The sequence below is a fragment of the Urocampus carinirostris genome, chromosome 1 (assembly GCF_059441175.1).
Source record: "Urocampus carinirostris isolate Australia breed hairy pipefish chromosome 1, RoL_Ucar_1.0, whole genome shotgun sequence".
Lineage (NCBI taxonomy): Eukaryota > Metazoa > Chordata > Actinopteri > Syngnathiformes > Syngnathidae > Urocampus > Urocampus carinirostris.
The window spans coordinates 48,842,673-49,131,030 of NC_142349.1; the positions used below are offsets into that span (position 1 = coordinate 48,842,673).

The 288,358-nt window shown below is 39.9% G+C and overlaps 8 protein-coding genes and 1 long non-coding RNA gene across 11 annotated transcripts; 5 read left to right on the forward strand and 4 right to left on the reverse strand.

Moving 5' to 3' along the window:
* Positions 1-16,655: 16,655 nt before the first annotated feature.
* On the reverse strand, positions 16,656-46,051 carry LOC148374992 (CCN family member 1). The gene is made up of 5 exons (XM_088355955.1): positions 45,852-46,051; positions 33,152-33,365; positions 26,296-26,736; positions 25,772-25,950; positions 16,656-17,293 (listed from the first exon to the last, which is right to left on the reverse strand). Exons 1-5 carry the CDS (start codon positions 45,900-45,902, stop codon positions 16,988-16,990), a joined length of 1,191 nt encoding a protein of 396 aa, XP_088212081.1. The 5' UTR covers positions 45,903-46,051; the 3' UTR covers positions 16,656-16,987.
* Positions 46,052-61,767: 15,716 nt separating this feature from the next.
* Positions 61,768-69,567, forward strand: txn2 (thioredoxin 2). Its single transcript, XM_088355968.1, has 4 exons — positions 61,768-61,862; positions 64,112-64,386; positions 64,475-64,598; positions 68,847-69,567. The coding sequence occupies exons 2-4, from the start codon at positions 64,112-64,114 to the stop codon at positions 68,961-68,963; spliced, it is 516 nt and encodes a 171-aa protein (XP_088212094.1). The 5' UTR covers positions 61,768-61,862; the 3' UTR covers positions 68,964-69,567.
* A 21,940-nt stretch (positions 69,568-91,507) lies between these two features.
* Positions 91,508-125,276, forward strand: LOC148374994 (myosin-9-like). Of its 2 annotated transcripts, XM_088343234.1 has the most exons (41): positions 91,508-91,712; positions 105,729-106,060; positions 106,932-107,088; positions 107,445-107,472; positions 107,994-108,087; positions 108,626-108,646; positions 109,651-109,743; positions 109,819-109,882; positions 110,023-110,121; positions 110,226-110,369; positions 110,452-110,547; positions 110,708-110,979; positions 111,066-111,239; positions 111,318-111,491; positions 111,615-111,729; positions 113,046-113,233; positions 113,315-113,436; positions 113,528-113,597; positions 113,687-113,847; positions 114,011-114,119; positions 114,182-114,313; positions 115,583-115,789; positions 115,878-116,015; positions 116,353-116,476; positions 116,553-116,724; positions 116,843-117,055; positions 117,840-117,984; positions 118,075-118,281; positions 118,461-118,565; positions 118,783-118,935; positions 119,541-119,789; positions 119,878-120,090; positions 120,165-120,377; positions 120,836-120,997; positions 121,106-121,234; positions 121,335-121,423; positions 121,508-121,631; positions 121,741-121,949; positions 122,038-122,146; positions 122,369-122,541; positions 123,798-125,276. In XM_088343234.1, exons 2-41 carry the CDS (start codon positions 105,734-105,736, stop codon positions 123,910-123,912), a joined length of 5,889 nt encoding a protein of 1,962 aa, XP_088199360.1. In that variant the 5' UTR covers positions 91,508-91,712; positions 105,729-105,733; the 3' UTR covers positions 123,913-125,276. The 2 variants fall into 2 exon arrangements, with proteins under 2 accessions (XP_088199360.1, XP_088199361.1); XM_088343235.1 differs by lacking the exon at positions 108,626-108,646.
* A 3,151-nt stretch (positions 125,277-128,427) lies between these two features.
* LOC148374995 (mitochondrial glycine transporter A-like) lies at positions 128,428-138,753 on the forward strand. Its single transcript, XM_088343236.1, has 8 exons — positions 128,428-128,698; positions 129,392-129,471; positions 130,673-130,797; positions 132,472-132,556; positions 132,641-132,820; positions 136,195-136,363; positions 136,536-136,696; positions 138,140-138,753. The coding sequence occupies exons 2-8, from the start codon at positions 129,457-129,459 to the stop codon at positions 138,260-138,262; spliced, it is 858 nt and encodes a 285-aa protein (XP_088199362.1). The 5' UTR covers positions 128,428-128,698; positions 129,392-129,456; the 3' UTR covers positions 138,263-138,753.
* Positions 138,754-142,850: 4,097 nt separating this feature from the next.
* On the forward strand, positions 142,851-145,686 carry rpsa (ribosomal protein SA). The gene is made up of 8 exons (XM_088343237.1): positions 142,851-142,987; positions 144,070-144,243; positions 144,325-144,443; positions 144,681-144,926; positions 145,001-145,129; positions 145,194-145,359; positions 145,442-145,480; positions 145,553-145,686. The coding sequence occupies exons 2-8, from the start codon at positions 144,111-144,113 to the stop codon at positions 145,645-145,647; spliced, it is 927 nt and encodes a 308-aa protein (XP_088199363.1). The 5' UTR covers positions 142,851-142,987; positions 144,070-144,110; the 3' UTR covers positions 145,648-145,686.
* An 8,050-nt stretch (positions 145,687-153,736) lies between these two features.
* On the forward strand, positions 153,737-179,019 carry LOC148374997 (ubinuclein-2-like). Its single transcript, XM_088343238.1, has 17 exons — positions 153,737-154,530; positions 157,674-157,805; positions 157,938-158,039; positions 159,602-159,727; positions 159,790-159,893; positions 160,405-160,894; positions 162,282-162,352; positions 162,780-162,909; positions 166,600-166,706; positions 166,795-166,905; positions 167,308-167,448; positions 167,516-167,566; positions 167,636-167,678; positions 171,925-173,217; positions 175,992-176,193; positions 176,356-176,424; positions 178,610-179,019. Exons 1-17 carry the CDS (start codon positions 154,225-154,227, stop codon positions 178,654-178,656), a joined length of 3,525 nt encoding a protein of 1,174 aa, XP_088199364.1. The 5' UTR covers positions 153,737-154,224; the 3' UTR covers positions 178,657-179,019.
* A 738-nt stretch (positions 179,020-179,757) lies between these two features.
* trir (telomerase RNA component interacting RNase) lies at positions 179,758-182,206 on the reverse strand. The gene is made up of 3 exons (XM_088343239.1): positions 181,499-182,206; positions 180,665-180,736; positions 179,758-180,062 (listed from the first exon to the last, which is right to left on the reverse strand). The coding sequence occupies exons 1-3, from the start codon at positions 181,751-181,753 to the stop codon at positions 179,955-179,957; spliced, it is 435 nt and encodes a 144-aa protein (XP_088199365.1). The 5' UTR covers positions 181,754-182,206; the 3' UTR covers positions 179,758-179,954.
* Positions 182,207-185,119: 2,913 nt separating this feature from the next.
* hook2 (hook microtubule-tethering protein 2) lies at positions 185,120-228,089 on the reverse strand. 2 transcript variants are annotated; one of them, XM_088343240.1, is made up of 22 exons: positions 227,946-228,089; positions 205,120-205,202; positions 204,680-204,752; positions 204,559-204,609; positions 204,253-204,385; positions 203,903-203,970; positions 202,632-202,697; positions 202,473-202,553; positions 201,340-201,506; positions 201,067-201,207; positions 198,777-198,978; positions 198,521-198,631; positions 198,352-198,439; positions 194,997-195,066; positions 193,674-193,811; positions 193,104-193,191; positions 190,179-190,213; positions 190,033-190,115; positions 189,835-189,938; positions 187,238-187,339; positions 186,673-186,744; positions 185,120-186,590 (listed from the first exon to the last, which is right to left on the reverse strand). In XM_088343240.1, exons 1-22 carry the CDS (start codon positions 228,045-228,047, stop codon positions 186,462-186,464), a joined length of 2,187 nt encoding a protein of 728 aa, XP_088199366.1. In that variant the 5' UTR covers positions 228,048-228,089; the 3' UTR covers positions 185,120-186,461. The 2 variants fall into 2 exon arrangements, with proteins under 2 accessions (XP_088199366.1, XP_088199367.1); XM_088343241.1 differs by lacking the exon at positions 227,946-228,089 and adding an exon at positions 211,212-211,441.
* A 22,708-nt stretch (positions 228,090-250,797) lies between these two features.
* Positions 250,798-252,894, reverse strand: LOC148375000 (uncharacterized). Its single transcript, XR_015851240.1, has 3 exons — positions 252,631-252,894; positions 251,304-251,470; positions 250,798-251,210 (listed from the first exon to the last, which is right to left on the reverse strand). It is a non-coding gene; the product is annotated as an uncharacterized LOC148375000 (long non-coding RNA).
* Positions 252,895-288,358: the final 35,464 nt, after the last annotated feature.

Genomic DNA, 288,358 nt, shown 5'->3' on the forward strand with positions numbered 1-288,358 from the left:
GGTGTTGTTAAAGGATAGTGGGATGTTTAGACGCATTCTAAGGGATAGGCAGGGCACCAGTATGATGCGGCAGGGGTAAACCAGTGATAGCTGTCAGGCCCTGCTGTTGAACAGAAGAGTGTGTTGTGTCATCCTGACCTGAGTGACATGGCCACTGTCTTGTATCCTGTTTCATCTGGAGGGACGAAAGCATGACCAACTTGGGTTGGCCATGGTCAACTGCTACCGTTTCCCTTTTTTATTTTCTTTTTTTTTGTATGTGTTTGTCTTGCTGTCGGTCACCCATGAGGGATATAAACCAGGGTAGATAGATAGATAGATAGTAACCATTTAAAAGTAGAATTTAGCTGAATGGACAATGTAATGCAGAAGATTTGTACTGCAGTATGATAAATTGCAGTAGTGCAAAAACTAAATGTTTTCTATCCATCTCTGACTAAGCTAGCAATCAGAGTTGGGGGGTGCATACACGTCTTGAATGGGTCTAAAGCCTGAATTGGATTTTTTGCCACACATTCTCTAGCGTCATGGCAACATTTCAAAAGCTTTGTGAACCACAAGACGTGCAAGTTTTGCCTGTAAAGCTTTTCTTTTGGGTGAGTGAGTGCTGTCATTTTGTTCCGAATTCTACAACCGTATTATTGTTTATCTGAACCTTTAACTGAAGTATATTATGATTATTTTGTTACCTGTTGCCAACTTTATTTCATTTGTTATTCCGCAAGTGTCCTATGATTGAAGTTCCAACACATGATACATTTTTAAAGTACTCAATATCAAAAACGGTGTGCATAATTTGCGCATTGTATCAGGACATAGTTTGAGTACGCTTGCATCTACACCAAACCTGACCTACCAGGATTGGTGAGTGAAATCAGTGTATCGTGGTTAGCATGGATGTTCCCTTAACCACACGGGTGGTAGGGCACCATTTCCTGTGGTGTGTATTGGGCCAGTACAGCCTGGTGGCGCCTATCCCTCTCTAAGCCCTTTTTTAATGCCAGATACTGGTTTGAATAATAAGCTAAACTATATGAAATATTATTTAAACATTATTCTTTTCAATAATCTTGGGTCTGGAAAGTAGCATTTCTCATCTCATCTCATTAGCTGCACCGCTTATCCTCAGTAGGGTCGCGGGGGTGCTGGAGCCCATCCCAGCAATCATCGGGCAGGGGACACCCTGAACTGGTTGCCAGCCAATCGCAGGGCACACAGGGACAGACAACCCGGAACGTGGTCGGGGGTCTAAAACGGGTCGTAGCCGGAGACAAACAGGGAATCAGGAACAGACGAGGGGTACGGGTAACAAAACGGGACCGACGGGAGTCAGGGTCAAAAATGCTTGCCTAGTGTAAACAGAGGTTTGCTGATGAACTGAGAGCACTGAGCTTAAATAGGAGGGGGAACCAATCAGGTAACCAGCAGCATCATGACAGAATCATTTGGAAGACAGGAGCCGCCAACTCATCATTTTATGCATAGTCATACAGTGAATCCTCAACCTTTGCTCCGGCTGTTCATTTTGAGAGACCCAGTCAGAGGTGAACTGTCCCTCATGCTTTTCTCGTCTCATACATCCCCTCAGTCTCCCCGCACACCTTTGTCGCAAGCATGGGCGTCAAAGCTGCGACAAAGGGTCACCCTATCAACAAAAGGCAAAGTGATATGTCAGATGATACGAAAGCACTTTGCGGCACATATTATTTTTTATTTATTTTTTTTAGGAGGTTTTCGTGTCATGATAGAAATGCCTCCCCGGATGGCCGCCTGCCTCTGTGCCTAAAACCGCGACTGTTAACTGGCATGACGTAGTGGACCATTCTCCCCCCTGATAAGCACAAACGTTTGGTAAGATTCATCCTTCATTGTATCTTCAACAGGTAAGAATTATTATTTCCACTGTGACAGTTGCGCTGCCATCCATCTTCTGCACCGCACATCATCAGTACTGTCACGGGAGTGCAGGAGCCCATCCCAGTTATCTTCAGGCAGTGGTCAGGGGATAACCTGAACCGTCTCACTCACTCGTTCCAACTAGGGACAACTTGGCAGTTTGACTTGACATGCATAAAAACCCACGCAAGCACAGGGAGAAAACATGCTGGATTTGAACCCATGACCTCATTGAACCACATTCATTTTAATACTAATGTACCCCCTCAAAGCCCCGGATTTAGTTCAGTCTGAAACGTATTATTTTTCTTTCTCTGCAGCCCGCTACCCACGTAACCTCGGCCAAGTACTGGTTTGCGGCCCAGTGGTTGCCAAACACTCTTTTAGAGGACTTATTACTCGATTACCGGGGTTAAAACGACACAAGTGTGTCTCAGAGCTGAAGGTAATACATCTATCTTTATTCTTTTGCGCTATTTAATTACAATACATACTTTGAAAATCACAATTAACAGAGAGTAAAAATGGACGTCAGATCTTACATGACTGGAACAGACTCAGCTGGGGAGCAAGGAGAAAACACAAAGAGAAACATTATTAAATATTAATGTACACAATATATCAAGAAAATATAATATGGGATTTCTGTATCCACACGTTGTTTTGTACTTGTTAGCATTGATTATTTAAATAAAAGGGTTAAACATTTTTGGGCCCAAACGTGATACCCTATTCGGCCTCTAGGTGGTACTCTTTGTCAAGCGAGTCCAACCCTACATTGCCTTTTCTCAGTTTCTGGTGGAACAGAATTTCCCCGCCATGCCATCCACAAGGGGATGGCCGAGGAGGAGAGGTTGGCTTAGTACATAAACCCTTTTGTGTTGACCTCCCAAGTATGTTAATGCTGCATTTAGTGGCACCAGTTAGGATGCCACATAATTGCCTTCAAAGGGGCAAAGCCCTCCAGTAATGCAGGCTGTGTCTGTACCCATACTTTTCTCCCTCCGCAGACTGTCAGCTATTCAAAGATTTTCAGAGGCGTATTTTAGAGGCTACCAACCTTTTTGGTCAAGGAATGGACGTCGAGCAAGTCAAAATCGTCTGCAAATACGACATGCCGGAAGATTCAGACCCTGAGGCTTGGTCAGGGGTCTCCAAACTTTTTCAATCTTATAGCTACCTTTTGTTACTAATTAGTGCAAATGGCACCTAGTTTGATATGCATTTTTAATACAACGACTTATCATGTTATTACAAAGGTGTTACTATGTTATTAGATGGTTAATTTTTGGAAGTACGGTTAAATAGTCTCAGCCAACCACTAAAAGAATCATTTGACAAGAAACCCCCAATGATTGAGCACTAGTGAGCTATTTTCAGAACAGGTCCGGGGGCATATCATCTGTTCTCAAAGGGCACCCTGTTGGAGAGCCCTGGACTAGGTTCTCACTTCCGGGAAATCATATTTTTGGGGGCACGGACGAGACCTGTATCCAATCCCTTCAATTCCGTCTGAACGGCACAAATCACACCGGACCCAGGCCACTTTCATATGTGGTCCTAAATCTGCTACATATCCGATCTTTTAGAATGCGTTGAAATCAACAACCATGGCGGACGAAAACACGGAAAGCATTCATTGGAGGAAAAGTGAGGTTTCAGATTTTTTTTAATATTCGGGGTACGACTCAGCCTCCGGTAGTACAATATCTTTAAAATTGCTCGATACACTAAGCCGTTAGCATCCATGGGTACTTCCGTAAACACTGGGCCCTTTACGTGTGACGTCACGTGTTCTCCTTTTATCATGCAGGAGACTTGTGGCGTTCACACAGGGGATGCAGAATAGTCGCAGAAAATTGCATCCAATTTGCATTCACAAAAACATCAGATTTCACACAAAAAAATCGGAATTGAACATTTAGCTCTGCAGTGTGAACCTACCCTTATTTGGACATAGACCTAAGATTAATGGCCCGAGCCCGAACCCGAACCCGAGGCAATTTCGGGCCGGGTCGGGCCTGAAATGTCAGTCATACGGTCGGGTCGGGTCGGGTTCGGTCCTGTTTTTTTTTTTTTTTTTTTTTTTTTTTTTTTAAATTAATTAATAATTATAAATATATGTTCATTAAAAATATATACTTAAACTATGTATGGATACTAGACCAAGGAATATAGTTAATCAAATAAATATTATTTGTGTACAATTAGTTGTGATTGCGGAAATCATAGCGTACAGTGACGTTGGTGACTTTTCCATCCGCATTAACAAACGCATTTTGTAAAATACGATCGCGCTTTATTGTTTGAATAAACGCGTTATATAGACTAGAATCTCCCAATTATTATAATTAGCTCGCTTTATTTTGTTTTAAAGCGTATTATATAGAATACGATCGCTTTTGTCAGAAGCGTACATTGACGTTGGTGACATTTTCATCCGCGTTAAAAAACGCAATTTGTAGAATACGATCGCGCTTTATTGTTTAAATAAACGCGTTATATAGACTAAGATCTCCCAATTGTTATAATTAGCTCGCTTTATTGTTTTAATAAGCGTTTTATATAGAATACGATCGCTTTTGTCGGAAGCGTACATTGACGTTGGTGACATTTTCATCCGCGTTAAAAAACGCAATTTGCAGAATAAAATCACGCTTTATTGTTTAAATAAACGCGTTATATAGACTAGGATCTCCCAATTATTATAATTAGCTCGCTTTATTGTTTTAATAAGCGTTTTATATAGAATACGATCAGGGGGGGGGGAATTTGCATAGGAGTCGGAAAAGGGCACAACACGTCAACACCCGCTTAATGAAAGTGCTGCGCTAAAATCTTAAGGACGTACTACTACTGCTGCTGTGGATTATGGCCCAATGATCAAGTCGTCAAAATGACGGACGCCCTTAAATGTTTTCGCTACCTCAAAAAAAAAACTGTCAATGACAGATTGTCGCTTAATGTAACATCTGCAGTGCAGACACAGAAATATAAAAGATGTAAATGTTTATACAGTTTTATTTAACTTAGGCCTAGATGTTGTAACAAAAGGCAGTGTTTAATTTGTTATCATAAATCCCCCCTCCTTATAAATAAAATATGTAATTTCGGGCCCCCTCGGGCCGGGCCAGCAAATCCAGTTAATTAGTCGGGCTCGGTCCGGGTCGGGTTTAATACCCCTCGGGCCTGCGTCGGGCTCGGGTGCTTTTTTTTGGCCCGATCTTACCTCTATTTGGACAGGTTCATAATGCAGGAACTTTGTCACGACTAAGCGTTTCCTCTATTTTATTTTAGGGTCAAACACAAGGCCCACCAGACCAGGTCATTTTCAAAATATTTTGAATTTTCAATTAGACTGGAACAGTATTTGTGTAGGGTACTTGTGATTGTTTATGTTTTGTGAGCTGACCAGATACCAGCCTGAAAACAGTCCATTTAATCATTTGAGTCATCTGAATTAACTAAAGACCTATCGGCCTCCACGCTACCCCTATCTGTTTAAGAATCTAGTGTGGCACTTTAAGAGAGAGAGAGAAAGACAAAGGTGAACAATGATGGGTGCATATTAAGAATAATAAAAAGGGCAGTGAGAGAAAAGCCTTGCTCAACCTGAACATAATGGGTGACTTTTTAGGCCTGAATTTTGGGTTGAGTTTAGGCTTAAGCTCTTACCCCTGATCTGAACCACACTCCAAAACATTTATAGGTTGAGTCTGAGTCTTAATAGAAGGTTTTGGGAAACAACACTATTAACTACCCGGTGGCCTACACAAAGATTCATTTGTAAATGAAGTACAACAATTTAAGAAGTGTTGATTTTTGTGGGCTTTGTCCCGTTTTTGACCCCCAAACTGCATTATTTGCCGTTCCCAAGTTGCTCGTGCTGCTACGTTTGGCGACAAAGGCCTGGCTTTTTTTCTTTTCAGCCTCCGGTAGTAAAATACTTGTTTGAACCTTTGTAGCAGACAAAACGGCCGCCAAGAGTCTGAATGATGTACAGGACCGCTTTGAGGTCATTGTGGCTAAGCTACCAGATGAAATTGACATCTACTGTCACAGCAAGTGCTGGTTTTTCTTTTGTAGTCATGTAGTCTGACCCACTGAGATAATTTTTTGATTTGGATCAGGGTTGGGAAATTATTTGGAGTGGGGGGCTGTATTGGGCTCAAAGATTTGGCCAGGGGGTTGATCCTACCCAGTGTTTATATACACTCATGAAATATTTTTCATTTGTTTTTGAATAAATTAGTTTAATCAAAATGGTTTTGAAATGTTCATAATAAAAGTAAATAATATATTTAGGTCCTGTTATAAGCAAATTATTTATATTAAGTTTTGTAGAATTACTGTGGTTGTATTTTTTAATATTTTAGCATTACTGAATTTTATTTTGGTAGTTTTTCTGCAGTACTATTTAGGTAGTATTTCCATAGTTGTATATTTGTAGTATTTCTGCAGTATTCCCATAGCAGCTTTTATTTATATATCTAGTATTTTTGTTGTATTTCTGTAGTATTATTGTTGTGTTCTTGTAGTATTTCCAAAGTAGTGTTTCTGTACTACTTTTTTATTATTTCTTTCGGATTATTTGTAGTATTACTGTATTTTAATTTGTTTAGTATTTATGTAGTATTTGTATTGTAGTTTTTTTTGTTAGTATTACCGTGCTTGTAATTTTGCCTTATTTCTCCTTTATACTCCTGTAGCAGTCTTTTTGTGGTATTTCTGTGGTAGTATTTCTTTAGTAGTGTTTTTGAAGTATTTTCAAAGCAGCATTTTAGTAGTGTTTTTGTAGTATCTCTTCAGTTATTTTGTAACATTACTGTAGTTGTGTATTTGTAGTTGACTGGGGTAATATTCTGGGGTCATATTTCTGTACTAGTATTACAGTATTACAGTAGTAGTATTTTGCGAGTATTTCTGTATTTTCTCTTCTCAGAATGAAAGCAAAATAATATATGAGGTCCCTGTTTTTAAGCACTAAATTTGAAATGTAGTTTTGTGGTATTTGCGTTGTATTTCTGTAGTAGTATTAAACATCAAGGACAAAGTTGCTTTTAGGATTATATTTTGACCAATTCCATTTGGAGGGCCGGATAAAAAATCCTGTCCGGCATGTGGCCCGCGGGCCATAATTTGCCCACCCCTGCTTTAGATGGATAGGCTTCACTTTAATGTAAGTCATCTGTAATTATTGTGCATGCATCTGCTCAGGGAGCCCCTAGAGTCTGCTGTCAAGATGAGCCTGCATATAATGAGTGTTATTTAGTCGTTTGGGCAATTTAGGAAAACAGTTGCTGCTGCTATGCGACTACACAGCTCATCAAATTCAAATGGCTTTTACATCTTTCACCTGTCGGAGTTTTTGCTTTCAGCTGTTGCCCTTTAAGGATTTTAACATACTTTCAGTTGAGCAGTCCAGAAGAATCCATCCGTCTGAATGACTTGGCGTGGCAGTGGATATCAGCTTGTACATGGATTTTACCCTTTCATTAAAATAGTATTTTTCTCAATTTGGGTCACATTGTATATGAATAGTTTGATTTGTATTCTGTTTTGTTTCTCGGTATAAATAAAACCTCATTATTAATAACCACTTCAATTTTGACTTTTTTAATTTCACATAAGTCTTGACTATGAAAGGCTGGGGTCGGAAACGTCAAAGAGCCAAAAAGCTCCTGAAATTTTGAGGGGGGCTAAAGAGATATACCATATTATTTTTAGACAAAATTCAATAAAACAACCAAACATGCTTTCCAGACAAAAGCTAAATCTTCATTACATTTTATTTCACTGTGTGACGTTTGAAAATTTAATAAACTGTATGAAATAATTATACCAGAGCATGAGTCCTATGTCAATATGTTATACCACCTAAAATTTGTCTCCCTCCCGCAGTTACTTAAGAGGGTTGGGGATCATTTTGACTATCATTTTTGTTTCAAAACATAGCAAAGTTCTTTAGTAAAAATGTCACAAAATACTGCAAACAAGCATACATACGTACACTTTGTTATGTGGCTTTTAATCATGAAGTGTCTTAACAATGAACATAGATTGTTTAATGAGCTTCCATATAAAGGATTATTTAGCAATTTCCATTCAAATCGGGGTGTCTTTGTGCGACTGTAAATTGTAGTCAAAACTATGCCCTATATATACTGGACCGAACCGCATCAAGAGTCAGTATTGTCTCAACTTTGCACATGACATGTGCGGCTCCCTGTGTATCAGTACAAGTACATGTTCCATTCTATCTCCAAGCCATAAGTAGACATTAAAAGAGACATATTCGGTTGATGACCCCTGGTGTGAGGCATGTGAATGAGTGTATGATGTTAGACCAGAGGTGAACAAACATTGGGTTAAATCTGTGCTTTTCAATTATTGCTAAAAGCACACGAGCCAACCATATGACATTAAAAGTAGTAGCTTTTATCGCGCAGTCTAGTTTACACTCAGAACAAAGTCCATCTTAAATATACTGACGCTGCCCTACTTACCAACAAGATTGTTCTTAAGTTGTATTTGTTCGTAAGTTGCTTCAGTGCTATATTTTGTATGTTTAAGGTTTTTATAAGTATGATTAAGGCTTGTATAAGTCACCTGAATTGTTTTGTACTAAGAAAACAAACATTTCATAAAATAATAAGCTCTATAAAGATAAAGAAAGTTAAGTTTAACTTACCTTTGGAAGATGAGCTTCAAGAGATAGGCGACTTCCTCCTCAGTGGTAGAAAATGGCTGAAATAATGCAATCCAACCATTTTTTCAACTGCATCAAGCTTTCTTATTTCACTAACATTTCAAAAGAAACGGCTCGCCTCTTCTTCACACTTTACACCAACCATATTGAATAGATGCATGAAATATTAAAGAATAAAAATGTCAAAATACTTGGCTGAAGATACAGTATGCAGTAGTATGTTTACATGTGAACTAGGAATAGGAAGCAGATTTCTTCTTCTGGGTGGATGCTGGGTAACCTCTCACAGCGCCACCACACGCAGGTAGCGGTGGAAAGAAGCACTACATTACTTACTGTACTTGGAAAAAGAGGCGCACAATACAAAATCTAACTTACAGCAATGTCTGGATATTTTTCGACATCCCGAAAAAAATGTTGGTATCCACCGTTTTTCGTAACTCGAATGGTCGTAAGTAGGGGAGCGTCTGTATATAAAAAGTGTTTTTATGTCACCCAGTAGTTCTCAAATAGTGGGGCGGGCTCCCCTGAGCTAGTGGAGGAATGCTGGAGAAACGGGTGGAAAGCACAATGTGAGCCTATCAAGGTGGGATGAAGAGTGTTCGATGGCCAGTCCTTCTGCAGGGCTTACAACATCTTAGGGATCACAGGGTCCACAAGTTAAGGGCTGTTAAGGAGCCCCAGAGGTAGCAGAGTTTGCCTCAATGACGCTTTGGTTAGGGGTAGGTGAGCCATGGGTGAGGTAGCGCTAAATGGACACAAGTTGGGGTCTGATCAACCCCGGCTGGGACGCTTGGGGGAGAGTGTATGATGTTTATAAGACCCAAAACTCTCTGTGACCCCAGGTAACATCACTGATGATGTTTCCAGGTCACATCAGTCGATGTATGTTAAAAGTAATACAGTAAACAAAAGTCTTTGGCGTACAAGCAAAAATGACCAGTTTTGACTGGTTTGACATGTTTTAATTTTATGTCATTGTTAAATCCTTTTGTATTTGAAATGAAAATAGATTATATTGGTTTCACATGTTTTTTTGTTTTGTTTTGTTTTGTTTTTCAACGGGATCCATTCCAGTAGCACCTTTCGGCTGAGAGTAAGAGTCCCGTAGCGTATTATGAACTGACCGATAACGGATAATGGATAATGAATAAAGAAGATAGAACAATAACCCTTAAAACCAACACCCCCCCCCACCCAGGATAATTGTGTCATACCTGTGAAGGGATACCTTTCCCCTGTATTTTACCTATTTTTTGATCATTTTAAATTGTGTACGCAGTATAACAACTTGTGTATGGGAAATGTAAATACAAATCGGAATAAAAATTAGTTTTTTGACTTGTTTTGGCTTGCGCATTTTGCTCTAATCCGGATCGGCTGTGTCACTGATAGCAGACAAAAACTCAAAGATTGCTAATACTGCAATTCTTCGGTATTCTACATAGTCTATGCTGCTGTGAGTAAAAAGGTGCCGCATTATGTTTTTAAGGTTTATTATCACTTTACGAGGGGAATTGCGGTCATTAATAAGGGAAGCTAGAGTTTGAAAGGTGTGCTGGAACTTCAGGCCCAAAAAGTGTCGTTTTCGTAATCAAAGGAATTTGAATCAATAATACACTTTTAAACTTTTAATGGAATAAACATTAAAATCATGCCGTATTTATTACAGATAGAATCTAATGTACAATCTTAAAATCCTCAGCATTTGCCCTGGGGCTCATGTGAATGATCTAACAAATCTCAACGTATTCAGTGCTAAAAACTGGTAAAATGGGTGGTCCATAAACTTTTCTGTTCTAGTATTTCCCTACAACAAAACTAAAAAAGTACCAGGGCAACAGCATAGCAAACGTGATATTTCCCTATGAAAACTTGAAAGGAATAAAGTTCTCCTAAGCCAATAATGCAAACGAGCACTCCTAATTGCTTCGAATATGTGTTTGTGAGAGTATTGTCACGGCGTCAACACCTGAATAAAAATGTCCATAGTAGAAAAGCTGATTGTTGCCCTTGTAAAACCAATTCACAATGGTCTGACAACAGTCCCCTTACGATTGCTTTGGGGTTCATGATTATTCCTTCTTTGATAACAGGCCCTTTTTAAAGGTATTCCCAAAATCTTAAACATGCAAATTGTAAGGAAACAGTACATGGTTTTGCATTACAACTAAATACCTGTATGTTTCATGGGTATTATACTCCAATTATTTTCCGAGACAATGCATTTTAAAGACAGCATCCCTTGTCTTTGTCATCCAGAGCTGTGATGTCATCGAAGGAATACTAGCACTCTAGCAAGCGAGTTGCCATATTATTTTAGGTGGTATTTAGTCGAAGAGGTTGAATTTGTTCGTTTTTGTGGAGAATTCTTAGGTGCTGTGTCGCATTGGATGCACTAATGATACAGAAAAGGGCAATCAGCCAAAACTGGTCTGACTGGCCAAAAATACAAAGAGAGCCGCAAACAGGGGTGGGTAACCGGGACTGATCAACGAAACGGAAAGCTGGCCGACCAAAAGACACACAGTGAGCAGTCAAGCTAACCGGGAATCAACAACGAAAGGGTTTAAGAGCTACAGCGATAAACGCAAAGCTGGCTTGGAATATACCAAGGGACACGGCAAAACCGGCGCCAAAGTTATAAATGGTTCAACACCACTAACCCCAACACACCATCATCATAAACACACAAACAGTTAAATAAGTGAAAACCTTTAAATACTTGAAGTAACTCTAGACGACAAACTCACCTTTGATCAGCACACTGGACATTCAAAATAAAAATCTACAAAGACTGTCAGTCAGCTGAAAACACAAAGGACTATATATTCCACCGCACTTCCTGTTACCAAATCATCTTTCAAACCATCCTTTGTAACTCTCCACATTTTTTAACTATGGCCTTTGTTACGAACAGGACTGAAACTCACGAACAGGACTGAAACTCACACATATCACTTAAATAACAGCTAAAATTATCGGTTTACCCACACCCAACCTTCTCAGACTGAATAACAGGTCCATCATCAAACTGGCAAATAGAATAGTCCAGGAGATCACTCACTAAACTAACACTTCATCTTGCGACCATCAAGGTGCAGATACGAAGCAATAACATTTAGGACAGCCCATCTCGGGAAAAGCCTGATCCCCTTTTCCATTACCATTCCAAATAACAGGCCCTGTTGACAATTAGTCTGCCCTCAATTTCCCACTGTCATGTATGGTTGTCATTATGCTTGTTTTTGTTTTGTTTTTGTGTTATGTAATGTAATCACTGTTGTTTTCCTCTGGTACAGTCGTTGGAGGTGAATTTTCCTGAGGGGACCAATAAATCAAATCCAGCTGGCCAAACAACACACTGTGGGCAACCAACAAGCACCAACCGGAAGCAAACAAGAAGCCCGACGCGAAAGGCGAAGCACCCAGACAAAATTGTAAAAAAACGGTGTAAAACCACAATGCCACAGTCGCCTGCCTATCTGAAAGGTGGCGAAGACAAACAAGAAACACAGGCTGTAAGGGCACAAAGTAAACCAACACTTTGGAGTTTTTGGTGGTCCAAACATGCAACTGCGACAAAACAGTCACAAGGCCCCCAGTGACAGGGTAAGCAAAGTTCCAATTTCACAAAGCAAAAATGAGCGGTATGCAATCATTTTCCACTATAATTAGTCTGTAATCCGCCTCATATGTTGTGTTAACGGAATTCGCCATTTTAAGAGTGTTGTGTTCTTTCAATTACGTCACAGCTCTAGAAAAGTAGTAGCTTTTATCGCGCAGTCTAGAAACAAGCCAGATGAGTCAACTTTGGGACAAAATTTTGCAAGTCCCCCAGCACACGGGATATTTTGCAAAATAATTGCATAATTTTGGGTGGGATTACTACATGTTCTGTGCCTAATTGAAAGAAAATATGTTTTGGAAATACCTTTTTAAGCAAACGACAGATCGGCAGGTTTTTTGATTTATATATTGAGCCAGGATTTCAAGTCAGGATTGTAGTTTTTATGGGAGCATGGCAGTAGACTACTTGGCGCCAGATTCCCGGGCTTGTTCCACCGGTGCTTGCTAAATGTCTCAGTTTGTTGAGGAGACAACGCAAAGGACGCGTCCAGCTGCGTAAACAACTTTTGACGTGCGTTTCAGACTTCAACAAACTTCAACAGTTTAATTTGGCAAACTTTATCGTCCATCTTCAGTGCGACTTGTGTCAATCTGTGCATGTCCTTCTCCTTGATTTTATCTCATGAGTGAAACCCAACAATAAATACGAATAGATAAATACCAAGTATGGTGAAAGGCCACGTTCATGCCAGAATGACATCTTCATCTGACCACTGGGTCAGGGACTTAACCGTTTGGTTTATAAGAACTGTTAAACCCCCCCACCAACCTCTGACGTATTTGACCATCAAAATAAAACAGCAACAGTGAACATATTTTTAGTGTGAGCTATTTACAAGGCGTCCCTGAAGCGGCCAAAAGTCTATTAGAGTTCAAGGGGCGGGTCCTTGGAAAACAAAATCATCCTTAAAGCCATCAAAGCTAATTTTTACATGCACTGATCTAGACCTGACCTGGTATAAATCAAACCAAAGTTTTCCTATCAAAGATAATACGTTTACAATTTTCTGCAGGGTGACTGAAAAGTAACTTGCTGTTAGAGGTTCCAAATATCAATATCATCAATACCAAGCGAGTACTAGGGTCGGATTGATGGTCTTTCGCCTGGATCATTATGTTCTTATCATTTTAACTAGCCCAATAATAATAATGCTGTCATTTAATTGGACTTTTATTCTGAAACAGTTGTAATAAAACTATTTATATTCGTTTTTATTCTGTTAAAGGAACAGCGTGTAGTATTTGATCACTACATGTCGCCGTACTTTGCAGTGCAACAGAAAACGATTGCTTAAAGGCACAAGGAAGAACACCAACTATGAGGACTCAAAGGGACCAAGATTTACCATGTTTCTTCTCATTTTTTGCCCAGCTTTTCTTAGTTTTTTTGGGTACCCGTAGCAGGATGATGGGCAACAATAATTTTAGCTCCATCTAGGTGGGGCTCATGTGATGTCAAATAAATGCAAAATTCTCAACCTTGAGTATTTTAAAAATTCACATTATATGATGGTTTATATCCATCCACTATCTGCACCGCTTATCCTCAGTAGGGTAGCGGGGGTGCTGGAGCCCATCCCAGCTATCTTCGAGCAGTGGACAGGGGAGACCTTGAACTGGTTGCCAGCCAGTCGCTGGTCACACAGAGACAGAACTCACTCGCTCATTTACAACTAGGGACCATTTGGACTGGCCAATTAACCTAACATGCATGTTTTTGGAATGTGGGAGGAAACCGGAATGCCCGGGGAAAACCCACGCAAGCTCGAGGAGAACATGCAAACTCCACACAGGAAGTTTGATCTCATGACCTCAGAACTGCGCCGCACAGGTGCTAACACTGCACCGCCGTGCTGCCCAAGGTTTATATATTTTTGCTTATAATTTAAACCAAAATAGTTATTTCTTTAAATGTTGTACTTTTTGTTTTACCACTAGGAGGCGTTAAATAATACACATGGCCCCCTTAGTTTGCATTGTTGTTATTTAATAATAAAATAAAGCATTTGTAGAGCCTAAAATCTTTATGCTGTGTTTATTGTAATCATAAGCTAACTCGTGGGAGGTGGGGTTCAATTATTCAATGATCATGACATTTTCAAGCAAAAAGTATTGGTATCATATCGATTGATATTTCCCTGTATTTACTTGGATCTGATCGATAACAAAATTCCCAATTGCTATTTTACAAAATGCATCAAGATTTAAAAACCTTTTAGTAGCATAGAACTACTTCTTTATTTTTAGTGTGAATGGCTAGCAGTTTGATATGCATTTCTGAAATGATTATTACAATATTATTATTATGTTAATATCAAGTGATTACTAGTTTGTTTGTTCCTCATTTTGGGCAATACAAAATTTACTTTTCAATGATTGAGGTTTTCTTTTCTTTTATGCAGCGTTTCCCAAACATGCATTTCAATCAGAAAAAAAAAACATTTTCCACGCACGATGAAAAGAAAACTGCAATGTGGAAAAAGCACTGTTTTCCCATTTAAATGGACAGTATGTATTATTTTTATTTAGCACCTCCTTGTTGTCTCATCTCATCTCATTAGCTGCACCGCTTATCGTCAGTAGGGTCGCGGGGGTGCTGGAGCCCATCCCAGCAATCATCGGGCAGTGGGCAGGGGACACCCTGAACTGGTTGCCAGCCAGTTGCAGGGCACACGGGGACACACAACTCACTAGCTCATTCACACCTAGGGACAATTTGGACCGGCCAATTCACCTGAAATGCATGTTTTTGGAATGTGGGAGGAAACCGGAGTGCCCGGAGGAAACCCACGCAAGCACGGGGAGAACATACAAACTCCGCACAGGAAGTCTGGAGCTGGATTTGAACCCACGCAGGAGGTTCCCATGACTTGAACTGTGCCGCACATGCGCTAACCACTGCGCTGCCGTGCTGCCCCTCCTAGTTGTAAAGAAGTTAATCCTCAAAGAAACAACAACCTTGTTTGAAGTATTAAGCAAAAATACATGAACTATCATATGAGGCGGAAGAGAGCCGACATAATTGCCTGCCATCTTGCTCCTACGGGTATCCAAAAAACAGAAATCTACGAAAGCTGGGCGGAAAAAAAATGAGAAGAAAAAAAGTTTGGTCACTTTTTGGTCTCTATAGTTTGTATTCTTCTTTGGGCTTTTTAGCACTCGTTTTCAGTTACACAACACAATAGCTCTTATGCTACAGGAAAATAAGAGCCCTAGTGTGTAAGATTTGACCAGTAGCGGGCACTTTCTTCTAACCTGTTTCGTTTAAGAGGACGAAAACAAACCAAACATTCTAAACTTTTTTCAAGGCTGTAATTTGTTTGGAATATATATCAAAAGAGTAACTTTGACATGATTCGTTTTGATTTAAATTAGCCTTGCATAAGATTTTTAGCTTTTGTTTTGGCTACAGACATTTTATTATGGCTCTTTCAAGATGTTGGGTTGCAGACCCCTGCACTACACCATGCAGCAACATCTTGCTCTCAGATAATACACACTGTCCCTTTACCTCCCCAAATAACTGAAATAGAACTTTCTTCTGTGAACATCAAGTCAACCATTGAATTGATTATCGAATGGAGATGCGTGTTTTTAGAACGATCACTGAAATGGGATGATTTTAAACCAGGCTACGGATACCTGTGTTTACAAAAATACCACAAAGCTGGAGTAAGAGAATTACAGATTCAATATCAGACAAACAGAGGAAGAAACCTTTTTTTGAGTTACTTTTTACCCTGAATCCTGTGGAGTCCAGGCACCTGGGCAGACCTTTTATTTGGGCACGTCAAGATAATTGCGTATTAAAAACAAAACAAAAAAAACAGTAGTCGATACAGGATATTTTTCCACAAATGTATTAATTTCTCTTAACATAATCAACAGTCAAGCTATTTACAAATTTGAGATTTAAAAAAATAAAACGTCTACACCCCCGTTGTGTAAACGGCACAGCGAAGGGCACAAATTTCACAAGAACTTGAATGAATGCCACTCGAAAATTGAAACACTTTTGGGGAAAATTCAAGGGACAGTGTGTATCATTAAGCACAACCGAGATGTAAAAAAATACTTGGTTCATTTTAAAAAATGATATTGATTTTAATCCTAGGCAAAATACACAAACTATTATATAAACGTGCATTTTCTGAATACTGGTGGGTTGTTTTTCTCTGTGTAGGATCTGCGTAACATGCACACTGTTTGCACTTACTTTTACTCGAGTAATCATTTGGATGACTACTTTTTTCTTCTACTTGAGTAATACTATTCTGAAGTAAAATTACTTTTACTTGATTAACACACTTCGGCGCTACACTTGGGCACCAAATTGTACATCCGAAGGATGCGCGGCGCCGAAGTGCAGGTTCGGGTTTATTTCAGGCCCGGTCTTTCAAATCAAGTTTAGCGGTCGGGCTCGAGTTGGTTCGGGTTTTAATACCTGCGAGCAGTCGGGTCGGGCTGGATTTTTTTTTAGGACCATTCTTACTTATAGTAGGACATTTTGGGAGAACATCAGGTTGCCCACCTTTGCTTCAAAGGCTGATAAGTTGTTGTTTTTTAATTCAAATACTAATCAAAGTAGAAAAAACTGGACTCCAGACAAAGGTCTCTTTTCTGGCTGGTGCTGGAGCGCCATTCGGGGTCAATCTGTGCACAGTGCCCGGGGCGCACCGCTTGAGGGGAGGGTCTCGATATTCGGTTGTTGTCGTGGTTGGGAATGTGAACTGTGCGCAGCTTGTCAGCCAACTAGTCAATGAACTTGTGTGTGTCCCCGTAGAGCCAAAGCTGCGGCGGCATGGCGGCTTCGTTGAGGTGGTTGCACTGGTCGCTGCACTTGCAGGACTGGACGAACATAACGTTTCTGGTGAAGCGTTCCCCGTCCGGACAAGCAAACGTCACGCTCGCGGTGCGCGTGCGGCGAGGCGAGCAGCAGCGACCGTCCCGGCAGACGCCGCAGTAGTTAGGCCTGTGCAGCCGGGTGCTCCTGCAGCCGGCATACGACAGGCGGTGCGGCTCGGGGGCCTTGTGGGTACGTGAGCACTTCCTCCCTTTCTGGACAGGCACACAAACAACAAGGGGAGGTTAACACCCAATCTAAACCAAAAAATGGGAAGACATTTTAAGGTTGTGCTGCTGTGGACAGGTGAGACGATCGCCTCTTATTTTTTACTGTCTGTGTATTCCTTTTTTAAGAAAAATATACCGTAAAATCTGGACTACGGAGTGCATCTGATTAAAAGTGGCATGTGCAAATTTAGTCGCACCGGTACGTTTTCAAAAAACATTTGAAAAGTAACACATTACGGGATTATACACCTTTTCTGGCCATGAAAAGCACTTTTTAAGGACTTTCAAAGCCAATTTCAGAATTTCCCTAGAACCATCCATCCATTATCTGCACCCCCTATCCTCAGTAGGGCCGCGGAGATAATGGAGCCCATCCCAGCCATCTTCAGGCAGTCGGCAGGGGACACCCTGGACTGGTTGCAAGCCAGTCGCAGGGCACAGAGAGATGGACAACTCACTCGCTCGTTCACACCTAGGGACAATTTGGACCAGCCATGCATGTTTTTGGAATGTGGGAGGAAACCGGAGTGCCCGGAGGAAACCGACGCAAGCGCAGGGAGAACGTGCAAACTCCACACCCTGAACCTCTGCACCGTGGGGCTGCGCGCCAACCACCCAGCCACCGTACAAACAAATTCAACTTACGAAGGATTGTCCAGAACCTATTTCGTTTTTAACTAGGGCAGCGTCTGTATGTACGGGTATAACAAAAACTGAAACTCGTGGCCAGTAGGCGATAATTGGCGCCTTAATATGATAGTTAAATGTAAAACATGAATTATGGATTATTACTAATTGATTAATATATGTTTTATTAGTAGATCTTAGATAATACATGCATCCAAATAGTCACAATTATATTTTTCTACTCCTAAAGTTGGTTTCTTAAAGAGACAGCAGGTATCATTTGACCACTAGATGTCACTGTATTGTGTAGTCATACAGAAAAGTAGTTTTTACTACTAGAAAGCTCTGAATTATACACAATGTCCATTTAATTCTATTTTTTTAGATCACATTTTTTTAGATCTTATTTTGGGTAGAAAAAACAAAAACATTTTTCAGAACAGTGGAATGTTTTGTCAGAGCTTTTGTCCTGGAAAAACGGATTTTACTCAATCTCGCCCAAACCCTAGCTCCAGCGGCCCACAAGTAAATTGAGTTTGAGACCCCTGCATTAGGGGTTGAGTGTAAATTTTCAACAACCCAAAAAATTCATTGCCATTAAAACACAATTGTGCTAACTGACTTGAGCCACGTAACCCACTGCCTACAAAACTGCATTTTACTTGCAATCAAAGCAACTCTTTTATCATTATTATTGTTGTTTAATAAAAACCTAACCCTAAAACAACATTCCTGAAACAGCTTCATAATATTGTGTTAGCATTTACTTGGTATGAGCAGTGCTCGAGCACACAAACTTTAAAGCCTAGCTAATGTACTGCAATCAGACTACAGGGAACAAAACAAAAAGAGGTCAGAATAGCGTATGAGTCTACAGCATACTAAGAGCTTAGCAACGATAAGCGGGAGCAACACTGATGCGCATCTTAACACCCACGACAGCTCCACAAACACTGCGTGAAACACAAGCCTCATCAGCCCGAGTGGCTCGTGGCACCGGCTCAGCATTTGCCAGCGGCTGTTGTGTAGGAAATGTGAGGGGGCAAATGAGTGGGCTGCTCAAGTGCTCTTAAAAACACGAAGCAAAATGACGCTGAGTGCAACTTTAGTTGCAAACACCCACAAAGAGAAAACTTTTCACTTTAGTCTTCTCCATTATATTATTATTCTGCGTAATGCAGCGTGTTCCAAAAGTCTTGGCCACATTTTGACATGGAATAAATAGCTCGGAAACTATCAAGGATATAAAACACATCTGCTAAATTCAGAAAGCTTCTGATCTCAATTCTTACATAGAATGTTCAAAGATGTTACAGAACCACACCAATCCAATAATCAAAAGCTTGCTAAATGTGTTTCAGAATTGCATGGTCAAGGATTGCAACAGCTTGCTATTCGTTCTTTACTCTATTGTGATATGTCTGTCAAGATTACTCAATTCACTCACCTGTGCCCGCTCGTTTGGCGCCAGCTGCTGCTAGTTGCCTGATTGATTCCCCTCCTATTTATACCCAGTACCCCAGTCACTTCTTGTCAGTCCGTCAGCAAACCTCTGCAGCAAGCATTTTGACCCGTCAGTCCCGTTTTCATCGTCCGTTCCTGATTCTCCATTTGTCCATCAACTCGTTTTGTCCCTTTGACCATGCTCTGATCTCCCGCTCCAGATAACGACCCATTTTTGACCACAGACCATGCTCTGATTCCCCGCTCCGGCGATCCGCCCACTTTGCTCATTTGACTACGCTCCGATCTCCCACCCCGGGAAATCCACTTCCGCATTCCGATCACGCTCCGATGCCGTGAGCGGCTTGCATCCCTCGTCCAGCGATCACCGGATTGCTGGCATTTGTTTCCTCAATATCCCAGTACACTTTTGAGTGAAACATTACGCGTTTGGATCTACCATTTGTTGTGGTTCTGACAATGTCAAAGAAAGTTGTCTATGGAGCATTCTTCTTTGAAAGAGCAACAGTCAAATGTGATACGTAACTCAACATACTAGAAAACTGGTTAATGCATGAATTGAGTCTGGTGACTTCATTTTCCATAGGATGGGCCTCAGCTCCAGTAGAGCCTCATTGTAGGACAGTTCCTGAACACAACATTGACAGATGAATTGGACTGTCTGGGCAGAAAGATCACAATCTCATGCCCTGGGCATCTAGATCTCACACCATGTGATTTCTTATTGTTTGGAATTTTGAAATGAATGGTCTACGTGCCCTCTATTCCAAGAGACATAGATTAGCTAAGGGCACGAAAACCAGAAGCTGTTGCAACCATTGACAACGTTTAGCTATCATTTGTTAATGTGTGGTGTGAGCAATGGTGCTCACATTGAACATCTTTGAAAATTCCGTTTAAAAAATTTAATTGAAAGCTTTTGGGATTTGTCAGATGTGTTTCTATATTTTTACTAGTTTTCAAGATATTCAATCTCAAAATGTGCCCAAAACATTTGAAACACCCTGTATATTTAGCAAGGTTATACTTCATGTAGAAGCATTCATAAGGCTAAAGAGGTGACTCAAATAGAGCCTATCAATGTAATTTGATGAGGTAAAGTTTTATAGGTGGTCCATATGAAAAGCCACGTTCAATGTACAGTATAACACAGTCGGACTTGTAGTTCGGCTCCAGAGTGGTGAAGCAAGAAACTAGAGGAAAAGCTCAAGCCAGGTCAATATTGACTCAGCCGTTCCATTTGGCATAGGACTGTCTTCTCTGCTCCACACCATCTTCTCCACACCTTCCCATGTCTACTGGGCCCCAGGGGTCCATACACCTCAAATTCTAACATTTGGAACCTTCAATCAACTCAGAGTTAGAAAAGATGGTAGCGTACCGCCCACTCATTATATGTTGGCCTGTAGAGTTCAGAATCTCGGGATTGTGCATTACCCCTCCTCCTTCACAGGATAGAGACTTGGTGACTTCAGCTGTACTTCTGATACTCAATAAAGTAGTGTTCAATCTGACTACGCCGAGTCCCCTTGCCTTCATCTCCAGCCAGCCTGCCTATGTAATTCCTGGAAAACCAGGCCAGTACTTCACGCCCACAAACAATATACAACGTTGGTTTTATGAACAATAAAGAATATAAACCTGAAAAAATGTATTGCATGGGGTGCCAGTTTTTTATTTTGACTATTGTACCTTACTGCTGTTCATTATTTTGAATATTTACATCATTGTCATTGTCAGCTGCCAATGTTTCTGTTTCCTTTATTTCCACACCCTTTTGAGCGGATCTGCGTTTTGTAACCTGGGAGATTTAATAAAAAGAAAGACTTCAGGGGAGAGCTTTTAAAACATGTTGGAATTGCTTATCTGAGGTCTGGGTCAATTCCTGTTCTATTTGCAAGTTCAAAATCAATTGATGTGTTCTATCTTTATTTTGAGTGTTTACTGTTGGATTATTGAAACTTGTCACTGCCCGTTTACGGTAATGATTATACAGTATATTTTCTTCATTTGTAACTTATTCATTTGTCTAGTTAACTAAAAGAATACTTGTGTTATATTTTATATCACCTAAATTATTTGAATTGAATACTCAATGAAAGACAGTAAACACTGATTTCATTTCACGAAGAGACGTTTAAAGCCCCCGTGTGTCAGATTTGACCACTAGATGGCACTGTTGTCTAATGCGAACAAAAACCAGTGCCACAGCAAGCATAAACACGACAAACATGTCGCGACCTTAGTTATGGATTTCACAATGTAAAAGAAATACAAATTTCTTGAACTATTATTTTTTTGATAAAAATCAACATTGGCATTATCTATCTATCTACCCTGTTCATATCCCTCGAGAGGGGTGACCGACAGCAAGACAAACACATACAATAACAAGGAAAATAAAAGGGAAAAAAATAGCAATAAAACACACACAAAAAAATTTTGGACCATGGCCAACCCAAATGCCCAAACACCCAAACAAGTTAAGCACCTCGGCACCCAAGTTCGTCATGCTTTTGTCCCCCCAGATGAAACGCGACAAAAAAAAGCGGCCATGTCACTCGGGTCAGGGTGACACAACACACTCTTCTGTTCAACAGCAGGGCTTTCACTGGTTTACCCCTGCCGCATCATACAGGTGCCCTGAACATTGGTATGGTATCATAATTCATGTCATCATCATCTCATTAGCTGCACCGCTTATCCTCAGTAGGGTCGTGGGGGTGCTGGAGCCCATCCCAGCAATCATCGGGCAGTGGGGAGGGGACACCCTGAAATGGTTGCCAGCCAATCGCAGATCATAGTTCATGTATTTTTGCCTAATATTCTAACAAAATATAATTTATTTCCTCATTAAGGAATGAGTAAAATTTCCCAAAAAATGATGTGGCAGTCATCTATACAATTGTGCTCCTTTCAACTGTTGTAATTTTCAGTCAGCTTATGGACTGACCTTTCTTTAAGAACAATTGTATAACGCAGGGGTCGGGAACCTATGGCTCGCGAGCCATATATGGCTCTTTCTATGAGTATCTGTGGCTCAGAGACAAATTTGATTGCATGCAAAATTTCTCCATCTTGTTTAAAACTTGAGTTGCCTATCCTATTCTGATACACGCAAAGCCAAACCAAAGCTAAATAACATGACATTACTTTGCAGTATATATAGGGCACGTTTTTCACTACAATTTACAGTCAAGGTGTCACACAAAAAAAGGGGGAAAAAAAACTCGTTTTGGTTGTACAACGCTAAAGAATCCTTTATATAAAAGTTCACTATATAATCTGTGTTCAGTGTTCAGATACCTTATGATGAATCCACAGAACTGTAAATACGCCAAAACACCGGAAGAGAACTTAGTCATTTGATTGGGTGAGTGGGAGGGATGGGTGGAGCTATGCAAAAAGTGCAAGCACTCCCTCCCATCTCTCGCCCTACGCTGTCTGCGCCAAAAGTGAGCTCATCAGGCTCCCTATTTGCAGAATATTGTGACGTTTTTACACAATAACTGCTTGCATCTGGTTTTGAAACCAATATATATGAAAAAAGGGTCAAAGGGATCTTGATTAATTGCAAGAAAGAGACAAGTTTAAAGTGGTGTGTTTGTTGATTTTGGGACAGGGGCTCTGGCATTATTCTCTTTTCATAATTTTTATCAAATCATCAAAAATAAATGTGCTGAAGACTAAGCTTTTGTCTGGGGCGCGGGTTTAGCAATTTAGTAAATTTGTCTCATAATATATGGCGTGGCTCTTTCCCAAAATAAAATTATTTTTTTTTGTCTTTTATGGCTCTTTGAGTCAAAAAGGTTCCCGACCCCTGGTATAACGTGTCAGCCTTTGCACACGTGAATTGGTACAGCCATTGCCTGCTATGTCATTTCAAGACACACCTATGAATATTTTTTAGTAATGTCTTACGTTAGTTCCAAGTAATGACTAATAATTCTAACTGCAGGCATCTCCAGGATATTATCCATTCTATTTGATTGTTTGGATAGCTCATCATTTTCAATGCAACATTATTGAATTGTTTTAAGTAAAACAGTCTACTTTTTCTTGTATGATTGATTTTAGACTCCAATAGGGGGTTTGTCTCACTGATTTTTTGTGGGTAGTTCGGTATTTGCAAAACTGCTGTTTTTCGTAAAGGGAGTTAAATTGAGCTCAGTGCAAACTAATAGGTTGTTGTGAACTGTAAGTTCATTCATTCATTTTATGAACCGCGTATCTTAACTAGGGTGTTTCTGGGGCCCAACCCAGCTGTCTTCAGGTAGTGGGTAGGAGTCTCCCTGGACTGGTTTTACCAGCCAATCACAGGGCTCACATAGACAAACAACTGCTTACACACGCATTAATAAGAAGGGACAATTTGAAGTCACCAATCAACTTGCCAAGCATGAAAGCGGGGTGCCCAGAAATAAAAACACGCAGGCACGGGTAGCTGGAATTGAACCCTGGACCCCTAAACTCTGAGGCGGAAATGCAGTCGTCCGCCGTCAACTCTAAGTTGATACTGATAAATCAAAGCTAGAATTCAATTCAAATTCTATTTTTTTTTTATTTCAAATGTATCTCATGTATCTGATGGCACTACTACTACTACACACACACAAACATATGTATATATTTATCCCCTGCTACAACTCTTCACAGTTTTGCCACTTTACTGATTTGCTGGATATTGTGTTTTGCATTCTGATTGGTTAAACAGTGTCCCTCCTGATGACTTTTTGACTGTACAGTAGTTATTTTTAAAGACAATTATCGGGACGGCAGTAGCTCAGGAGGTAGAGCGCTCGTCTTGGGATCAAGAGATCCCAGTTCAAATCCCGGCTCGTCTGTGTTACATGTCGAAGTGTCCTTGGGTAAGACACTGAACCCCTAATAACCCCAATAAGCAGGTTAGCGCCTTACATGGCTGCAAGGCCGCTATTGGGAAATGTGGAGCACATTGTAAAGCGCTTTGGGAAGTCATTGACTTGAAAAGCGCTATATAAATGCAGATCATTTCATTTCATCAAAACCTTTATACTGTACTTTTATGTGCTAAACAAATGCTTGAGCCTTTAAAAAAGGTTTATTCTCTGGTTCCAGTGTATAGTAGAGTATTTAACCTTATAACAATTGTAAAAATAACCCCTGAGATAAAGGCGGAATCACTGTAACCACATATTGCTTTCTTCATCGCATTTGCAATCGCCCTGCTTTCCACCCAAATACTTGGCTTGGCCCAAACATCTGAAACTGAGTTGCAACAAAAATAGCGATAAATAAATATATTAAAATACAACTTATCAAGGGCAGCACGGCGGCGCAGTGGTAAGCGCTTGTGCGGCACAGTTCATGTCATGGGAACCTGTCGTGGGTTCAAATCCAGCTCCAGACTTCCTGTGCGGAGTTTGTATGTTCTCCCCGTGCTTGCGTGGGTTTCCTCCGGGCACTCCGGTTTCCTCCCACGTTCCAAAAACATGCATTTCAGGTGAATTGGCCGGTCCAAATTGTCCCTAGGTGTGAATGAGCGAATGAGTTGTCTGTCCCTGTGTGCCCTGCGATTGGCTGGCAACCAGTTCAGGGTGTCCCCTGCCCACTGCCCGGAGATGGCTGGGATGGGCTCCAGCCCCCCCGCGACCCTAATGAGGATAAGCGGTACGGCTGATGAGATGAGATGAGACAACTTATCAAACAAATATGACATTCATGTTTTCTTTTATGTTTTACACTCTATGGGGCACCTCTTCAAGATGTCTGATGCATCTGAAACTTCAGAAGATTTCACACCATATCCATATTTTATTTGTGAGGACTCAGGAGGAGTGCGCCTCCAACCAGCGCGAGTGCACTGACAAGAGAAGGTGATGAAATCCATTGTGAATCCTCCTCGAAGAAAAATAAACAAAGAACAATGACGGGTATATCAAGAGACAGGGAAAGAGAAGCCCGGCCTGAACCCGAACGTAATGGTTTTGGGTCTAGCTTGGGTCCAGCTCGAACTTAAGATGTAACTTCTAGGCTGAATTAAGCCAAGTCAAGTCAAGTAATTTTTATTTGTATAGCCCTTAATCACAAATAGTCTCAAAAGGCTTCACAAGTTATTACATATAAGAAGTTTAGATTATTCGTATGCTATAGAGTAGAAGTGAGTTTTAAGCTTAGATTTAAACATTAAAGTACAGCACAGCCTTTTTTCAGATGTCAGATGTGTCAGTCTTATTATATGTATGGTGATTAATTTTATTACATTTATGGCAGCTTTTTTAGTTGACCAAATCTAAATTTTTTTGTGTTCAACTACCGTGACAAAATCCATTATTCATCACATCCCACATGGGCAGCATTCTAAATCCCCCCCTTTCTGAGTGTGTTCCTCACCTTGGCCGGAATGGACATGGAGCTGCAAGGCCGTACATTGCACAGACGACTCTCCTTGACTAGCTTACAACGAGCGTTGTCATTGGTGACGCGGGAGGAAATGCCCATACCGCAACTGCGAGAACACTGAGTCCAAGAAGTGGTCTGGACCACGCACTGAACTCCCGCCTGCCTCCATGCTGCGAGAAAGGACGAGAGAGAGCGTGAGGCTCCGAGGCAAAAACGGATTTCAGATCGGTGATCGGTAAATTGGAGGCGGAGTGGCGGTGAGGGAAAAAGGGTAAACACACTGGCTTCCTTCAGTGAACAGGCAACACTAACACGTAGAGCGAGTGATTACAGAGAGAGAAGGCTGGGTGAAGGAGGTATGTGATGTGAATGTGAGAGAGAGCACCTTTGGTGTACAGGGAGCTAGTGGAAAACAAGCAAAATAGAAATGCCGACATGGCTCACAGTGGGGATGTTTGTGCGTCCAAGAGTCAAAACGCTTAAAACGCAAATGCCAGGAAACACCCACAACTCACCCGCCAGGTGCTTGTGGCCGCGTGGCTTGTCCCTTTTGCGCCCGGTCTCCACCAGCTCATTTCCAAAGGCGTCTATCTCGTTTTTGGCTTTGTCAGGATACAGCTTCTGGTGAGGTTTAGCGTACGGTCTAGCGTAAGGGTAAGACGGGTAGGGCAGGAAGGGGTACGGAGGGTAAGCCGGAGGTTGAGGTCGGAGGTACGCCGGCGTCATGGCAGTGTTTCCCTTGTGGCAGTCCACGCTCAGGCAGCACTGGCCCGGCACTTTGACCAGGTGGGGGGCGGGGCAGGTAGGGGACGCCAGGGGCAAGTGACTGGGGCAGAGAGGCACGCAGCCCACCGCCCCGTCGATGCAGGTGCACTGGTGCTTGCAGCCTGCCCGGAAATTCTCGCCGTTTTGATACATGCGCCCGTTGTATTCACAGGAGCGGCCTTCTGCCTTTGCTGGAGACAGAAAAGAGACATTTTTTGCACAGGGAAATAATTTTGATAGCTAATTTTGTCGTAATCGTATAATTTACTCTATTTAACCCGTTTTACTTTTACGATTTTTTTTTGTAGTCTAGTAAAATGTAAAAAGGAACTTAAAAGTGGTGTCCACTACTAATTTTGCTACTCTATGCCCCCATCTCCTGGCTTAAAGTCATGATTGCAGTCTCTGTCAGCTCCTTCCTCAAGTACTCATAAAATCTTCTTTATTCATCTTTTTGGGGGGTTTAAGTTGACATTTGAACTGTATGTGAAACAGGCCTTTTCTCCTCTTCCCTTTTTTCTTTCTCCATTTTCTGGTCACACTAAGGGCCCGGTCACACAGCCGTTTGCGTCTGAATCACGGCCAGAAATTTCTGCCTGTGAAGCAGACGCTGTTGGACGCTTTGAGATCGCCATACAGCCGAGATACAGCAGTGCTTTACACGCGGTTGGAAATTCACACGCGGTTGGCTTCGCGAAAAAGTTTTGCGCTGCTCAAAACTTGAGACCACGTGTTAACCGCGGGCGGCACACGAGGTAATGACGCGGAAATGACGCGGAACGACGTGCTCTAGCCGCGGCCAGGGCGTGGTTACACATGGGTAGGGCGCGAAATTTTAGCGGGTAATTGTGGGTGGTGCCTGTATCGCGGTGTTATTACGTGAAATTAGCGTGTTACGCATGTGACGGTCAAATGCCTTTCTCCGCGTATATACAGCACGATTTGCCGAGCACACGTCAGTTGTGCTCGAGACGTCAAGGGGTGGACATGGATCCCCGTCACCGTAGTGACCTCGTCTTAATCCATTTTTATTTCTTGACATTTCTTTTCATTTGATAACAAGATAATAAAATAAAAATGAAAAACTATTACAATAATAACATATTGGCTTCTTCGGTGCCATAGCTTGAAATCTTGATCTTCACGGGACTGTGTCTTGAGCGGTTATGATTTCTACAGCCCGGTGTTATGCCGAGATTTGCATCCCCTACCTACTATAACCACTTTTACCTCGTTTTATCTCACTTTTAGGGAATGTAATGGCGAACATATAACCAAATCCACTTCGTCTTGCATTTGTTGGGAATGTAATACAACATAAACCATTCCATCTTTGTTTTTGTTGTGAACGTAATCGAACGGTAATGCACACCGTATATAAATCACTTTTGAGAACTGTTATGCACTCTACCGTAAAGCTTATTATGCAGAAATAAGCTTTATGGTAAAGTGCATAACAGTTTCAATACGAGCAATTTGAATAGAAAAAGGCAAAATAAACATGTTACCTGCTCAAAAGTGATTTGTATACGGCGTGCATTACCGTTCGATTACATTCACAACAAATACAAAGACGGAATGGTTTAAGTTGTATTACATTCCCAACAAATGCAAGACGAAGTGGTTTTGGTTATATGTTCGCCATTAAATTCCCTAAAAGTGATATAAAAGTGAGATAAAACGAGGTAAAAGTGGTTGTAGTAGCGTGGGGATGCAAAGCTCGGCAAGGATGCATTTCTCGGCATAACGCCGGCTCGGCAGCTTTTATACCCGTGGTCCACACGAGAAAATGACGCGGAAATGATGCGATGAGGAAGCGGAACAGTCGCCGGCGTCTGTTTTGCGGGCATACCACAGATGAACAGCGGGTTGGCCAATTTTGCGCATTTTCCATCGCGGGCAACCACGGGCAAAAGAAAACGCAAAATTTTACCCGCGATACAGACGCAAACGGCTGTGTGACCGGGCCCTAACAAAAAAACTCTCAAACGAGCATTAAATCACTCTCCAAATACCTCCCTCCTTTCCTGCTTCTTAATGTGGTGCAAGTCCCTGAACAGCGGTACCAAAAGTAAGATGAAAGCAGATAGGTAGAAAGAAAATTATAAAGGCTTGTTGAACTCAGTTGGACATTGTTAGCGTGCACTTAATAGAGAAAATGTTCAACTTTTTAAAGACACCTCAAACTATGAACCCCAACTTTAAAATGAACAATATTATTTGTGGAACAATTTTTAAAAGTACAATTCTAAGCTTAAAACACACTTCTATTCCAAAGCATATGAATAACCTATATTTCATGTTGACAATATCTGTCATCCTGCCTAGAATCCCCCTTGGAATACCCCATGTGCGGTCCCTTCTCAAGGTTTCTTCATTTTCCCCATGTTGAGGTTTTTGAGTTTTTCCTTGCCCTCATGTAGGTTTTAGATCAGGGGATGGTGTAATAATAGTCTGTGGTTTGCAATAATCTGTGGTCTGTGCAGCCCTTTGAGACTCTTGAGATTAAGGGCTATACAAATAAACATTACTTGAATTGAATTTTACTTTGAGTCCTTTTTCCTTTGAAAAAAATACTTTAAAAAAGGAAAAAACAGAATTCAAACGTCATCTCCAAATCAAATGATAGTAATGATTTCCCTGAGCTGTATCAGATTACTATGAAGACCAGTACAAATGAAAATTTAAGTTATGCATTGTGATCACTAGAAGACTGCATTAATACTTAAAGGGAAATTGTGTATTATTTGACCATTAGCTGTTGTTGTTGTTGTTGTTGAGTCACTCAAGGCGCCTAAGGATAATCTTCGGTAGCGCTAGACTTGCTTGTGGGAGGCTCCGTAGTTCTCCAAAGGAGAATCCCAGCTGGCTGTGGTATCGGGCAGACTGGAGTGCAGGGCACCGCAGCCAGAGATGCTCGGCCGATTCTTCGTCCTCACCTTAGCTGTTGTAATGTGTCGTGCAACCAAAAAACAAGTGCTCAAAAGCACAAGCAAGAATGCAAACTTCGGAAAATCTAAATGACCAAACAGCAACATTTTTCTACTCATTTTTTTGGTCTTCGGGCACCTGTAGCAGCGAGATGGCTGACTATGTCAGCTACCTTTAGCTGAGTCTCATGTTATATAAAATAAATCCACATTTTTTTATCTCAGAGTATTTTAAAAATACATTTTTAAAATGATAGCTAACTCATTTTCTGTCTAGTTTTTTGAATCAATAATGTTTTTGTTTAATAAATGAAGGGTTGTTTTTGTGCTAAAAAGCGCTAAATTATACACTGTCGTTTTAACTGGAAAAAACAAAATTCAAACATAATTTCCAAAAATAATAATTTTCCTGAGCTACTTCCTCATTAGAATACTATGAAAACTGGCACAAAAACAAATGACAGTAACTCTAATCTAGGGTTCTCCAATCTTTTTCAAACCGCGACTTTTTGTTACTAACTAGCGCAAAGGGCACCCAGTTTGATATGCATTTATAAAATAACAACTTAAGTTGTTACAATGTTAGTATTACCAGTTTAATTATTTGAAGTAGGGTTAAATAGACTCTGTCAATCACTCCAAAACTTTTTTTACTAGAAAATCACAATGACCCAGCACCGGTGAACTAGTTTCAGAACAGGTCCGCAGGTACCTCAGCTGTCCTTAGGGGGTACCCCAGTGCTCACCGGCACCATGTTGGAGACCCCTGCTATGATGATCAGGAGAAGATCGTACAAATTCTTAACAATGGCACGCTTTCTGCAAATAACTCAATTTGTTGTCACCAAACAGATTCAAGTGAACAATTTCCTGCTATACACTAGACCAGGTCTCATGGACTGCACGCCAGTCTAGAAACACTGAATTACATGCCTTCAGTAAGCGTGCTAAAAGCCAACCAGCCCAGAAATGATTTTTGACATGTTTCCATCTACTCCTTCGGTGGGACTTCCCTATAAAACACCCCGGATACCCACCTTTTATTTAGGAACACCAATAAAAAAACATAAAATACCAGTATGTGTGCATTCGTGTGTTTCATGGGCCTGTTTGTGTACATACTGGACTACTTATATAAATCCTGGACTTGGCTGCCTTTCAGTACGCAGCTCGTGAAGGTTCTCTGTTTTTGAAAGGTGGCTCTGGCTTCAAACCTCAAGCTCCTATCAAAGAGCAACTCCAGCCATTTGGCTCCGGGGCCAGGTTCCCCTCCCTGAAGTTACACAACCCCCTGGAGTAAAAGCCAAGCTGCCAAAAGCCAGAACTGCCCTGCGCAGAAGCCATCAAATGACTTCTTAGGTGCAGAGCCTCGTAAAAGTCTTGGTCTCCAAGAACTTTTTGACGCACATAAAATCTGATTTTTTTAAAAAAAGTTGACTATGCGCCTTATAATCCGGTGCGCCTTATATATGGATCAATCTTGAATTACAAGGTCTCGCAATTTACGGTAAGCAGCCATTTTTCGCATAGAAGAAGAAGTGCGCTGTTTAACTGGGAAATATTAAACAACGATTCTCTTTTACTTGTGCATTTGTATAAAGACCCTGAAATGGCTCCTATTAAGAGACACGCTTACAACGCAGAGTTTAAACTCAAGGCGATCATTCAGGCAGTAGAACACGGGAATAGAGCAGCAGCGAGAGAGTTCAACATTAATGAATCGAACACGAGAGTGGCTCGAGCCGGCAGAATTAAGAGTCCCCCTAGGAACTCGCTAACTGAACAATGGTTCCATGGGTGAATTATGTAAAACCCACTACAACGTTTTACATTTTACAGTTATTATGTTATTGCTTTACTGTTATTGTTTTGCACTTGTTGTTTTTACACATTACGAGTGTCACTATATTGCGATTGCACTAACGTTTAATTTACCGTAACAGTATCAGACGTTTTTTTGCGTGTTGACTAAATGGAGGAAAAATAAAATGTTATGCCTTGCTGTTGTTCAAAGATGTTAAAGATGTGTCACGAAAATGCTTTACCTCAGAGAAAATAATAAAACGGCTGTTTATTCATTTTGGGAGTGAATGGAGTTGTGGAAAGCTTGTTTGTTATCTATTAATAAAGTTTGACTGACCTATCTGACTGTTTTATTGACATTCCCTTTAGCGCGGCTAACGGTTGAATAATGTAACTACATCCTCTACTGTAGCCAAGTCAAGTTAAGTCACATTTATTTATGACGCCCTTAATCACAAAAATGTCTCGAAGGACTGCACAGGATTACAATTACAAAATTGCACAAATACCTGATCTTGAACCAGCATGCACTTATAGCGCCTTATAATGGGGTGCGCCTTATGTATAGAAAAGTTTTAAAATATATAATTCATTGAAGGTGCGCCTTATAACACGGTGCGCCTTATAGTGCGAAAAATACGGTACTTAATTTTTGAACTTTTTTTATAATAAACCTCATTCATGTCGAGCAACTCAGGATCTCACAACCAAATGTTAATTAACAATATATATGATATAACAAAACACGTGTACAATAGAACATGTTAAACTACATAAATAAACACGTTTGAAAAAAAAATATGGTGTAAGATTATTTTGTATTTTGTTAGGGAAAATACACCAGTTTGTAAGGGCATGGAGCCGTGGAGGTTGACAGGTATGCATATGCCTCAGAGATTAAATAGAACTTGCGCAATAATTTTAGTGTAGAGTTGCACACAGAGCCGATTGTCGGATGTGTTAGGCCAACACTACTGGTTACTCAAACTTGGGTTCAGTCCAGTCTATATAGGACACAGTTTTCTCTTAGGTCACACCAACAGACCTCGTTTTGGCTGTAAATCGCTAGATATTACTGTATATGGAAGTTTACTAAGGATTTTATGTTTATTGTTTTGACACTTTATAATGAAAAGCTACACAACAAATTTGAAACACCCAGCAGCTCTAGCAAGGCAACTAGAGCAATTTGATTGGGTAAATGGTGGGTATGGGCACAGCTTTACAAAAGACAGGCCGCTAGCACTACTTCTCGCCCAACGTCGTCTGAACTTTAGGTAAATACGTTGGTATCCTCGTTTGCAGTATTTTGTGACATTTTTACAAAAGAACTTCGCTCGCACCTTGTTTTGATCTCAGATTACATTTCTCTTTGTTTGGGCTGAAAGTTTAGAGGGACGGCTCTCTCAGCTTTTTTGTTATTGCTCTCTCAGAGCAAAAATTTCTTGTATCCCTTACCTGCTTTGAACTTTTCTCCAACTCTAACGCAGACCTGTATGGTGTGCTCTTCATAATGCTGTCTGTACTCCCTGAGCCCATCACAGAGCAAGTGCATTTAAACTGAGACTTAATGACACACAGTTGCACTCATTGTTAGTCACAGTGGATGATTTAGAAGTCGTCAGGGAACCTCTGGAGTCAGTTGGCTGAGCTAAGAGAACAGGGGGAGAATATTTTTCCATCCCCTACATTTCAGTTTGACTCGTAAATATAATATAAAATGTTGTAATTATTTGGTTGCACTTCACGATTGTGTCTCACTTGTTGTTGAGTCTTAGACATTGTTTTTCAGTTTTAAGTCTGGCGCCTCCAATTTGGCAATATGACAAAAGGTTTTTAGGGGGTCAATACTTTCGCTAGGCACTGTACGTACCCCTGCAGATGCCGTAGGTACGTCCGACGTCGTTGCCGTAGTTGCACTCCAGGCCTTTGTGGTGGTCGCACGGCCGTCCTTCATGGCAGTCCTGGTTCAGCTGTGCGGCGCACACTTTGCAGCATCCGCATCCATCCGGGACCGAGCTGACCCCCGGGGGGCAGGATGCGGGCCCGGCTGGACACTCGCACACTGCCGGACACTCTGCGGTCACCTGTGTGGAAGGGGGCCATTTATTGCCATTTATTTTCAAACATTCTCTAAGGAATTTGGACTGTGGCAGACTATACTTTGGCTCAGGTTACACAAATCACAGAAACTCCTGTGTGTCTTCTTGTCTCGCCCAATATCTATAACTCACTCTTGCCTTCTGTGACCCCCCTCTAGTCTCACCTACTTGTTCCTCGTGTTAGTTGCCAGCCTTAATTTCCCCTGCTTTTATTCTTACCTTTATTTAAAAACGAGAAAAACAAAATGTCCTTTCTAAGCTTCCACGGGTCTGAGCAATCACACATAGTCTGTGAGCGTCAAATCATTATTAAACATGTCCAAAGATCAGCAGGAGGAGGAGTACAGGAAATTGATTCAGGACTTTGTCCAATGAAGTGATGCTAACCGCCTGAACCTGAACACCACCAAGACAAGGGAGATTGTGGTGGACTTAAGGAGAACTAGAACTCAACCGGTTCCTGTAACTATCAAAGGAGAATGTGTAGAATTTGTCCAGACCTACAAATACCTGGGTGTTCAGCTGGACAATAAACCAAACTGGACTGCCAACACAGATGCATAGAGTAGGAAAGGTCAAAGCCGACTGTATTTCCACAGAAGGCTGGCGTCCTTCAACATATGCAAAAAGCTCCTGCAAATGCTCTATGAGACTGTTGTGACAAGTGCCCTCTTCTATGCTGCAGCGTGTTGGGGAGGCAGCGCCAAGAAGAAGGATGCGTTTCCTCTTAATAAACTGGTGAGGAAAGCGAGCTCTGTTGTGGGCACAGAGCTGGACGGCCTGACAACAGTTGCTGAAAAGCTGCGGTCAATCATGGACAATTCATCACATCCACTACACAGCATCATCTCCAAACGGAAGAGCAGCATCAGCGACAGACTGCTGTCACAGTCTTTTTCCACGGACAGACTAAGGAGATCATTTCTTCCTCATGCCATGAGGCTCTTTGACTCCACCCGGGGGAGTAAAAGCCCACATTAAACCACACGTCCACATTGCATATTACCCTATTTTTATTACAGTGTGTATATTATGTAGCACTATTTAAATTCTCCATATCAACACGTTATATTGGGTATTTATGTATTATATTCCTTTTACTTTAATATTGTTTTATTTTCAACACAAGGATACTGCTGGAAGAGTGAATTTCCCTACGGGGATGAATAAAGTATCTATCTATCTATCTATCTATCTATCTATCTATCTAAAACCTGAGATCAAATCAAGTTACATTCTGCTGGGTTTCCAGCAACCCTAGTTAGTTTTGAAATTTTTATGAATTGACTTATTTATGATTGAAAAGGTTTCTCGGCCATACATCAGTTGTTTTTACAACAACGATTCCATGAGATTTATGTTTTTAAAAGGGCATCTTTTGTTACATAATACTAACATTTGTGGATTTTTTTGGGGGGTTTATTGCACAATACAGAATTGTATCTAATCACACTTTCTAGTGGAAAGACAATGGTGGCAAAAATATTGACTCAAAATATTTTTAAATTATTTAAACATGATTTCAAAGCAATCAGAGAAACCCTAAAAAGCTGGATTGTTCTACTTCTTTTTTTTCTTTTTCTTTTTTGCTAGCTTTTTACTTCTATTTTCTTGCATTTTTTCTTTTTTTCTTCCCTCGTTTCATCTTTCCTTTTTTGTGTGAACTTGTTTTCTCTTTTTCCCTTGCAATTTTCATCATTTTTCTTACTCTTTCTTCTTTTTATTATTTTTATTACATTTTCTTTCTTTTTCCTTTTCTTGCTTTTTCATTTTTTTCTTCTTTTTTTGTCATTTTTTCTTTTGTTTCTGTTTTCATTTTTGCCAATTTTCTTTTTTTACTTTAATTTCCCCTTTTGAAGTCATTCTGTGCTAACTTTTCATAATAGTTGGTAATGGTATGGATGAAAGCAACAAAAACAATATGAAGAGCCGTTTGGGAGCTGAAAGGGCCAGCTCTTTTAGTGAGCCGAGCCGAAAGTGCTTAAAAAAGACGGAAACTTTCACGGCAGAATTGAAATAGTCAAATAGGTAAGAAATGTCATTTAGCCACGTAGTCTTACTGTGCAGGTGATCATTAAAGTAAAGCACAATTCTCATCTCATCTCATCTCATTAGCGTACCGCTTATCCTCATTAGGGTCGCAGGGGGGCTGGAGCCCATCCCAGCCATCTCCGGGCAGCGGGCAGGGGACACCCTGAACTGGTTGCCAGCCAATTGCAGGGCACACAGGGACAGACAACTCATTCGCTCATTCACACCTAGGGACAATTTTGGACCGGCCAATTCACCTGAAATGCATGTTTTTGGAACGTGGGAGGAACCCGGAGTGCCCGGAGGAAACCCACGCAAGCACGGGGAGAACATACAAACTCCGCACAGGAAGTCTGGAGCTGGATTTGAACCCACGACAGGTTCCCATGACATGAACTGTGCCGCACAAGCGCTAACCACTGCGCTGCCGTGCTGCCCAAGCACAATTCTTTATATATATTTTATTGCCTTATTGATAAAAATGATGAAACAATATGTTTTCAAAAAGCAATCTCCTGCATGCACTGTAATTCTGGACAAAATTACTACTGAATTAATTTTCTAATTTCAAGCTCTGACTTTATTGCGGAGGATGCACTGAGAAGGTATGACCAGTGCGCAATTGTGCCCATGCGCATCTTAGAGGGAACATTGCAGTCTTGCAGATTAAGTCATTTAAGGAAGTGAAACAAACACCTACCCTAAAGTCCACAAATGTATCGTATAGACAATGTTGGACCATCAGGGTCTGCAAGGCTTTCTCTGCTGGCTGAACATTAACCAGATTATCGTAACTGTAACAAAAAGTCGTCTTCATTTTAAATTCACTTTCCAAAGTGTATATGTATCTATAGTTATTTCCCATATTTTGCCATTTTCATGCCATATTTTATCTATTTGGATACTCTCGTTCTAGTCAAAAGGTCAGAATTTTTATCCAATCAGAATTCAGTTAGCCTGTGTTGCCAGCCTGTATAAAATCTGCCCAAGGAATCAACAGTGCTGGCGTCTGTGCACTGTAGGTGAATGGAACATGTTAGTTGCTATAGCCAATCCCAAAATGGTAACAGTGAGGCCAGCTAGCAGGCCCAATGTTAAAAGTGACAAGGGCAGTAATGCACCAAAATGATGGTGTCAACCACTGTTAAACTTGGAGAATAAGTGACATGTACGTGTCTTGTGATTTGATACTCGCTTAAGTTAAGCAAAGGCAGCGCTATGCAGATCAACGAAGGTACATTATAGCATTTTTAAGTTAAAACTGTTCAAATTGTGTCATGTTAAAATGTTTAACCCATTATGGTTGATGCAAATGACAACAGCAGATATACTTGCAAAGCCATTTTCAAGACGGAGCTTTCAAGGAAAGCAAGACCTCGTGAAAAACAATAATTAATTTTTAATGTTCTCTTTCTTAAATGTTTGCATTATTATGTGTAGTGATCTATTTTGATTGCCGTTTCTGTGTAGGATTTCTCGAATTGTGATGCTATAAGTGATGGATATTTGTTCAAGCCAGACTAAGTAGAAGGCTTAGGTGTGATATACACGGCCCACCTTTGAGTATACAGTACTATAGTATAGTATAGTATAGTATTAGTATCCCTTTCGTTTGTTTTGAAACATTGTGACAGTGGGCTGGGCCTAGCCTGGAGCCTGTTAGCAGAAGACAAAAATAAATACAAGTGAAGGTGGTGTTTTGTAAATTAAGTAAAACTTATAAATTATTATATCCTCTTTATACCATCATCTCTCACAAATCTGAATCTAATTCTTTGTGTAGTTGGTACAGGGCTTCTGAATTCCTCATAGATCGCCACTTTGCATACTCACTTACAAAGTAAGTGTCTTTGGACACCTTGATGCAATGAATATTACTCTGTATATAATAGAGACCCTTTTTTACTGTATTTTGAGGTAAGTTTGCATAAAAAGAAAGAAATTATACGGCTAGCTATCAGAAATAGGGATTAAAGAGTTGCCTGCTGTTGTTTCAGCCGCTCCATTTGCTCTGCATGGGATACATAGATACCTTAACTATGGTGGGCGCGGCTTAGCGCACTCTGTCAGATATTATAATACAGTATGCCTGCTGCCCAGCCTAGTTAGCCCACTAATAGGATTAGTAAGGATATCAACAACAAACAACAATAATAGTTACAGTAAAAAGTAAAAAGTTATTACTAGACAACTAGGGATCTGAATGACATGTGAAAAGGCATTTGGTTTCATTCTATCTTCACGCGATATTTACTCACGGTACGATGTTTTCTCGCCTCTCGAAGATGCAGGTGATTGGTCGATTGTTGTACAACGTTGTAATGGAGCATTATGAGAATGAGTTCAGCCAAAAGAATGATGTGCAACGGTTGACCAATCAGACCACGCCTTCAAGATAAAAAAGGCGAGACAACGTGAGAAAAAAATAGCGTGAGGATGAGATGAAATCCGGGTTCGATTCCTGTTGTATTCGATGTAGAGCAAAAGTGTTGGTGGTACTTGTCAACTATTGCCCAATTACTCTAAATTCCCACCGTAAAACCTCACAAATAGACGAATAAATGCGATGTAAGCAAAAAACCAAGGGCAACTTTTTTTTCTTTCTGTTCGGCCCGGTACCAGACGCCCCACAGCCCAGTACCGGTTCGCAGCCCGGTGGTTGCCGACAACTGGCATGGTATGGTATGGTATGGTATGGTATGGTAGGGTCTGTGTATTGTTTGTTAATGCTACATCCATTACAACCTGGTCATCCTGCAAGGGGGATTACCTCATGTGCGCTCCCTTCTCAAGGTTTGTTCAGTTTCCTCATGTTGAGGTTTTTGAGTTTTTCCTTTCCCTCATGTAGGTTTTAGATCGGGGGATGGTGTAATAATAGTCTGTGGTTTGCAATAATCTGTGGTCTGTGCAGCCCTTTGAGACTCATTGTGATTAAGGCCTATACATATAAACATGACGTGACTTGACTATGGTATGGTATGGTAAGGTATGGCATCGTGTAGTAGAGTAATTCCTGGTTTTCCACGTGGGTGAATGTAAAATTTAGAACCCTATGCATGATAAAAATCCATGAAGCACCAAGAATGTGAAAATTGAACACCATTATAGTGAGGGATTCCAGTATATGTATATAATTAGACATATCATGCTAAAACATCAAAAGGTAAAATTTGGTAAATTCCATGAAATTTCTGTCAAAAGGGCATGCATGTTACCCAAACATAAAGTTGTCATAACTAAGAATTATTTACCGAGGGTGTTGAATACAACGCAATGGCAGTGCTTATTTAAGTATTCTGCCTTTCAAGTTTTCTAAAAAGTTACTATTTTAGGCGTACACACACATGCATTTAATGTGTGCATGAGTCAAGTGTTAATTATTATTGTAAAAATGGTGTGCTCCGTTCTTGAAATGAATTACATACACATTATAGCACTTTAATGAATGCACAACCAATAGTAAATAGTGTTTAATAGTGGAAGGAAGAAAGAAAGAAAGAAAGATAGAAAGAAAAGAAGAAAGGAAGGAAGAATACATTTCGGAGCTTGTATATCTGAATTTGTTTGGCCTTGCGAGGGATGGGCACCATCCGACTGCACTTGCCCAAGACACACCACAGGAACCGGTGCCCCTACGACGCGTACGGTCAAGGGATCCAACCAACCAATATATCTACATAGCTAGGATATTATTGTAAGTTAGAAATAAATAAAAGGAAAAGACGACCTTGAAAAAAAATATTAAAAATTGTCGAGAAACACATTGTAGTAAATATTTGATAATAAAACTTAACCATCAAATGAAATTAATTATTTTAATTGGGGAACCATGATATTCCCCTTTTCAACAAAATTTCGTAAGACATCATAGCGATCATAGCACGTGCCGATAGCTAGTCTTTTTGTCATGGAACGGAACAGGTGGAGAACCCAAATGCGTAACGTTTCTTCTATTTTATGGGAAATGGGGCAGTTATTCACGTTAACCCAAACGCCAGTGATTCAGCGATCGTTGGGCGGAAGACGTAAGGCAGCAGTCTGGCGTGGAATTACAGGAAGCCAGAGGCCGACAAGATCCATACGAATTGCTCGAACAGATATCGGACAGATGGAGAGATACCGGACAGGACGGGACAGACAGGATTGATATCAAAACTGGATATCGAAATTAAGCAGGACAAACTACACAGGAACGAAACTGGAGATCGATATTAAACAGGACAAAATAGACGGGAACAATACCGGACAGGAAACATAGGCAGGGAGCCATACAGAGTCAAAACCCACATCTTGCGGGACAGAGGTTCGTTGACGGACTGACAAAGGGTGAGTGAGAGCACTGAGCTTAAATAGAAGGGAAGCCAATCTGTCAACGAGCCGCAGCTGGCGCCACATGGGCTGGGCCAATTGGGCGTCATGTCAACCTTGAAACTTTTGTCATTACTGCAAGAAAACATGGATGCCAAAGGAGACGGCAGAGAGAACTTAGCAATTGTTAACAAGACGTGTAGAATCTGTCCACCCTGTGACGAATGTATGTAAAACCAGAATAGACCAGTTATGTTTCTGTTCCCTCCGGGGAAAAGTCTTCGATTTCTCGGACGATCGGAAATCTCGGTGTTTCATGTGGCGAGCTACCTCAGACCTAGAATCCCAGAAAGATAGGTTTCATGGAAGAGCTTCACATCATGATTCCTTCGACCTTGACTATAGACTGGTGGGCTTTGAGGAAACCAGCGACATTCATGGATTTGGCATCCCCTGAATTGTATCACATCAGAATTTTCTTTTCTTTGATGAACATTCTTGTCATTCATTTGAATTTTCATTGAAGTTTGAAGTGTTCCACCGTACTAATAAAAGGTTATCAACCGAAATAGGAGTAGATAAACAGCCATTAAACCTAAATAGAAATAAAACAGGGTTAGAAAACCAAGATTCATCAAACTTGTGATTTCCCATCTAACATCTTGAACCAGGGATCTCAAGCTCACAGTTCGGGGGCCAATTGCGGCTCCCAGGATGATAGTTTGAGGCCCCCACCTTAGCATGAAAGTTAAAGGGACCGCGTGGGACATTTTCCAACAAGATGTTGCTGTATTATGTCATGCCACCAAAAATGAGTGCTAAAAGCTTGTAGAAGAAGAAGACAAAATAGAGAGACTCAAAGTGACCAAAACGCACTTTATTACATTTGAAAGGAAGAGAAATAAGAAAAGAAAAGAAGAAAATACATTTTAAAAAAAGAAAAGAAAAATGGCAATAAAGGAGAAAATTTATAAAACAAAAAGTAAAACAAAAAAAAAATCGAAAAGAAATATGGTATATTTTTTGTCATTTCTCTATAATTCCTTTCTTTTCTTGGGGCGGCAGTAGCTCAGGAGGTAGGGCTCAAGGGATCCCAGTTCGAATCCCGGCTCGTCCGTGTTACATGTCGAAGTGTCCTTGGGTAAGAGACTGAACCCCTAATACCCCCAATAAGCAGGTTAGCGCCTTACATGGCTGCAAGGCCGCTATTGGGAAATGTGGTGCACATTGTAAAGCGCTTTGGGAAGTCATTGACTTGAAAAGCGCTATATAAATGCAGATCTTTTTATTTCTTTTTGTTCCCATTTTTCTTTTTGCCTCTTTTTCTTATTTCTTCCTTCCTGTTTTTTATTCCTTTTGAAAAAAATCTATTTTGTGTGTCTTTGAGAAACACTAGGTAAAAAATGGAAGAAAAAGGGTGCTTTTTGCTCACTTTCAATCTCCATAGTGTCACGATTGCCATGGCGCCCAATTGGCCCCGCTCATGGGCGCCAACTGGTTGACAGATTGGCTCCTTGTCAGTATTTATACTCTGTCCAGTCAGCCTCCTTTTGTCGGTCCGTCTGCGAATCTTCGTTTTTACACAGCAAGCCCTTTTTCCGCCTGTCCTGTGTTTTTGCTCTTGTTTTTCTCCCGCCACAATCTGTTGTTTGATTTCGATTTTTTTTCCCGTTCACGACACCGTCATCGCTCGCATCGGAAGTCCCACTTTCGCGGTTGGGCAACCTACTCCCCGCGACCAACAATCTCCAAATCAAGTGTGCGCTCCTATCTTTTTTCCCCCAATAAAACTGTGAGTAATGTTTCCTGTTCTGGTAATTTGTAGTCTTCTTTTGACTCATTTTTGGTTGCACTACAGATTACAGTGAATTTAAAACACCGTCTCTTTAAGAACAGCTGAATTTTTTTATCAGCGCGTTGTTCACCCTAGCTTTTGTGGCCCACAACTCAATTGAGTGTGAGACCCCTTGCCTTAAATGTTGTCTATTGTTTTGCCTATTGTTCATTAAATTGCCGGCTTTCTTTCACAATAATTTGATTTAGGCGTTTCCTCTTTTATACAGGGAGTGCAGAATTATTAGGCAAGTTGTATTTTTGAGGATTAATTTTATTATTGAACAACAACCATGTTCTTAATGAACCCAAAAGTCTCATTAATATCAAAGCTGAATATTTTGGAAGTTGGAGTGGGGCTTTTTTAGTTTTAGCTATTTTAGGAGGATATCTGTGTGTGCAGGTGACTATTACTGTGCATAATTATTAGGCAACTTAACAAAAAACAAATGTATACCCATTTCAATTATTTATTTTCATCAGGGAAACCAATATAACAGCTCAACATTCACAAATATACATTTCTGACATTCAAAAACAAAACAAAAGCAAATCAGTGACCAATATAGCCACCTTTATTTGCAAGGACACTCAAAAGCCTGCCATCCATGGATTCTGTCAGTGCTTTGATCTGTGAGATCAACATTGCGTGCAGCAGCAACCACAGCCTCCCAGACACTGTTCAGAGAAGTGTACTGTTTTCCCTCCTTGTAAATCTCACATTTGATGAGGGACCACAGGTTCTCTATGGGGTTCAGATCAGGTGAACAAGGAGGCCATGTCATTAGTTTTTCTTCTTTTAGACCCTTTCTTGCCAGCCACGCTGTGGAGTACTTGGATGCGTGTGATGGAGCGTTGTCCTGCATGAAAATCATGTTTTTCTTGAAGGATGCGGACTTCTTCCTGTACCACTGCTTGAAGAAGGTGTCTTCCAGAAACTGGCAGTAGGACTGGGAGTTGAGCTTGAGTCCATCCTCAACCCGAAAAGGCCCCACAAGCTCATCTTTGATGATACCAGCCCATACCAGTACCCCACCTCCACCTTGCTGGCGTCTGAGGCGGACTGGAGCTCTCTGCCCTTTACCGATCCAGCCACGGGCCCATCCATCTGGCCCATCAAGACTTACTCTCATTTCATAGGTCCATAAAACCTTAGAAAAATCCGTCTTGAGATTTTTCTTGGCCCAGTCTTGACGTTTCAGCTTGTGTGTCTTGTTCAGTGGTGGTCGTTTTTCAGCCTTTCTTACCTTGGCCATGTCTCTGAGTATTGCACACCTTGTGCTTTTGGGCACTCCAGTGATGTTGCAGCTCTGAAATATGGCAAAACTGGTGGCAAGTGGCATTTTGGCAGCTGTACGCTTGACTTTTCTCATTTCACGGGCAGTTATTTTGCGCCTTGGTTTTTCTACACGCTTCTTGCGACCCTGTTGACTATTTTGAATGTAACGCTTGATTGTTCGATGATCACGCTTCAGAAGCTTGGCAATTTTAAGAGTGCTGCATCCCTCTGCAAGATATCTCACTATTTTTGACTTTTCAGAGCCTGTCAAGTCCCTCTTCTGACCCATTTTGCCAAGGAAAGGAAGTTGCCTAATAATTATGCACACCTGATATAGGGTGTTGATGTCATTAGACCACACCCCTTCTCATTACAGAGATGCACATCACCTGATATGCTTAATTGGTAGTAGGCTTTCGAGCCTATACAGCTTGGAGTAAGACAACATGCATAAAGAGGATGATGTGGTCAAAATACTCATTTGCCTAATAATTCTGCACTCCCTGTATATTACCACAAATCTTAACTTAAAACTAGTCCAGTGGCTTTTTCTTCCCTCTGCCTTAGTGCATAGGTACTACATTAGGGATGTCAGACTCAGTTTGGCTCCGGGGTCGGATCCAGACTTTCTGTTCTCAGATGGGCCGGATTAGTCAAAGAATGTCGACACCACATTTTCAGATTTGTTTTTCAGTGTTATGTTACATATTACGTACATATTACATATTACAATCACGGATGAAAAGGGATTTTTTTCTAAACACTACACATTTACATACCTGCCAATCACCACTTTATGTAGAAGACTTTCGCTTTTCCCCTTTTAAAAAATTTCAAATTCAAACTAAAATCTTGATTTAAAACAGGGGTGTCAAACTCATTCTAACTCCTGGGCCACACAATAGAACAAATATTCTCTCGGGGGCCGGACTAGTAGATTAGAGAGAAAGAAAAAAAGAGAAAGAAATAGAAGAATGATAGGGAGAGAAACTGAGAGGGCGTGGGACAAAGAAAGAGAAAAAGAAAGAGAGAGAGAGAGAGAAGAGAGAGAGAGAATGTGAAAAACAAAGGAGATAAAAAGAGAAATAGTGTGAGATGGGGAAAGAAAGAGAGAGAAAGAAAGAAATAAAAGAGAAAAAGAGAGGAGAAAAGAGAAGGAGAGAAAGAGAGAAGGGGAGAAAGGGAGAATTAAAAAGCAAGAGAGAGAGAGAAAGAGAGAAAAGAGAGAGACAATGAAAAAGAAAAAGAAAGAGAGAGCAAAAGAATGTAAAAATACAGAGAGATGAATAATCAAAAAGGGAACAAAGAAAAGAAAAATAGAGGCAAAGAGAGTGAAATTTTGAGTGAGAAAAAAGGGAGGAAGAGAGAGAGAGAGTAAGAGAGACAAACAGAAAGAAATACAAGTACAGCGAGGCACCTGGCTTTGGCAACATCAAGTGAACATATTTCAACCTGCAGCTCGTTTTTCTCTTGCGCTTCCGTTAGCTTTGTCAGGCGGGCCGGATTCAATCCCTTTGCGGGCCTGATCCGGCCCGTGGGCCGCCTGTTTGACACCCCTGATTTAAGACGAGTACTGTACTTTAGTCTATGGCTGCCTTATTTTGAAGCGGGGAAAAATCTTCCTGCATGCAACGATCACATTAAATTTCCATTTTGGTAGAAGTTTCCCAATTCCGGTTTTTAACAAGCACATTTTGTTGTTATTTTTTTAATGTTCTGCAGAAGTATTTTTTAGCACGCAAAAAAAGAGTGCTCGATAAAAAAATACCGCATTTTAATCTCAAAAGGTTGGAATGTATGCATTTATTCACAAACAATGGGAAAAAGAAATGTGATGGTTGACATTGAATGCGTCAACAGGTCTAATGAAAGCAGTTTTCCACCTGAACCAAATGACCATGCTATAGAAATTCAACACCCCTCTCTAGCTGCCAGAGGGAACAATTGGTTTGCATTTATTCAAAATATCATATCTTTTGATAGAAATAACCTAGAATTTAATGTTCAAAGTTGTTTAAAGTTTTGTTTTTATTATTGCAAAAATTGTGTACCCCTTTTATAAAATGAATAACATATGAACTTCAACTCTTAAATTAATACACAAACGATCGTAAACTAGAATGTTAATGGGAATGAAAATATATTAAATATTTACCCCATATACAAAACATAACAAAAAATATTTTTTTTAAAGTACCACATTTTTGTACCTAATATATCAACTTACATAAACAAATTGAGGACAAGGGGCAATTCAAGGTTCAGAGCTTTTTTTCAGAGAGTCTGGCCGGTCAAAAACTTTTTTTTAATTTCACCTAAAGGGATATAACACTTAAAATTCAATTATGATTGCATTTTTTATTAGAATGTTTTGCTAAAGGCTTTTTATTTTAATATGTCATTTTTCGTTTTAAGGCTGTTTTTATTAACTGAGTGTTTTTTTTTTAAATATTAGTTTTGGAATGTTCTTTTTTTAATTGAATATGGCACTCTTGGGCTTCCATAATAACATACTTTTACCGTAATACACCAGGACCTCCACAGACTCCGCCGCTATGCCACAAGTGACACTAGCCAAGCGAAAGCGAAGCGGGCAGGGGGGGACGAGAGTGGTGCTGGGAATCAAATGGACTCGGCAGTGGAGTATTTCAGACGCTTGGTTGTTGACATTTTTGTTTTTCATCACATTTTAGCTTATCCTGTCCTTTATTAAGGAAAATATAGTTTTTAAAAATGCTATAATGGGGGGGGGGGGGGCAGAAACGTTCTTGTTACGCGCATGTCTTGGTGTATGTTTTATAAAGCACTGAGTTTTTAATACTTTGCCTGAAAAGTGCTATACAGATAATTGTTGATTGATTCATTGGTTAATTGATGAAGGGATTGATTGATTCTGCATGCAGCTTTCAGCGTCTTGGCTCTGTTGTCAAACCGACAATACAATAAGTGACGTATCACTTATTATTTCATATTCTCAAATTGATTGTCCCAGAAAACAAATATGCCATTAAATGACTCACCAAAGTGACCGTCACCACTTGCATGACAGCAAGTAACAGCAATATCCCCATGCCGTCAGCTGATTCACACAGAAGACGTCAAGCGGGATTCACACCACAATAAATCCTCTTCCAGTTCGAAAAACAATTGCGTTCTTCCACAAGAGATTATATCCGATTTGGTCGCCAAACGTCCCCCATCACTTGTTAACTGTCATCGATCAAAGTTTCGGTCTTAGTTTTTATGTGTTTCTTTTTGTTTTTTGTTTTTACAGTAGCCCCGCCCACTGCTGCCCCGCTATCCAATTAAAACAGAGGCGCGCTCCAAAGTGCCCCAGCCAAAGACGCGACTAAAAGGGGGCGTGTCCCTACATGAATGCGCTCATTCATAAAATTCAGAATTACTACATTCCAAAGACGACCCGGCCTTGTTGGATGTTTGTTTATTTATGATCAAGTGGAAATAATATTTTTGCTGCTTTAGTTATTTTCACACGCATAGCCTCTTCCCGCCAACGCTTTCTGTCACATGATATGGTGCGTAGCCTGTGTACGTTGGTCATAAAAATCTCCTAACTCCATATATCCACTAAATACACAAACAAATTCATAGGTTCCCAGGTTTTCTCTCTACCAATAAAAAAAGGACTTCCTTTTTTCTTTCTCTGTTTCTCTCTACCGCAGGGGGCCGGACCACATGATTAAAGAGAAAGAATGAGAGAGAATGAGAGAGAGAGAGAGAGAGAGAGAGGGGGGGGGGAAGAAAAATAAGGATGAAAGAGAGAATAAGAGAGAAAAGTGAGAGAGGTAGACATAGAAAATGTGTGGAAGCGAAAGGGATAAATAGAGTGATGAAAAGAAAAAGAGCGAAATTAAGTCAAGTCAAGTCATGTTTATTTGTATAGCCCTTAATCACGGAGTCTCAAAGGGCTGCATAAAGAGAACAAGAGAGAAAAAGAGAGAAAAGTGAGAGATCTGAAGACAGAAAAATGAGAAAGAGAAAATGAAAGTCAGAAAAAGATCGACAGAGAAAATGGAGAAGAAAAGACAGAGCGAGACAAAGGAGAGGGAGAAAGAGAGAGGGAAAGGGAATGAGAGAGAGGGGGTGTGGTTGAGAGAACGTGTGAGAGAGAGAATTAGAGAGAGAGAAAGAAAAAGAGAGGAAAAGAGAGCCTTTCAAGCAAAGTTTAACAGTATAATAAAATAGTGTATTTATGTCTTACAAATGTTTCGGAACAAAAGTGAAGAAAATAAAACCAAAATGTAACAAAAATAACAAAAACGTCAAGTGACAACTATGGCTCCCATTGCACAATATAAAATAGAAATGAAGTCAAAAGTGCAAATAGTGTAAACGATACATTGTAAAAACTTTCAACAGTTAAAAAAACTATACTACAAGAACTGTTTCAAAGCAAAAGTCAAGAGAGTCAAACTCAAAAGAGCAACAATATGATGAACATTCAAGTTGCAGTGTATTCATGACAACGAGCTAAACCACCAAAGAAGGACCGTGACCACGGGGTACATGTAATTGAAGCTTTGATTCCTTTTTCAGATGATAAATACTGCAAAAGAGCAAATCAATATATTGAGACTAATATGTTCACAACTCAAGAGGTAGAGCGCTTATCTTGTGATCAAGAGGTCGCAGGTTTGATTCCCGGCTCCTCTGTGTTATATGTCAAAGTGTCCTTGGGCAATACACTGAATCCCTAACGCCCCCGATAGCAGGTAGTTGCCTTGCGTGACTGACACTGCTATCGGTTAGTTCGTGTGTAAAAGGGAAAAGTGTGAAGCATATGTAAAGCGTTTTGGAAGGTCTTGACTTGAAAAGCGCTATGTAAATGCAGACCATTTACATTTACATTAAAAAAATGAAGTGCATAAACTTGACATCTGTCTGAACTATTACAAGATATTGCAGCTTATACATCATATAAACGCTCCTTCAACATGGATGAGGATGGATTGGACATGCAACAGTCCTGTCAGCCATTGTTGAGCTGGCAGAACTGGAAGTGACACCAGGAACCCGGAGTTAGTATAACTTTACTACCCTTTTCAATATAAAGCTCAAATAAACACAAAACATGTATGTAAACTTTTTAATGAACTTACCTCAGCTTTTAGCCATGATTACCTTTTAAACACAGTAAGCTATTTATTAAAGAAAAACAGTTCCCTTAAGGGCAACACACAAGTACTGCATAACAACATTAACAAGACAACTAAAAATACCCTGCACAATATTTTGAAAATAAAGTCAGTAGTACAAATAAAGGGTAATCACACTTGAATCAAATTGGAAAGTTATAATGAATGTATAATTACGACCCACTGGCAACATTATTTTAGTGATGATTAAAATGAGCAGACCGTATCAATACCAAGACTATAGTATCAATCTCATCCAAATATTCGCTCAGAATCAATAATATCGATATTTAGATCAATCCGACCATCTTTAATATTATCAAACCTCCATTCTCCCTGTTTCACATAATCCATCTGTAAACAAGCCCAATGTGTCAAGAGAAAATGCAGCTATTAAACCCAAAAGAGGCTCACGAGACAGACAAACAACAATCGTTCTCCATAATCTGCTTATATCAGTTCACTCTTCAAAGCCTTTTTCCATCAGTGGCTGCAACGCAGACATAATAAACAAGCCTACCAAATTTCCAAACACAACCAGAGCGTAGGCAGTCATTTGCCTCGGGGGCAGCACTCTCATAGAAACTCGCTCTTTGTGCTGACAAATTTTCAGTTCTAAGCTGACAGCAGTCATCCAAACCTGTAATGGTCAAAGTGACACAAGTTTGCTTTACGAGCTCACGGAAGACTTTTCTTGGCAGAACTGTTAAATGCTCGGAGTAACGGTCACAGTGGAAGAGGAGTTGATGGGAAGTGGTCAGAAAAGAAAAGAAACACACTTCAGAGATGAGCGTGAGGTGTTGGGAGGATGTAAAGAGTGAGGGAGGTAGTTCTCAGGTTTATACGTTTCTACATTTAAAGTCATGATGAGGTGCGGTTAGTTTTTCAGTGCCTAATAAAAGCGTCTGGTTTGACAACTTGGCCGTATTTAGGCCTGCAGTTTTTCCCTCCAATGTCCATCTTTCCGATCGCGTGCCTTCAAAAACTGTGTTGAACTTTTCCTGTGGTAAAAGTGTCATGACATAACCTAAAAGAGGCCATTAAGTGCACAAACTGTTCCAAAACAGACAAAATGGTTGGGAAAAACAAGCGAATAGAAAATTGCAAAAAAGATTTGCAGAGGACAGGATGTAACTTTTAAACTCATGGGTCGGGAACCTATGGTTCCCGAGACAGATATTTCACGTCATGTCAAATCATGTTTGTTTGCATTGCCCTTAATCACAAAAAGTCTCAAAGGGGCTTTGCAGACTATTATTACATCATCCCCTGATCTAAAACCTACATCAGGGAAAGGAAATACTCAAAACCTCAACATGAAGAAATTAAAAAACCTTGAGAAGAAACCACACATATAGGGCGAATTTTTTCAATGTTCTAGTAATATTCTTAACGTGGAAGCAGAAGGACAGTTTAGGGTCAAATATGACAACGATATTTTTGACCAGGTCACTCTGGGTGATATTACATTTATCAAAAACAGTGTTTGAGAACAAGTCAATGCTTTTTGATGGACCAATAATTATCATTTTCAGGGTTGAGACACAAAAAGTTAAGTGATATCGATCTCAGGCCTCCAAATTTCCACAATTTTTGGGGCAGATTCCTCAATTGGGAGATATAGTTGAGTGCCATCTGCTTAGCAATAAAAACTATTGTCATACTTGCGAATAATATCACCTAACAGAAGCATATAAATGCTCAAAAGAAGGGGACCAAGTAGTGAGCCCTGCAGAACGCCACAGGTAAGACTGAAGGACTCAGAGGTCATCTCACCATATCTTACATAATATGTCTTATCTGAGAGATAGGATCTGAACCATGGGAGGACAGTTCCGGAGAGACCAATCCATTTTTGCAGCCAATCTAGTAAGATATTATGGTCCACAGTGTCGAAGGAAGCACTGAGATCGAGCTGAGTCGATTTCCCTGAAATTCGGCACGCAATCGTAACTGCAGAAGGAAAATTTTAAAGGGTATGGTTTTTGATATGGCTCATGGGTTTTGCCATTGTTTCATTAATTTGATCAAATCTACAACGTTACTGAAACTCAATGCTAAATCTTTTCCACCCTGGTCATCCTGGAAGTGGGATTACCACTTGTGAGGCCCCTTCTCAAGGTTTCCTTTTTCCTCACGCTGAAGTTTTGAGTTTTTCCTTGCCCGCATGTTGGTTTAAGATCAGGAAATGGTGTAATTGTAATTCCTGTGCAGTCCTTTGAGAATTTTTTGTGATTAAGGGCTATATAAATAAATGTGACTTGACCTGACTTGGCACACAGTGAAATAAAATGCTCTGAAGAATTGGCTTTTTCTTGAGAGTGGTGGTTTTGTTAAATTTTGTCTTAAAATATGTGGTGTGGCTTTAACAGTATAAAAAAGGTACTACAACAACTGTTACAGAAGAAAAGTAAAGTAAGTCAAATCAAAAAATCAGAAATGTAACAAAGAAGCCCTTTTGGATTTACACGTTTTTGATCAGAAACAGTACCATGTTTACATTAATGGTTGCATTGGTTGTTCTTTGTCAGGGAAACGTTTTTCATGTGTTCATGTCAATTTACCACAGTAGGGGACAACTTTACCTTACAAATAAATGTCATTTTCTGCTGTTGAAACAAAAATACCACACCGTGCAATACTTCCCGTTTGCCACCGTCATGTGTAGCTTCGGATAAGTGTGCTTGTAGATTTGGCCATCTCTTCTCCCTGGTAAGAAAGATGTGGCAGCAGGCCAGATAGGGAGAGGTGCTAAAAATACGGCCACCATTCGCTACTACTACTAAGCTGACTCCTTGATATCAGTATTTTATTTCATAGTTCTAAATTCAGCTTAGAGGCGAGTATGTACATATGGTAGGGAAAATATCTGCATGATGAGAAATTCTGCATCCTCGTATTCTGTATTCGAGACGTTGCCGCCATAACTGTATTCAGGTGTAGATAATTATGAATATACACCCCACTTCAAAGTGCAGAATATATTATTAGCGGAATGAAGGAAATAAGTGGCAACATGTACAATGCAGAACTCTTCAAAACTCAGAAGGCAATGTAATTTATGTTCTGGGTGTAGAAAGTGGTGGAAAAATGCATGTAACACACTATAAAGTAGCGGCAGAAGAGTCACTAATTATCTCTTGCTAACGAAGTGAGGGAGGTGATAATGTTTTTGTCTGGAATTTAAGTCTATATAACTGTTTGGTTAGTTGTTTGTTTGTTTGTTTGTTTGTTTTTTTGATCTGTTTGTATTTGTCCATCATGAGTTTAGATATGACCGCCATCTTTTACACTTGTGGTTTTGATGACTTGGCATTTTCCCCAGAAAATTTTCCACCCTCACCGACAAGAACGACATTGAATATCAACACCATCTTTTACAGGTAGGTTACTTGAGAGGTGAAAAATGCTAAATAACAGCTGAATCAGCACTTTTTTTTTTTACTTAACATTTTTTCTTAGAAAGACATTCTACTATTCCAGGCCAGAACAACATTTAAAAAAACAACATCCTCTTCGCAGCCAATCAGATAGGTTACTCTAGAAGTGGAAAATACCAAAAAAGCTGACTGAGCACTTTTGGTTTTGTTGACTCAGAACGTTTTACCAAAATGATATTCCACTCTCCAAGATCAGAACGACATTGAATATAGACACCATCTTTTGCAGGCGGTCAGGTAGATTATTCTTAATGTGAAAATGCCCCAAAAAACGGACTGAGCACTTTTGGTTTTTATAACTCATTAGTTTCTGTTTAGAAAGACATTACCCTCTTCCAGACCAGAACAAGCTTGGCCAGCATCACAATCCTTCACAAGCAATTAGGTAAGACAGTCTAGAGCAGGGGTGTCCAAACTACGGCCTGCGGGCCACAGTTTTTATTGGCCCGCAGCAAATTCTGAAAATAATGTTAAATATGGCCCGCACATGGCGCTTGAGCTCAACTCTGTTGCACTTCTCAGTTTCAACACTAGATGGAGCCAGTAACAGAAAAGGTGCTTCTCCACCCATGCATTTGGGATCCCCTGAACTGGAAAACATTGGAATTGTGTTTTCTTTGCTTATTTAATGAACCTTCTTGTCATTCATTTGAACTGTCATTGAAATTCAAAGTGTATTACTGTGTAACTTATTCTGACACAAAATAGATTGATTGTTAATTTTAAACCCTATCAGTGCAGATAAACGTACATTTTTCGACTAAAAACAGGTTAACAACGAAATTAGAGTAAATGACCGGCTATCAAACTGAAAAATAAATAAAACATCCATCCATCTGTTATCTGCACCGTTATCTTGCTGGAGCCCATCCCAGCTGTCTTCGGGCAGTGGGCAGGGGACACCCTGAACTGGTTGCCAGCCAGTCGCAGGGCACACAGGGACAGACAAGTCACTCCCCCATTCACACCTAGGGACAATTTGGACCGGCCAATTGACCTGACATGCATGTTTTTGAAATGTGGGAGAAGGCCGAAGTGCCCGGAGGAAACCCACACAACCCGCGGGGAGAACATGCAAACTCCACACAGGGAGATTCGATCTCGTGACCTCAGAACTGTGCCGCGCACACGCTAACCACTGCCCCGCCATGCTGCCCGACATTAAACATATTTAACAAAATAAATATTACCACTCCTCAAACCTAGAGCAAGTCCAGTAGCTTTTCTTTCCTCTGTCTACCAGCATAGGAGCTACACTCGGGTATTGCTGAGGTTTGTATTCGAGACTGTATCGCTATATACAAAAAATGTAATCAACATTTTTATCTCCTCCTGCCCCTTTCAAAAATTGTTTAAGCTAATGCGGCCCTCGACTCAAAAAGTTTGCCCACCCCTGGTCTAGAGTTTAGGTGTCAAACTCACGGCCTACAGCCCACATCCGGCCTGGAGTATAATTATATCCGGCCTGCGTGATAATTTGATATACATATACTATAATGGGGGGCAGCACGGCGGCGCAGTGGTTAGCGCGTGTGCGGCACAGTTCTAAGATCTTGGGAACCCCCTGTGTGGGTTCAAATCCAGCTACCGGACTTCCTGTGCGGAGTTTGTATGTTCTCCCCGTGCTTGCGTGGGTTTGCTCCGGGCACTCCGGTTTCCTCCCACATTCTAAAGACATGCATTTCAGGTGGATTGGCCGGTCCAAATTGCCCCTAGGTGTGAATGAGCAAGTTGTCTGTCCCTGTGTGCCCTGCAATTGGCTGGCAACCAGTTCAGGGTGTCCCATGCCCACTGCCCGATGATTGCTGGGATGGGCTCCAGCACCCCCGCGACCCTACTGAGGATAAGCGGTGCAGCTAATGAGATGAGATGAGATACTATAATGGCCCGGCATATAACTCTGAAACTTCAGGTCCCATAATACAGCGCTTCAGCTGCCTTTCCACTGCAGGACTTCTCAGAAACATTTCCGCATGAATCGAGTTAGCTGTAGCCTGACGACCGCAGCCACTTTTAATGCTATCTACTGACAAACAACATGTCAGCCAGTAGAAAAACACAACCAGAAGGTGCGTCATGTTTAAGTTTGTTTATTCTGGAATAATAACTCCTGCCTTTTTTTAATTCAAATTTATGTTAAAAGAACATCAAGTTTTTTTTTATTCAATAACTATATATCCCGTTCGGCCCGCGACCAAAGGTGTGGTTTGAGTTTTGGCCCTCTGTGCAATTGATTCAGTCAAAAAGGGAAATGTCCCCCAAAAATGGTTCTGCCCACAGCTAGTCTAGTTCTTATTAGTAAGTTACAGAAAAAAATTAATTGAATTCCAGGTTGGCATTCCTTTGAAACGCGTTATTCCCACCATTGCTTATCTAGAACTGAAACAAATGGCATTAAGATTGCTGAGACGAATACAAGAAATGCATCTCCATTTGAGCACTGTTCAAAAAACGGTTCCCTTTCCATGTGCACTAGCTCACTTTATGGCTGCTTGCTCATCTTTGGTTGAGTGATGTTTATTTTTTTGGGCAAAGTATATTAAAAACCCCAAAATGAAAGAAGATCAAAGTATCCGTTCCATCCTATAATATTGCATTCCTTTTACCCTGCAAAGATGTAAAAATGTGCCTGATGAGTAGGTTGTAAGTGGTGGAATTGATACTAACCATTAAATGACATGTCATTGTGAGTATCAATTACCCCACATAAAATACAGAAGAGAACAAAATGAAATATGTATTACAGGCCAGATAGAAAAAGAAGAATCTAAAGTGGAACAAATTATAAAGTGCAGCTCGGTTAAAGAAGAAAAAAATGGTTGGGGATTAATACAATGTCATCTGCTCTAATCCTCTCGGCTGTTATTTGGTTGCAGGACACTCAACTCAATACTTCAGGCTGCTTAATGCTGCTCCCAGATAATTTATTAGCAAACAAATAGTAGAAAACTGTAAAGAAAAATATATATCAAGGCAGAAAAACAATATGTTGTAAATTATAAGAGATTTTTTATATAGTTTATGAAATCTGATACGTCAAATCATTTTGATCGTGTAAGTAACGTGTCTTTTTATTTCTGTTAAAAATATTTTCACAAATGAACATAAAAACCTGCCATGTGGCACAAAAAGTCTGCGCATATTAAGGATTAATTGAATTGCTTTTATCGATCTGTTAAAATAAGAAAAATATATATATATATATATATATATATATATATAGATAGATATAGATATATATATATATATATATATATATATATATATATATATATATATATATATATATATATATATATATATATATATAAATATATATATACATATATATATGTTAATTTTTTATTTTTTTTATCTTACCAGGACATGCATTTACATGGTAAAAACATATGTTAGTAAAATGCTAAAGAAAATTTTACATTTTAAAGTAACAGTGTGTATTATCTGACCACTAAATGCCGCTGTATGGTGTATTTCGACCAAAAACAATTGCTGCAAAGCACAGGGAATAATACAAACTACCAAGACTAAATTGACCAAAACACACCATTTTACTGTTTTATTTTTTTGCTAAGCCTTTTTGATTATTTTGGGTACCTGTAGCAGCAAGATGACTGACAATCATGTCAGCTCCCTTTGAGTGAAGCTCATGTTATGTAAATAAGAATTTCTCAACTCAACGAGTATTTTTTAAAAAGCATGTTTGTATGGTAAATTTTGTGATTTTGCTTATAATTCGAATCAATGTTAATTAATTTTATAACTCTACTGTCATTACTACTTTGTACAATGCTAAGAAACTATTCTATTTTATAAACGGAGACCATTAATTATAGTGTCCTCTGATGGTTGAGTAATCTTGGGGTGGATTTGTATTTCTTAAATGTAATATTTATCAAAGCGCTAGTATCACATTATAGGGGATGTACTACACATACTTTCAACAACATTCATTGGATGATTTCTCCCTCGAACTTTTGAATTTTTAAGAGTATAATCCATACCTGTCAATTTTGTCACGGTTTCCCTCACTTGGCCCCTCCTGTTTGGCGCCAGCTGTGGCTCGTTGCCTGATTGGCTTCCCTCCTATTTAAGCTGCTCTCACTCAACCCTTGACAGTCTGCCAATGAACCTCTGCACCCGCAAGACGTGTGTTTTGACTCTGACCAGTATCCTGCTTGTGTATCCTGTCCAGTATCGATCCCGTCTATTTTGTCCTGTTTGATATCTGACTCCAGTCCCCAGTGTCTGTTATTGATCCCATCTGTCTCGTCCTGTCTGAAATCTGACTCCAATCTCCAGTATCCGGTATCGATTCCGCCTGTCTTGTCCTGTCTGATATCTGAATCCAGTCTCCAGTAACCGGTATCAATCCCGTCTTTCTCGTCCTGTATGATATGTGACTCCAGTCTCCAGTAACCGGTATTGATCCCGTCTGTCTCGTCCTGTTTGATATCTGACTCCAGTCTCTGGTATCTATCCTCTCTGTCCCGTCCTATCCGGTATCGACCCCGTCTGTCAAGTATCTGGTATCGATCTTGTTGGCCTCTGGCTTCCTGTTTTTCCACGCCGGACTTCAGTCTTACTTCTTCCGCCCAGCGATCACCGAATCATTCCCCTAAACGGCTGCTAATCTGACTTTTTGCACTACTGGCAGTTTTTTATAGCTTGCCACTCCTTGCACATTGCTCACTGCACTATTGTAATTACAGCGTTATTGTTACAGTGTTAATGTTACTGTGTACCTGACTTGTTAACCTGACTGCCCATTTTGCACATCTGGTTAGCTACTCTTCTTGCACTATCGGCACTATGGTAAAATACTATACGTAGCCAAAATACAATACAACTTTATTTATATCTGTACATTCAAGGAAACTGTGGGGGTCAGATGCATCGACATTTCGTTCTGTATACACGTGTACTAGAATGACAATAAAGTAGATCTGAATCTGAATCTGAATCTGAATCTAAAATAAAGCTTGTGGGAAAATGTTACGCATCTGGCTCCTCCTTTTCCTGTTCTAACAAATGTATTTACTGTACACTGTAGTTTTCCCTGTACATTTTAAGTTGGATTATTAAAAATAATGTACATTTTTTATTGTTTTTTTTTAAAGACCTATCTTGTCTCATCCAGTTTAGCTGTAATCTGGACCATCTCGATCACTGGTAGCAGATGATAACCTCACCATAGATTGCTGATATTGCCGCGGTATCCTACATATTCTGTCTTGCTATGAATAACTAGGTGCCGTGTTGTGTTTGTAAGATTTATTATCGCTTAGTAAGTGGAATTGCAACCATTAATACAGGGAGCAATTGCTTGAGGTTGTCAGCTCTGATCATTTTTTCTTGACCCTTGACCTTAACGGCAGACTTCAACCTTTGCACACTCCCCGACGGGGTCAGAGGAAACTGGGTCACCCGTACCTGCAAAAGAGCAAGTGTGTGTCTTCCCGATGCAGTCCTTTCAGTGAAGCAAGGTCACACCCCCTCCCCTACCTACGCCTGCCCCTTCCCCTCAACGCATTTGCCCTTCCCTCAACTCCAAAGTGTCACAGAGAGCACCCTTGTTCAAACCTCTCGGACTTTCCAGCGGGACCCTCAAAAATCCCAGATATCCCTGCAATTTCCGGTGCAATGTTTATTTGGCAGGGAGGAGGAGGGGGGGCTGTAGGGTGGGCGAGATACCTTGAAAAAGGAGCCCCACTCACAAACAGTTTGGCCTGCGTTTTGAGGGTAAACATGTCCGGGACGGCTATGTGAAACGGACTGAGGCTCGTGTGTTCTGGTCCTGGACACACCGATCCCACCTCGGCCGGTGCATAGAGCATACCTCTGTTCAGACCCCAACCGCTACAGTCTAATAAACACCCACCCTCTCTTGCTCCACCCCTAACTTCACTTTAGACTGCGTCCTCTGTAGGTAAAATAATGTCACAACAACTTTGGTAGGTTAAAAACAACCACTAGTCTGAAATCAGAGGTAAGATCGGGCCTAAGAAAATCCAGCCCGACCCAACCGAGGCTGCGGGTATTAAACCCGACCCGGCGCTAGCCCGACCAATTAACTTGATTATATAGGACAGAGACTGAAACAAATAGAAATTTCATATTTTATTTATGAAGATTCTGGAGAAGTAGAGGTGATTTATGAACTCTGATTGATAATATTATTAATCAGAACTAGATAGATCTAAGTAAAAAAGACTGTATAAACATTTACATCTTTTATAATTCTGTCATGTCCTGGACGGTTGTCATGGCGCCCAGCTGGCCCCGCCCCTTGACATCGGCTGAGACGTGACAAATTCTATGCCTGCAGAGGTTACATTAATCACCAATTTGCCATCAATGATGGATTTTTTTTAAGAGTCGAGAGAACCTTTAGCCAGTCCAACATGTTGATGGGTCGAGGACCACAGCAACAGTATGTCCTTAGAAGTGCTGTCCTGAATTTGAAACTTTGTTACACTATGCCACCAACCCCTGGCTTAAAGTCATGATTGCTGCTCAATCAATACGAGCATTTCTTCAACGCAGTCAGATAAACGATTTTTTTTTCATCTTTCTTGGGTTTTGGGTTGGCATTTGTACTATATTTGAAACTGGCCTTTTCTTTCTTTTGTCATTTTCATGCTACACTAACAAAAAAAACTGCAATGAAGAGCATAAAGTCACTCTCCAACAAGCCTCCCCCATTCCTTCGAACTAAGTCGTTGAGCGTCCCAGGACAGCAATTCTAAAGGTGAGATAAGACCAGATGGGCGGCAGTAGCTCAGGAGGTGAAGCGTACGTCTTAGAATCAAGAGGTTGCAGGTTTGATTCCCGGCGCCTGGGCGAGACACAGAATCTCTAGTGTCCCTGATGACGCTGCTATCGGTTAGTTAGTGTGTGTAAAAATGGAAAGTGTGAAGCACATTGTAAAGTGATTTGGGAAAGAAATTATAAAGTGTCTTTGAACTCAATTGGACATTATTAACACATACTAAATAGCGAAAATATTCTATGACCAACACTTTATGAAAACCTAAAGCAACGCACCCCACCTTTGAAAATCCAGCACGGTACTTTCAGAGGGGAAGAGGCAGGGACACAAAAAATAACTATGACAGATTGTATTGTATTGTATTGTATTGTATTGTATTGTGTTGTATTGTATTGTATTGTATTGTATTGTATTGTATTGTATTGTATTGTATTGTATTGTATTGTATTTATTTATTCAGCCAGTATAAACCATAAACATGATACATAAAAGAAATCATTTGACACGCGAACTCTCAATAATGATAATATAATAGATTTAAAAAGAATAAAAACAATAGAGTAAAAAATATATTGTAGTGTATAATACAAGGTAATTATATAGAATAGTTTAAAAAGAAAGAATATGATGAATAATAGAGACAGGAAGGAGTTATTTGAATTGGGACTTCAATATTTTTTGCAGACCAAAGTATCGTGCAGCCAAAATTAGTGGGCAGGAAACACCCTGGTTGTTTTTATGAACATATATTTTATTAATATTTATTTTGTTTTTAAAAAATATTACGAGAGAGAAGCTTAGCCCAGTCGGAACGTGATGATTGGCATTTAAGGCCCGATATGTTTCGAAGTTTTGATCGGGTCTTTGTGTAGTTTATGCAGTATTCAAGGACAAAAACACAGACTCAGACTCTAAAGATAACGGTACACAAGAATCTGAAGCGTTTACAGCCGTACCACTGTAAAAACACCCCATCTCGGGAAGCTAAGCAGGGTCGGGCCTGGTTAGTACTTAAATGGGAGACCGCCTGGTAATACCAGGTGCTTTAAATAGGTCATTTGCTGCACGCTCTGCTGTGACAGCACTCACTGTACCCATACAACCCCCTGCCTTACTACAGTCGGTGAAAATTAATTTCCCCAAGGGGACCAAATAAATGGAATGTTTTAGTCCAATAATGATATTGCAGGTAATAAGTATCACTGTCCTACTGTAGTGCAGTTCGATGAATCAAAAATAATTAAATACCCTGTACTCAATTTAGGCAAATACTTACATTTGTGGTTAATAATCAAAACTCCAACACATACCGAAATAGTAATTTAATTAACAGTAGAAATATGGATATATCTGTTGCTGTTGAGGTGCAATAAATATTACAATGTTCTTCAACACAACTGAAACAAATGCTGCTCAGATAATTTAAAATTCTCTTTTACTGGAACAGTTACTTTCCCTGATAAGTAGTTACTTTTACTAGAGAGTAACTCAGTTACTAACTCAGTTACTGTTTGGTAAAAGTAGTGAGTAACTATAACTAATTACTTTTTTAAAGTAATGTGCCCGACGATCCTGGCGGTTAAGGAATCCGAGAACCAAGAACCGAAAATATCCTATATACCTTTTTTAAGGCCCTATTTTTTATAATATGCTTTGAAAATGCAACAGGGCTCGCTCAGAAGTATTAATGCATGATATTTTGTAAATATCATAATAAAAAATATAAATACAAGACAGAAAAAAAGCAAGTACAGAATCACGTATGCACTGCAGCCATTTGAAAATTAACCTTGCTTTGAGCTCAGTAAGCATTAGTGATTCATAAAAACTATATTTTTTTATGAGGGGGAAGACACATGGAGGGAAACTGGGGAAAAGAGTACCACAAAATATACACAATTTTATTTATGAAATGAAATGAAATGATCCTATTTTTTTTTCAAAAAATATGATATTTGTACTATTTTATATATATTAGCATTTTTATTTGGCGCACAGGATAAAAGAGCTGAAGTTCTTCTACTCTTGCACTAGAAAATTATTCGTGCTATTTTTTTTTTTTTTTAACTTTTTATTTCTCACAGCAATTTTGACAGAGGTTTGATTCCTCCATCATACATCAACACATAATATATACACTTGACACACTCATAAATAACAGAAGAAACAACAAAGAAGAAAAAAAATACTATTAATAGAAAGGAAGAATAAACGTTCATACAATACATCCATACAAAAAGAAATATATATATATATATAAATACATATATATAAAATAATCAAAATATACACCCAAAAAAAAAAAAAAAAAAAACAACGCACATAATAAATAGGGGGAGGTGTTTAGACATCAAGTAAAATTTGTGTGATAGGCTTCCATCTTTTCTCAAATTGGTCAAGTTTCAGTTGAAGTCTTGCAGTGATTTTTTCCATAATGTACATTTGCTTTAATTTGTCTCTCCATTGTTTTATGTCAGGAGGTTGTGGTTTCAGCCAGGACACTGTGATCATTTTCTTTGCTATTCGTGCTATTTTTAAGTTGAATGCATTAAAAAAATGAAAATCAGGTTTCAAATATAACAGAATTGAAAATTTCAGAAAAATATATTAACTAAAAGGAAGAACCTGTATTAGCCATGGTGCACACAAATGATAAGGAAAACCAATTTAGCTTGTGGGGCACATGCTAGATGCACATCTCTCTGTGGCGTTCCAAATCAAGTGATTTCATAGCGATTGGTCCATATGAAGCCGAAGCAACTTAATGCAGAAGTTTGATAGGAAACCATTTAAACTGATAAATAAAAACGCTGGCAAACGACTTTGATTGGGTGAGCAGTACAGGAGGGCAGATCCCTGCACACAGCGCAAGGCACTTCCTTCTCTCTCTCTCGCTCAGTGCAGTCTACACCGAAAGTGAATATGACGATATGCTTATCGTTTGCAGTAATTTGTGACATTTTTACAAAAGAACTTTGCACGCACATTGTTTTGAAACCGTTATTAAGGAGAAATTTCATGGATAAAAATTGCCTTAACACTCGTAACTGAAGGTGGAAGACGAATTGTAAATGGCATATTTACATTGATTTGGGACACAGTATTTGGCATTATTATCATTTCATTTGATTAAATCATCAAATGACACACAGTGAAATAAAATGTGCTGAAGAATTAGCTTTTGTCTAGAGAGCGTGTTTGGCAGTTTTTTTCAATTTTGTCTGAAAACATATGATGTGGCTCTCTCGATTTATTTTTAAAACATCTTAAGCTTTGATGGCTCTTTGGGTCAAAAAGGTTCCTGACCCCTGTGCTAGATAAACATTTCTTACAGTGGCCAGACTAGTAAATGCACCCATCCATCATTATCTGCACCGCTTTATCTTCAGTAGGGTGCTGTAGCTCCTCATCCCAGCTGACTTTAGGCTGTGGGCAAGGGACACCCTGAACTGGTTGGCTAATGTCATGTCTTAACTTTGATTGTTGATGAAGACTGAACAAGTTGAGTAGCGTTAGGTTTATACGTCTGCAACTCTTGTCCTGACCACTAAGAGGCAGTAACGCCAAAGCTGTGTGGTCTAAAGACGTTAAAACGCTGCCAATCCACACCGGAAGTACTACTTTGGTCCTTGAGACCAACCTCAACGGTATCGGAACAAGAAGGTAAATCTTTAAAACATTACTTTAACAAAATGCATTCGCGTGAACGTGACAGTTGACACCTTTCAGTCGAATTCAATTAAACTTTTGTTTTAACTTTATTATTTTTCCGCATCAAAACGAAACCGGGTAGTGTTTGCGCTAGGAGGACGAAGGGGGCAAAGTCATACGTAACGTTTCTTAATGGTGGAAAGAATCTTTCTGCTCTTGATTGTAACGCAATAAACACAATGATGGCGAACTTGCCAGTGAGTTATATTCGTTGCCTCTTTTAACAAAACTGAAGCATTTTGACGTATTTGTTATTCTAGTTTGCGTGTTGGGCAACACGGGGATGAACCTGGCTCATAAACCTCGCACACTGCCTAACAAGTAACGACTATGTGGCCATGCAAACTCTTGATTGTTCGAATACAGTTGGATCTGTGTCATACGTCTATTCATTGCTTGGATTAGATACATTTTTGTTAGTTTTAAGGTCAAGTCACGTTAATTTGTATAGCCCTTAGATTCCAAATATGTATTGCGATTATTTAAAAGACCAATAAAACTTCGATTGAAGTGTCCGTTCGTCCAACAATTAAAAACAAATTGCCAAATCATCAGAATAAATCTCAATAAACCCCAAACCAATCAATAACCGAATATAAACAAAAATGTGGATAAGGTACCGTATAAACTTGACAACAGCACATGTCAATGATAAAGTACAATCGTGTCCGATGGTCATCATTATTCACTAATAATAATAATAATAATAATGCAAGCACTCCAGTTGTAAATTAGTGGATGTGATTGTTGTCATAAGTGGGGGGCACGGTGAGGGTCAGAGGTCATTAGCCATACAGCTTGTGGATGCAAGCTGTTGGCCAGTCTAGATGTTCTCGCCTGTATTGACTGTTTTGGAGAGAAAATGTCTCACCGAGCTGCACATCCCTCAATCCGAAACTCACACGAAAATGGAATACGATTTGTTGTCATTGCAACATGTAAAATACACAACCAACTTAAAAAGTGTCAACCTGATGATGCAAGAACATTTGTAATCTGTTAAACTTTAGGATAATAAGGCTATTATCATAGATATAAGTATTGTGAAATTTACAAATAAAATAAAAAAAATTAAAAAGGACTGAATTATCCTTTGTCATGATTACACATTCCCGTCAAAGCATTTTCAATTAAATTATTGTCTTAGGGTAGAATCTTATTGGTTTTAAACCTGATAGTCCTAAATCATCTTTTTGAGGGCAATGATTCAAATGAACGATTTCAGGATGGAAAGTATCCTTTATCATTTTCCTCAGCTCTCTTAACGCAGAGCAAGCCAAGTACAGTTCAAGTTCTGGGAGGTGGTAGTCCACAATATTTTATGCTGTGCTAATCGACTTCTGAAGTGCAGTTCTCTGTGGAGCTGCACAGCAGAGAAAAGAAAAGACTCAAAGGACGTTTTACCAACCATGTCCAAAAATTTACAATGCAGCAAATTTGTGTTTAAATGGCAGAGAGCTTAACTAGAACTAAGGCACATCATTTTTGAAAAGTTGTATACAAATTTGGATGGATTTGGAAGAGTTTTAACCAGGAGAGCAATACCAAAAATAAATGGGAAGTAAAAGTGAAGCTCTTACTCATTTAGAGGTAAGATTGTAACAACAATTGTAACACAAATTTGGGTCGGGCCTAAAATGCCAATCTTTTAGCTGGCTGACTTGTTTTTTAATTATCCACCAATCATTGTTTATTATTTTTGTGGAAGATCCATGCAATGAATTCTGTCCCCCTCTCCCGTCAACAAGCCTGTGCGGGAGTGGGAGATAATCCATGATGCAGATCCTCCTCAAAGAAAAAGAAACTAAGAACAATGATGGGCGGGTAGTTTATAAAAAAAAAGTCAGTGAAGCAGAAATTTCCCTCCACCCGAGTCCTCACGGTTAAAACATGAACATTTGGGGTTGCTTCAGGCTCTGTCACCAAATCAAGTTCTTTTGTCGGGCTCTGGCTGTGCAGGGCTTTAATACCCACAGGTCGGATGGGTTTTTTCAGGCCTAATATTACTACTACTTTAAACTGAGCAGGTTTCTTATATTGCGCGTGAGTCAATAATCTGCTGTGTTTCATTTGAGCTTTTGGAAAAATTATATTCTCCTTAATATTTCAACATTTCGCTCTGTATACACGTGTACAAGAATGACAATATAGTATATCTGAGACTGAATCTGAACATTTCTGTTTTGTGTTAACCATTTTAGATGGCTTATAGGCTACTATTCCGCCGGATCTGGACGCTCTCCGGGAAAGAGATCCGCTGCCACACAGCGTCCTCCACCGCCGTCTCCTCCGCTTTCTTTTCTAACTCCCTACAGCCTTCGTCAAACCGGGTTTCCTTCCTATCCCCTTCCTACACTTTGCCTCCCTGTCTTCACACTTCTCATCGCCAAGTGTCTTTCAATGTTCAAGACAATGAGGATTTCACAGAGAGGGTCATCAACAGTCAACTGCCAGTGTTGATTGACTTTCATGCACAGTGAGTACAGACAGTCTGAGCACACATTTGTTGTAGTCCAAAATAATGCAATCTCTTTAGTAAATTATCAATTATTTTTATCTTCCAGGTGGTGCGGTCCTTGCAAAATTCTCGGGCCAAGGTTGGAGAAAGCCGTTTTAAAACAAAAAGGCCGTGTCACCATGGCAAAAGTAGACATTGATGATCACACAGATCTGGCGATTGAATATGGGGTAAGATTGACATATTTGTCAATTTTTCACCATTTTGGAAATGAACGCAGAACTGGTCAATTGTCCTCAGGGGACACAGTTCCAGATGATAGTAAATCCATCCCCACACAATGTGCATAATTCGATCTTCAGAAGTAGTTTATTTTGGTGCAACAATCTTTGTTATCATTTAGTTTAAACATGCATTCAGCTTTTTGGAGGTAAACACACAATATAAATTTGATAAAACATTTCTTAGGCAACCCAACAAGAATAACATGAGAGGTCTTCATTTAGAGCTGCAAGCCGAGGGCCAGACTGATGAAATGTTGAAAAACTTTACACACATAGTCTATTGAACCTATCGTTAATGTTTTCTTTCAATAGACATTTATTTGATAAGTCATGTTTATATGTATAGCCATTAATCACATAGATTCTCAAATGGCTGCACATATTATTGCAAACCACAGACTGTTATTACACCATCCCCTGATCTAAAACCTACATGAGGGCAAGGAAAAACTCAAAACCTCAACATGAGGAAAAAAACCTTGTTAAAAATAGTCATTACAAGATAATTAATTGAAAGAAGCCTTTATTCTTTAAACACCATCCGTTGCCTATATTTCGGCAAAAGTGGGCTGAAATCACTTCAAGGGGAAAACAATTTGCAATTTTCTATAATGCACTGAAATATAATAAAGTACAAGGAAAAGTAACATGTCGTGAAAACAAATACACAATAATTCCTGATACAATAATGATTTAGAATCATCTCAAGGGCCAAATGAAAAATGTGGCCTGCAGTTCTTGACTTTGACATGTGATTTAGAGCCCTAGATTTGTCTTTGATGTTAACTGCTATTAGGCTGTATTTTAAAGCTAACAAGTAGTCAATTAAGATGGTGAAGATAACTAACTCGCGTGACTTACCTAAGGAATGTTTGTACTTCCTGTACACGCTGTTAAGAACATTTTCTAAATTGATTTTTTTTTCCTTTACAGATAAAAGGTAGAGTTATGAGCAACGAACAGATATTTTGCAATCAGTTAACATTTCACTCGAAAGCACCTTCAAACTGGAAAATACCAGACCCAGAACAAGTTGAATTTCAAATTCAAAACACTAAAAGTTTACACTTTGTCAATTAAAAACAGACCTGTCTATAAAAATGCGCTTCTAGCCTAATGCTGCGCATGATTAGTATCTCTGTTGCAATGTGTTAGTGCTTTAAGCCAGTGTTTTTCAACCAGTGTGCTGGGGCACACTAGTGTGCCGTGAGACCTTGTCTAGTGTGCTGTTGGAATTCTCCCAATTTTATCTTTCAAAAAAATCATGCCATTATTCAGTATTTTTGCTTTCTTCAGACAAGGAACTGTTATAGTCATCCATATCAGTAGGTGGCAGTAGATTTTTACATACTTTTTATATACTAATTATCTGCTCATGAGGTGGAACAACACATTTAATAACTCAATTTTCTTCAACAAAGCGGTTTAAGATTGCACTGTAAAAATTAAAACATAAATAAATCACATAATTATTTTTTATTTTAAGTATTATTTTTCTATTTTTATATACTAATTACCTGCTTATGAGGTAGTACAGTGAAATATATGACATAATTTCATTTTCAAACATTTTCAGACGGTGTGAACTTTTTTTATAAATAAAAGTGTACCTTGGTTCAAAAAGGGTTGAAAAGCACTGCTTTAAGCTACAGGGCAAAGACAAATGGTTCAGCTACATATAGAAATAAAACATATTTTCAGTCATGCATTCATTATCCTCTGCTGAATAAACAAAAGAGCTGTACAAATAAACTTAGAGGAGCTGAGGTGTTGGATTTTCACTTCCATTCAAACATGACCTGTCTTCTGTTATGATTCACTGGTGGGAAAAGCAGATGCATTCAAAGAATTCATCAGTATTTATTATGCATAATTGTAGTAATCTCAAGGTATCTTTAGTCCATCTTTCTGTCTTGTCAGTCAAAAATTGTACAACAGAATGAGCAGATGCCATGTAACGTTTGACTTTTTATGAGGAACAAATTTCAAGTATTTTCATCTTGGTAGATAAATAATGCCATATCTAGATATTTTGAGTTAAAATCCTCTGTATTTTGAGTTTAGTTATCAAAGTATTTCCATGCATGATCATGTATGACATAATGATAAATGGTTTAAATGTACGGTTTTTGAAGGTAATTCTTGAGAGTGGGGAAATGATTCTGATGTGAAAGATTCAAAATCAATTCATTAATTTGACTTATTCACAGGGAACGGATCCCTTAACCTACTGGGTCTTAGGGACACCACTTCTTGTGGTGTGTCTCTGGCAAGTACAGCCTTGCGGCGCCCATCCTTCTCCAGGCTGCCTTTTTTTTTGGGGGGAGTAGGGGTATGCTCCCACTAATGAAACGGCTAGTGCTGGTTTCCAGCTTTAGAAGCCTCCTAATCTGACTCAGATACAGCACCTTCATCATCCGGTCACCGTTGTCTGTGTAAAGCGTTCTGCTTTTCAGAGATGAGCGGGAGATCCTAAGTCACTGCGGGAACATTTTGAACCTTTTTTGTTCGCATTAAAATTATACAATTACGTTAGTTTGCCCAAAAAAAAAACAACTGCTTATAAGTATGGCGGAACTAAGAAGCGCTGTACTGTTTCCGCCCGTCACACTAATGTGGTCAAGTTCTTTTGTGTGGGCCTATGTAAACTCGCAGCTTCTTAGTCGAATGCATTAAAGCAGTTCAGCCTCTGCAATTATGGCTGTAGAATACAATGAGATAAATAGGAGTCGCTCTAAATTATAAACCCAACAGAGGCGTTAGAGCGACAACCAATCGTACTGCATTAGCTACCAATTATCAATTTGTGTTTTGTGCTTTTTTGTGACTTTGCAGTTTGCATAAATTATTGTGGAAATTAATTAAATTCCTGTTTTTTTATATTACAAAATGCAAAGTTATTAAAAACTACAAGTGTTTAAATAAAACTGAAGGAGAAAAAAAGCTTCAGATATTGGAAACGTACCTCCTGAATCACAATCAAACCTCAGGATACTCAACTTTTCCCACTTGTAGTAATTCTTGACGGAATGTGGTGAGTTTATAGTTAAGTAGACATTCATAATAATTAGCGAAGACATCAATGGATTTTGAACTTGCAAGGAGAATAGGGTGAGCCCAAACTAGGGTTGCAACTAACTCTTGTTTGAATAGTCTACTTGTCACAGACTATCAACAATTAGTCGAATGATTATTTATTCTTTCTTAAAGTCTGCTTGAATTTAATTTCATTATGTGGAAAATGTTGATATTGAACATACTGCGGATTCGTACAAAATTAAAGAAAATTGCACCATCTAAAATCAATAAGGTGCAGTGAACAGTCGCTAGAGACATAAATACATCATAAACCTCTATCTATTTTTAAGAACAGGCAAATAAATACAATTAAAATCAAAATAGTAGACATTTTTTATTCCTCTAAACCAAGAACAGGTTCAGCAGCAGTAAAACGGTAAACAATACAAATGTGTACATTTTTTGAAGTACATTTAGTGTTCAACTGCAAAGTCTGTAACAGTTTTGAAATTTAACAGTTTTAACAACTTGGTCTTCGCACTGCACACATTTGATTTTGAATATGTATGTCGGGCACATTTTGGCATAGTGCTCAACCTCACTTTCATAGTTAAATTAAATGTACAATGGATTTCATCAAAACTGTGTTGGCTTGAACGTCGCTTGAATCTTGCTGAGTGATGCACAATTATACACGAGGTCTGCTTTACAGACTTTGCAAGCAGTCTTCTCGCCAAATCCCAGAACAAATGCTACCAAACTTTAGTACACATACTTCTCTGTTTGTTTATGTTACCACTCGAGACTGAGACTATTGCACATGAGCAACTCTCAGTCGATAATATTCATGTAGAGATGCCTCTCTGTTGGAAAAAACGTGTCTGGTGACAATAGTCGACAATGGAATTCATTGTTGACTATATCTATTATGATTGTTGTCGATAACATTGCTCGATCATTGCAGTCCTAGCTCAAACCTCAGATGAGAAATTCCACCCTTTCTAAAAGCCCTCCCCTGGACCTCTTCTTTTTGTTAAGTTTCCTAGGCTGCAATATAGTCATAACAACAGTTTGCAATAACGGTTAAAAAACAAGGAAAATAACTTGGATCCAATGCAATCTTTGCAGATTAATAACAGAATAAATTTATGAGAGTTTCTCCGCTTTGCCGGACAGGTATCTGCCGTTCCAACAGTGATCGCCATGAGAGGAGGCGATGTCATCGATCAGTTTGTGGGCATCAAAGACGACGACGAACTGGACTCTTTCGTCAGCAAGATCATCGGGAAATGAAGCCTCCTTCCCAGGCCTGTCACTTCACCATCGCTTAGCGGTTTTTGATGATTTTGCCGTTCCCGTTTCAAGTCTGTCGAGCAGTGAAGGCTCGTCATCAGCTAAGCTGAGTGGGCTCTCACCCGTCACTTGAATTCCAATTTTTGCTCCGTTTTGTCATGTCTATTCCCGTTTCTTGTGCGCTTCTCACAAGCATGGTCAACATTGACTGCGTTGATGGCTTTATTCAGACCCTTAGAAGGGATGTGGTCTGTTTTCACTCAAAGAGAAAGAAAAATACAGCACAGTACTAGACTTCTATTGTTTATTGCAAGGAATAAAAGGTATACACTTTAGTCACAGAGGATTTAGGCCAAGAACGATGTGACGGTGTTAATTGTAGTTTCTTCTTTGGTCCATGTGAGGGTAGTGTTTCTCTAGCATACCCAACGCATACAACTGATTGCTTTACACCGTTAAGCCTAGAAATGTGATAAACCGTGAACCATGGGGTCCCGACTGGGAAACTTGAAAACAAGAAGGAATTGGAAAGACTTTTTTATTCTGGAAATGAATGCTGTATTGCAAACATGTCCACATGAAGTAATAAACAAATCCCAAATAATGTCCTGTGTTGTTTTAACTAAGTAGATGAGTCAACCTCCAATCTTGGCACTGAACCCAGCGAGAACGGGAATGTTTTTGTTCACTGTATTTGGATACGAAATCTCGTCAGCATCTTGCGCGACGCAGTTGACAAGGTGTCAATACTTCCCTCTTGGGTCTACACTGTTTTTCATAAAGGGACAGTGCCAGTCCCAAAGAGCACAGAGACCGACAACTCTCCCTCATTCACACCGAGAGACAATTTGGACCATCCAATTAACCTCACATGAATGTTTTTGTAATGTGGGAGGAACCCGGAGTGCCCGGGTTAACATGCAAACTTCGCACAGGAAGGCTGGTAGCTGAATTTCAACCAATGACCTCAGCGGATGCCCCTTAAAAAAGAAATCATTATTGAAATATATTGATTTCAATAATGAGCTAAAACACATGACTTATCTAAACATCCATCCATTATCTGCACCGCTTATCCTCAGTAGGGTCATGGGGGTGTTGGAGCCCATCCCAGCTATCTCCGGGCAGTGGGCAGGGGACACCCATAAACTGGTTGGCTGCCAGTTGCAGGGCACAAAGAGACAGACAACTCACTCATTCACACCTAGGGAGAATTTGGACCAGCCAATTAACCTGACATGCATTTTTTTGGAACGTGAGAGGAAACCGGAGTGCCCGGAGGAAACCCACGCAAGCACAGGGAGGTTCGATCTCATGACCTCAGAACTGTGCTCGCTAACCACTGCGCCGCCGTGCTGCCCTTCATATAAACATGCATTTTTTTAATACTCAGTTGTCAAGAAATTTATTTTACATAATTCAAGTTTCACCTAGAGGGAGCTGACATAATTGTCCAGCATTTTATGCTAAAGGTACCCCCCAAAAAACCATTGTGAAAGGCTGGGCAAAAAATAAAGAAAAATTGTCTTGTTTGGTTGACTCTGAAGTTTGTATTCTTGGGCTTTGTAGCACTCGTTTTCAGTTGCACTACACAATACAGCTCCATCTAGGGGTCAAATATTACACTATGTCCCTTAAATTGTAAAAATCCATTAATTTTGTTCTCATTTAAGCTCACTTTGAGGATGGTTAAGTACATCAGTTTACGACTATCAATATGATGATGGAAAAAAATCTTCCTTGAAAATTGTGATTATTCAGAGAAGTGTAGGACCAGTAAGTAAAAAAAGGGGAGGGGGCCATCAGCACCATTCTCACTATGATCTAAAAATTGTGACTAATATGCCTTTAAATGTAGAAATATAACATAAGGTAACATTTACCTTTGAAAAAGAGTACAAGTCAGGGTTTGGACTTTGAATTTGAACTTCAAGTCTAAATACTCGTTTTATTCATTGATTTCTTATTTTGATTGGCCATTTTCATGTTTGTAAACTATCGTGATGTCAGGAGACGGGTAACTAATGTGAGGTAAAGCACCTTTTAAACACATTAAAGCTTTTCCTAATGGCCATCCTCATGTCGCTACCAAAAAGAAGTCTAGTTTAACAATGTAGATTATAAAGCGCTTTACCAAATATGAAGTGACCACTGCAATGGGGAATGTTCTGACAGCGTGACAATGACATTTCACTATTTTTCTTACTTACTGGTCAGAATTCATGTATATTCATACAAAGGAAACTTGCACCGTATTGTATAATACACATTTAAAGGAGCAACATATGCTGCAGAGCGCAGCTAGGCACTCTGTCCATAGTCTGGGCACCCATACGCTAGCTCGATAATGACTATGCTTCGGGCATAATAAAAGACTCAAGTGTCACAGCTCATGTAGCCGTCCTCCTATCCCAGATTTCAGCTTATACACACCCCTCGTATTGGTTTTGTTCCAGTTGAATCAAGGGACAATGTAATGGGGGCTTTTGAATGGAATTTGACAGCTTTGCACTTTCAACGGTGGAAAAATTTGAAATATGTTAGCTGGAAGAGTTATAAGCGTCACCCTGTATTATACTCAGAGTTCATACACCTTTTTCATTGCCAAATTCAAGTACTTTTTAAGGACTTTCCCAGCATCATTAAAAAGAAAGAATTCGATGGGACTCATGTATTTTGAAGATCCACAAATATATCTGCGATTTACACATGCAATTTTTAATCTTGTGTGTTCACTTATCAAGATGTACGATTATAGATCTCGAGTAAATCGCCAATATGTCTGTGGATCTCAACAATAGGTGTGTAAATATAGGTATTGGGTCAAATGACGGTAACATGTAGCTTGTATTTTCAGTTGCACAAAGTTCTTACCATTGAATTCACCTTCGTTTTTTGCATGGTACATAATCAATGTCCATAAATGTTTTTGCACTAATACACAAGTCCAGGGTTGGGTAGGGTTACTTTAACTGGATTACTTTCAATTACTTTTGGATTACTCCAATACCAAATATGCTAATAAAAGACAAAAGAAACTAAATATGAATAAAATTATGACTCACAACACGTGGTAAGCTTTCTCTCCTGGCTTTGATCTCCGGCAAAACTAACATAGAATGCGACAGAAACAAAATGAAAGTAAATCCAATCAGCTTGCCAACATCATTTTTGCCACTCCATGTATTCCGTTACTCCCCAAGCCTGCACAAAATTTAGTAATTTTATTCGTATTTAGTTTCTTTTGTCTTTTATTAGCATATTTGGTATTGGAGTAATCCAAAAAGAATTTAAGGTAATCCAGTTAAAGTAACCCTACCCAACCCTGTGTACATAATCAATGTCCATAAATGTTTATGCACTAATACACAAGTCATATCTGCCCTGTTTAGGTGTAGCATGCACCTCTCCTCTTTGGCGCGACGCGTAGGATACGACAACGCTTGATAGGACAATATCATACAAACTATGCCAGCTGCCGATAATTACAAGGTAAGAAGAAAGCAAAGGGCAAAGCGAAGCCACCAGAGAGCAGTGTCTGTGCCATTTTCAAGCAGACTTGTTGCGAAACATGGCAACAATTTCAAGCCTTTACAAAGTACCTCGCCCAAAATTCAAACACAACTTTTTGAAGTCAAGGGTGACTAACGTGAATTCTATAGATCTGAGGAGATAATGTTTTGAGGTAAGGAGTGGGGTATTGACTGTATTTATTAGTGTGTAACGGCCATTACATTTTCTTACTATAACACTATTGTTATTCACGGTACCAGAGACAAACCTTAGAGAATGGACGAAACAGAAAGTCGTCCTGAAAGATATGAATAAACACAAAAAAATCACGACAGAACATGAAATAGATGCAATGTAAATTTTATGTTGGTAATGTGCTCATAGTTGTCAATAAATGATTTGAATCATGGCCGTATGTATTCAACAATGCTTGGTTTCAGCTGAGAAGAAGGCAAACATAACGTTATACAGATTTTTAATCAAAAATTAGGGGTGTGCATTATACAAATAAATACATTAATTCCTCCACATCCTTCTCACCCTTTTAAGACTTGACCCACTAATATACCTGGACATTAAAATTCAAGCATTTTCAAGGACTTCAAGGACCTGTATGAAAAGCTAGATTTATCATTGTTGCGTTTGATTCAATGGAGCTAAAGTGATGACTAATATCTGTTGGTAATAACAAAGTCTAATATCCGGTAGTAAAATAGTTGTTCAACATAAATATTGTATAACATACTCTCACTGTAATACACCGGAGCCTCCACAGACTCCGCTGCTATGCTGCAAGTGACACGAGCCGAGTGAAATAGGAGCGGGGAGGTGGGCGAGAGCAGTGCTACAAATCAAATGGACTGAACCATTTCAAGGCTGTGGAGTATTCCTGACCCTGTGTTGTTTACATTTGTGCCCTGGTCTACAAAAAGGAGTCTCAGTGGGGCAAATCTTGGATTTGGGTTTTTGGTATCATTGCAAAGTATAGGAAATGAGCTTTAAAATGATACCATAACCAAAGCTGTATGGTGGACTATTTTGAAGATATGCCATTTGAATTATAACCTTTCATCCACCTTTTTTTATCAAAAAGTTGAAAAAAATAAAGTTTCAAGTTTTTGCTTTTTTGGTGTGATGTCATTCAATTGTTTTTAAAGTTAAGGGAATAGTGTAATTTTAAAGTTGAACATATGTTGGCCTGTAGAGGGATGGGCGCCACCAGGTTGTACATGACCAAGGCACACCACAGGAAATGGTGCCCCTAGTGGTTGAGACCCAACCGACCAACCAATTTTATCAAGGGCATTTGTGCACATTCATTCATTCATTATCTGCACCGCTTATCCTCAGTAGAGTCGCGGGGACGCTGGAGCCCATTCCAGCTATCTTCTGGCAGTGGGCAGGGGACACCCTGAACTGGTTACCAGCCAGTCGCAGGGCACACAGAGACAGACAACTCGCCCGCTCATTCACACCTAGGGACAATTTGGGTCAGCCAATTAACTTGAAATGCATGTTTTTGGAATGTGGGGGGAAACCAGAGTACCCGAAGGAAACCTACGCAAGCACGGGGAGAACATGCAAACTCCACACAGGAGGTTCGGTCTCATGACCTCAGAACTGTGCCGCACATGCGCTAACCACTGCGCTGCCGTGCAGCCCCATTTGTGCACATAAAAAAATAATTAAACCAGACTGAAAGAAATTTTTAGCACATGTTTATTTAAATAAACATTCAAAGAACTTTAATTCAGTTTTCTAAAATCGGAAATATGGAACTTTTATCACTGTTTCTGTTAATTTCCCTATTTATGTGGATTATAAAACTCAGGGAAAGTGTTGTTGAATGTTACATCTTTCAAAATAACAAAAACCTAGGTTTTGCCTCATGATTTTGCATGTTTTTTACTCAGTTATTGGGCTGAAGCGAAAAATAGAACGTTGCGGGTCACATTTTAGTTTTGCTATACTTTTTAAGCTTTTTTCATCATATTTAACATTTTTCTGTCCCGTCCTAAAGAGTTTTTTAAATGCTATGCTTTTGGGGGTTGAAAACGGGCTGGTTACGCCCATGGTTGGACTGTTGACCCTTTTGTCTCATCATTGCTCTCGTCTCCAGGCAACGGGCAGCCCAGCCGTCCTTTGCATGGAGCCCACGGTTGCCACAATGCTTATCAAACGACAATCGTCAAACTCGTACTTTACTCTTTCCCTTCTGATGAGATCACAGCAGAGGCGTTCGGTAGCACCCACGGGAGGATTTAATCGGGGGGAATTCCACTGGCGTTACATTAGTCAGTATGTTGAAGCAAGTCGTCCGAAACCCATGAAAGCCCAGATGGAGGGCTGTTAAATGCTGGGGTCAAAAGGCATTCCGATCATAGTTTTGGGATGTCTGCAACAGAATGACAACATCGGTGTTAATAATGTACCACCGGTAAACACTGCCTGTCTCTCTTTGAACCACTTTGAACCCGACATACACACAGGACGAGGTCATCTGTTTAAGAACGGAGAAATGGTGTGACGAAAAGCTCCAAAGGTTGGAAAACCGCATGTAACTCGATACTTCTTCCGGCAAACACAAAAGGCCACACCTCCATCCTGGCTAGTCTGTGTGTACGTGCGTCGCTCAACCCTCTCTTGTGACCATATAAGGCAAAAAAAGCCATGCGAGCGCTGCTGGTCAAACTGCAGACTGGCAGGACTGTAGGATTCCTTTTTGACTCCTCCAATTTGTTTGCCTCTCAGAATTGAAACCCTGGGTGTAACCCAATTCATTCGTTCATATTCAACTCAAGCACCCCCCCCCCAAAATTATAGCATTTGTTAATCTCATTTAGGACTCGCTTAATCATAATGAAAAACTCTAGATCCTTGTTTAAAATGAAGTCAAACAAGATAAATATGTGAACAATGTAGCGTCACAAATACTCCACTGCATTGAAATGGTTCAGTCCATTTGAATCATAGCACCGCTCCCGCTACTCTTTCACGTGGCTGGTGTGACTTGCAGCATATCGTCAGAGTCTGTGGAGGCTCCGGTATATTACGGTGAGAGTATGTTATACAGTGGGCTTGTTGAACAACTATTTTACCACCAGATTTTATGACCTTGTTATCATCAACAGATATTAGTCCTCATTTAAGCTGCATTGAACTAAATGCAAAATGATCAGCCTAGCTTAATTGTTGCTTGTGTGTAAGCTATGTGTGTCCTCATCCTTGCAGCACCAGCATAGTGTATGTGTACTCTGTTAGAAATAAATGAGTAAAAACTGCGCATGTAATAATAGTAGTAATAGTGTTTTTTGGTAACCACAAAGTGCAATTATATGTTCATAAATGGGAAGTGACACTCCCAAATAAAGTATAATCATGGTATTGTTTCACAAAGGGCTTTCTTCTTCCACTTTTACATAAAGGGCAGATTCATGCAGAGTATGACTAGCCGTCTTATGCACAGATTGTTCTACCTGAGCTGTGTATGCCTGCAGGTCATCCAATGTGCCAATGGGCTTGCTTGGTTACTTCTCTGATTAGTTTTCTCCTTGATCGGGCTGAATACTTTTGCAAGGCACAGCACCACCTGCAATTATTTATGTGAAATTATTTTTTTAACCAGCCAGAGGTATGGGTGCCTTGCACCCCCAAAGCTCTGAACCAAAAGTCGCCCTGATTGAAACCTTTATGTTTGAGGCATGCTTCATGAAAATATCATCTTGGCCACATTTCTGTTTGTGTGCTTTTGTCTTTGTGTGCGCCACGCACAGCCTGGACCAACAAAACTGTAATCTGGGCGCGGACTATTCAGTGTTTACAGTAAATTTATCACAATATTGTATTTATATTTCAAACAAAACACGGACTGTTAGTTGCCCACATTTTTCCAATGCCAGAATTATTGCAAATTTAAACACTGGCCTGGTTTTCCATAAAAATTGCAGGTGAAAGTATGGAAAAGTGTCAAGAAGAAAGCCCTTTCTAAAACAACACCATAAAAAAGCCCATTTGGCGTTTACAATAAGCCAAATGGGTGGCACAAATAACACATGGAACAAAGAGCTCAAGTCAGATGAGACCAAAATTTAATTTGTTTGGCTGATTTCAAAGCATTATGTTTGACATAAAAGTAAAAGTGCACATCACCCTGAAAACACCATCCCCATTGTCAAGCATGGTGGTGGCAGCGTCATGCTCTGAGGTTACTTATATTCTACAGAGACTAGGAAGATTATTAATGTTGATCGGAAGATGGATGGAGCCAAATTAGAGGTAAGATCGGGCCTAAAAAAATTCAGCTCAACCCGAGCCATGTTACAGGTATATAAACCCAAACCCGCTCAAATCCGACAGAATAACTTGATTTGATAAGCGAGCCTGAAATAAACCCAAAGCTTTTGTTTGCCGCCAAAGTAAACACGAAGCTGTACTCCGGCCATGCATACTTCAGCACCAAATTGTGCATTTCGGAGGAGCTACGCAGCTTGGGGATTACTTGGGGCGGAGTCCCTCAAATCAAGTGGGCACTGCAAGTGCAGCACCTAAATGAACGGTTTGGCGCCAAAGTGCGCATCTCCGTGAGCCGCAGCGAAAAAAAACGAAACTGGACAATATGGCACTGAAAACAAAATCAAATTCTGCAGATTACAAACTGCAAATATTTAAAAATTTGGCCAAAAAGCAGAAAGAAAGTTTGTAAAGCTTGTAAGTTATTGGCAAAAAGCAGAAATCACATCTGATGTGAGGGAGGTGGGGGGAGGAAAGCCGCGTGTCTTTTACCCCAACACCGAGGACATTTCTTTGGATTTAGTGATTTTCAGTTAAACTGATAGTTCGGTAAGCATTTTCTTTTTCTAAATAACTACTTGAGTAAGTGCATGCTGTGTAGATCCTCCACAAAAAAATAAAATGAAAAAATGAAAACAAAAATGCACGAGAGAAGCCCCAACAGCCCAACTTAATGATTGACATTTGATTCAGGTTTGGGCCCAGGCCCAAGATCTTACCTCGAAGCCAGGGTTGGCCTACCCGGTCCTCGAAAGCCACATGTCTCGCATGTTTTGGAGGTTTCTCTTCTCCAACTCTGTTGATGCAAATTTTCAGCTTTTTTGCAAGCTGTGTCGGAGCTTGACAATGAACCAGGTAATTGGAATCACCCGTATTGGAGCAGAGAAACTCCCAAAACGTGCAGGACATGCGGCTCGTGAGGATCAGGTTGGCCATCCCTGCTCCAAGCCAAATACAGGGCGTTTCTGGCAGAAAATGTGTTGAGAGTCTGCTAAAGACCTGAGAAAAGAGCGCAGGTTCATCTTCCAGCAGGACAACGACACTAAATATAAGGTAAAATCTTCAATGGAACGGTTTAACGGTGACAGTATAAATGTGTTAGAATGAGAAAGCTAAAGTCCAGACCTCAATCCTACAGAGCATTTGTCGAAAAATCTGAAAGATGCTGTGCAGAAATTATCACCATCAAACCTTAAGGAACTTGAGCTGTTTTGAGAGGAAGAACAAGGAAATATTTCCGCCTCAGGATGTTCAAAACATATAGAGACATTCCCAAAAAGACTTGTGTCGGTCATCAGAGTAAACGAGAGGTTGAACAAAGTATTAACTCAAAGGGGGGCAATATTCTGGCAACACCTACTTTTACAATCTTTATTTGGTGTTGTAAAATGGTAATGGGATGTTTAGATGTGTTCTTAGGGATGGGGAAGGCACCTGTATGATGCGGCAGGGATAAACCGGTGAAAGCTGTCGGGCCCTGCTGTTGAACAGAAGAGTGTGTTGTGTCACCCTGACCCGAGTGACATAGCCGCTTCCTTGTGTCCAGTTTCATCTGGAGGGACGAAAGCATGACCAACTTGGGTGCCGAGGTGCTTAACTTGTTTGGGTGTTTGGGGATTTGGGTTAGCCATGGTCCCCCAAAATTTTTGTGGGTGTTTTTTGCTCCTTTTTCCTTTTTTAATTTCCTTTGTTTATTGTGTAAGTGTTTGTCTTGCTGTCGGTCTCCCCTCTCGAGAGATAGGACCAGGGTAGATAGATTTGTGAGCACAATATAAAATGTTGAAAAAATTTGGTTTCTTTTCATGATTGTTTTAAGCCTGAAATATGGCAATATATCAAAAAGTTCTTTGGGGGGGGCAATACTTTTGCAAGGCACTCTAAATGAGCAAGGAGACGTCTGAACAAAGGAGGGAAAGATGTCAACATTTCCTTCGCTTAGCATTCCTCAGTGAGTTTTGTGTGTCAACAAGTCTTATCACCCCTTCCTGTGTACTGATTACCATAGAACAGGAAGACAACCAAGGAAGGAAAAGTGGTCACAGTAACATGTCAGGGTCTCTCAAACAACTTTTGCATTCCAATTAAAGCAGTCTGCACACAGTTCATGTAGTTTTAGTGAGTTGCAGGAATGAATGGCATTGTGTGTTTTCAAGAGTCCTGCCTCGCCTTCTTGCTTGTGTGTTGAATTTCATTCATTGAAGGTCAGGTGTAAAGGCACATTTTTAGGATGTAGGTCGCACGAGTTTCAAAGTTTATGGGTGTGGCGACATTTGACGCTGTGTTTGCTACCTTGTACAATCTGGTCAGATCTAAAAGAAGTACAAGCACCCTGTTCGCGTGCAGCTCTGATTGACGGCTCGGCAGTAACTGATATAGTAGTAAAAATCATGCATGGACATGCTCCTTCATATCTTTCAGATTTTATTTCCCCCTTTGTCCCAGTCCGGAGCCTTGGCTCTGAAAATGCTGGTCTACTAGTGATCCCAAGAGTCAAGAAGAGATCCGCAGTTTCGAGAGCGTTCTCCCGGTGCTGTGGAATGCTCTTCCCCCTGCAATTCGATCTGCAACCTCAGTGGAAATGTTTAAATCTAGGCTTAAAACACACTTCTATTCTATAGCATATGAATAACCTATATTGTATGTTGACTATCTGTGTGTTGTTGGTTATTGCAACATCCATTGCAGCCTGGTCATCCTGGAAGGGGATTACCTCATGTGTAGTCCCTTCTCAAGGTTTCGTAATTTTCCTCATGTTGAGGTTTTTGAGTTTTTCCTTGCCCTCATGTAGGTTTTAGATCAGGGGATGGTGTAGTAATAGTCTGTGGTTTACAGTGGTCTGTAGTCCGTGCAGCCCTTTGAGACGCTTTGTGATTAAGGGCTATACAGCTAAACATGACTTGACTAGTTAATCCATCAATGAATGTGGGTTGTGGGTGATAACTTTATTCTGTTTTTAATATTGGACACCTGCAAAGGAGATCTCAGAGGATGCCAGTTCCATATTTTGGCTAATATTGCGGACTGTGATTCGCTGTTTTGACTATTAGTAACCGTTTACATCATTGTCACTGTTGGCCAATCATGTGGCTGTTCTTTGAAATCCACACCCTTTAGGGCAGATCTACTTTCTTAACCCTGAAGATTTAATAAAGAGAAAAGGCTCAGGGTAGGGCCTTTAAAACAGGATGGATTTTTTTATACCCAGGCAATAAATTAATACATTGGGTTGTATCATCTTTTTAAAAAAATGACAATTCGAAATGTTGAAATCGAGAATACTCATCTAAAAGGTGAATTTTAATGACTGAAAGCTGGTTCTGATTATCAAACAATATTTACTATTTAGTTAAATGTGGCATGTGGCAAGTGGGTTACAAGGCACGAGTAACTATTTGTTTGCATGAAAGTAGGTGTGTTGAAATTCTGTTGGGAAATATTCAATATTGGTTATTCTTGTGTAAACATTGTGTATAAGAATGCATCTTTTAACCCTTCAATTAAAAACAATGATGTGCTTTGAGGTTCGTTTTTGGTGAGGCACAGTGCGATTTACCAATAAATGAACCTACATAATTTTCATCATTTGATTGGCAGAGAAAGAAAGCAATAGCGTATATTTTTTGTTTATTGTCTGACCTTAACTTGGAAAAATGCATCAGTAGATAGTTAATTTTTCATTATGAAAAAAGGCCCATGAAATGGAAAAAAAAATACTGGATGGCTTGACTTGTCAATATCATCATCTGCCACGAGGCAAGACAATTACTTGCCTTACTAAATCTGCTGACGATCTCCACAATATTACGTTACAAACTAATTGTATTAATGATATTCATAATCTTATCTTACAGTTAAGAATTTTTTTCCAAACAAAGACACAAAATTGTGAAGTTAAATGAGAAAGAACTTTACTTGTGAATGAACATAGCAATTTAATAAATGTTTAATTCTATATTTCCGTGATGCCTCGTCGACCTGCACGTCACAGTATTTAACATTTTTCTTTAATAAAAATGTGTGTTGGGTGAAGGGTTTTGTTCGCAATACACTGAAATCGTAACAGTCCAGACTGGCCAATTGAATTAAGATTTTACTTTTCGGCGGTATTGCCCAGCCTTAACAGCCATGTATCAGTCTGTATCTTCATTTTCTGAAAGAAACCAAGTCTAATTTGCTCTCTAGGCCAGCGAGGAAAATATTTCAGCCTGGCTCAGACCGAACCATATCACTGAAAATGAACAATTTTCTGTGACATATTCTTGGTAAGCGGCAGAAAGAGCCCAATAAAAATGACCAGGGAAGAAAGGTGTAACTACACAACACAACAGATAAAGGCCAAGCCAGACCATTAAGTACTTCTTGCGAATATGCAGTACATTAAAATAAAAAAGACTGTATTCGACAATACCATATAAGGGCAATAGCCGCAAAATATATATGACTGGATTTGAAAACAAAGACAAAAAGCATATCAGCGCTTTCTTTACGCCAACTTTGGACCACACCTTCATTGAGCAAACCCCAATGCCCTTTATACTGGTAACTAAATGCTACGTCTTCTTTCTTTTAAGATTTGTTTTCTTATCTCTGTTTGCAAAAAGGTTGTGCTCCATTGACAGGCGTAAATTGATGTTGGTAAACAAAATATTAGTCTTTCTTTATCCAGAATGATAATTTTCGAGACAAAATATTCAGTGGCAGACAATAGATATCCAAACTCGACAAGCCAGATAAGCGTTGTTAATATGTAAAGTTCTCACGTCTTTATTGTTTGTCTGAACTTAGCACTTATTCTCTAGCTTGGAGCCAATAAGAATGAGCAAACATCAAAGACGTTCATATGTCAATTTATTATGTTGAATCTGGCAAAATGCCACCTAAACGTTTCACAACAGCCCAAGCATCATCATTTTTATTTTACAGAATAGTAATAAATAGTCACAACACTGTCCTGGGAAGGAGAAATTAAATACATATCACGTCCAGAACAAAGGGTAACGTTTCTCACAAATTACTTGGGGGGCATGGTCTGAGTGAGGTTGTGTCAAATTTTATTTTCCACCAAAAGGTTCTAATAAAAACATTCCACTGTTCATTTTTTAAATTGCCTTCATAATTTAATATTTTTAAAAAGCTATCTCCGGGCAGTGGGCAGGGGACACCCTGAACTGGTTGCCAGCCAGTTGCAGGGCACACAGAGCCAAACAACTCACTCCCTCATTCACACCTACGGGCAATTTGGGTCAGCCAATCAACTTGACATGCATGATTTTGGAATGTGTGGGGAAACCAGAGTGCCCGGAGGAAACCCACGCAAGCACAGGGAGAACATGCAAACTCTGCACAGAAAGGCTGTCAGCTGAATTTGAACCCAAGACCTCAAAACTGTGCCGTGGACACGCTAGGCACTGAGCACTGAGCAGCCGTTCCGCCCTATATTGCATTAGTTGGGCACAAATAAGCAAGCCCTGAAAAAAAGGGGGACAAGTGCATGAATGGCCACACACATGCAGAGATTTTATAAAGAGCAGCGAGTCAGTTCAGTTGCGAGCCCTTGAAACTGTTTACATTGAATGGGTCCCTTTCTCCCTGACTGCAGGATATAATAGCTTGACACACCCTGAAGAACAGACACACCCTAGAGCAGGCAAAAGCGAGACAAGGTCACAGTGGAAAGGAGGAGGAAGAAGGAAGGAATTGATGAGGTCAGACGCTTGTCTCCATATTTGGTTATCCCGTGCCTTCATCTTCATCCTGCATTACTCGCTGTGCCTCGAATAATTTCTTATTGTCTCTTAGCATTGCACTATTGTGCAACAAACACGCGCTTGTGACTGTCAGTAGAATTACGCAAACCTTCAAAAGGTGTTTTGAAGGATGTGGTGTACATGAACTGAGAAACATTGTGTTCGTTAATTCTGATTTTTTTCATGTTTATAATAAATTTGGGTTCATTTGGTGATCATATTTTTATCACTCGCAAGCAAAGCGAATGTGGTGATAATAAGATCTTTTCGAAAGAGATGTAAGTGTATATATACAGTATATATATACAGTATATAGTATATACTATATAGGAGCGGCACGGCGGCTGAGTGGTTGGCGCATCGGCGGCACAGCTCTGAGGTCATGTGATTGAACCTTCCTGTGTGGAGTTTGCATATTCTCCCTGTGCTTGTGTCGGTTTCTTCCGGGCACTCCTATTTCCTCCGGATACTCCGGTTTCCTCCCACATTCCAAAAACATGCATTTCAGGTTAATTGGCTAGTCCAAATTGTCCCTAGGTGTGAATGAGTGAGTGGGTTGTATGTCTTTGTGTGGCCTGTGACTGGCTGGCAACCAGTTCAGGGTGTTCTCTGCCCACTACCTGAGGACAGCTGGGATTGGCGACCCTACTAACGATAAGCGGTGCAGATAATGGATGGATGGATGGATGGATGTTTGTTTGTGTGTCTATCCACCCAAAAAAAAAGGGGGAAGCAGTTTCAATATGACCACGATTTTCACAGGTACCTCGGTAGTTTACCTTAGATGTAAAACATGTCCAAAAAGCTGACAGACCATTTTTATTTTTTGTCGACTCAGCAGTTTTTACCCAGATAGACATTCTACTCTTTCAGACCAGAACGACATTAAATATCAACACCACCTTTAACAAGTAGTCAGGTAGGTTACCCCAGATGTGAAAACTGCCCAAAAAAGCTGAGGCTGCATCTTATGTTTTGCTTACTCAGCAGCCATTCCAGAAATACATTCTACTCTCTCAGGTCAGAATACGTATGGCCAGGATCAGTCTTTTACAAGCAAAAATAAAGATAAGTCACTCTAGAGGGGAATGATCCTGCCAAATAGGGGAATGCCACCAAAAATGATTTTGCATCTTAATGTGAGTGATGTCCTAATAGCGCACAGCCGCTCAAATTGAATTTGATATGATATCAGATTTTTATCCATCTTTGTTTTCTAACTTTATTTAGCATCGGAGTGCATGTCAATGTTCCACATTACGTTTTCTTACTCTCCTCCTCACTTCTCTCCGTCCGGTCCGCTCAAGGCAATCTATTAAGTTAACCTTTGACCCACCAGCTGACCTGTCAAATACTTCTCACCCATGGCAGCCAACAGAAAAGTGGGATTTATTGATTTTTCCACTTAGTCCTGACATGCTGGTGTTCACTGTTGGTGCTACTCCACATAGAGGGGATACTCTGCAACGAAACATGTATAAACGCACATTCCTCTCCATAATGGCAAATAGCAAACGTAAATCACACATAATTCAGAAAATGCGATTTTTCAATATTTGCTAGGAAATGCCAGTCATACCTTAAACTAGTAGAGTATATGTGTGGTAAATAACCACACTTACCGGAACAATGGTCGCAATTTGTTTGTCACACGATGTTGCAACATCGACATCTGGTTTGCATTTGGAATCAGCTCTAATATGGAACCAAAAAACATGTTTCTCCAAGACCTTGCTACCTTGTAACAGTGATCCCTCTTTTGCTGAAGTTCTCACATAATCCTAATGGTAACATGAATTATATCCAAATGATCCAAAGTGTTGATTCATTAATTCTTCTTTCACAATGTGCAAGCTAACTCTTTTTTTTTATTTTCCACCGTTAATGTCTCCCTGCTGCTTGTGGCATTTGTACTGGCACTGGGCCATCAGTTCTACTTGGCCCAGTCCAGGCCCTGGAGAGTATCTGGGGTAAACAAGTCAGTGCTGAGCTGTTCCATTTGGTGAAAAATGAAATCGGATAATTATTTTCAGCCTTATGTGTGTTTTTTTTATAACCATGTTTCTTTCTAAATGTGTTCTTGTGCTCTGTTCTCCTTCATAGTTTAACCATTTATTTTTGTTTCACTTTTTCAGTCGCTTGACATTTGGGGTTGCTTTTCAACCTTCACCCGCACAAGCATGCAAGTAAGGTGTTTTGGAAGAGAACAAAAGAAACCACAACCAAGTCAGGGAGTTAAAATGTCTGACTGTTCTATTTCCTGCGACAATATTTAGTTGATCACCTGCGCCATTCCCACGTTGTGTTTACATGACAAGGCAAGCACGTTGGCTCACTTGTTTGACTGACAAAAAACCTGTTTGCAAGACAGGTGGTCCAATACAGATCAAACCTTTTTTTACCTAACACTAATTTAGTTTCACACCTGCAAAACAGATTTTTTAATGTACAGATTTGTGATTTTTCTTTTATTTTCCAACCAGTTGTCCAGACGAAGAGCCCATCCCATGGGAATGGGTCACCTTGGACTGGTTGCCAGGTAGCCACAGGACACAGAGAGACAGACAATTCATGCATGCACGCATTCGTACCTAGGAACAATTTTGACTCTAAAATCAACTTGCATGCATTTTTGGGGAATGTGAGGGGAAACCGGATTAACCAACACAAACACGGAAAAAACATGCAAAATCCACACAGCAAGGCCTGTAAATGGAATTGAACCGGGGACCTCTGAACTGTGAGACAAAAATGCCAACCGGTCATCCACCCAGCCACACATTTTGATTCCTCTAAAGCTAATATCTATTTGAAAGAAGACACGGTTGCAATATCATAATTTACTCATCAAATAATAAGATAGACCGACACAATTCCCAGGAGTGAGAGAGAGACAGATCTGTGCTAACAGTTACTTAGTTGCTACAGTTTCCCCCCTCATTTTAGAGAGATCCCCTGGCTTTTATTTTATCAATAAAAATCTCTCTTAAATATAAAGCCTATCCTAGCTCACTTCAACAGCTGAATTTTGTTTTGACTATTTAGCTATATTCCTTAGAATAACTACTGAAACAATCAAGTTATATCTTGTCTTTATAGAGTTATAATAAAGGTTAGGACCTCCAATATTTTTGCATGTTAAAAAAAAACAAAAAACGTAAGTAAGACGACCATCTATTGTTTGAAAGCAAAATGGATGCCAGCTCTTGGTACTCCATGTTATAGACTTTCTCCAGAAATATTAGGAGTAGAGAAATCTCATAAAGAAACCATAAAGAGATTAGCATTTGTGTAAGACAACATTCGCGTGTTACTCAAATAGACTCAACACTTTTTATTACAGAGACCACTCGCTACTTACGCTTCGGTTATCGCTGGTTCACTGCTTTGTGGAATTTGAGTTGAATCGTCTTCATTGTCACTGATATCAACGTATCGTGCATTGTGCAGGCAGCAGAGAGCAAATGTTATCTCGGGGGTAGGTTGTGTGTGTGTGTGTGTTGGGTGGGCATGACTGTCTGTGTACGCGACCGTAATACGCTGGTGTATGCTGTTAGTTAACAAGCAGGGAGGGCGCGCAGGTCAATGTGGCGACTAAAACAAACTGCCAAGCACGGGGACAGCTAGTTTTTAGTAGCTCGTTACATTCAAAGGAAATTCATCAATTTAATCGGACTCTGAGGAAACTCAGAAGAACACAATAAAATGGTGATCACCAACGTGTGCTCCGTTGATTATTGTTGGGTTCGGGAAGCGACTGAGGCAGAATCTGGAGAGAAGGCAATAGTAGTGCGCAGTCTGGCCTCATGCGAATAGGCTATGTATCAACTCTCACAAGCTACCCCTGACAAGCCTGTATCCCACCAACACCAGATCCATTATCCATGAAACGGATGACTTGGAGCTACAACTCGTGGACAACCGCTACATTCGGAAAGGTTTGTTTTAATCATCACAGAGAACTGGCTTAATTTGGGGATATCCAATGCTAGTGTGCAGCTCGCCAGCTGCTCTCTAAATCACTTTCATACACTGAAAGGAGCCCTCCAATTCCGTTGACAAATACCATTCATTCAACTGCAATTCTGTGTTTTATATTTGTAGATTTATAGTTGTTATTTTGGTGCAGTTTGATACTCTCGGTCGGTAAGGATGTCATCTCAAGGTAAGCTTGACCCTTGTGGTCATATAAAGGAACGTTGATACTTTGCGGATTTTCATGATTCGCGAGGGGTTCTGGTCCCCATTTACCACGATAACCAAGTGATTACTGTATTTGGATTTCAAAATGGCCATGTACTTTGGCTAAAGTTCATCACATCATCCATTTACTTTCAGTATTGCTTATCAGCTTTGTGGACTGTGCTGAAACCTCTCCCAGTTGAGTTTTGGGCATAAAGCAGGGGAAGCCTAAACTGGCAGCATTATGTATATAGTTTTTTTGATTGAGTTGCAGCCAAATAGTTAGGAATAAATATAATGTAGTTTGGAGAATGCTTTAATTGGGTTTAATTTAGAACGCACTTCGAAGATCAGAAGGAAAGAGATTGATTATTATCTTGTCCGGATTGTGACAAAATGCTTTTTAATCCGCAAAAAAAGGTTACAAAAGACAAATAGGCTATCAGGCTTAGATATCAATTTAGTGTTTGTAGATGTTTTAATCATGAGGATGGAATACTTTTGGGGTCCATTCTCGGGCAGGAGAGAGGGCGACATATGGAAACATGGAATGATGAAGCCATTTTTATTTTTTTTAACTTTATGCATCCTAATTTACCAATCAATTATTGTTCTTTTTTAGTTTTGCTTTTGTAATAAATAAATAAAATAAACAGGCTTCGATAACTTAGTTATAGTCAGATAACTGGCCACCCACTAACGAAATATTTGGTCAAATCCCATTCCCTTACTCACCAGCTCTACCATTTTATGCGTTAGATTTCCGCTTTTCTCCTCTTAAAAACGGCTACAGATTTTTCAAATTATATAAAAAGAAATAATCAAGACAAGTAATTTAGTTAATAACTGCTTTATTTTGAAGCAAGACTCAGCTTGTGCTTGAAAAAACGGGTCCAACGAATGCATTCGATTTCCATTTTAGTAAAAGTTTTTAAAAAAGCACGTTTTTTTAAATTAAGAGACTGATTGTGTTTTGTGCTTCAAATCTATCGCTTTTTACGTATGCATTCGTGCGTTCAGAATGAAAACGGGGAAATCTGTTTTGGGAACAATTCATGGGTTGTTACCAAATTTAACCTTAAGAAAGTAGAAGAAAAGACGTTTCCTTGTAAAATGATCAGTTTTAATCCGCTTGAGAAGAGAAATGTTTAGAATTGGCAAATACTTCATTTCCATCTTTGTATATTTAACAATGTTGTAAAACACACTTTTTTCAGTATATGCCGTAGGCCACTCACTCATTTGCATTATTATTAGTCTGGTTAAAATACAGTACTTTAGAATCAGAAAGGCAAATTAGAAAACTTCATTGTGACTTATGCTGTAACTATTAAAATTATTCGGCATTGTACAACTGAAAATTAGGAGTATTACAATTTTGTTTGTTGAATTATCATTTAAAGGACAATTAATGCCAATTATTCCTAAACGTTTGAAGTATGCGCATGCCCCAGTTGTCCAAGTAGCGCAGGGGGGTACAAACTTAAATGTATGTAATGGTAGAATAAAGTACTACAAACAAAATATTGTTGTTGTGGTGCCATTCTTATCCCAGGGTCCCATTGTGTATCCCTTCCATATTTTTTTTATCAAGCAATAATGTGTACTCTACACAATGCCAACATTAAATAGCTGGCTATTTTTTCTGTACCTACAATGTTTTTAATCGTGTATTTATTTTATTCATCAAATATCATACAAAAACAAAATACTGGGCTAACTTTAGTGCAGGGGTCAACAATATGCTAAATCATCTGCTGGTTCTGAAAACATATTGGGAATTTATATGAAATGTGATTCCTAACTTACATGATGTTTAGTGGTTGACTGAGTCTATTTAACTTCTAATAATGACCTGTTACTAAAGTAGTACAGTATAACATAGTAACGACATAGTAATAACATGTTATCTTAGAAATGCACATCAAACCGGCAGCCCTTCGTGCTAATCTGTAACAGATACGTAGCTCTCAGCTTCAAAAGGGTTGGGTACCGCTGTTCTAGTGCATTTTTAGCTTTTCAGAGCACAATCTATTATCAAATATTGTGCCTCAAAAAGGTGCATAACATATTCACGGGTGCCGCATTCCCTTAACTGCCTAGGTTCCCGGGGCACCATTTCTGTGGTGTGTCTTGGGCAAGTACAGCCTGACGTCTATCCCTCTCCAGGCCGCTTTTTTGCGTAGGGGGTTGCTCTCCCACATAAAACAGATATTAGCGGTCACAGGAGCCTCCTGAGCTGACTCAGATATAGCATCTTCATCATCTAGTCGCTGTTGTTTTTTGGTGTAAAGCGTCATCCCACTCTTCAAACATGAGCTGGACTTTGGCATCGACGGGCAGTGGTGTTTGACATTATTGAAACAAGATTCTATATCACTGGGGAAAAAACTATTATCTTTGGAAATTTATCACATTGTACAATACGCATCGCGTAATTGGTGTATAAGAATTGAATGTTTGTCTGATTTCTACTCACTTTGCTCTCAACGATGTAACTTAATGATATATTACTTTGTTTTGATGATAATTGTTCCAAAACCAATGTGATTAAATGGTTTATTTGACGGTCAATACCAAGGTCCGCTCATCTATCAAGAGCAGAATGAAGCTTTACACAAAAAAACAACGGTACCAGATGATAAAGGTAGTCAAGTCAAGTCAAGTCATTTTTATTTGTATAGCCCTTAATCACAATAAGTCTCTAAGGGCTTCACAGATTAGTACACTATGTTACACAGACTATTTTTCAGCCGACAAGAAGAGTAGGTTATTATTCATATGCAATGGAGTAGAAGTGAGTTTTAAGTTTAGATTTAAACATTTCCACTGAGGTTGCAGATCGGATCTCAGGGGGAAGAGCATTCCACAGCACCGGTGCCGGGATGGAGAACGCTCTCGAACCAGCAGAACACTTCTTTGCTCTCGGGATCACCAGAAGACCGGCACTCTCAACTGTATAAGAGTCAAATCAAGAGGCTTCTAATGCCACTGGTAACCATGAACACCAATACCATCTGTTTCATGTGGGGGAGCAAACCCCTACCCAAAAACCTGGCCTGGAGATGGATGGGCGCCAACAACCTGTACATCCCCAATACCCACCACAGGTAATGGTGCCTAAACGACAAGCGGGTTAGGGCAGGGATTTTTGACCACTGTGCCACGGCAAACTAGTGTGCCGTGAGAGATCGTCAGGTGTGCCGAGAGAATAGAATAGAATATACCTTTATTGTCATTGCTACAAAATGGGTTAACATATTGTGACAACGAAATTGGGCATGACACTCCAGTTTTACACATTCACAGTGAGGTATGAGCCAAGAAGATACAGGAACAGAGAAGATAAGGTTATAAAACAAGGGGGATAAGGCTATAGTTATAATTTACATGGTATTTACACAAGAAATGTCGGCATGTGGGATGTTACATACAGTGTTGTCGTGATACCGTTGGTATTGTAAGGGTTGTGCAATATTGCATTTGGTGCAAAGTCATCATAGTGCAAAAAATAGTCAGCATATGCATTGGTGCAAACATAGACATCATAGTGCAGAAAAAGGAAATGGTCAGACATTGTGCAAGGTGAGCAGAAATTATCCAATGTCACTTTTTAAAATTTTATAAATCATTTATGAATCATTTTCTGCAAATATGTCATGGTCAAGTGTCTGTGCTGTAAAAACTAGGGGTATTGATATTGTAATTAAACATACTGTTTAGTGTCATTTTATAACATTTTTGGTTAATGGTGTGCCGCAAAATTTTTCCAATGTAAAAATCATGCCCTGGCATAAAAAAGGTTGAAAAACACTGGGTTAGGGTATCTGTGAACTGTGGATATTAATATATCTGCATGTATAATTATTCATAGACAGGGTTGCGTAGGGATACTTTAACTGGATTACTTTCAATTACTTTTGGATTACTCCAGTACCAAATATGCGAATAAAAGATAAAATAAACTGAATATGAATAAAATTATGACTCACAACACATGGTAAGCTTTCTCTCCTGGCTTTGATCTCCAACAAAACTAACATAAAATGCGACAGAAACAAAATGAAAATAAATCCAAACAGCTTGCCAACATCATTTTTGCCGTTCCATGTATTCCGTTACTCCCTAAGCCTGCACAAAATATAGTAATTTTATTCATATTTAGTTTCTTTTGTCTTTTATTAGCAAATTTGGTATTGGAGTAATGCAAAAGTAAATTGAAGCAAAGAAGCAAAGAATAGATGAATAGGCCCACAATATATTTTTCCTCGAGTACTGCCGATGTAATGGATATGATACAAAAGAAATCAAATCATTCTTTTTTTCCTCCTTGCCCGGCCCCTCGGCGAAATTCCTAACCCAAATTGGCCCTCGGCTGAAAAAGTTAGTCTACCCCTGAAGTAGCGGCTAGACTCATGACAGCTATTTGTTTTGACTGAACATTGTGTCAGACAGGACCCTGGCACCTGTGGGGGGATCAGGATGATGCCCTCCCCTCCTGAGAGTGAATGGTACATATATGGTCAAAAAATCTCTTACTATGCACATACCTTTCTCATTAAACACATTTTTATCTCAACCCCTTCCTCCTCAACTTCAGCTTCTTTAGCTTGCCGCTTTGACCCGCCCGGTTAGTATCCGTCATATTTTTTCAGAGGACATGATTGGTCTACAGTATACAGTTAGCCAATGAACGACGGAAATTCGTTAAAGGGGAGGATTCAACATGGCCGGTACCCGCCTCGCCTTGGACCGCACCCGAGCGGGTCTCAACTAAAGTTACGCCAACCAGTTAGCTGCAAGTGCAAGTGGGAGGGCTAAAGGCAGAAACGTTTGTAGAAAGAAGGGAGGAAAGGTTGAAAACGCTGAGAAAGCGGGAGGAAACGTCTGCTTTTAGTCTAGCGTTAACTCCCGGTATTACTGCAGCAGTCAAGTGGGGGGAAAAAGAGAAAAGTTTGCCTCACGTCGACGCCATCTGAGCCACTATTAGGAAGGTGTCCTCCACCTTTAACAGCAGGTAACAATTTACAACTTTGATCACCTTTCGCTTTAATTCTTCTCTTTGAGCTTTTCTTCCTTACACCCTCCCGAACAAGGAAGCTTGCTTGCTTGCTAATTCATTGCGCCTTCGAACCTCATGTAGCAGATTTATTCATTTCGTTGCATATTCGGGTCGTCTATACAAATGGAAATGTAGCATTTCTTAAGTTGACATATTCGCACAGTGTTTCGTACGATGTACAAGAAGTCACTCGTCGGATCTGCGTCGCGGCGGCTGGCTGGAGCTAAAAAAGCCACAAGGGCAGAGGCAGGAAGTGATTCGCTTCGATAAGGCCGGGCGGCCAAGAGTTTCAGCCCGACTGGGACGGAAATGAAACGGAAGTTGTTTAAAGACTTGACAAAAAAAAAACCCCGTCGACGTGTAATATTTGTGATATTTATTTAGGGGATTAAGTTGAGTGTGTGGTTAGTTACGTGTCCCTATGGTGGTATGACGTCATCAGTTAACCGACCGATAGGCTGAACCTCACTCACACCCATGTCATACATTGCACTTTTGGTTTTCTCATTTCTCGGTGACTTCGTTAAGTAGAGCATCATATAATATACAGTGGCACCTCTACTTACAAATTTAAATCGCTCTGGCAGTAGCTTTAACCTGAACTTCCTAAGTAAGGATGTATTTTGTATGTAAATGCGCGAATCCGTTCCAAGCCCCGCAAAAGTACTCTGTGATATTTTTTAAATAAATCATTAAAGAGAATAGAACATGAAACATCCATCCATCCATTATCTGCACCGCTTATCCTCACTAGGGTCGCGGGGGCGCTGGAGCCCATCCCAGCCATCTTTGGGCAGTGGGCAGGGGACACCCTGAACTGGTTGCCAGCCAGTCGCAGGGCACACCGGGACAGACAATTCGCTCGCTCATTCACACCTAGGGACAATTTGGACCGGTCAATTAACCTGACGTGCATGGTTTTTGGAATGTTGGAAGAAAACCGGAGTGCCCGGAGGAAACCCACGCAAGCACCGGGAGAACATGCAAACTCCACACAGGAGGTTGGATCTCATGACCACAGAACTGTGCCGCACACACGCTAACCACTGTGCTGCCCAACAAGAAACATATTCATGTTATAATTATATTACATTAAAATTACCATGAAACGAGACGTATAATGTTAAAAAGAATAAAGAATATAATAATAAATGTATTAATTTACCTTTCCGCCTCGCATTCATTTAAAAACTGATCCAATAACGTCCGGTTTTGCCAATCGGTCAGAAATGTGCAAGGCAGACGTGGTGATAGCCGGACTTCTCAAGACCTTTTCCTGGTGATTCCTTTCCACAAATTCTGAAACCTAGAAATTTGCTATAATGTCCAATTTGGGCTGATTGAATGATGACTACGTCTTGCCAGAAACCCTGCTCCTCCTAGTCTCTGAACTGTGACGGTGACACAAAGAGCATGCTGGGATCATGCAGGCACACTTGGCTGCCAGGCAGATTCGAAGCAATAGCCAGTTCGTTTACATTTGTGAAACTCTTGTTGCCATGTTTCACAACAAGTCTGCTTGTGAATTTGCTATTGCATTTCTGCTTCTCTTGTGATTTACGGAATCTTGCATTAGTTTTAATGACATTGTCTTATGAAGCATTATCAACCCCTACTGATTGTGCTAAAGAGGACAGGTGCCTGCTAAACATAAACAGGGCAGTATGAAATGTGTATTAGTGCAATGACGACGTATCAATTCTGGACATTTATTATTGCGGATACATTTGTGGATCTGTAAAATAGTAACAGGTTTATATAAGCCTTATCAGGATGGCAATTCATACTGTTAAAATAGTTCTGTCAAATACAGAACTTCTGAAGTTTCTGCAAACTGGTTTGAGCTATGCAGATACACCAATAGTTACCTCAAGTGACGTGAAATACATGCTGTTGATTTTAATGTGATCTTAAGTAACAAATCTTTGAGCGGTCTTGGGGTTAACTGAAACAAGCATCTTTGTTACTTAAATTCCTCATAAAGTATGTCAATTACAAAAGGACAACAATAAGCCAGCATCTGGGTTAGCTTAGCAGTCAAAACCCTTTGCCCTTCCGGGTCAGACACCTGTACAACAACACAAGCGCGCCAACGTTTATACATCTACTATTAACGTGCACTACCTGGTGAATTAAACAAGGATAAAAATTGACACTTATATTTTGTCTTTTACACATACTGTATGTATCTATTTTAATTGGATATGGATACGAATGGTTGTGTCATGTTTGTCCTCCTACATCAACCGTATATTTTCCCAATATGAAACATTTTTGAAAACTTAACACAGAGCCACTAGAGAGCGCCAAAAAGCTGCATGCGGCTCTAGAGACGCCGGTTCTCTACCCCCACCCTAAATGCTTTATCATGGTCTTTTGACTGTGGTTAAGTTGGGGAGAACAGCTAAACCATCCATAAAGAGCCCTCAAGGACTAATTGTCATGATTAGGTCTACCAGACTGACAGGTTTACAGACTGGGACTATTAAGAGCAGTCACTCATCTTTATGAGACCATTTATCAACATTAGTCATATTTGTGATACATCATTTTTAGAACACAATCAGAAGTTCAAACAAAGACATTTTAGTCTTGTTCAAACCATCTCCACTTTGCACTCCACCGGCGGAGGGCACTCCTCTATCGAGGGACCTCACTGGAGGGTCCTCAGGGCCGAGTGAGAGAAATGGGATTGGGCCTTTATTTCTGTTCTTCATTGTCATTTTGCCATTTGCTATTTAGTAGTGCATTAGTCGAGGACTGAACTCGCGCCAGATTTATTTTTTGTTTGTTGCTTGCCTATATCTGTAGCCTTCAAACGAACCTGGTAGCTTTACCTAAGGAGGGGAAGAAAAATATTAAAGTGTGATATTTTTTTATTCTGCTGATTTTTACTTGGAAATTGTTTCATGGGTCTCAGGCTACTTCTCCTTTTCTTTACTACTTTGGGTCCGTAAAATTTCTCAGAAAAAGATGCCACTACCAACTAATAGTAATTCTTTGTAGAGGACCTGCTTCATTTTTACAACAAACATGGCCAGGGCATTGCTCTGCCTATTTTGATATTAGAAGCTACTTGACAGCAAGCAGCCATCAATGACCCACAATGATTTGGTGCCCCCTGAGAGTTCTGTACTTTCAATGGTATTCAAAGAGTTCATATTGCGCTTGTTGGCTAGAAGGCAGACACTTTTCTACTTGCTGTCTTTAGAAAATGATATCCCTGTGGCTCAAAGTTCATTCATTGACCGATAACAGATCATCTCTTTCCTTGAGTTTCTTGTGAATTTGTTGTTAACTTGGCCCCGAACAACTGTGATTTCATTTGTTGGTGGAAGAAAACTATTACACTATTATTCGGATTGTTGTCTTCAGATTAAAAGGGCATGTGAAATCTATTTTAGTCGAGTAAATATTTGTTAACAGTCTTTTCAACTAAACATATTTTGTAGGTTTATACTCTTGATCAAATCAACAGAACTGACTATCAGGCCAGTGCTAATTTTAACTGTGAACGTATTTAAAGCTGTACCTGATCTCAAATTGGGCTCAATTCCCAATATGTTTCCCTTGTTTTCAGTCAGAGAGAGATGTTAAACATCAAAATACACATTTGGCAAACCATTTGTGTTTCGGTTGAGTCCTTGTTGATGGTAGGTGAATGCCAAATGGGTGTGTAGGCCATGACTTTTAGAAATGATCATGCAAATTTTCGCTGGTAAAAAAACCAGTTTGTCGTGTGATTTATCGCTGCTGGTGGTGACAGATATTTCTGCATTTAAAATATGTTTCAGGGCAAATAAATAAAAATTCTGGAATTTGAAAGTGGTGTCCAAAGCAGGTGTAATAAGAAACAGATTTCATTGCAGGTGATGTCTGCCTAAATCCTTTTAATCTATTGCAAGGTCACTTTAACAGGGCATTTTGATGCTTTTAATTTTATTTCAGTAGCTACATTTTAATGATGTAGACAAAGCTTGTCTTCAATATTTTCATATTGTTTGACATTTAGACAAGTTATAATCCAAAGTAGTATTACAATCTTATTTTCAGATTTTGCAAGTTAATATCTGCATTTGAAGGGGATTTTCTAGACGTGCCTATAGCAATTTAAAGCTATTCTACAGTGATCAATTCGCTGACATTTTGCATTCTTTCAATTACCTGATTCACATTATTGAAGACCTTATATTTTTATTAAGAGGGCCTACAGTTTCACCCCCCAAAAATAATAAATATTATATAATCATATAATGTTTTTTTTCTCATACAATGTGTTCTGAAATAAAACATCATGAAGCGAGTCATAAGTTGTCACCTGAGGGAAATAAAATACATTTTGGTATAGCATCATGCTGTATTTTTGTTACTTAAAGAAAGGCAAATGGCAATTTTTATTTCCCGGCAACCAACCCCGAGGTTGAGTCAATTTGCCACAATAAAAGGATATGGCAAGCCAGGTTATACCTTTGGGCCAAGATTCGACGCCCGTATCTTCAAAGTTTCATTTCCTGATCTCAGTTCTTTTTCTGCTCATATGTTTCCTTCACCCTTGCCTTTCTTCCTCTGTTTGTTTTTGGTTGTTTTGTCTCAAAGCCAAAACCCGTTCGTTTTTTCAAGCAAAACACCCCCCACTCCCTTCCTCAACACACACATGCACGTACAATGCTCGGTCGTCTTCATGGTTGAAAAAAGACACTTGAAATACCATGTACTATTTGACTTGACACAAGCTTTGACATCTAATGTTAGCAGAAAAGATGTACTGACACAGTTCACTCTCTGTCATGCATAGTCATCGATAAATGACCTCTTCAAAAGAGTTTGTCTGAAATTGGTCACTTTTGGTTCTGAGCTACTACTTGAAGATTATATCAACATTATGGAAACCTGTAGCTGTATCTGTAATCTTGTAGCTCTTTGATGGTTGGATTGATGCAAGCCTATTGACATGGCATGTTTGTTCAGTCATAATGTTGAATCCTTTGGTCATAATGATAATTTCTCAAAAATGATTCACCAAATACAGGGGAACAAAAGGATACTGTTTCTATAAATTTCAACACAGGACTGAACACAAGATTTTTCAAATAACATTTACACTTCCATTACATATTAAACACAATGTCACATCGCAGTTGTTTTTAGAACTGAGGTAATTTTGCTGGTAATTTCACTGGTCTCCATGTTCCTAAGTGGTTAATGTTTTGGAGATTATGCAACACCAGTGCTGACGCTGAGTTTTTTAAAACATGCGTGAGACCTGTTTCTTCCTCCCATCGACATGACATCACATCTGAGTGAGGTCAGAGCACTTTGCTAGACATGAGCATGGTTTAATTAATGATAAAACCCTTAACATTTTGCCTTATTGGCATTCTCATAGGGTGTAGCCCAGATAAAGGCCATAGGTGATAATACTTAAGTCCAAATTCCAAAACAATTGTGAAGGGTGGAGGTGGATAAAGCGCTCAGGTAACCATCCCCCATGCCAAAGCACATACTTCCTCTAGTATTTCTGTTAAACAACTGAACTATCCATTTCTGTCTTTCATTAACTAGCCCTTTAAAGTCTGATATGGCTTGGATTACATTACATTAGCTGGATAAAAGTCGACCACTTCAAGAATTGATCAAATATTCCTGCAACTGTTGATCCAAAATGATTTCTTGTTCAATAACAATTCAATTTACATTTCATTTGTAATGCTTTTTTCATGCACCCTCCACTTTTATGTGCCATTTTTATTTTTTTTGAATATGCTGTAATGTCATAATTTGTGAAAGCCTGCATCAAATCGAGATATGGACAGCAGTAAAGCTACATGGCCTTATAGTAGTACACTGATGGATTGTCATAGAAAAGTATGTCTTGGAATTTTGCCAATGTGTCTATGATTGCAGATACAGTGGTACCTCTATTTACGAATGCCTCTACAAACGTTTTAAGTAACGAAGTATGTTAATGGGAATATATATTGCCTGTAGTTGCGAAGATTGCTTTGATCAAAATTCCATGAAATCCTTGATTTTGTGGAAAGAAATCACCCGGAAAAAGTATTAAGTCGAGCTATGGCTACATCTGCTTCGAGCATTTCCAACGGATTTTCTAAAGCCGGCAAAAACAGAGGTCATTTGGATCAGTTTTTAAATAAACGGGAGACAAGAAGGTAAATGAATATTTTTATTACAGTATTTCCTTTCATTTACCATGATTGTGTGAAGTGTGGAGGTTTTCTTTCTTAGGCTTTAGATTTAACGCCAAAAAAGATTATTAAAAAAAAATCTCACACAAACACACACACACTCGTGCGCTGTCATCAATCAGCTAAAAAGCAAATGCTAACAGCAAAAATTTGCGTTACCACACTTAAAGTAGTGACTTGTGCTGCTACCTATTAGGGATCGACCGATGTGGATTTTTCAGGGCCAATACAGATTATTAATATTAAGAAGAGGCCGATAACCGATATTTGGAGCCGATATTTATTTGGTGTAAAAGCTTAAAAATTGGCATAAGAGATTTATTAATAATGCAAAATGAAACGAATGTTTGGCATAAATTCAAATAAAACTTTAAGAGCTCTCTTTTATAGTACATAAATTGAAATTTCAATACTACTAACATGACTACTCTTTCACTAACAAAAAACTAACAGTCCAGGAAATTATAATGAGGCTTAGCAGCAACTCGTATAAAGGTACATACATTTCAAATGGCTCCCTGGAACTTATTACGGTAAATAACAATTTCAACACGGCTAACATGAATAATCATTCACTTAAATAAAAAACTAAGAGTGCAGGAAATAAAATTAGGATTAGCAGCAACTTGTATACTGCTACATAAGAACTTGGAATAGCTAGGGGAGAGAAGAAGTAGCGTGGGTTGGCTGCATCTAAGACTTAATAATCATCTCGTTGAGGGAAAATCAAAATGCCAAAATTGTCAAATTCCCTAGTATCAGTGCCGATAATGGCTCGTCCTCTACTATCCCTGACATGCATGTCAACTGCAATTGTTTCAGCTGTACAGACTTCCACGCAATCCTGGCTCGTTGTCAATAGTCAATTTTAAATTTTGTCGGGGCGGCAGTAGCTCAGGAGGTAGAGCGATCGTCTTAGGATTAAGGGATCCCAGTTCGAATCCCGGCTTGTCCGTGTTACATGTCTAAGTGTCTTTGGGTAAGACACTGAACCCCCAATACCCCCAATAAGCAGGTTAGCGCCTTACATGACTGCACAGATCACGGCCGCTATTGGGAAATGTGAAGCACAATGTAAAGCGCTTTGGGAAGTCATTGACTTGAAAAGTGCTATATAAATGCAGATCATTTCATTTCATTAGTCATCAAACACTTTATAAATCCCTTTGGTTTCGAACTTTTTAAATGGAGAGAGTGCTGACCGTGAATCCTTCTTACTTAAAATTGTCAATATTATTCATAAGACGACTGTCTATTTACCAATCCGTGAAGTACAGGGTGTGGCCTTCCTTATGTGGTGTGGTGTTGCAGGAACATTTTTTGACACCTCAAGAAATTTAAGGAATAAAAATGCTGTAAATTACTACTTGGTGAAAACTAATCTTATTGTGGATGGCATTTGCCAGTTTGATATTTAAGTGGTCTTGGTTTCTGGGGCATGTGGAAAGTAATGTGGGAAAGCATGCAAAACCGTTGTGAAGCTAAATCTTTTTCCAGCAAAGGCTTAGTTAGGAAGAGTTCATTGTGTGCCCTAGAAATATCTAAACTTTAAATCAATGTCAAATACATTTCTTCTGAATGTGTTTGTTTAGGTTGGGGCAAGGGGTATTTTCTGTTTTGTTGTTTTTGTCAACCCTGTATCGTATGAATAGAAAAGGGGTATTTAGTCATTGATTTAATGTTGCAAGTTGCTGGGAAGTTACACTGCAGTATTGATTGACACTTACTTTAGTTGTACTGTTGATACGCCTGCCATTCACACACTTCCAGTAGTCTTTAGTTAGAGCAGGAAGGGTCTTTTCAAAAGTATGACTGTACATGGTCATTCTGTGGTAGAAGGCGTCACGACCCCTGGTTGTTACAGTAACTCAGGAAGTCAGTGAGGCGGAAAGGAATGAGTCTGATGGGATGTATGGGCTCCGTTTACAGACCCATATTGACCTGCTTTCTCGGGGGAGCAATTGAAACCCACTCAACATTAAAACTAGATTTACATAGCTGTTGAATTTATTTCCCACAGATGATCTCTGTCCTTTTTTATGCAGTCTATTTTTTTAATCTCTGAAAGTTGGAATTTTCTGAATATCCTTGTTTACTATGTTTCTGTGTTAATTTTTTTTGCTGTATTTATCTAACTAGTATATTAACCTATAAATGGATCAAGACTTTTTGAACACAATCCATTGTTTTTAAAACCAATTAATATTTCTATTTATCACAATTTTATTCTTAAACTCGTTATATTAATAACATTGTTCGGAACTTTCTAATCCCACAAAATGGGTTAATGGCAGGTAGGCAACTCTATTATACATCAGTAATGCTTTGGATGGTTCCATGACCATTACTGTCCTAAATGTTGTATGTAAGTATGGTCCAGATCTACAGTACAAGCATCTGACCATAACACTCTATTCCTCTTTTCAATGTAGAGCAGCCCTAGTAATATTAACTATCAGCTATTTTTGTGTTAAGAGACTCTTGAGATTTAAAAGGTGTCACAGAATTTTCTGTGTCAAGCGTGTGCAGTAGAAATCAACACAGTGCCTCTTGCATGTAATTATTTACAAGCAATTTATTTTTGCTGTAACTCAACTTGATTTGTCTTCAGATGCACACAAAGGTTCTTACAACAACTTTGAATACTACAATTGAGTCAAAAATATCAACGAAAGAGCATGAATTAGCTTTTAGGCTGCAACCATCTTATACAGCTGCTCTTTATTAAATATTTTTTCTGCTGCAGGTCTTGGAACGAACGACTCGTGAGCCACGCGTGGCTCTTTTCATAAGTTCATCTGGCTCAGGGATAAAGTTTACTTTTTTAACGTGTTTAGGCCAGGAGTGCAATACTTTTTTTTCTACCAGTACCTGGAGAAGCGCTATTGTGCTTATCTTCCTTTAAGGCTGGAAAGGAAAATTGTTTTTCATGTCTTAGTCAATAAGATGCCTTCTACCATTTCCTGGATACTTTTTTAATTCGTAGTTTTCGCAAGTTATGAAAAAAATGATTAATCATGAACAATCCGCTTGAGGACTGAAGATGAATGTTTTATAGATTCAAAATATGTCAAATATTTTCTTCTCTAAAATGGACAAATAGTGACCACTTTATTCCCTAATTTAGAACTGCAACCACATCATACAACTGAAGGTATATTCGCATTTCTGTCCTTTGCTGTATTTAGTGCCATTTTTACAATTATTCTGCTCACATCTTGTTTTGAAACCATTATTTATGACAAAAATGAAGGTCAAAATTAAACTCGACAATCTTAAGTAACTGTGGGAGGGAGACTATTTTAAGTGGGATACTTAGAACTGATCCAATGACGTCTGGTTTGCCGAAATGCGCGAGGCAAACGTTGTCAAAATGAGCGAAAGCCCGACTTTTCATAATTTTTTTCTGGGTGATTCTTTTTCATAAAGTCCGACTTCATGGAATTTTTCTAAAATTTCTTTAATTTGGGCTGACTGAATGATAGCTGCGTGTTACCGAAAGTTCACCTCCTCGTCTGTGAACTGACAAGAAGAGCATGCTGGGAGCACTCATGCGCATTGGTTTTCAGGCAGAACGATAGCCAGTTTGTTGATGTAGGGGGGTTGGCGAAATGCGTCACTAAGGGTTGCGCTTTCACTGTCTATTTTTCGGGAAACTGTGCGCGGCAAACAGCAGCGGGTAGTGTACTGTATTTTTGCCTCCGTAACTGGAGGCAATATTTTCCATTTTAGGTACATTATAACCAGAAATGTTTGTATGTTGAGACATTCGAAAGTAGAAGTACCACTGTATATTATTTTTAGGGATTATTTAATCAAATCACATCTCTTGCTATTATGCATTTGATCATATTACTCACACCTGTAAGACAAAGTTATAAAGAAATATTTTTGACCAGTGTTGTCTCAATGAGTGTGCCTCCCCTTATGGTTTGAGGTAATAGTGAGACTTAGAAATTCATGTCCTGATCTATGTCTCAGATATAAAATGCAAAAGAGTCTCAGACTGGGAGCCAAGAAGGAGCCATAGCAGAGAAAGTGCAGACATTTGTGGAATTTCTTTCCCTGATTGAGAGGGTGGGTATGGCAGGAATGCAACCCTGAAAGACTGGATAAACAGCAGAGGTTGGTTGGTGTTGGGAAAAGGGGGTTTTATTCTTATGAAGATACAACTGCGTTCTTCGGTTTGCTAAAGGGGCATAGGACCAACTTACGACAGCATCGCTATTTCCCCCATCACACGATGCAGGCATCTGATGATTTTTACACTTGGAGGCAGTTTCGACAATGATGGATTTCAGCTGCAGCTTGGAGAGTTTGATGGGAGGATGGGGGAAGTTAGGGGTCATGAGAAGAATGATGCTCTTTCTGCTCTCTTTCTCACAGTTTAGGGTTAATGTGGTGGAATGGGTGGGAGCCTTTTATTTGAAATGTCCTATTCTGGCAAAAAAAAACACCAAGGGTTTTATCTTCTCAGGGTTAAAAAAACTCAGGTGTTGCCTAAGATGATTAACTTTGAGAATGACATACTTAAAATATGACAATTAGCTGAGTTTGAAATATTTAAATAACCTAAGATACTGTAAAGTTTCCTTTTGTATTGTAACTGAAATCTTGACACTTAATGAATGTTTTACACAAGTATTGGGAAACAGGAAATATCCCATTGGAGCATTAGCCAATGTGAAACTACGGTATTGGCCTAACATCTAGAGGAGAAGAACACCCATGTGCGGATGCTGTTCCTGGACTTCAGTTCAGCATTCAACACCATCATCCCACAACATCTGGTAGACAAGATGAGACTCCTGGGTTTCAACACCCCCCTGCGGAACTGGCTGCTGGACTTCCTCTGTGACAGACCCCAATCAGTGCGGATAGGTCAGAACAGTTCAGATGTCATCTACCTCAGCACGGGCTCCCCCCAAGGCTGCGTCCTAAGCCCCTTGCTGTTCACCTTGATGACACACGACTGCGTCCCTAGGTCCGCCACAAACCACATCGTGAAGTATGCTGACGACACAACAGTGGTGGGCCTCATCAGGGATGACAACGACCTGGCCTACAGAGAGGAGGTGGAGCAGTTGGTGGGCTGGTGCAGGGACAACAGCCTGGTCCTGAATGTCGACAAAACTAAAGAGATCATTGTCGACTTTAGGAAAAACCAGCCCAACCATGCCCCACTTTGCATCAACAACAAGGCTGTGGAGGTTGTCAGCAGTATCAAGTTCCTAGGGGTGCACATTACAAACAAACTCACCTGGTCCGTAAACACTGCATCACTGGTGAAGAGGGCACAGCAGCGCCTGTACTTCCTGCGGAGGATGAGGAGAGCCCACCTGCCCCCACCCTCCCTCATTACATTCTACAGGGGCACCATAGAGAGTATCCTGACCAGCTGTATCTCTGTGTGGTGTGGAGGCTGCAGCGCTACCGACTGGGGTAGTGTGAGGAGGGTAACGAGGACAGCAGAGAAAATAATCGGGACTACACTTCCCTCCATTCAGGACATTGGCCAGAAGCACTGCCTATCCCATGCAAAAAACATTACCGGGGACCCCTCTCACCCCCATCATGGACTGTTCACTCTGCTAGCCTCTGGGAAGAGGTACTGCAGTGTGCGGTGCAGGACCACAAGGCTCCGCAATAGTCTAGTCCCCCTGGCCATTAGACTGTTAAATGGTCAATCTAACATATAGTTAACTTAAATCTAAACGGCTGCTAATCTGACTTTTGCACTACTGGCAGTTTTTTTTATAGCTTGCCACTCCTTGCACATTGCTCTCTGCACTATTGTAATTACAGCGTTATTGTTACAGTGTTAATGTTACTGTGTACCTGACTTGTTAACCTGACTGCCCATATTGCACATCTGGTTAGCTACTCTTCTTGCACTATCGGCACTATGGTAAAATACTACACGTAGCCAAAATACAATACAACATTATTTATATCTGTACATTCAAGGAAACTGTGGGGGTCAGATGCATCGACATTTCGTTCTGTATACACGTGTACTAGAATGACAATAAAGTAGATCTGAATCTGAATCTGAATCTAACATCAGGTCCAAACAATCTTTGACTTTAACTACTTTTGAAACTTAAGGTGTCATTGTTCAGGTTTTCTTTGTAGGTATTTTAATAACCCTACCTTGCTGAACGGAAGAGCAACAGTAACTTTTTGAGTGTTTAAAAATGGCATGCTGAGCTGAAATAGTAAAGTGGGCTATTAATGATTTGGAGGAAAAATGCCTAAGGACTTTTTGCACTTGCTTTAAAATGCTTAGCTTTCTTTACTCTCTACTGGAAATACCGTAAAATTCGGACTATAGAGCACACCTGATTATAAGCCACACCCAGTATAGTTTTAACTATACATAACCCGTACCTGTCTATAAGCCGCATGTGCCCACATTGAAACATGATATATTTGCAAATAAAGATGATACACAAAACGAGTTTTATACTGTACTTTAATTAACCTCTTACCGTTCTGACGGGCCGCCGGACTTTTGATAAACAAATACATGTCCGTACTATGTCACTAGACAATGAAATACATCATGCCACATATCATTGTAAAGCTTTAACTCTTTGGATTATAAAAATGTACTCGTCAAAGAATATCCTTATCAGTCTGAAACAAGATACCCAAAAACTATAAAGCCGGCATAACTCACCATTACCTGCCTTGGTCTTCTTAAACTTCTTTTCATGCCTGCGGAAATGGCTTTGTTACATCAAGGACAATCCATAGAATCCAAATGGGTAAAATATGCACTCCAAAACATAATAATGGCAACAGATGAATATGAATCCGCCAAAAACATTTCTGCTCCGTTGGACGTTGCTTCTTGTAACCTGTTTGTTTCGCCACATTATTTCCGTTTACAGATAAACAAACTCGTAAATGTATTCCCTTTCGATTGACACCTTTTCATGATGGTCTGTTGATGCTCGATTTATTCATGCAAATAAAAGATACAGTATGTGATGTTGGACATTCAAATTGCAATGGATCAAGACATATAATTGGTACAGCACGGCGGCGCAGTGGTTAGCGCTTGTGCGGCACAGTTCATGTCATGGGAACCTGTCGTGGGTTCAAATCCAGCTCCAGACTTCCTGTGCGGAGTTTGTATGTTCTCCCTGTGCTTGCGTGGGTTTCCTCCGGGCACTCCGGTTTCCTCCCACGTTCCAAAAACATGCATTTCAGGTGAATTGGCCGGTCCAAATTGTCCCTAGGTGTGAATGAGCGAATGAGTTGTCTGTCCCTGTGTGCCCTGCGATTGGCTGGCAACCAGTTCAGGGTGTCCCCTGCCCACTGCCCGGAGATGGCTGGGATGGGCTCCAGCCTCCCCCGCGACCCTAATGAGGATAAGCGGTACGGCTGATGAGATGAGATATAATTGGTATACTGCATTAATAGGCATCTGTTTTCTGTTGTTGCAGCTTGAAGTGCATTTATGTAATCTGATCATGACACTCTTGAATGCTCCAAAACACCCAGTATTGTTCTATCGAGTCAGAATTTTAACACAAATTTATTGTGCATAACATTATTAAAAATTAACCTCAAATTTATATTGTGTTGATCTGGCCTGTCTCAAGCAAGTATTTTATATTGTTTCTTGCATCAGTTGTTTACCCCCCCCCCCTTTTTTTTTTTTTAAAGAGTGCATTTTTTCTCATGTTAAGGCAATTCTGTGATTCATTCCTGATTTACCAAAGTAATTTCATTCTAAACGTTTCTCTTTCAACAGCTACAATGGCAGACCCAAGCAAGTATCTATATGCGGACCGGAATTTGATCAACAACCCGCTAGCACAGGCTGATTGGGCTTCCAAAAAGTTGGTATGGGTTCCCTCTGAGCGCCTGGGCTTTGAGGCTGGCTCCTTAAAGGAGGAGCGAGGCGATGAGTGCTTGATCGAGCTTGCAGACTCCGGTAAGAAGATCAGGGTGAACAAAGACGACATCCAGAAGATGAACCCACCAAAGTTTAGCAAGGTGGAAGACATGGCCGAGCTCACCTGCCTTAACGAAGCCTCAGTGCTTCACAACCTGAAGGAGAGATACTATTCTGGACTCATATATGTGAGTTTCATTTAACAATGTACTTCAAGGAACAAATATCCGTTGCACATTTGTACCAATTTAGTCGCGTTACTTTTGGTTGTAGAAATTTGATGAAAATTCTTCAGCCATTCATTTTGGTAAAATAGTCTTAAATTAACGTATTAAGTAGAACTGTTTGTTTAGAACTTAGTTGATACAATTGAGAAGGCTATAGACTGTGCTCTAAGGCACACACCAAGGCCTAAATTGGGGATTTGAAATTACTGTATTTGTAGTTCCTGTTTTTGTTTTTGGTGGTCTCCAACCACACCCTTGGATGTTGACTCCAAACAGGAAGCAATTTTCAATTTGCTTGAGCATGGAATGCAAATCACATTGTAATTGATGTTAATTATTTATGTTTACTTCTTTGTGCTCGGCTGTGAAACGATGTGTTTTGTTTTACCCTTGTTTTTTCTTTTGCTCACACTTGTCATAGAGGTTCCACTTAGTTTGACTGCCTTCGGGCTCCATAGAATCTCATGGGACAGCTTGTGCTGATAGGAACATCAGGAAACCATAAAACACAACAAATTCCGGTACGAGTGGGGAAACTTAGAATATATTTTGAATACCATTTTAATAACCTCCAATATTCCGGTGAACCTTTACAAATACTTGCTTTTCATTTTGACGTTGTCGATGGGTGTGTTGCCATTACATAATGTAGGAGCCTGCCAAATCAGTTTGTGAGAACGCTTTAGCTCCATTTTGAAGGACATTCCAGAACAGTTAAAAAAACAATAAAAATCAATATCTATCCTCACAAATGTTTCAAAAAACACAATGTTTTAATAACTTTTTTTGTGTCAGCCAAACTGAATTTGTGATTGTGTTTTCAATTTTGCAGACTTACTCTGGGCTGTTCTGCGTTGTCATTAATCCATATAAGAACCTGCCAATCTACTCTGAGGAGATTGTTGAAATGTACAAGGGAAAAAAGAAACATGAAATGCCACCACATATCTATGCCATTACTGACATATCTTACAGAAGCATGATGCAGGGTAAGTCATTATCGCACACAAACACAGAATTGCTCGTAGGAGAGAAAATAGCTAGAGCCGTCAACTTTAGTCTTTTAACGTGACTGGATGTTAAGCTACACCTTAAATGTTGACTCTTGAGACAGAAAAAAAACCTGCGCACTATAGATTGGGGTTGAGCATCTGTATGTGTTCGACATGTTAACCTCCCAAACAATAAACGTGGTCCACATATTTTTGACATCTGTTTAAAAAAACATTTAATACCTGTTTTTTTTTATTTATTTATTTTTTATTTTTTTATTTTTTTGCATATGCAAGTAATAATTACACTTACTAAAATTTGCCTATTTAGTAATTGTTGTTTCATATTGCAGATCGTGAAGACCAGTCCATTCTCTGCACGTAAGTCAATTGTAATTTACAACTAGACAATTCCCGTGGCAATTGTAAGATTTGTGATTGATCTGGAAGATGATCCCGTGATAAAACATAGTTATTAACTGGGAAAGCTGTATTTGTAAATTTTTACTTGGTTCTGTGGGTGGACTCTGCCTTTTTTTCGTCTCCAGGGCCCCTTGCGGGGCCTCGGTGACTCGTATCGCTGTCAAAAGACAAGCCACAAGAGTCCCGGTCGGGCCGGAATTTTTGGTACATGAATCGTTGGGTTACTCCAAAAGCTCCGTTAAATTTCGGTGGAAGAGGATAGATATAATAATAATAATAATATCTCGGGGGATTGTATTGGTTGTGCCTGTTTCGCAACTACATTGCCCTGTGCTTACAATGTACCTGTAGTTGTGCCTTGCTGAAGCAATCACAACTAATAAGGATTATTAAGTTAATTTTTGCATAGCGTATTGTTTACTTGTTATCATTCTGTTTGTCTGTTGATGTAAATTTACTCTTGTGTTTTGCCTCTTTAGTGGCGAGTCTGGAGCTGGTAAGACTGAAAACACCAAGAAGGTCATCCAGTACCTAGCTCATGTGGCCTCCTCTCACAAGACTAAAAAAGATCAGGTAAGTCGTCCTTTCCTTCTTCCGGTCCCAAAAGATTTTAACATACTCATCATCATTTCATCAATCTTTAATGCCTACTGATACTCTGTGGCTAATGTAGTGAAGGAAAATATGTTTGCATCGTTTTTCCCCTTTTTGGGAGTGGAGTGTTTTCCTGCATATGGAAACTGGTTAACTAATATTCACAAGCATTCTTCTGGCAAAAATTAATGGCATGGAAGATACCCACCAACAGAAGGAAAAACATGTTTTACCAACAACTTCTGATTAAGAGAACAAAGTTAATCATATTTGTTGGAGCTTTGACACTATTGAGACCAGATGATCGATGTCAAATTGCTGATGTTTGGGTTTCTACCTTAAACTACACTCTACTTGAGAAATCAACTCGTACAGTGAAAAAATGCGTCTGGCTGCGTAGACAGCCTGCCAGTCTTCATAAGCACTGCAGTATGGGGCCAAGTGTGCTAAAGGCAAAACGACATTGGTGTCAATCATTCCGTATTTGAGGCTGTCATATTTCTCTTCCCATCAACAGAGCAGCTCGGTCCTGACATATGTGAGTTACCTTCTCTCCCTTTTTTTCGCTCTTCCTCGCCACCTGCTTCTGTCATCGTCGTCACTCTTCCACTGCTTCATCCTGCGGCTTTCCCTTATTGGAGCACAATGTTTGCGAGATTACTTGCTGGGGGACAAAAGATGTTCGGTGTCAAATTTTAGTGGGCGCTATATGTGTTCCTGTGAAAAAAATTCAGCCAGATCATTGTAATATGTTACGAGGTGGGGTTCTTAGAAAATAAATAAAACCGCCATTTCCAACTAATGTGGGATACTTGTATCTCGATTGAGCCAAATTTTGCCTGGCTGAATTTTTCGGGGTTTCTGGCTATTTATATGTGTGTGTGTGTGTGTGTGTGTGTGTGCGCGCGCGCTCTTATCGGTATTTCATACTTTGTCCAGGATCTGCTTCACAGCTTCCTTGTCATGGATTCCAAGCAAATGTATTTGATTATTAAGCCGCTTCTGATGCACTGTGTAAACTGTATTTTGTCAAAACATACCCTGGAGATTAAAAATAACTTTTGTTAATCGGAAACGGAATCATTTAATGTCCGTGTATTTTAAATTAGGGTTACATATATTCATTTCATTTCTTTTCACATATATAAGGCAGGTAAAGGGTAGCATGACTTTACACAAGAAAAATTTTGACCTTCTGGATTTTTCTGCTGTGGTGACGGTTGAGGTTTACTGGGTATTTCTTTCTGGTATCACTTCTGACTTTAAGGTATATGGTTTAATGCAATGCAATGTTGTTGTTGTTTTTTTGCCAAGAACATAAAAGTATAACAAGGAAATATGAGTCTGTATAAGCTTTTTTTATTTACATCTGCATAATGTTTCCGCTTAAATGTCATTATCAAACGTAATCCCAGTTATGGGCACTGAAGCTCATTTCCTCTTAAGAGATAGAATTTCCACCATTTAATAATAAACATGGTTATACTGATCAAGTCACAAATAACCGTGAAAAAAATGGTTCTTGCTCTTATTTCTCACCAGGGAGAGCTGGAAAAGCAGCTTCTGCAGGCTAACCCTATCTTGGAGGCGTTTGGAAATGCAAAGACGGTTAAAAATGACAACTCCTCTAGATTTGTAAGATACTCATCAATGAAATGTATGATTTTTCCAAACCTTTTCACGTTAAAAAATTGTCTCCTTTGATTTTAGGGAAAATTCATCCGAATCAACTTTGATGTCAACGGTTACATTGTTGGTGCAAATATTGAGACGTGTATCCTTTACTTTATTTTATTTTTGGGAAAATGATTATTATGTGGTATAACATGTTGTCTCCCCCATCTTCCTCGGATTAAAATAAGTTTTGTTCGGTGGTTTCATCTCCAATGTTGTCCTTGACAGACTACTTGTTAGATTTGCTGGAGAAGTCCCGTGCTATTCGCCAGGCCAGGGAGGAACGAACATTCCACATATTTTATTACCTGCTTACAGGCGCCGGAGATAAATTGCGTAGTAAATCCCATTTTCTCCATTATTTCACAGATTGAGCATTTTAAAATGAGGCATTCCAAATGTTTTTTTGAATCATCCCTTCGATCTCATTTTTTATTTCTTAGCTGAACTTCTCCTTGAAAATTACAACAACTACCGTTTCCTCTCAAACGGAAATGTCACAATTCCGGGACAACAGGACAAAGACCTTTTTGCAGAGACTATGGATGCTATGAGGATTATGAGTATCCCAGAGGAGGAACAGATAGGTATGACTATTGGTAGATTCATCTTTCAAATGAACCATCTTTTCTGACTGGCTATTATTTTATGTTTTGTTTTTGTATCCAGGCATGCTTAAGGTAGTGGCTTCCGTGCTCCAGCTAGGAAACATGAGTTTCAAAAAAGAGCGTCACACTGACCAGGCCTCGATGCCTGATGACACGGGTAGGTTCTAAAATCTGACCACATTTAGTAGCTCTTTGGTACGATATCGTATGTTGTTAGAGATGTTTTAAGGTAATGGGTGTACATATACTTTACTGCATCTGAAATTAATATTTTCCCAAACTTTTAGCCCTTTTAAAATTTTCTCTCCATTTAATAGCTGCTCAGAAGGTCTGCCACCTCATGGGAATGAATGTCACGGACTTTACCAGGGCCATCCTATCACCCAGAATCAAGGTGGGGCGAGACTACGTTCAAAAGGCCCAGACCCAGGAGCAAGCTGAATTTGCAGTGGAGGCGTTGGCTAAAGCTACTTATGAGAGAATGTTCCGCTGGTTAGTTATGAGAATCAACAAAGCCCTTGACAAAACAAAGAGGCAAGGAGCCTCTTTCATTGGCATCCTTGATATTGCTGGCTTTGAGATCTTTGAGGTATGTTTACAATGTTTGGCAGTTTGCTAAACCAGTTAAAACTGTGAGAACAACTTAAATTTAACATTCATTTTTATTTTCCCTAGCTGAACTCCTTTGAGCAGTTATGCATCAACTACACCAACGAGAAGTTGCAGCAGTTGTTCAACCACACCATGTTCATCCTTGAGCAGGAAGAGTACCAGAGGGAAGGAATTGAGTGGAGCTTCATTGACTTTGGCCTTGATCTGCAGCCCTGCATTGAACTTATTGAGAAACCTGTGAGTCTTGGTGTGCTTTTCAGATTATTTTTTTTACACTTTCATATAAATCAACGTAATTTCTCCCCTGGGTTACAGGCAAGCCCTCCTGGTATTCTCGCTCTGCTGGATGAGGAGTGCTGGTTTCCCAAAGCTACGGATAAGAGCTTCGTTGAAAAAGTGCTCCAGGAGCAGGGTTCCCATCCAAAGTTCTTTAAGCCTAAGAAACTGAAAGATGAAGCAGATTTCTGTATTATTCATTATGCTGGAAAGGTGAGCAAGGGAGAGATGTTGTTGGTTTTCCATATGTTAATACATTATCATCATCACACTCTTGCGGTCCATTTGCACTAATTACATGTTTAGAAATGTTTTTCTTTATTTTTTAATCATCAGGTTGACTATAAAGCTGATGAGTGGCTGATGAAAAACATGGACCCTTTGAATGACAATGTTGCCTCACTGCTGAATTTGTCAACAGACAAATTTGTTTCTGAACTATGGAAGGATGGTAAGTTTTGATACTATTTGTATTTTTTTTATTCATCTGAAATGTTCCGTCTGAACTTATCAGGAAAACCTACTTTGACACAACCTGATATTCATGTATTTTGAGCACCCTACATTGAATTAGCAGCCATAGATATCATCTAAATTTTTGTTGTTGTTTCTATTATTCACAATAGATTTTAATGTGTTACTTCATAGATAAATAAATTTAAAAGTGGACGAATGAGTGAAATTGAGAAATCTGTATTCTGATCAAATTAGCACTTGATTCATATCATGTTAAATGATTGTTAGTCCCTCAATGTCATTCAGCTCTTCATTATATTTCCATGCTTTATTAGAGCAAAAGATCTGGGTGTGGTTCCTGTTGACATTGATTAATAACCCTAGCTTGTTGTTTTTGCTTTCTTTCTCTTCACTGTGCGTTGTGTGTACCTTTGTTTTTACCATTTCTTATATTTTCCTTCAAATTCCTCCATTTTGCTCCGTTTTGTTGTTTTATTCAAAATGTTTTTAATGGCTATCAGAGGTAAAGAATTCTCAAAGAGCTTATTTTTATCAGCGCTTTCCCATTCTACACTCAGATTCAGGTGACAAGTTTTTTTCCCCTCAGTCTTGGCTTGTCATTCCTTTTGTTTGGTACACTTGTTTTGTTTTCTCCATCGGGCCTTCCTAAGTACTCAAAACCTGCTTTGGACTGTAGTTAAAAGTTCATGTTTAAATAACTTTATTAAATTATTCTAGCCTTTTCTGTTCTTTGCTGCTTTTCAACTTGCCACTTGTTGCTTCATCATTGAACTCTCCCTTTCCCTCCTCCATGTAATAGTGTTGTATGGAACTCCTGGTGGTGGTCATAACTGCAGAAATGGGTATATGCTGCATGGGTTTGGTGTCTACCCCCTTCCCTCCAACACACACTTTGTTGGGCTATCACAAAGTACATGCCCACTGTAATGAGTGCAACTTTAATAATGCAAATAAACATCTACTAAACTGACACACATTGATTTCACGCCAAACTGTTAAAATAGTTGGCATTCTTCCTTTGCACTGATTTGCCCTCCCTTTTGTGTGAATATAATCTTTTTACACATCACTGGATTGTACTTCCCCCGGACTTTATTCTGCATCCCTTCAATTGTGTGATGTTATTGTTTTGAGTTCACTATCCTCTACATTCTCTGGTTGGTTGTCTCCTGAGAGGAAGTGGATGATAACATTTTTACACATTTAAATAATTTGATTGTTGAGTATTTACTTGATTTTAGACCCTTTCGGGTAATTACTTGATGTGTTTGTCTGTTGCGCTCTTCTTAGTGGACCGGATAGTAGGACTGGATAAGGTTTCTGGCATGTCAGAGATGCCAGGTGCGTTTAAGACCCGCAAGGGAATGTTTCGCACTGTGGGCCAACTCTACAAAGAACAACTTTCCAAACTCATGGCCACACTGAGAAACACAAATCCTAACTTTGTCCGTTGTATCATCCCAAATCATGAGAAAAAGGTATCTTGTAAATAAAATCACAGTGTGGTCTATATCGTTAGGCATGTTCAGATGGCTGAATGATCATTTTGCATTTTCCAGGCAGGAAAACTTGATCCTCACCTTGTTCTGGACCAGCTCAGATGTAATGGAGTTCTGGAGGGGATCAGAATCTGCAGACAAGGCTTTCCCAATCGAATTGTCTTCCAAGAGTTCAGACAGAGGTAGCCAACTATTTAGCCAATCATCCTTTGTTCTAGTCCTGTTGGTGTAAGTACATCTAAACACAATCAACATCCTAATCTCTTCCTGTAGGTATGAAATCCTTACCCCAAATGCTATTCCCAAAGGCTTCATGGATGGAAAGCAGGCTTGTGTGCTAATGGTAAGACAGTTCTGAAATTTGTTATATTTGCAGTGAATATTTGCCATGATGGTGTTTTATTTTTATTTTTTTATTTTTTTTTAAATCAGATCAAAAGTCTGGAGCTTGATGCTAATCTTTACCGGATTGGCCAGAGTAAAGTTTTCTTCAGAGCCGGGGTTCTTGCTCACTTGGAAGAAGAAAGAGATATGAAAATCACAGACATTATTATTAGTTTCCAAGCTTGGTGCAGGGGCTATTTGGCCCGCAGGTGAGGGGAAAATGTACATCTTCATTACTAAAACCCCTTATCCCTGAATTTAACATTCTTGAAAATAGAAAGAGTTCAAGGTTTTATGTTTTGGTTCGGTTCTGTATCTACAGGTTGATTATATTTCTGAATAATTTCTCTTGTAAAATTTCCTCCCCCTTAGAGCTTTTGCAAAGCGACAACAGCAACTGACTGCTATGAAGGTGATCCAAAGAAATTGTGCGGCTTATCTCAAACTGAGAAACTGGCAGTGGTGGAGGCTCTTCACTAAGGTAATGATCAATAAGTTTTATTTTTTCTTTTCTTTTTTTTAACTAACAAATTATCTCCTCAGGTGAAGCCATTGCTTCAAGTCAGCAGACAGGAAGAGGAGATGCAGGCCAAAGACGATGAACTAACCAAAGTGAAGGAAAAACAGATGTACACCCAACAACAGCTTCAGGATCTGGAAAGCCAACATCAGCAGGTGAAGTATAGTAAAACAAAACTAGAGTTGGACTGAGTTATCAGCATTGTGCTATGTTATTGAAACAAAGAAAATAGCACTTTTGTTATACAAATGAGTGTACAAGCATCCAATGAAAGGGGCCTGCCTGTAGGGAAGTTTTCCTGTCACAGTTGTTTTGGCCAATGGATATGAAACTGACTGGCTCCACATTTCAATATGCATTGGGACATTGAGTGGGAAAGGAGAGCTGCTGGTGCTTACGTACTGCGTTCCCGCGGCTTGAGGACATTGGCAGTGCTCAAGCAATTCTGTTGAAAACATGAATACATTCTCTTTATTCATTTTTTAAGGTTACCCTTATCTTTTAACTCTTGAGATTTCTCTATGGTGGGAGAGATGGAGAGACTATTTGCAAGAAGCGTTCAGCACCACTTTAGAAGTGGGGGAAGGATGAAGGGGCACTAAGCTAAAACATCTTTTTTATAATCATACTGAAAAATTACATAAAAGGTTAACTTTTGAGGAGGAACCAAATGTTACATCTATTAAAGTGCACATGGGCCACGGTTTTGTTTCCATTAACACGACAATCAATGATGCCATAGTGACATGGCAAATTGACTGTTTTAAAAAAAAAGTGGGACAATGTACTGTTTTTGACACATAGGTGTGGGCTATAACGCTGCTTTTAAGCACTTGTAAATATATTGAGAAACCAAAATGTTCCCAAAATGGTAGGCTTTGTTCAGTGGTGAAAGTAATATTACGGGTTCGCGGATCTTTTAACTACATGGGTCGTTGGAGCACCAATGAGGGCCTAACTCGGGACAGCCTTCTCCACTGTTGACTGTCCCTGGCCTGTGCTTGGCTCATGGCAAAGTTTGCACCAGTCCATTCCTTATTGTCAGCCTAGTTCTTTTTTCGGTCTTCATAAAGGAAAAAAATGGCCACAAAATAATTCACCAGCGTCATGATTTTATTGATGTTCATTTAAATGGTCAAGTTTATTGATGGCTAACTTTCAAGACCTTTATTGTTTTAACAATGTTATTGCACATTACTATACATATTTTTGTCAAATCAAATCAAAAATTTGGATTGAAAAATGTTTGATACCAAGATGTCTAAAAATATTTAAAATGAAGGGTTTCCATCTAAATTAATGCCCGAAATGAAGTGGCTCGATTGAAAATGTATGCCCAGGATCGGACAAAAAACATTTCAGTGATATGCCTGACAAAACGATACACTTCTCATATTGCTTAATTGTGTGTTCCCTTTGTGTAGCTGAATGCTGAGAAGATGGCCCTGCAGGAACAGCTTCAGGCAGAAACGGAACTCTGTGCTGAAGCTGAGGAGATGAGAGCCCGCCTGTCTGCCAAAAAACAGGAACTGGAGGATATTCTCCATGACTTGGAAGCCCGTGTGGAGGAGGAGGAAGAGCGTGCATCTCAGCTGGCATCAGAAAAAAAGAGAATGCAGCAAAATATTTCTGTAAGAAACCTTAAAAACAACTGACTAACTACATATATAATTTTTGGAAGTGTGACTTTTTTTCAAATTTCACTTTGCCTGGAAATAGGACCTTGAGCAACAACTTGATGAAGAGGAAGCAGCTAGACAGAAACTGCAACTTGAGAAAGTCAGCATGGAAGCAAAATTGAAGAAGTTTGAAGACGATCTAATGGTTCTAGATGATCAGAATGCCAAACTACTTAAGGTCTGTCTGTTTGTATATATATATTTGACACTATATGGTAATGTAATCATAAATCGTATATATAGAAAACATGGTACTGATCACAAAATGGAAAGTTTTACCGTTTTGTGCTGCTGGCGCACTTTGATTCATACTATGCTAACATCAAATCATGAAAAGCAAATCCCACATTTATATAAACGATAATGGTTGGACCAGAAGTCTTTAAATCTATAAAGACTTTGTGGGTAATTATGGCTTTTGTTTTGGCATGAAAGGAACAGAAACAAAACTAATCAATACTTTTACACAAAGCTGTACGTTTAATGTTCTAAACGAAACTGATTTGTTAATCCAGGAAAAGAAGTTGATGGAAGAAAGAATTTCTGAGTTCAACAGCAACCTTTCAGAAGAGGAGGAAAAATCTAAAAGCCTTCAGAAGTTGAAGACCAAACATGAGGCCATGATCACTGACCTTGAGGGTATAATTGGATTTTTTAATATTTTTCTTTCACTGGCTTTTACTTTGTCAAACCCAAAGTTTTGTGTTTGTCTTAGACCGGTTGCGCAGGGAGGAGAAGCAGCGCCAAGAACTGGAAAAGAACCGTCGCAAGCTTGAGGGTGACTACACTGATGTTCACGATCAAATTGCTGAGCTGCAGGCGCAGATTGCTGAGCTTCGTGCCCAATTGGCCAAAAAGGAGGAAGAGCTCCAAGCTGCCCTTGCCAGGTACTTACTAATAACACGGATCAACAATAATTATTTGGCTCTTTAATCATTTACTTGTGAATAAAGAATTGCGTATTTTATTCGAGGCTTATATAGACTTTTGCGCATCACATTTTAGAATTGAAGAGGAAGCAGCACAGAAGAATATGGCACAGAAAAAGATCAGAGAGATGGATGCTCAGATATCTGAACTCCAGGATGATTTGGAGATGGAGCGTCAGTCCCGAGCTAAAGCTGAGAAACACCGTCGTGACCTTGGAGAAGAACTTGAGGCTCTCAAGACTGAGCTGGAGGACACACTGGACTCTACTGCTGCACAACAAGAGCTCAGGTACACATGATGATAAAAAAAAGTTCATACCTTAAAGTCATGACCAACTCGAGTAACGGTCTTAAAAGTCGGAAACTGTAAAAAAAATATTTTTAACCCATATTGTCTGTTATTAACTGGTTTGACATCGACATTAATTGAAGAGCCTCAGTATCAACATTTCTAGTCAATTGTTTGAGAGCCTTTCTTATCACACCACTGTATTAAATGATAGCTACAGTGCTTGCATAGCCTTATGTCATTTGCAGGTAAATGAAAGACTCTAAAAAGATTGCAATCAATAGTCTTTTGTACAGTAATTGGGATTGTTTCAAAAAGTTAGGCAAGTGACAGCTTGTCAAAGCAAGTTACCAGCACCCAAACAAGCTCTCCTGTTGTAGCCCAGTACTGGTTCCATGCTACACTTTTCAAATTTATGTACAACTATTACAGCACATTTACATCCTGACCATTCATGTTCTATCATGGGTGGCACAGACTGGCTATTGAGATTGAACCATATACAGGACTTCTAGTTGCAGAAAGGAATTACAATCTGATCAACTTTTGTTTCATTATTTATTTTCCTCAATGTTGACATTTTACTTGTGGAGTGTTTCTCTTCCATTCTATCATTTGGTTTACTCATTTTGGATACAAGTTTTATGCAAAGCCCTTGTCAAGTAAACTGTTGGTTTGTGTTTTGACACCTTCCATACAACAAAATGCCCACTTGCCATGTACTGCGGGATATTAATCCGAAATAAAAAATGGTATATTTTGTCATCTGTCTTGTCATGGCCAGAACCAAACGTGAGACTGAAGTGGCACATCTGAAGAGGGCTTTGGAAGAAGAGGCCAGAGTCCATGAACAGCAGATGGTTGAAATGAGACAGAAGCACGGCCAAGCCTTTGACGAATTAAATGAACAGTTGGAGCAGGCAAAGCGGGTATTGATTCACTTAACCTACCAATTTCTACCCTTATTTGTGTTAAACGTACAAGATTGGAGCAACATTCAATTTGGATCTGTCTTGCAGAATAAAGTATCAATGGAGAAAGCCAAACAGGCTTTGGAATCTGAAAGAAATGAGCTTAGCATAGAGCTGCAGAGCTTGATGCAGGGTAAAGGCGATTCAGAGCATCGCAGGAAGAAGGCTGAAGCGCTAGTTCAGGAGTTGCAACTCAAATTTACTGAAAGTGAACGTCAAAGGATGGAGCTCGGTGAAAAGGCTACAAAAATGCAGGTACAGTATAGATGCCTGATGTTTCTTTTCTGGAATGCTTTATTCTTGGCTCCACCATAAATAATCTTCTCTCGGCATACTAGTGTAAAATGTTATAAATAAAACCTACATGTTTCATAAAGCTAAACAATGTATTGTAATGCTCACTGCTAATCGGTCTCTCACGCGTCCATCTTCAGGCAGAACTGGAGAATGTCAATGCTCTGCTGAATGATGTGGAGTCAAAATCAATCAAGGCAACCAAAGACCACTCTACACTTGAGTCACAGTTCCAGGATGCCCAGGTATCCCTCCAATCATGTAATGCAAGCATTAAAAAGTCTCGTTCGTTCACTTCAGAATTTTAAAGCCCCTGTGAAAAGAAATATATCATATAATCAAAATGTTTTGGGAAGCCGTTACTAACTTTATCAGATGAATGTTTAGATTTTTTTTCTTTTCCAAGACGATGTCATCATTTCTGGAAATATGTACTATTGTCTTTTTTTCTTAATCCAAAAGGAAGTGCTTCAGGAAGAGACACGGCAGAAACTGGCAATGGGCACACGTCTGCGCCAGCTGGAGGATGAGCAGAATAGCTTGAGAGAACAGCTTGATGAGGAAGAAGAAGCCAAAAGAAATGTGGAAAAGCAACTTCAAATAGCACAAGCTCAGGTACGGCATGCAACACGAATGTTTTACCAAGACTTACCGAAACGGCTCAAAACGATTTTTCTAATCTAAATCGGTGAATTGGATTATCAAAAACCCACATAAACAACTTTTATTGTTTTATTTTAAGATTTGTTCATTGCTTTGCACTCACTCTATTTTGATTCTGGAAAAAGTGCCATGTGAAAATGTTTTGGCTCAAGCTAGCTAGCCCAGTGATTTTCAACCACTGTGCCGCGACACACTAGTGTGCCGTGAGAGATCGTCGGGTGTGCGGTGAAAAATTATCCAATGGCACGTTTTAAATTTTTTTTTAAAAACTTTTGATTCGTTTTCTGCAAATATCATGTCATTGTCAAGTGTCTGTGCTGTAAAAACTGGGGGTATCTTAAATTATATTGTAATTAAACATACTGTTCAGTGTCATTTTATAACAGTTTTGGTTCGTGGTGTGCCGCAAAATTTTTCCATTGTAAAGAACATGGCCTGGCTCAAAAAAGGTTGAAAAACACTTAGCTAGCCAGTCGGGTGCCCACAAGACTTTATAATAAAACCCTTGATTTATCTCGATTATTTACTATTTTGCATGGGAAAATGCCTTGTTTCAGCTTTTAGAGTTTAAGAAGAAACTTGAGCAGGATTCCACTTATTTGGAGAGTGCGGAAGAAGGAAAGAAAAGGGTGCAGAGAGACCTTGAGACCACATGCCAGCGCCTGGATGAGAAATGCTCGGCCTACGATAAATTAGAAAAAACCAAGACTCGCCTCCAGCAAGAGCTCGATGACTTGCTGGTGGACCAAGATCACCTACGACAAATCGTCTCTAACCTGGAAAAGAAGCAGAAGAAGTTTGACCAGGTGAGCTAATATTTATAATATTAACAAATATCACCTTGGTGATCATGCTTTAGAAACTTTATGCCATTTTACAATGTTTTCCATTCAGATGCTGGCAGAAGAAAAGAACATATCTGCCCGCTATGCAGAGGAAAGAGATCGAGCTGAAGCTGAGGCCCGTGAGAAAGAGACCCGTGCATTGTCTTTAGCACGTGAGCTAGAATCTCTAATGGATATCAAGGAGGACTTGGACCGCAGCAACAAGCTGCTTCGAGCTGAAATGGAGGATCTGGTGTCATCCAAGGATGATGTTGGGAAGAACGTATGTTGAGTTTTAAAAATTTTTTTTTTTTTTAGTTTGTGGCCTTCTCATCACAGATCTCAATCAACTTTTAGGTTCACGAGTTGGAGAAATCCAAACGTGCAATGGATCAGCAACTAGAGGAGATGAAGACTCAACTAGAGGAGCTGGAGGATGAGCTGCAGGCCACAGAGGATGCCAAACTGCGCCTGGAGGTCAATATGCAGGCCATGAAGGCGCAGTATGAGCGGGACCTGGCAGGACGTGACGAGATGGGAGAAGAAAAGAAGAGGTCTTTGGTGAAGCAGGTATTGCTTAAAAGCCTTCATAATCACGTACATGTTTATTTGAAGGATTTCTTTATTCACTGTAAAAGCCCTGTTTTCTTTTTGATATTATACTAGATTTATGTTTATTTTATTTTTTTTTAAGACGTTTTGCAGGATTTTGTATTTTTGCCTTTATATAGATTTAGTGAAAGGGACCTAAAATAGTTGATGCTAATTAGATAATTGAGCTAAATTGTAACGTCACATTACAGTTTGTAATTGTTAGTCATTCATTGGTGCAGGATCGTAGATTAGCATAGTCGTTAAAGCCGTATAATCAATAGTTAATTTTTCTAACGCTGTTTTGAGCAGATATCGTCTATGCTCAAATGGTGTCTTGTCTCATTTTTTTTTTTTTTTTTTAAGTTAACATGAATTAAATATTACACCCTCCAACTGCTGAATAAACCATTGCATGACACATGTTCATGCTACAGGTCCGTGAAATGGAAATGGAGCTGGAAGATGAGCGGAAGCAACGTTCAGCTGCTGTGGGTGCACGCAAGAAACTGGAACTGGACCTGAAGGAGCTGGAGGCAGCCATTGACATGGCCAACAAGAACCGTGAGGATGCTCTCAAACAGCTGAAGAAACTGCAGGTAAGGAATGCCTTAAAATGCTCTTGCGCTGTCTGGTCAGCTGGTGTTTAAACCGTAACAATTGATCTTGATTTTTACACCCTTTAAATGTTCTGTATGGCTTTTTAGGCACAAATGAAGGAACTTATCAGGGAACTGGATGACACTCGTATATCCAGAGAGGATATACTTGCTCAGAGTAAGGAGACTGAGAAGAAGTTGAAGAGTATGGAAGCAGATATGCTCCAGATGCAGGAGGTCATTACTTGCACAATTTCATTATTTTTTTATTTTTTTTGTGCAATGATAAATATTCGGTCCAAATTTAAATTCCATCCTGATGTCTATCTCTGTGCAGGAGCTGGCTGCTGCAGAGCGTGCGAAGAGACAAGCTCAGCAGGAGAGAGACGAACTTCAGGATGAAATCAATAACCAAGCCTCCAAGAAGTATGTCATATTTCAGCTTACATTCTCTTTCCATCCATACTTTTATACTTGCCATTAAATATCTGCACAACTCTGTTATTGTAGTGCTCAGGCTGCAGAAGAGAGGAGACGCCTAGAAGCGCGCATCGCTCAGTTGGAGGAAGAAGTGGAGGAGGAGCAGTGCAATACTGAGCTCATAAATGACAGGATGAAGAAGGCAATGCTTCAGGTGTGTATGTTAAGCAAGTCCAGCTTGCATGCTTTTTTTTTAAATAATCTAACCTTTTTTACTGGTTTCTGCCATTGCTGCACTCCCTTTTTTTTCCTCCATCACTCAGACTGAGCAAATGACAGTGGAACTGGCTGCGGAACGCAGTGCCTCTCAGCGTGTGGAAGGGGCCCGATCCCAAATGGAGCGTCAGAACAAGGAGCTGAAGCTCAAACTCACTGAGCTAGAGGGAACGGTCAAGTCCAAATACAAAGCCAGTATAACCACCCTGGAGGCCAAGATTGCTCAATTGGAAGAACAGTTGGACTTTGAGACCAGGTAGAAGCATCTTCAGTGTGCAACACAGACAATTGGATATTATATTTCTCCTGGTTATGCGATCCTTTCCCCCCACCCATCCACTTAGGGAGCGACAAAGTGCCTCCAAGCTTGTGAGACGCACAGAGAAGAAACTCAAAGAGGTTGTTCTTCAGGTGGAGGATGAGAGACGCAACACAGAGCAGTATAAAGACCAGGTCTGTCAGCCCTACCGTCTTACTATTTTTCTTGTGCCCTTTGGGGATTTCACATAACTGTACACAAGGTTGGACTGCAGATAGCTTTAATATTTATTCAGGTGTAATTGCTTGCTCCTGTGGGGCAACTGAAATCAAACGATAATTGTTTACTAGTTTTTATTTGAGCAATAGAGTACCATATGAACATCTTTTCTCTTTTGGTGCTCACCTGTCTTCCAGGCGGACAAACTGAATTCTCGCATGAAGCAGCTGAAACGCCAGCTGGAGGAGGCGGAAGAAGAGGCTCAGAGGGCGAATGCGAACCGAAGAAAACTGCAGAGGGAGCTGGAGGATGCCACAGAATCTGCAGAGACGATGAATCGTGAGGTGTCCAGCCTCAAGAACAAGCTGAGGTGAGTAGAGACCCACCACACATTTGGAGGTTATAGGTTTTGTGGATTTTGTGACATGGATCACTTTAACAACTGTATAGTAATACTACAACAGAACGCTACATGGGCAATCGGTGGATTTCCCTTTGTTCTTCTATTTAATGTAATTCAAAAAATATACCATTATTTCCGCACTACAAGGCACAACCCCCAAAAAGTCTTGTGATATTTTTTCTATTTATAAGACACACCGCACTATGGGGCGGATGGATTTAAAACTACAGTATGGGTCAATTTTGCCCAAAATATATTAAAGCACCGTTTTTGTGCATTTATTGAACAGTCGAGTATACAACTGTTCATATTTGCATAACATTAGATGCAATTGAAAATGAACCTGGATCCTAGCCACTACGCATATAAGAACACATGAGAAGGCATTAGGGTTTATCATAACCACATTATTTTTTTTCACTGTACAAAATTAAACTGTTCCGTGATGGAGAAAAGATTGGGGACCACAGATATTCAGTATTGTATTGGCGAATCGCAAAGTCTTTATGATTCGCACAAAATTCTGAAATGAATGAATGAAGAGAAAAGCATTGTGGGAAGTAATTCATTCACTCTGATTTAGTTAAATACGTTGCTGCACATTTTTAAAACGTTCTTGACTTACAATGCTTAGTTTGAGTTGAGAAAAGGTGAAACAAAATGTGATACACATTTTTAATCATTGACTGGTTTCTCATTTCTCCATAATATCTGGCACCCCGTCTAAAGATTGTTTCATAATGAGTTAAGACCAAATCCCTCTATTGTCGGCATGCCTACTGGTCAGGATCCTCTGTTCTCCTTGCCACGATCAGGGTTCACTTCCTGCTGTGTTCAAAAATATGCAATTGTAAACATCCAAGGCCCTGGCGGTTAGGAAGAGGTGCCCTTGCCGTTGTTACCCGGTTCAATCTCTATTGCCACCATTATGCAAGTGTTGTCTGTGATACATTTTATCATGGTCGCACATTTGCAATTTTTCCCTCATGTAAGGGGCATGTTGAAATGTTTGGCATACTTGGGGTTTTTGGATACGCCTTATATTACGGTAGTTATGAACTGAGCATCAAATGGTATTAATATGTAATATAGAGGGAATGCTAAAAAAATCGCAAATGTTCTTCTCTGAAGTTAAAAGTTGCCTAAAGTCAGGTACTTGTGAAATTGTGTCGCCTTGTCTAAACGGTTAATATTTGTACATATAACCTTTTACTTTATTACAGACGTGGAGACCTCCCTTTCTCTATCACATCACGTCGCATCGTGACCCGCACGGGTGTGGAAAGTGATGATGAGGATCATTCCAAAAACGAGACCCAAGAGGCCAAACCTGAATAAAATGCTACAGCGTCACCCAATTTGTTATCAACAAACCGTAACCAGACAACCCAAAATACAAATGAGCATACTAACACCTACTGTACTGCTCAATGGCGAACAAGCTACATGTAGAGACGGTCATCTTGTATGACTGACTGCTCCTTTTAACCTTGACAATCTATGCATACAGTTAAGACAGTAAAATTGGACAATCATCATGCAAAACCCATTGGGGGTCATCTTTTTTTCTTATTGACTATTCATTATTTCTCTGGGAAAGGTAAATGAAGAACATATTTTTATAAGGAGACATTTGAACTATTAAAGCCCTCCTGATGTAGGATCTATTTTTCTAATATGAAGAAATGGTTAATGGAAAAGATTACTTAAAATGAAGACTGATTACTGGAAGGGGACCAAAGTAATTTCTCTATTTCTAGATTTTTACTTTATGCTGACGTTTTCACTAAGACTAAGAAGAGCCACCTGTGTAAGGCCCTCACTTGCGCTTTTGCCTAAAAAGGAAGTTTTATGTGCTCAAATGTACTGCGCCAATTAAACTATCAATATTAGGCTCTGCTTTTCAATGTATTGATATGAAATATGTACAGTGTATTTAACATTTCAGTACAAAATTCGAACCTAATTGACCCTACAACATAAAGTGAAGACGTTTGTTTGTGACTGTGCTAAAATTTCGTAATTCTGCACTGAGTTAATGAAACACGATCCATTATCTACCACTATTTTTGCTATTCTTTGAAATAAAATCATAGATTTGCAAAATTGAAGACAATTTGGAAACCTTAGAACTTCATGCAAAAAAACGCACTAAGAACATAAATGCAGCCGAAGAGATGTGCTACGTTGCGGTTATTTTTTTTCCCCCCGCTTCCTCTTGGATGTTTGCTCTTATGTTTGTTTTCTTTTTTGCGGGTTAAATTCCAAATTAATTAGTGGGGTAGTTTATTTCTAAGGGCACACACTGTATTCTCAGGGCACAGCTTATTGGGGGTGAAGTACGCATAATGGTTGAACACATCCTCCTGGGATCCAAGGACATATTTTATCACTGTAACCTGTGTACACATTACTTCAAATGACAAAGTTTAGTACATGGATACTTGCATCTCATAAATCCTAATGCAGACTTAAAGCCCTCATACGCTGTGCTCAAGGGTGTCTTTGGCTCGCTCACACTGCTGGGAAGTGAGAGGAATGTCTTCACTGCTCAGATGAATTATTTGTACGCACTTAAAATCCAAAATGAAGTTAAAAAAACATCTTATTTACGCAATGTTTATCTGCACCTCAAGCATTGATGCAATGTTTGTGACTTGGTATTTGGTATTGCAAATAAAGGGGGTTTCTCAATGGCAAAAGGCTGATGTTTACTTATTTCTCATCACCAGGGAACAGTGTCCCTAAACAAACTTTGGGCTGTCCTGTATCGCTGAATTCTAAACAATCACATTCAGCACTCCCATGTGTTTTTTCCTCCACCCCCCCCCCCCCCCTTCCATAAATAGTAAATTCGTGTAAAACTGAGTAAAGAACTCTAATCTCTCCAAACAAGTTTCTTACAACTACTGGGGAAGTTGTGATTTTTAGATGAAAATGCTAGGAATGTGTATATTTGAAGATACTGCAAAGGTTTTTAGCAATATGCTGCATGTATATTGAAAAACAATGGTGAGCTGTCAGGACTTGCAAGGCCTTCTATGCTGGGCTAAACATATTTAGATCATGTGAAGTAATTTATATTTTGTCCATGAATTCTTATTAAAAAAATTCTAAATTCTTCTTCCTTTAATTGCTTTTCCCGTGTTTGTGCTGATTTCACATTTAAGCATTTAACCACTGCCTGATGATTGCTGGGATGGGCTCCAGCACCCCCGCGACCCTACTGAGGATAAGCGGTGCAGCTAATGAGATGAGACACTTAAGCCATTAATTGTTGCCAGGGTTAGAAGTCTGCCCAGAGGCCTTCACAAGCAGATCTGCAGGCCTTCCTGAAGCATTACTTGGTGATCATAAAATAAGGCCTTTTTGCAGGGGTAAGGAAAGGGCATCTAGGCTTTCTCTCTGTGTCTCTCAATTTTTGATCCGTTTCCTCCGTAACAACTTTTTTCTTGCTGATGTGGAATATGGTCACGTGACGAGTCTGCTACATTTGATTGGTTTAAACATGGTAGAGTTTGGCAGAGGTTTCGGTCAAAATAAATGTGCTTTAATTGAGACAGACAGAAGTGCACTTACATGAAGGGGATTTATTAAGTAAAGAAGTAGTGACTTCCATATTGCCTAATGTAGCGGAGTAAAACTACAGTTTTTTTCTTGACAAATTTAGTAGTATAGGGACTTAAAAATGCTAGTACAAAATTTCTTACTCAAGTCGATATACTCCGTTACTACCCACCTCTGCTCAAATCACGTTAAATGGTCAGGTTTTATCTGGTTCTGGGTTTTATACACGAGGACTAGGTTGAGCTGGATTTTTTTTTTTTTTGGGCCCAAACTTGTGGTTCCTGAACCACTCATCTAAAATACTCGGCTAAAATTCTTGAAGCGTGTGCCAAGGAGCACATCACTAATGCAGGACAGGAGATTTCACATCTGCCGCACCCCTTGACCACAGAATCCCCTGTCACACAACCCTGGTGGTGTAAACTGGCTCTGGATTAAGAGGGAGCGGTTTAGCTGGGTACCAGGAGAAGATGGGCAGTGACTGGCCATCACTGCCGGCCTGCCAACTTGAGGGCTCCCACATTCCAAAAACACGCATGTCCCTCACTGTGAGTGAGTTGTGACTTGTCACTTGCTGGCAACCAGTTTAGGGTGTCCCCTGCCCACCCCGAAGATAGTTGAGATGGGCTTCAGCACCCCTGCGACCCTATTGAGGATAAGCGGTGCAGTTAATGGATGGATAGTTGCATCTCAGTCCTCATTCTCCTTTTCTTTCGGTGCATTAATAAATACTATATTCGTAATCACTACTAACTAAGTGGTAATCTCTATTGTGGCTGGGTGACATGATGCGAAAAGACGTGATGTAAACAACCCCGAGGAGAGCGGAAAGCCGGCGTCACGCTTGCAGGAGCATGTCCTTTTGCAACCAGATAAATGCACCACTTTTGACCGTCAGTAATGGTAAATAACTGGTGAGATTACTCTTTGAGAGGGATAGGTCCCACCAAGCTGTACTTGCCCGAGACACACCACAGGAAATAGGGTCACTACCACCCGTGTGGTTAAGGGATCTATCCACCCATCCCCTAACCCAGGGGATGGGTGGATAGTCAGGATGGTCAGGAACCTTTTTTACCCAAAGAGCCATAAAAGCAAAAAATGTTTTAAAAATAAATTGAGAGAGCCACATCATACATTTTGAGACAAAATTGAAAATACTGCCAAACATGCTCCCTAGACAAATCTAATTCTTCAGCACACTTTATTTCACCGTGTGTCATTTCATGATTTAATCAAATGTCTCATCTCATCGGCTGCACTGCTTATCCTCAGTAGGATTGCAGGGGTGCTGGAGCCCATCCCAGCAATCATCGGGCAGTGGGCAGGGGACACCCCAAACTGGTTGCCAGCCAATCGCAGGGCACACAGGGACAGACAACTCGCTTGCTCATTCACACCTAGGGACAATTTGGACCAGCCAATCCACCAGAAATGCTTGTCTTTGGAATATGGAAGGAAACCCACGCAAGCACGGGGAGAACATAAAAACTGCACAGGAAGTCTGGATTTGAACCCACACAGGGGGTTCCCAAGACGTCAGAACTGTGCCGCACACGCACTAACCACTGCACCGCCGTGCTGCCCTTAATCAAATGTATGAATTGAAAATAATGCCAAATCATGTGTCCCAAATCAATGTAAATATCCCATTTACAATTTGTCTTCTACCTTCAGTTAAGAGTGTTGAGGCAATTTTTTTCCACGAAATTCGTCCTTAATAACGGTTTTAAAACAATGTGCATGCAAAGTTATTTTGTAAAAATGTCACATAATACTGCAAACAATAAGCATATCGTCATATTCACTTTCGGAGTAGACTGCACTGAGCGAGAGAGAAGAATGTGCCTTGCGCTGTGTGCAGGGATCCGCCCACCTGTACTGCTCACCCAATCAAAGTCGCTTGCCAGCGTTTTATTTATCAGTTGAAATGGTTTCTTATCCATCTTCTGCATTAAGTTTTTTTCGTCTTTATATGGACAAATATCGTGATGAAATCTCTTGACTTCGGAACGCCACAGAGAGATGTGCAATTGTTACATTTTATTTCGGAGCCATATGTCCTCATGATAAAAGTCACATATGGCTCCCGAGCCATAGGTTCCCTACCCAATTCCTGAATAAAATGTCACTGTGGGGTAACGGCGTGATATATAAGAGCGACAGTGCCAACAAAAATGGTCACGGGTCAGAAACGCTAAGCCCCTGAAAAAAAGCAGTAGATGTGACAGAATGCTAATATTTTATGTGTGTTTATCGAAAGCCATTAATAATATAAAATAGTGTTCACGTTAATAGGCGCGGCTTCCTGGGACCATCCAATTGTAACCGCCCTGCATGCTCCCGCCCTCAACAGGAACCGGCTAGTTGCTCAGTACTCGAATTTTTGAGGGCGAATTTTGTTAAGTAAACGTCGTGTTGCCGATGTGCTAAAGTTAGCCTTTTAAGTTTCGTTATGACCAAGACAAAGTTTCGCTTTAAGTTTCATTATTAATGTTGGTGAGACTACTTGGGTTCTAGTTTCTGCTGGAAGAAAGGAAGGTAGCGTGACGATAAGGTATGTCGTTATTCTCTTATGCGCAATTTTATGTTTATATCTTCGAATATTTGTTACCGTTTATCTTATATAGTTGTCACTCAGATCAATTCTCCCGTGGTTTCGATTTATGAACGTGCGTTCCGTGTCAGTCGTTATAAATGAATCTGTATATGAAATCTATTGAACAGCATGTAACCTGAACCATTACATCATATTGACCTCAATTCTCGAATGACATCAGATAAACGCTGATGTTGTACGTGAGCCATTACTATTATTTTTTTCTTAAACTAAATTTCGAAGGAAATTGCCAGGTGTTGATTTCAGTTTATTGTGTCGCAGAGGATATAAAATGCAGACTAGTTATGCATAAAAATCCATTAAAGCATCCAAGCTGCTTTTTAGAGGTCATTTTTGATAGTTCTTGATTTTTTTTAAACTGTCACCCTTAAATCAGATTGGAAGAAAAGAATGATGTGGATCATGACACTTATCAGTGACCTTTGATTTGTAAAATGAGTTGCTGTGTGTCAAATCAGCTTCTTACAATTAGACACACATGGTTAGTCTCGTGATTTGTCTGTAATAGTGTGTGCGTGTACTTTTAAAGCAGCCTGGCACAAACTGGGCCGATTGTGTGTGATGTTGTTCCATAGCCAAGATGATCGTGTTATAGTAAAGGCTTGAAGCATTTCCGTTTCTTTTTGTCAGAAAGAAGAGCTTTTGCGGTAAGAAGGTGCCAACAAGAAAAAGTTCTGCCAATTCACTCAATAACTATGGAACTTTCACTGGTAGGTTCTACTAACATGATTGTGCTTTTGCAAACGTTTTAAACAATTTACTTTGTTTATTCTTTTTTGGAAAACAGGTTTTCTTTTTGATTGCCTTTATGGACACTTAGGGAGTGTTGATTATAAACACTGTTAGTTTTAAGGTATTTAAACCTCTTCACAGGATATAATTACATTTTACTTATCGTTATGGACTGTAAGTATTGTTCTGAACTGATTAATACAAATGCACAATTCATGGGAACCAACGTAGGGTATATTGACAGATGGCTGGCATCTAAGTTGTATGATCTCAATGCCAACTCTGAATTTATGTACAGTAAACACCATTTTCTCAAGTTCGGCTCTATGTGCAACCACATTGGACGAGGAATGAAATACCTTGACCAAAAATAAAGTACAGATTGTAATGTTTAAGTGGTTGAACAACAACATCTGAAAATGAAAGAATTGCATTCATTTTTTTTCCCGAAACATCAACTTTTAGGGTCTCAAATGTAATTGGACAAATAAGTGTAATCCAAACAAAAAGTTTTGTTGTCAAGATATTGTTGCAAATCATTTTGAAGCAATTACGGCTGTGTTTTCTCCTCCTTGAATCTTTACCAGGTCTTTACAGTAACAGCCTTGAGTTGTTGCTTGTTTGTGGGTCTTTTCGCCTTTAGCCTCATCTTGAGAAAGTAAAGTGCATGCTCGATTGAGTTGAGATCTGGTGTTTTAAGATGTTGATTTGGCTTCTCCGTGCATTGCAGCTATCTCTGTTATGGATTTTTTTTCCTTTTTTTAAGTTTCTGGATTTTCTGCTTCACTTCTATTGAGAGCTCCTTTGAACGCATGATGTGTGGTCACAACAACAGCTTCTAAATGGAAAACTACACACCTACAATCAGCTCCAGACATTTTCACTATTTAACGGATAAAAGGTTAATAAAAGAAGAGCCTTTTGAGTCAATTACTTTTGGTACCTTGAAAGAGAGGTATAAACAGTTTAAAGGGCTATCATTCCTAAACCCTTATTTCAATTTGGATGTGGAAAAACTCAAACTGCAGCGGAGATTGTGCGCTTTGAGCCTATCTTAATTACAGTATTGTATTTACCAATGTGTTTATGTGAACAGGTAAAATGACAAAACTTGTGTCACTGTTCAGATATATTCTTGCCAGACTGTTAGTGGTACCATCTCACCTCCCTCCACTTTAGGCTCACCCAGCAGTGAAAGCCTTTATGTGTGGCGCTGTGAGTGGAACCTGCTCCACGCTGCTTTTCCAGCCTCTCGACCTAGTCAAGACACGCCTGCAAAATTTCCAGAGCAACATTCAACCTGGGTAAGCAGTAGCACCTATGTTCCTTCTAATCTTTGACAGGTCTGAGCATTCACTCAAAATCTGTGAGCATCGCTTAGATTAACAGTGAGCAACATTAATCCTGCAAGTGGCAACCAAATCATTATCAAACATGCCTTAAACCCGAGATCAAATTAAGTTACATTCTGCTGTATTCCGGAAATTACGGTAGTTATGAACAGAGCATCAATTGGTATTAAAATGTAATATAGAGGGAATGCTAAAAAACACCAGTTAATTTTTCAAATTTTAATAAATCGGATAATTGAATTGAAACGTCTTTATTGTCATTCCTCTCAATGTTGTGAAACTTTGCATACAATGAGATTAGACATGGCACTCCAGGATAAACATGTAACACAGATTTCACAGGGAAAAAAAAAGACTGTCAGTATGAAAGACAGAAAAACTATTTACTAAGAAGTGCTTAGAGACTGGCCTACGTTGTAATATGATCCCGAGAGCAAAAAAGTCTTCTGCTGGTTCGAGAGCGTTCTCCATCCGGGCACCGGTGCTGTGGAATGCTCTTCCCCCTGAGATTCGATCTGCAACCTCAGTGGAAATGTTTAAATCTAAACTTAAAACTCACTTCTACTCCATTGCATATGAATAACCTACTCCTCTTGTCGGTTGAAAATAGTTTGTGTAATATAGTGTAACAATCTGTGAAGCCCTTTGAGACTCTTCGTGATACAGGGCTATACAAATAAAAATGACTTGACTTGACTTGACCTAATAATATTGCAATATTTGTATTGTATCGCTTCTCTGGCAGGTCGGCAACCACTCGAGATCCCGGGGCCCTCTGGGTGTCCCTTGGGATTTTGTGCGTGTCATTATAATGATCAAAAAAGTCAAATCCAGCCTCATTACCAGGTCAAAAAGTTCCTGGACACTGTAAAAATTCTTAGCTAAGCATGTATCTAAAAGGGAATTTAAAATAAATTTATAAAAGGGTAAAAAATAGAAAACTAGCTGGAGAGCCATTATCTGCTGCACCTGTGCGCCCGCCATCTCAAAACATAAGACCACAAATGTCAATTGTTTTTATAACTACTTTTATATGCGATTTCCATTTCTTTTGAAAATCTTGTTACAGAATATTAACATTTTGTGGATTTACTTATTTACTGAGCAGTTTTTAATCACATTATTTTAGAAGGACTGTGTTGGCAAAAAGATTGACTTGATATATTTTCAAATTATTTGAGAGTACTATAAGATTTTTCAGCAACTTTTTACCCCCCCCCCCCCCCCCCCCCCCCAAAAAGAGAATATTTTTCACGTAAAGTCAAAAATGTGAACCGTCAGACTCTTGTGACATTTGACATCTCGACTAAAGAAAAACATGTCTCTGCGTTAACACTGAGGTCAAGCAGAAATACCATGTTTAACACTGCGCAATGGCAGAAACTCCCTGAAAGTTACATCCACGGTGTATTCACCAGTTCAACAGAAGTGACGATTTCCTTAGAGGGAACATTGCTGAGCAAGTGCGCACGTTTGATGCTTTATTGTTTTTTTATTTGACTTAAATTGATCACTCAAGTCATGTTTGACTATTCTGATAAACTCTATTAGGTCACATGTGGCCATGTTGCAGTGCAATATAAAACAACACTCCATATCTCTGCCTTTTTTTTGTTATTCTTTCAGTTGTGGCCGTATCGGGATGATGAGGGTAATCCTGAATGTCGTAAGGACTGAGAAGCTCCTTGGATTGTGGAAAGGAGTTTCACCGGTGGGGTGGCAAGACTCACGGCACCTGTATGGATTTTTTTGAGTCAATAACTTAATTGCTCTCCTGTTTTTGTGTTTTTCCCAGTCCTTTTTGAGGACCATCCCTGGGGTGGGTCTTTACTTCAGCACCTACTATTCGTTGAAGCAACACTTCTTTCAGGAGAAGAACCCGGGACCCTTGGGGGCTGTGCTGCTGGGGGGTGGGGCCAGGACAGTAGTTGGCGTCCTCATGCTTCCTGTGACAGTCATCAAGACTCGTTATGAAGTAAGTCAGCACCCTATATTTAGAGCAGTGTTTAGGTCACGGTTTGAATCCCGCATCCTTCAAGCGCCTGGGTCGTTGGGGCACAACTTCCTGTAGTGTGTCTTGAGCAAGTACAGCCTGGCGGTGCCAATCCTTCCCAAGGCCATTTTTATGGCTTGGGTTTTGCTCCCCACGCCTCCTGATCTTATTCAGATACAACACCTACATCACGATGTAAAGTGTCTTCATGCTTACAATAATAGTAATTCAAATTCTTGAACTATTTGAATGATGTTTAACCATAATTTATGTTGGGGTTTTTTTCAGAAAAAAAATAACAAAAATAAGACTTAAAAATGATTTTTAAAAAAAGATAAAGTGAGCCTATCAAATTTTCTCGTTTATATTTACATTCACAAGTTATATTTCATTTTTTATTGTTTGTAATGGGACCATTTATTAAATTGGTTTTGAAACACTTTGAAATATATAAAAAAAATGTATTTATTTACAAAAATGCATCAAAACTTAAATTAAAAGTAGATAATATATAATAGATATTCCTTTTTGAGCAATACATCTCATTTGAATTGAAAAACTCAAAATGCACTTAGGTTAGTTTAAAAGTGTGTTTTTTAATTGCAAGCAATTTAATAAATGTCTTGACAAATAAAATAAATAATGATTCTAAAAAATAACAAGTACAAAAAAAAGGTAGCCACCTATTTGAATGAACGCAATTAAAAATATTTTTCATGGGTGCATATGAAGGGACACTGAGGCACGATGGCAACACATTTTTATTAGTTGCTCCAGTGTCTGAAACTCAGGACAAAAAGTTACCGGACACCAGGGCAAACAACTCTAAAATGTTGCCTGCCCAGCCATAAAGTTGCCTGCCCCATTTTTCACAACTTGAAACACAACAAGACGACTAATCGCAAAAAAAAAACATTGCTGCAAAGTATTAAGGATTGATACTAAGAATATATAACAGAACAACTCTTTGAAATTAAGTTTTTCATAAATCTACTAATAACACTAATTGCATATACAGTGGAACCTCGGTTCTTGACCATAATCCGTTCCAGAACCCTGTTCGAAAACCGATTTTGTTCAATCACCGAAATCATTTTTACCATTAAAAATAATGTAAATCGTTTTAATCCGTTCCAACACCCTGAATGTTTGCCATGAATGTTTAACGTGATCATGAAGCTATCCCAGGCTAATCGTACGTTCCCGTTATCGTAATATTCCGTACGAAAGATTACGCTAACATGAACGTGTAAAAATAAAAAAAATAGGTCGTTTACAAGTCATTTAGCACCCGGGTCTCCACAACAAGTTGTGAGCGGTTCGTTGGAAAAGGGGCTCCGTTCCAACACCCTGAATTTTGGGCTCAGTTCCAACACTCTGAATGTTTACCTAAATGTTCAACGTAATCATAAAGCTAACCCAGACTAATCGTACGTTCGCATTATCGTAATCTTCCGTATGAAAGATTACGCTAACATGAACGTGTAAAAATAAAAAAAAGGATAAAGAAAAGAATTACGAATAGGATTTCTTACCTTTGTGGTGGTCAGCAGAAGCCATGCTGTATGTATCGCAAGATCGGAAACTCGCACACCACTTCATATTTAGCTATTATATCTTTCCTAAAGGCAATAGTTGTACGAACAACTTTTCTTTTTTCACCTATCCTGCACCGACCTTCTTTGGAGGCATAATTAGGGGCTAAAACACTCCGTTCACCGATATTAAAAGCTAAAGCGAAAAGAAGCAAGTGCGCACATGATAACAGTTAGTCACGAGGGGTGGGGGCTATCGATCTACACCCGTACGCCGCTCAGCATCGCACTCTAGCGTACCGGCGCTCAAACTCCGATTTTTTTTGACCGAACAGCGAAGCAAGAATTTCTCTACATTTTTGGTCGAACACCGATTTGTTTGAACTGAGAGGCGTTCGAAAACCGAGGTTCCACTGTATGTGACATCGCTGTTTTGCATTTGCCATCAGTATGTACCTGAATTTACTCCTCTTCATTCATGCAATGTTTGCGTTGCGTCGTCTGCTACAAGCCACATGAACTCCTCTTTCCACGATGCTTTTAATGTACTTTTACTTTTAGTAGCGTCATAAATTTTATTTGCTTCTTTTGTATCTTTCTTCTGGGGCTGAGGTTTTGGCTTGATCCCTTTTGTCTACGTTGGAAAATGATATGCAAATGCACGACCTTATAATGCTTGGGAGAGTCCGGAAGCGCGAAGTTATTCGATGCAGGCCTCTGATTGGCTGCCGAGTATGCAAATTGCCGAACGAACCAAAATTCCGAAATTTACAAACCAAACGAATATTTCAAAATCGGAATAAAGCAAACGTTGTTTTGAAAAAACAAAATCTTTCGTTTTTTTTTTTCCTTGAAAAAGTTTTTGTATGTTATACGCCCAACGTAAAAGATGCACGCCCCGGGCATCCGGGCAGACGTTATTTCAGACACTAGTTGTACTTTTAAAAAAACATTTTTGTGTTAACAATATACTGGATATTTACCAATTTCGTTTGTGGGGCTGAATGAAAACATATGTGTTGCCCACGCCTCTTAAGTTGTAGGCAGAAGTCAACCAGTGTTAAGTTTAAACTTTAGTAGACACTCAAAAGAAAGAGAAAATACGTCAATGGATATTGAACTTGCAAGAAGGACTGGGAGAGGAGCTTTCAGATGATACAATTCCATCCCTTCCTAAAGCCCCCCTCAGAGCCCGCTCTTTTTATTAAAACAGACCTGCCTTAAAGGGTTTGGAAATCATGTCAAGTCATTTTTATTTGTATAGCCCTTAATCACAAAGAGTCTCAAAGGGCTGCAGAGGTTATTGCACAGACTATTATTTCAGACTATTATTACAACATCCCCTGATCTGAAACAAACATGAGGGCAAGGAAAAACTCAAAAACCTCAACGTGAGGAAAATGAAGAAACCTTGAGAAGGGACCGCACATGTGGTAATCCTTCTTCATGATGACCAGGCTGCAATGGATGTTGCAATTACAAATAGTACAGAGATATTGTCAACAAAAAATATAGGTTCTACAAGAATATAGGTTATAAAAATATAGGTTATAATCAAAGAACAGCCAGATGATTAGCCGATAGCGACAAAAATACAATATTCAAAACAATAAACAACGGTGACTCAAAATAAAGAACTGGAATCCTATGAAAATTATTTTGCACTTGTCCAATATTGAAAATGGAACAAACTTATCAACCATATTTGTGGCTGTCATGTTTACTTTTAAATCCTTTTTGATCTTGGCTGCATATTTTAATTCATAAGCGGGTCTTACACTTCATAAATTTCACTCTCCGTGTTTGTGACTTTTTTTTCAGTGTGGCCGGTATCGTTATAAAAGCGTCACCGGGGCTTTGCTGAGTGTGTGTCGGACTGAAGGTCCTGCAGCCCTTTACTCTGGCCTGATGGCTACTTTGCTCAGAGATGTTCCTTTCTCCGGAATCTACCTCATGTTCTACAGCCAGATGAAGACCAATCTGCCAAATGGTACAAAGAGATCATTGCTTGACCGATTTTCAAAAACATGTTTTAATTATTGATGATTATTGAATTAGTTCAACTTCTACCATTAATGGAAATTTCCCACAGTGTTTATTCAGCAGTTAATCATAGGGATTCTAATTTTTCTGTCTCTGTCATGTGTGTACATTCACTTAAGACATCAGGGTGTCTGCCTTTGCTCCCCTGGCTAACTTCAGCTGTGGGATCCTGGCAGGGGTGTCATCCTCGCTCGTCACTCAACCTGCCGACGTGGTCAAAACACTTGTTCAAGTCAACCCCCATTTGAGGACAACTCATGCTATCAAACACATTTATGTGGTGAGATTACTAGATTGAAAGTTTGAAATATATTTTTGTCAGGTTTAAACCATAGGCGTAACCAGTTGCTGAGCCACCCCCAAATCAAGCACCTCCAAAATTGTAGCATTTTAAAACTATTAGTTAAGAAAAAAACAGTATAGTCTTAAATGTGATAATAAAAAAAATAGACTTTTGTTTTTTGTAAAACTAAACAAAAATGTGAACAACGCAGCATCGGAAATACTCCACTGCCTTTAAACGGTTCAGTCCATTTCATTACTAGCAGCGCTCTCGCCCTCCTCCTTGCTCTGCTTTTGCTCGGCTAGTGTGCTGTGGAGTCTCTGGTGTAATACGGTTAGAGTATTTTAAACTGTGTTTATGTCAAACAACCATTTTACCACCCAATACCATCATCAACAGATATTATTCCTGATTTTAGTGGCATTGAACTGTAGTGACAGTGTTTCTGCTAACCACAAAGTGTAATGTGATATTTACAAATAGGAAGTGACACCGCGGAACAGTGTTTAATAATCCTAAATCACTTTAAAGCCCCAATGTGTAATATCTGACCATGAGATGGCATCTCATCTTGGGATCAAGACAAAACATTCATGTTGTCACTATAGAGAGAAGGAAGTTTGTCACGTACAATTTTTTTTCAATATTTTTCAAAGCGTTTAAATTAGAATATAATTGGATTAGAATTGAATTGAACCGTCTTTATTGTAGAGCGCTCGTCTTGGGATCGAGAGATCGCACGTTCGATTCCCGGCTCCTCCGTGTTATATGTCGAAGTGTCTTTGGGCAAGACACTGAATCCCTAATGCCCCCAATAAGCAGGTCGGCGCCTTGCATGGCTGCATGGCCGCTATTGGTGCGTGAGTGTGTGTGTGAATGGGTAAGTGTGAAGCGCATTGTAAAGCGCTTTGTGAGGTCTTCATTAACTTGAAAAGTGCTGTATAAATGCAGACCATTGTCTTGTCTAATTCAGACATTAACCAATGTTACAGAGCACAGCGTTGCTGCAAGTAGCCAGACAAGCATGGCGGTGACCGCTAGGTAGAGATTGCTCAATGTAAAAAAAAATACAAGTTTCTCAATCTACAATTTTTTTGAAAATGAAAATTAACATTTATATGATAGCACAGGTATTTCTATTTACGAGAAATCAAATCAATGATTTATTTTTTTAGACCGGATCAAAGTTTTTTTCATAACTAGGAGGCACTTACACAGTGTCCCTTTAAGTGAAATGAAAAAGAATAAAAAATAACCAGCTCTGGTCTGGGTGCTCAGTTACTCCAAAGCTCTGTACCTGAAATCGTCGCTGCTTTAAACATTACTGAGAGGGTGTTTCATGGTTGAAAATATCTAAACTACACACATATAAAGAATATTGTGAAACATAAGTGTTAATACTAACTCTAGTGAATTACATGTTCTTCTCTTCTCAACAAGGAATATGGACTTGAGGGCTTCTTAAGGGGAGCATTGCCGCGCTGTTTGAGGAGGACGATGATGGCCGCCATGGCGTGGACTGTCTATGAGCAGATGATGGCATATGTTGGACTAAAATCATGAGAAGCAAAGTCAAGTCGAAATTGGTAGATGTTAAGAGATGAGGTCTAGTGGCAAAACGCAGATAGAAGTGCACATCCTTTATCTTTGCAGCTGCTCGTGCCATGTCACAAGTATTTCTTGCCACTGGGGATGATGGACTTTGCACAAAAGCTAGAAAACAGGTTGAAACACTCAAATGTCCTACCCAGAAACCATGGCTGAAATTACTTACCAATATTGACTAACCTTTTTGACTTTGCTTACATATTGATTTTGGTGTCGCTCAGAGGTGTAGTCTGCATAGGCGAGCCAAGACTAGACTCCCTGTGAAGGGGAGGTACTTTCACTTCTGTAACATGCACTGATATCATATCCTCTTTTATTTTGACATTTTGTGTGCCAAAATTACTCACAAATACCTTTTTAAAATGAATGTTCCTTGTCTACTATTGTAAAGTTAGCTACCAGAGTATTTATATTTTTACATCGTAATAAAGCAAATCTTCAATGTTGCCTGGGATGAGTGATTCTAACACTTCTCTTAAACAATGTAAATGATTAAACTATGAGTCTACTAGACCTCATTACTTGTAACACGACTGCAGAAAAACATCTTTACAAATATGGGTGTTATGTCATAGGGCATGGCATGCTGAGTGCATGTTGAATTTTGGACCGGAGATCACTGTGACACAATCTAAACGTCATTATGCTTATAACACCATTGGGAATATAGTAAATGAAACGCACAAAGGACTTTGGTAAAAGTTGATCTAGCGTAGTTCCTGAAAATGGTTTGGCATTGAAAATACAGACTTTTTTTAACAGGGGTCCCCAAACTGGTGAGTGGCCAAAATCCATTTGGAAGAGAAACTGCGTGATGATTGCGGAAGATCTTAAATGTAAAAAAAAATATTGTTTTTCAGAATTTTACAATCAAATAACTGCTTGGGTTTCTTAAAAAAGAAATAGAAAATAAATAAAATGTATTTATTAAATAAATAACAACCAAAAAAAAACCTCCATGGAGCATAAACTTTTGGTTGCGCCGTGCACAGTCCAAACAGGTCCAAGTTCAGCTTAGTTGTGGGAGCACTGGACCAACAGTGTTATACATGACTTGGGAAAAGGCAATAGATTTTATCTCATCAGACCCAGTACCAGAGACCGATGTAATTTTGCGTTGTGGTTCATGGTACAATGACTATAATTTCTATTCTAAGCATTGTATGAGACAAATTTATTGTCAATGTAGCATGTGAAATTTACTACAACCTTAACATGTTTCCGGTAAAATGACTAAAGGTGTGCTAGAGACAAAACCCAATGCCTTTTCTTATGTCACCTATATCACTGGTATTCCGGTGGTAAAGGTTACTACGCACATTACTCCAAACCGAGTTCAAATCCAGACTTTGAGTACTTTTTGGTAAAAAAATAAACATAAATAAAAAGCAAAATGTGCTCTGGTATTGTTCAGGGGGCTGGATCAGATGTGTAGGCGGGTCATATCCTGCCCCTTGTCTTATTTTATTATCTCAGGGGAAAAAATGATTCTTAACAATATTGTACCACAGACTTCCCAAATGAGAGTCAGATTCTAAATCTTATAGAAAGTTAAAATCATTGAAAAGTAAAGGCAGTGATATAATTAATGTCACGGTTGCCCATTGCCCTCAATTGGCCCCGCCCATTGGGCGCCAGCTGCCGCTTGGTGCCTGATTGGCTTCCCTCCTATTTATGCACAGTGCACTCCCTTACTCCTTGTTAGTCCGTCAACGAACCTCTGCACCTGCAAGACGTGTATTTCGACTCTGTCTGGTATCGATCCTGTCTGTCCCGTCCTGTCCGGTATCGATCCCATCTGTCCTGTATCGGCTCGTGTATCTGGTATCGATCCCGTCTGTCTCGTCCTGTCTGATATCTGACTCCAGACTCCAGTCTCTGGTGCCGATCCTGTCTTATCTCGGCCTGTCTGATATCTTGCTTCAGTCTCCAGTATCCGGTATTGAGCCTGTCTATCTCCTCCTGTCTTACATCTTGCTCCAGTGTCCGGTATCGGTCCCATCTGTCTCATCCTGTCCGGTATCTTGCTTTAGTATCCGGCATCAATCCTGTCTAGCTCGTCCTGTCCTTATCAATCCCGTCTGTCCGGTATCTGCTCTTGTATCGGGTATCAATCTCGTCTGCCTCTGGCTACCTGTTTTTCCGCGCCGCTCTTCCTTCTCACTTCTTCCGCCTAACAATGCCGAATCACTGGCGTTTGGGTTCACGCGCATGACTACCCCATTCCTGTAAAATAAAGCTTGTGTGAACGTGTCTGGGTCCTCCGTCTGTTCTGGTTCTGACAATTAAAATAACAAGTGAGTACAAGTACTGTATGTATTATTTAGCAACACCTATAGATCAAAGAAACTTTATTCATTAAAAAAAGATTATTGATGTACTTAAAAATAGAAAGTCTCTTGCTCCTCCAAAAATTACAGATCATTATAAAGTTGTTTTTTTTTTAATCTCAACATAAAAATCAAAACTTTATTGAACTAATGCAAGGTTATTATTTCTTTACATTCTACTTTCCTCTATCCCACATCCGGAATATTGTTATAGGGACATTGTGTCTTATTTAGCACATCTTAGTGGTAAAAAAATAACGATATTTATTTGAATAATAAGCAAAAATACATAAACTTTCATATAAACATGCATTTAAAAAAATACTCGTAGGTCAATAAATGTGGTTTTATTTTACACGGCAGGTGAGTAGTTAGTGCATCCGTGGCACAGTTCCCAAGTCGGGGCGGCAGTAGCTCAGGAGGTAGAGCGCTCGTCTTGGGATCAAGGGATCCCAGTTCGAATCCCGGCTCGTCCGTGTTACATGTCGAAGTGTCCTTGGGTAAGAGACTGAACCCCTAATACCCCCAATAAGCAGGTTAGCACCTTACATGGCTGCAAGGCGGCTATTGGGAAATGTGGAGCACATTGTAAAGCGCTTTGAGAAGTCATTGACTTGAAAAGCGCTATATAAAAATGCAGATCAAGGGTTCAAATCCAGCTACCAGCCATCCTGTGCAGAGTTTGCATGTTTTCCCTGTGCTTGTGTGGGTTTCCTCCCGGGACTCCCGTTTCCTACCACATTCCAAAAAACATTAATTCAAATTGTCTCTTGCTGTGAATGAACGAGTGAGTGATATGTCCCTGTGTGCCCTGCGATTTGCCGGCAACCAGTTCAGTGTGTCCCCTGCCCACTGCCCGAAGATGCCTGGGTTTGGCTCCAGCACCCCCGTGACCCCGGTGAGGATAAGCGGCGGAGAAGATGGACAGATGAAATGAAATGATCTGCATTAATATAGCGCTTTTCAAGTCAATGACTTCCCAAAGCGCTTTACAATGTGCTCCACATTTCCCAATAGCGGCCTTGTAAGACGCTAACCTGCTTATTGGGGGTATTAGGGGTTCAGTGTCTTCGACATGTAACACGGACAAGCCGGGATTCGAACTGGGATCCCTTGATCCCAAGACGAGCGCTCTACCTCCTGAGCTACTGTCCTGAGCTACTGCTGCCCCCAGATGGATGGATTAGGCTTTCCTAGGGGCAGCTTTCATGATTGTTGATCTCTTGCTGCTCAGGGTACCAAACAAAAAGAAAAATGTTGGTTTTGTCACTTTGGGTCCCGTAGCTTGACATTTTCCTTGTACTTTGTAGTGCTCGTTTTGGTTCCACTATCCAAAACAGCAACATCTACAAATATTACATCTCATTAACCTAAATATTACTTGGTATTCCTTTAAGAATCACATAAATCATTCTGGTCAGCTACTATTTATTGTTCAATATATTCTAGCATACAAGTTTGATTACTGCATTTTCTAGTGAAAGCCTAGGTATTCAAATTAGAAAAAGAAGCTTAAGCAATCATCTAAAGCCGGGGTCTCTAAACTTTTTTGAGCTGAGAGCTACTTTGTGCTGCTAATTGCCGCATAGGGCACCCAGTTTACATTTCAAAAATAAAAGTTATCTTTTACTGTGTTGTTACTGTTATTATTAGGTTAACCGTTGGAAGTGGGGTCAAATCACAATGGCCCAGCACTGTTGAGCTATCTTCAGAACAGGTTCGCGGGCCCCTCAGCTGTCTCGAGAGGGGACCGATTTGGAGACCCCTGATCTAAAGTGTATCATTTGCTTTTTCTTTCCATGTAACACAACTTAAAGGATGCTTTTACACCATACCAGTGTTAAAACTTCACAAACATTTCCATACCTGTTTACGGAAACAAATCTTAAATCGATCACCCGACAGAAGTAGACTTAAACAGATTCTGTCATTTTTTGTGTTTGTTGGCCTGTTTTTAATTGTACGTATGTCCAATGACCTATTTGAGTGGCTCCATGACTCAACAACGTAGTACACTTTGTACATGATATGTTCATTTTGACTGGAACTTCTTATCTTTGGCAAACAGAGTTGTCAAACAGGTCCGACTTTGGCTGAGATGTCAGCGTCTTAGCATTGGTCTTAATATGGTCTTTCCATCTTCTTTATTGTCCCACCCCCTGTACCATGCTAGGACCTTCGCGGTACTAAATACTGCCATCTTGCAATAGGGTAATGAAACTACAGCAACCCGATTCAACGCCCTTACCCAATCAAAATCATGGAAATTCGTTTTAAATATTACGTCACATCCGGGCTGCGGCCTCTTTTACCGTCAGGTTGCAAGTCTTCCATACGGCGTTGTTTCGTGGTGAGTTTTTACACCACTGTTTCGAAGTTTTCAACCCTCCAATTCGTCCAAATCCATAAACTCATGACTTACAAACGCATTAACAACAAAGGGAGGCGGGAAGAACTAGACATGTGGGTCTCTGTTGTCCTTATAAGCCCGACTACTAATGCTAACATTGAATGCTAACCAACGAGCTTCTGACACGCGCTCACCCCATGCTGCCGCTCAACTTTACATTATGCTGCTAGCGATCTACTAGAGTAAACTAACCCGTTGAATATTCGTATTAAATGAATAATTTTAATCTAAGAATTCCAGATAAGTTGTCTCAAATATTTGCATTTACCTTTTACTATAGGAACATTTACAATCGAGTAATGAACGACTACGCAAAACTCTTCTTGAACATTTCGACATTAAATCTTGAACTAAGGGTACAAAAAGCATCTGATAAGTTGAGACCTGCTAATTTTTGGGGTCTTAACTTTTACTTGCAATGTTCAATGTGAATATCATTGGTCACAGGACAGGCTTCTAGCCGATTGTCAAATTATTACCAAACGCATCCCAATATGACATGGTTGATGGTTGCAACGGTTTATGTTCACATAAGACTCATTCAAACAGTAGTGGGTCATCTGATTAAACACGGGGGCTTGGCGGAAAGGCGGTTCAAAGTTGTTCAATCACATAATCAAAGGTTGTGAAGAATCTCATTCTTTTAGCTGGGCAAAGCACCCATCTGCTAAGAATTTACCATACCATCTCACTACAGGCAACCTCACTGGTGGCTCTTTCTCCAATGTTCTGCAAAAAGCATGTTGAACAATCTATAGTAGTTTCGCAATGTAATCCCACAACTCCTTATCTGGTTGAGTGAACTGCATTGAGTCTGAAAGAATCAATGGCTTTACAAGAAACTAACTTTGCTTCAATATGGCACAAATTTTCTTATTGCCATGTGTAATTAGGGCAATATTGAGGACTACAAATGGGCCAAAGACTTTTGGAACAACTTGTACATTGACAATACAGTATCTGACTTAATGGCTTGGAACCGGTGGTTTTCTTTGCTTTTAATGCTGTTCTACATTCCATAGCTCTCCCAATTCTCTCGTAACTCTCGGGGAAAGCAGTCACGATGTCCGGAGGTCTAGATGTCCTTCAAATGAAGGAGGAAGATGTTCTGAAGTTCCTGGCTGCAGGAACCCATCTGGGAGGTACCAACCTGGACTTCCAGATGGAACAGTATGTCTACAAGCGAAAAAGCGATGGTGCGTGCTTTAATGCTTATCAATGTTTTTTTTTTCCATTTCCTGTACATGTGCTTTAAGTGTTTTATCTTATTTATTCAGGTGTGTACATCATTAATCTTAAAAAGACCTGGGAGAAGCTGCTGTTGGCTGCAAGGGCCATTGTTGCCATTGAAAACCCAGCTGATGTTTGTGTCATCTCCTCCAGGAACACTGGACAGGTAGACAAATTCTCGTGGTTCCTTTTGAAAGACATAATTAATAATGCACATTATTAAAGCCGGGCACTGCTGTCGGTGTTCAGGTGTCGGAAGTGTGCAAGAGTATTTATGGATTTGTTTTCTTTTATGCCATTGAGGACTGATGTCCCTTGATATTGGCTTGATAGAAATAAGCCACAACGTAAACATTCAGAAATATTCCAATGCTAGAATTTACATCCTTTGTTTCCCGTTTAGCGGGCCGTGTTGAAGTTCGCCTCTGCCACCGGTTCCACCACCTTCCACGGCCGTTTCACCCCGGGTACATTCACCAATCAGATTCAGGCAGCTTTCAGGGAGCCCCGCCTTCTGATTGTGACAGATCCTCGTGCCGATCACCAACCACTAACTGAGGCATCCTATGTGAACATTCCCTCTATTGCTCTGTGCAACACTGACTCTCCTCTCAGATATGTGGATATTGCCATCCCCTGTAACAATAAGGTAAGCCATTGACTGAAATAACTTTGAAGCTTGATTCTTTGTGGTTTCTCTTTTCAATACGGTTTTGTTTTTAGGGTCACCACTCTGTGGGTCTGATGTGGTGGATGTTGGCCAGGGAGGTTCTCCGCCTGAGAGGCACCATTTCCAGGGAGCATCCATGGGAAGTCATGCCTGATCTGTACTTTTACAGAGATCCTGAAGAGGTAAAACTATTATCACGGGACCGTATCTTAACGGCTTAATTGACAGCGGTGTCGTTGAATTTAGATTGAAAAGGAAGAGCAGGCTGCAGCTGAGAAGGCTGTGGGGAAGGAAGAGTTCCAGGGCGAATGGACTGCCCCTGCCCCGGCATCTGAGTTTGCCCAGCCAGAGGTTGCTGACTGGTCTGAAGGTGTTGCTGTGCCATCTGTGCCCATTCAACCATTTCCAGCAGGTAGGAAGATTTTGTCAGTTTCACCTTTTTCTGTCCTACCCTAATGTATGGAACTTTATCTCTTTTTTTTTTCTCTCTCCAGGCGCTCCTGGTGCTGTGAAGCAAACTGAAGGTTTTTCTGGTGGGATTCATAATTTACACACAATCTGTTTTTTCTTACTGGGTTATTAAGTTCTTCCCCCTTTTTTTGCAGAGGACTGGAGCAATCAGCCTGCTACCGAGGACTGGTCCACTGCTCCAACTGCCCAGGCTTCTGATTGGGGTGGTGCTGCCTCTGATTGGTCTTAAAAATGTAAAGATGTGAAATAAAGTGCACATCATTTCTGACTGTTTTTTCTTTTAAATGTTTTTGGACAATGTCAAGGCCCATTTTTATTGTGACGTATGTGTATACGTGCTGATAATGGCTTAACTCCTGCTTGAGAGACACTTCCATTTGCCAAAGCGCTGTCGTTTATGAATAGGATACTGTCGCTGCAGTTGCTACTTATTTGTTTAATTTCCAGTACAGTACAAAAAAACTTAAGCCAAATTGAGATTTTTAGCATTTGTCGGATGCAATTCTAACCAGATGGCCAAATGAAGCTGACAGACTTGGTAAAGCACCCCAGCCACAAGGCCTTTACCCTAACATTTCATGTGTGCCTTTCAAAAATATGTCATTGTAAGTATACAGATTTGAGCACTACAAGGGGCATCTTAGTCACAAAATATGGATTTAAAATGTTAGTAGCTTACATTCATGGTAAACATGTTGACTTATTAGGGAGTCTTCAGAGATGGCATTCGACTCATTGTTTTAAATGTAGTTAAGAAGCAGTTCGAGTACTAGGCCAATCTCGAATGAATGAATTAAAAACTTTATTCGAACATCAAAATAATAACTCGGCAACAAAATGTTACATAATATGTTTGAAAAGGGTTAGAAAGAAGCAAATGCTTCTATTCCCTACCCCTTCATTTCCCCACTAAATACACCAATGATATAACAATTGTAATATTAATAACTTATGATATAAGAATAGCAACAACACAAAGTCAACTAGACGCACTGTTCCCAATGTCCCGCACCACTCATACCCCACCCTCCTCATCTCTGTATTCCGCCAGAAATGTTCCTTTGCATCTAAACCTGAACAAGTGAGTTGGACACCGTTTGATCTCGTCTTGCAAACCTTTCTAAAGCTTGACTCCACACACATACTGGTGGTTCTCACCTTTGGGATTATGAGTTCACTACAGCGCCTTAAATTCTAATTTCCCTCTTTCCGAATGAATAATTGATGTATGTTTTCCGCCTCTATGTTTTTGTTGACCTTAAATAGCAGTTGTGCAGTGAAAAATTTTACTAAATCTAATTTTAATAATTTGGACTGCAGGAATAAAATAGTATGATCTCGATATTCAACCCTGTGTATGGTTTTAATTGCACGTTTTTGGAGGATAAAAAGGGGCAGTAGTGAACTTTTGTAATTATTGCCCCAGACTTCTGCACAATATGTTAAGTATGGTAGATACTGAGGATCTTTTTACGCGAGTCACGGTTGAATTGTCTTGTCAATGATCACTAAGTGAATATTAAAAGACCCAAAAGAGAAAAAACATGTTAGGACATGCATTCCTAAAAAGAGTAAAAAATATGAACACACATGAATGAATGAATGAAAAATTTATTTCGAACATAAAAATAAAAACAGGACAAAAACAATGAGTCAACAACGAAATAATGTCCCACAAAATGTTTGAAAAGGTAGTCAGAAGCAACACACATTTTTATACATAGCCAAGAAATAAGTCAATCTGTGTTTTTTTTTTTTAGGGCAGTGATGGATCTAGAGAAGAAAGTCTGGCTGTTGGTCTTTGTTTAATCTGTAGCGTCTGCTAGAAGACAGCAGAATAGAGGTGATAGCCAGAGTGATAGAAGTTCTTAATTGGTTCTCTACTTGTCTCACTTCAGGCCCCAACGCCCCACCTTAAATACAAGTTGTGACTCAAATGAAGAAAACATTTCCACTTTTGAAATTTTATTGAATGCAAGGATTTTGCAGGCGGCTCGCAAGCTGAGTAGTTGGTGTGTCAGCCCCACAGTGGGGATGTCTTGGGGTCAAGTCTAGCTCCTGGCCTCCCCATGCAGTTTGCTGGTTCTCCCATGCTTGCGTGGGTTATCTTGCCATTCAACATGTTCAAACAATCAACAGTTCCTTTTTTGTTGTGTGAAATGACAGATGTCAACTACCATTTGCAAGACATTGTGTCCATCTACTTTTAAGAAGTGTAATTTTTTGTTTTGATTTTCTGAGTATCATTTTGTCAAGTCAATGGCCGCAACCCTCTCAAAACTGTTGAGAAACACTGTTTTATAATGTTGGCTATACTAAGGTATCACAAAAATCCTCCATACTGGGTAGAGAGCAGGTGATGGTTTTCTGGGCTGTGTTGATTACTCTTAAAGGTGTTAAAATCTGCAGTCGTGCTCCAAGCATACCACACGGTGAGAATGTATGACCGAATGCTCTGTTGCAGGACACCGGCAGCTTCTGTTCCAAGTTTTCAATGAGCACACTCAGGAAGTGGGGTCGCTTCTGATGTGTGTGTATTTGATGGGTAGAGTGATCCCCGAAATTTTAGTATCGATCCAATCAAAGTATATCCATGGTAGTATCGATCGATACCAATCTGATACCAGTACTTTATGCCTGCAAATGTCATTGTCATGGAATGATTGAACCCTCCCTCCTTCAGTTACTTTATAATTGCGATAATAACGGCCTTAAATTGTCTGCTTTATTGAATAACTACAAAGCAAACCTTAACAGTTTAAAAATATATAAATATTTATATTACTGCTGTGTCAGAACAAAGAGTCAAACCAATTTAGCAATGTAGCCGAAATACAAAAATAACAAGGTCAACATGACTATAATACCTTTTATGTCACAATATTTTTTGAATGAAGTCAAAGTGCAAATAATGTAAACACTACTATGTTCGAACCTTTAACAGTAAAAAAGTAAAAACCTTCAACGGCAACAACTGTTTCAGAACAAATGTCAAGAAAGTCAAACCAAATGAAGTGCGGATTGTAATTTAGTGTGCCTTATAGAGCCGGAAATACGGTAAATACATTCGGAAATGAAAACTACAACAAAATGCTCATTCATAGGGTAAACATTTCTAAATCCATCAATTCATTTTAGTTTTAAAACCAGATTTCCATCAGACCCAAATGATTATGTTCTATGAAATACTTCTTTGATCTTCGGTTTTAATCTCATGTGTCTTACAGTTTGGTGTGCATTATGAATGAAAAAAATATTACCCAAGGGTGAGTCTTATAATAGTCGGGAAAATACAGTACGTTTATTCGCACAAGATTTTTAATATAAAAGCAGTAGTGAAAAAAAAAGTCAAATCACAATTGGATCAAATTTGAGTTATAATATATGTCGGATCTTATGACACTAACACGGGTATGTCCAACAGCCAGATTGGCCCGCTGAATGTGTTTATGTACAAAAAAAAAAAAAAAATCAAGTCTCAACCTAATTTCTATCAAAATTTCTTTTTTTCAAAAAAATAAATACAAATGAAATGCACATTCCGGCCATGGATTTCAGTAAATGTGTAAAAGAGCTGACATCCAGTCAGGTTTCACGTTAAAGACAATATTGTCCAGTATTTTTTTCAGCTTTGGTAGGCTCAGTCTAATAGTTTGATCTGATATCATTGGCTGTTCACTGCTAAAACTCTTATTTTGTATTACTTTTTGATTTATTTTAAAGCAGTACAACAACTGAGGCAAGCATATTTTTAGTCATAGTTCCCACTTGAGTTTATGTTTGTGGTAAATTGGTTCAGATGTAAAGCCACATTTACTCAACTGGTAAAATCAACAGGGGCGGCAGTAGCTCAGGAGGTAGAGCGATCGTTTTAGGATTAAGGGATCCCAGTTCGAATCCCGGCTTGTCCGTGTTACTTGTCGAAGTGTCCTTGGGTAAGACATTGAACCCCCAATTACCCCCAATAAGCAGGTTAGCGCCTTACATGGCTGCACAGATCACGGCCGCTATTGGGAAATGTGAAGCACAATGTAAAGCGCTATTTAAATGCAGATCATTTCATTTCATTTCAACAGGTTAACACATTCAATGGCAAACATGAACATGGTGTTATTTATTCTTTGGGAATAAATGAGTTGTGCTCAGAGAAGATCCCTTATTATCCGTGATAATAATTTATTTGGTAGGTTACAAATGTGCGTCAAATGATACGAATAACTAAATGTCTGTGAAATTTTCTTACTGATCCGACCCACTTGAAAACAGTTTGGATCTAGCCACAAGCTAAACTCAGTTTGACACGCCTTCACTAACATTTTTATAGTGATGGTTAAAATGTGAAGACAGTATCGATCCCAAGACATTAGTATCGATTCAATCCAAGTTCTCGCTCAGTATCAACAATGTCGATATTTGAATCGATCTGTCCAGCCTTAATGTTTGGAGATGAGGCAAGTATCTTCCCCCACGAATGGTTTGGATCAGGGGTGTCAAACTCATTTTACCTCGGGGGCCACACGATATAACAAACATTCTCTCAGGGGCCGGACTAGGGTTGGGTAGGGTTACTTTAACTTGATTACTTTCAATTACTTTTGGATTGCTCCAATACCAAATATGCTTATAAAAGACTCGTACCTCTAATAATTACAAGGCGTTTGAGGCTCTTATGATGTGGTCCTCTCTATTGTCAATTTATGTAATAACTATCTATCGCGCAACTGGGCCATACACAACTTTCTTAGACGAATTTGCTGAACTTTTGTCTGAACTAGTAACCTATGCAGACAAAATTATAATTATGGGGGACTTTAACATTCATGTGAACTCCCCACTCAGTTCACTTACTATTGCGTTTAGGTCTCTAATTGATGCATTTGGTTTTAATCAACTGGTTGATTTGCCAACCCATAAAGATGGAAACACGCTAGACTTGGTTCTGACTCGAGGAGTTTTAACCTCAAACATTATGGTGTTACCGTGTACTACCGTTATCTCGGATCATTATTTAGTTACATTTGAGGTGCTAGCTAAATGTAGTGTTAAAAAAACTGAAGGATTTAGCGGACGCAATATAAGCATTGGCACAGTTTCTGAGCTCTTTGAACTCCTTCCTGGAGCAGTTGCGTCCTTTCCTTCATACAATGGCTCGATTGACTCACTCATGAATGAGTTCAATACTACCCTGGCTAGTGTCCTGGATTCAATAGCGCCCATAAAGCTAAAATCACGTCCTAAAAGACGCACGCCTTGGTTTACTGATGAAACTAGAACCCTTAAACAAGAATGCAGGAAATTGGAAAGAAAATGGCGAGCTACCAAGCTTGAGGTTTTCCATCAAATCTGGTGTGACAGCTTGTTAAAGTATAAAGGGGCCCTTTCCTCTGCAAAATCGGCCTACCTTTCGAAGGTGATTGCGTCTCAAAAGAAATGAAATGAAATTATCTGCATTTATATAGCGCTTTTCAAGTCAAGACTTCCCAAAGCGCTTTACATTGTGCTTCACATTTCCCAATAGCGGCCGTGATCTGTGCAGCCATGTAAGGCGCTAACCTGCTTATGGGGGGTAATTGGGGGTTCAATGTCTTACCCAAGGACACTTCGACATGTAACACAGACAAGCACAAAGAACAATACCAAAGTCCTTTTTGACACTGTAGCATCGCTTACAAGGCAACAGACTTTCGCAGATAGTTCGACGCACTCTGCTTATGACTTAATGGTCTTCTTTACTAAGAAGATTCAATGCATACAGGAAGAAATTGCTAAAGACATTATTAATACCACACATATTAAAGGGCTGAAATCTACAGATGCACGACAGGGTGGCTGTCCAGGGAAATTGTCCAGTTTTAGTGAACTGTCACTTGATGATCTCAAACAGGTGGTGAATGCGGCCAAACCGACAACTTGCTAGTTCGACCCGCTCCCAGGTTCACTTATTAAAAGTCTTTTTGGCGTCCTTGGACCTTCAGTTCTAAATATTATAAACATATCACTCTCCTCAGGTGTAGTTCCAGCAGCTTTTAAGTCCGCCGTTATTAAACCCACACTGAAACGACCCAACCTTGATCCAGAAATCTTAAGTAATTATAGACCTGTGTCAAACCTACCTTTCCTCTCTAAAGTACTTGAAAAAGTAGTGGCACAGCAGCTAAATGTTTTCATATCCAAGAATAACCTTTTTGAATCCATGCAATCGGGATTCAGGGCTAACCACTCTACTGAGCCAGCTCTGATCATGGTAACAAATGATCTCCTACTGGCAATGGATTCTGGCGGTTTATCACTTTTGCTCCTGCTGGATCTTAGTGCTGCTTTTGACACAGTGCACCACAATTTCCTACTAGAACGGTTGGAAAAATGAATTGGTCTCCCAGGAACCGTCCTCTCGTGGTTCAGATCCTACGTCTCAGATAGGACGCACTGTGTTAACTATGGTGAAATGACATCTGAGCCCTTTAATGTTACCTGTGGTGTTCCGCAGGGTTCAGTGCTTGGCCCCCTTCTTTTCAGCATTTACATGCTTCAATTAGGTGATATTATTCGCAAGTACAATATCAGCTTCCACTGCTACGCAGACGACACTCAACTATATCTTCCGTTGGAGGAATCTCCCACACTAAACTGTGGAAATTTGGAGGCCTGCCTCATTGAGATAAAAGAGTGGATGTCACTCAATTTCTTGCGTCTTAACTCTAAAAAGACCGAAATGTTAGTCATTGGTCCATCTAAATGCCGTGACTTATTCTCAAAAACTGCTGTGAACATTGACAAATGTCACATCACACAGAGTGACTCAGTTAAAAATTTAGGTGTCATATTTGACCCTGATCTATCCTTTGAAATGCATGTAAAGAAAATTACTAGAACCGCTTTCTTCCATCTTCGTAACATTGCTAAAATCTGTTCAATACTGTCTCAGTCGGATGCGGAAATTATAATTCATGCGTTTGTTACCTCCCGTCTCGATTACTGTAATGCACTACTCTCTGGTCTCCCGAAGTCTAGAATCAAGTCTCTTCAGATGGTACAAAATGCCGCAGCGAGGCTTTTAACTAGGACAAAAAAGTACGATCACATAACACCGATTTTGGCTAGCCTGCATTGGCTCCCAGTTAGCCTTAGATGTGATTTCAAGGTTCTCTTAGTATTATACAAAATCATACATGGACTTGCTCCCTCTTATCTTTCAGATCTGATTTGCCCCTATGTCCCGGTCCGAAGCCTACTATCTGAGAGTGCCGGTCTTCTGGTGATCCCAAGAGCAAAGAAGTGTTCTGCTGGTTCGAGAGCGTTCTCCATCCGGGCACCGGTGCTGTGGAATGCTCTTCCCCCTGAGATCCGATCTGCAACCTCAGTGGAAATGTTTAAATCTAAACTTAAAACTCACTTCTACTCCATAGCATATGAATAACCTACTCTTCTCGTCAGCTGAAAAATAGTCTGTGTAATATAGTGTAATAATCTGTGAAGCCCTTTGAGACTCTTCGTGATTTAGGGCTATACAAATAAAAATGACTTGACTTGACAAAAGAAACTAAACATGAATACAATTTCTAAATTTTGTGCAGGCTCGGGGAGTAACGGAATACATGGAATGGCAAAAATGATGTTGGAAAGCTGTTTGGATTTATTTTCGCATTCTATGTTAGTTTTGCCGGAGATCAAAGCCAGGAGAAAAAGCTTACCACGTGTTGTGAGTAATAATTTTAAGTAATTGAAAGCAATCAAGTTAAAGTAACCCTACCCAACCTTGGGCCGGACTAGTAGATTAGAGAGAAAGAAATAAGAGAAAGAGGGAGGGAAAAGTAGAGGGTGGGACAAAGAAAAAGAGAGAGCGAAAGAGAGAAAGTGTGAGGAACAAAAGAGATAAAAATAGAAATAGCGAGAGGGGGGATGAAAGAGAAAGAACGAAATCCAAAGAGAAATAGAGAGAAGGGGAGAAAAGAGAAGGAGGGGAAAAAAAGGGGAGGAAGGGAGAAGGAGAAAGCAAGAGAGAGAAAGAGAGAACAGGAACAAATGAAGAGAGGGCAAAAGAAGGTAAAAAGACACAGAAAGAGACAAAAAAACAGAGCGAGCGTGAGAAACAAAAGAGATTCTCTTGCGCTTCTCTGAGCGTTGTCTCGCGGGCTGGATTCAAACCCTTGGCGGGCCTGATCCGGCCCGCTGGCCGGCTGTTTGACATCCCTGATTTAGATCGTCGACGACCAAAGTATGGCGCTAAAGTACGTGTATCACGATGACACCAGTGACGTACATTCATAATTCATACCATAATCAACGATTTGAGGGACTGCTGCACTCTTAAGCGTAATATTGTAAAATCTTTGTTTTAAAGCTGAACTGCGAATTTTGGGGCGGTTGTCGAACATCCCGCCTGAGAAGAACAATCCCCACGTCCACATTCGCGCTCCGCGTTATTGTGGGCGTGTCCAAATGCAGTTGTGACTCTGCTATTGGACGAACACTGTTTCCTCCGTTCCCCGGCTTCCGCTTTCTGCACGCCCAACCACGGAATAATGATAATAATGATCAAGATGGCTACTACAGAAGCTCTCTTGTTGTAGCTAAGCAACAATTACATGGGATCAATTATAACTCCATTTCGTCACTCTTAACGTCATTTACAGGCGACGAGGGCTTCGCCGGGAACATTACTATATGGATTTTTTACGGACTGAGATAAATAACTGGTTATTGTGTCGCCTATAGCAGTTATTCATCGGACGCTAGCTAGCATAGTAACCAGCTAGCGGTCTGGCTGGCGACCCTCTCCGGTGCTAGCTGACCGCCTGAGAAACAAATGGCAGAGCCGAGGAAAGTTCCCTTCGTCACCCTCTCGTCGTTCAACTCATCCACTCCGGAGTTGAGCAAGAAACGCCGCCGCGAAGATGAGGCCGTGACTTTGGGCGCTAACGGCGGTGGACTTACGTTTGGGTCAGAAGGGGCAGGCGGAGTGTGTCTGTTTGGCGATGTCGCCGCGGAGCCCCCCGACGAGGCGAGGCCCACCGTCCGGCTTAACCTCTGTCTCTCCGAGCCAAGTGAACGAGGTTCTTCGGAGTTTAACTACAGCGAGCTGGTGGTTCCGAAGAATTCACGTCCTTCTCAGGTGATGCTTGGGGTGACATGATGTGAGCAAGGTTTGACGATCCAAAGTTCAAACCCTACTGATATTTGAATTTGTGATTTTTTTTCCCCCGACATAATAGCATTAAAGCATTCACAGAGTACTCATGTCTACTGACATCCATCCATTATCTGTACCGCTTATCCCCAGAAGGGTCGCGGGGTTGCTGGAGCCCATCCCAGCTGTCCTCGGGCAGTGGGCAGGGGACACCCTAAACTGGTTGCCAGCCAGTCGCAGGGCACACAGACAGACAACTTACTCGCTCATTCACACCTAGGGACAATTTGGGCCGGCCAATTAACCTGGCATGTTTTTGGAATGTGGGAGGAAACCGGAGTGCCCGAAGGAAACTCACGCAGGCACAGGGAGAACATGCAAACTCCACACAGGAAGGTTCGATCTCATGACCTCAGAACTGTGCCGGACATGCGCCAACCACTGCGCTGCCCTCTACTGACAATAATTTATTATACAAATAGACCAGGGGTGTCAAACTCATTTCCATCTTGGGCCACATCAGTGTATAATGGCTGTCCTCAAAGAGCTTGATGTATATTATCATAGTTCCTGGTTCCTTTAACCGCCTGGATCGTCAGGGCACCACGGAGGACACAACTCTGGTCAGTTTTCTCAACTGCTGACGGTCCCTGGCCCGGTTGTGGGCAGGTTTGGCACCAGTCCATTTCTTGATGTTGTTTGCCCAATTCTTCTATATTTTGATCTCCTGGTGGATCCGCGGCACAGTTCCGGGATCATGGGTTCAAATCCAGCTACCAGCCTTCCTGTGCGGAGTTTGCATGTTCTCCCTGTGGGTTCCCTCCAGGCACTTCAGTTTCCTCCCACATTCCAAAAGTACGCATGTCAGGATAATTGGCGGGTTCAAATTTTTCCTTGGTGTGAATGAACGAGTGAGTTGTATGTTTCTGTGTGTCTGGCAACCAGTTCAGGGTGTCCCCTGCCCTTTGCCCGAGGACAGCTGGGATGGGCTCCAGCACCCCCGCGACCCTACCGAGGATAAGCAGTGCAGATAATGGATGGCTTGATGCTCTCCTCCTGTTCCCTAGGACTGTGGCCCAGAGAAGGACCTTGGTTAGTCCTGATTATCTTCTGACGTGACCATAACACTTCAGTTTTAGTCTGCGCACGGTTGACAACAGATTTTCGATGGGTCCAATGGTGTTGCACAATGTTTTGTCTGTCACTGGACCTATTTGATGCCTAGAGGTTTTCTGAAGCCTCACTCCATGGCCTGGATTTTCCTTTCCAGCTTTGCTGTGAGAGTCCATGTCGCGCAAATGTAGAGGAACATGGAAGTAACTAACACTTGAGTCTGATCTCTGCTTTTCTGGTAATCGTGACTGTGGTTTGGCCATGAAACTTATAAATCTGAACCAATTATCCTCACTAAGGTCGCTTATAAATAACAAAAAATTCTGGTTACGAGATGTCTTTCGAGCAAGAATGTTGCGTGACATACAAGAGAAAAACCAAGCTATGAAAATATCCAGACATTGCCACAAGAGAACGGGGCTTTTACAGTCACTTTATTATCATCTTATAACTATTTCTAAGTCCAGTCACTATATAAATGAGTTTTAAGCAACCAGGAAGATGTGCTTTATAGCTATGTAGGGTTAACCTGGATGCTATTGGGACACAAAGAACCAATTAATCAGTTTTCAGTTATTTCCTATTGGGAAATTTCTCGATAAGAGTATTTTAGATACGAGCAGAGCAAAATTCAGGAACCAAATGATCTCACATGTAGAAGTATCACTGTAAAACAAGAACCCAATCTTCTTGAACATTTTTTTGATAATCTATTTCCTGATTCCACTCATTCCCATCAATATGGAAATATTGACATGTAGTTGCGCTGAGATGTCACTTTGCAGATATTGTTGTGAACAGCAGTGTGCGAAATGTAGTTTTTGTTCAAAGCAACCTTTTGACCTGTTTATTTTTAGACTCTCATACTAAAGCTGCACGATTTTTGAAACATTTTAATTGCGATTTTTCAGACCTAAATTGCAATTTCGATGCGATTTTCGATTTCAACATAAAAGTGCATTTCCTGTGCTAGTTTTGTTTTTTTCGGGGAGAACATAAACATAACCTGAGTTGACGTATTTTGAGTATACGACTGTAACAAAATATCAACTATAGATTTACAAATAAAAACAGAATTGCGGTTGAATAAATAGTCTTAATTGTCATAATACAAAAGGACAACAAAATTGGAGGGTTATTGCTTCCAGTGTAAATGAACGATTAAGGTCCTTGGCAAGCTACACGCTAGAGTCGGGCCCCTGCAACTTATGCAATGTTTTTATGTTTAAAATACAAAAGTCACAAATGTAGCAGTTTTCCACCAGTAGTAGCTCAGAGTCGTCCGCTTCATGCTTAGGTCTGGCATTGGTACTGAGCCATGTTTGGCTGTGGTGGCTTAAGAGTTGTTAGAGTAGCTGTCAGCTTTCCCTTCCGACCCCGCCTCAGTCAATTCCCGGACGCGATAAAAATCCAGGGCGCACCCGTTGGTAATCAGCTCTTCCTTGCACTTTTCTGACTTTCCTCAGTGTGCGATTTAAATCATGTATTCATTTTCCAATGCAACGAGCCACTGAAGCTGCGAGCCGTGTCCTTTGTTTGGTGGTCCAAGTGCTGCATGACTGACTGGCCTATGAAAGTCATGCACACACATCTTGCAAACTTTGCCTCGCCTTTATTGGCTGATGCCATTAAAACCGTGTTAACCCATGAAACGTGACAAATTATATTGGTCAAACACTCCATCACCCAAATAACAGACTTGAACCATGAATCCTTTAAAAAATGCAGTGGTTTGCGATTACACTATCGCACTACATCACATCACGGTATTGATTCGAGTTTGGTTATTTGTGTTCGACATTTTAAGCTCTCGCAGGCTTTATAAAATGATTTGGCAGATTTGGCCCATGAGCCACAAATTTGACTTCTGTGCAATAGACAAATCTATGTGAAATTTCACACACAACCTTGCATTCCCTTCTGTTATTTGTTTCCTGGCCTATTATATTTGTTTTTCTCTCTCATTATTCACCCAATAATTACCATGTTCTCCACTTTTACCTTTTTATTTCTAGGTTCAACCTGTAGCTGTCTCGACTGCGCCAAAAGGACTAGCCCCACCTCTAGATCCCAACGACCCTCTCGCTGATGATGATAGAGAGAGAAGGGAGGTAGAAGAATTGGCCCGTAAATTTGAAAGCAAATATGTAAGTTTTGTTGAAGTTCACCCTATAAACTCAATAAAAAAACAGAAATTTTAATTTGAGGGATGAACTTGGGATAGATCTGTTAAGTAGACACTTGTCCTTATGTTTTTTTGTTGATGTTTTTGTTTGCAGGGTGGCCCACCCAAAAAGAAGAAAAAAGACCGGGTGCAGGATCTCATTGATATTGGTTACGGGTATGACGAGACTGACCCCTTCATTGACAATTCGGAAGCCGTGAGTTCTTCAAGCATCATCAATTTGGGGGGAATAAACTTGTTTGTATCAGTTTGTTGCAAGAGTCGAACCTTTAACTTGAGTTAACTCAAATCTGCTTGGATGCTGTTATTCATCAATGACAAGTCAAATGCCAATGTAAATGCCACTTTAAAGGCAGAGTGTTTATTATTTGACCTTTATATGTAGTACCACTAATATCGAGCCCCAAAAAGCACAAGGAAGAGAACAAACTACGGGAACTCAAAAGTGACCAATGCGCACCATCTTTCAGATAGATTTTGTTTATTTATTTCTTTGCTCAGGCCTTTGCGAAGTTTTGTTTGAGTTACCCGTTTCAGCAATATGGCCGACAATTACCGTATTTTCACGACCACAAGGCGCATTTAAAAGTATCAGATTTTCTTTTAAATTGTGTAGCGCGCCCTATCGTGCAGTGCACCCTGTGTGTGATGTAAAGCGGCGGACTTAGCTGAGTACCCGAGAATGCGGTTACCAGTGCTTAATGCTTAATTCTGATTGTTTTTTGAGGTGGAATCCAGTTTTTGTGTGAGATTGTTCACATTTCCAATTAAATGCGACTTCTGTGCGTCTCCCGTTTGAACGCCACCATGTCCCACTTGCGCAGAAGAGGACACGTGACGTCACACACAAAGCATAATTTGCGGAAGTACTCATGGATGCTAATGCCGTAGCGTATCTAGTGATTGGATTTATTGTGCTCCCGCAGGCTGAACAGAGTTGTCCGTCCAAATATTAATTAATTTCAAAACCCTTCCTCCATAGAATGCTTTCCGTGTTTTGGTTCGCCATGGTGTGATGATTTCTAGAAGAAAATACGGACCGAGCAGCCGCGAGAAATTGAAGATTAATGAATCCATGGTTCGCAAGTGGAGAAAGCTGAAAAACGAAATCCAACATGTTTTTCTGTCCTTGTTTTTCTTTACAATCACTACCTAAATTAACCACAACCAAACTCAGTTTTGTGCCGGCTATATTTTTAAATAAGCACACTTGTATGCTTGATGTTGTTGTTGTAAGGCGGCCGCAGCAAAGGGCACTCGCGCCCTATCCTGCGGTGCGCCATGTGGTCGAGAAAATACGGTAAGTCAGCTCCTAGGTGAGGTTCATGTTAATCCAAAATAAATGTACATTTCTTGACCTACACGTATTTTTAATAATGGAAGTTCATATGATAGCTCATGTATATTTGCTTATTATTTATATCGATATTGTTCTAACTTTAAATCTATTTCCTTTTCCCACTAATAGCTGCTAAATTATACACACTGTAACTTTAAAGCTTTAACCTGGGTTAAATCAAGTTGCAGCTTTTTTTGCGGAAGCGCTAATTATGAGTGTTTTACTTTGCTATAAATATTTGGATTGATCCTGGTCTTTATTCCTGCCCTTTTGTGTGTGTCTTTTGTGTGTATTATTTAGACAATACTGACAGAATGTTACCGTTCTATTTACAATAGTGATATTTGTGCAACGAACTGGAAATTAGATTATCCGTAGATGGTTTACATTTACAGAAAGAGTATTTGTTTTTTGTACAGTATGACGAGCTTGTTCCGGCATCTCTGACGACCAAACACGGGGGCTTTTACATCAACACAGGCACTCTTCAGTTCCGAGCTGCGTCTGATTCAGAAGGAGAGGATGCAGAAAACAATCACAAAAAGGTGTGTTCTTTTTAACCTGTGGAAATGGACAGCCATTATCTTACTATATTTTTCATCCAAAGATAAAAGATGGAGAAGAGCGGGCCATCAAAAAGCGTCGAAAAAAGCAAGATGGTGCCGTGTTGGAGGAAAAGAAACCAAGGAAAAATAAAGTACCAAAGTCCGGGTAAGATCTTAGCTTTTATTTTTCTTAGCATCTTGTTAACAATTATTTTACGGCAGCATAGGATCTTCACTATTTTCGAAGCTGAGATTTTCTCCATTTATTTATAAGAAGATTTAACCATTGATTAAAGTTTGTCTTTTGACTTTATCAGTTAACAAGGATTGTTTTTTTTTTTGTTTTTTGACAATAGCGTGAGCTACCAGAATTGATGGAGTTTTTTCATGCGGTATATCAGTTAGCGATAAATCACAGAGTAAACAGTTTGCGGCAGAAAAGGATTCTGCAATCCAAAACAAGCGTGATAGTATGTGTCTACAGTATTGAAGACAGGTGTCCGAATTTGAATATAACATCTTCTACATTTTATGTTGTATTTTATAGTTGTAAGTTGGTGTGTTTGGCCATTCTGAACGTATTATCGCATATTTTGATCCAACAATCTTATACCAGGGACACAGCTGGATTTGTTTTTAGAGCTTATCTTATCTCCACCTCTTTTGTGCTTTGGCAGAGTATCGTCATTGAATCGTCCAGAAAAGAAAAAAAGAAAGAAACTCATGAAAGACTCGCTCCAACTGGCCAACATGTTGCGGCGCTTCACCAGAGAAAAGGAGGAGATGCGAAAGAGGAACATGGCTGGCGCCGGTCCGCCACGACCACAAGCCAAAGTGCTCAGCACGAGCGCATCCGTCGTCAACAATCCAGCTAAGGCTGCCGGCGGCAACGACTGCAACATTGTGGACTTAACTTCCGACCCAGCCGTCATGTCGCTGCTTGGCTCGGCCAACAACGACGTTTTGCAGGACATGATGGGCGATCTGGACTTCAGGTTGCTGGACTCCCCGCAGCCCTCCAGTCCCAGTCAGGGGGAGAACGGTTCTGTGGCTGGGGGCCATAAGGCAGCCACCGGCCGGATGTCACAGGGAAATATGATGAGCCCCCCGTCACTCCCTACGGGCCTCCCGGGACCACTCCTGAAGCGCATAGAAGACCTAAGAGCAGTATGAAACCCACTTTTTTAAACTTATTTAATAATCGACTAGTCATTGACTACTGAAACGATTAGTCAAATAATCGTGTAATTTTTAATAAACAAGAAAAATGGGTTCTGTGAATACGACAACTTTTAGTGAACATACTGTGAATTTGTAGCAAAAAAAATTAAATTGCCCTCTTTCAATCCAATTAGGCACTGTGTAGCTATAAATCCATAAATAAACTTTAGTCAATTTTTCTAGGGACAGCCATCTATCAATTATCTGCACTGCTTATCTTCTGTAGGGTCGCGGGGGTGCTGGAGCCCATCCCAGCTATCTTCGGGCAGTGGGTAGGGGACACCCTGAACTGGTTGCCAGATACACAGAGACAGACAACTCACTCGTTCATTCGCACCGAGGGACAAATCGGACTGGCCAATCAACCTTGAATGCATTTTTTTGGAATGTGGGAGGAAACCGGAGTGCCCGAGAGAAACCCCATGCAATCACGGGGAGAACATGCAAACTCCACACAAGGAGGGTGGTCGCTGGATTTGATCCCATGACCTCAGAACTGTGCCGCGCACGCGCTAACCACGGCGCTGCCTAGCCGAGGGACAACCAAATAAATTTGAATCGAGTAGACTTGTTTTTCGTCCCAGTAAACCAAGAACATGCCCATTAGCAGCAGTAGAACAGTAAACAAGACAAATATTATGCACATTTTGTTAAGTAATATTCTGTAGTCAACTGAAATGTCTGTCACAAAATAACTTGATGATTCTAAACTGTTTGAAATCAAACTGTTTTAACAACTGACGTTTGTCGTTTTCAACATTTACCCACTGACTTTATTCGGACTGCATGCATTTGATTTCAAATACGTTCGTCAGCCAGATTCTGGCATAACGTTCAAGCTCTCTATTATAGCGAAGTACTGTGTACATGTAGAAAATGTATGTCATTAAGACCGTGTTGGCTTGAGCGTTACTTTAATTTTAATGAGGCAAGTCAGACTTCGTTTCGTTCAACTGTCCGGCGTATTCTTAGAATGTTTGTGCATCACCAAGCTACCGCCATGATGTGTAAGGTCTGCTCTGTAGTGTTTTTTTTATTTGCCTAAAACACTCCCAACCTTTGGAACTTTTGGTGCGCGTGCTAAATCTGGACGCCACCATTTCTGTAAGTTTGTTACTCGTTAAGACGCTATTCCGCATGTGCGACTCTCAGCGGAGATCATATTCATCTAGATGCCACTCTTTTTGGAAAAACATGTCTGGAGTCAATAGTCAACAATGGAAATCATTGTCGACAATTTTTATTTACTAATTTTGTCCACAACGTCGACTAATGGTTGCAGCCCTACTTGCTAAAAGTAGAAATGTTTTATCTTCCTGGTTTTATGTCACAGGCATCCAGACAGTTTGATGAAGAGGGCCGCAAGAAGTTTTTCACAATGGACATGAATAATATCCTACTAGAGTGAGTAGCATTTTGGTATCAACACTTCACCATTTTTCACATTTCACATTACTTTTATTTATGATTCTTGAATCAAAATAAAATTTATTTTTTAGTAGCTTGAGTTTGTTTTTTAATCAAAGAGCACTAATGTAATGCATAAAAGTTGGATTATATTTGTAAATGGCCTCTCACAAGGCGACACAATTCTTAGCTAATAAACAGATAATCTCATTTTATTATTTTTCTGGGGAAAAAAACATACAAGTAATAAAAATAATGTTAAAATTAAGAAATGCCCATCACTAACTGTAGGCCTTTTTTAACTTGCGTGAAGAGAAAAATATTTGCGTGGATAGTAATTGTTTGGGAGTTCCAGTGTATTTTGAGTTTCTGTATCATATGTAATACAAACATCTGTGTGTGTGTGTGTGTATATATGTCTTAGTATTGATTTACAGGTTCAGGAGCAACCATCCGAGGTGCGTTCAGCTGTGTACTCTCACTTGGAGGCCTTTGTTCCGTGTAATAAGGAAGGTCTGCTCAAGCGCCTCAAGAAGTTAAACCTCAACGTACAGGTTTGTTTGAGAATTTTGATGGTTAAGGATGCTTTCAACCAGGGGTGTCAAACATACGACCCGTGGGGCAGCTCAGGCCCGCAGATTTACAAATTTAATTCGGCCTAAGAGACAATGGTGAGAGAAGTGCATGAGGAAAATGAAGTCCATCACGTCAAACTATGACCTTCAGTTTTAATTATGTCCACTTGATGTCGCCAAAGCTAGGCGGCAATTCCAAAGCAAACCACCCACTGTAGCTGTATTTGCTGACCAGCATTTATCAACCAGACACAATTTGAGGAAACACCCATCCTTTTTACACCTGTTTTACTTGGACCAGAAGACACAGATGCAATGTTAAAGGCAATACAATTGCACTTACATGTCGTGCCTGGATGTCTCTCTTACATGTTTAATCCCCAGCGATCTGAAATTATCAGTTAGCGCAGGGGTTGGTAAACCCATGGCTATTTTCATGAGAATATCTGGCCCAGAGATTAAATAAGGGACATGCATATGTTCTCTGTGACATTCAAACTTTAGTATGGCCGAAACCGATGCAATGCTAATAAGGAAAAGGTTCGGTCCAGAATATATATGTTACAGTCTTTACTACAGTTTACACAGACAGATGTTGTTAAGGTATCCTTTATATGGAAGCTCAATAAACTATGTTCACTGTTGAGTCACTTAATCATAAAAACCCACAGGAACTACCGGTAATTGAAAATGACAGCCAAGCACAAAGAGCACTTTAATTAAGTGAGCGGTAAGGTTGGTCTCTAACACCCAGCGCCCTCTGCAGCGAAAGTAGACACATCTGTATACTTCTTAATTTCAGTATTTAGTGACATTTTTAACAAAGAACTCAGCTTCCTAATTCTAGTGAGCGACTCATACAGAGCAGAAAATAATCAACGCTAATCTTTAGCAGTACTGTCCAGTGTATATGAGGCACATTTTCAACTACAGTTTACAATCAAGGTGTCGCATTAAAAAAAAAACGTGTTTTGGCTGTATTTTTAAGGAATCCTTTATATGGAAGCTCATTAAATAATCCGTGGTCACTGTTGAGACACCTTATGACGAAAATACACAGAACAAACTGTAAATACAGCAAAACACCAGAAGAGCACCCTGAGCAATTTGATTTGGTGAGTGGTAGGGATGGGTAGAACTATGCAAAGAGCACTCCCTCCTTAATCTAGCCCAGCGGTGAAAGTACCTTGTTTTGAAACCATTTGTGAAAAGAAAATGAAGGTCAAAATGAGCCTTAATGATTTTAAGTAATTGGTGCAGGGATACCAGTTTTAACGTATATTTGTTTGTTATTTCGGACACAGGCTCTGGCATTATTCTTATTTCTTTATCGGATCATCAAATGTCACTCAGTGAAATGAAACGTGCTGAAGAATAAGCTTTTGTCTGGAGAGCGGGTTAAAAGGTTTTGTTGAATTTTGTCTTAAAATATATGGTGTGGATCTTTCCTAAAATAAAATCAAAATATTTTGGTTTTTGCTCTTTGAGTCAAAAAGGTTCCCGACCCCTGGGTTAGCACCTGGGTCACAAAATACAAAATTAAATAAATCTAACAATTAATTGTATCAGCAAAGTTACCAAATTCAGAAAAACCTTTTTATAAGAAAAAAATAAAATAAAACCAAAACAAGACTTAAATCAATTAAATAGTTTGCACTTAAATTAGTGTTTGTGCTGTTCTATTATCCTTTTTTTTTAAATCTACGGTTGATAAACACTGGTGGGTGGGTGGATCCCTCAACCACTAGGGTTGTAAAGATGCCAATTCCTGTGGTGTGTCTTGAGCAAGTACAACCTGGTGGGACCCATCCCTCTACAGGCCAATAACAGGCCTACAGGCCTTTCACGTGTTAGGCGAATGTGCAAACCTCTCAACACGACACAAGATTATGTCTTAAGTGAGAGAAAAAAAAACTCACTGTTTTATAATTAAGTATTACAACCATGAAACCTAATCATAATTTGATTGTGAGTAATGGTAAGACCGGGCCTAAAAACCCTAGTTGACCTGGCCTGGGGGTATAAAAGCCTGTACCAGCTCGAGCGCCACCGATTAACTTTATTTGAGGAAACCAAGCAAGCCCAAATTTACCTTTTTGTATTTGTGAGGAGGAAAGGTAATTTTAGCTGTCTCCGACAAATACCTCCGCGTCTATGTGGCCCCTGAGCTAAAATGAATTTGACACCCCAGCTTTAAAGTTTATTTGAAAATGAATTGCATCCATTGAAAATGCATTTGTCCTGGTTACTACTTGACTGATATGTGTGAGTATTGTATGCTGGCCTAATGGAATTTCTCAAGTTTCCTGAACAGCTGGCTCCTTTGCAGGCCTAAATAAAACTTTCAACTCGAACCTTTTTGTACAGGCCAGTTAACGGGCCTTGTGAATATTTTCCCATTTTTTTGGTCTTGTTTTTCTCTTTTAAGTCTTTGTTGCACTTTTATGCAATTGTGTCTAAACAATGTACCCTATGTTGTTATGACCTACAAGAATAATTATTCCAATTCCATTACAGAGGCCTCTCGCTACTTCGCATTTTGGTTATTGCTGGTTCACGAAGAAAAGATAGAGGAGAAAAAGACCAAATAAAAAAAAAAATCCAACGGATGTTTCCTACACCTTTGAGGAACATCCCAGGTTTAGGCCGTTTAGCCATTCCGTTAAAAATTAACAAAAATAAATTAAATTAATGCTTCCCTCACCACGTTTTCTATTAGTTTTCTCTCTCTCCCTCTCTGTCGGTAATTTGTCTGCTTTAGGGAAGCCGCGCCCCTTAAAAAAAATATAAAAACAGGAAGTGTGACACCACTTTGCAAATTTTTACCTTTTGTGTGTAGTTCTGTTCCACATTGACCGCAAAAAAGAGGGATTTCTGTTATCAGTTACCGTGGTTAATAAGGGCCAGAACCACCTGTAAAACGTAAAAATCCATGAAGTAGTGAGGCCCTTCACAATAGCCCCTAGGGGTCAAACTTACCTCTGGATGACATCTTTACTGACTGAGAGTATACGACTAACAAAATAACAACCATAGGTCTATAAATAAAAACGCAACACTGATTTGCAGTTAAATCAATACTCTTTATTTTTATTGTACAAATTGGAGGGCTTCTTCTTTTAGTGTGATAAACCAATTCAGAAAGCGGCTGGATGGCTGCTCCCTTGCATCTGGTATCCTTAGAATGAGCCACGTCTCTTCAATGGTTATAATACAACCGTCCCAGATGTAGTTAGTGGTTTCCCACGAGTTGTAGCTCCAGGTCATCAACGATTCGGCGTTGATGAGATACAGGCTCGGCAGGGTGGCTTAGGAGAATCGCTAGCCCAGTTGTATTCGTAGGTTAGACCTGAAGCCTCGTGATGGCCTTCTCTTCCGGTGCTGGCTGTGTTTCTTACCGGACCAGATAACAATCTATGGAGCACCCGCTCGTGTTTAGCATTTCTTTGCGCTCTTCTGACTTTCCTTAGAGTCCGATTTGATTGATGAATTACTATGCGTGGTATGTTGATATCAATTACAGTACAGACAATTCAATTCAAAATCTGCCGAGCTGTGAACCAGTGATAACCAAAGCGCAAAATAGCGAGGTGTCTATGTAAACATTCCAGTCCACGTATGGAGTGCTAATATGTGGTTGAAATTAAAATCTTGATTGTCCTCAACCAGGACGACCGTCTCCGTACACCGCTCCTCAAACTGAAGCTGGCGGTGTGCAGCGCGATGCCGGAGCAGATCGCTCGATACAACATGGACTGTATCGCCAAAGTGGCAAAGTAAGCGAATTTTCCACCCTTTTAATGGTGCCAGTCACTTTTTTTCTGTTCTTCCTCATGGATTTGTATTCTGCTTGTTTGCCTACAGACAGCAGTCAGAGGAAGGAGAGAAAAATGCTTCTGAGGATGATGAGGATGAGAAGCCGGGCAAGAGGGTGATGGGGCCTCGGAAAAAGTTTTCCTGGGACGATAAACTCAGGTAGGTGATATTTCCTTCTCTTTGGCTAATTTCCTCGATGTATGAAATACTGTAATCCCTTGTTTTTTCGTGGGCATTGCGCTCCAACAGGTCTGGCAACAGTCAAACCCAGGAAGTAGTCACCTTTATTTGTAAATACTCTAAAAGGACTAAACTATTAGCAAAAATATATCGATATCATAATGTTGATGGAGTGCGATTATGTAATTGCAAGATCGTGCTTTCTTTCGGGGATTTATAGTTTATAGTTTACCGTTTGTTACTTGAGTGAACATTTGGCCAACCGTAATTGTCTCTGTTCGGGTTTTAAAGGCGCAGCAAGTTTTAAGTTTGCAAGCAGTGAGCGTCGACTAAGGTTTAATCTGAACACTAATGCGGCTCTTTTTTCTTTTTTTTGGTCAGGTCATTGCTATGCAACTTGGTGCAGGTAAAACTCAGCTGCTATGCGCTAGAAGGCAAGAGCAAGTCTCCCGAAGATTACATCAAAGCATTCATGGATGCGGATGTTAAACCTCTTTGGCCAAAAGGTTGGATGCAGGCCAGGTAAGTGGTCTTACCTGACCAGATTTTGTCAAGGTCGTGCTCAGCGTTTTTTTTTTTTCCTTAATAGGATTCTGTTTAAAGAGAGCATCCCGGCCCACGGACACCTCACCGGCTACTCGTGAGTCCAGTTATCGTTGAAAAAAGTTTTAACTTGCCAATGACGGTCATCGCACTTGTGTTTTTGCAGAGCGAAGAAAAAGATTATTGCCCCGCCCAAAGTCAAGCCAAAGGTGAATATTTTATTTGTATGTTTATGAAATTGAATGCGCGATTTCCATATGAAGGCTGGGGGAATCCAGTGCTCTCCCAAAACTGACCTTGATAAGAGATTAAAATATATGAGTGTGATTTTAAGACCTGTTATATTATTTTCTTGTATTATTTATTTGAATACTCATAATAGAATATATTTGAATAATAATGTATAGTAAAAATAATTTTATTAATAAAACTTGAATCAATCAATTTTAGTTAATATAATTTATATATATATATATAATAATAATAAATTATATATATATATATATATAATTTATTATTATTTTTTTAATATATATATATATTTATACAGGGTTTGTTCTGGTGCTTAAAATCCTTAAAAATGCTTGAATTTCCAAGAATTGAAAAGTACTTGAAATTGCTATGTTTCCTTGCAGTCTGACAATATAGACAACGCATTAAATGAAGAGAAATAAAGTTTGCATAAAAAATGACACCAACGCGCCTGCTCCGATGGCTACGCTTTGCCGTTGCATTTCTACTTCCCTCGTGATTAACGGCAGCCATCATTTGTTTGTATAGCGTTGTCATGTAAAGCGTTATCCACCTACGCATTGCCCAAGAGGACAGGTGGTGAGACAAAGATGCAGGGTACTAGAGAAATTAAAAAATGTCTTTTAAAGTGCTTGAATTTGGCCATGAGACAGGTATATTAACCCTGGATAATTTATCTTAAGTAAGTAAGAATAACGTTAATAATTGTAAAATTAATATGAGTTAATACAGTATATATATATATATATATATATATATATCAAAAATACACTTACAACTATTCAACAGTTTGGCGTCACCCAGACAATTGAGTGTTTTCCTTAAAAAGTCCCTTTTTTATAAGTCAAATAAGTTGCAAAATGGAAAGTATAGTAGAGACATTGAGAAGTTTAGAAATAATGTGTCAAGCCGCGCTGTTCCAACAAACAAAGAAGATATAAAAGAGAAAGGAAACACGTTTAGTCGGACCGTTTCGCTTTAAAACATTGCCCGATCAGAATATTGACAAGGCGAAAGTGATGTGTATGCTGTGCAAAGCTGAATTTAATTACCATTGGAGAACTTCTCCCATGTTGTATCTCTTTAAAACTAAGCACCCCAGTACGGTGGTACATTCAGACAGCGGACTTCATCAAACAACTTTGGAAAAGTTTGGTGCAAAAGATGGGTGTTCTACAATGTTTATGTAACGTAATTGAACATTTTGTTTATGGAAGATTTGTTTTTATGCACCTTTTTTTGGTATGTATTTTTTGTTTAAATATTTACAACAGCCTTACAGCAAATTTACAGTTAAATAGTGTTGACATAAAGCGCTTGAATATATTCGTTATGAAAGCTATCTTTGGCATCATAGTCTGCATGCACGTCTACTTTTCTTGGTAAAGGCTTATACCATTTGGTGAAATGAATGTAATCTTATTTATTTTCATGCTTATATATATATATCTATCTATATATATATATAGATATATATATATATATATATATATATGAAGCCTCTGAACTGGTCATTTGGGCTTGTCGTCTACAATGTTAAAGCCATCCAAAAAACACAATAGTCTTTATCTTGTAAATCACACTTTTTTAGGACTGCTACTTCCTGACATGGGACAGACAAACCAGAATTGGAATCATAATCAGTTAGGCACTTATTATTATAGTCAGTTAAAGCCATGATGCTAACCTTTACTTAGCCTTTTCAAAATGAATTGATGTTTGTTTGTGTCAATTATTGAAATGGACTCAAGACACCACGATCCTTTGTTAATAAAATCAAGCTAAAAAAACACAATTAGCAACATTGTGTCATTTACTACATTTCAAAATATTCATGATTGATTGATCCACTCTCTTTGGTAAATTACCGTATTCTCTAAACATTTAAGCGAACTTCTAATGAAATAGTTTGTCATATGATTTTCATCAGTACGGCCTGCAGACAATAAGGTTCCTATAAGTGAGACTACAGTAAAAGTTACTGTTGGTCAATGGCAGCTGACATTAGTTTGAAATGCACTAATATGTGCCGCTGACCAAATTTGCTAATTATATGCAATGGAATCAAACCTAAGTAGTGGTGGTGAGAGTACTGAAAGTTTGCCACTAGACCACCAGTGGTACAGATGACCTTCAAAATGGTTTTCAAGCTCACATCATCACACTATTTTTACTCGTGGTGCCTGTTACACTGATTTGTGTAGTGCATTCTGATTAAACCGTTCTTCCGCTCTTTCACCTGCGTGTCAATAATATTGCAGTTAAAAATGTATACATATTAAAAAGAGCTTGAAATGTGTTTTGTTGAAAGACTTTCAGTTTACTCCATTCCCTTACATTCGTTGGTGAAAAAGGTCGAGAGACTGTTTAACATATCTGATTGCTCTGGGCAAATTAGTGTTCCTGGCTCTGTGAGTAAAAAACAATGTGATCATGACATAAAATCTGCTTACCTGTCATACAGGGAGTGCAGAATTATTAGGCAAGTTGTATTTATGAGGATTAATTTTATTATTGAACAACAACCATGTTCTTAATGAACCCAAAAGTCTCATTAATATCAAAGCTGAATATTTTGGAAGTTGGAGTGGGGCTTTTTTAGTTTTAGCTATTTTAGGAGGATATCTGTGTGTGCAGGTGACTATTACTGTGCATAATTATTAGGCAACTTAACAAAAAACAAATGTATACCCATTTCAATTATTTATTTTCATCAGGGAAACCAATATAACAGCTCAACATTCACAAATATACATTTCTGACATTCAAAAACAAAACAAAAACAAATCAGTGACCAATATAGCCACCTTTCTTTGCAAGGACACTCAAAAGCCTGCCATCCATGGATTCTGTCAGTGCTTTGATCTGTTCACGATCAACATTGCGTGCAGCAGCAACCACAGCCTCCCAGACACTGTTCAGAGAGGTGTACTGTTTTCCCTGCTTGTAAATCTCACATTTGATGAGGGACCACAGGTTCTCTATGGGGTTCAGATCAGGTGAACAAGGAGGCCATGTCATTAGTTTTTCTTCTTTTAGACCCTTTCTTGCCAGCCACGCTGTGGAGTACTTGGATGCGTGTGATGGAGCGTTGTCCTGCATGAAAATCATGTTTTTCTTGAAGGATGCGGACTTCTTCCTGCACCACTGCTTGAAGAAGGTGTCTTCCAGAAACTGGCAGTGGGACTGGGAGTTGAGCTTGAGTCCATCCTCAACCCGAAAAGGCCCCACAAGCTCATCTTTGATGATACCAGCCCATACCAGTACCCCACCTCCACCTTGCTGGCGTCTGAGGCGGACTGGAGCTCTCTGCCCTTTACCGATCCAGCCACGGGCCCATCCATCTGGCCCATCAAGACTCACTCTCATTTCATCAGTCCATAAAACCTTAGAAAAATCCGTCTTGAGATTTTTCTTGGCCCAGTCTTGACGTTTCAGCTTGTGTGTCTTGTTCAGTGGTGGTCGTTTTTCAGCCTTTCTTACCTTGGCCATGTCTCTGAGTATTGCACACCTTGTGCTTTTGGGCACTCCAGTGATGTTGCAGCTCTGAAATATGGCAAAACTGGTGGCAAGTGGCATCTTGGCAGCTGTATGCTTGACTTTTCTCAGTTCACGGGCAGTTATTTTGCGCCTTGGTTTTTCTACACGCTTCTTGCGACCCTGTTGACTATTTTGAATGTAACGCTTGATTGTTCGATGATCACGCTTCAGAAGCTTGGCAATTTTAAGAGTGCTGCATCCCTCTGCAAGATATCTCACTATTTTTGACTTTTCAGAGCCTGTCAAGTCCCTCTTCTGACCCATTTTGCCAAAGGAAAGGAAGTTGCCTAATAATTATGCACACCTGATATAGGGTGTTGATGTCATTAGACCACACCCCTTCTCATTACAGAGATGCACATCACCTGATATGCTTGATTGGTAGTAGGCTTTCGAGCCTATACAGCTTGGAGTAAGACAACATGCATAAAGAGGATGATGTGGTCAAAATACTCATTTGCCTAATAATTCTGCACTCCCTGTATGTCATTTGTTCCACTGGTGGTCTACTGTTTGTATGTAAGGGTACTCTGAGTCGATAATCCCTTGAATACAAAGTTTTGCAATTTGGTCGATCATTACACAATCATTGCTCAAAAACAGCACCGTAAGACATTGTATCGTACGCTAGGTGATTAATGAAGTGTAACTTTTGTTCTACAGGATGTGGCGTGGGTTCAGCGGACCCCACCCTCAACATGTGTCCTTCCATCTCCCGTGGGTAAAGATGCTAAGCGACCGTCTCCGTTGCCCTCTGAACCTATATGCCTGGATTCCCTTGACGAAGACGACCTTGAAGTCCCCTCCCTGGACTCCATCTCGCAGGCACTGATGATCCTGGGCAATGCCGCCAAGGGCCTGGCACATGGGGACAGCCCCTCGTCCCCAGATAGAGCCAAGTGTGCGCCCAACCCCCCTGCCGTCACACCTCATCCCCCTGCACTCATCCAGCAACAGCAGAAAAAGAATCCAGTCAGCACTACCAGCTCTGTCAGCCCCCGTTATGCCTTCACCTCTTCACCTTCGTCTCGGCCCCCCTCGGTTGGCTTCTCGCCGTCTTCGACGGTCAGGGTGGACGCCATGGGGAATGTGAAGGGGTCGGGCCAAGTGCACAGACACTCTCTTTTGAACACTCAGAAACCTGTGGGTGTGGCAATGCCTAAAGTCAACTCCCCTGCATCTGCTGTGCCGGCGAAACCCCGCCCCCCGCAGACCTCCTCACCACTGGCACCTCCGGGGTCCAAGATGGGTGTCTCGACATCCCTTTCAAGCATCATCAAATGCAGCAATAATAAGGGAGTCAACAGTAGCGACCCCATCACCGTCATGTCACCTCCGGTCCGGCCGACGGCGCATCCTTCCCCAACCCGCGGTAGCCCCAAAACCTTCCTGGCGACGTACGCAGCAACCCCAACTCACCCGGGAGCTCAGACCACTCAAGCGTCTAGCTTCATCACCCCCATGCATGCTACGCTCACCAAATCAAGTCACAGCAGCACCACAGCACCCGTCGTCAAGCTCACCCCACGCACCCTGTGCTCGCCCGTTACCTCCGTCCCCCCCGCCCAAGTCAGCCCCGCCCCTCCGCGTACCCACAACTCTGTCAGCAACTCCAGTTCAGCCACCCCATCGCCCATCCCCAGGTCTCAGACGACACCCCCCATACCGCCGTTCACCTCCAAAAGCTCCACGGGGATCCGCCCGTCGTTCTCAGGTGCCCAGTCCGGGGTGGCTAAGATAGGCCCAGGCACATACACCCCCCCGACCACCCAGAAGAGTCCCGTGAGCAGCAGCAGCACAGCCAACTGTAGCCTTAATAACTCTTCATTTGGAAGCAAACATTCAGGAACTTGCATCCCCCCAACGGTGGTGTCTGCAAACGTAGGCCAACGTCAGAGGCTGGGGGGGGTGCCCTCATCAGCCCCGTTATCAGCGCCTACTCCTCAGTTGCCTCAGGTAGGTGTATGTGACCAACTGTTCTGTCCTGTTTTCGGCAAACTTGAAACGACACAAGAACCTATATCTTCGCTCAAATTAAATCCAAAATTAGAATGATTAATATAAAAATGGGCAGCACGGCAGCGCAGTGGTTAGCGCGTGTGCGGCGCAGTTCTAAAGTCATGAGATCGAGCCTTTCTGTGTGGAGTTTGCATGTTCTCCCCGTGCTTTCGTGGGTTTCCTCCCACATTCCAAAAGTGTGCATGTCAGGTTAATTGGCCGGTCCAAATTGTCCCTAGGTGTGAATTGAACCTATTTCAATATGTATATTCATGAGTGTTTGTTACATGTAAATAAAAAGGAGATCTATATGTAAGACAATTAAGGAAGTCTGAGGTAGAATTTATTCAGCATGTGCTTCTTCCTATTCCTTTTCAGACATGTTATGTTAACATTGTTTCTGTTTGGTGTATTGTTTTGTTTTTATCATGTTCAAAAGTTTCTTTCTTTCATTCATAATAATACATAATAAATAGTAATAATAATAATAATAATAATAATAATTTCCTTGTATTGTCATTCTGTGTAACAATGTACACAGAACGAAATGTCGTTGCACCTGACCCGTTGTAGCGAGCCGATGCAGCCGCAGCCAACAGAGGGCGCCGCCGACCACTTTTTAAGTCTTAGGAATGACTCGGCCGGGGCGCGAACCCGAACCTCCCAGTCTCAAAGCGGGCGCCTTACCATCTAGGCTACTGAGCTGGTAATATATAGACTAAACAACAAAAACAACCTAAAGAGCTATTTAGGAGCCGAAAGAGACTGCTCTTTTTAGTGAGCCAAGCCGAAAAGGCCGGTTTTCTAAAAAGAGTCGGAATTCACATCTGTACAACAGACCATTCAATTTAGTAAACTCACTTTCATTAGTCATTTCAGATTTTTTTTTCATTATATTGTTTACTGTTTCTTTTTTTGCCCTCAAGTGTAGTATACATCTGTTGCTGGTGAGGTGCAATGAATATTACAAGGTTCGATAACCACTAAACCAATGGTTTGGTTTTTGCGCTCTCACTGCCGCGACCTGGTTTCCATTCCCATTTACATACACTGTTTTGCAATTTTGGTCAGCCACATTTTCTGACTAATACATACCTAAAACAGTAGCTTTTACTGTAGATTTAATTCCATTAGCCTTTAGTTCAGTGAGTCCGATATGAAATATGATACACTATTATTTTTTTTTGGGTGCGTGTTATTGTGAGGAAAATACCGTAATTTGTCAGTTCTGGAAGCACATACGATATCTTCTTATGTACATGAATAGTTAGGCACTGTATACAAACAATATTTACAATGTAATTTTTTTTACCTTTATAAAAATACAGATTTTTTTGTATGCTGCGAAAATCGTTCATGTTAGCAAAACAAATATGTCAAATATCTCCTAAAATACGTTTAATCTGAGTTTCATTAAGGTCATCAGGAAGCTTAACCAATGGCTCACTGAATGGCAGCAATGACGCCACCAAAGCAAAAAAAGTATTCCTTTCCTTACGAACTCCTGTGAACAACGACTGGCCATCATCAGTCTGGAAATACATTTCTTTGGAGTCATAGCCATGATTGATTTTCTTCTATCCTGTTGTGTTTATCGCGGCTGGAAACGCAATTAACGCAAGCCAAGCTAAGCTACCGGAAATCAGAAACATCACTCGGGAGAATGCAGAAGTAAAAGCGGAAGTGGCTTTGACCTTAGCTAAAAAGATCTATCGACGTCAAGGAATCTTACCTTATTCGATGCCATTGAAGGCTTAAGACCTCAACTACTCTTAAATCTGTCACTGCAATTGCAGGCTAAAGACATAAGGACTCTTAAGAGTTTTTGTTTGCAAAATGTCTCGACAGAACAAGCAAGTAAACGGAAGAAAACAAAAATAAAACAAAGTTGACACAGAATGTGCGATTGAATAGTGCGAGTAAAGCATCATCGCCTCCTACAGGTTCATTAGGACAGGTGCATCAAAGAGATACATCCCTTCGCAACGGGAGGTCGGCACTTTCCAGTCATATAAGAGGCTCACCGAGATGACTAGCTTAATTTTTTGTATCAAAACAGGACCTAATGAAATGTGTATTAGTGCTAGGATTATGTATCAATTGTGGACATTTGTTATGATCATGCGAAAATTAAGGTAGCGTTCTTCTATGGTAAGCTGTAATGGAAAGAACTTCCTGCAACTGAAAATATAAGTTACTTACTACCAATATTTTACCCAACACCTATATGGGGAGAGATTTGTCTCAAAAATATTTACATACATATTGTTAAGGTCCACAAATATATCCGTGATTTATGCAAGATCTAAAAATAAGGCGTCTTGATAAAATGCACACGCAAGATTAAAAGTCGCATATGTAAATTTCAGCTATATTCTTGGATCTGCAAAATACATGATTCACTCCGGATTTTTTTTAACGGTACTGGAGAAATGGTCAAATTGGCTTTGAAAGTGTTTAAACAGTGCTTGAATTTGGACATGAAAAAGGTGTACTAACCATGTCAAGAGTCCTTGCCTTGTTTAGCCGTCAATGGCAGTGAATGAGTGAAGACTCTATGACGTCTTTGGGAATCACTGGCAGTGAAGGATTCAAGAGTTTTAGATGTCTTTATCACTTAATGAACTAATATTCCTTGACCTCTATGTCAAGTAAGTGAATGAGTTAGTCCTTGCTGTCTTTAGCCGTCAATGGCACTCAACGAGATCAAGATGGGTTTTTCGTCTCATCAGGTATCATCGGCTGGGAGCAGCGGTCAATTGTGCTCCCCCCCGTCTCTCCCGCTGGGCTTCGGGATGCTGGGGGGTCTGGTTCCCATGACACTTCCTTTCCAATTCCCTCTTAACCTGCCTCCGTTGGGCTCCGCCGGCTCCAGCATGACGCCCACAAGCTCCACCGCCAGTAGCAATGCGTCCTTCTCCACTTTGACTCAGAGTGAGTACTGAAAAAGTCTCTTCCTGTACCCTCTTTTTCTTCCCGTCATGTTTTGTCACTGTTGCCCAACCTTCTATTTCAAGCTATTGTTCACCCTTTAATATTCCTTGTACCAACCTTTTCATGACTTCTTCCTTTTTTGCCCCGATCCTGTCTCCTCAGATCTTTACAAGAGTCTCCAGTCAGGGTCTCAGGTTAATCTGCCTCCTCAGTTGCAGCTCGCTTTCTCAGGTAAGTGACTGAATTTTCTGGACTATGAGCCACACCTAAAATAACCCAGAAATTTGAAAGTGTATGTACGATGTCACCAGTCACTGAAAAGCATCATGTCACATAGCATTGGGAAGCTTTAACTCTTGTGATTCACGATATTCTGATCATTTCAAAATCATACTCGTCACAGAAACATCACGATCGGTCTGAAAACGAGATATCTGATGATAATACCCAACCATGGTTCTTTTATATCCGTGAGGGTAGCGAATCCCCCGTGTAAAATATTTATGTACTCCAAAACATGTGTTAATGCCAACAAATAAGAAAAAAAAATCGCATATGTAAATTTCAGCTATATTTAATTTTCAGCTATATTCTTTGCCGAAAAGCATCTCTGTATCAATGGATTTTGCTGGTTGCTAGCTGTCTGTTTAGCACCATAGTTCCCATTTACCAATAAACAGACTAGTAAAATGATTTTTATCGAGGCCAAAGACCAACCCTAACTTGTGATTCACATCTTTTTCGGCCAATTGCAGAATTTATTTTACCCCGTGTTAGCCGACACCAGGCTGTCAATACTAAAGGACCTGCCTCCTTTACCTCCGAATAACTTTAGCCTATATTGACCAATTCAAATGATGATAGGTGAGGAAATGAAACGCTGGTATATATATATATCCTAGCATGCACCAGGCACTACTTATTCTCCGGGGGGAATAAACGAGTCAGATGCTTATCGTAGTTGCAAGACCTTTTCTGTTGCGACTCAATATTCATCCATATATACAATAAGGCGCACAGTACTATAAGGCACAGGGTCAAATTTACCCCAAGATGCCGTCATCACCAACTGACAGTATACGACAGTAAAAAAATATCAGTTAAAAACAGAATTACAGTTCAATAAATAGTCTTTATTATCATTGTAAAAAAATTGAAGGGTTTCTCCTTTTGGAATAAGAGCACAATTTAGAGAGCTGGCTAGCTACACGCAAGCATCTGGTAACCGTGACTTTAGCAAGGATTCCGCAATGGTTACAACACAAGATTTTTGAATGTAGCGGTCTCTCTCAAGTTGTAGCTCCAAGTCAGCCGTCGAATGGGTAATCAGTGTTTGTACGGGTGCTTGAAATCCTTGAAAATTTTGCCATTGCCGTGTTTCTTGGCAAGCTGTTATAATACACCATGCAATAAATGAAGAAATAATGCTGACATGTTCTGGTGGCTGGCAATCACGGTGTTGTCACCGCCCCCTACTGGTAGCACGCAAGATGACAGCTCTATTTAGAAAACCATCTCTTTTGGCTCGGCTCTTGAAGTTTTGTCAATTTTTTTAAAAATATATATATATTATCAATAATAATAAAACATCATACAATTAATCATTTAGTAATTAGTCATTTTATATGTTTTGCAGGGCACTCCTTTAAAAGTACTTGAACTTTGCTATGAAAAAGGCGTACAAACCATTGGTAATGGATCTGGTGTTGGCTAAATACAGCCTCCACAGGGGTGTCTTAAGGATTTGTTAGCCTAGCAGATGTAGCACTAGGCCAGACCTTTCGCTCCCGACGCCTTAGTCGTTCACATACACGATAACAATCCACAGAGCACCTGCTGGTGATCACCATTTTTTGACGCCCTTTGACTTTCCTCAGGGTCCGATTTAATGAATAATTTCATTTTCAATGTAACGAGTTTTTGGTGGCCAATTGTGCAAAATGTCCGTTGTTAGACTGGTGTATGCTGTCAATCAATCTGTCGCAAACACAGTTGGCCTCGTTTTTATTGGCTTGCCTCTCAATTCCGGTTGGCCAAACTCTCCATCACTCACAAATATTGTACTATAAATACATCAACCAAAATAAACTAATAAATGTAGAACAATTTTGTCAATAAATAAGTTGTAATTTGAAAGTGTGAATTGAGATCACATGATGCAATTTACAAGGTGAAATCTGGCACGAATCAATCAATAGCTCTACAGTTTGGCGTCATCGAGTAATTAAAAAAAAAACACTTGATACAGCACGATCCAAACAGAAAGATCAGCAAATACTAATGAAATGAGGCACAGTTTATTATTTGACTTGGGTTGTATCAAATTTGGCCAATAAAGATGTATAAGAATCATGAGTTGTAATCTGGGCTAACGAGTTGAAATCATTTCTGAAAAACGGTTGTGGTTTTTGTGCAGATGTGGGCCAAAGCCAGGGAGGAGACGCCAATAGGAAGACTCTATGATAGCAGCTCAACCTGCTTTGGATGATCAGATGGAGTGGACCACTTTTCAGAGAGGAAACAGTTTGATAACTTTTATACCTTCACAGACAAAAAATAAACACTTTTAAGACAGACCTATATCACTGTGGATAGGATGGTGTGTGTATATTTTTGATATGGGCTCAACAGTGTGCCTTTTGTATTTCCCCTCTGATACATGTCCAGTGACTCCATGGTGCTCTTTTTAGCAAAGTGAAATTATTGCTGACATATAAGAAATGTCACATATTCCTCCCAAGCTGAGTACTTTTTACAACTTGAATTTTTAAGTGTGTTTTGTTCTGTACAGTCCAGAAACATTTTAATTAAAAATGTTACTGCTTATGTGTTTTTTTTTTCAATGCATTGAACCCTATGTGGAAAACCAATGTTTTACTATAATTTTGACAGCCCTAAGATATATGAAGTACAGGTGGGGCAGTCAAGCTTGAATATGGTTTCATACTGCACAGAAATTTGCAGGACTTTTATTCTGATTCAAATTGTCCAAAAGGCTGCTATTAAGAAACTATTTGGAGCAGTTTGTACGGCTACTTGAAATCCTAAAAAAGGGAATTTGAATGTGTTTAAGGTTTGGAAAGTGCTTGAATTATGGGTGAAGTGCTTGTAAATGCTTGAATTTGTTGCAACGGTTCTCGGCAGTATGAATCAAGACTGCGTTAAATGAAGAAAATTCTCTAGAATTGTCTTAGGCTTGCTCCCAACCTAAATACATTGTGTTATAGGATAATGACATCTTATCTTGAAAATAAAAGAATAAATTCTTTAAATTGTACTGAAGAAATTTGAAAATTGGCTTGAGGGTCGTTAAAAGGTGCTTGAATTTGGCGGTGACGATAGGCGTAAGAAGGCTGTATATTAAATCCAGAATTTCTATTTAAATTTTCCTTCTTCGGGTTTCTGACTGTTAAATGGCGTTTCACAGTTTATGTTCAACCTTAAATTATGACTCAAGCATTACAGTGAATTTCTCTGCATTTGAGGTGTCCCCTTATTCAAATCAGAACGTAATCATTTACTAAAATGAAGACGGAAAGTCTGAAGCACACAACACAAACATCAGCCAGTGCAGATTTTTATCCTTTTACATCAAAAGAACTAAATAATCCAACATGTATGTAAAGATTCCAAAGCACAGTTTGGGGAAAACAAGAACAAGCGTCAAGTCAGAGAAAAAAACGAAAAAGAAATACAAAAAAAGGAACTCTTTAAGGAAAGGAGCTGAAAGAAAGGCGATGTTGTCTTTGGCGGCCGGGCGTCTACTTGACGAGCGGCCTGGTTTTATCGTCGTCGCCACATTGGTGCGCTTTGTACTTTTTCACCTCCGCCATGTATTTTGACCAAGCGTCACTCTTGCCGGGCGTAGTCTGCAGGGAAACACAAAACGGGCTACTCAGGACACTTTCCACATGCGCTCGACTCGGCCTCCTTAAGCCCAAACCGAGCCGGACCTAAAATGTCAATCGTTACGTTCGGGTCAGACTACCCTCTTGCCGAGCTACTTCGCTGCTCCGCGAATATTAAATGGTCTTCATTGTCGTTGATATCGACGTATCGTGCATTTGGTTCTGAGCCGAAAGCAAATGCTATCACGGGAGAATGTTAGAGAGGGCTTTGTGCGTTGGGTGGGCGTGACCGCCTGCGCTCAACTGCGATAGGCTGTTCGGCTTTTGCAGTCAGTCAAACAGTAGGGCGCATGCAAGTAAATGTGAATTTAATGGTGTTCTGGGTTTTTATAGATCTATAGGCATTTTGGGACCGTTTATTCTTAGTAAGGACATCATTGAGCCAAGTTTCCCCCTTAGGGGCTCTTATAAAGGTGTGATAATACTTGGCTGGTTTTTACTTCTCATAGGGGGGGTTCTGGTCCCCATTAACCGCAAGAACCGAGGGATTAGTGTGTTGGCCACAAGGCTAATTAGCTCGGGCTAAAGTTTTAAGGCCCCATCTCACCTCGAATCCTTCTTACCTCGGTTTCTTGTTTCTGCTTCTTGGCAACCATGCCGGTCTTAAGGAACACGCCGCCTCTTCGCTTCCCCACCTGGGTTAGGGCATAGAAGACTGACACCGTTATAGGAGGCCCTCGCTTGGCAACGAAGGAGACTAAACCAGAGAAAGTCTACATTTAGTTTGGGGACCAAGCATTGGCCTCATCTGTGGGACACATCCCCCAACTTAACCCATCTAATAGTGTTTATAATTCATAAGCAGTGTTGGGAGTAATGGTACAATGTAAAAATCTCTGCCCAAACTTGCTTTGTGTATTGTGGGTAGACCCAAGACCTATGTCTGCGCTGAAAGGCCCAATTGAAACCACATCGCCGTTTTGATAGTTTTATTATTTGCAGTCTCAAATCTGTGAATTTTAATTTAAAAAGCGGCCTTAATTTTAGAATAAAAAATGTAATGCTTTTAAAGAATCCCTAATGCCCCCAATAAGCAGGTAGGCGCCTTGCATGGCTGACTCCCTATTGGTGTGTGAGTGTGTGAATGGGTAAGTGTGAAGCACATTGTTAAGTGCTTTGGGAGGTCATTTACTTGAAAAGCGCTATATAAATGCAGCCATTTACCATTTACTTTTCAAGGATCTGCAGGAACCCAGGAGATGCAATTACATTCTAAACAAAGTAACGTGTAACTTTAACTATTTTTTTCCAGTAGCACGCCCAACACTGCGCATGACTTAATAATATCAACAGGAAGAACACAAACGTGTGTCAAGTGTTAAAATCTGTGAGTGCTGCACACAGTAATTCAATGAATAAGCTGTGAATTTGGAAGCGGTGTCTGCAGAACCCCTTACAAAGCTGGTGACTGGAGGGGGCTTGCTATGTCCCTGCTCTCCATCTGCCCCTTTCTCCTTTTTCCTCATCTCCTCCTCCATCTTCTTCTTGAACATCTCCATGAAGCTGCCATCGTTGGCGAAGGCGTTGGCCGCAGAAGAAGGACCTCCTTGCTGGCTCTCGGCGGATCCTCCGTCCGACTCTCCGCCGCTGCTGCTGCCGCTGTCGCCACCGTCGGCGGTTAAAGATTTCCCGTGTTTGCGCCTTTGTTCCATGTTTACCGACTGCGGCGGAGTCTTAGTGTTCGGGACTTGTTGGGCAGCTCCAGTTAGACGACGGGCTACTCCGATTAAATGGCGTATTTGAGGGCGATTTTAGTTCGAGGGGAGCTTTTGAAAAAATACGCCGGTATATCACAAAATCAGTCGGCGAAAATTCCACAACAGTCGTAAAGCGCTTTTATGGAACCAAACCCAAAAAGCAGCAGTTGCTTCGAATGCTAATGTTGCTAACGCCGTGCGTTTCGCTCTGCTGACTGACAAACGAGCACCTTTTTCGGTTGGTGACGTCCAAACGTTGATAAAATCACTCCGAAGACAAAACAAAGTGTTATATAGCTGCGTACAAACTCGGAAATTTACAGAATTTGGCCAATGTTTTGGGCTAACGTTTCGCTAGAGCATTCGCTCGCTGTCGGCCATGTTTAGTTTATCTCTGACGTCACGGTTCAAGGGCGGGCTCTAAAGAGGAAGTCTTGCTTCCTATGTTTTTGTGTTTGGCAGCGAATTAATTTTTTTAATTTTTAGTTTGTTTCTAGAATGGAGTCACGATTTTCTCATTTAAAAATTGATGAATAAATATTGCGGGAAAAGGCAGAGCTTTATGTGTTTTCACGATTTTTGTTAGTGAGATCTGAGTTTTAAATGATGCGTTGATTAATTAGCCCGCTGGCCAAACCCGGCCCGTTGGATGATGATTTAAACTAGCTAATTTCTATCATAAGTTTTTTTCTTAAATAAATACAAATCAAGTCCTCCTTTCTGCCCCGAGAGGGCAGTAAATGTGTAAAAGCTGACACTCAGAAAGATAGATAGATAGAAAATCGATCTATCTACCCTGGCCATATCCCTTGAGAGGGGTGACTGACAACAAGACAAACACACAGAAAAACAAATAAAATAAGAAAGGGAAAAAGTAGCAAAAAACAAACAAAAAAAAAATTGGACTATGGCCAACCCAAATGCCCAAACAAGTTAAGCACCTCGGCACCCAAGTTGGTCATGCTTTTGTCCCTCCAGATAAAACGTGACACTCGAAAGCGTCCACGTCACTCGGGTCAGGGTGACCCAACACACTCTTCTGTTCAACAGCAGGGCCCGACAGCTTTCACTGGTTTACCCCTGCCGCATCATACGGGTGCCCTGCCCATCCCTTAAAATGCGTCTAAACATCCCACTATCCTTTTACAACACCTCTCCACTCATTCCGATCACCAACAAGAGCTCTAGCTTTCACAAGATTTAGACCTCTTTCCTTCAGTGCACTCATAACACTATCCATCTACGTCAATTGCGGCCTTCCTCTTGGTCTCCTTCCATTGACTTCTGCACACTCAGTCTGATTTCATGTTAAACACAATATTATGCAGCATTTTTGAGAGTCTTTTTATTTCAAAGCCATATGGTAAAAAGAATACATTTTACAGTGATTAACACAGCCCAGAAGATCATCAGCTGCTCTATGCCCAGTTTGGAATACATTGCTGGCTTGCGATACTGCAGAAGAACCATCAATATAAAAAAAACGACTTTTCCCACTCTGGTAGGCTTTACAGTTCTCTTGAAATAAGGTTGAAGAGGCTCAGAGACACAGCTTCTTCCCCAAAGCCATCACCACCCTAACGGAGCGCACAAAACTGAATACATATATCCTGCGACTCATTTATTTACTACTGTTATTACACAGACTGAAAAGATATACACTTTTTGACTTGTCTGGGGTTTTTTGTTGCTTAATTTCATTTCACCTCTTTTCAATGGACTATTAGATAGATAGATAGATAGATACTTTGTTCATCCCCGAAGGGAAATTCACATTTCCAGCAGCATCCCTGAGCTGAGAGCAAACAATCGAGAACAATGGAAAATAACACGGGAGCTGCTGGAGTGGCTGCCATTCGTGACGGTGCCGGAAGAAACGATTCAATTTGAATCATGTACAAACAAACAAACAAAATATTTATGTTTCAATAAGTGGAAAATGGGGGGAAAATAATTGTATCAATGCACCATTCTTTTTTTTATTGTATCATAATTTAGGCCAGTCTATGACAATAAAGATATCAATTCAATTGAGGCAAGTACATTTTTATCCATACAATTCCACACGAGTGTTTGTGGCGAGTTGGTTCGGTTATAAAACTGGATTTACTCAACAGTTAAACAAATTAGGAACATTCAATGCCTGATATGAAAATATTTTTTTTCCCAATCGTTTGTAAATATGTTTTTTTGCTCAACAAAGATCCCTTTTCCTCAGTGATTATTGTAGGACTGGATACAAATGTAGTCTTAATGATAAAGCATACTACAGTACTGAAAAACAGCTAAATATTTGGCGTTGACTTTTACTTGATCCAGCCCACCTGAGATCATTAAGTCCGGATACGGCCCTGGAGCTAGACTGAGTTTGACATGTCTGGTGTACATATTTTATGCTAATGAAACGGGTCTGTTTTGTCCAACTCCAGCAGTTCTCTGCTTAATTAGTCCCGTAGTTGCTCCATTCTTCCTTTGTTTAATGATGATGTTGATCCGGATTCGTCTCTCTCCCAAGTCAATTAATGGCTTGATCACCTCCTGGCTAGCTCGCCAAAATATGTAACGGGACCCAGGTGGATGGGCTAGCTCCAGCTGGTGTTACACATTTGTTTTGTATATATATATATATATATATATTTTACTTCATCTGATGATAAATGTCAGTCTCACACGACACAATATTACTGTTGGCATTAAGGTTCATTTATTAAGCAAGTCTCACTAAATCACGTGAGGTCCCGTGAGAATTGCCTCAAGCACCCTTCTCTGACCTGCGATATTTTGCCATCTAGTGGTGAAATACTGGTACTTCTCTTACCCTTCATGCTGTACAAAACCCAATACAGTGGAACCTCGCTACTTCGCGCTTCGACGTTCGCAGATTCAGAGCTTCGCGGACCTAAAAAAAAAAATATATATATATATATATATATATATATTTTAAGCATTTTTGAAGGGGCGTCGCTACTTCGTGGTTCCATGTTCAGAGTTTCGCAGGTCTAAAAAAAAAAAAAGCATTTTTGAAGGGGCGTTGCTACCTCGCAGATTTTCACTTTTCACGGGTGGTTTTGGTCCCCATTAACTGCGATAACAGAGGTCCCACTGTACCCTAAAAAAATAATTTCCCCTAACAGTCAAATACGGATTACACAACACGAATCCCAAAATATAACATTTTAACTAGTCAGCAACCCTTGTTGCGCTACATTAACGTTAATTAACGCTATTTTAAGCTAGTAGGTTTAATCTTGATTGCATTTCTGAAAACAGACTGCGTTTTTTTTTTCAATCCTGTCCACTGCAATTAAAGACAACAGCAGATACCATTTTGTTCTAAAAAGTTTATTTGAAGTGCAATTTGTACAGAACACAAGACTAGTGGATGTCTAACTTGCCAGATCCCAGCATGGAGTCCTTTACACTATTCTCTAGTTGACCAATTTAAAGAAAAGCATCCCAGAAATGGGCAAACAAAAATAAAACTTTATAAACCCAAAAATGTGCACACAAATATTGGTCAATAAGACAACAGCATGTTGACGGGAATAGACAAGACACTAGCAGCAGCTTTGACATGAGATGTAGAGTATTATCTGCACATGTGAAAAAAAGGTTCTGTAGTAAATAAGCAGTGGTAATCAAAGTGCCCCCAATTAAAGTTATATCAAGTTTTTGTGAAACCTCATATGCCCATCGCTGCTAATGGTTTAAAAAACATGAGGTGTGTAGCAACATGTTAATCAGTTTGTGCATTAGGAGGCCTTCAATTGCCTACATTCAGATTGGTGGAGTCTAAAAGTGGTGAGTGCATTACATTTCGACCAAAAACCATCACCCTGCTTCAAACTGGGAAAGAAGAAGTCATATATTCAAATCATTAGGATCACATGCAAGTAGGGAAATTACATTAAATAGCAAACATGCTTTTCATCTAACCTCTAAAGAAATATACAACATAGGACTTGAATAATGACAGTACACAGAAAATAGCCCATAATTCAACAACACAGGAAAGCTTTGGCATCTTTTGAAGGCACTCCGCAAATGCACTTCTCCGGGAAAGTGCTTTAGCTGGTATGTGTGAGTTTTTCTGATTATTTTTTCTCGAGTGAATAAAAGTCTAAAACGGGTCCATGCAGCTTAAGCGCATTTATCTGAAAAAAGAGGGAAGAGAAAGCTTCAATTGGTTGCACAGTGTAAAAAAGGAGGTATTCCAGTGTAGCTCAGTTCATGACCACATTTCTATTGGTCTTCAGATCTAAACGTCCTCAGCAGGAAGCATGAATTCAATCGACTTCTTAAGAAATCCTCAAGACCTCTACCCCCCCTTAAAATTGTTACCAGAGATAGTGTCAGAATTGGAGTTGAGTGATTTAAAACAATTTTAAAAACACTAAATGGGGGGGAAAAAAAAAGATCATACAAAAAAGTTCAAACAAAATTAAAAATTCACCTTAAAAAAGGTGAAAGCCTCGTTCCCCCAATGGACCAAGGTCCACGTGCTTCAGTTATTGCTCGTCTACACGAGTAAACATGACTTAAGAGTCACTTCTGTGGTCACCATGAAAGTGCCAGTTACAGCCACCAGGGAGACGTGTGCAGTCAAGCAGCAGAAGGCACGGAGACATAGACGAGTGCAGGAGGGATCCCTCTCTTTTTGGTCTCATCTGTGTTGGGGCCTTGTGAGCCCTCTCCTGGCATTTGTGGCCAATCTCTGCTGGGCCAGGAAGGACATGGTCTGGTTGGGCGAGCTCAGGCTCTCGCCCGCCACTCTCTGATGCAAGGCCATTCCCTTGAAAAAAGAAAACAGTACCCGGTGTGGGATTCACTTTTCCTCATTTTTGCAAAACTCAGAGATTTAGGGGACTTCTTACCATGTTGTACCAAGCACTAATGATGAGTTTCTCCTCCTGGTCGTGTCTGGATCGGCTTTTCTCGTAATCCCGCTGGGCAAATGGATAAGTGTTCACATATGCATGGGTGATGTGTAAGAAGATGGGGAAAATTGTGCAGTGGTACCTCTTTATAAGAGCATTTCTGAACCAGAGAATTTTGGTACAGTAATCCCTTGTTTTTTGCAGGACTTGCGTTTCAAAAACGTCCCGTGATAGTCAAAACCCACTAAGTAGTTTATTTATCCAATACTCAATATACAGGCTTAAGTATTTAAAAGTACTGTTCTTTATAAAAAATCTTTTTAACAAATACAGTACAGTCGAATTATTTTCAATTATTTACAGTTTTGTCCTATGGAAACCATACATTTTTTTTCCTATATCAAACATTTTTGAAAAAGCGCCAGGGAGCCACACCTAAGTGCTAAAGCATGTTGCCCCAGAACACGTTAAGCAAGTCGATAAGTCCACATTTGGACAAAGTTCAAGGGGGGCGAGCCACTGTATGTATCTGTAGGTTGGACTGCATGCATGAGGCAATTACCTCTAAGTGATGGATTTTTCTTTCTCTCTCGGACAACTGGTTTTTCAGGGCCTGAATATCAGGAGTTACCGGCTGCTGTTTTGGGTCCAGGGTCTTCACCACCTAAATGATGAAAGCGCAGTTACCAATAATGATTACCTCGAAGGTGAAACCTCAAGTCAGATATTTTTCTTGTCTCCATGCAAAAAAAGTTTAGCAACAGTACAAGGGAAACGCATACATTCTCCATGTCCACGCAATGGCTATTTATGAAAAGTTGCTGTTTTTTCTTATAAACAAAATATATCGGAGCCAATGTTCCCTCTAAGCTGCGTGCGTGTGAAATTGCGCAAACTCTCAGCTCACAAGAAAAGCTCTCCAGCGCAATGTTCCCTCTAAGCTGCGTGTGTGAATAAGTAGTGAAAAGCTGAGGAAAAAAAACATGAAAAAAAAGGAAAAATTCAGAAAAAAGCCAGAAGAAAAGAAAAAAACAAAGGACAAAAGTAAATAGAGAACAAAAAGAAAAATTAACAGCTAGGAACAAACAATGAGATTTTTTTAAAGGAATTAAAAAAAAAAGAAAAAAAAAAAAAACAGGGGATTAAGAAGAAAAAGTTTGTGTTGCATTCAAATAATTTCCAATTATACCAAGTCAATCTGGTTGCCAACATTGTACTTCCACTAAAAAATGTGATTAAATACAGTTGTGTATCGTGCAACCGAATAAATAAGCCCCCAAAAATGTTAGTATTATGCGACAAAAGATACCAGGAAAAAAAGAAATGGAAATCTAGTGAAAGAATTGTTGTAGAAACAAATTACGTTTGTAGGCCGTACAACCTTTGCAATAATACATTAGTCAATTCATTCTAAAGTGAATTTTTTGCATTGCTGGAAACTCAGCAAAATGTAACTTGATGTCAAGTTTTGGACATGTTTGATAATTAATTATCTTGCCACACTTGGGATTACGGTTGCTCACTGTTGTTTCATGCGTTGCTCACCGACTTTGTGTGAACGCTCAGACCCGTGGAAAATTAGAGGGAACATTGGTGATGGGCCATCAGATCGTTAAGGGATTAATGTTAATTAACTATACTATAGTATACAGTGGGACCTCGCTACTTCGCGCTTCGACGTTCGCGGCTTCAGAGCTTCGCGGCCTCTAATAGTATATATATTAAAAAAAAAAAAATTTTTTTTTTTTTTGAGGGGGCGTCGCTACTTCGCATATTTTCATGATCGGGTGCGTGATCGGGCTACCCCCGTAACTGGGGGAGCCCGCTTGTCTGACGACCCCAGTAGCGCGGCGCGACGACAGGCGGCCGTCCGCGCGCGGCAGGCAAAAGGCGCCGGACGTGCGCGGGACCCCCGTAACTGGGGAATCCCCCTAGGCCGACGACCCTAGCACGGCGCGGCGTTCTCGTTTCCCGGCGCGCAGTTTTGGTGAGGCTTCCGCTTCACCGCCCCCCTAACCCCACAGGTCCCCCCAGCTACCCCTTTCCCCCGCGGCCGCCCGTCCGTCGGCCGGAGCCATCGAGGGCAGTGTAGTGCGCGCGTGGGCCTCCCGTGGACCGGGTAGGAGAAACTGGGGGCTGGCCTCAGCGCCGAGCCCCCGACCTACCGGGCCGAGTCGGCCCTCGGGCGCCATCGCAGCCCGAGCGCCGGCCTCCGCGCCCGACCCGCTCGGCTTGTCGCGGTGTCGTACGTATCGCGCCCGAAAGTACCCGCGCTGCGGGTTAGGGGCTTGCTTGCGGGAGCGGCCGAATGGCACCTGCGGTGCGGCGGAAGTATGAACCCGGTGGTGAATTTGTCTCCGATCGTCCCGGGCGGACGTAAAATCGCCCAGCTGTACGACTTAGCGGTGGATCACTCGGCTCGTGCGTCGATGAAGAACGCAGCTAGCTGCGAGAACTAATGTGATTTGCACCTGCAATTGGCTGGCAACCAGTTCGGGATGTCCCTTGCCCACAGCCCGGAGATGGCTGGGATGGGCTCCAGCCCCCCCGCGACCCTAATAAGGATAAGCGGTGCAGATAATGAGATATGAGATTTTTAAAAAAAACAATTTTTTTTGAAGGTGCGCCGCTACTTCGCGGATTTTCACTTATCGCGGGTGGTTTTGGTCCCCATTAACCGCGATAACCGAGGTCCCACTGTAATGTCAAAATTCTAAGGAACCATTTTATTCTGAAGACATTTGAAATTAGATTGATATTTTATGCTTAGAACAAGAACCTCCTGCATCGGTCAAGATTTTGAGAAAGGATATTTGCCAATGTCTCAAGGTTATTCTTACACAATTTCTGGTATTACTTATATTTGATCTTGATGTTTACTGTGTAGTGTCAATTGATGCCCTTGCGACGACTATTGCAGCCTGGGCATCCTGAAATGGGATACCTCATGAGCAATCTCTTCAAGGCTTTTTAATTTTCCTCATGCTGAGAGGTGCTATAGGTTTTTCCTTGCCCTTGTGTAGGTTTTAGATCAGAGGGGAGTTGTGATGGTAGTCTGTGCAGACCTTCGAGACTTTGATTGAGGACTATACAAATAAATGACTTGAAACAATAACTAAACTGTTCATCAATCAAGTCTCGAGTGCAAACGATACGGACCGTTCTGGCCTTTTCCACATAGCGTTTGTATCGCGCTTCCATCTGCTTCATGTCCTCATCTTTCTTGCGGAGGATCTCCTGGAGTTCATCGATCTTCTTTGCCACTATGAGACACACGATTAAAGAGTTCAATAGAAAGAAGATTGCGTCAATGTCATCTCAGACTAAAGAAGTTTACGGGTTTACTAAAGACTCAACTGTTGCTGTCCACTTTGGGCTCCAGGTCATCGATGACTTCTCTTTTCTTTTGGAGGTCAGTGTGAGCTTCATGGAGCTTCTCCCTGAAGGATTCGTCGATGAGTGAGATTTTGGTTTCAAATACAGAAATAGGACTGAGGACTTACAAATGCTCTTCTAGCTTCTTCTTCAATAAGGAGGACTGGAAGAAAACATGGAAAACAGATGAAGCTCTTGTACTTTTCATTGTTAGTGTTGCGTGCACAGCACACACACAAATACAATCAAAGTAAAAGCTGTGAAAGTCAAACTGTGAAAGAGTTGAATCACAGGCCATTTGGGCAGAAGGTGGGCCGTACTTACGATCGCCTGATTTTGGCACGGCGGTTCGGTGGGGCAGGCGGGTTGCGACAAGACAGAGACAGGAGACGGCAGGCGTTAATGGTGAATCAGCAAACACAACTTCAGTTCCCACACACAACACGTGTCCAAGTACAACAAATACTTACATTCCAACAAAGATATCGTTTTCTTCCCTCATGCTTTCAATGAAAACTCAATAAAACAGTCTTCTAAAGCAGTTTTTTGAGCCAGGGCACGTTCTTTACAATGGAAAATTTTCGCGGCACACCACTAACCAAAAATGTTATAAAATGACACTGAACAGTATGTTTAATTACAATACAATTTATAATACTACTTGTTAGTACAGCACAGATACTTGACAATGACATAATATTTGCAGAAAATTATTCATAAATGGTTTCTAAAATTTCAAATTTTAAAAAGTGACATTGGATAATTTCTCCCGGCACGCCTGAGGATCTCTCACGGCACACTAGTGTGCTGCGGCACAATGGTTGAAAATCACTGTTCCAGAGTATGGGCCTCAAAGTTAACTTATTCAGACCTTTAGACTAATTTTCATGTCGTTCACATTTTTTTTTTTTGCATAGTGAAAAAAGGAAATCGTACGCCCTTTGTTGGAAAGTGTTGCTTATTTTTTCCTAGTTATACAATATTTTTTTACTTCAATTCATAGCTAAACTATATTCTTATTACAAAACAAATTTTAGGCAATTGCCAGAAAATATTGCTTTTTTTCCTATTTTAAAATTTTACTTCATTTTTTAACAAAATTACTCACATAGTAAAAAACACATATTTTAACCCTATTGTAAAGAAGTTTAACTTAGCCTAGATGGTAAGGCGCCCGCTTTGAGACTGGGAGGTCGGTGGTTCGCGCCCCGGCCGAGTCATTCCAAAGACTTAAAAAGTGGTCGGCGGCGCCCTCTGTTGGCTGCGGCTGCATCGGCTCGCTACAACGGGTCAGGTGCAATCGACATTTCGTTCTGTGTACATTGTTACACAGAATGACAATACAAGGAAATTATTATTATTATTATTATTATTATTATTATTATAGTTTTTTAAATTTCACAATCTTTTTTTTTTTTTACTAAAATTCATAGAATATACAGCCACTGCAAAAAGTATCACAAAATGCTCATTTTTAAAATTTTATGATTTGAAGGTTGGTATGCGGCGTTTGAAAACCTAAGGCTGCAATCATGACTTTAGGCCAGGAGATGGCAGCAGAATAAAAAAAAGAAAAAAAAATGCCAAAATGAAAAAGTAGTGAAAAGCTGAGAAAAAAACATAAAAAAAAGGAAAAATTCAGAAAAAAGCCAGAAGAAAGAAACAAAGGAAAAAAGTAAATAGAGAACAAAAAGAAAAATTAACAGCTAGGAACAAACAATGAGATTTTTTTTAAAGGAATTAAAAGAAAAAATAGAAAAAAACAGGGAAAAAGAAGAAAAAGTTTGTGTTACATTCAAATAATTTCCAATTATACCAAGTCAATCTGGTTGCCAAAATTGTACTTCCACTAAAAAATGTGATTAAATACAGTTGTGTATCATGCAACCGACTAAATAAGCCCCCAAAAATGTTAGTATTATGCGACAAGATGGCGGCGCGTCCAAACGCAGCGGCTTCATGGGCTCCAGTTCGTCTTTTGTTTTTCAGTGTCCCTTTATCCCTCATATTTTCCCTTCGACTCCCTTCGCAAATACAATAACATCCACAACATCCCGAGGGATATACAGACACCACCGGATCTCCCTGGGTGATCTGCCTGCCGACAACGACGGAGCAAAAGAAAAAGGCTGCCAGTCGGGTCTGAGCTAAGAAGGTGACCACACAGACCAGCGCTCTCAAGCATGTTCCTAACCAACGCCAGATCCATCGTCCACAAAATGAGTGAATTTGAGCTGCGGATCGCCACCAACAGCGTCCGGAATTGGAGTATTTTTGTCATCACGGAGTCTTGGCTTTCCCGCCGCCGCATTACAACTAAGAGGACGCACGCTTCACCGGCACGAACGAGACGGAGACTCCGGTAAAAAAGGGTTGGAGACTATGCGCTACAATAACAGCCGAATCATTGACACACACTGCTCACTCGATATAGTCTCTAGCAGTATCGTGTAGACCCTTCTATCTACCGAGAGAGCTAACTGTGGTCATTGTGCTTGCTGTTATGTTCCACCAGATGCTAACGTTTCACCGGATGCTAACGTTAGCATAGCGCTAAATCTCCTGCCCGCTGCTTAACGTGTTGAAAAGGTGGAGAGTGTAGTTTGAGATGTCCTTAAAAAGTTGAAAGTTAAATATGTTCTCAATTAAGTATGTGTTAACAATACCCAACTGAGTTTAAAAAGTCCTTAGGCTCCATTTTCCATTGTGGCTATCTGTTTTTATCAGGCCTGTTCGGGGCGGAACAAACCCCCAATAAGATGAGAAAAGAAGAGTTTAAGAAATGAACACAAATAATGTGTCACCCTGCTTCCATTTCCTGGCTTAGTCATGATTGCAGCCTTAAGTTTTCAAATGCCGCACCCTACCTTTAACGTATTGTCATACTATTGAAAAAATCTCTTGTTAAAAATGATTTTAAAACAGACAAAAATATAAACTTAGCTACACCTGTTTGACGTGTTTTCCACCACCCCCAACACTTTATTACATGTATTGACACGGTCAATGATTGAGACACGGTAAGTGGAGGGTGGAAAGGAACAAGTGCTTACATCTTCCGTCTTGTTGTCCTGCTCTTGAAGCGCTTTCTGGAGCTCCTCCACCTGAGAGCGCAGCTCTGATATCTGCTGCTGTTGCAGCCTGCAGGGGAAGAACAATGGCTGGATTTTAGGAGCCAGTAGAGGAGGACGGAAAGGCAAATGTTAAACAGGTGGGAGGATGATGAGAAGAGTTGATCCTTGTGCATCAGCTTCTACGCCATACGGCGATGCCCTTTGCTAAACACACTCCCTGCACTTTTCTCCTCCTGTTACTGAAGATGCTTCCCACACCCTGGGCCTGGTGTTGCCGGACTGCAAACACACACACTTAGTCCACCCACATGTCCGCAGGCATACAAACACACTCTGGCGCACACAGACAGGAGACAATCTGGCTTTCTGCCGTCAGTCCTCCAACCCAGCCCACACAGCTCAGCTGAGCGCACAGTCCAGAGGGTGAGCTGACATTTAGGCAGACGTCTTATCTACCATCCGCCAAACACCCTTCTTAATGTCAAGCAACACACAACATGCCAATGCCGCATGACTCCATTTATTCTCGCCAGGCAGGCTGTCACCTACCTGCTTTGGGTTTGCATGGAATTCTTGCTGCGCTGAGCCTCCTCCAGCTTGGCCTGCATCTCCACAACCTTCTGCCGGTAAGTTTCCTCCTGGACACACAGCATCTTGTTCTCGCTCTGTAAGCGGACCACCGTCTCACTGGAGTCAACATAATAGGAAAAGGTGATCCAAAAGTCAATGAAGTGGATGAGAATATGTTTTTTTTTAATTATATGTTCTCCTTTATGAAACACCTATCCTGCCACATGTATAAGTACCTCTAAATATATGCCATATAAATGTACACAAATCATGTAATACCCAAATATGACAAATGTAAATTATTAATTTATGCATTTGGTCATTTATTTGGGTATTTATTTTGTCATGTATATTGTCACAGCAAAACATTCAACTGAGGCAACCCATTTGCTTGAGCTTTTCACCTGATGGTGAAGAATGAATCGGCTACTAATGTCTTGCTTACTTAATCTTGAGGGAAGAAAGGCAATGCTGTTAATCTTTGCACACGTCGATAAACTAATAGGGGAAAACATTAGCCAGTTAGACTCACCGCTTCGTTTGTGACAAAATACATTAAAAATAAATGACAGAATGTTAAAAGTATATTAAAAAAATGCATTTACATCATATAGTTCGGTATTATGTGATTTAGTTACGGATTCATTTATTTACAAGGGATATACATTTGCAGGTTTTTATTTATGTATATATTTAAACATATGGCAGGATTGGTCCTCCATACTCCCACACACAAGGACAAAAAGAAGACATCCCAGGACTGAAGTTACTGCTCAAAGAAATATCTGAAAAGACCCAAAGGAAAAAAAAATGTTGAAAGCCGAGTCTTGTTTAAGTGCCAATGTGTGACCTGATGGTCTGTTGGCTGCGGCTGCATCGGTTCGCTACAACGGGTCAGGTGTATCGACATTTCGTTCTGTGTACATTGTTACAAAGAATGACAATACAAAGGAAATTATTATTATTATTATTATTTACTATTTGCTTCAGCACATCAATCCATGCAGTATAATCTATGTATGAAAAAGAGAGGAGACCAGGCCAGGAAAAAAGGCAGCAAGCTAAAGAAAGTCTCCAATCAAATTGTTAAGCGGTCTAATCCAACAGACTTTTCTTGATTGCCACTCTGAGGATTTATTTAAAATCCTTGTCAATATTGGGTACATTAACCCAAGAGCTTACTTAAAAACAAACTTTCAATTCCATAATTGACCCAGTGTATTTTGGGGGAAGCATACATTTAAAATAGAACAGAAGGAAAAAAAATACGACGCGATGAAACAAGACCTGCAGGCTACATACGTGAGCTCAGTGGGGATGATCTCTGCAGCAAGGTTTCCAGTGGCGGCCGACTTGTCCTGGCTCAAACCTCCTGTGGAGACATTAACATTATATGAAAATTAGGTGAGTCTTCTCTGAAAATACAGTTCCAGTCGCAAGCCAAGATCTGCAATTGTCAAGCTTTGAGATACCAATTTACAGTACAGAGGAATCAAATGTGCCCATATTTTGGTTTCTAATACATTGCAACAGTTGAGTTGCACCATCTTAATTTGAATTCTAATTCATACAATTCCATTCAGTGAATCCAATGCCTTGAGTGCATGCTCAATTGCTTCATATTTTTTTCCACTTCTTCAGTGGGACCGCATATCGATTTTGGTTTTTATGTTCAGAAATAATTCCAAATTACTATTGAAGACCCATGTTAAAAGGTTCATTTTTCTGTTGCATTTTCACTATTTTTTGTGCCTAGGGTGAAAACCCCATTTGTTTTTTACTGTAATTGATTACAACATAATATACATCGTTTCCGATGAGCTTTGACCTGGCACCTCAGGATAAAAATGTTAAGACTTTAAAGATAAAAATAAGCTTGAAAATAACATTAGAATATGGGTAATATCAACAGGGTACTGGTTGTAAAATGTCTTGAATTGTATGGACATCGAAAAATTACATTGACCGCAACATTGTGCGGAAAATAAGTAACTAAAAAAAGGAATCTAAAATTTCCTGGTCAAAATATCAATTTTTTAACAGACTTGTTCGCTTGCTTGGAGTGGTGAAGGCTCTGCTGTAGAAACCGTCTCAGAGCCTGTTAGTCTCTGTTTTAATGGACCTGTAGTATCTGCCAGAGAGCTGGTGGCTGGGATGAGGGGAGGGAGTCCTTTATAATAGTGTTGGCTCTGCTTTAATAGGGAGACATCAATGTCCTCCAGACTGGGCAGAGAGTAGCCAATGATTTTCTGGGCCGTCTTGTTGACCCAAAGGTTATTCTGCGTCAGCATACCACAGTCATTATGCTGTATGTCATTATGCTCTCAACTATGGCTTATTTATACATACATAGATGTTAACATTTACAGGTTTATTCATCAACATGTACAAACATAATCAAATTAACGTATTTTATGGACTAAGTCGCACCAGCCGAAAAAAGCATAATAAGTAAAACACATATGTTGCACCAGAAAAAAACTCGCATTCCTGGGATATAACATACATGTCTTGAAAGGCAAATATTAACAAAATATCAGTCGAGCATCAGTGGATTACCAACTAGTTTATAAAATGCTTTTAAGAAGAAAAACACTTTATTTAGACAATTCATTCAACATAAGAATCAAGGAAGCTGATCCCAATACAAGATGTGTAAAAACAAATCGACGGGCAGATTAAGAGCTAGTAAGAAATTATACTAATTTATATCCTAAGAACAAAAAAATTATAAGGCATTTAAGAAATATTTAATACTATAATGAAAAAGGTAGAACTAGGTAATGTGCATTTCATTGTACTATTTCACTGATAACAGTGAAAATGATCATTTAAATCAAAATTTAGTTTTTTTGTTAATGTTGGACCGGAACTAGCTGCAAATATTCCTGAGTGCAGTAGTAAACAATCCAAGTCACTGATAAAAATATATTCAAATACCATGTTTTTGTGTGGAATAATGGAACACGGTAAGCAACTAAATAAAAGGTCTACCGATTGTTTTGACATAGATATGGTATTAGGTAAGCAAATCATACATAGCGAAACCATTAACCTACATACTAATCTATCATTTCCAACAGGGAAATTTCCAGATAAAAACGAAAAAAAGTTCTATCAATATACAAAAATGGAAACAGACATCTTCACTAACTAGACAGTCTTCAGTTCTCCAAAATATTAGAGAAACTTTTTAATAGATATGACAAATTTATAGAGCGTAAATTAATTGACGAAAGTATTAGAGAAAAGAGATCAACAATGGAAATTATTTATTCAGTAGAAAAAAATTTACCAATAGCATTGAAAAGAAGAGCCACGCAACTTGGTTATTAATGCCTTAAGGCATTTGATACCAGTAGTCATAATAATATATTGAAAAAAATTGGACTGATATGGCATTAGGCGGGGTTTGCAGGGATTTTACTGTCTTGTCGTCTGCTGAACCCTAACCCCTTAGAGTAGTAATTTTCAGCCCGAAAAATGCTTTACAAAATAAATTTGATGTGAGAAGTGAAATTGTAGAGTGAATAGATGGGTAAAACTATTAATCTGGTGTTTGGATAACTTATGATGATGATTATTTTAACTGTTTTGTGACCATTATCGTTATTAGTTGTAGTATTATCAGTATCCAAATAATGTTGGAGCAGAATCCTTATACACTATTTAGATGGGTCGAGCTAATAGATGAGATTGTTATTATTCTAACTATTATCATGACTATCATTTTTGTTGTTGTCATTATCATCATCGTCAACTATATGACTATTCTTATTGTTTGACGTTGTTATTGTTATTCTATTGCGGTCACCATCATATTTTCCAAATTCATTACACTCAAAATCTATATTTATGAACAAAACAATGGGATTTATATGAGGGTGAAAACTAAACAAAAACCTAATAAATTGAAATACAAACACAGACATTCCTGCACATTTCTTAGTTAGGGGAGACAAGTGGGAGTTTTGATGCTGTCTCAAGCTCCCGTACCTTGTCTTTTAAATTCTAAGATCAGGACACTTGGCCATGGGTGATCCTGCTGCTTGGGGGTAGCTCCCTCCTAGCAGCAGGTTCAAAGACACTTTGTATGATTAACAACACACACCACAAAACAGTTCTCACCATGAGCACCAATGGGGATTGTTATAAGAGATATTCTTATTATATAATATGCTGAAAATAAATGGAGACAACAATGACGACGGTGAAAATAGGGATGGTGGTTATGATTATGATGAAAAGTGACTAAATCCATAAAACCTATGTAAATATGTACTTTCGTGAGGTGTTTGTTCCATGTAAATAAACAGGAGATTTTTCAGCAAGGTAAAAATGATCAACACAGGCATCCTCTTGCGGTTTGAAGTGAAAATAAAATGTGAAAAAATATACCGGTAATAATGCGTTAATAATTTCACATAAGTCGCACCCGAAGTTTGGGTCGCACCCCTGGCCTAACTATTATAAAAAACTGCAACCCATAGTAGTAGTAGCTTGGCATTTGTTTAGTCTGATTGGCTGAAGAAAATGTTGACCTTAAATAAAATATTGTATGCATGTAAATGTATTCTATGACTCATGTGTTTTAATTAATTGCAGATTATTTTCCTTAGCACTCACTGTCATTTATTTGTAACAGTGATGAGCTCACCTGCGTCACTGAGACACTTTTGTTGGATTTGCGCACACCTCAGCTCATCATTTGTCTCCCGAAGTGTGTCTCTCTCCGCCATTAGACGCTATTTTAAAAAAAAAAAAAATGGAAAAAAATACTTCAGCACTAAGAAAGCCTAACTCAAATTTTGGTAGCAACATCTTACTTCTTTCTCTTTCTGTAGTGCCTCGTACTTGTCATGAAGGTTCTTGTACTCAAACTGCCACTTCTCAGCTTTTATGGCCTCAGCCTGGTGCTTTGTGAGAAGCTCGTGAGCCTGCAAGTGATAGGAGAGCAACGGCTGCATCAGCACTAAACTTGCACAGGAACTACAAGGCCCTCAAAGCACAGGCCAGACTTTGTTTGACAGCACTTTGATGTCAACACAGAAGTTTAGCTGAGTCGCCTCCTCCCCAGCTTGCCTGTTTTTTGTACATGTCCATCTGACTCCGAAAGACATTGGCCCGGCGCAGCTCAGTCTCCAGCTCGCAGGTGCGTTGCATGTACACATTGTTGCGCTCCTCCAGGAGGCGCACCTGTCTGCGCAGGTCACCCAAATCTTCCAGCTTCCTCTTGTATGTCTCCACCAGAGTTTCGAGCTGGTTTACCCGGTCGGAGGAATGCCTGTGGGGTAGGAGAGGCAGAAGGTGAGCACAAACAATCTCCAACGTTTTGGGCTTCCCTCAGCAAGGACAAATGTGCGATTGCTCCCGATTGGCTTCTCACTCTGCTCAACTTTGGAAAAGCGATGACGCAAAGCGACATCAGTGCATGAAATGTATTATCAACACAGATGTCAGAGTGAAGACCGAGGAGGTGAATGGACGTCTGTGTGTGGGCAGTGTGGGAGTTGTTTCTGTGATTGGATGATGAGAATGGAGCTTTAAGCCTTCACCATCAATTCCATTTCCCACACAATTGTGTTTTGATGCGTCACCACAGACGTCAAAGGACTCAATAGTTAGAAAATTCAATAGCAATTAAAATAAGAAAAACAACAAACACCGAGTCAGTTGTGGTACTGAATGGAAAATTCTGCGGAGATATCTGTTAGCTGCTGAGTGTCTAAGCCTGCCTTCTCTAAAAGAGACAGGGAAGACACATTTTGAGTATGTAATTCAAACAAAGGTGTGTTCAGAACTTATGTTTGTACTGCCTTCACCTGATGAGAGAGGGCCTTGAAATTATTTTTTTAGTACAAAGGTCAATGTTCTGCACCAGGGTTATTATGATTAGGAATCTTTATTTTCTTTTAAATTTTATTTAATAGTTATAACAATTTGGTAAACATTGTTTGCAACAAGATTAGAAATAATAAAAAAGAACACGACTTAAAAGGGGAAAGATAAAAGAATGTCAGAATAAATAGGCATTATTATTTACAACGTAGTACTAGGACATTGCTACGCAGATGACACTCAACTATCTCCTGATGGAGGAATCTGCCACACTAAACTGGAAATTTGGAGGCCTGCCTCACCGAGATAAAAGAGTGGATGTCACTCAATTTCCTGCGTCTTAACTCTGAAAAGACTGAAATGTTAGTTATTGGTCCATCTAAGTCCCGTGACTTATTCTCTAAAACCGCTGTGAACATAGACAATTGCCACATCACACAGAGCGACTCACTTAAAAATTTAGGTGTCATTTTTGACCCCGATCTGTCCTTTCAAACACATGTGAAGAAAATTACTAGAACCGCTTTCTTCCATCTCCGTAACATTGCTATAATTCGTCCTATACTTTCTCAGTCGGATGCGGAAATCATAATTCACGCGTTTGTTACCTCCCGTCTCGACTACTGTAATGCACTACTTTCCGGTCTTCCGATGACCAGACTCAAGAGTCTTCAGCTGGTACAAAATGCTGCAGCGAGGCTTTTAACAAGGACAAAAAAGTACGATCACATCACCCCAATTTTGGCTAACCTGCATTGGCTCCCTGTTAGCCTAAGATGCGATTTTAAGGTTCTCCTATTACTATACAAAATCATACATGGACTTTCCCCCTATGTCCCGGCCCGAAGCCTTCGTTCGGAGAGCGCCGGTCTCCTGGTGATCCCAAGAGCCAAGAAGTGTTCCGCTGGTTCGAGAGCGTTCTCCATCCGGGCACCGGTGTTGTGGAATGCTCTTCCCCCTGAGATCCGATCTGCAACCTCAGTGGAAATGTTTAAATCCAAGCTTAAAACTCACTTCTACTCTATAGCATACGAATAACCTAAACTTCTTATATGTAATAACTTGTGAAGCTCTTAGAGACTATTTGTGATTAAGGGCTATACAAATAAAAATGACTTGACTTGACAAGGACACTGACCTAAGTTGAAATGATTGTGCAATGAAAAAAATGGTGCATTAGGACAATGGTGCTATAACAGTTAACAGCAACAACTCCCAAAACAACGATTGTTTTATTTCGACCTGGTTTTGATTTTCCACTAAAAATAGTTTTTATTCTATAGATATACTGTATATACTATGTATTGTGTAAAAAAGCTTTATTTTTTTTTTAAGAAATTAGCGCATTTCAGTCCCAGTTAAGTGAAAAAAGCATGGAAATCATTGGAGCCAAAGTCAAAAACGCAGCTTAATTGTCTCGTTTGAGTATACAATTTCATGTCATACATTGATGCTTACTTTTTAAGGCTGCCAAAACGGTAACGTGGACATTAGAACATGCATGTCAGTTAAAAACAAATGCCGAGAAACTTACCGGAGAATATCCATCTCGTCTTTGAGTTCTTGTGCTTCCTGCGCAAGACCGGTCAAATCTTCATTTCTTTGCTGCATGTTGGCCAACTCGCGCTCCAGCATGCTCACATGCGCTCGCATGTCGTCTCGACTGTTTTCTAATCTGGAACGCAAATGAGAAATAGATTCCTCTTATGTTCGACTATGACAAGAGCATTCAAATGATTAAAAAAAAAAAATCAACAAAGCTCACAGGGACAATATATTGTAATAATTGAACCTTTTCAGAACATACCTGTAGTTCTCGTCCTGGAGCTGCTCCATTTGACTCTGTAGCAGCAGCAGCTTCTTGCCAGTAATGGCAGTACTGGAGACTTCCAGTGAGTCAGAGCGGCTCAGCTTCTCCTTCAAGGAAAGCGTCTCTGTTTGGAGAGAAGACTTCTCTTCCAGGACCACAGATAGCTGCGGAGAAAAATAGAGAAAACATGGCAGAAACACCGCCAACAAAGGGCTTCTTTCATTAAAGAATATATTCATCCAAAAGCGACAAAACTTATTTGAGAATCAAAGCAGAAAATGAGCATACTTATAAAAACATCCAGAACTGTACAAGCACATGACCGAGTGGCAGAAAAAAAACAAAACTCTGCACCGATTGTGCATACACATGCTACGTTCTAATTTTACATGCATATTCCTCAAGACTGAGTCAGCTGGTGTAAAATGTTCCCAAGCAGCTGGAAATGTCTCAATGGTGAAGTTGTTAACTTAAGCCTTCGGGTGAATGAATGGGCTTTTTAAAGTCTGCTTGTAAGAAGTGCGTAATGTTTTAGAAACAGACTGGGAAAAATTAGTTGAAAGGAAAACGGTTGAGGGAAAAATACAGTTGAGCCCAGCAGTTGGGGGCTTTAAGAGTTAGGCAAGCCAGCAATGTTGTAATAAAAAAAAGGGGGAGACTGGCTACTTACCTCCTGTTATCCATGTAACCAACACTGCACTTTAAGATTGCAGACAGATTGCATACTTTAGTACAGGACTACCAACAGAAAAAAAAACAAGTGACTAATTTCTAAAGTGTGGGCTATGCAAGTAAACAAACAGGTGGGCTGAGAGCCGTTAAATTTTCAGTTGGCTGCAGCTACATCTAACGGTGTGCAACTTTTAGCTAGGAGTTGTGCAACATTTGACAACAATATAGCTTTTGGGCAGGAGGACTCAATACAATCTGTGTTTTTTGTGGAAATGGAGAGAAAAAAAAAAAACAAAAAAAAAAAAAAACCATTACACAACACCTAATCAAAGGAAAACAAACTTTAGCTTTCTAAACATGGAAGCCCCATCTCACACACACACACACACCCACACAAAAAAACAACATGCAACAGACAAGATTTTCGTGTCTTCTTTACCAAGAAATTAAAAACCAACCTGATGTTCCAGGTCTCGACAGCGCTGGCGAAGATCCTCCTTTTCACCCGCTTCCTCACTTAGAAAATAATATTTTCTGGACTGCAAATGTAGTAAACATTTTCCGTCTAGCCAAACTTGATGCTTTTACCAAGAAGGGGCAGGAAGTTTTGTTTTTACCTGATAATCAAATTCTCCATAATTTTCTGGGCTGCCAGGCTCAGATGAGGGCTCTCTTGACAATAGCTTAAAAAAAACAACTCAAGTCAACAAAACGTTTAACTATTTCAATACATAGACACAAAGCAAGGTTACATATGGGTTAAGTTGACCCATTATAATTCAGTGTAAATTGAGGTCCACACCAGCATCAACGACCACAAACGCATTATTAAAATAGCAATCCAGTGGAAAATCTCATTTTGGGTGATAAAAATATTGCAGAAATTGACATGCCCACTACAATTTCTTACTGTTCTGCATCAAACTCCTTACCTACAGAATAGCCAAACTAAAAAAATCCCATGCCCATGCAAAGTGTTATCTTGAGTCATCATCACACCTGCACATTTACTGGACGCGTTTTAAAAGCTTTTTGAGTTTATTAAGAGGTACTAATAAATAAAGTGGCAAAAGGGGTAGAGAAAAGCTCCAAGCGAAGAAAGTTCCAAGCGACCCTTGCTAAAGAATATAAACACTACAGCAGGGATAAACACACATTTTTTGCAGGCAAAATACTTTAAATGCAACCAAGTCAAAACCAATATACACACACTCACACTTTTACATGCATAAATAAACAAATTCACACTGCACAGTAACTTAAGTGTACAAGGGTACTTATTTTTCTCATTACTTTGCTCTGTGGACTTAGATTTGATTGATTCAGCCTAGGACATGTTACAAACAGGATCTATTGATAGCACTTCATGCATGCACTTCCAAGAAAACATGCTGAGCAGGACAACTCAAAGTTCTAGTGCTACCCAAGCTCCAGCTTCTGGATAAAGTCCGGGTAAAAAAATGCAGTGACTGAGGTATACGAGTTAATAAAAAGGTAAACAAAGTTAAAGGTTTATTCATTTAACATTACCGATTGACACTGTTCTGAATATTTGGGGTATCAGAAACATTTGTATACACATAATACATTCCTTTAGTAAACTTGCAATTTGGAAAGGATTAGTAACGAAAAACTAGGTTCCACGTACTCTTAACTGAAAATCGACATAAGGAGTATAGTCCGCCTGATTAACCGTTTGTATTGGAGCCTATCAAGTACACATCCAATATGCAGGTAATCCATTGGTAGACTGTAATATTTGTTATACAACATACCCTTTTCCCAGCATTTAGTTCTACTGTGATCAGGAGGGATTTGTTGGCTGACTTGAATGAGGAAGAAAGGTGTACCTAATGCAAACTAGCAAAAACATATGCAGCTGACTTGCCTCCTGAATGGCTGTCATGACGACATGCTGGACAGATTCTTCAAGTGTCATTATCTGCTGGATTTGCTCTAGGTTTAAGGAAAGAGAATGATGAAGATGCAGCCCAAAAACAGATCAGTGCGCGACAAACAAAATAGTGCTGCATCTCTTGCCAAAGACTCAAAGCAGCTTAGCTTCATCATTAGAATTCTTTTGACGAAGCCCAAGATGTAAATTATCCTTACATCAACTGTTATGACATCTTGAATTTTACAAAAGGCTCTTGTGATATGAACTCTCGCTTAAATGATGTTGGACTGCTGCACATTCAAAAGTTATCTTTTTCTATCTATGTGAAGTGATCCAATTACCTTGTTTTTTCTCACAGCTGACAGCACAGCCCAAAACAAGCTGCACAAGCTTTCCCAGCTCCGTGACATCCCCCATCTCCCCAATAAGGTTCACATCTGGTAAATGCTCTTCTAAAACTTGGTGACCCAGTACCTGTTGTTTGAAATCAGAATGTGTCACAACTGAAAACACAGAAGGTGAACTTTCCAACATCTGCAGTGGGCTTCCAACTTTGGAAAGGCGCCTTGTGTCCCAACATAAATATGCTGATATAGTGTGATGTGAATGAATAAAGCAATCATTAATTGAAGTAAAACATTCCTTACATCATGGTAATATTCCAGCATGCTCTTTAGAATCTTTTTTAAGTTGCTTATCTACAAGGGACAAAAAGCATGAATCATTTCAACAATTCTCAACATCGAGCTCTTAAGAATTTGGCATTGCCTTGAGACGCCAGTTGTCCCCGTTCTCCTCCTTGATCCGACTGAGCCAGGTTTTGGTAAACCAAGACGGGTCTCTGGTGATGACAATATAAAAGAGAAAACAAGTGACCCATTTCTAGTTTCTGTCATGATGCCTGTGTATCTAAGAATGATGCTTCTTGAGTTAAATTGGAAGGTCATACGTTATCAGTCAGTACAAAGTGTAATTTAAAGCAGAGAGTTTCATGTATTTTTGGTGACAAGGTAAATAAGTGTTGATGAAGGGGTAAAAAAATTTTTTTTTTAACCATAGAACCAGAAATGTAACGTCAATGGTCCGCCTTAGTTCAATGACATACAATTTAAAACATTATTCAGAGTGGAAAATTAATCTCATCTAACTTGACAAAAACAATCTCATTTACTAAAATACATACATATCCTACACAACAATATTCTTACATTGCGTTAAGGACGTGTGCGATGGCCACTCCACTTGTCAAGTCTTGCTTGTTGTTGCATGATGGTACCTGAAATGTCTGCAACTATGAACAGTCACAAGTAGACAATATTAGTATTTTACTTTCAACAAACTGACACATTCTATTACCAAAATATACGGGCAACCATCATTTGCATTTGATTCACAACCGCTAGCCTGAGCTACAGACCTGTTGTAACAAAAAGGCAGTAGCCCTTGGTTACAATAGGTATGATTACATCCAAATAATAGTCCAATTGAGATCAGAATTTGGATTTTGGGACCAATATAAATATTTTACATGAGTGTTGAAAAATGAACAACCCGGCATACATGGTGTTTCTGAACAATCCGATTGGAAGGGGCAAATACTAACAGAAATATGTTTCTACATTTTACATTAAAGGGACAGTGTGTATTATTTGGAGCATTCAAGTAGGGAAAATTATTAAAAAAAAACAACAACACCTCAATATTGATTTTAATATTAAGGAAAAACCAAACCAGGATGCATATTCTTCAATATTGTATTCTTAGGTCAAGAAATGTATTCATTTTACATAACATGAGCCCCACAGAGAGGAAGATGACATGATTGTCCGCCATCTTGCTGCTACAGGTACTCAAAGACCCCAAAACCTTAAGCTTGCTTCCGGTAAAGTTAGACAAGGCTGGGTAAGTTAATGAGAAGTAAAATGCAGCCGTTTGGTGATTTTGAGTCTCCATTGTTTGTGTTAGTCATTGTGTTTTACAGTAAGACCTCGGTTATCGCGGTTAATGGGGACCAAAACCACCCGCGATAAGTGAAAATCCACGAAGTAGCGGCGCACCTTCAAAAAGAAAAAAAAAAAGAAAAAATACAAATCTCATCTCATCTCATTATCTGCACCGCTTATCCTTATTAGGGTCGCGAGCCCCTAACCCGCGGCGCGGGTACTTTCGGGCGTGATAAGCACGACACCGCGACCAGCCAAGCGGGTCGGGCGCTCCGCGCGGAGGCCGGCCAGTCGGAAGTGCAGCAGAATGCCCGTTCACGCGAGGGGGGGAGGATTTCGTACGGGAGTCTGATTTGGGCACAACACCGGCGCCCGGCGTCTCCCGCTCGGGCTGCGATGGCTCTACATGGCGCTACACGGCCCTCGATGGCTCCGGCCGATGGACGGGCGGCCGCGGGGGAAAGGGGTAGGGGGGACCTGAGGGGTTAGGGGGCGGTGAAGCGGAAGCCGCACCAAAACCGCGCGCCGGGAAACGAGAACGGCACGCCCTGCTAGGGTCGTCGGCTGAGGGGGATTCCAGCAAAAAGTGAAAATCTGCAAAGAAGCGATGCCCCCTTACCGATTCAGACCGCGAAGCTCTGAATCCGCGAACGTCGAATCGCGAAGTAGCGAGGTCCCACTGTATATCATTAATTTTTGGTTGCAATTAAAGAAAAACAGCCACATCTAGGGGTAGATAGTACAAAAGTCCCATGACATTGATAATGTCAATGTTCTCTACTTGCTTACGTGGGTTTCCTCCCTCATCCAAAAACACACATTTCAGGTTAATTGGCTGGTTCAAATTCTTCCAAGGGTGTGACTGAGCGTGTTTGTCTTCGTATTGTACAGAATTTTCATCTAGGTGCATCCCTACAACTAATGTATAAAGCTAAGATACTTCCTCTTGATAAAAACGAGTAATACTATTTTATTAGGCGAGGAATGTGTGACAGTAAGTATTGCAACACTTGCATGTTTAGAAAAGACATATTTTAACATTAAAAAAACGACCACAATTATATGTACCTCCTGCAATATATAAATGTCAAGGGTAGGGTGCTCATAACAATATATTGTCATTATAGCTTATATTTACAAAAAAAAAAAAGTATAGATTTATTGATAATGGTCAAGCTCTAGTCTAGGTAAGTCAAACATACGGCCCCACAGGGTGGATCCGGCCTGTTGGATGATTTAATCCTGCTCGCCATGAATTTTTGAGTGTCAAAAAAAAAAAAAAAGTATCTCAGTCATTTCCATTGAAAGTTATGGTTTTTGACATCCCCGCTCTAGTCCCTCCAACATTACTTTATGAAGATATGTATACTGAACCCGTATGATGTTATTGCAATTGTAAACAAAAATAAAGAAACAAAGTTGTATTGTGTGTGTGAATTATTTTTTAGTTATTGGATGTCCAGATGCAGGATTTTGTTGGTTAACACAACATTTTCAAACCGACTATTTGCAATCAGACGACTTAAACCATACTTGGGTCAGTACATATTAACAGTTTACAATACCCAACTCCCGACCATAGTCTGATTACAATTGTACTTTTTGCCTGCATGTAAACATACCCAATGGTACTGATAGATAAAAGTTATGTTTTGGGGTGGACAACAAACTAATTTATCCAGCAGCTATACAACTAGGTTAAACCATTGAAACAAGACAGAGCAAAATAGCAGCCAACAATAGTGCTTCATCTCATTAAGTCCTGTTCCCACTGCACGTATCAGGGCACAGATAGGCGCTGTCAAACCAATTTATTGTCCATGCAGGAGGGGGAACCCCCAGGGAGCTAGGCATAAATGCGCTGTAAAAGAACCGCTCTAATGACGGCGCCGGTCTTTGGGGAAAAAAATAGAAATACCTTCTATTCTCGTTGCCTTAACGTCGGACAAGCAGCTTAAATGTAAAAGCATGAAGACAATGGAGGTGACCTTAATAAAAACTGTCAGTGTTCGAGCTTTGAGAAACACAAGAGTTGTTATATAGGAACATGTTTTTGGGCAAGCCACACACTGACGATTTAGAAGAAAAAATCCCCAAGAATGCATATTACTGTACTGAACAATTGTCAAGTCATTTTATTTGAAAAAAATATGCCTTCAACTCACGACTGTTTTAAGCTGATTTTTACCTGACCATTAAAACAAGCAAGTAGTCTCTTTGTTGGCTGTATCCAGGCTGAAATACTCCCAAACTTTCGAAATTTTGGTCCCCGTAGTTTATATTGACGCCCCAATTTCTTTAAGTTTATGTTATAGCTCCACACAAAGAGACTTATTGCACATGCGTAACTCTCAGCAGAGATTTTATATATATATATATATATATATATATATATATATATGTAGAAATGTCCATCTCGGTTGGGAAAAATGTGTCTGGCGACAATCGTAGATAATGGATTTCTTTGTTGACTAAATTATCGATTTTTGTGACCTTGTCATTACAGCCCTTTCAAAAACCAGTGGAAAAATTGTGAAAATTGGTTTTGCTACTTAGATCATATCTTATAAACATCAAATTAATCAGAATGAGGAATTCAGATGAGTGAGGGTGCATTGAACTGGCTACTGATTGAAGAGTAGCAACAGACATTTAATGATGGCATTCTGTCAGAGAAAAAAATATTCAAGACGGAGGACGTGGGAGAACACTAGTATTCTATTTTAGACGTTTTACAAAGTACAACAGTTAAGCACTCAAATTACTTGTTATGCTTCATCTATGGTGGGCGATGTCAATATCAGATTGTTAAGGACTAACGAGATTGTGATGAACAAAAACCAAAAAAAAAAAACCGTTAGATATTTTTAATGAGTCACATTCTACTAAATGAAATGATCTGCATTTATATAACGCTTTTCAAGTCAAGACTTCACAGTGTACTTCACATTTCCGAATAGCGGCCGTGCAGCCATGTAAGGCGCTAACCTGCATATTGGGGGTATTAGGGGTTCAGTGTCTTACCAAAGGACACTTCGACATGTAACACGGAGGAGCCGGGATTCGACCTGCGATCTCTTGATCCCAAGACGAGCGCTCTACCTCCTGAGCCACTGCCGCCCCTTTTTATAGTGCATGTAAACACGCACGCTCACAAAGTATTTGATTTTATTATTCACGGTGACAGTTTATCTGCCAATACCTGGCAGTGTGGAATTATTCCGCATGTGTGAAGCAAAGGTTGCCATGACAACTCCCCGGCCAGGAGAAGTGATTGGAACTCACTTGACTTTAATAAGTAATGGAGTACTTAATCGTACAGTACACCTAAGGAAACCAACGTCCCCGCCTTATGAGGTACAAGATGTTTAATATTCGAAGCGTTTTTTTCCAGCCCCTCTTTACGCACTATACAATATCAACAATTAATTCCACATGACCAAAAACTGTGCAGTCTTCATAGGTCAAAGGTACCATCTTTAAAATGCCTGTCTAATTTTGGTCAATATATTAAATGCTGGTCTCCCATTGGTTTGTGTCCAAGTATCCATTAAAATCCCAATATGATACATAAAGTTGAACCCCCACAATGCCTTTCTTTTCCACATACATCCACTAGCCCAAGGCATGTCACCCCATATTTATTTATAATGTTGTTTTGTCTAGACAAGTATATTACAATCAAATAGTACTTACTGTACTTATTTGGTATTTTAATGTTTTTTTTTTTCAGGAGTACCGTGGTTTCAGAACACATTACCGTAGGTTTCTATACCCTGCTCTATGGCAATTTCACGTCGCTATACCCCTCCTCAATAGATTATTGACATATCCAGGGTCCTATTGAAAAAAAAAACCTAATTCACGGATTTAACCTATTGCAGACTTTTCGGAACGCAACCCCCGCGATAACAAGGGTTCACTGTTGTGAGACCAAAATACTTTGAAAATGGTCTCTGCTAAGAATAAACAACTTTACTATATGCATACACATGTTAAGGAAAATTTACAAACAAGGTTCGGACACATTTTTCTTGGCCAAATTCAAGCACCTTTTAAGGACATTCAAAGCCAATTCTCCTAATTCTCCAGTACCATTAAAAACATAAGGTGTGATCGTGTATTTTGCAGAGCCACAAATAGATCTGAATTACGTATGCAATTTTTAATCTTGTGTGTGCACTTATCAAGACATACATTTTTTAGATCTGAGTAAATGAAATAGTTCCTCTTATAGGCGTTGGTTAAAAAATAAAGAAATATGTAGCTTACATTTTCAGTTGCAGGAAGTTCTTCCCATTACAATTTACCACTGGGAAAAGCTACCTTAATTTTCTGCGTGGCCCATAATTAATACGCAATCCTTGCAATAATAAATGGTAAATGGTCTGCATTTATATAGTGCTCTTGATCCCAAGACGAGCGCTCTACCTCTCGAGCTACTGCCAAAGTGTACTGTCTCGGTGTAGCATGCACCTGTCCTCTAGGTCGCGACCCATAGGAGAATGCCGCACAGGCTGCTGTTAATCATGAGAGAACATGAAATCCTGGCAAAACAAGCCACCAGAGAGCTGTGTCAGTGTCATTTTTAAGCAGACTTGTTGAGAAACATGGCGACAGTTACAATAAGTTAATCAATATGTAAATCACTTTTCACACCTTGAAAACACAGCATTGAAATTCAAGCACTTTCAAGCATTTGAAGCACCCGTACGAATCCTGTACTAAACTGTTACATTTTTGACGTTAAGCTCCTTGTTGAAAAGGATTGAAATCATGGCTGCACGGCCTAATCAACCCATTTAATTGATTGATTGTACTGTCCAACTAAACTTCGACCTATGAATCAAGTCTAAGAACCACATTCCTACAGTTTTCCTCAGCTGAGATTCGCAACAGTCGCTTTGGGTCATGAATAAACGAACACCTTTCGGTGGGGTTATTTTTTTGAGAAATGTGACAAAGTCAGACAGGCGAGACGTGTTCATTAGACCGTCCACAATTTGGGTGTTCGCAAGGCGAAATTTCATAGCGAACCCACAGATTTAAACACAAAATCAGCACTCAGGTCGTGTATTTAAAGGGTAGGTCGTTTTGCAGAGAAAAGCATGGAGGTAATCAAGAAAATACATATAAAGAAACAGGATGTTTAGGGAGGGTTAACCGCGCAAGGTAGCCTTGCTACTCACGAATACTCACATCCCATACGTGGTTAAATAATTCACTCATTTATTGTCAGTGTCGGTTATTTCGCAAACAACCATTGAGTCAAAAAACGCAGTCGGCTAACTTGTTATTCTGCGGTGTCCTGCCACCTGTTAGCGGTTAGCAATGCTAGGCGGACACGTACAACTTACCCATGTAAGAAGAGAGTCGCACAGCTTGGCTTTGTCCAGGCTCATTTTGCTTTTATGTTTTGTTATACTAGCAAAGCATTCGACTTGACTTTTTAATGCGAAGACAAAGCCTCAGAGACTTTCAACCAAGTTTTTTTTTGGCCACGTCAGTCAAGCTGCCATGGCCTCCTCCGTATGTTGCCCTACCGCCCTCCTCTGCGCTTCTGTCTCACCTACAGACAGCCTAGCGAGCTTCCGTATTTAGGGCGTTTCTATGGAAACTGATTACTTTTCCGGTCAGATGATCCCTAATAAATAGGCAAAATATCACAAAAACACAGTTGGTTTCAAAATACCAATTTCCATATTATTTAAAAAAAAACGAATTCAAATGACTTTTTTATGTTAAGCGTTAATAGAGACAATTTCATGTACTCATTTATTGATAAAAAGTCTAAAACTAGAAAGTAATTATGTTCTTTTAACTAAGGAGTTTAAGTTGTGCAATTTTAAAATGTTTAAATTATAATCTTGATTTCAGGATTAATATTAAAAAAAATACAATCATTTTTAGGCTTTGTTAGACGCAGTGCTACTCAATTATTTTCTGTCACGCCACCCCTCGGAAAAAGAAATCCTCCCCCCTGTCCCCTAAGATCGACATATTTTTGGGTGATCAAATAATAATAAAACAACTATTGGTTGATATTGGTGGTAAAATGTTTCCTCTGTTCGGTGGCGGTTCTACATTAAATTACTCCCTGGGCGGGACCTCCTCCATGCGCACCCCAATTGCACAAATCCTTAAATAATAAATACAAATACACCTAAAAATGGCAAATATAGAAAAATGATTGAATAATACAAACAAATACACTATCTTCATAAACATTCCAAAAATGTATCAAAAAATGCTTTACTAATACTGTAAATACAAATACACTATACAGACCGAAGACAAATCTTTATAAAAGAAATGCCTGAATACGAAATACAAATACACTACATACATAAAAAGGGCAAAGAAGAGAACAATAATACAAAATAATGAAATTGACTTACATTCTTCTAAAGCAAATCACACAATTACAGGTTATACACATTTGAAAACACACTAAAGGAAACGTAATTGTGTAATGAAAAGAAAAGACAAACTAAACTGACCTTTTTGCTGATGCAAAATCACCGCTGAAATAGTCATTAGCAATCTGCTCCCTTATTTTATGATTTATGCTTATGACAGCAAGGCCAGTGAGCTGTTGATAGGAAAGTTAAAAGGAAACCATTGTTGACGCTTAAACACAAAAGAACAAAACTGCACTATATGTGTAGCGAAAATGGGTGGTAAATAAATTATTCTACCAAACAATTTATTGACCAATTGAATTAAAGAGCCTAGTTTATTCTTTTCAAAACTTGTCTTGCCTTTTGGAGCACCACATACGTTTTTAGATCATTAGGTCAGGAAAACAGATGAAAAGCCTTGTTTAGTTATTCTGAAGAGTGGCTACACGCACGTTATGTGAAATCTTTTTACCCTTTTGATAGTTCAAAGTATTTTAATCAAGATACACAGACACTCTTGGATTTAAGGACTTTTCTTTTACTAATCATCTACTGTATAAGCTTGAATAGAACACAAAACAATAATAAGAAAATAAAACAAAAACTAAAAGTTGAGAATTTCATCTGGCACGATTTGGATAGACAATAAATAACATTGGCTTGATTTTTACGTTATTGTATTTTGATAGAGTTCCCCCTTTTACGTCACACCAATACCTAGCAACAACGAGATTTTCTGCAAAGTTCTGCGTCGATGACGATGACGGCCCAGTCTTTATGTCCTCGGCGTGGAAAAACAAACGGCAGCAATCCGGTGCTCGTTGGGGAGGAAAAGCAGGAAGCCCTTGAGATCGGAACGTGGTCGGAGGATGGAAACGAGTAGAGTAGCCAGGACGGGAAATCGGAGCGTGGTGGGTGGACAGAAACAAGTCAGGCAGCCGGAACAGGAGATCAGAGCATGGTCGGAAGAAGGAATCAAGTCAGGTAGCCGGAGACGACGGGAGCCAGAGTCAAAAAGTGCTTGCCTTGCATGTGCGGAGGTTCGCTGACAGACTGACAAGGAGTGAATGAGAGTACTGAGTTTAAACAGGAGGGTTACCTATCAGGAAACGGGCAGCAGCTGGAGCCAAACGAGCTGGCACAGGTGAGGGGAATGGGCAAATCATGACATGTTAATAAGTGGTTTCATGCTCGTCCCTGTTTTTTTTTGTTAGTGTAGCCTTAAAATGGTAAAGGTAAGAAAAGGTTTGTTACAAATACAGCACAAACGCCAACCCAAACCTCCAAAAAGGGGAAAAAAGAAGAGTTTATTAAGGAATGAGCTTTCTGAGGGTGTGATCATGACATTAAACCAGGAAATGGTGCCAGAGAGTGGCAAAATTTCAAGTTCTGGACAGCGCCTTTCAATCACTTGTAAGATTGATCAAAATGCAATGTTTTGGAGAGAACAGTGGGGTCCAATGGGTTGACTTCCTATTTAAATAGTCAATACACTCAATGCTAAAACGTTATAGCCCCAGTGTGTAATGTTTAACCGCTAGATGGCACTGTTGTGTAATGCGAACAAAAACCGGTGTGACAGCAAGCAGCGAGACGGTGTTATGCCGAGAAATGCATCTCTGCCGAGATTTGCATCCCCTCGTTACTATAACCACTTTTACCTCTTTTTATCTCACTTTTGTATCACTTTTCGGGAATGTAATGGCGAACATATAACCAAAACCACTTCGTCTTGCATTTGTTGGTATGGATTCCACCATGTTAAAGAAATACACATTTTTCAACCTATATATATTTTTTTAAATCGTTAAAGGTGGTTTGCTTAGTTTGAGGGGTCCATACGATGTTGAAGGTTGACTATTTTCTCTATTTAGTATGTGTTGAGAATGCCCAACTGAGTCCAAAGAGCTCTTATACTTTATTTTCCATTGTGCCTATTTGCTTTTATCTCACTTTGCTCAGGCCTGGGCGAAACAAACCCCCTAGAAGATGAAAAAAGGAGAGTTTATTCTAGCATGTCTAAGAAATAAAGGATAAACATGAGGCACTCTGCTGCTATCTCTGGGCTTACGCACCTCACCTTTAACATTGGTATGATAGTTTATCTATTAGTATTAAAATCAATGCTTTTTTTTCTACTGAATAAAAAAGTATTTTTAGGAGACTAGGAAACACTAAATATTACAAACTGTCCCTTTAAATAATACAGGTGGTGGGGAAAAGGGCTCTCTGAACTCAGTTGGGCATTGTTAACACACACTCAACAGAGAAATCATTTTACTATTTAACTTTTTAAGGATACCTCTAAGTATAAACCCCACCTTTAAAGTAGAATCTGGTACTTATGGGACTTCGGTACTTGAAGGTAAAAATCATCAACCTCCAAGTTTTCACACCCCTGTCCAAAGGCTGAACATGCTTTTTGTGATATAGCTAATGAGATCAAGCTGATCTGATTGAAATGCTACCACAGTAATTACCACTGCATTTCACCCCAGTGTTTTTCAACCAGTGTGTCGGGGCACACTCCTGTGCCTTGAGACCTTGTTTAGGATATTGCCAAACTTCATCTTTGCAAAAAAAGCATTCCAATTTATTGTATCTTTGCTGTTGTCAAGTGATCAGCTGAGTGACTTTAACATACATTCATATCAACAGACAGTAGGTGGTAGCAGATTACTACTCTTCTTATACACTACTGTATTTATAGTATAAGCTTATGAGGAAGTACAGGGGAAAATAGTTATTAATTTGTTTTATGAAGCTGTTAAAGATTGCACATGTGCCAACCTTTTGACATTAAAAGCAATATATTTGATCCTGCGCTCGATTTTTATGCACAGAACACAATCCCTCTGCAGATTTAAAAAAAACAACTGCTTGTTTAAAACCAAAAATGGCAAACTTGTGTCACGACCGGTACAAGCAGTGGACCTCAATGCGTAACGTTTCACACAATGCTTTATTAAAGGATTGGGGAAGTCAGCGCGAGAGGAAAAAGACAGCGATCTGATGCTCGCTGGGCAGGAGGAGCGGGAAGCCCTAGCAAACAAAGCGTGGTCGGAGATCAGAACAAGTCGGGCAGCCAGGACGGAAAAACGGTGCGTGGTTGGAGATCGGAAGCAAGTCGGGCAGCCGGGACGAGCGGGACCCTGGGGATTGATAATGGAAACAGAATCAAGCAGGATACGGGTAGCCGGAACAGGACAACGGAGTTTGGATTGGGGATCGATACAGGAAACAGAATCAGGAGGCAGGATATGGGTAGCCAGGACAGGAGAGCGGAGCTTGGATCGGGGATCGATAGAGGAAACAGGTCTGGATCACAACGGGAGCCAGAGTCAGAGTGCTTGCCTTGCATGTGCTGAGATTCACTGACTAACCAGGAGTTATCGAGAATGACGTGCTTAAACAGGAGGATGGCTTATAAGGGAACAAGTGGCAGCCGGGGCTGAAAGAGTGAGCGCAGATGAGGGCAATTGACAAATCATGACAACTTGTACCAGAACAGAAATCTAACGTGTTCGTTGGAACGGTTTACTCATGCACAAAAACTTTGTCTCACTTTAAAATAAAGCAAGTTAAAATACCAGACTTGAGTCAAGATATGTTTTTGTTGTTTGCATTTTAAAAAGTGGTTGATTTTTTTTTTTTAACAAGTAAAAAGTGTTTTTAAGGGGAAAAAAGCAGTAGTGTAATGTGCGAAGAGGTAGTTTTGGCAAGTATCACATTTCACTGAAAGAATTAATAATAAAAAAATCTTATTATGTAAAAAAAGTTTACTTTACGAAAAAAAAGTTCAATACATTCAAAAATGGTTTGTTGCACTGGCAATGTGTTTTCTCATTTTAAGTGTGATTCTTGATATTGTTTGGGAAATATAGGATAAAAATACAGTAAAAAAGTTTAGAAATATTGTAAAATCTCAAATTACACCAAAATCATTAACCAAAAAGAATAACTTTTATTAGGTCCTGAGCCATAGTGACCACTTCATGTCTAAAAAAACGTAATACTGTCATTTTAAGCCAATTTAACCTCATGAAAAATACAAAAACATACAACTGGAGCAAGAAGTTCATTTTCAAACATTGATCATGGTTGGGGCCATGAAAATGTTTAATGAAAAACAGTGTGCCTTGGCTCATGAAAGCTATGGTCTGGGAGAGGTGGGGGCAAATTGGGTTTTCCAAAAGAAAATCTCTGATAAAAACATTCCACTGCCCTTAAATACAGTGATCCATCTATAATTGCCGGTGTTGGGTTCCAAAATGAACCTTTGATTTGTGAAATCCATGAAGATAAGCTTTTATTTTTTGTAATTAATATACAATTAAATATTCATCAACACATTGGAATCAAAACAAAACCTTTTTACAGGGCCAAGAATTTGTTTGGGCGAATTAAAGTACGGTTGTCAGGGAGGACCAGAACAGAGCAGGAGACCCCAGAGCGTTCGTTACAAGTCTTTATTTGGGGAAGCGTACAGGGTAGCGGGAGACGCGATGACCGTCGAACGTCAGCAGCAACGCCGTGAAGACAACTTCGGGACACGTAGCCAATCGTAGCGTGGGACGGAAGCAGGTCGAGTTTACCGGGACTGGAGTGAAGATCGTAGCGTGGGACGGAAGCGGGTCGAGTTTACCGGGACTGGAAAGAAGATCGTAGCGTGGAACGGAAGCAGGTCGGATCGGAGGCAGGCAGAATCAGGTAAACAAGTCAAAAAGACACAGGAAAATCAGGCGAGTCAAACGGGGTAAAAAGTAATCCTCCGACGAAGAGGTCTCCGTATAGCATGCTTAAAAAGGGAACATAAACCAATCAAGAAGCGCATTCCAGCGCGCCAGATGATTACCCCAGGTGGCTCCACTTGGGTAATCATGACAACGGTATACTGTAAACATTTATCTATTGACAAACAATCAGAACACAATGCACGATGGAAATCTGTAAAGTAGCGAACCTGTAAAAAAATAAACCGTGTTATAGCGAGGATCATTGTCTTTTTCCCCCTACACAAAATACCTTTTAAAAGTAAGGTAGACGGTATTAAGTTTAGTTGGAAAATAAACTAGGCAGTAAAAAGTACAACAACTAGTAAGTAATGAAGTACATTTTCTATACAAAAACAAACCCCCAAAAAACATTAATGTAATCCATCCATACATCCATTATGTTCCGCTTATCCGGGATCAGGTCGCGGGCCAGCTCCCTTAACAAGGAAGTCCAGACCTCCCTATCCCCAGCCACTTCGTACAGCTCATCCGACGGGATCCCGAGGCGTTCCCAGCCTAGAGACTAAGGCTGTGTCCCATTCTTCTCACTTTCACTCGCTATTTACCCTAGACACTCGGTTTTGCGCGTTCTCATGAAAATGGGATGTGTCCCAATTCTGACTCTTCAACTGTCACACCACAGGTTGAGACTCAAGTTGTTTACATGTGACGTAGGCCAATACGTCACAGAGGTCTCCAGCCAATTCGTATTACAGCCATCTACTGGACTGGGGTGGAACCTTGCAAGTGCCGTCCGATTTTTTCGGCGACAATATTCACTTTGCACTCCACTCACTGAGGGGACTTCCCTATGGAGGAACCTCACTGGAGGGTTCTCAGGGCCAAGTGAGAGGAATGGGATTGGGCCTAATTATCGCCATCGTGTCCTTGGTCATCCCCGGGGCCTTCCGCCGGTCGGACATGCCTGGAACACCTCCCGAAGGACGCGTCCAGGAGGCGTCCTTATCAGATGCCCGAGCCACCTCAACTGGCTCTTCTCAATGCAGAGGAGCAGTGGCCCTACATAGAGTCCCTCCCGGATGACAGAGCTTCTCACCTTATCTCTAAGAGAAAACCCAGACACCCTGCGGCCACTTGTATCTTGGATCGTGTTCTTTCGGTCATAACCCACAGTTCATGACCATAGGTGAGGGTAGGAACGTAGATTGACTGGTAAATCGAGAGCTTTGCCTTTCGGCTCAGCTCCCTCTTCACAATGACGGACCGGTACAGGGTCCGAATGACGGCAGACGCTGCACCGACCCGTCTGTCGATCTCCCGTTCCATCCTACCCTCACTCGTGAACAAGACCCCAAGATACTTGAACACTTGGACCAAGATCTCGCCAACTCGGAGGGAGCATACCACCCTTTTCCGGCTGAGTACCATGGTCTCGGATTTAGAGGTCCTGATCCTCATCCCTGCCGCTTTACGCTCAGCTGCGAATCGCTCCAGTGAGAGCTGAAGATCACGGCCCGATGAAGCCAACAGCACCACATCATCTGCAAAAAGCAGGGACGCAATGCTGAGGCCCCCAAACTGGACTCCTTCCCTACCAAGCCTGCGCCTAGAAATTCTGTCTAAAAGTTATGAACAGAACCATTGACAAAGAGCAGCCCTGGCATAGTCCAACTCCCACTGGAAAAAAATGCGACTTACTGCCAGCAATGCGGACCAGACTCTGGCACAGGGCATACAGGAACCGCACTGCCCTGGATAAGAAAGTAATGTAACAATTAAATCAATTCGTAAAAATGGGCTCCGCTTAATTTACAATGTCATATTAAAGCAGAGGCCTCAAACTATCATCCCAGGAGACGTAAATGTCCCCTGGGCAGCAAATTTGAGACCACTGCCCTGGACAGATGCCCAGCCAATCACAGAAACTCCATTACAATGTAGTCACAACTGATATTTCGGACAGCACAATGAATTTCTCTTAAACGAAAAATATAATTAAATGCTACAAAAGAGATGATCCTTGAAATTGATGGTGACCCCAATGTGAATAAATAAAGAGCATAATAATGATTAACATTAGCCGTGTAGGATGAAACAAATCAATGAGCTTGTCTGAATGTTGTGGTGAAAAGACTAGAATACAAAGACCGTTACGGAATATATAAATCCTTAGTATCTAAAAGGATTTCATATATTTTTGGCGAATGTCACGTGCTTTTTACATACCTGTCAACCTGTAAGTTTTTGCCGTACGAAGTCTGTTTATTATGCATTTTAAGACGTGTACGACGTACAAGGAAATCTGTAAGGAAAAACTCAAATTTGTCAAAATCCGGTGTACACCGACTATGACGAAAACGGCAAATCAATCAAGTCAAACGAGTTCGCAGCGATAGCCTCTATCTTATCATCGGTATCATTTTTTTTCCGTTGCAAACGAAGCGAGCGGTTTAATGCTACTGTGCGCATGCGTCTGCAGCCTCGGATTTAATGTGGTAGTTATGTAGTGAAAGGAAGTCCGTCTCTTTTTAGAGAACCGGCTTTTTCAGCTCAACTCATTAAAGAGAGCCGGCTCTCAAACGGCTCACTTGCTTTGATGCATTACATTACGAATCATTATTGTTGTATAAAGAAGTGAAGAAAAAAAGGAAGTATAAAAGGAGAACATGAAAAAAGACAGGTTTCTGGTTATCCCTTTAATCAGTATATTACAACAATAGTTTAATGCAGAAAATGAATTCATAATTTGAATAAGAAAATGTATTATTCTACTTAATTATATTTGCATGTATTTTTTCCTTCTACAGTGAACGTCTAAGCTACTTAATTTTTGAACTTTTTTTTATAATAAACCTCATTCATGTCGAGCAACTCAGTATCTCACAACAAAATGTTAATTAACAATATATATGATATAAGGAGGGCAGCAAGGCGGCGCAGTGATTAGCGCGTGTGCGGCACAGTTCTAAGGTCTTGGGAACCTCCTGTGTGGGTTAAAAACCAGCTACCGGACTTCCTGTGCGGAGTTTGTATGTTCTCCCCGTGCTTGCGTGGGTTTCCTCCGGGCACTTCGGTTTCCTCCCACGTTCCAAAGACATGCATTTCAGGCAGATTGACCGGTCCAAATTGTCCCTAGGTGTGAATGAGCGAGCGAGTTGTCTGTCCCTGTGTGCCCTGCGATTGGCTGGCAACCATTTCAGGGTGTCCCCTGCCCACTGCCCGATGATTGCTGGGATGGGCTCCAGCCCCCCCGCGATCCTACTGAGGATAAGCGGTGCAGCTAATGAGATGATATAAGGAAACACATGTACAATATAACATGTTAAACTACATAAATAATCACGTTTGAAAAAAAAAATGGTGTAATATTACTTTGTATTTTGTATGGGAAAATACGACAGTTTGTAAGGGCATGGAGCCGTGGAGGTTGACAGGTATGTTTTTATTCTTTGGTTTTACTACTCGGCTGTGTATTTAACATCAAGAGTTCCTGAAAGCACCACTGGATGGCTCTAGTTGGCTGTTTGGCCTTCGAATAAAGCTTGTTGCACTATCGACTGTTGTCAAATCCAACATTCCAAATTCAAATCAACTGTTTTGGCAGAAATCCAAAAAAACCTAAACGATATGATCACTTATTTGATAAAACATGAAAATAAAACCAGCTGCCGCTTAATCCAGAGTTGTAATTTTAATTAAAAATTGGTGATAGTATCAAGTTAGTAAAAAGTTGTGGTAATGAAAACAAACGTCACCAAGTTTGTGTCAGAGGCTTGCATGACTTTCCTCTCACCGAGTACGAAGTAACGTGCTGTCATACACGTACACGCACACACTCCCTTTTCCTTGGTATTGTAAAGATCTCATTCTTCTCTCGTGTCTGCTTCCTTTTTTGTCATCAAGGGCAGATTAATCACTTTATCTGATCTTTTGACTTTCCCGCTTAGTTCAATCTACCGAAAACTGTATTGGAGTTAAAGGGACACCGTGTAATATTTAACCACTAGATGTCGCTGTATTAGGTAGTGCAACCCTTTTCGAAAGCCGAGCTACTTTTTGCTATTTATTAGCGCAGAAATCACCCACTTTTATTTGCATTTCCAAAATAACAACTTACCTTGTACTACTTACTTTGTTTTTACTATGTTATTACCTGGTTAATTATTGGAAGTAAAAAATAGAAAAAAAATAAAGAAAGAAAGAAAGAAAGGGAGAGAAAAAAAGAAAAGAGACAGAGAGAAACAACAATAAAAGAGAAAGACAGAAAAAGTGGAAGAAAAACAGATTGACACAGATAAAGGAGAGAGAGACAAACAGAAAAAGAGGGAGAAAGAAAGAGAGAAAAGGAGAAAAGGAAAGGGTGAAAGAAAGTGTGAGAGACAACGAGGAAAAGAGCAAGAGAGAAAGAAACAAAAAGAGAGAAAGAGAGGGTAAGAAAGAAGAGGAAAAGAAAAGAGTGAAAGAACGAGACAGAGAAAAGGGAGATCCAAAGAGAGAGAGAAAGAAACTAAATGAAAGAGCGCAAGAAAGAAAAAAAAACAGGAAAGAACACATAGAAAGAAAAAAGAACAAAAGAAAGAAAGCAAGAAAAAGGAAAGGAAAAAGAATAGAAAGCAGGAAAAGGGGAAAACGAGACAAAAACATTGAAAACTTAGAGAAAATTGAAAAAGGAAAGAGAACAAAGAAGAAAAAAGGAAGAAAAAATAAAAACAGAAAAAACTAGAAAAAACGGGATGTAAAAAAAGAGAAAAATGAAGAAAAAGGGAAAGAAGAAGTAAAATGAATAAAAAAATAAAAAAATAAAGAAAGAAAAACAAAAGAGAAACAAGGAAAAATACAAGGAACAATACTTAAACTGAGCAAAACAGATTTTACAAAACACAAGATTAACGTGTAGATGAATGCCCAGTTAGTGAAATGATTATTTGGCGGTACATTTGAGGCTCTCTCTTGGTTATAACCATTTGTGGGCAATTAGGGTCTGCAAAGACCCGTCTACTCTCTAAGTTTATGCCTGTTTGTATGACTGACAGGCACACTTTAAGCACCTCTACCTACCTGGCTCGCTGCTGTAGCCAGACAGATGAGAAGGCCAAATCTAGAAGAAGAATATGACAGGGGCAAATGGGCAGCACATTGGGCTGATGACTTTTTTCTTTTCAGCAACAGAAAAGGAGAATGCTAAGTGTCATTTGTGTGGTAAAGTGGTCCACTACCGCAGTAACAAATGAAAAAATGTCACCCTACAGAGAGCAAAGAGCTGCAATCTGAAATGTAAACATGTTCTGTTCCTGAACGAAAAGCTGTAAGTCACTATGGCAACAGAGCTTGTTTGTTACATAGCTGATTTTTTGGGGTTTGGCACTCGACTTTTGCTCTAGAAGTATTATTTCTTTATAGTGTTAAAGGTTTTTATATTGTATTTCATCCATCCATTATCTGCAACCTTTATCCTCAGTAGGGTCGCGGGGGTGCTGGAGCCCATCCCAGGTATCTTCGGGCAGTGGGCAGGGGACACTCTGAACTGGTTGCCAGCCAGTCATAGGGCATTAGATTATATTGTTTTACACTATTTGTACTTTTTGGCTTTATTTTCAAAGTATTGTGCAATGTGTCAGAACCAGAACAGGCAGGAGACCCAAAGGTGTAACGTTTCACACAAAGCTTTATTAGGGAATCGAGGAAGTCAGGCGCGGGTAAACAAACAGCGACCCGGTGCTCGCTGGGCAGGAGGAGCCGGAGGCCCTCAAGAACGGATCGTAGTCGAAGGGCGGGAGCAAGTCGGGCAGCCGGGACGGGAGATCGGAGCGTGGTCGGAGGACGGAAGCAGGTCGGGCAGCTGGGATGGAGGAACGGAGCGTGGTCGGAGGACAGAAGCAAGTCGGACAGCTGAGATGGGAGAACAGAGCGTAGTCGAAGATCTGGACAAGTCAGGTAACCGGAGACGATCGGGAAGCCAGGGGCGGACGAGCAGGAACCAGGGCAGGAAACAGGACAGGACAGACGGGAGCCAGAGTTAAAACGTGCTTGCCTTGATGTGCGGAAGTTCGCTGATAGACTGACAAGGAGTGAATGAGAATTATGCGTTTAAATAGGGGGAGAACGAATTAGTGAACAAGTGGCAGCACTGTTTGTTGTGAAGTTAACTCAAGATAATAAGGTTTAATTCTTCAATGATCAAGACATTTCCAAGCTAAAGTATTACTATCAATCAATACTACCATGTAGTTACTTGGATCACATTTATACCACAATTCCAAGTATTGCCCTCCTCTAATGAACACTCCTACTGATACTGATGAGTCAAGTTTATTTGTATGGCCGCCTTATTTGTATAACCCCCTTGTTTGTAAAATCTCAAAGGGCTGTACACTAGGGGTTACTACTACAACTAATGAACATAATGAAAGAGTCAATAATTGACTGTTAGACTCAGGAAAATTGTTATCCTCATGAGGTAAATGGTGCAACCCCCCCAATTATTGCTTAAGCATGTAGTCAGCGTATATCCTTTAATTTGTTCTGAGTTTCTCTCACAGGTGCAAATTCAAATGATGAAAGAAAAATCCATTAATAATGAAATTTTTTGGTGCTAGGTTAAATTTGAATTCAACAGACTTTAGGAACAATGATAGAGGAAATGGGACGATCCTATTGTCCTTATTTTGTGTGCATTTCGTGTGCATGACAGAAAACCAACAGCAAATTCCCAAATCATTAAACACAGGAGCACAGTAACGATCTTGGAAGGAGGTGGGATTCTTGACCTGGGGGGCTTCACATGTAAGGGTAGTTAGTCAGACCCTAAAGGTAAAGGTCTGACTAACTCTTGAGAGGCAGGAGGTGCGGTTCCTGCTCTGGCAAGACAGAGCTCCAGCAGAAGCTGGCTATTTTCAGCCAGCCCCTCTTCCTCCACGTTAATTCCTCTTTTCACCCGTTCTCTCTTTCCTTATTCCCCAGATGCGTTTCCTTCCTGAAAATCAAAAGGCTTTACTTCTCCTCCTTTCCAACTCCACTATGACGCACTCGCATCTCTGCAGGAGGGAACTGGAGGGTGGAGGTGGGATGGCTAAAAGCAAAGATTGAGTAATGATTTACTTTTATAAACTTGCGGGTTGCTGGTTTGGAAAAACAAGGAATGGTTCCCTTTTTTGGATGAAAAATAGAAAATTTCCGTTACTCGTTTTTGATTTTTCAACGTTTCAAAAAACAATTGCAAATTTGCTGTCTTAGGTTGCATCATTTGTTTCTTTGGTAAAAAAAATTGTTTCACTTCCTCTTACTGTTGCATGTCTGTAAAATTATTTCTTCCCCATTTGGTCTATTGTAACACCAATAGAAGTAACTTAAATAAACAAAGAGGGTGGAAAAAAGTTAAAATTGCTGTAAATTAAAGTGACCGTGAGTAATAATTTAGCAATAGCAATTGTTTATTGAGTAAAGAGGAATGGCTCCTGACATCTCATCTCATCTCATTAGCTGCACCGCTTATCCTCAGTAGGGTCGCGGGGGTGCTGGAGCCCATCCCAGCAATCATCGGGCAGTGGGCAGGGGACACCCTGAACTGGTTGCCAGCCAATCGCAGGGCACACAGGGACAGACAACTCGCTCGCTCATTCACACCTAGGGATAATTTGTACTGGCCAATCCACCTGAAATGCATGTCTTTGGAATGTGGGAGGAAACCGGATTTCCCGGAGGAAACCCACGCAAGCACAGGGAGAACATACAAACTCCGTACAGTAAGTCCGGTAGCTGGATTTGAACCCACACAGGAGGTTCCCAAGACCTTAGATTTGTGCCGCACACGCGCTAACCACTGCGCCGCCGTGCGGCCCGGCTCCTGACATATTCCACTAAAATTCTGATATGCATGTCAACTTCTGGCTTAATTTTATCAAATGCAAAAAAGGAAAAAACATGAATCTTCTAGGTTCCTTAAAACAAGGACTGACAGGTTCGGACACAGTTTCTTCCCCAAGGTCATCACCACACTGAACAAACGCCCAAAACGGTGAAACTATATATCTTGAAACTTTTGGAAATGTTTTTGTTGCCGCCAAAAGTTTTTGTTTTGTTTGCAGCGCATGGGTTCGCACAACTTCCATCTTCGCAACATTGCTAAAATCCGTTCAATACTGTCTCAGTCTGATGCGGAAACAATAATTCATGCATTTGTTACCTCCCGTCTCGATTACTGCAATGCACTACTCTCCGGTCTCCCGAAGTCCAGAATCAAGTCTCTTCAGCTAGTACAAAATGCCGCAGCGAGGCTTTTAACTAGGACAAAAAAGTACGATCACATAACACCGATTATGGCTAACCTGCATTGGCTCCCAGTTAGCCAAAGATGTGACTTCAAAGTTCTCTTAGTATTGTACAAAATCATACATGGACTTGCTCCCTCTTATCTTTCAGATCTGATCTGCCACTATGTCCCGGTCCGAAGCCTACGATCTGAGAGTGCTGGTCTTCTGATGATCCCGAGAGCAAAGAAGTCTTCTGCTGGTTCGAGAGCGTTCTCCATCCGGGCACCGGTGCTGTGGAATGCTCTTCCCCCTGAGATTCGATCTGCAACCTCAGTGGAAATGTTTAAATCTAAACTTAAAACTCACTTCTACTCCATTGCATACGAATAACCTACTCCTCTTGTCGGTTGAAAATAGTTTGTGTAATATAGTGTAACAATCTGTGAAGCCCTTTGAGACTCTTCGTGATTTAGGGCTATACAAATAAAAATGACTTGACTTGACTAACTCTCGTAACGTGAGACAGGAGAAGAAAAAAAGCGGAGGAGAGCAGCCCTGGAGTTTTGCATTGCCAAGTACTCCAGGCAGGAGTTTAAGTAGTAGAGCCACGACTTGGAGTCCTAATATATGACTTTGCGGCATTCGAGATGACAACTTGTAACCCGTGTTTGTACTACCCGACACCAATGAGAAAGCTGCAGACAAACTTGACATGTTGCACCCATCAACCCGTACAAGCTGATAGTTATACCCCTAGATGAAATGTACCCCTCGCTACATTTTGTTATTGCTGGTTCACTGCTTTGCGGATTTTAAATTCAATTGAATTTTTAAATTGAAATTGATATCAAGGTTCATGGCAGACAGCAGAAGGAAAATGCTATCATGGGGCCAGGTTATGGATGGCTTTGTGTGTTGGGTGGGCTTGACTGTGATCTTGAGGATTGTAAGACAGCTTTTGGGGATACAACCTGTAAAAATGATCCATCTGTTGTAACAGGTGACAAATAGGCAAGTGTCTGTGATAGGCTGCTGTATGCTGTCAGTCAAACAGCCGGGCGGGCGCAATAGTCAATGTGTCCACCCCCTACACCCAAGAAAAAACCCAAACAAACTGCAGAACACGGCTACAGCTGATCTAGTACTTTAACAGCTTGTTACGATGAAAAAAAATATATCATCAATTAAATTAGACTCTGTGGAAAGTCAGGACAGTGCAAAGAAATGCCGATCACCAGCATGTGCTCCGTGGATATTTATCGGGTTCGGGAAGCAACTGAGGCGTCCAAATGTAATTGCAAGGCTGCAGGTCCAGCCTAGTGCTATGCCTAGGCTAACAACTCTCCTAAGCGACTCATGCCGAGCTGGCATATCACCTACGCCAGATCCATTACCCATGAAACAGATGACCTGGAGCTATAACCTCCAATTTTGTTGTACTCTTGTCAAATGACATTAAAGACCATTAATTGAACTTCAATACTGTGTTCTTTGTCTTAATTTGTAGATTTACAGTTTTATTTATTGTTACAGTCATATATTCTTAGTAAGGTACAACGTTATCTTGAGGTAAGTTTGCCCCTTGGGGGCTTTTATGAAGGTGTGACGCTTCGCGGACTTTCACTTTGGGATTACTGTATTTATTCAGCATAATTTTACTGCATTGATAAAACGTTAATAGTGTTAGTGTGATATTTGTCCTACTCTATAAACCATATTAGGGGCGGTATTAGCTCAGGAGGTAGAACGCTCGTCTTGGGATCAAGAGATCGCAGGTTCGAATCCCGGCTCCTCCGTGTTACATGTCGAAGTGTCCTTGGGTAAGACAATGAACCCCTAACGCCCCCAATAAGCAGGTTGGGGCCTTGCATGGCTGCACGGCCGCTATTGGTGTGTGAGTGTGTGTGAATGGGTAAATGTGAAGCACATTGTAAAGCGCTTTGGGAAGTCTTCATTGACTTGAAAAGCGCTATATAAATGCAGATCATTTCAATTCATATTGAAACCAAAATGTAGTTCCCTCCCACCTTTTTCAATTAGTAAATATTTTTGGAAAAACGCCTATCTGCAGCGACAATACGTCGCATGCGGCCCGTGGGCCGTGGGTTGCTAACCCTGCCCAAGGCATTATCCCAAAAAAAAAACCCACTAAAACTTAGCATAAAACACTCGTCACCCTTTCGGCTAATTAACACGTGAAACAATATGGTGCTGGTGTTCCTTCGATGACAACACAGCTCAGGATGACAAAGACACAACATGCTGTATTCAAAATGCATTCTCTCAGTAACTTATTGGAATATACCATAAAAATATATAGAGATTTCATGCAATTTCTTTCCATTTTGCATGTTTAAAATTTTGGGATTACAAAAGAAACAAAATAATTCTTAGGAGGAGTGGCTGCGCCCAAACATTTGGAACTGGAATGTGTTGGGTTGCTGACAACAGTTTATTCTCCCCCCCTTTCTCAGGTGTTACAGGGGGAGCAAAACAAAAGAAGCACAGAGGATTGACAGACGGAAAATCACACCAATAGTCTAATGACAAAGCACACTTGTAGACATGACCTCACTCGCCAGTACGTGCTGTCAGAAAAGGCAGATTTATATCGACCTTCCTTATCAGGTCGGCCCTTCCCGCCCTCGCTAACCACACATTTACAAGCACAGTATGTCTGTCCAGGTAGTTAATAATACTCTCACCTCAGGAAGTTGGCACGCAGAGTTTGTCTTGTACCAGCCTGTCTTGACAAACAAGGAGTGGAGGAATGTCTTTCCAAATTCAATCAACTTATTTGTTAACATGCAGACAAACTATTGAGCTGTTGTTTTTGTTGACTTGTTGCTTTGCCTAGTGACAGTTTCTACCAACAGCACAGTGAACTTTGACAAGGCAGAGGTCCTTTATGATGGAGCCACGCTTACCAAACAAACACCATTTTGGGAAACATTAAACAACCAAATGCAAATCCAAATCCAAATTAATTTACATAGTACTTTGCAGACGACTCAAAACGCTGTATTGAAACATTCAACGTAAGATAACACTAGCAAAAATGACATATTAGGATATTTTCACCCGAACATACTTGTTATTTGTTTTTGGTGAGTGAGATTGTGTATGAATGGGTAAAGTGTCAAGTGCTGGACGCTTTGGAGGTCCTCAAGTGGCTGGTTAAAGCGCTAATGAAATGCTGTCCATTCACCATTTGCCATTTTTTTCTTAAATAGAAAAAAATAGCAATTTAATGTTCCTTTAAATCTAGATTCCTTCCAAATGTTGAAATGTCTCATTGTCATCAGCGGCAGTATTTTGTGAAAGCCAGAATCAAGTAGTACTTTTCTCACATTTTTTCTCAATGAAGTTGTTATAAGTAAACTTATACTAGGGGATAGTAGACCATAGACATCACTGAGTCTATTGTAGATGTGGATTGTATTCTTACTTGAGGACTGCAGTAAACATGCAATGGATTGTATATGTTTAAATTTAGATCCTAGTTTGACAATATACATTTTTAGATAATATATTGAGGGAGTATTGATCTTTGATTTACAACTGCTTGTATAACTTTAGATACAAATTTTTATGTTATATATAGTGATTAGCAACTAGGGTACCAGTTAGCCATAGTGTCAAATATATCGTCTTGATTTTAACATATTGGTACTTGTGATGGTGGCTATAAATAATACACGCTGCCTCTTTAAGTATTAATGGTCTTGATAACTGGTGTAAATGGCAACACAAGAGTTCAGGAATGAAACAAAGTAATGTGCATGCCTTGTAATTTCAATATTTCTTTTGTTCAGTGAAGTTGTGTTTGATCAGCCCGCTCAACAGCCGTCTTCTGTTTCCAAGCCTCTCTCACACAAATGTGCTGCACATGGCCAGTATGGATGAGTCACTGGGGCTCGGTAACAAGTGCCTCTTCTCAGGGACAGTCCCTCGGTGAGCCCATGTCATTAGGGCCAATCACCTTGTGAGTATCAGGTGTATTGCACCTCCATGCAACGTGAGACACATCGCCATTGTCTTGCCAGTTTGCAATGGCAACCGGCTAGCGACACTGAAAGGTGATCTAAATTGATCTGAGGCCGATCGTGATCTTGAAATTTGTAAGACAGCTTTGGGATACTCGTCAACCTGGAAAAAAATCTGCCTGTTGTAACATGTTACAAGTAAGCAAGTAGATGTCATGATCTCAGTGACATTTGTACTTAACATTTATATACAAATACTTTAATGGTGGTGTGTGTCGTTTGAGATGTCTGTAAAAATTTGAATGTGGAATATTTTCTTTGTTAAGTATGTGTTAACAATGCTTTACTGAGTTCAAACAGCCCTTATGCTTATTATCTCACTCTACTAATTTGCTTTTATCTTAATTTTAATAAAGCTATTCAGGGCAGAACACATTAGGTAGGAGGAATGGGTTAGGGGAAGTAGCAGGAGTGTGACTTCATGCTCGTCCCTGGTCTCTATTTGTTAGTGTAGCATGTAAACAGTGAAGGTAAGAAAATGAAATTCCACTCCAAACACCAACCCAAAACACCCGAAAAGATGAAAAAATAAGTTTATTATTAGAGTGCATCTAAGAAATTCACATGCTTGCACACACATCATAAAGAGCTTGCCAGAGGCTGCAATGATGACACAAGCCAGGAGATGGCGGCATCTGGTAAAAATAAATAAATTCCGTACAGCTCCTTTTAATTGGGGTTCTCAAGCTTGCGGCACCTGGGCAAATTGCATCCCCCAAGATTATAGTTTGAGGGACCTATGGTAATAAGGAAGATAAAGATACAGCCTGTTTTATTTGACCACTAGTTGCCACTGTATTGTTTAGGGCAACTGAAAAGTGCTTAAAAGTACACAGTAGAGGGACTTAAAGTGGCCAAAATGCACCATTTTACTTCTATTATTTTTTGCCCCGCCTTTTTGAGGCTTGCAGGTACCCGTAGCGGCAAGATGGTGACAATCATGTCAGCTCTCTTTAGGTAAGGCTTATTTTATATAAATTAAATACTAATTTCTAGACCAACAGGTATTTAAAAACATGCATAATTAAAGGATCATGTATTTTTCCTTATTACTCAAATCATTATAGTTTTTTTTCAATGAATTACGTCAGGTTTTTTTTACCACTCGGGGCGGCTAAATAATACACTGTTCCTTTACACTTAGTTCTCATGCAAAATGGGAAAATTATTCATTTAAATCACCTGATTTTCTTATATGGCGTATATTTGATTCCTATTTTGATATTTCTTTACAATAAAGCACAGGTTTTTAGTTTTTGGTGGTAACCGCAGCAGCAAGATTGCGAATAATTATGTCATCTTTCTCTGGGTGAGGCTCATAGTATGTCAAATAAGTGCAAATTTTGGACCTACAAGTAATTAAAAAATGATAATCAATGTATTTTTACTCATCATTTGAATTAATATATATATATATATATATATATATATATATATATATATATATATATATATATATATATATATATATTTTTTTTTTTTTTTTTGAACAAAGTTTTTTTTTATTACTATGAGACACTGAGTAATACACACTATCCCTTTAAGTGCAGCCCATGCCGATTATAGAATTATGAATTACTTACTGATTAATTTTCATAATGCCTTTTGATGTTTCTTCTAAAATCTTATTACGTGCAGGAAAAAAAAAATAGCGGAAAACAATGGAATGTTTCTCTTAGGCGCCTTTTTGTGGAAAACCTGATTTGACTCAACCCTTGGCTGTTCCCAAAAAAATAGTATATGCCCGGAGCAGCAAAACGCTAAAAGCTTTACATAACCTTTCTAAGGAAGGCAACACATACATTGGTACTTCTACTTCCGAAATGTATTTGTTCTCGGAGTAGCGTTGTAACCTGAAAACTTCGTAAGTAGAGACTCATTTTGTACGTAAATGCGCTTATCCGTTCGAAGCGCTACAAAAGTACGGTATGATAATTTTTTTAAGAAAAAATAAAAGAGTATCAGAAAATGAAACAAATACATGTTGAAATTGGATTACCACACAATAAACGTGAAACGAAAGGCACATCATGTAAAAAAAAACGAAGAATAAAGGAAATGATAAAAATATTAATTTACCTTTTTGCTGCACGTTTGTTGGAAAACTGATCCAATGACGTCTGATTTTGCCGGCTATTGACAATTTGTCAGAAAATGCACGAGGCAGATGTAGCAAAAGCCCTCCTTTTCAACACTTTTTCCAGGTGTTTCCTTTCCACAAATTCCGAGACTTCATGGAATTTTTTAAAATTGTCTTTGATTTGGGCTGATTGAATGATGGCTACGTCCTCCTCTCCTTCTATCTTGCCGGGACCATAGTGGGAGCACGCGGGCACACTGGATTGCCATGAAGATTTGAAGCGATAGCCAGTTTATTTACGTTTGGGGAAGAGTCGGATTTAGGCACAACAGCAGTGGCTGCAACAGAAAGCCCCAGCGCCCTATTATGCAGAGCACTATTATGTGTATGTGTTACATACAGAATACAACCAACTACGGGGACTGAGCCCTTTCACACGGTGCACCCTATGGTCATACATCTATTTCTATTGAAAAATAATGTTTATCCTTCTACAGAAACCATATAATTTTCCATTATCAAACATTTTTGAAAAAAAGCCAGGGAACCACTAGGGAGCGCCAAAGAGCTGCCTGCAACTTCAGAGCCCCTTGTTGCTGACCCCCACCCTAGCTCCAGCGGCAAGTCAATTGAGTTTGAGCAATTCAGGGGTGACTTTCATCAATAGGAAACGGTCACAATACTAAAGCCAATGAAAGGCCATTACTTTCTGCTTCCAAGTTAATAAATAAAGAGAAATATGGTCCAAATGATCTTATTTTGTGGTCTTTATTTAGACCTATCGCCATCAAGCTCTTCTGGCATCGATGCGTTTTTATCATTTGTTGACGTTGGAAGGGAATGCGCATGGGGTTGGGGAAGTAAAAGGTGTTTACTATGTGCTTGACTTTAAGCGGCGTGAAAATTGACCAGCTGTTTGGGGAATTTCCCAATATTCCGACTATAAATAAAAAGTCTCAGTGTGATGCTATGCATTTAATAACATTGTAAAAATGAGCAACCAGATAAAAACACTATTTAGAGCAGAGGTCCCCAAACTTTTTCCTGTAGGGGCCGCGTAACTTTTCCCTTCTTGTATTAGGGCCCGGGGTCAGTTTGTATCAAAAAAAGTGTGATGATGTAAAACTGTATTGTTTTCCAGTAATACACAATCAAATAGTCCTTTTGAAACCTTTAGAAGACAATAGTCAGAAATTTGATATTACTATGAATTAAATAAAATTGAACAACACTTAAAAACTCCATGGTACATAAACTCTGTGTTGTGCTGTTCAGTGGAAAGTGGACTTAACTTGTGGAAAGGCCGTAGATTATATTGCATTGTCACACTATTTGTATTTACGGTACCAGAAACAAATCTTAATTTTTAACCATTGCGAGTTCCAAATGTATTGTCATCGTATTATGTGAAATGTACAACTAAATTGGCACTCCTGTGTACGATGACTAGAGAAAGTGTAATAATGAGACATTCTGTCACAGTTGGGTCAGTGGTAAAATAATAATAATAATAATAATAATAATTTCCTTGTATTGTCATTCTGTGTAACAATGTACACAGAACGAAATGTCGATTGCACCTGACCCGATGCAGCCGCAGCCAAGAGAGGGCGCCGCCGACCACTTTTTAAGTCTTAGGAATGACTCGGCCGGGGCGCGAACCCGAACCTCCCAGTCTCAAGTTTGGTGCTCTAACCACTGCAACTCGGGTTGCAATCCAGTTACCACCAAAAATGCGCCTTCAGACTTTGAGTTAATTTTTAAAGACCCAGTGTGTAATATTTGACAACTAGATGGGGCTGTTGTCTAATATGGATAAAAACCAGTGCTACAGAAAGCAGCAAGACATTAGAGAAACATGGCGGCGTAGGTGTGGATTCTATTATGTTAAAGAAATACAAATGTGTCGACCTACAAAAAAATCTAATTTTTAAGATAATTCATGCATTTTTGCCTGGAATTCAAATCAATGTTTTGTTTTGTTTTTTTAATGAATGAATCAGTGTTCTCGTTTGCCCGCGTCCCTGCGTCCTAGACGCATCATTTTTGCTGGGGACGCATAGTCTTAAATCAATGTGCGTCCTCGGGACGCAACTTTTTTGCCACAAAATTGTCATCATTACCCGATTACTTTTTTTTAACAACAATTTACCGCACTCCAAACTTTTCGTCAGGCAGATCCGCCATTGTTGTTTTGGTCTCGGGGTTCGAGTTTTCATTTGCACGCCGATCTCGGCAAACGAGATCTCGTTGCTTCGAGATTACGTCATTGTTGTGGTGGTTGTCGTCGAGTGAAGGTGAAGGTTAAGTATGCCTCTAAAAAACAGTTAGTATTAGGTGAAAATCAACACAAAATTGGTAATTCCTTCAGTGTCAGTAATAAGTCGAAACGAATGCAGAAAGCGGCAATAATTTCGGCACGAAAAAACGACGGAGAAATTCATACCTGTCAACCCGTACGTTTTTGCCGTATGAAGTACGTTCATTATGCATTTTAAGACGTGTACGACGTACAAATAAATCTGTAGTGAAAAACGCAAGTTTGTCAATGATGGGTACCATCCGGTATACAGCGACAATCACGAAACGGCAAATCAATCAAGTCAAACGAGTTCGAGTTGTGTAGTGAAAGGAAGTCCGTCTTTTTTTGGAGAACCGGCTTTTTTGGCTCAACTCATTAAAGAGAGCCGGCTCCCAAATGGCTCACTTGCTTTGATGATTGATATTACGAACTATGTTGTATAAAGAAGTTAAGAAAAAAAGGAAGTATAAAAGGAGAAAATGAAAAAAAGACAGGTTTGTGGTTATCCCTTTTATCGGTATATTACCAACAATAATTTGATGCAGAAAATGAATTAATAATTTGATGATTAAAACTGAATGTATATATAGATTTTTATTATATATTTGTCACCGATTTACAATTTCAACCTCGATAACAACTCTGTTGGGACCCATAGATTTTTGAGCATGTGAATCCCTGGGACCCAGCACTTTTCAGAGGTAAAATGAACACTGATGAATGTGTTGATGTAAGGGGCGGCAGTAGCCCAGGAGGTAAAACGCTCGTCTTGGGATCAAGAGGTTAGAGTCCCAGCTCCTCCGTGTTATATGTTGAAGTGTCCTTGGGCAAGTGACTGAATCCCTAATGCCCCCGATAGCAGGTAGTTGCCTTGCATGGCTGACGCTGCTATCGGTTATTTAGTGTGTAAAAGGGAAAAGTGTGAAGCACATTGTAAAGTGCTTTGGTAGGTCTTCATTGACTTGAAATGCAGACCATTTACATTTACAACGAGGAGGAACTAAATATTACACACTGTCCTTTTGGGTGAAACACATCAAAATAGCCTGGTTATTGATCAAGGGCTGGACCAACTTTGGATCCAGGCCATGGTTTGGGGACCACTGATTTAGAGAATTTTGGTTTAAGGTTGTCATTATCTATCGGGAAAAAACACATACAAAAAAACCTGTTGTACTAACTGCACGAAAACCGTGCCCGGAATTAAAATAGATCATTGAAATAATGCCCTATTGTAAAGGCTGACTTGATTTGATCACCTCTGTGCCTAAAAGGCAGCAGATTATGGTGCGCTGGTTGTGAAAACAATAATTACCAAACTGAAATAATGACAGCTTAGTAGCGTACTGTTCGTGCATGTTGCTCCTCCTAGCACATGTTCAAGAACACATAAACACAACTCCTCCACCCACCCTTGATGGCTGTGTAACAATAGCGTACCTCTTCAACACAAAACAGACCTGCACACCTCCACCCTATTTGCTTTTTTAAACAGACGTCACACACCCTTCACTAGAAATTCTTTCTTTTACTGCCTTGTTCAATGCAGTAGAGGACTCACGCTCTTCTTCAAGCTGGTGCCTGCCGGCTGTCAGGTGTTCATAGGGTTTAAGACCCAAAAGCAGAGCAGGCAGCGGTGCTCATAAAAAGTAGTCTGATTAAATAGGACGAGAAGGTTAAAAGAAAAAGAAAATAAACTCGAGGTATGAAAAAAACAAGCACGGGGTAATGTACAAACAAATACCATGAAAACAAGACCTATTTGGGTACATGGGTAGGTTTAAAAATGAGTGGAAATGTCGGAAGAAAATTAGGAACTAATGCTGCATTCAAGGAAGTTAGGAAATCAGACTTATCAAACTTGGACTAATGTTCTTGCAATCTCAAAGTGGTTGAAACAAACAAACAACTGAGATGATTAACTCAAATTTTTGGTTGACAAACGTTAAAATAAATTAATACATAAATGAATACCTTCAAACATATGCCATATAAATAAATAAACAAGTAAGTAAATCACAAAACACCTAGATTTATGGCAGCAATGCAACATACTCCTTTATGCATTTAGTCATTTATTTATATCTGTATTTATTTTGTCATGTTCTTTGTCGTGTTTTTTGTCACAACACAATGGAATTTTAATGAGGAGTCTGTCCGGGTGCCTGAGCTTTTAATCCATTAGTGACAGTTAGAAATCATATCTCTTGAAAAGCTCAACCAGTTTGACCTGGCAAATTGTTGTTACGAAGTACATGACAAAGTACATAACAAAATACACAATAAAATAAATAACAAAATAAATACATAAATATATGACATTTACTTGATATATTTACATATTACGTGGTTTATTTATGTGTTCATATACCTGTAGTTTTTAATCTATTTACACGTATATTTCTACATACGGAAGGATTTTATCCCTTATAAGATTCATCATAATAATAAAACTAGGAGTAAGTACCAGTAATACTAAAAAGTCTAAATTTGCGAAGCATTTATCTGCAGCCTCATATGTTTGTATTTTCATTTTTTTCTTTTTTTAAAAAATATCATGTTGCAAATAAATATCACATTACAAAAGGAACAAAGCTAAACGCTTATTAGAGACCCGTCCTCAAATCAAATTGTGCAGCATTCACAGAAGGTCCCAAACGGCAACTACACAAACAAAATATGTAACATGATAAATGACGGATTGTAAAATGAATGCCATACGAGTATTTGAAAAATATTTTAGGTGCGAGACAGAATAAGGAAATACCCATCACCATAACTGCAAATAGTGGTTAGCGCGTGTGCGGCACAGTTCTGAGGTCATGAGATCGGACCTCCTGTGTGGAGTTTGCATATTCTCCCTGTGCTAGCGTGGGTGTCCTCCGGGCACTCCGGTTTCCTCCTACGTTCCAAAAACATGCATGTTAGGTTAATTGGCCGGTCCAAACTGTCCCTAGGTGTGAATGTTTGGGAGTATTTCAGCCTGGATACAGCCAACAAAGAGACTACTTGCAAAGTTTGCAGATCAGACCTTGCGTATCATGGCGGTAGATCAGTGACACAAAAATACTTAAAGATCGCGTCGGACAGTTGAACGAAACGGAAACTGACTCACGTTGGTAAAATTCAAGTGTGAGCGAATTGTCTGTCCCTGTGTGCCCTGCGACCGGCTTGCAACCAGTTCAGGGTGCCCCCTGCCCGAAGATAGCTGGGATGGGCTCCAGCACCCCCGCGACCCTACTGAGGATAAGCGGTGCAGATAATGGATGGATGGATGGATGGATAACTGCAACTTCCATCAAATCAACAAGGGCTAACACAATTTTGCTAGGTCCTCAAGAGCAAACCATACTTCACAATATAAGTCACCATACCCGATTGATATTCATGATGTAACTAAAAGTTCAAACTTTGATCAAGCCTGATCCAGCTGTCTACTCAGTGTGTGAGAGAAATATTTTTCAAAAACAGAAACATTTTTTATATTCTAACACTGTGATTAGAAAAATCAAAGCAGTCCTGTTAAGCTAAATCATATGAAAAGAACCATGACTTGTTGACAGTGGCAGATTTACACTGAGGCAATAATCCAAGTGGAAACTGTGAAGACGCACATTCAATCCGGTTTATGTCTTAGTCCAATTGCAAAGGTTGGTTATGTCGTTTCATTTTCCGTTTACTCATGCATGTATACACATTTTGCACACGTGCACTTTACCTCATCCAGGATATTTGTATGCCCCAAAGCACTGTCCGTCTTGTAGTAAAGACGACTGATACAAGAAAACTTCGGTTTACTCGCTAAAAAAGCCTTATGTTTGTTGATTTTCTCACGAGGAAAATGCCACAAGTGTATCCATCTAAATATAGTGTAAACCTTTGTTTTTGACGAGCCAAGAACGCTCACATCTTGTAAACTAAAGATGCTTTTTCAAATGCCGAAGAAACAAGCATAATACTTAGTTGAATTTGGTGAGTGACATGAAATTATTCATCCTTTATTTAAGTTCGAAAGGGGATATGCAGAAACAAAATATTTTTGGGGGTAATAACTATGCTCCTGCTTTGCCTTTGTAATCGTAATACTTGCAAACTTTGTGTATATGACGTTATTCATTTTTATCTAGGCATGTAAACGATTCATTCGGATTGCTCCAAAACAGGCTCAATCAACCTTTTTAAGCTGAGAGCTACTTTTTGTCACTGATTGTCATGAAGGGATACAAGTTTGATATGCATTTCTAAAATGTTAGTCCTGTTAAGATTATATTATTACCGAGTTTTAATTATTAGAAGTTGACTAAAAATAGGCTCAGTCAAATTTCTTGGAAAATCACTATGACCTCTCGCTTGTGGGCTATTTTCAGCGCCTGTCCACTGGCTAGTCAGGTGTTCTTAGGGGCCTACCTGGTGCCGTGGGCACCACTTACAAGACCACTGCTCTAGAAATCTGATGCTCGTGTTTACATTCACATTTTTGCACGCATATAAATGTAGTTATTGTTGAGTTATTATTTTTCATATCAACACAATTTTATCCCAAAGTGTAAAATTGGGGCCAAAATATAATTCAGTCTTGTAGTTAAATTTCTCTACAAACTGCAAATAATGAATTGAAGATTAAGCCTTGTGACACTGTTTCAATCACTACTATCGCAAAATTCTATAACCATGACTTTACAATCTTATGTGGAAGAAACCATTAAATGGCATTTTTGTTAAAAATACATGTTTATTATATGGCATTACTGTAAAACTAAGTTGAATATGTAAATCAAGTTACATTTTGTCAGTGGCAGGCCTGTAAGACCTTCTCTGCTGGACTAAAAATATCTTAATTATGTGAGGGTAATCAAATTTTGTCCATCAATACTTATGAATAATTCTTAAGTTCCGGTCAGCTTCTTTTTATTGCTTCTCCCAGGTAGCGCTACTTTCAGATGTGTGCATTCATATTTAGGCATTCAACCAATCACATTTCAGCCATTAGTTGTGTGTATGTTTGAAGCCTTTACAAAACATACTGAAGGCGTTGTATCGTAACATCAGTCTTCAAGAATGTTGCCCGGACGTAAATTACACAATAGAAATATGAAATGGCCAATCATGTCATATCCACCTATCGTTTTTCTTCTTTATCTCTGCTTTTACAATCTTGTTCAACTTAGATTTGGTTATAAAAGACAGGTGCGTCTGCGGAGTATGAGGCCCTTTGCCGCCTCTCTTGTGCAATCTGGGTTGCCGGCTACCGGAGTGGACCTATCTCGGTGAAGAACCGGGCATGCGAGGTTGGCCCAAATCACCCCTCCTCTACCCAGGTTCTCCCAAATAAAATAATACATTTTGGCCTAAAACCTAAAATCAGAATCATGTGTGGTTAATTATTTTCTGTCCATAAATCCCTAGGAAATAATTCAAACTTGTCTGTCAGCTTCCTTTCATTGCTTTTCCCCTGGTTGTTCTTCCAGATATTTTCATATTCAAGCTTAACCCATCACATTTTAGCCATTACTTGTTGCCAGGGTCAGAAATCTACCTTAAGGCTTTCACAATTAACTCCGCAGGCCCTGAGGCATATAATAAGAGACGATAAAACTGTTGCCTGAGCCAATCACATTCCGAGTTGGAGACACACCGGCTGCTAGTGGGCCTTGAGAAACTTTTGGGGTTGCAGAAATTATGATTGGCTAAGGGGCAGCTAAGGAAGTATCAGAACAGAAACTTAAAGAAAAAGATTCCCGTGTCCCAATCACGGACATTTTTAGCCCTAAATTAAATAAAAAACTATGCCAGAAGTACGACAAGACAGGCTTGACTTTCAGCATTACCTGTGATGGCGATAGAAAACAACTTTTGATGGAACTGAAACGCACAGGTAATATGTACAACAGAGTAATTGACATCTTCTTGAGGAAAGAGAATTATGGAATAGTGTACGAATCCTTTTTTTTTTGGGTGAGTAAAATAAATTTCAATTTTATAAGGTTATGATTAATGCTTTTTATGTTTATGCTTTAGCTGCAGTAAAAGTTTTATAGCCATTTTATAGTTATTGAAAGTTCGATTGATTAAGACATAGCACCTCTGAAGGCCAAGATGTGAAATGAACAGCCTGCCACTCCGAACAACTTATCACTAGTTCAGACTAGAGCAGAAGTCACTCCTATTTGTAAAGGAGCATTTATTTACCTTTACTGAGTTCAGCAGGAGGGCTAATCCCACCATCGAGATGTCTTGCTTGATTTTTTTTTTTTTTTTTTTTGGGAAATAAAAAATAATTTATTTCTAACATTGGTTGTATTCTCATCACAGGGGCTACACATAGTCATTTTAGCCTTCTTCTAAGTCACGCAGTATAGAAATAGCATTCTTGCAGTATGCCGTCAGTGTCTAAAGTGGCTAGAAGAAACGCTCATACATTAATGAGACAACCTGAGACACATGGTCACATGTGGCAAAGATAATTACATAACAGAAGGGACCAAGATAACAAGCGCAGATGGACATGATAAAACCTGATAAGAAATGTCAATTAAAAATATAAAAACAATAATCCCGATGTTCAGAGTTCGTTAAAATGTTATAGTCACTTCACCTTAATCCTTATGTCTTGTTAGGGTCTTCTGTGACCTGTCTCAAGGACGTATCTCAGGGGCTATAAAATCCAAAGTACAATGGAAATGTATGTATATATATAATCTATGTTAGGGTGTAGTATTAAATATATTGACAATAATGCTTTCATTTGGTGGTCAGGATTGAGTTAGAGCTCAGGTCAAAAGAGACCCACTCACAATGGTTAGTACTGGTAATTTCCAACACAACATGAGGGTTAAAATTGTTAATTAGTACGGTAAATGAAATTGTTGATTTTAATCTAATTGAAATAGTGGCAGGTCTGAAGGTCAATATTTAAAACAACGTACGGAACTTACAAACCTACAATCTTTGACCGTTTGCTGGATGTGAGCCAACATTCGAAAATGTCAACACACACCGATTAGAAAAAAATGGCAGTAGCCACACCTTTAGCCTTACATAACTTCCCCTATCTGTATGCTCACAGAAAACACACCCAAACAATGTTCACCCTTCATTTTGGTGTTGAGTAGCCACTCAAAGTAAGAAGAGAAAGCATCAAGTGATTCTGAACTTGCAACAGGAACAGTAGAGGACTGTAACAAACCCTGAGATAAGAAATTTCAACCTGTTCTAAAAGGTCCTCTCCCAAGCCCTTTCCGTTTTATCAAAAATCCTAGGTTACAAAAAGCACATTAGCCCAAAGGGGTGTGATTATCAAAGAATATGGACACAATTGGTCATTTGATAGATCCTACTCAACTGCCAGGCAACCCAAAGATGTGCGATCATATTGAAACGGTGTAAATTTTCCTGATTATTGTGATTGACCTTGGAAATATGGCGATCAAAGCTATAGTTTGGCTGTCATTAGACAAACGCTCCAGGTTAAGTTACGACAACAAACATTCACTGATCTACAACCAAGGTTCAAATACGGCGATTTCTGGGCCTAGTTTGAGCCATGTCCGGGCTATACCCTGAGGAAGCATTAATATATCAAGGCCTCCACTCACCGAATAAGGGTACACTATTTTCGGCCAGGCTTTCAGGGATACTCAGGGCTTTCTTTGGAGCTCATTTTAACTGGGAAATGGTCCACTATTTTAGAGAATGCATTATACCAATTGAGGTTCTCGCTCTGCCCTCCACTCAAAAAAAAAATAAATTAACGCTAACGTGACAAAAACGACGTCTCACACCTTCTACTTTCATTTGAACAGCCAATAAAATAGTGTAGACCTGTGACAACATCAAACCACTTATGTTGGACCCATCCAATATGGCCGACTGTACATTCAAGCGTGTGACATCACTTTAAAACTATCATTAAGTTATGTAAACAGTGCTTACTTGATAGTCAAAAAAACAAACAACTCTGGCGTCTTCAGCAATTAGTGGTCCGATAGTAAAACACAGAATGAATGATTTACTTATCATACACCCCTTTTTTAATCAGCAATAAAGAAATTATATGCAAGTTTTTATTTTATGAATAGACATAAATAATTTACTTGCCGGCTGTGCCCCTAAAGTAATCATTCCTTCATTTTCTGAACCGCTTATCTGCACTAGGGTTGCGGGGGTGTGGAAACCCATCCCAGCTGTCATTATGCAGTCGGCAGGGGACACCCTGGACTGGTTGTTAGCCAATCAGAAGCACACAGAGACAGACAGCCATTCACTCACACACTCATTCCTAAGGACAATTTTTAACCACCAATAGACCTACATGCATTTTTTGGAAACTAAAGTGCCTATTGAAAACTTTCGAAGGTAAGGGGAACACATGCAAACCCTGCACAAAACGGCTTATATCTGGAATCGAACCTGGGACCTCAACCAGTCAACTACCGTGCCGTTTTTCCATGATATCTGCACAAAAATAAAACAAGATATTCTCGAGACATGTAAGGCCAATTCACCATAGACCTGGTAGTTTGCAGAGTATTTTTGGGGCAACAATGTCACTTCAGACCTTTCAAATGAAAGTAAGCCAAGGGAGTACGGCATCAAAATCTGGGTAGCCTGTGATCCCAGTACCAACTATCTGGAATTTACAGATTTACACAGGTGAAGCTGCAAGAGGCAGCACAAACAAAAAACAGGGAAAACATATATTAATATAAATGAATATTAACATATAGTCAATATGATAAAAAAGGAAAAATAATGAAAAACAATCTAGCAGAACCCATCAATAATAGTTAGGTGAGAGAAAACCGTTTTATTTATTTATATATTGATCCTGAGGTTCAGGCCCAGAGACCCCACACAAAAAAAATGAAAATATTTTCATGGATAAGGAAGTCTAACAAGGTAACCATGAGTTTGGAACTAATTGGGATTTATTATTATTTCTAGCATATTTTATAGCTTATTTAAGTTACGAGTCATCACAGACTTGCTAACATGGGGCGTGTTACCTTAAAGCTAACACAAGAAGAGAGGTATGTAATTCTCTGGAATTATAATAGTTTTTTCTCTCTAGACATATCTGTGAGGGACATTCCTTTGACATTATTTGCCATTAAACCGGGTTTACAGAAACTTTGTTTGTAACAATTGCTGTCTGTTTTGAAGCTGGCCGCACATTTTGTATTAACGGTATTAGCCATTTTTAAAGTGTTGCGTTACCTCAATGACATCACAGATCTGCTGCAAACAAGCCAGAATAATCAACCTTGAGACTAGACGTCTCGTGTCCCCCAGTGTGTCCAATAATTTGCTACATATTTGGGGGGAGGAACACTACACGTTCCATGCCGAGCTAAAAAAAAATCAGTTTGGGAATACCTTTAATTTACACCTTTTTTACCTTGTCAACAATTGTGGCCTGACTGAGGTCCTCACTCAAAGTGACACTCCAACTGACTCAGCAGCACACAGGCTACTGCTTACCGGACCTGTCCACCGCAATCTACACGTTCTAGTCGTCCCTGAGCGTAATTGCGCTGATGTGTTGGGCTGTTGGCCGCTTCACTGCCAAGATAATGGGGAGACAGCGGGGAGGGGACGCTCTCTCTTTGTCCCCCCTTATTCACATCACAGTGCAGGAGCTTGCAAACGAAAGGCGATGGGTTATGCCAGCACTCACGCAGAGACGCTTCCACACCGAGACTGTTATGCTGAATTACATTTCACAATGAAAACTTTGTGGTAAAGAAACTAGACGTCTATTTTTTATTTATTCTCTATCTGGGTCAGGAAGTCAAATAATTATCCACATCCTAGGGTACAACTCTAAATCCTTTGATTTTCTTCAGTCCCTTTTAATTGGATGTACTGTATTTTACTTTATGACTTATGTGTGCACTGTTTATTTATCTGTCGTACCGTCTACATGTCTGTCTTGGTGTAGTGTGTCCTAGCATTGTGTATTTGTGTTTGTTTTTATTTTCTATACACTGAAGAATGACACACAATTTTTATTCTCTGTTTTTGGTGCAGAATTGACAAAAAAGCTGTCTTTGACTTTGATTTTCGGCACTACAAGGTGCACCCCCAAAAATAGTCTTTTGTCATATTTTTTCATCTACAAGGCACGCCGGACTAAAAAGCGCATGAAATTGAAACTACAGCAAGAGCTACTGCCGGTAGGCTCTTTTCACACTTACGGCCCATAATAATGCAATGATAAATCAGAAAAATATCGCTGATTAAAATCACAAAACATTGTTAGCAACAGCAATCAAACTCTGATCCCAGCGGGGAGAACACGGACAATCTACAGACACTCGAGTGGTACAGATGACAGATGTAAAGACTTTAGAGTTTATCTCATTATCACACTATTTTTACCCACGATGCCAAAAACACTGTTTTGCACAGTGCATTCTGAATAGGTTACACAGTCTCTCCACTTCTTGATCTTTGCGTCAATAACTTCTAGGTTTAAATATATACAAACATAAGAAGAGCGAGTTTAGTCTTCTTTGAAAGACTTTCTGATTTTTGTTTCTGTTTCTCGCATCGTTATTGACGCCCCGCTAAAGTTGAGAGATTGTTTAACCTTTTAGAATGCACTCTGCAAATCAGTGTTTCTGGCACCGGGAGTAAAAATAGTGTGATAAGATACTTTATAATACATTTTTGTATGTCATCTGTACCATTGGCGTTCTAGTGTTAAAGTATCGGCGCCCTTACCACCACTACCCAGGTTCGAATCCCATCACATACAATGCGTTGCGATTTGGGCCAGCGCTGATTATCAATTAATCAATTAGCGCCCAAATTTGGAAGTATACTGTAAAACCTTGTGTAGGAGACCTGAGAGTAGTGCATTACAGTAATCGAGGCGGGAGGTAACAAACGCATGAATTATAATCCCCGCATCTGACTGAGAGAGCATAGGGCGAATTTTAGCAATGTTGCGAAGATGGAAAAAAGCTGTTCTACTTATATTCTTGACGTTTGAACTACTGTCAGATGAAAACAAGTGCAATAACAGTAAGTGGCAAAAAAAAAAAACCTAAACAAGATATGTTTTCACAGTTTCATGCGCTTGTTTAGTAGTGTGGTGATGGCCCTGGGGAAGAAGCTGTCTACAAGCCTGTTTGTACTCGTTTTGAAGGACCGGTAGCTCCTACTAGAGAGCAACCGTTCAAAGAGATAGTGGCCGGGATGTGAAGTGTCTTTTCTAGCGTCAATGGACCTGCAACGGTATCGCAAGCGAGTAATGTCCTCTAGACTGGGCAGAGAGCAGATGGACATATGCACTCCCAGGTGTTTGAAAGAGTGGTCTTTATTCACACAGTCTCGATTGATGATGAGACATAACTAAATAGTAGCCTTCGTGATGGGATTCTCTGTAATTAGGCTAATTAGAGATTCCAATTAGTGTCAAAGTTGTCACTATGACACTGGGCTGAGTTCTTTGACGCTTGTGACTTCAATCGAAACTGGAGGAGTAGCAGGTAGGACAACATGAGTGCAAGTCACGTCACCCGCACGTTCACTTGTCAAGCGAGACAAACGTGTTCAGACGATCATCAAACGTGACGGATGTCCACTTTTCCAGTCATCTAACATCCATTTGGCTTCAATTGGTCACTGGCAAGTATTGAACGCCTAATCCAGTGTTAGGCAAACATTGTGAGTCGCTAGCCACATGGGGTAAACAATTTGGTAAAGGTGCCAGGCCAGGAAATGTATTTACATATTTGTTTATAGATGGGTTAATTTAATCGAATTGGATTTGAAACACACAGAATTTAAAAGTTGTTTTAAACAATTAACTTCAGTTTTGTAAAATGAAAAAATGAATAAAGTATTTTTGTTCTTCTTTAGTAGTACTGCTATAAAGCTTCGGCAGTATTTTTGTTGTAGTATTTTTGTAGTATTGCCATAGCAGTATTTTTTGTAGTGGTACTGTAGTTGTATTTTTGTAGGATTTTCATGGTACTGTATTTATGTAGTAGTATTTTTGTGCTAGTATTTTGTATTATTTCTATCGTAAAAAAACAACAACATCGTTTATGAGTAGTACTTCCCATTTTATTGTTAATTTTTTTTCTTTTCAATCATGTCCCAACAAACATCACATCAAAAAATAAACAAATCACCTGAAATGAAAAAAAAAGATGACAGGTTGAAGCCAAAGACTTATAAGAGAGTACTTTTTCAAATCCTATACTCATGGGTCAAGAAATTTGCATTTATTTATGATTATTTCTCCTAACTTGAATTAACGAGCAATTTTCCCAATATAAAATAAATAAAAACTAATTGGTCCGCTCCTGTCTTCTCAAAAGCATCCAAGTGAACAACTTTAAAACAGATCCTAAATATAGAAAAACACAGTAATAACATAAATAAGATAATATTAATGAAATGAAATGCGGGTTTATTGTGAGCGCGCAACCAATGGGAAAGGGGAAGTTGCATGGAGGAGTCATGGAGATATACATTTTCTCTGTATTCAAAACGTTTTTGATCATTTCACATTGTATACACTGATAACTGTTTTTAATCATACAGGATAAAATAAAAAAAGATTGATCTTGTCTTGCCCATTTTGGCTCTAATCCGGAACAATTGTAATATGCTAATATTGTTGTGGTAGTGTGTCTTGCTGTGAGTGGATGGCACATTGTGTTTGAAAGGTTTATTATTATACTACTCCAAAAGTATGATTTGAAATAATTACTGGTGGGAGCAATTGGCAGAGGTTGACAGGTATGAGATTGAGAGACTGGTAAGGATATTTAAGCGCTTACTGAACATTTTAAAGAAAGTTTAAATGAACGTACACACAAAGATGTTTACAGCACAGTTAGAATTATTATTTTTTGGCCGGTAGTAGTTTGCATGCCCAAACTAGAGAAGCTGATGTTGGCGGTACGCAGTTATGAGCGGTGAGCGGCCGGAATTAATAGCCTGACGGGCCTGTTGTGGGCCGTAGTTTCCCCACCCGTGGCCTAACTCGAAGAAATGAAAGCTCCTGACCCGGCATGTCACCACTAAGTATGCCAGTTGATCTTTGACTCCTCTTTGCCCGAATCTCAACTCTGATAGAGAAGCGGAGTCTGACAGAAAGTGACGAAAAAAAACCTTTGAAGCTGCGTGATGATCGCAAGGCCTGTCAAGATGAACACTTCTATTCGGAGCGCACAAAGAGATCACAAGTCACGATAGCAACAGCAGTTAGAGAGATGATTACAGGAGAGCGAATAAAGGGCCATTATGAACATTTGAAAGAGAGCTGTCATGTCGGATTACAACCCGCTGAAACCAAGACTCCCATGAACTTTCAAACTCTTCTTGTTGGGTCACATTAGATTCCTCCTAAAGCTGCTGGGCCTGAAACACAGCTCTCCTTAACCGCAGGGAGTTGAAGTATCTCACCCTGACTTCCTGCTAACTATCACACCCCTCGCTCTTTTACCTGGGGAAAAGTTGCCTGTAATCTGGAATTTACCATTTTCAATGACGTTTTCAGATGCAAGGAACTAAAGATTGACAACGTGGATGAAGTGATTTGATCCGACCTACAGTTGTGCATCTCCCAATTATTTGTTGCTTATTCAAACTTTGGTTTTCTTATTTCTAAGGTAAAATAAGTCGCATTTCCTTATTTTTGAAATAAGAAAATACTACTTAAAATGGGCAAAAATAAGTAAGAGGTAGGCATACTTAGCTTTTTTGTACCCATAGTTTGCCCACCCATGTCCTAAATGAAATAAATTAGGATAGGCGAGTAGTGATACCAGCTATACCAACCATTGTTAGCTTATCCGTACTTGTGATAGTTGCCTTCTAGTGGTAATTTAATCAGGAACTTGAAACTAAAGTAAGAGTCAAGTCAAGTCATGTTTACATTTGTATAGCCCTTAATCACAAGAAGTCTCAAAGGGCTATACAGACTTTTATTACACTATCTGCTGATCTAAAACCTAAATGAGTGCAAGGAAAAACTCAAAACCTCAGCATGAGGAAAATAAAGAAAAGTTGAGATGGGACCAGGCTGCAATGGATGTTGCAAGGGCATCACCAAACAATACACAGAAGTCATCAACATAAAATATAGGTCATTTATAAGATATATAAGTGTGTTTTAACCCTAGATTTCCACAGTTCCACTGGCCTGGATCTAATCTCAGAGGGCAGAGCATTCCACACCAGCGGGATATTTAGTAGTATATCCCAGCACTAGTATATTTAGTAGTTAGCATTTGTGCTAGTGGCTATATTTAACAACTGTGACTTATAATTTCATATGTTGTTTAAAATACCAGAGTGTGCAAAAACCTGTTCTTGTAAGTCAGACACGTAATTATTTTTCTTCTACAGTAAAATCAGTTTTAAACCTGTTGAAATCGTCATTAAGAGAAATGCAATACTAAGGAAAACTATTCTGTTGGGATTTGAAGGTGTTTCTTCAAAAATATTAGACATTTATTGGCGAGAAGGGAAATAGTGTCGGGATGTGTTACCAGTACTGATGACTACTCAAGGTTTGGGTATTCGTATCAGTATTGGTCTAAAACGAGTGGTATCGTACATCCCTTCAGATTGATGAAATTTCTAGGAATTTTTCTCCCATTTTTGGTAAAGATCATTTTATATCAAACACACAAAGAAATTACTATCAAAATATCTCGAACTGTTGTAAGCAATACATGCCTTTATTTCATACAACTAATAGTTGTATCGATACGCGCTGTAATAAATGATACCTGAAAATATCGCCTGGTATCGGCCTGATGCACTACATGCTATGGGTATGTGGCCATTTAAATATTTGCATTTGTATGCTTCACTTAAAAAAAACTGAAAATTATTTATGAATTCAACCGAGGTCTACATGTCTTGTTACTAGTGGTCCTGATTCTCTATAAACTAAAACATCAACTGTGATAAGTTTAATGTCAAATAAAGAGATACGACATCTATGGATTTTAAACTTAGAATGAGAACAGGAGAGCAATAAATAAATTCCGAATTGTTCTGAAGGCCCTCCCTAGGACCTTTTCTTTTTATTAAATCTTCCAGGTTACAAAAGCCGATTCACCCGAAAGGGTGTGGTTATCAAAGAACAGCAAAATGATTGGCCGATAGTTACAATTACGTAAAAAGTTCATAATAGACAAAACAACTAACAGTGCACAATAATAGTAAAAATTACAACCTGGACGTCCTTTGCAATATTATTTGCATGTCCCCAATACTAAAAACAGGATAAAGTCATGAAACTGTATCAAAACTTTATGAGCAGTACACGAGCAAAAGTAGAGAATTAAGCTTCAGGCAGTGAAAATCTTTCTATAGTTTACTGAAAGCCTTAATTATTCATCTGCAAATGAGCACAATCTTTTGCTGTTGTAGGCAGGTTCATAAATGTTCTATTTTGTTACCTAGGTTTGATTATTGGACAACCCAACTTAATTTCACCTGCAACTGGATTTCATAAATATGCCGATTGAGCAAGACGCTGAGAATACATTTCTGGAACTTGGAACAATCCCATTACAGTGGCAGGCCATGCATATCACACCAAGGCGTTCAGTAGTGCTACGTCACTATCAATACAACCTTCAATAAGAATTTTATGGCTCTAGAACATTTATTGTAGCTACCTCATGAAATTGTACTATTATTTAGGTGTACAGTATAGCCGCATTTTACTTACAAAAAGGCATTTTTTTATTTGTACACAAAATCCACCCTCCTTTCTTTCCTCAAGAAGATTTTAATTACTCTACTCTGTCGTAAAGATTATCCCTGCCTTTCAGTTCCATCAAGAAGTTTATCATCTATCGCCTTCAAAACTAACGCTGAAAGTCGAGCCTGTCTTGTCAGATTTCTGGTGTACGTGTTTCAAGCATGAAAATGGATCAGGGCTTAAAAAGGTGAGAAAAGTTTGGAGGAAATACACTTTTCATTTGTGTATATTGCGCACCCCAAATTTTTGATAAAAAATCTGGATAAAACTTTGTTTGTCTTTCTCAGCCCAAACTAAGAATCGAAAGTGACAAACGTTGTTGAATGTATCTGGTTATTATTCAAATCATTTAATGACAACTATGAACACAATACCAACATGACATTCACAAATGAATTACTTCACATCCTTCAAAGTCCGATTCAGTATTCATGTCTTTCTGGACGACTTTCTGTTTTCTCCATTCTCTAAAATTCATCTCTGGTACCATGAATAAGCATAGTGTCATAATGAGATGAAATCTAATGCGTGTTACACACGATTAAATACAGTACTCCTTTCGCATTTTTGTTGTGACACTTGAGTTTCCGCCTCCAAGCCAATCATAGTTTGTGAAACCGCTGACGCTTCCCCTGGCCTTCTGAAAGGTCCTGGCACCGCCTACTCAAAATCCGATTGGCTAAACCATCAGATTTATCGACACATATTTAATGCTTCCGTGCCTGCTGAACTGATTGCAAAGGCCTGTAGATAGACTTTTGACCCTGGCAACAAGTATTGGCTGAAATTTGGTAAAATGCTTAAATTGGAAGCACACACACATTGTGATATGAAGATAAATATACCACTTAGGATTTGTCTCCCTCCCTCAGTTACTTGGGAATGTTAAGCCTCGTTTTGACCGTTATTTTTGTCTTAAATACTGGTTGCAAGACAAGGTGAAAGCAAAGTTATTTTGTAAAATATCACAAAAATGTCACAGAATACTTAAAACCATAAGGACATCTTCACAAACGGACCTTTGCTAAGACGGGACGCAGCTTGATTGTCAAGGTTATATGATAAGATAAAGGCAGACTAACGAGAGGTTCGATTCCCGGCTCCTCTGAGTTTAAATGTCAAAGTGTGCTTGGGTAAGACACTGAACCCCTAATGGCCCTAATAAGCAGGTAGGCGCCTTGCATGGATGTCACCGCTATCGGTGTGTGTGTGACTGGTTAAGTGTGAAGCACATTGTGAAGCGATTTGGGAGGTCTTCAATGACTTGAAAAGCGCTATATAAACGCAGACCATTTACCAATTACCGTTCACATGTGAAAGCAGCTCAACCAGGGAAAAAGCAATGAAAGGACACTGACAGACAATATGCAATTCTTTACTAATCATTTTTGGACAAAATATAATATACATCACATGATTAGGATATTTTTCAGGCCAGCAGAGAAGACCTTGGAGACCCTGATGGCCCACCACTGTAACGTAACATCAAATTTAAGATAATTAATCCATCTCTTTATATCATTTTGATTTACATTGCAAAAACCACTAATTCAAAATAAAAAAACAACAACACTTAAATCAATATTGTACTTTGTTCATTCAAGCATATAGCTATGATTTAGAACAAAAGCTCATGTGTTTTCCAAGTGACAACTAGCAATTCTCAACATCCGCTACACAATGCTTAAAAACGTGTCTGTTTAATGGCGCGACCCCATTGGCAAAGATCAAAGAATCTCACCGGCGCACATTAACCCCGACTCTGACCCGACAGCTTGTCAAGAAGATGAACGTCTGAGACTGGAAAGAGAGAAGAAGAAAAAACAGCGTTCTATTTCCCGTAAACCAGGAAGAGGAGGGAGGGGGATTTTGGGAAGTTTAGTGAGTCATCACTTTTTCTTTTCTTCTGCCGATCCCCCATTTGGAATCGCACCGCAAGACTTGAATACCTTAGCGGCCCCCTCGACTCCCGACGGCGTTACTGAGCGATGCAGCCAAGGCGCCCGGTTGTCCATCTTCAGCTCTCTTTGTTCACACTGAGAGATCCTTCACTTTGAAACCTGAGGAGATAACGAGAGCTTGACAGCATTTAAGAAAACAGACCGCGCTCAGTTCTTGCTCCACACTTCTGCAGGTGCAGAAGATCGAGCTCGGTCTGATGGATGGGATGAGTCATAAACTTCATTTTATGTGACACTATGGAATAAAAGGATAAAAGCCTACAAATAATTACAGTTCTTTCATATAGGAGCTTTTACAGCCTTTTTACTAGCAGCCTGTTATAAATGCTAAATTGCAACTCCAATCTCTTCTATTCATGTCGTCACTTACTTCTATCCGACTGCTTATTGGTCCATTAAAAAATTGGTATGTTTAAGCAATATCTTTATTAATATCAATTTTATTATTGGGCCGGGCTGCGAGCATGGTCAGATAATTAATCGCTCTGTGGTACATATAAGCTTGCCGACCACTCTCCTTGGTTACAAAAGCAGACAACAACATGACTGGCTGATAGTGTTCACGGATCCTTTAAACACTTAGGTCGTGGGGGCACCATTTGCTGTGGTGTGTCTTGGGCAAGTACAGCCTGTTGGCGCCCATTCCTTTCAAGGCTTTTTCCATAGGTAGGGGTTTGCTCCCTTCCTTTTTTATCCTAAAGAAATATTTAACTTAAAACGATTCAACGATTCAAATATTTTACTTCTAATCCCATCATGGCCTGGGCAATAACTCAAATCAATTGGATGAATTTGCCAAACACCGTTTTAGAAAATAAAAAAATGAAAATTCATAAAATCGTGTCATTACAGAAAGAAATGTAAGATTTGTATCTTAATGCTTTAAACTTAGTGCTCTTATTAAAAATGTTTGTACAACTGGCAGTCTGCTGAAGGGTTTCTTTATACGACATTGTTATCAATGTTTACAATAATTCTTGACTTCCAGTACATGATTGTGGGTAGCTATACATCATGGATAGATTTTTTAGGCCTGATCTTTGCTCTATTTTCAGTTCTACGTTGTAGATATTTTTGCCTATTAATATATTAATCCTAACAGTCTTTTCTGTTTTTTTCTCTTTTAATTCTTTTTTTACATACTTACCCTGGAGTGCCATGTTTTATATCATTGCATACAATATTTCTCAACGTTGATATCAATGCCAATTAAAGCAATTCAAGTACATATCAAAAACAGAACAGGAAAATGTTACTACCTGCTGCGGGCCGCTGGTAAAAGGTTGGCGGGTAGCAAACAGTCCCTGGGTTGCAGTTTGGATACCACTTTGTGAAGTGATCAATGTGGCAAGGGACTTTCCCTACTGGACCTTGACATGCCACACAATAACACCCGCCAACCCCCTGCTATGTGGCATTTAGATCCCCAGTCAAAGCCTCTCTGGCGTCTTAATGACAGGCTCCGCAGAGGGTGATGTCACCCAAGGAAGCCGTAAACAACAGCACCATAAAGGAGGTCCCGCTTCTCGCCTGTGTTTGACTGCAGCCGCCTCAACTTGAAGGAAGAGCCTCTGTCTTAAAGGCACCCTTGTGCACATGGAGCTGCCATGCAGCTGCTACCGGTGACTAAGGACTGACTAATCACAACAGTTGTGGAAGTTGGCCTGCCATTGAGAGCTTGAAATACGGCAGTGGAAGTGGCGCAGACGCTGATTTTTAATCGGTCTGTACTTCAGATAAATAAACACACATGTTGAGATAAAAGTTCATGTTGTTTTTTTACTTTCTTTACGTTTACAGAGAATTTAACAGCTCATCAAACACTGTCCGTGCAAAAGTTCAATAACACTGACTTGATTTATAAAAACTGAAAATCCACTACATGGCCTGGCCTCTGCTTGCGGTTTCCTTCAAAGGAGCACCTTGTTAGCTGACTCACTTGCCAAAGTCGGACGTTTCCACTTCCACTTTGAAAACATTCCAACTGAAACTTTGTGGCAGCAAAACAGAGTTGGGGTAAGGGCGCGAAAGGAAGAGGCGCAGATCTGGAAGCAGTTATAAGCTGTCTCATTCACAGGAGAGGAAAGAGAGAAGCCAATGTGTCACAAGACAAATTCTTATGAAAGAAGTCAACTGCAAAATAATAATCAAGAAAAATACGATTCTGTATAAGCTCCTTTTCGTTTGAAAATGTAATGAGGGCTATTTTTACTTATACTCCTTATGAGAAATAATATATGTACTTTTTACTCTATTAGTTTTAAAATTGTATTTACAACATAATACTATTTTCTCCATCTTGTTGTTGAGAATATTTAATCCAGTTAGCATCTTACACCCTGTCATGATGTGCTAAAGTTTAGCAGCAAACTATTTCAGGGGCGTCTTTGTAAAGTCTGCAGTTTGGGTGAGATTTACTCCAGTAGATCCTGGACTCTGTGGCCCTTGAGCTTGTAGGTTGTTCTTGTCCTGTTCTGATCAGAGCCTCTGTTATAGGAGTGACTATTGTTCACCTCCTGTTCTCTCGGTTTTGTTTTGTGAGGCCTTCAGTGTTTTAATGTTTAGACTTTGCAATTTTGGGAACAATTCATTATATTGCTCTTTGCAATGGCCAAGTGTAACAGAGTTGCTGCCTCGCATTACGTTTATTTTTTTGTTTAACTGTATTTAAGCTCAGTTTGAGAAATTTTTTATCTGTTGTACTCCAAAACGTAGAACAAGTTATACATTACTAGGAATTTTCTCTAAACGAGATGTTTCCTATGCAAACTAACCAGTATATACAGTAATCCATGATCTCAGCCACAAACAAAAACCTCAAAATCCTAAAGTAGGCAAAGGAAAATGTATTTGTTGGGCTGGACTGGAACTATGCATTGGGATTGCATTCTTAAGAATAACATAACTCAGGACCCTAGTCTAGTGCTTTTCATAATTTTAGTGTGCAGTACTTACACTGTTTTAAGACACGGTTGTGGGTGAGAACACCTCTCATGTACCTTTTTAAAATAAACTTTCGATAAAGAGAAGCTCATTCATCAGCACCTCCTTCAGAGGATTAGCTTATTATTGTGTGCAAGGCCATATACACAGACAGCAGATATAACACAACATATTTATATGAATGTTTTTGTGACATCATCGTGTGGAGTCCAAGGCCATGATGCTCCATGACTAAGACGCCCGATGTTTGCCCACTTTGTCCACGGGGTACCAGGTTTGGTGTCCATCTGTCTCAGGACCATGCACATAAGCGTTAAAAAAATGTTTTTCCAAATGGCTGAATTTCAGCTCATCATGCACATTAATGACAGCCTGTTACTCATTGGGTTGCAACCTTTTGCTCTTTTTGAACTGCCATTTTGCTCTTCTCTTCCCCTACAAGGGGGTCTAATAATATCACCCCGGAGGTCTGATACCTGTGTGGTCCTGCAGGTCAATAGACTAGGTCAAAGAACACACACACTTTACTGGAAAAAGATGGCGGTTCAACTTGTCTGACTAACATGTCACCCTTTTTATCCTCTGTGACAGTTTTATCTTACTGAACTAAATAGAAACAGGTGATACCAGACAATGTGTGTTCCTTTGAGACACTAACAAAATGTCACAATTTCTGCTGAGCAATTTAGAGAAAGTAGAACTGTAGTGTTGCACTCAAAGGTGGCTGCTATTTTTCATCATTTATGTGGTGTACATTTTAAAATTGCACATATAATGTAAATTACGCACTATAAGGCGCACTTAAAAACCCCACATTAGCCAGAAATTTGAAAGTGTGCCTTTATACTTAAAATTAGGGTGGATGAAATCAGAAATGCATAGCTATACTGCATACGGTAATTGTCCTGCCTTTGAGAAACATACATACAGAGTATCCTCCTGTGTTTAACATGTTAAATGTTTGCGAAAAGGAAACAAAACAGAATTGCAGAACTTAGACGGCAGCTCAGGCGCCAACTTTTCATTGCGAATCCTCTATTGTTGTTGCTTGGACAATAATTCTTCATAAGTATGGAAGATATTGCGATTACTTGAATGAAGATTTTTGTTTATGGTAACGTTTTGTACAAAATCATGTACTCTTGTTTGAATTGTTGTTTGATCATACTGCATACAGTTACTGTTCTGTCTTTGGGAAACGTCTAGAGTGGTCTTCAAGTGCCCATATGTGGTTAACATGTTAATTTTTTGTTGTTCAAATCAATTGTAGTGGAGAAACTAGATTTCATATTGGTCATTATTTTGATTTAAATTAATTCATTTTTTGTCATGCAACCCTATCTCTTACTGTAGTTTGAATTCCATGTTCCTTATAGTCCATTAAACCTTATATATAAAAAATATCTCACAAAAGACAATTTTTAGGTGTTGAATCTTATAATCCGGTGAAATTTATTGTGCGGAATATACGGTAAATATGAAATCCAAGCATAGATGAGCCCCAAAAAATATGCATGTCTTCCCATTCAAATTTATTATGACAGAGTTTCTACTTATGTACATGCAATATAAATGTCCAGAAGAGTTTGGTATACATTTAAAAAAAATAACAATTCTAATCTGACAAAATTTGAGCATTTGACCAATTTGTTCTCACATAAATAAACAATACAAATACACAAAAAGTATGTTGTAAACATATCTGCAGTTAAAAAATCTATTCAAACTTGGTGTTGAAAAATAAGAATAATGATATAACTGCTATCTACAAACACAGCCTCTAAGGTGGACTCTTAAAAGCTTCGAGCTACTGTACCTTGATTAATGTTGGATCCTGATGTGGGCGTATACACAGAGGAACAGGGTTTATGAGATGCTTAAAGCTAACTTGTTTCTTTCCAAACCCTTCTTTTTCATTTTTACATGTAACACGCAAGCCAGGAAAGCCAGGATCAGATATTTACACGTTTTTAAAATGTGCTGTCACAAACACAATAAAGAAAAATATAAAAAATTGTGAAGTCTGTTCTGGCTCATACAACACCAGCCACATAGGCCACTAGTCTCTTTTCCAAATTATTTATTATATACCAAACAAAATATACAAAATTACCTGCCTAAAAGTAATGGGAAACAAACTGTTAATTGTTCTCCCTTTTGTAGTTTGCACATGTTGACCACTTAACAGTAAGACACACTTATATACATAGCGTACAGTCTTGGATTCTCATTGTGGCAGTTATTTTAGTTGTCCACCACAACACATAAAGAATATATATTCCTCTGAGTATTTTTATAGTATGTCTCAGTACATGTGTTGATGGACTGTTTATTTTCAGTTATTATTGGGTCAGATAAAAATGAAATATACCAGAAAATCCTTGGCCGCTCTGTGCCCACTCTGGAGGACATTGCATGTGATACCACTACGGAGCCAACAACATTATAAAGGACTCTTCTCACCCCGCCCACCTCTTTGACCTGCTGTCCACTGGTAAGTGCTACAGGTCCTTTAAAACAAGGACTAAGGCTCAGACACAGTTACTTCCCCAGGGCCATCACCACTCTAAAGAAGTGAGCAAAACTGTGAAAAATATATCTCTTGCCAGTAAATTTATAAAAATGGGTACTTATATCTTACTTATCGTCTTATTTTGGTGTTTTTGTTGTTGCTGAATTTTATTGCACCATTTTTCATTGCATTACTGTTATGATGCACAATTTTCATTGCAACTATTGTAAATATTTTTGCCTAATTATCCCGACATTCTTTTATCTTATTTTTCTAATTTACGTGTTCATGACGTATTCATCCAGGAGTAACAGGTCTGATCTCATTGCAAGAATGTTCACTAAGACCTTGAGAATAAAGTTAGTTCAATTAAATTTGAGACTCTTTTTTGGAAAGATGTTGGAAATATATTTAAGTATTATATTCTTTAATTTAAGATCTGAATTTTTATTTATTGCGAAGTAAGTTGAGTCCTCCAACAGAATGTGGAGTTTGTACCTCATTATTGCTAGAAGGCCCCCAAAAAAATGTTCTAACTGACAAGCATTTATTAATTGACATGATGGCTATTACACGAAAAAGAAAACACGAAAGGAGGAGTTTGTTTGTGTACAAAGTGTGAGCAAGTCGATACAGAAACCCCCTCACTACTTAGCGCTTGTTGTTATGCCCGAAGAGCCTGTTTAAAGAAAGTACTTGGGCTTTAAATGTGCTACCTGTGCTTAATTTATTAAAGTACTTGAATTTACGTTGATTATTTTGAACAATTTTTAAATTAGATATAATTCATCGTTGATTTGATGGACTTTAAGGATATTACGATCTAATTGACTGGTTGTTCAAATAAACAAGTCAAGAAATATGACGTTGATACCGATACTTAGTACTTCGGTAGTTTTTTTACCAAGTAATTTTCCCTTCTGCTTGAGTCACATTATTCTAGTCATGTTAAGTCATGGGCTGTACAGACTACAGACAACTATTACACCATCAATAACAATATTTGTTACACCAAAAAAGAAAAACATGCTTTAGAAATAGTATAGAAATGCTACTACAGTAATACTATAATACAAAAATACTCTTAAAGAAATATTAGAAAACTACTAAATATATACATATAAAAATACAATGATGAAAATACTACAAAAATACTACAGAAATACCACTACAGAAATAGTATGATACAAAAATAGTTCTACAGAAATATTATAACAGAAATAGTACAAAAACTACTATGGAAATACTACAAAATACTACAGAAACACTGCTATGGAAATACTTCAAAAATATCATTACAATCATACTATGATACAAAAATACTACAGAAATATGGTAGAATACTGCAAAATAGGACTACATTAATACTAACAAAATACTACAGATATACTACAGAAATACTCCTGCAGAAATATTAGAAAACAATGCAGAAATGAAACTAAAGTAAAATACAAAAATAAAACTACAATAATACTACATAAATACCACAAAAATCTGACTGCAGAAACACAACAAATATACAAAAAATACAACTACAGCAATACTAAAAACAATCAAAATATCAAATTTAGTGCTTAAGAAGGGACCTAAAACATAATTTTGCTTTAATTGGGAGCGTTTCAAAGCAATTTGATGAAACCAAAAACAAATATAAAGAAAGATAACATGTATATCCTGTCAGAAATTAGGATTGGCCCCTTAGGCACATTTTACAGCCGAATGGGCCCCCCATCTCCAAATAGTTGCCCACCTCTGCTCTAAAGGACAGTAGTGTGCTGGATCCTTACAAACATTTTCTATTAATAGGGTAAACATATTTTGAAGCTAAATCCCCTAATTATTGCTGAATTAACTTCGCTAAATCCTGTTCAGTTTTTTTTCCCCATTATTTTTTATCAAAGAAATACAAAATATAATACATAAAAAATGGCAATTTTTCCTATTCTTTGTATAAAATGTTTTTTTAAAATTACCCAAATGATCTAGCCTCTTAAAGATAAGGTATATTTTGCTTGTTTTAAAGAAGATTAAAACTGTGAAGTGCATGGTCGCATGCTAAATTTTAAAAATCACTGCCCCCCCACCCACTTTCCTTCCCAAAGCAAAATAATTTGCAACCGCCATTTGCTACTATTTCAAACTGTTGTTATCTCTGATGCTGATATGAAAGGAATAGCATGACGTTGATCTCTTTATCAAGAATTAAAATCGTAAGTAATAAATAGACCGGATCTGAGAAACAACATTGGAAAAAGTTTGCAATGACCGCTTCTGGTTGATATCTTTCACAGGTGGGAGAGTTTTAAAATAGGCTCTGCGGTGGCTGTTAAAAAGGATTGCATTCATCATCAGTGTGTAAGATAAAAACGTGGAAACAGGCCTCGCGAGTTCCTTTTCGTTCTAAAATGACTTCAGAGGTCAACCCTTCCTCCGCTTGCGGTGTGTGACACAATTGAGCAAGAGCATTCGGTCACTGACGCGCGATTTCAATTCGATGACTACTTGCGAAAACGGTGTTGAAATTCCCTGAACTTAAAGTTTTTTCGCAAAATAGTGTCAAGATGACGTGGGCGGGGGCGAAAAAAATCAAAGCAATCTTGGACGACTGATGAACAAATCCGTGTGACATTTGGGGTATAAAAATGATCCTTTATGAGCAGGAGGCAAGAAAACAGAATTGGAAAGCGGTACCATAAAGCTGCAGTTGGTGGTTTTGCGCAGATGTGGCACAGGGGAAGTGTGACTGTGTGCATTAATAGGCAGGCAAGACACAACTTGTCTCAGATTGCGACATACTGACTTGTCAATATAACACCACTGTGTCAGTCCGTCTGCGAACCTCTGCTTAAACAAGGCAAGCCTTTTTCGACCCTGACTCCCGCCTTTCCCGTTTTTGCTCCCGTTTGTCTCTGGCTACGACCTGTTTTGATCCCGGCCACGTCTACTCTCCTGTCCCGGCTTACGACCTATTTTTGATCCCGACTACATCTACTCTCCCGTCCTGGCTCACGACTCGTTTCCGACCCCAACCACGCTTTTCTCTCCCAGTCCCAGCCACTGACCAGTTTTTCCATCCCTGACACCACCATCGCCCGCTACGGAACCTCCACTTCCGTATTCGGCTCACAATCCGATTGCGAGAGCGACTTGCTACCCGCGTCCAGCGACATAAGATCGCGGGCGCTGCCCTTCCTCTTTCTTCAATAAAATTGTGAGAAAACGTTACGCGATTTGGTCCACCCCTGTGTGCTGGTCGTGACAGATAGTTTAAGGCCCCCGCCTTAATAAAATAAGAGGATATGGTGTATTATTTGACCACCAGATTCTGTCGTGCAACCAAAAGGCTAAAAATTTCAAGTAAGAATGAAAATTATAACGACTTAAAGTGACCTGAAGCACAATTATTCTCTATTTTTTTTCAGATTTTTCGGTACCTATAGCAGACAGTTTTGTAAAGCAAATATAAATCCCCTGCCCACTGCCCGGAGATGGCTGGGATGGGCTCCAGCCCCCCCGCGACCCTAATGAGGATAAGCGGTACGGCTGATGAGATGAGATGAGATGAGATATAAATGTCCAAAGTTTGAGTATTTAGATAAAATGACCACATATATGATAGTTCACGAATTTTGGCTAATTATTCAAATCAATACTCATTTTGTTTAATGAATGACATTTTTAACCATTAGACGACACTGAATTATACACACTGTGCACTGAGTTCAACCCTAAATGACTAAGGATTCATGTAATTTATTACTCATAGATTGCTATCTTTCCATATAAATTCTTAATGTTTATATGTTTTTAGCTCGTATTCTGTGTAGGAATTTTAAAAAATTGTTACAGTGGAATGCTTTTATCTGAACTTTTTTGAAAAAAAAAAAAAAAAAAAAACTATTTGGACCAACCTGACCCAGGCCCTAGCTCCGGGAGCCCGCAGTTGAATTGAGTTTGTTAATATACACTAGGCAGAACTGATGTTAGATTTCAGAGTTGTCATGTAGAAGTAATTACCAAGCTGAATTATCTTTTTGGGGCTTCGGAAATTTTAAGATGCCAATTCTTTACTAAAAGAACATCCGAGTATTCTTCCATGCCATCTTATAGAAACTGAACGATTGCGAGGACCTCTCACAGTGAGTTTGTTTTCAGTTAGTGTTTACCAAGTGAAGTTTATCCAAATAAACATTATTTGAAAGAAGTACTTAAACGATAAACATCTCAGACATGAAAACAAAACAAAATAACATTCAGATGGCAGAGCATTTTTATTGAATATCTTTAAGTTCTGGTATTTCAACGAACTTCATATATAGCACGGTAGAGTGTTGGCTTTTGTAAACACGATTTCCTGCTTCCTGGTGAGAAATATGTCCACCAAAATAACATTTAGAAGGAAAGTCATTGCCATCGAGTAAATATAATATCTAACCATATTAATGGCAATGGGGGCTTCCAATCACAAGATGTGTGTCCTTTATTATTTACTTTGCTCCTGTATTACTAAGTTTTATTTGGGGGTGATTTCCCTTCTTGCGTGCCTTGCTTGTTTGCAGCGCGCAGCCATGTCTTTTTTCTGCTTGGGGCAGTCAGATGCGAGTTGACAAGGAAACAGCTTGAGCATATGATTTTTGTTTTTTTGAATGATGTCTCAAAATTCTGTTAGCAGCCTGTTGGGAAATTCAAGAATCACGGTAATTCTCTTTTTGATTTTTTTCTTCTGGTGCGACCTTCTTGGATTTCTCTCTTGAAACTCCATTTTGCCAAACTGTGTGTCCTTTTCAAATCTCACCAACTCACTGCACATTGTGGTTGAGAGTGCATTGTTTCTAAGTCTTCTCTGAAAATAAAGGTTAGGCAGTGAGCAGGGAAATCAGATCACCGTCGCCTTCCTTTTGGAACAATAATGGGAATTTACAATGGCAGGGATGGGAGAGTTGCCAAAATGGAGGAAACATCCAGAAATTATGCAATATTAATCTTGGATGAGGTATTGTGTTCAAAACCCAAGGGCAGAAAGAAGTCTTTATCATTTTACACCATTCAATTCTGAAGGTAATTTGATAAGTTAATGTGAAAATAGATAATAGATGTATTGCATTTTTCACATTCCGTGGTGCACATACGCTTCATTCAGTGTTGGGCCGTGAGGGCCTGCAGGGCCTTCTCTGCTGGCCTGAAGATTTATCCGAATCATGAGATGTTAAACATATTTTGTCCATCAATACTTATTAAACAATTCCGAATTGACCGTCAGCTTCCATTGATACTTTCTCATTGTGCTATTTTCAGATACATACTTTCGTATTTAAACATTCAATCAATCAAATTTAAGTCATTACTTGTTGCCAGGGTCAGTTATCTACCTGGAGGCCTTTACAAAAAAATCCTTAAAGGCGGCAAAATCTAAAATCAGTCTTCAAGAAATCTATTGGTTTAGCCAATCAAATTCAGAGGTAGCCTCTGAAAGCCTGATTTCGCGCAGACTATGATTAGCTAGGAGTGCTAATCCACCAAAGCGAATGCGCCAACAGCCGTTAAACCTGAAGAGACCGAGCTGCTCAAAGACGTAACCTGTTGTGTTGATTTGATAACGAATGGTCAGACAACTCAGAAGTGAGCAAGCCATGTAGGGAAGTGTTTTGTCCACCACTTTCAGCCTAAGGGTACGTTTTCGAGCCCGAGCCCAAGACTGACCTGACCCGATCCGAATTTCGGGCCGATCGGGGTTAAAATGTCAATCATTACATTTGGGTTGGGGCAAGTGTCTGGGTTGCTGACTTTTGTTTATTTTAATCTCTCCACCTGTCATTTGTATTGTTTGTCTCTGTTCATACAGTCTTCTTTAACTCAGATTTTGTAACAAAACACAGGCTATACTTGATGTTCGTCGGAATGTCACGGGTCTTTTTACGCCGCACCCCCCCCTCTCATCCCCCTCTTGTGCACCCTGCGTCACCAGCTCCCCAAATGGACCGCCGTCAGCGGCGGCACCGTCCAGCACCGTCGGACTCAGAGAGCCGGGTGTGCGGCGAGGGCCAGGGTTGGCCCAAATCTCTCTATCTACCCATGTATTATCCCTTGAGTGGGCTGACTGACAGCAAGACAAACACATACACAAAAACAAATAAAAGAAAAAAGTGAAAAAGTAGCAAAAAAACACACACAAATCTTTTTGGGGGACCATGTCCAACCCGAATGCCCAAACACCCAAACAAGTTAAGTACCTCGGCACCCAAGTCGGTCAGGCTTTCGTCCCTCCAGATGAAACGGGACACAAGAAAGCGGCCATGTCACTCGGGTCAGGGTGACACAACACACTCTTCTGTTCAACAGTAGGGCCCGACAGCTTTCACTGGTTTACCCCTGCCGCATTATACAGGTGCCCTGAACATCCCTTAGAACGCATCCAAACATCCCACTTTCCTTTCACAACAGCTCTCCACTCATTCCTATCACCAACAAGAGCTCTAGCTTCCACTATATTTAGACCTCTTTCCTGCAGCGCACTCATAACACCATCCATCCACTTCAATCGCAGCCTTCCTCTTGGTCTCCTTCCATTTACTTCTGCTCTATAGATCCTCTTCAACATTCGCTCCTCATCCATCCTCTCCATGTGTCCAAACCAACCGAGTACTCTCTTATCCACAAGCTTGCTCAGTTCCGCTACTACTCCAGTTCTGTCTCTCACAATTTATTTCTCAATCTATCCAATCTCGTCACTCCTAACATACTCCTCAAACACTTCATCTCGAAAACATTTAATTTCCTTCTCAAATCTGCATTCAGGCTTCAAGTCTCTGCACCATACAACACAGTCAGCACAATCACACTCTCATACAGTCCTCTTTTAACATCCATGCTTATACTCTTGTAACTCGAAAATAAATTAATGAAATAGGAATAAAGTCCTCACAAATAAATTGGAAAATTTCACATCTCAATGGAGCCGGTTCGTTTGCGAACGACACATCACTTATTCAGACTGGAGCCAAAGGCCTTCGTGTAAACTGCATGGTTTGCTACTGGCTTTATTTATACATTAAATCCATTACTTACGCAGAAATGATTGTGAATTGATCAAGTTCAAAACGCAGAGATCCAGAGACACCTCTCGGTGACTGAATTGATGTGTGCCGGGCCAAATTAAGAAAAGGAAGAGCGATGGTGAAGAAGAGAACGATGGATGAGAGATGAAATGGAGGTGTAGGGGTGTGTGTGTAGGGGGATGAAGACAGAAAGGCAGAGGAGGATGATTTGAGGGGTTGCCAGGACTCCAAAGCTCATCTGTCATTCCGTGCGTCAGTCACCCTATTCGCACTCACATACAGCAACAATTCTTGCGCAAACCAGAGTGTATGCACAACTACGCGCGCACAAAAACACAAAACCACTCACACACACACACAAAAAAATTCAGTTTTCTTCCAAACCAATGCGAGATGCTCCTGCACAGTTTAATTAGATTCCACCAACATAGAAATCCACTTCCTCACTTATTTTCCTCCCATTTCTTACCTCACTCAAGCGTACGCCATTCTGTCGCACTTCAGGCCGGTTCCCTGGCAACAGCTGCTTCCTGTTTGTCTGTCTGTATTAGTAGCGAGCAAGGGTAAGGTTGGAGATGGCTGCATCAGCTAACTAATGACAATAAAGCTGCCTTCATGTGGCTATATAGTACAAGAAGGATGGAGGTATTATGGGGTCGTCCGCAAAATCCTTGAACTGAACAAATAACATTAGAGACACGTCTATTCCCTACCATCCACAATTACCCACACAGCTTTATACTGCATCCCGCTGGATTTTGACATTACATAAGTATATAGATAGATAGATAGATAGATAGATAGATAGATAGATAGATAGATAGATAGATAGATAGATAGATAGATAGATAGATACATAGATAAATAGATAGATCGATAAATCGATAGATAGATCGTATTTTGACTCTGTCCGGTATCCTGCTCGTGTATCCGGTATCGATCCCGTCTGTCTCGTCCTGTCCGGTATCTTGCTCCAGTATTCAGTATCGATCCCGTCTGTCTCGTCCTGTATAGTATCTTGCTCGAGTCTCCAGTATGCAGTATCGATCCCGTCTATCTCGTCCTGTCCGGTATCTTGCACCAGTCTCCAGTATCACGTATCGATCCCGTCTGTCCCGTCCTGTCCGGTATCTGCTCATGTATCCTGTACCTGGTATGGATCCCATCTGTCCTGTCCGGTTTCGATTTTGTCTGCCCCTGACTTCCTGTTTTCCTGTGCCTGACTTCTCTGTCTCACTTCTTCTGCCCAGCGATCACCGGATCGCTGGCGTTTGTTTTCCTGCGCATGAGAGACCCGATCCTGTAAAATAAAGCTTGTGTGAAAACGTTACGCGTCTGGTTCCACCACCTTCTCGAGTTCTGACAATAATAATACAATACAATATTTGTTTAAAAATACATTAAAAAATACATAAACTATAATATAAACTTGAATGTATTTACTACTTGTAGGTTGAGAACTTTGTATTTACATTACACAATTTTGGGCTCACCAAGAGAGAGCTGCGATATATGTGTACTTTTTAACGTATTAAATGCCAGACCTTTCTCTAAAAAAGGAAATGCTGGTGCCAGCAATTTTTCTTATTTTTCACGATTTTGAGTCTTTTTTGAAGGCATACAAAATATTTGGTTCTGTAGCTATCTAGGCATCGGACACATCAAAAGAAAGCTTGAACCCTCACCTTTCATTATAAACGCATATGTTTCTAGCTTTTGACATTGTTTAATAAACAACAGTTGAACATTGCTAAGTTTCGTGAAAATACTAGTTTCTAAGACAACCTTTGAGAAAAACGGCATTTTGTGACAGGATGCATTTTAAGTTGAACCGTGCTGTGCTTTTTTTGCATTCGTGATGCTTTCCATAAACACAAGGGTGTCACAATCACCCGGATCGGGAACACCTGTGTTCAGGATTTGGCGCCAACAGCCAGGACAGCTGATTGGCGCACCCTGTACATTTAAATCCCCAGCTTCCGGTAACATTTTTATCCGATTGTTCTGTCAGGCAGGACGGAAGGAAAACTGAGATCACTTGCACTCGTTTCTTGGTTTTTATTGGAAGGAAGGAATGACAAGACGTGAATCTTCGATCCGTTGTTTGACGGATTGTCTAGACTTGACAGGCGGGTGAAGGCTTGGCGGGAATGGTCGCGGACAGGCGTAGTCGTCGAGTTGTTGGTTGGGGCTGGAGAAGAGGGGCGTCGTTGTGTTCGGAAGAGAGATCAGGAGTCAGGCGGGCAGGGCAGGTCGTAGGCAGATTCGGAAACGGGTCGGCAACGGAGATCAGGTAGAAAAACAGGAGGCAGGCAAAGAGTCGGGCTTTCTGAGCAGATGGCAACAGATCGCATAGTACAATCGGATAAAAGTGTTACCGGAAGCTAGGGATTTAAATGTACAGGGTGCGCCAATCAGCTGTCCTGGCTGTTGGCGCCAAATCCTGAACACAGGTGTTCCCGATCCGGGTGATTGTGACAAAGGGTGCTTTGCTAGCAAAATAACATTTTATTGCAAGGACGCTGAACTGATGCATGAACGATGCATGAACTTTGCAAGAACTTTTCAGTGCTTGATGTTTCCAGTGACGTGATCACATGATTTCGGTCACCTAAGGGACACATATACACCCTTTTCAACTCTTTGTTACCTAAATCTGTGCATTCGGTTTGCAAATCTAACACCAAAAATGCATATTAGCATACACAGAGGCCATAACGACTGCAAACATGTTTGTATAAGCATATCAATTTATGTTTTTGTGCCACCTGTATCAAAAAAAATTGTAAATTGCCTTAAAGTTTATTTTGGGGGGGCATTTGTTTGAAGAGGCTGGAGTGTTTTGGCAAGAGATGAGTGCATCGCCACATCTTACAAGGAACAATAGCCGCTGTTTGATGAAGGTTTCAAGTTCCCAGGTACAACACATGGTAAACAGCTCAAGTGGGGCTAGAGCATATCTTGTTCCCAACTTTCAATCTGTCAGTAGATGAAAGAGGAACCCAGCAGAAGAAAAGAGCAGAGTGACTTCAAACGCCGGAATTTCTTTTAAGACGGTTCTCTAAAGACCACATCAAACGCAGGGGGTTAGTGGTGGTGGGCAGAAACATACGCCCAATGGGGAGTATAAATGAGTGCACATGGCTGTGTACTGTATGTGTGCATTCATACTAGCATGGCACCCGTGTTGTAAGTAACACGTTACTAAGGAACGTGTTCCTGGAACGCAATTAATTACTTTTCTTGGAAACCAGTATTGCAACACATTGTCAATAAGATTCTGTAACTTAACTGTTGTAGAATATGGTGTGTCACCCCGCTACCTTTTTAAGCAGACCATGAAGTACTATCTGCCAGTTACACCATGCTCTATACAGTAGATGTAAAAGTACAGGTAAAATGTATGTATTTATATATACCTACAAAATACAACTAAAAAGAGTTACGGTCTAAAGCACAAATATGAGGGTGTGTAATTTCTCTGCTGCCATTCTGATATTCACCCTACCGTGTACACTTGCATCTAAGCTATATTTATAACTAAAAGAAAAAATACTGAAACCAAGGGGTCAGCTTCTACGCGCATATTTGGTTGTGTGTCACCAGAAGCGTATGGTAGGCTGCGCAGAGGGAGGGAGAGTGGCTTATACAGGAACAGAAAAATCAATGGGACAAGTATGGGCACAGATTTTACGATAGAAGAGTGCTGAATTTTGTTTTTGTTTTTGGTAAACTTACATCATTACTTACATCGTTTGTTCAAAAAGAGCCCTGCGCAACTAACTCAGAAGCCGAACAACCCCCTCCTGTCCGGCACTCGTATTCCTCTGTTAACAGCTTGCTGTAGTACGGCGTCCCACAGTGCCTATGAAAGAAATGCCGTCCCGAGCCAATGTCTATATAAAAGATGGCTCCAAAAAAACCCAACAAAAAAACAGCTCTCACCGCCAATAAGTGAAGCTTATACTCGCACCAGCTCGGTCCAATGGGCAATTTTAATGCAAGCGTTTTAAAAAAACACTGCCTCAATAACCCCGCCCAAATAAAATGAGGAACAACGCTGGGCCATGTTTATCGATTTGGTTGTTACTGACGCGAAACCTGGCTCAAGATACGCACGGACGATTAATATAAAACTGCGTAAATTTTCATGAAAATTGATTCAGCCATTTCTGAGTCAGTAGGTTATGGAAACACACCCATACAGCACAGCTAAACCTACTTCCTCTTCCCCGTGTATAAACATGCCATAAATAAGACACAATACAAATAACAAATGGCAGCAAAGTACAGCCGGAATCTAAATAAAGCAGTTTTGCATTGATTAGGCAGAACTCAGAATGGTTGGAGGGGTAGGGCATGGAAGGAGTTCAGAGTCCTGACAGCCTGATGCAAGAAACTGTCCTTGAGCCTGCTGGTTCTGAGACTCTGCAGTCTTTTCTCTGACGGCATCAGGTTGAAGAGGCTGTAAGATGGGTGGCTTGGGTCACCTGCAATCGTGTTGGCTTTGATGGAGAGGCTAGAGTTTTATATGTCCAAGTGGGCCGTGAGGGGGACACAAATTACTTTTTACGCCGTTCTTTCGGCAGGACACAGTAGAGGCGCCGTAGCACACGATGCAACAGCTGGTCAGAGTGCTTTCAATAGTGTCTCTGTAGGATGAGAGCACGGCAGGCATTTGCTCTTCTGAGTTTGTGGAGAAAGAACAGACGTCGATGGGCTTTTTTGGCTCGGTATGTGATGTTATGGCTCCAGGACAGGTCACACTCAGAAACTTGATACAGCTCACACTTTCCATTGCAGCACTGTTGATCGATTGTGCGCCATCCAAAAGTCGACAACCATCTCCTTGGTCTTCTCCACATTTGGAAATAGTTGTCTTTACACCATTGGGCCAGCCTGCTCACTTTACTCATGCAGGTTGTCTCGTCGCGTGATATCATGTAATAAAATTTGGTAGTTTGAAACTAGATAAATACTTGCTTTGAGATAACGTAACAAGCACTTGTAACTACGAACATTTTTTTTTCAGTAACGCGTCCAAAGCTGCATTGCACACAGAATGCATGCAGGCCAGCCACAGTGACCTGAGCGCACAGAAGAAAAAGAGGCTGTTAGCTCTCATAAGGCTTTAGGGTGTGTGTGTGTGTTTTGTTCTCTTATTCTGGGAGGCCTCTTCAGCACCCAGAGAGCTCTTGAGCTTCGAGGCTGCCAAGGAGACGATCACAGGGTGGCCCCGCAGCCCACACACACGCTCACGCACATTCACCCATTCGCATCAGGGCTACCAAGCACCGCTGTGCAGGCGCGTCACGCTCTTTCAAAGCCGAGTGGCTATTGATTGCCTTAAACAGCGCGTTTATGGCACCGTTGCTATTCCTAGTGTTTTTCGTACGCCCACTCCTAATTCTCAAATGATGCACAGCGAGACAAACTGCAGTAGACTCAAATAGTGCAGGGGTTCCAAACTGAAAGGCAAGAGGCCATTTGCGTGATGATACCAACTTAATATGAAAGTTTAACGTCCCGCGTGAATTTGATATGTATGCTAGCTCCGTGCTAAAAAGTAGGCCGGGCTCAAAATTGGGAACAATTCATTTGGAAATACAGCCACAATTGCAATGTGTGCAGGATAAAAACAAAAACACGAGCTCGCAATGAATTGTGTTTTAACCGCATACCTGTCAAATTATACGTTTTCCCTGTATCTTGTATGCTTTTTGATTGTTTCAAAATGTGTACACAGTATAAAAAATTGACCTATCCCTCACTATACTCCAGGATATTACTCACCCACTAAACCAAAACTTCATTCCGCTACCGTCAGGGCACAGATACAAAACAATAAAATATAGGAGTGCCAGCCTCGGGAAAAGCCTGATCCCATTTGCCATTACCTTTCTAAATAACAGGCCCCGCTGACCAGTCGAATGTGTCTTCCCTCATTGTTCCATGGTCATGTATGTTTTTTATCCTACTGTTTTTTGTTGTTGTCTGTAATGTATTGTCTGTCGTTTTTCCCGATACAGTCGGTGAAAGTGAATTTCGCTAAGGTTACCGATAAATTAAAACTAAATGAGAATAGTCCCGTCACTGGTAGCAAACGACAATATTGCAGCGGCACACTAGCTAAACTTTTTTAAACAAATTATCTTTGTTTTTTTTCTACACAAAAAGAAAGAGAGAGACACAAAAAGATAAAGCCTCAGCGATAGAGAGACAGAAAAGTATACAGTCAGAGAGAAAGACAGAGACACACACGGAAAATATGGAGAGTGAGCCAAAGGCAGAGAGAGAGCGAGAGAGAGCGAGAGAGAGAGAGACAGAGAGAGAGAGAGAGAGAGGGAGAGAGAGTGAGAACTGTTTAATTTAATTAACTATCTTATTTTGTGCAGAAAAATAAGGTATTCGAGAATACCTCAGCTCAGGGATGCTGCTGGAAATGTGAATTTCCCTCCGGGGATGAATAAAGTATCTATCTATCTAATGGATTTGATGCGATGCGGCCCCACTTTGCCCGAAACCTAACTCTGAGGGCCTGCGAGTCGATGGAGTTCGGGACCCCTGAAAAAGACAATCACGTTAAAAAACAAAAAACATAAGAAACCAAAACAGAACGTAACAGGCATCACAATCACCTTTAACTCATGGTCCCTATGACCTTTGGTCGGTTTTAACCATAGTTTTTTGTGGAATGTCAGACATTGTTTCGAACGATGGAAACAAGAATATTTAATGAAAGCAATTTTACGCATTGCACTGCTTGAAATGTCTGCTTCATGTCTCCTTTCATAACTTTACATTATTGCCGGTTTCTGCGTTATTTTACCAGACGGAACCATTGTGGTTCGTATCCTTCCTCCCTTCATTGGGTGCCAGCCCAGCTGCCGCCTGCTGGGCTTTGTTGATTGTTTCAAGTTCTGCCTAACCGTATGATATTGCTTCCTCATTTATTTTGTTTTTGTTTTCCACCTCCGGCCACTTTGTCCTGTCAGCTGAAGCGCAACTGAAGAAGGGACCTGGCGTTGTAGGAGAGCATGATACTCCTACACCTACAGTATCATGGATAAATAGACTCATGACATATTTCTGCTAAAATTCAAGTACGAACAGGAATTGAATTGATCCCGTGAGTAGCTTTGTAACCTAAAACATTTGTAAGCAGACACTCCTTTTGAATTTAAATGCACTAATCCTTTCCAAGCCCCCAAAAGTATATATCTTTTAATAAATCATAAAAGAACATCAGAACATTAAACAAAGAAATATTGGATTACTGCAAAATAAACATAAAACGAGAGTCACATAATGAAAAAATAATAATTAAAGGAAATAATCAAAATATTTGTTTACCTTTTAACTGGCCTCTTTGTTTACTGGTCCACAGCAGTGTTTTTTGCCTTGCCTTTCTTGAAAATCTGACCTAATAACGTTTGCTTTTGCAGGCTTTTGACAATCCGTAGGAAATGTGCGAGACAGACGTCATCATAAGGAGCGATAGCCCGACTTGTCAAAATATTTTCTGGATGATTCCTTTCCACAAATTCTGAGGCCAAATGGTCTTTGATTTTATGTTGATGAAATAAAGGCTGTGTCCTTCTTTTTGTCATCTCTGAACCCCATCTGCACGGGTGTGTGTGCTTCTATACCTTTTTACTATCTCTAGCTTTTTTGTCGTTGGCCAGAAAAAGTCTCTTCCTCTTCTTTTCTCCTTGTTCAATTTTCTGCATGTCTTTTTTGGGGTCCCTTTGTCATTGATTGCTCTTTGTTGCGGTACTATACAATAGACTGTTTACAGAGCGGGATGGGGACACGAAGATCATGACGGGATTCACGGATACCCACCTGTTTGCCAGGTGTTTAACCAGCGGTAAAGGGACGGGATGAGGATGCTGGGAGTCGCACACAAGCAATACGCACTATTTGCCAGGTCGAACATTGGGAGCTGTGAATAGCACTGCTTACTCGACTGTATTTTATACTTTGTATCCTGAAATGCCTTTGTAACTAGTGGCAATATTTTCCCGTTCAGGTACTTTGTACCCTAAGACTTTTATAAGTAGAGACATTTGTAAGTAGAGATACCATTATATATATATATATATATATATATATATATATATATATATATATATATATATATATATATATATATATATATATATATATATATATATATATATATATATATATATATGAAATTAAACCATGTGATACATATACCCACCCTCATTTTGGACTCACGTTATTATTGTTTTTAATTTGTTTTTCTATCACTCTTGTCAGAAAATATTTTTACATTCATAGTTGCACCCGGGTGCAGCGTCCTTTTATTGTCTGCGACGCCTTTATTAAACGAAAAATGGAAAACTGCAAAAAAAGCTTAAAACTGAATCAGTGTTAATTTTTTCATGCGAGAGCTACATTTCACCTTACAATAACAGTCATTTAAGGTATGTGGTGACCAGTGCTGCCCTGCGATTGGCTGGCAACCAGTTCAGGGTGTCCCCTGCCCACTGCCCGATGATTGCTGGGATGGGCTCCAGCACCCCTGCGACCCTACTGAGGATAAGCGGTGCAGCTAATGAGATGAGATGAGATGAAAATTATATTGTTTATTTCGCTTGATATAAAGTTGAGTGTGTTTTAATAACTGTCATTAAGATGTAAAGTACAATGGTTAACTGCTTAAATGGCAACTTGCCCAGAGCCTTAAAACTGCTGGGTCGAAAACAATGTAATCTGATTAGGTCAAATTGACCCAAGTTAGAGGGTTGGTCCAATTTTTTACTTTGCAGCTTTGAAATGAAATGAAATGAAATGAAATGATCTGCATTTATATAGCGCTTTTCAAGTCAATGACTTCCCAAAGCGCTTTACATTGTGCTTCACATTTCCCAATAGCGGCCGTGATCTGTGCAGCCATGTAAGGCGCTAACATGCTTATTGGGGGTATTGGGGGTTCAGTGTCTTACCCAAGGACACTTCGGCATGTAACACGGACAAGCCGGGATTCGAACTGGGATCCCTTAATCCTAAAACGATCGCTCTACCTCCTGAGCTACTGCCGCCCCAAAAATGAGACAGTTCTTCTTGAATCAAACAGATAAATGTCAGGTGCCAGGAACGGAGACGGGAACCCAATTGCGTTAGTTGCTTAGTTTTATTTGAAAAGAGATGTAAGCTGGCACCCATGATCCAGTGATCGTTGATTGTCGGGAGCAGGACACTCGTGATGCGGAAGTGGCACTTCTCTTAGCGGGAGCTGAAGGTTCGCAGCGATCGGACGGACGTCAGTTCCGTGACAGGTAGGCAGAATCAATACGTCTTAGCGGGCAGGTCGATGGCCAGGGCAGGAGAGTAGCTTGTAAACGCGGGGCAAAAACAGGTCGGAACCGAAGGCAGGAATCAAAACAGAGAGTAGTCTTTGGTACTTGCTAATCTGGCGAAACACACAGGAACACAGGAGTACCATCGGACGTCCTTGTCTGGACGCTGACCGCTTAAGAAGTGAACGTCAGCAAATCAGAGAGCGCGCTCCGGCGCGCCAAACGATTGCCACAGGTGTCTTCACTTCGGCAATCATGACAGATAAATGTGGAGAGTCTGTTAGATAATCCCAAATTCTGTGAGGAATTTTGAAGACAGCATGTCTTGTCTTTGTCATCCTGAGCTGTGACATAATCGGAGGAACACTAGCACCCTAGCAAGGAGGTGGCCGCATTGTTATTATTATTGTCAGTTATTTGAAGAGGTAATGAGTGTTTTAAGCAAAGTTTGGTCATTTTGCGAAAAACGCCCATAGGTTGTGTCGCCCATGGATGCAGTAATATTACAACGTACCTCGACGACCAGAAAAAGGATAATTGGAAACAAAAAAAACACGTGGAGAGCTGCCATCAGGGGGCTAGCCTAGGCAGAATAACGAAAGGCGGCTGCAGCTTCAGCAGAGAAACAAAAAACCAGCTGATCAAAAAACATGCAGTAAGCAGACAGGTTAACCAGGAACCAACAATAAAAAGGGGTGATAGCCACGATAAATGCGAAGCTGACTGGTAATACACTAAATGGTAATACACTAACGGACAAGACAAATCTGGAGCTAACGCCAGGCTAGCCGGCCAAACAACACACAGTAAGCAGCCGGTGAGTGTACAACTGGGAGCAAACAAAACAGGAAAGCCCTCAGCAGACCCGACACAAACCAGGAGTTAGCCGGACATAATTATACCAACCACGACACACGCAGCAAAAAACAAACAATAGGCCACAATTGCCTACCTAAAAGGAGTCAAAGACAGGGTAAGCAAAGTTCTAATTTCTCCAAGCAGAAATATTGGGATGTAATCACTGTTCACTACAACTGTCTTTTGTGTTAATGGGATTTGCCATTTTGAAATTGTTTTGTTTCTTCAATGATGTCACAGGTCTACAGTGAACAAGCCAGATGGGTCCTCCGGCGCGTGAAACATTTTTCAACATATTTGCATAATTGTGGGGAGTAACACAAAAAACATCATCAACTGCTCTCTGCCCAGTCCAGAGGACTTTGCTGGCTTGCTATACTGTAGCAGAGACAATCAACAATATAAAGGACACTTCCCACCCTGGCCAACACCTCTTTGACCTGTTGCCCTCTAGTGGGCACTACAGGTCACTCAAAAGTAATACAAACAGGCTCAGAGTTTCTTCCCCAGGGCCATCACCACCCTAAACGAGCACACACTAACTGTGAAAAGATATATTGTGACTTATTTTTTGGTTGCTGCTAAATGTGTTTGCACTTCTTTTTATCACACCATTGTTACGATGCACTATTCTTTTTCATTCACAAACAATGTACTATTATCATAACTTGGGCCGGTTTCAAAGCACTGCGTTATCACTATTTTATCCTATTCATCCTGAAAGTATTTGATCATTTTTCTCTTTAAAGTGTCAGGACCAGAACAGAGACAGGACTCACCTGCGTACGTTTCTCTCAGTTTTATTGGGAAGAAGGGAAAGGATTGCACACACGATCTGGCAGTGCCGGGAGCGAAAAAAAACAGGTCAACAGCCGGGACAGGGGAGCAAAAAACTTGCTCGATATCAGAAAATGGTTCGAAGCCGGTAACGTACGGGAGCCAAAACAGGAGTGAGTCAGGGTCGAAAAGCTTGCCTAGCGTAAACTGAGGTTCGGAGACAGACTGACAACAGGTGACAGATAGACGGGGGTTTAAATAGTGGCAGGGAGCCAATCAGAGTCCGAGGCAGTTGGCGCCACAGGAGCGGGCACAGGTGCTTCGCATCAGTAATCATGACATAAAGTCTATATTACATGTTTAACCTTGAGTGCCATGTCCAATCTCGTGGCATACAATGTTTCACAACGTTAATATCGATGACAATAAAGGCATTTCAATTCAAACACTACACGTTTTGGGCCTTATTGCAAAAATAATCTTTTCGGAACTACCTTTAAGTCGGTGAACTTGTTGGATAATTTTTAGATCTATTCAATGAGCGGTAAAAGTTCAATTTAGGTCAAACAAACTAACTATTAGAGCTGATGAACATCCTATCTCCCCGGCTTCAGCAACGCAGGAAGTTTCGCCTGAAAGGAAGGACGCAGCGGTTTGAGATAATGCCGCAGAGAGGAACCAAATCGGATATCTTAGCAAATCAACACCGATAGCGTAAAGATTCAATACAACTTCCTCCTCGCTGCAAAGAGCAAGCCCGTCTTTGAAAAGGATTTTGTCACTCGTTCAGAGACGCTAGTGATGAGGCTGAATGAGAGCACAAACCTATGTGAAAAAGTTAAGTAATTAGTTTTGACTCCAGATGATGTGCCTCTGGATGCCTTGCCACTTTCTCATCCTGTTTGATTGATGCACAGCCGCGGGCGGGCGGCTTTTGCAGATGGAGCAAAAGGAGCAAAGAGCCAGAGAGAGGGCAGACGATGCACCTGCTGGGTACACAGGACTCTTTAAGTGGCTGTACTCACGCACACATCTGTCTTAAGCAATGCCCTCCCATTGTTCTTGCATGTCTCTCTGATGTTCAGAACGTGGCCAGGAGAAATCTCGCAGTAAAGGAGGACACATGAGAAGAGTTACACGATAACAGGAAGAACGCACCAGTGATCATACCCAAACAAATTACATATGTGAATATCCAATGACAGTTTGAGCAAAAAGTTTGTTAGAATTAGAGTTGGCTATGGTTTTTTTATAACCAGATTTGAAAATGTATTCTGATGCAGTTACTAATTACCTGTTAAAAATGTAATCAGTAATCTGAATACTATAATATTGAAGTAATGTAACCTGATTACACTTGATTACTCTTGGATTGCTCCAATATCAAATATGCTAGTAAAAGACAAAATGTATGTATGTATACAGATGCTATCCCACTTACAACCATTCAACTTACGAAAAACGGTACATACGAACATTTTTTTTCAGGATGTCAGAAAATATCGGGACATTGCTGAAAGTTACATTTCGTATTGTGTGCACCTTTTTCCGAGTACAGGACATTACTGTAGTGCTTATTTCCGCCGCTACCGGTGTATAGCGCTGTGAGAGGTCACCCAGGATTCACCCAGAAGAAAAAAAATCCGCTTCCTCTTCCTAGTTGTGTGTAAACATTTTATACTTTATGTCCAGCGCGCTTTGACATTTTTATTGTTAAATATCTCGTGCATCCATTCAATATGGTTGGTGTACTGTCACAGACCAAAACGCAGGACTCAATTGCATGCGTTTCTCAGATTTTATTGAAAGAGAGTGAGATTTTAGGCTTGCTTGATTGCTTGATCCGAGGACTGGCAGAGAGCGTAATCGAGCAAGGCGGGGGTGACACTTCCGTGTCGGAAGAAGGGAATGGGGAGTTCGTAATAGTGGTCGTAGGCAGGCGGCAGGCAGAACAGGGGTAGTCAGGTTCAGAAATGGGTCGAAAACGGGAATCAGGCAGAAAACAGGTTTAGCAGGGATGGAGTCGGACGAAAACGCTCACTGAGTGAAAACACAACAGCTCGCAAACGATCTGACAAAGTTTGAACAGAAGACAGGGGCTTAAGAAGGGTGTGGCCACCAATCAGCTTGTCCGGGCTGTTGGCGCCAATCAAACTGCCACAGGTGTTCCAAATAGGGCAATCATGACATGTACAGTGCAAAGAAGAGGAGAGCCGTTTCTTTTGAAATGAACCTTAAACATGCAAAATATAGCACTGAAGAAACTTACGAACAAATAAACTTGTAAGGCAGCATCTGTATACCAGAGCCATATACCCTAGTGGGAGGCGGCTAGTATCAAGAAAACACTCACATCCTTGACAAAAGACGAAATAAACAATATAATTCTCATCTCATCTCATCTCATTAGCTGTACCGCTTATCCTTATTAGGGTCGCGGGGGGGGGGGCTGGAGCCCGTCCCAGCCATCTCCGGGCAGTGGGCAGGGGACACCCTGAACTGGTTGCCAGCCAATCGCAGGGCACACGGGGACAGACAACTCACTCGCTCAGTCATACCTAGGGAAAATTTGGACCGGCCAATTCACCTGAAATGCATGTCTTTGGAATGTGGGACGAAACCGGAGTGCCCGGAGGAAACCCACGCAAGCACGGGGAGAACATACAAACTCCGCACAATATAATTATTTTTTTTAATTTTTGTGCAATATAAATGAACAATGCAACCTCGAAAAGAATTAGGGGAAATAAAGGCCATAGGTGCTTCTAGTCCTACAAAAAAAGTGCTCAAATTTTACCCTTTTTTCTTTCATTTGGCAAACAAGGCATGTTCTGTTTAACTTCACGTAAAGAGGACATTAAGAACCCAATATTGTTTTAAACACACTTCACTTTCTAAATATCCAACATACTGGGATGTCCAAGTTCAACTTTTACTTGTATGGAGTGAGGATGCTGAACCTCTTGACAATATTCAGATTTACTAGGCTTAGTAAAAATGCTCACGTCATATTAATACAGTGATCAAATAGTGCATTTTGAACAACAAATAAATGCAGAATACAAAAAAGAAGATAATCAATCATATTTACTAAATGTTCCTTAACGCATCACTAGCTGACTACTGCGCTCCAATATGCACACGAGTAGCAATTTGATCCCCAACAGTAACGTAATACAATTACTTTTTTGGTATTACGTAATGCTGTTACATGTATTCTGTTACTCCACAACCATGTGGATAACAACGTACTAAGCTTGGTTTGCAACAGTATAAGACATGGCACTCAAGGATCAGCGGTAAGATATTAAGACCAAGCCTGAACTCAATGGGACCCAAAATTCAGGCCAGGCCGGGCCTAAAATGGCAAAAATCACATTGAGGCGTTTTTCTTCTTTTTGTTTTTTGTTATCCAACTGTTTTGGATTTCCTACCTGTCTCTTGAAGAAAGATTTAAAGGACGTACTGTTTTAGTGATTTATGGCCCAAATTTCAACCCGTCAAAGTGACGAATGGCCTTTCAAATGTTTCGTCAACTCTTACAAAAGTTAGGTATGATGGAAAATTGCCGGTTAATGTAACCCCTGGAGACACAGAAATGTAAAAGGCGTACAAGTTTATACAACTTATATTTTGTTACAAAAGACACACTTTAATTTGTTATCATAAGTCATCGTGCCTCCGCTCAATTCCACACAAAAAAATATTTTGGGTTTGCTTCAGGCTCGGTCCTACAAATCACGTTAATTAAGTACATGATTGTGACAGACAATGTCCTCCTAATCATTTTCTGGGCTATATTGATTGCTTTCTGTATGTTTTTTCTGTCACCTGCCGCGCTCCCAGCATGCCACACCATGACGCCGTATGCCAGAAAGTTCTCCTGTGTGGTTTTGCAGGACACTAGTAGCTTATTTTCCGGGTTGTTCTTCCTGAGCACCCCCAGGAAGTCGCAGTTGGACCCTCTCCACCACAGCCTTGGTGTTCGCAGAACAGGAGAGGTTGTTGGGGATGAACTTTTGGATTTCATAACTTGTTTGAGCCTCAATAAATATTTGAAGAGCAAACCTTCAAAGAGGTCGTAGTTTGGAAAGGTCTGGTTTTCAAACAACTTCCTTTTGCCATCCGCTTTTTACGTGTGTGGTTTGATATACAGACCTGTGCTAATGTTTTCAATAAAAACAAGGATGCTAGAGCATGCCTCTACTGACATTTGTTGATTTATACTTTGTGAGTTTACAATCATATTGCGAAGAGCAGAAAACTTTAACATCTTTTCTTTCCCACCACAAAGCAGAAAAACACACCTGCTTGTGGTTCTACATTCAACTGACATAACTTCATGGTCAGTAAGCAGAAGACTCAGCAAAAAAACGTAGTCAAGCTTTCATTTACAAGCTGCCAAACGACATCTGCACATGCTTGTGTAATCAGGATCATAAAAGCGTTCCTGACTCAGTTTTGGAGCAAACGTTAGCTCGGCTGAGGTAACTTACAACATGAAAGTGGGTTGAACACACACACAAACTCACACACGTTTAAGTGATGTGACAGTCGTACTCTGGAGTAGAGAAAGAGCAATTGCTGAGCTGTTTTATTCTTTCAACTTTAGGTGCTGACGAAGCAAACTGACTGCAAATAAGATTTTTTTTTTTCATTTGAAACTGAAAAACAGGCCTGCTTTTTATGTAGTGTGAATGCCAAATGCTTGATGATTGGGTAGAAGTCTTACTCAGTGTTGTCTTTCACTATTACTCACTGCACAAGTGAAAGTTGACAGACCCTTGCTTTGTTTACAGAGAGCTCGAGTTTAGGAATGTACGTCGTATAAATCATATCCCAAGGATGGTTCTCAAATATGATATTATTTGCCATATTGGTAGTCGACATGAAAGAGTTAAAGATATCTTAGAATGTAGAATCAATACAGAATCACAATAAAATGTACATAAAACGCTTGTCCTTTTGGCAAATATTTTTGATCAATTTAAGTATTAGTTTATATTTCTACCATGCTTTAGGAAAAAAATGTTTATTTCAATCAACAATTTACTTGTTTTACTAGATGAACAAGAAAAATAATCCTTAAAATTTGCAAAGTGATCACATCATTTTAAATCGTCTTGGATACAGTACGGCATGGCGGCTGAGTGGTTAGTCCGCAGCACACTTCTGAGGTCATTGGTTCAAATCATGCTGCCAGCCTTTCTTTGTGGAGTTTGCATGTTCTCCTCATGCCATTTGTGGGTTTTCTCCTGGCATTCTGGTTTCTTCCCACATTCCAAAAACATGCATGGCAGGTTAATTGGTGACTCCAAATTGTCCCTAAGTGTGAATGAGCGTGTGGATGTTCGTCTGTCTCTGTCTAAGTTAAGTCAAGTCAAGTCAAGTCAAGTCATTTTTATTTGTATAGCCCTAAATCACGAAGAGTCTCAAAGGGCTTCACAGATTATTACACTGTATTACACAGACTATTTTTCAGCCGACGAGAAGAGTAGGTTATTCATATGCTATGGAGTAGAAGTGAGTTTTAAGCTTAGATTTAAACATTTCCACTGAGGTTGCAGATCGGATCTCAGGGGGAAGAGCATTCCACAGCACCGGTGTCCGGATGGAGAACGCTCTTTACAAAATTCTTTTTTTTTTCAGTAAAAAGTAAATATTAGACAAATTTCTCGTTTTAAGAATATCTTTTTAACTGAAATAGAAAATATATATATTTTTTAAAATTACATCATTAAAGACAAGAAAAAAAATATCTGCAATATTTTATTCATCAGGTAGTTTTGCTCCATTGGGATATTACATACTAAGAAAAATAAGGAAATAAATATGGAAAAACAATTTTAAAAAATTAAAATATTTAAAATCAGCAAGATTATCTGATGGTCAATTTATTTTCTCTGTGTATAGTATCAAACATTGTATACAAAGAACAGATTTGGGAAGTAGTTGAAAACATTTCATTGAGATAGTTCAATGAAAAAGTCTGACAAACTCTGCTTGAGTTTAAAGCATAAAAAAGCTAAATACAATTGGGAAAACATTTGGATTAGATGGAGCTCCTAGACCAGGGAATGGCAACCCAAAATGTTGAAAAAGCCATATCGGACCAATATGAACCCCAAAATCATTTTTTGTAGCCACAAAAAGTAAAAGCTTTATATAAGCCTGAAAAGGAAGGCAACACATACTGTGTCTATGTATTGTATATATTTATAAACATTAAAAAATGTAAAAATGTTTGTATCGTGTTTGTCCTTCCACAGAAACCGTCTCATTTTCCATTGTCAACCAATTTTGAAAAAGCGCAAGGGAGCCACTAGGGGCCGCTAAAGAGTGCTGATCCATTTTCTAGGCAACATTTGTCTCCAAGATAAGCAGAAAATTGTTAATTTTACTCCTGGTGGTAAATATTTGTCAGTGTGTGGACATCACCAGGGTAAAAGCGTTCAAAACAACATTGAAAGGATTTACAATAAAGAATATATGAGTGCATACAAACGTGAGAGTGTTGGCGGCAGACCACCTACACATCCACCTGCTTTGCTTTTTAGAGGGCCCTCTTCAATCACAAGACTGGGGTTGTTATGGATGCAAACCTCTATAGCCGTTGGGCATGCCTCAGCTATTTGTGTCCTCGCACTTGCGGTCAAACATCCAGCAAAATCCCCCATTTAACATGGTCCAAAAAATTATGTGCTCTTAAAATCACAGGAAGCAAATATGCATGGGATTCAGCGTGTTGTTTTTCTAGTAAATGATAGCTGTACAACCTAGGGTGCCTATTTGACAGACTGATGAAGAATGACGGAGCAGTGAACTGTTTGACAGGCACTGTGAAGATGACTAAGTTCAAACTTTCAGACTGATATAAAAGGTGAGAACGTTTTTTCATTCTTCGCTTCAACCACAAGAGCATCAAAATCCTAATAATCCTCGTTATCACCGTGTAATTTAATACTAGATGTCAGTTTTTATTGTAAGAGATTCAGTTTACGCGGTTATCTTTCAAGTCTTAAAGGGGAAATGTTTTGTGATTTGAAACTTTTTTCAAAATAAAATATCGGCATTAACTGATTATGTATATCCCCTTGACGCAACACCTTTTCTTATCAAATAAACATTATTTTAGTGGATATTATTTAGGACTCTTACATCACAAAACCCATGTATTTCTGAAGTCAAGCACCCACTGTAATTTTGTTACAGTTGGACCTCGCTACTTCGCGGTTCCACGTTCGCGGGTTCAGAGCTTCGCGGGTCTCAAAAAATAATAATAAGGAAATTAAATTTAAAATTTTTTTTTTTTTTTTAATTCAAGCATTTTTAAGGGGTGTCGCTAATTCGCGGATTTTCACTTTTCTCGGGTGGTTTTGGTCCCCATTAACCGCGATAACCGAGGGAGTACTGTACTGAGGAATTGACGTTTTAAAATGGAACGAAACTACAAAACCTATTCCTTTTATTAAATCACCTGGGTTACAAAACCACATCAGCTCTATAGGGTATGGAAATCATGTCAATAATACTTCATTTGTGGAATTGCAGTTATACCTAAACAAAAATACAGACTGTTCTTTAGCCAGCGCTTTTAATACACACGTTTTTCCTAATCTAATGTGCTAATTAGCATGGTAATAGTGCCTGTGGGTTGTCTGCTTGCCTCAATTTCGCATAGCATCTTGACATTGACATTCCAAGCATAGAATGCACAAAGATTGACAGTCCGCTCTTGTTAAAAACGACTATAAAAACAATCACAGTCTATAAGCAGATGAGCTTGTAATGGGCTTATTTAAATATATACAAGCATAGGAGGAATAGGGCTTGCGCACATGAGCCGGGAGTTGAGTGGATTCCACGCGCTGTTTGTGGGGGAGTCGAATGATTTTTAAAGGCAAAGAATCGCTCCGGGGCGTTCGTGTCTGAGCTTGTTTAAGATGCACAAGGTTCTGGGCATTGGGCACGGTGCTTGGCTAGCGATCAGGCCAAGACTCCCCCGAGGCTTCGCTAGGATTGCAGACGCCAACAAATTCGGAGATCGTGTGTGTTGTACAGAAGAAATTGCTGACATTGCTTAATACAAAACAGCATAAAATTGGATAGAAATCCACACAATCCCGCAACGACCATTTTATGGCATTTGGTTTTTTAGGCGACTCACTGAAGAGTCATCGATTTTGACTTTCAAATAATCATGTTGCGCTTCATTAATATAATTCTAGGAGATTTCTCAACTTGCTTCATTCATACTGCCACATCTTTATATTTAACCAACGTTATTTTGGACAACGACCAGCAAAGATACAAGGAAGTAATCCAGACAAGCATGAAATACAACACAGACAATAAACGTCAAGAAAGAGAATCAATTGAGACAGTCAAAAGTCTTCTTTGTAGCAGTAATAACATGAGCAACATTAAAATCATTCTATTTAAAACGGGGATCACGTTGCACATTTTAATACTCTGTTTCTATTCACACTCACAAAAATGTGTTTCTAAACAATAGCTTTTCTTTAGAAAGTCAGTTTGTGTTTATTTTTATTATGGCCACGGTACAATAAAACAACATCAACCACTGATTACCAGAAAGAAAAAATGAAATATTTGCGAAAACCACCTGTGCAATACAATGCTATAAAACATAAACACATGCCCAAAGGGTGTAGGCTGAAACAGAAGCTTTTCTTTGTTTATTTTGTGTGAAATTTTAGTGTGGTGTGGAATCTCTGAAGTTGTGACACCGGTTGTCAGTGAGATTGTTACTTGCAACAACAAAGTTTCTGGAATTGCTAAAGTTGTAACACCAGATGACAATTCATAAGTAAAAAATAAACTATTATTCCTGTACATAAAATGCAAAACCATGACAAATCGAGAAAACAGTAACTTTCCTTCAAAAAAGTATCTTTTAGTGTTGGAAGATAAATCTTCCCATTTTAATCATTATTTTTCCCGTTTTCGTTATCTATATTCAATCTCAAATTAATGAATTAAACATAAAGTAAGAGTATAGGTTTTGTGTCATCATTAAATACTGTAGTCAACATATTTGATTAAGTTCATAAGGGCTGAAAATGGCAACATTTATATTTCGACTTTTGTTGACTGATTCTCTTTTGACCATATAGACCAAAACAAAAGTACAAGAAAAACAAGCAGCCGCTTTGATTAGGCCTCACATTGGAGAATTGGACGGTCCCAGGTTTTCTTAACAGATACATTTGGATCAAATGTGAGCAATAAAAGCTTAATTTTATATGCCAGGACAATTCTGATATCATATATTTGAAACCCAGCAAAAATCTACATTCTATGTACCTCAATGGTTTGACTGAAGCAAAAATCATTCCTCTTATTTTCTGGCTCTGACGCACTTTCTTGCAGGTGACCTCACCACTAATTTCCTCGGCTGTTTCAGGCTCACGAGGAGCAAACCGAGTTTCTTCAATCAGCGCAGCAACAGGTTACGCCATAGGTGAGAAAAATTGTTACCCAGCGGGCTATCTTACCTCTCTACCTTTCACAGAAATCATCAAGTGAATTTGTGTCAGGCCTTTATCTTTGTCGGGGAATATTTTAACATTAAAAAATGTGACTGCATATAATTTGATTAGTCACAGATGCAAATTTTGTACAACTAATTTGGACACCCTCTTAATTTTGTAATGGAAATACGATGTTACTACTGCCACTTTAAATCACAAGTGGTCTGCTGAGAAGATGTTTTAATTTGTCTCAGGACGGAATCAGGCAGTGGTTCTCAACTGGTCTGACTTCAGGACCCACCGTCCTACCCTGGTCACAATCCACGACCCAATCAAGAAAAAAAAAATCCACTTCACAAATGTATTAAATGAAAGAATTGTGCAGAGATAGTAGAACATCCCGGTTCACGGATCCATAAACCACCAGGGTTGTCACAACATCTTGTGGTGTGTCTTGGGCAAGTACAGAATGGCGTCGCCCATCCCTATCCAGGACAGATTTTTTTTGGTAGGGGTGTGCTCCTCCACATGAAACAGATACTGGTACTGGTTTCCATGGTAGCAGGAGAATCTTCCTCATCTGATTCAGATACAGCACCTATATCATATGTTCACAAATTGTTTTTCGTTGCAAAGTATCATCCTGCTCTTCAAAGATGAGCTGGACTTCAACATTGACGGTCAACGGTATGTGATCGTAGATCCCAAATATCTGTGAAAAAAATCAATATTGTTTTGAAATGTTCTGAAATAGTACAGTATATAGACTATATTCACATAAAAACAAAATCAAACGGCCAGCAAGACTTTAAGTAATAACATTATGTTCATTGTTCTATACGCTGCATTTAAATGAAATCCAAAATATTTTACTTCTATGACTTTGTTTTCCAAATCATAAAACCCATATCTCATACATACTCAGCTGTATTTGTGTTTGGCCATTGGTCTTGTTTTTGGGTGTAAAATGGCAGGTGTCTACTCGCATTTGCACTAAATTATCGCTATCTATTGTTAAGGAGTTTAAATGACTCTTAGTTATTTTGTAGTGCTATTTTGCCGCGGCAAAGGCCCTTGACCCAATGAAAACGGGTCCATGACCCACTTTTAAGTTACGCCCAACATTTGAGAAACACTGGAGCAAGGGATAATGACATAGCAAATATCAGTGGATAATTAGGTCACTTCTGATTTTCAGGACTTCAAATTCTGACACAGATTGCAAAGCCAAAAATAATGTCATTTTGTGATCACGTGGTGCAGTCAAACTCAAACGAGAGACCTTGCAAACTTTGGCCTTCAAATGAATGCCACATAAAGAGTCAGTAAGGTTTGGCCTTTGATCTAGGGTTAGTAGGGGCAATCTACTCAACAGCATCATGTGGCGCGATGATGTCAAAGATGATGGATCGTACTATTAATAGATTTGGCAGTAAAGTGACCATATTCACAAAGGGGACTAAGCGACACAAGGCACGCTTGAGAGGCCCCATTATGTCTGAATGAAGGAGTCAGCCTTTCAGTTAAGATGGCGCTTGGTAAACAAACCTCATCAGGACTGAGCGCGTCTTTCTTTTCCCTCGTGCACACCCTCTCGCCCACTCCGCTTTTCTGCTGAGTGGGCGTTTGCAAGAGTTTGGAAGGTCAGGGGGGAAAGAAGCGTGAGCTCGGAGCAATGACCTCCAGCTGGCCTGGCTTTTGCCTGCTCTTAGTCACATGGAGCGAGTCTTGCCGATGAAGGGGAAGGGCTAAGCGCTAGCGCGAAGCAGACGACAAGCGTGCCGCTGCCCGCCTCGGACAAAAGACGAGCTGTGCAGAGGTGGCGGGACACAATGGGACGGTTTGAGCGGAGGAGGTGAAAAGAGCTCAATCTCAAGCACAAGCACCTCATTGTGAAGGCCAGCATGGTTAAGCTAAAAAAAAAGAGGTAATGAGTGGTGAGCTTGAGATTGCATTGTCAGATTTGTAAATCATATATATATATATATATATATATATATATATATATATATATATATATATATATATATATATATATATATATATATATATATATATATATATATAGCCAATCATATATGCAGTGTTCCCTGATATGCGCGCGTGCGCAATTGCGCACTGCTCGCACATTCTCAGCGCACAAGAAAATCTAGCCAGCGCACAAAAATGAGGGCTCAAAATTACTAATTAAGAAGCGACTTAAGTCAAAGTTACAGTGCATAAAGGTAAAAATACACGAGTTCCCCTGACGTTGTGTCCTAAATGCGGTATTTTGAAGTCGAGTCGAAGTGGAACGAAGTTGAGTAAAGTTAGTAGAGAACCGGCTTCTTCGGCTCGGCTCACTAAGAGGATATATATATATATATATATATATATATATATATATATATATATATATATATATATATATATATATATATATATATATATATATATATATATATATATATATATATATATATATATATATATATTTATATGATTTATACGTATGTATATATATATATATTTTTTTTTAAATTTGTTTATTTATTTTTCTTAAGCATTTTTGAAGGGCGTCGCTACTTCGCGGATTTTCACTTTTCGCGGGTGGTTTCGGTCCCCATTAACCGCGATAACCGAGGGATTACTGTGTATATATATATATATATATATATATATATATATATATATATATATATATATATATATATATATATATATATATATATATATATATATATATATTTATATGATTTATACGTATGTATATATATATATATTTTTTTTTAAATTTGTTTATTTATTTTTCTTAAGCATTTTTGAAGGGCGTCGCTACTTCGCGGATTTTCACTTTTCGCGGGTGGTTTCGGTCCCCATTAACCGCGATAACCGAGGGATTACTGTGTATATATATATATATATATATATATATATATATATATATATCATCTCATCTCATCAGCTGCACCGCTTATCCTCAGTAGGGTCGCGGGGATGCTGGAGCCCATCCCAGCAATCATCGGGCAGTGGGCAGGGGACACCCTGGACTGGTTGCCAGCCAATCGCAGGGCACACGGGGACAGACAACTCACTCGCTCAGTCTCACCGAGGGACAATTTGGACCGGCCAATTCACCTGAAATGCATGTTTTTGGAATGTGGGAGGAAACCGGAGGAAACCCACGCAAGCACGGGGAGAACATACAAACTCCGCACAGGAAGTCTGGAGCTGGATTTTAAGTCAACACAACAATATATTGTCTTGGTTGTGATACAATTTGTAACCAAACACAATCTAATATCACCAGCCAATTATTCTTTTTCACACTTTTTAAGTTTAACAGCGGTTGGCACCATCATTTTTCATTACCGCCTCCTAACCAATCATAGTTTGTGAAAACGCTGTTGTTTCATAAACCCAGCTACAAGGCCCTGGTTTTGCTAACTTAAAATCTGATTGGTTATAGCAACAGCTTCTTTTGTGACATTTTGTATGACACAGGGCCTGCAGAACTAATTGTGAAATTATATTTTATATTCAAAGGTTCAGTTGCCGTTAATAAGTTTAATAAAAGAATCGATTTTTCCTCCCTAGTACAACATGTGGTATAGAGAAATACTCCACCCAAAGTAATTCGTATCCAGGGTCACGTACAGTACGAGTACAATTTGATTAATTGTACAGCGAAGGGGTTCTTTCCAGTATCATGGCTTGCTCTTCCAATGCTTACACACAAATAGGCCCAGGTAACATCAAATTGTAAAAACTCTCATCAACAAAAAATCCCAGAGGAACAGCAAATCCGACAAAGAAAGCAAAACTCACTGTATTTTCTACACTTTTGTAGCATATACAAAGCATCTCTAAAGCTAAATAGTCAAACGAAAGATGTGACTAATCGAGATGTGATGAAGAGAACAGACACATATTTTTGTTTTCACAAAATCTGAAAGCTGAGAAGTGAGGTGTTCCAAAGATTCCACACATGTCAATGTTTGGAGTTGAACACAAACAGCCTCTTGTGGTGAATCTATTAC

Coding starts and splice junctions, on each gene's coding strand:
- LOC148374992 (XM_088355955.1), bottom strand. CDS start 45,902: ATGGGGATATTGCTGTTACTTGCTGTCATGCAAGTGGTGACGGTCACT. Junction 33,366..45,851: donor AAGTGGTGACGGTCACTTTG/GTGAGTCATTTA, acceptor CCTTCCACACAG/GTGACCGCAGAGTGTCCGGC. Junction 26,737..33,151: donor TACCTACGGCATCTGCAGGG/GTACGTACAGTG, acceptor TTCTGTCTCCAG/CAAAGGCAGAAGGCCGCTCC.
- txn2 (XM_088355968.1), top strand. CDS start 64,112: ATGGCTTATAGGCTACTATTCCGCCGGATCTGGACGCTCTCCGGGAAA. Junction 64,387..64,474: donor TTGATTGACTTTCATGCACA/GTGAGTACAGAC, acceptor TTTATCTTCCAG/GTGGTGCGGTCCTTGCAAAA. Junction 64,599..68,846: donor ATCTGGCGATTGAATATGGG/GTAAGATTGACA, acceptor TTTGCCGGACAG/GTATCTGCCGTTCCAACAGT.
- LOC148374994 (XM_088343234.1), top strand. CDS start 105,734: ATGGCAGACCCAAGCAAGTATCTATATGCGGACCGGAATTTGATCAAC. Junction 108,088..108,625: donor ACAAGACTAAAAAAGATCAG/GTAAGTCGTCCT, acceptor TCCCATCAACAG/AGCAGCTCGGTCCTGACATA. Junction 115,790..115,877: donor GAATGCAGCAAAATATTTCT/GTAAGAAACCTT, acceptor GCCTGGAAATAG/GACCTTGAGCAACAACTTGA.
- LOC148374995 (XM_088343236.1), top strand. Junction 130,798..132,471: donor CAGAGCAACATTCAACCTGG/GTAAGCAGTAGC, acceptor TTATTCTTTCAG/TTGTGGCCGTATCGGGATGA. Junction 136,364..136,535: donor GAAGACCAATCTGCCAAATG/GTACAAAGAGAT, acceptor CATTCACTTAAG/ACATCAGGGTGTCTGCCTTT.
- rpsa (XM_088343237.1), top strand. CDS start 144,111: ATGTCCGGAGGTCTAGATGTCCTTCAAATGAAGGAGGAAGATGTTCTG. Junction 144,444..144,680: donor CCTCCAGGAACACTGGACAG/GTAGACAAATTC, acceptor TTTCCCGTTTAG/CGGGCCGTGTTGAAGTTCGC. Junction 145,130..145,193: donor TTTACAGAGATCCTGAAGAG/GTAAAACTATTA, acceptor CGTTGAATTTAG/ATTGAAAAGGAAGAGCAGGC.
- LOC148374997 (XM_088343238.1), top strand. CDS start 154,225: ATGGCAGAGCCGAGGAAAGTTCCCTTCGTCACCCTCTCGTCGTTCAAC. Junction 160,895..162,281: donor GCATAGAAGACCTAAGAGCA/GTATGAAACCCA, acceptor TTTATGTCACAG/GCATCCAGACAGTTTGATGA. Junction 176,425..178,609: donor GTTGCAGCTCGCTTTCTCAG/GTAAGTGACTGA, acceptor GTTTTTGTGCAG/ATGTGGGCCAAAGCCAGGGA.
- trir (XM_088343239.1), bottom strand. CDS start 181,753: ATGGAACAAAGGCGCAAACACGGGAAATCTTTAACCGCCGACGGTGGC. Junction 180,737..181,498: donor CCCCTCCAGTCACCAGCTTT/GTAAGGGGTTCT, acceptor GCCCTAACCCAG/GTGGGGAAGCGAAGAGGCGG. Junction 180,063..180,664: donor AGCAGAAACAAGAAACCGAG/GTAAGAAGGATT, acceptor GTTTCCCTGCAG/ACTACGCCCGGCAAGAGTGA.
- hook2 (XM_088343240.1), bottom strand. CDS start 228,047: ATGTTAACAAATAAGTTGATTGAATTTGGAAAGACATTCCTCCACTCC. Junction 198,979..201,066: donor GACGAGATGGATATTCTCCG/GTAAGTTTCTCG, acceptor CCTACCCCACAG/GCATTCCTCCGACCGGGTAA. Junction 187,340..189,834: donor ATGTGGAAAAGGCCAGAACG/GTCCGTATCGTT, acceptor TTCATCATTTAG/GTGGTGAAGACCCTGGACCC.